We start from the raw sequence: 243,793 nt of genomic DNA on the forward strand, positions 1-243,793 counted from the left end.
CAAATGTTATGTTTGTAGTTTGATGGATTTTGACAATTGTACGTATCTGCCACCCACGTATTAAGATATTTCCATCGCTTCGGAAAAATCTCTTGTGCCCGGTCCCAGTCAGTCCCATCTTCAACGAGAGACATTAATTGTTCTGAAATCTTTCACCACAGGTAAGTTTTTACTATCCTGTTTTTATGTTTGTATATGGATTTTTTAGAAACAGATAATGAGAATGAAGTTTGTACAAGGCTTCTGTCAATCAGCGTAATGTTTTTGATTTTCATGCACGTTGTTGAGGGGTTTATTCTCCTTTGGTGCTGAATAGTATTCCATCATATGGAAATAGCACAGTGCATTTATCTGTTCTCTTGATGGGGTGGACATTTAGGCTCCTTTGTGGCTTTTCACTAATTTATTTATTTATTTATTTATTTTTTAAGGTTTATTTATTTTTGAGAGAGAGACACAGCATGAGCAGGGGAGGGGCGGAGAGAGAGGGGGACACAGAATCCGAAGCAGGCTCCAGGCTCTGAACTGTCGGCACAGAGCCCGACACGGGGCTCAAACCCGTGAACTGCGAGATCATGACCTGAGCCAAAGTGGGACAGTTGACCGACTGAGCCCCCCAGGTGCCCCCTGGCTTTTCACTAATTTATATAAGGTTGTTTTGACACAGTGCATTCCAGGGTTTTTTTTTTTTTTTGGTGTGTGTTTATTTTTGTAATTTCATTTCTTTGGGGTAAATGACTACATTCATGAGAAACTTCTACACTGATTTCCAAATGTGTACCTTTTTATATATGCACCAGCAACATGTGAGAGTTTCAGCCACACCACTCACTTGCATCACTTGGTGTTCTTCACCTTTTTACTTAGTAACTGTTCTAGTTGGTAGATGATAGTATTATGTTGTGGCTTAATTTTGCATTTTCATTTTTTTAAATTTTTTTTAACATTTTTAATTTATTTTTGAGAGACAGAGAGAGACATTGTGGTCAGGGTAGGGGCAGAGGCTTCAGGCTCTGAGGCAGGCTCTGAGGCAGGCTCTTCAGGCTCTGAAGCAGGCTTCAGGCTCTGAGCTGTCAGCACAGAGCCCGACGTGGGGCTCGAACCCATGAACCGTGAGATCATGACCTGAGCCAAAGTTGGTCGCTTAACCAACTGAGCCACCCAGACACCTCTTTGCATGTTTCTGATAACTAATAATGTTAAATACACTCCTGGGCTTATTAGTCAGTGGTATATACACCTTGGTGAAATGCCCATTTTTATAACTGGGTTGTTTTTCATTATTTCATTGTAAAAGTTGTTTATATATTCTTGATTGAAGTTCTTTGTATGTTATACTCATGGCATATTTTTTCCAGTCTGAAGTTTGTATATTCATATTTTAAACAGTATGGGCAAAATATTTTAATTTTGACAACAACTTATTTTTAGTTAATGGTTTCTCTGTCCTGTTCGTGAGCTTTTTTCCACCCCAATGTCAGTCCAAAGTCATGAAGCTAATCTGCATCAAGCTTTCAAATGTAAAATTTTACTTTGAGGTCTTTGGTCTTTCTCAAATTAATTTTTTTGTATAGTGTGAGATATGGTTTAAGGTTCTTTTTTTTTCATGTACAGCCAGTCATGCCAGCACAATTTATTAAAAAGAACTTCCTTTCCAATTTTATTAACTGACCCTTGGTTGAAAGTAAATGGATTGAATAAGTGTCAGTTTCTTTTTTAATTGTTTTATTCTGTTAAATTGATCTACTTGTCTATTTTTATGGCTATGGCAATACTACATTGTCTTGAATCAATGCAGCACTATAATAAATCTTGAAATAAGATAGTGGTTTGCCAGAAAACCACTTTTTAAGATTTTTTTAAAGATTTTTTTCTTTTTAAGATTATTTTAGCTGCTAGGCCCCCTTTTTCTCCCCTATCGAAAATTAGTGGAGAGAGTTAACATTGCAACAATATTGAGTATTGCAATCCATTGACATGGTATATCTTTCTCCTGGTATTTTGGGATTTCTCCCTTTATTTTTCTCTTGATTAACTTCCACTCTTATCTCTTTTCTTTCCTCCGCTATGCTCACTTTAATTTTTAAAATTTTATATTTCTAATATCTTAAGGTAGAAGCTTAGATCATTGATACTGTGCCATTATTCTTTTCCTAATACAAGCATCCTGTTAGTTTTCTAGGGCTACAGTCAAAAGTGCCACAAACTGGGCAGCTTAAACGACAGTGATTTTTTTGTCTTACAGTTACTCGTGGAGCCTAGAAGTCTGAGATCAAGATGGTGGCAGAATGAGTTCTCTGTGGGAGCTAGGAAGTAGAATGTGTTCAGGTCTCTTTCTTGGTTTCTGGTGGTTGGCTGGCAATCTTTGGCGTCCCTTCCCATGAACACACATTATCCCAATCTGCACCTTCATCTTCTTGTGGCATTCTTCCTGTGTGTGTGCTTGTGTCCAAAGTTCCACTTTTCATAAGGACACCAGGTATATTTGATTAGGGACGTGACCTACTCCAGGATGATCATATCTTAGGTAATTCCTTCTGTAGCGACACTATTTCTAAATAAGGTCACAGTCTGAGCGGTCTAGTTTAGGACTTCACCATATGAATTTGAAGGGAACAGAATTCAAGCCATAGTAAGCATTAAGTTCCCTTCTAAGTACCACTGAACTAAATCTGAAAGATCCTGCTAGGTTATATATTCATTATCATTCAGTTTGACATATTTTCTAACTTCCATTTTTATTTCTTTCCTCACCCACGGATTTAAAAATGTTTGTGTACTTTTGAAATATTCATTTTTTTCTTAGATATGCTCTTTTTATTGTTTTCTAATTTACTTCTGTTGAACATTCTATATGTGATCTGTTTTTAATGGCTTTTTAATAGTTAATTCTAATATTCTGATTAGAACATGAAACAACATGCATATTGAAAATGTACAATTTGATAAATTTTAAATACGTAGGCGTCTGCCAATCTTTATGAAAATCAACGTAATGAACACATCTATCAGTCTCTTTGTGATCCCTTCCTCCCTTCCAATTACCAAGTAAACAGCGATCTCTTGTCTGTAACTGCAGATAGTTTGCATTTCTATATTTTTATGTAAATTCTATCAGACAGAATGCACAATTTTTTGTCTTCTCTCACTTACCATAAATACTTTGTGATCTGCCCATACTTATGAACAGCAGTTGGTTCTTTTTTATAGTTGACTAGTTCATCCATTTACCTGTGGGTATACCTTCAGATTGTTTTCAGTTTTTGGTTGTTACAAATAAAGCTGCTATGCAAATCTGCGTACTGATCTTTGTATGAGTGTATGCTTTCATTTATCTTGAATGAGTGTCTTGAAATGGAATGACTACACATATGCATGTGACCACACATTGCCAGGTATATGTTTAAGTTTGCAAGACACTGACAAAGTGTTTCCCACAGTGGTTCTAGAATTAATATTCCAAGCAGTGGTGTATGAGAGTTACATTTGTTCCACATTTATGACACCACTTGATGTGATCGTACTTTTTCATTTCAGACTATCAGAATGACAGTTGTGCAGTGGTATCTCATTTTTTGGCCTTAATTTGCATTTCCTAATGATTAGTTATGGTGAGCATGTTTTCCTACAACCTATATATACTCGTCGGTGGAGGGATTTTCTTATCTTTTACACACTTTCATTGGATTATTTATTTTTTAATTACTGACGTTTAAGAGCCATTTATGTATCTTGGATACAAATCTTTTATCAGATATATGATTTGCAAATATTTTCTTTCAGTTTCTGACTTGTTAACACATTTCCTCAGCAGTGTCCTTGAAGAGCAAAAATTCCTAATTTCAATGAGTCAGCATTCATCAGTTATTTTTGTTTTCTGGATCATGATTATGTTGTTCCAGGTAAGAAATCTTTGCTTAGCCATCGTCACAGAGATTTCTCCTATATTCATGCTAGAATTTTAATAATTTTACATAGTAATAACATTTAAATTTAAGTTTTCCATTTAGATCTCTGACCCATTTTGCATGACTTTTTCTGTATGGTGTGAGGTATGAACTGAAATTCTTTTTCTCTTAATGTAAAGATATCTAATTTTTCTCACTTATTTTAAATATGTTTATCTTGCTATACCATAATGCATTTTTAACAGATGGTTTACTTCTATTTTTGGATTCTGTTGTTTTATTGACAGAGTGTTGGCTTTGGTTCAGGTAGGCAGGTTGTTTATCTGCAGATAGACTTGACCTTTTTGAACCTGTTTTTAACCTTTGGTAGGACAGGTCTCCAGGAGCATTTGCTGTAAGTCTAGATGAGCTCTTCTCCCATGGCGGCTTTTTATGATGTACTACATGCTTGGAAGCTGCTTTTTACTGCCTCCCTAACTTGTACAAATTCCCATAGTATCTTATAGCTCCTTTTATTTCTTTTCCTGGTAGTTGTTTCTTGCACATCCTCGTGGAGCTCTGCCCTCAGCATGTGTATTTTAGTGTTTGGCTAAACATTCAAAGATACATCCTGTGAAGGTTCTGGAATTGTTTTTCCGGCACAGTTCCCTTTTGTCTGGTACTCTGCCCTATAAGTTGCAGTCCCTCCAGGAGCCCGACTCTCATTTCTGCTTACTGAACTCAGTGAGACCACTCCATTACGAATGGACTTCCCTTCCTTGTACTTTAGTCTGGAAAGTGCTGCCTGGAAAAATGCAGGAACTTTCATGGAACTGAATTTTGTCTCCCTTCTTTCCGGGTTTGCAATTCTGTGCTACATGCTGTGAAACCTCTGAACACATTTACTTCATGTACTTGGTCCACTTTTATTGTTGTTTTCTGTTCAGCTGATGGTAACTTCATCATGGCTGACAGACGTCCATAAGTTTTAAAACAACCAGATTGTTTAGTTTCTGACTCGAACTACTTTCCCTGACCCAGCTTGCACTTCTAGTTTGTCTTACTCCTTTTTCACCCCCTTAGGACAGTCTCCCTTCAGTCCTAAAATAGCATTTTTAGTGATTTGACTATTTCCTCCATTTCTCTTTCATCAGGATGCATTCTTCAGCCATGCTGCCAAGAGCTACCCTGAATCGATATTTTGTTTGCTTGAGCAATTTTACAGGCTCACATACGTGACACCCTTTTCAGGCTAGGTCTAAACAATAACAGATGAGCACTGTTATGTTAGATAGAATTGTTAGATTTTGTCTTTTAAAGATCTTTGTCTTTGAAGCCCTGCCTTTCTAGATAAAGCCTTGTCATGATAACAGATAGTAAGCAGTCCAATTTGGGGATAATCTTAAATACTAATAATTAAGTCCACTTATAGGGCTTGCAGGGAGGGATAAGAGAGAGGGGACAGGTGGGCTGGCGTTAGTCACAGGATGCTCTTGGCAGGGGTTGGTAGGAGTATGTATACTACGAAGTCGCTGGAACATTTAATGGTTTTGTCTTTAAAATGTATGGATCTGCATGGAGTTAACGTTAGATTGATTTGTCTGTGATCTTATCTTAGACCCTATGGATTTCATTTGACCAGTATTAAAAGAGTTTGTGCTTCGCCTGTAATGTCCACAATGATGTGGTCTGGCACAGTTTACGTGTTGTGAGAATCAGGGTACACTTCGCAAGTTCACGTCTCCATTTCCCATAGCCCAGATGCCGGAGGGGCGGTTGCATTTCATCTACATGCAAGAGTTACTAGCTGTGTTCTGGATATTGTGTAATGGAATTTAATTCCAAAGCTTAGAGAGAAATGAAGTATAACCAAATTGAGAATCTTAGGAAAATGTCTTTATGATTAATAATATTAATTTTCTGAAAGCAATTCAGAATTATATTCCCAGTACCAGACGTTTATTGAATGGATGAATGAATGCAATTTTAAAAAGGTTATGAGACAAGAGACGGGAATTGGTAATGTGCGTAATCTTTTATCCTTGTAGACATAATTAAGTGAAACATAATGTAGACACCTGAAGCCTACAATGTAAGAAGCTATATAAAATTAAGATACCTTAGATAGCTTCTCATGAAGGAGGTTCGAATCATTGGAAATGATTTGCCTCTTGGTTACAGATCTGATTGGAATAGGGGAGAGAGCCAGGGATCAGGAGTTGCATGGACAGTGGTCATTAGCCTGGTAGTCCTATAACTAGTTGTAAGACCTTTGGGAAGTAATGTTTCCCTAGTCTTCATTCCTTCATCTGAAAAATGGGTGGATTCCTATGAATGGGAAGAGAATTAAATGATTGAGTACATACACTGAACACCTTACAGCTGCTCAGAAAATATTACTCAGCTTTGCTTCTCTTTTCATCATGGCAGTCAATGTATAAATATATTAATACTTGCTTGCTAATAATGAAGATTTATTTGTTACTCTGTTTAAATGCAGATTCTCCCTATGAAAAGTGAAACTTCTGAGGAAAAATAGGAAAGAGAGGGCAAAAGAGAGGGAACAGAGAGGGAAGGCATAGAGGGCCATACAAGGAGGTCAAGTTCCACCCCAGATGAGTTACATCTCGTGCACCAAGTTTTGAGCACCTGTGGAAATAAAAACTCTTAGAAAAATTGGTTAGATTGTCTTTGTTTATGTGTGATATCATTCATTCAGTTTATTCAACTAGCATTTGCCATTAATTTACCAAATGCCAGACACTTTGCAAAATGCCAAAGATAAAGGAAGGGATTGGAAAAAAAGAGTTTTTGCCTTTATCAACCTTAGATCCTAGCAGGAGAGATGCATACAGGTGCCTGAAGATTCACGTTATGAAGGAGAAGAGTAATTGCTTTGGGGACAAGTAACAAGGACCCCTAAGCTGGAAGAGGACATCTTAGGAATCTTTTGTGTGGAAGGGATATTTGAGCAGAGGACTAAGCATTGTAGAGTTTTCTCCATCACAGGATGGACTGAGAAGCGAGGGGGGATAGTATTCTAGGGAGATGAGTATCTCCACAAAGACCCCGAGAAAGGAGAAGGTGTGGTTTGCACGGGACTGGAGCAGAGCTAGCATGAATGGACGTCGTAGTTCACCAAGGACAGGGCAGACAAGGAGACCTTAGGTGACGCTGAAGGAAGCCCAAGACTAAGTAACGGAGGGTCTTGTCTGCTATGTTAAATATTTTGGATTTTTTTTTAACGTTTATTTTTGAGACAGAGAGAGACAGAGCATGAACGGGGGAGGGTCAGAGAGAGAGGGAGACACAGAATCTGAAACAGGCTCCAGGCTCTGAGCTGTCAGCACAGAGCCTGACGCGGGGCTCGAACTCACGGACTGCGAGATCATGGCCTGAGCTGAAGTCGGCCGCTTAACCGACTGAGCCACCCAGGTGCCCCAAATATTTTGGATTTTAAGAGCAACAGGAAGCCACTGAAAGGTTTGAGTCAGGTCAGTGCGAATGATTTGTGCTGTAAGTCAATCCGTTTCTGTGCGGCGGATTGCATATGTCTGAAGATAAAAGAGAGTGTTTATGCAAAAAGGGCCAGGCAAGGACAAAGATTTGTGTTAGGGCAGTGACAGTGGGGATGAATGGACCAGGATAAGTGAGGAAGGGAGTGAAACATTAGCATCAATAGGATTTTGCCCAGCAGGAGAATTTGGCTTCAAAAGCCCTCCCAAACCTCCTCCTCCTACCTCCTTACTTGGAGAAGTTCTCTGCATTCTTTTAATTTAAGTTCAAGCGCTACCTGCCTTTTCACGACCTCTCTCTCACAGGCCGAGTTATTGGATTATTTTTACGGCACCTGGCAAATTGAGGGATTTTTAAGGCAGTGGATTTCAACCCTGGGTACACATTGAATTCATCAGGGGAACTTTTAAACTCTTGTAATACCTGCCCCCCACCCCAGACCAACTCTTTGTGAGTGGGGACAGAGCAAGACTATTGCCTGAGAGCTCTCCAGGTGGTTGTAATGTGTATTGAGGGATGGGAACCAGCACTTAAAGGCAGGTACCGTATTGGCATTTGGGGTTGTTTTTGCATCAGGCTGCACCCCCACTATGGCTGAATCAGGACTGGTTCCTGGGGCTTAACACAGCAATGGTACATCTGAATTTATTGCTATGTATTTAAATAAATCCAAGTATGCCTCTTGAATTCTTTTTAGTCACTTGAGGCTTCTCTGCCCATGAAAATGACTGGGAATAATTCAGGGGAGATTCAGGAAGTATCTGCCCTAGAAACACCTCACTGAGGTAGAAATAGACATTTAAAAGGTATAAAAAGTGTGTAACGATTGCCAAAATATGAACATTGTTGCCCGAGGCAATACACCCTGGTGTGGATTTTTGTTCTGAGCTGAAAGACAAACATTTTTTTAAAAATGTATATTTCAATAAATGTACATTCCTGTAAAATACCAAGCTGATGGGCTCCTTTGACCCTAATACCCCATCTGTTTGCAGGCACAGAGGCAATCTCTAGACTTACGGGCATAGGAAAGGTACAGACGAATTTCTTCTACCCGTCCCTGCTTCTTCTAGCTTGGGGAGGAAAGCATAGCCTGGTTTCTCTGAAAGTCTTATCATATTACCGGTTTTGGAATGACTCTACAGCTTGTCTATTACCGCAATTCATGGGAATGGATTTCACTGTCTCATAATACAGCACCTGTTCGGTTTTTAAAGAAGCCATTTGATCCCATCATAAAGTGACTGCCCGATTTAACAGGAAGCCAAATGGTTTATGGGAAGGGCCCCTGAGAAGGAGCGGAGGGACCCTTTCCATCCCAACTCTAAGACTCTGGCCCCACAGGGAAGTGTCTGAACACTGTGCAGATCGGTACGGAATTGAATTAGTGCTGGCCTTCTGCCCTCTCATGCTCACACAAGATGTGCTCTTAGAGAACGATGCTTCTATCAAGGAGGGGACAAAGGACCAAATCAGAGACCTGACTTAGCTCTACCAGCCTTCCTGTCAGGGAAGGCAGAACTCGGGAAGGGAATCGTAATGTGAGGACAGACTTTTGATGGAGACACAGGTAGACTGAAATCAGTGGAAGATGAAGACTGTGGCCAAACAGTCTGGGAGAACTCAGGGGTCTGGTGGAAATGAAGGTAGAGAGGGGTGGGGGGAAATGACAGAGCTGGGGCCAAATCCAAAGCAGAGGATTGAGACACAGTACAGGCAAGAGGTTGAGAGTAAGTGCAGCGGCCAAGCTCGAGGGACCTGCCTCATGTAAGAGCCTAGCACAGGGTGCAGCTGTACCTACTCAAGTCAAAGCAATAGGCTTTGCCATGATTTTTTTTAAAGTTTATGGATCTCCTAGGTCTCAAATCTGGTCTTTCTAACCATGTTAATACCCTGTTCCATTCTCAGAAGCTTAGATCCATATTGCTGGTCTACCTCTGAGGGACTTCATGGCATGAGATCTGTTCACTAGTATTTTTTTAAATTTTTTTTAATGTTTATTTACCTTTGAGAGAGAGAGGACACAAGCAGGGGAGTGGGAGAGAGAGAGGGAGACACAGAATCCGTAGCAGGATCCAGGCTCTGAGCTGTCAGCACAGAGCCTGATGTAGGGCTCAAACCCTCGAACCATGAGATCATGACCTGAGCCAAAGTTGGACGCTCAACCAACTGAGCCACCCAGGCACTCCTGTTCACTAGTCTTATTCTTGGTTTCTATACCCACTTCCTATCATGATGTGACAAATTACTACAAACTTGGTGGCTTAAAATCATATATGCTTATTTAAAAAAACATGTTATGGATGGGAAGACTTCATTTTTTTTTTAAGTATGCTCTGTGCCCAATGTGGGGCTTGAGCTCAAGACCCTAAGATCAAGAGTCTCGTGCTCTACTGACTGAGCCACCCAGGTGTCCCCCACCTCTACCAACACACACTTAGGATCTCACAGTGTCTGGGGGGGGCAGAAGGCTGGGCATGGCTCAGCTGGGTACCCCACTCAGGGGCTCCCCGGCTGCAGGTAAGCTACCCGCAGGGGCTGCATTCTCGTCTGCATCCGTCTTGGGGAAGAATGCACTTCAGGCTCTTTCGGGTTGTTGGCACAGCTAAGCCCCTTGTGGTGGTAGGACCGAGCTCCTCAGCTCCTATAGACCACTCATAGTTCCTCCGTCACACAGTCTTTTACGTCCAGAGCACGTTTGTTTGATATTTCAGGCCAGCTGGGGCGGGGGGGGGGGGGGGGGGGCAGATGTGCAGTTTCCTGTCTTTCCGCTCTCTTCTAAGGGCTCACCTGAGTCTGTCCCAACTGCCCGAAGTAATCACCCCAAATTAAAGTCAATGGACTGGAAACTTTGATAATACTTGGGAAATCCCTTCACAGAAGTACTAGGCTAACTAGCAGGCATCACTAGTAATCGGTAACCAGGTATTCTGGGTGCATGATAAATCACCCCCACACGTAATGAGTCAAACAACCATCCTTTTATTATCTCTCATAATTAATGTGAACCAGGAATTTGAGAACGTCTTGGCTAGGTGGTTCTGGTTTGGGATGTCCCATCAGTCTGCATTCAGGATGTGGCAGTTTTTGATTGTGGTCCCCAGTGAGCTTTTTTTCTCAGTGTATTTGCCTCTCTTTCTCTCTCCCTTTCTTTTTCTCCCCACCCTATCCCTGCAGCCTTAGGGATTCAATATACAGCGTCTTTACCCAGGTTTGGGGGGCTCCTCATGGATTCACAGTATCAGGGAAGCTTACTGTTTACAAGGGGGCTCAGGGCCCCAACATGAGGCCTTTACTGAGTGAAATGGAATCCATGTCACCTTTTCAAACCAAGCCTAAGGTGTCACCTAGTGTCACCACATTCTACTCGAGTCCCAAACTTGCCGTATTCAAGGAGAGAGGAGTTCTATTCTCTACTCCAGAGACATGACAAGGTGATAAAAAACCATGGGGCATGGGAGATGACATCAGGACCATCTTCGTCCAGTACAATATGCTCCAGGCGGGGAAAGCCAGACCTGACAGTGGAATATAAAATGTGTATGAAGGATTGCATGCATATTCACCTATTTAAGTCAAATAGTAACATCAGAATTGAGGCCACTTTTTAAGGACCTGGATATTTTTATGAGCATAGTGTTTATGGTTCTTTGCATATTTAAATAGGCAGCTAGTTCAGTATAATGAGATATTGACACTTTTATGTGTCCTAGACCAAAAACAATGTCAAATATTCACAGAAAAAAAGGATCAATTAGTAAATTCTGTTAAAGGCTGTTGCTTTGGAGTGTTCAGATGAAGACATCTAGAAGGCAATTTTTTTGTTGTTGTTTTTAAAGAGTCTAAATTTCAGGAGAAATACCAGGATCAGAGACTGTGGTTACGGAGCACTTACAGGTGTCACTGAACTGGCACCAGACCAGCACTCTCGTTTAGACTTTCATCCATACGGGAAGATTTGAATCAGATTCTCTGCATGAATGGGATGTGGTTTGTGGTCATTATTGTCTGTTAGGAGGATTCTGTCTGCTGCATTCAGTTGGCTTTGCTTCTTTCCACCTTCTTTCCTTCTTTCCGGAATCTCTCACGATGATTCTGTGAGAGGCTATGTTGGTGTCTGAGAAGCCAAACCCAGACTCAAGCTCAATCTTTCTATTGGTCCATCACCTTTTGAGGCCAGGGATGTGCCTATCATTGCTGCCGCTATAAATGGTGGGTTTTGGTAAAAAAAAAAAAAAAAAATAGGTATATCTTTGATTCTGGCCCTGTTGGATGTCACCTTTGTGACCTTGACCTAGTTATTTAATCTTTAGGAGCCTGTGTTGTCATCTGTAAACTTGGGAAAATAATGCCTGCAGAAATTATACAAGATTGTGAATATAAAATGTAGAACTGTACTTGGTACACAGAAGCTAATCAATAAATAAAACCACACTTTTCTGGCTTAGTCTGGTGTGTAGGATGACTAGTGGGGAAAAGCACTGAGTGTCTGATCTGAACATTTTGGGCCATTGTAAATGTGTGTTGGCTCAAATGTGAGTTAATTCTTGAATTGTGAAGCTTCACTTGTAGCAGTGTTCTCTATAGTTAAGAGTCTGTTTCTTGGTTTGCCTCTCTTTCTCTCTCTCTTTTTTTATCTTTGTTCGTTTGCTTTGTTTCTTAAATTCCACATACGAGTGAAATCATATGGTATTTGTCTTTCTGGGGCTGACTTATTCTGCTTAACGTAATACACTCTAGCTCCATCCATGTCATTGCAAATGGCAAGATTTCATTCTTTTTATGGCTGAGTAGTATTCCAGTGTGTATATATATTCCACATCTTTATCCACTCATCAAGCGATGGATGCTTGGGCTGTTTCTATAATTTGTCTATTGCAGATAATGTTGCTATAAGCATAAGGGGTGCATGTATCCCTTTGTATTAGTGTTTTTGTATTCTTTGGGTAAACACCTAGTAGTCCAATTGCTGGATCATAGGGTAGTTCCAGCTTTAACTTTTTTTTTTTAAAGTTCATTTATTTGAGAGAGAGAGAGAGAGCCCTGGAGAGGGGCAGAGAGAGAATGAGAGAGAATTCCAAACGGGCTCCATGCTGACAGCAGGGGTTGATCCCACAAACCATGAGATCATGACCTGAGCTGAAACTGAGAGTTGGAGGCTTAACTGACGTAGCCACCCAGGCACCCCTCCATTTTTAATTTTTTGAGGAACCTTCATACTTTTTTCCCAAGTTGCTGCACTAGTTTGCATTCTCACCAACAGTGCCAGAGGGTTCCCCTTTCTCTACATTGTCATCAACCCTGTGTTTCTTGTGTTGTTGATCTTAACCATTCTGACCATTTCAAAGTGATATCTCATAGTTTTGATTTGCATTTCCATGATGATAAGTGATGTGGAGCACCTTTTCAAGTATCTATTGGCCATGTGAATGTCTTCCTTGGAAAAAAATGTCTATTCATGTTTTCTTTCATTTTTAAATTGGATTATTTGTTCTTTAGGTATTAAGTTTTCTAAGTTCTTTATATTTTGGATAGTAACCTTTTATCAGATGTCTTTTGCAAATGTATTCTCCCACTCTGTAATTTCCCTTTTGGTTTTGTTGATTGTTTCCTTCACTGCACAGAAATTTTTTATTTTGATGTATTCCCAACAGTGTATTTTTGCTTTTGTTTCCCTTGCCTCTGGAGACATATGTAGAAAGAAATTGCTATTGCCAATGTCAAAGAAGTTACTGCCTGTGTTCTCCTCCAGGATTTTTATGGTTTCAGCTCTAACATTTAGGTCTTTAGCTCATTTTGAATTTTTTGTGTGTGTGGTGTAAGAGAGTGGTCCAGTTTCATTCTTTAGCATGTTGCTGTTCGGTTTTCCCAGCATCATTAGTTGAAGAGACCATCTTTTTCCCATTGCATATTTTTTCCTGCTTTGTTGAAGATTAATTGACCATAATAGTTGTGGATCCATTTCTGGATTCTCTTCTGCTCTTTTGATTTATCTGAACTCAGTTGAGAATGTTATTCAGTCTTCTAGATCCTTGATGATTTTCTGCTTAGGATTACTCTGACTGATTGAGAATTGGGCATTGACATCTCCAGTTATTGTTGTTCATTTTGGTATTTCTCCTTTCAATTGTGTCAATTTTTGTTTGTGTATTACGGTTCTTTGTTGTTAGGTGCATACCTGTTTAAAATTGCTATGTATTACGGATGAATTGACACTTTTGCTATTAAGACATGTTCTTTCACTCTATTAACTGCTTGTCTTAAAGTCTGTCTTTTTTGTGTAAAATTATAGCCACTCACTTAGGGTTATCATTTGCATAGTGTATATCTTCATCTTTTTTAACCCTTAACTTTTTGTGTCATTGAATCTAAATTGTGTTTTGTACCCATTACATACAGTTAGGCTTATAAAAAAATCTAGTTTGAGAATGTCTGCCTCTTGATTGGATTGCTTGGTGCATTTATATTTATTGTAATTTTTACTATGGTTGGATACACACACACACACACACACACAATCTTATTTGTTTTCCATGTGCCTTGTGTAGTTTTCTCTTTGTTCCCCCTTAGTGTCTTGTTTGTGCCAAACAGATAAATTTTAGTATTCCATTTCATTAATTTTTACTATATTTTTTAAGTCATTTTGTTGGTGGTTGTTCTAGGGGTTACAGTATGCATATTAATTTAGCACAATCTACTTTAGGTTAATACTAACTTAATTTGGTAAAATGTGTAAATTTCATTCTAAATTATTTCCATTTCATCTCCCTCCTTTGCACTATTATTATTAGATATATCACATCTACATATGTTGTAATTCCAGCGATACAGTGTTCTTTTATGCATTCAACAACATTAGGTCAGTATTTGTCCTTTTTTGTATTATAGTCTCTGTTTGACAGCAATGATAATTATGTGTTTTCTTGAAATCAGATTTTAATTTTGAATGCTTAAACTGTTATTGGTGTGTCATTTCCTCATATTTGTTAAGCATGTTTGATAAATGTCAACCTTTACACCCATTTTTTAAAATTTTTAACATTTATTTATTTTTTGAGAAACAGGGAGAGATCGAGCATGAGCAAGGGAGGGGTAGAGACAAGGAAAGCAGAATCTGAAGCAGGTTATAGGCTCTGAGCTGTCAGCACAAAGCCAGAGGCAGGGTTCAAACTCCCAAACCATGAGATTTTGACCTGAGCCCAAGTCAGATGCTTAACCGACTGAGCCACCAAGATGCCCTGTTTTTTATACCCATTTTTAATCTTTAGCTTATATTTTCCACTTCCATAGGATTTTAATATTACAAAGACTATAGAAACTTTGGGGGGTAGAATGAACTAATCCAGATAAGGTGATTTCATTTACCTTTGAAATAATTCATATATTATTATATTTTTGAAAATTCTCAATCTTAGTGTCTTACAGAAATTTAAAACATTTTATTTGAATGGCCCATCACTTAATGTAGAAATTTTATGGCTGTGTAACTGGACCTGAAAAAGTGAATTCTTTTCCTCTTTGAGTAAGTCATATCAGTTCTTCAGACCCTCTTCACATGTCATATATTTCATAAGTATTTCCTGGTTCAGATTAGGTCTACCAACTTCTCCCTTTTCTGAACTTCTAGGAACCTACTATTTTATTCACCTGGTTATTATTGTGCTGCCCAATTAATTTTTCCTTTTACGTTTATGTTTCTAAGCTTAATCATTGTCTCAATCTTTAGCACTATCATTATTATGAACATGTATTCAAACTTTTACAAGTGTTTTACATGCATTACATTGCTGAATATTTTTTAAGTTTATTTATTTATTTTGAGAGCGCAATCACAAGCAGGGGAGGGGCAGAGAGAGGGAGAGAGAGAATCCCAAGCAGGCTCTGCACCATCAGCACAGAGCCTGATATGGGACTCCATCTCATGAACCACGAGGTCATGACCTGAGCCAAAGTTGGCTCCTTAACCCACTGAGCCACCCAGGTGCCACTACACCACTGAATATTTAAAGCACCTTTTTAATGTGGATATTAAGTGATATTTGAAATATTTAACAACTTGTAAATCATGAGCGCTGGCCACGCTGAATGGATGTTGGCCATAAACAATTTTTACAATCATATTGATGGGCATTGGTGTAATATCACCTGGAAAGGCATTATTATTATTATAATTTTAATTTTGTAGATCTGTTGCTTGAAAACAATCTATAGTGCTTAGTCTGTGCCTGACAGAAGGCTCTGAAAGTATAAAGATAAATGAGAAAAACATGTTCCTTATTCCCATGGAATCTATATGCTAGTTGGAAGGACATAAATAACAAATAGTACCCTCTTTTTATTCTTATTTCCAGAATTTACCATAATGACTTCTGAATAATAGACAATCAAAGATATTTGTTTGCTAGTAGTAATTACAATGATGGCCCTGTTAGGAGTTAGGTTCTGAAGCAGCCAGTTTTCATATTAATAAGTGTTTTAAACTGTGCATCTGACCCCGATATATTCTGTACATCTATAAAAATAAATAGGAGAGAACAGCAAATAGGACTTGATGGTGAGCTTGTTTTCTATTTTAGTGGCTAATCTCTGATAAATTAGCAAAAATAGAAATTGCATTAGAAAGAGCATGAAACCCTGTTTTACCAAATGGATTCTACTTACCAACCCCATTATTAGATAGAACTGCATGCTGAGAAATAGTATTATTTCTTCAGCCTCCATTCATATTTGTAAAGATAATGAAGCTGTGTCAAATATTTATGTAAACCCATTAGAAAGCTCATTTTTAAAATATTGTCATAAATAATCATTAAATATTATTAGTAGGCATCGTCATTCTGATCCAAACCGAAGTGCTTTAAGTATTAATTAGGTGTTCAGTACCTAGTTAAACTAAATTAAAAATCCATTTCAAATTAAACATAGAGGTACTAAAAATATTGCAGAAGCAAAAATAGTCTTGTGGGAATAGAACAGTGAACAGAGTTCCAGGGCAGGGCCTTCAGTGTGGCAGACTCTGCTAGGCGTTTCTGGCCACAGATCTCCTGTCATATGTCTCTCCCCCTGTTCAGGACAGTGTTTCGTACACATCCAGTATCTTAGCCCCTATTTATGAGCATTGATGTATCATCACAGAACATTGTTATACTTCCGGAAGATTGTCTGCTCTTCTTTCTATTTGGAGAAGAAAGCCTCTATTTTAGTCCCAAGGTGGAGAGGTCATGAGATGTGGAGTCAAAAGACATTGACTCAAGTCCCTGCTTTGCCATTTCTTAGCTCTTGGACAAGACATTCTTTGAAGATTCTGGTTCTTTAACTGCTCAGTGGGGAGAGCAGTCACATCCACTTACTGACATCCCAGAGGTACTATGGTGATTGAGTAAAATGCAATGTAGCTGCATGAAATGTAAAACCAGAGACATGTATAACATTATTTAAACAGTGGTGTTTATTATGTTATTAAATACAGTGACTACATGTTATTCAGCCACCTCTCATCTCATTTACTTTTCATATCCCCCGGAGGTAGGCATCACCAATCTTGTTCTAGAGACAATGGAAACTGAAGGTCAGAGAGGTTAAGAGACCTCCCAAGTGTAGCAGCAGAACCAGGACTTAGAACCAGGTTTGGTTTTTTAATCCAAAAATCAGTTCCACAGCTCTTCTGTATGTTCACTGTGCCATGTATAGTCAAGGTAAGGGGCAGGAAGCCTGGCAGGTGGCAGGAAGGAGAGGTTGTGTCTATGAGACTGGAAGTAGGCGAAGCATATGCCTTGCTTTAAGGAAACTGAATTTAGGAAACATCCTAAAATATAGAAAAATGAAAATTAAAGATAGATACTGTGTTTGTACTCAGATGACTTTCTAAGGTGACATGACCAGGGACATTTAAGAAGCTATTTCTTGTGTATAAGACAATGTGCATCTGCAAACATGGCTTCCATATCCTATTTATCTGTACATACCACACCTCTGTAATGCTTTGTCAGGTGAATTACTTCCGCTGTTGGACACGAGTTAATCTCTACCCCCTCCTGAGTGGGAAAGATATTTTTCTTATCGTAGATCATAGGTATTGTTTTCCCAGATCTGGGTATGGAGCGGAGGACAGTATGTAAATGTGGTTGTATTAGTTTTCTATTATGGCTATAACAAACTACCACAAATTTATTGGCTTAAAACAATACAACTTTATTCCCATAGTTTTGGAACTTAGAAGTCCAAAATTACCCATTAAGGGGTTAATACCCAAAATATATAAGGAACCTCTACAACTCAACACTCTAAAAACAAACTATCCAATTAAACTATGGACAAAAACCTAAATAGATACTTTTTCCAAAGAAGACATCCAGATGACCAACAGACACATGAAAAGATGCTCAACATCACACATCATCAGGCAAATACAAATCAAAACCACAATTAGCTATCACTTCACACCTGTCAGAATGGCTAAAATTAAAAAAAAAAAAGAATAAGTGTTGGTGAGGATGTGGAAAAATAGGAACCCTCTTGACTGTCAGTAGGACTATAAGTTGCTGCAGGCACTATGGAAACAGCATAGACATTCCTCAACAAATTAAAAATAGAAATACCATACTGTCCAACATTTCTTCTACTGGGTATTTATCCAGGGAAAATGAAAGCACTAGCTTCAGAAGATATATGCACCCCATGTTTATTGCAGCGTTATTCACAACAGCCAAGACATGGAAGCAACCTAAGTGTCTGTCAACAGATAAATGGATAAGGAAAATGTGGTTTATGTATGCAATGGAATATTACACAGCCACAAAAAGGATGAGATCGTGCCATTTGTGACAACGTGGGTGGATCTAGACGGTATTATACCAAGTGAAATAAGTTGGTCAGAGAAAGACAAATACTGTATGATGCCATATGGAAAACCATACAGTGTGGAAAACCATACTGGTGCCTTCATTTCTGGCGGTAACAAAGTTCTGACTTAGGGATACCTGTTCCTCCCTTGCCTTTGTACTCTGGCTGAGGAGCATGGCCAGGGAAGGCTCATATGGAACCCTGTTGACGTAGAGAGAAGATGCTACTGTGTCAAGAAGATTCATTTCCCTTTCCTGGAATTTTTCTCACTCACTTCCCAGGGTGCACACATTCCCCAGTCGGTGTCATTTTCTCTTAGGACTACATCTGTGATCTGTATGTGCAATTGGTAATTTGTCACAAACGTTAGCCCAGTTTATCTAGATTAATCCTGCTATAGATTCATCATCAATGACTTCAAATGGTCTCTCCCTACTGGCGAGCAACGTTTATGTGGCCTTCATCAGCGCTTTTGATGTTGTATCCAAAACAAAACCAGTCTTCACCATTTTATTCCAAACGATGACCTTTTGTCAGCACTTTGCTTAGGAAATGGAAGCCCACCGGACGCAGATGTCACACGTTGAACTGACACACACCAGCTTCTTTCTCTGTCTCTGTGCTGGTTAACGAACAATGCCCCCCCCCCCCCCATTTCGGTGCAAAATGGTATTATTGCTTCTTTCGTCTTTCTTCTGTGGGATCATCACAGTCCTGTTATTTCCACGACCTTGATGGTTTATTTGGCAAGTCTCAACGAGCTTAATAAACAGAACAAAAAAAAATAATAATAATAACCAGAATGGAAATTAAAAACACGTGCTCAGAAGTCAGAAAATCTGGATTTGAATCCAGGCTCCTTGACAGTTTTCTGAGCCCACCTATGACTGTCTACCCTCATCTGTAAAACTGGATAGTTATGGCGTACTTCCTAAGGGTATTGAAAAAGATAAACGGAAATGATGGACACAAAGGGCTTTCAAGAATGCCTGGCATGTGGTCCACACTCAGGAAGTTAGTTCTTGTAGTTATTACCCTTCCTACCCAGCCCATATTAAATACTCATCAATGTTGTTTGCTGTGCTGTTGTGATTTGAGCTGAATGGTTTGGAAATCAAAGTCTACTTATGTTCCTCTCCGATAGCTTATTATCTGTGGGATACAGTCCCAGCAGGATGTGACGCCCGTCCCCTGCTGCTCCATGCACTCGGTTTCTCTACTCCAGCCATACTGGGGCTTACTGAAGCTGCTTATTTAAATATTTCTAAGCTGTTTAAATGGCAGAGTAAGGACTCACCGCATGCAAGCAATTATTTGTGTCTTTATTATCATTAGCAACAGCAAGCTTTGCCAACTGTCACCTGTCTTCCTCCGTGGCAAGCCATTCTCTCTGCTCCGAATGCCTGTTGTCAGACTGAGTCTGACACCCCACTGCAGAGTGCTTTCCGTGTCTTTAAAATAAAGCCAAAGAAGAAGAAGAAGGGGTGGCATTGATCTGTGAAAAGAATCACACGTTTCTTGCAGATTTCTGGTTTTAGTTTTCTAGATTTAATTCTCGAGCTGTATTGAGATGTAAGTGAGAAATACCACAGTGTAGATTTAAGGTGTGATGGTTTGATAAACATCTATGTCGTAGAGTGGTTTCCACAGGAAGGTCAGTTGATGCATCCATACATAGCCTCATCTAGTTTCCCTTGTTCCCCTAGGCCTGGTGCCTCTATCTCTCAGGTTTGCCTCATTTCCTGAATCGCTACTTGGCCCACAGGACTGGGATCAGGTGCGAACTGTTAGCTGGAAACCTTCCTTCTCTCTGCCAATGGCCGTCAGCTCGCCTTCTCAGTGCTCCCATCCCACTTTAACTCTCAAAGCAGATATCGTAGCAAACTGTGTCCGGATGTTTCCCTTTGAGCAGACTGAGTTTAGAAACTGGGGTTTGGGGGTGCCTGGGTGGCTGAGTCAGAGGCACCCTCAGTCAGGGGGTGCCTGGGTGGCTCAAAATCAAGCGTCTGACTCTTGAATTTGGCTCAACTCGTGATCTCCTGGTTCGTGAGTTTGAGCCCCTTGTTGGGCTCTGCGCTGACAGCTCGGAGCCTGCTTGGGATTCTCTCTCTCCTCCTCCCCAGCATGTGTGTGTTGCTTTCTCTCTCTCAAAATAAACAAGTAAACATTTTTTTTAAACAGGGCTTTTCTCATCTTTTCCCCTCTGCTTCTAGAAAAGTGTTAGCCACTTAGTATCTCCTGATGCTGACAGAATGAAGTAATAATTTGGAATTATGATGAATGAAAAAAATGAACTGATTGTGAGTTAGGAAGAAACCCAAAGGAGGCTGAACAAAGGGGCGGGGGGGGGGGGGTGGATGAAAGAGAATGGGAATCGTTCCATTTCCAAAGTTTCCATCCACCTTTTATTCTCAGTAACCCTGTGTGTGACAGTCTCACTGGGGCCACCAGGCATGCCAGTCACATTCAGTTCCCAGTGAGCTGCTCAACAGTGTTTATGAAGCCTCCCCCCCACCAATTCTCAGAACTCAGAAGCGGTGAGATGCCCACGTTCCCAGCAGAACAAGTGGCTTCTTTCCAGGGTGACAAGCCCATGTTGTGGTTTGCTCCCAGAGATTCTGAGCAGTTATGCGCATTCCTCCTGCTCCTTTTCTCCTAAGGACACCTACTTGTGGGGGAAACTCTTAGTGGTAACTCTGTTTAGGAAGTTAGAGTTTCTTAAAGAAACACAGAGAACGAAAATGATAATAGATCCCTATGGATAAAGAAATAAAGTGTTTCTTATGGCTTTGGATAGATGAGACCATAGCCCGTGTCACTCTGAGAGCATATGCTTGCTGAAGAAGGGACTCAGCCTTTATCGATGGCGAACTCAAAGATGCCTTTTAGGGAAGAACTTCTTTTCTGTCGCCTTCTCGCTTGTCCTAGATTCTTGTTGCTGAATGCTTTTCAGAGGGAAACGGTTACTTTGAACTAAGGAAAAACAGTAGTTGTAGTTAAGTCTGACATTTAAGCTTGACATCGGTAATTCTTTGAATATCGTTGGGCAGAATATGTTATTGCTTAGAAATCTGTCCTTTTATTTTAAGAGTTCTTTTTAACCCCACTATCAATGGGATGTGTTGATATAATTACTTCTTGCTTAGAGGGGGTAGATTTTAAATAGGGTAACTCGATAATCTGCACAGTAATTTTTGTATGTGTGATGGTGAAACATAAAATTTTATATGTCATAGTCTGTTCCTCTATCGTTTCACACCCTCTAAAACTGATTTTCAATGTATGCGTTAATAAAGTATTACTGTGTTATATTTTTAATTTTAAAGATCCTAAGGATTATAAAGTGGAGTGACGTCTGCCACAAGATGTGATTCCCCAAACGTGGCCTGAGACCACCTGACATCCTAACGTTGCGAGTCAATGGCTGGTTCAACGTATCATAATATACCTTAGGGAAAATCATCTTTACTTGTTTTTACACCAGACACCGTCGAGACCACAATCCCTTTTCTCAAGGAATTTATGACGCAGCTGTTGCTGGAGAATGACTTATTTTCATACAATTATAAGCTAAGAAGATAAAAATGTAATAACAGCTCAGTGGCTGGTGGAAAACCAAACATCTTCATGGTTTAGTGTCTGCTTCAGAAAGCAGGTGCACTACGTACCTAGATGGCAGGGAGGAATTGTGGAGAGGTGCCTCAAGCTAATTCAGGATCTCTTGTAGAAAGTCAAAGGGATCCAATTGACCACCGTCAGCAAATGCTCTAACCATTTTTCATATCTCTCTCTTTCTCAGTTTCCCACAGACCCCCTAACTCTCCTTCCTTCACCCACAAACCGGCCAAGCTCTGATCCTGACATAAAGCACAGAGAACTCTCTGCTGGCCCTCTGTTACCTCCAACTCTCATCGTTTTATTACGGACATCCATTTAGCATCTGCAGTTTCCTTAGTTTGTCTTCCTCTTTTACATCATCTTTTTCTCTTTCTCTTTCTTTCCTACGTCCTCCTTTCTTTCCCTCTCACTGTCAAATAAGGCTGTTTCTCCCTGAAAGTCTCCACAGTCCTCAGTGTCCTCTTCTGGATCCCTGAAGCTTTATACTTCTCCGGTGATGGAATTAACTCACAAAATACACCTGACATGAGATGGTGCTATGGTATTCTTCCCCCAAATTGCCAAGAGTCACTGTGATTGGCCTCCTGTCTGATCAGTTTGGAATGGCCTCAGAACAAATATAATGATAGATGAGGATACGATCAGATTTAATCAAGTTATGAGGTCTTCCTAAATGGTTTTTTTATGTGACTGGTGATAAATCAACATACTGAGAAAATTAAGATGAAACACAGTCTCTGGAGCCATGTTTACTACCTAAGGGATGCATCCTTGTCCAACTCAATGTGGAGACTTATCAAAAAAGCCACAAAGTATTTCATTTCCCATTGATCCTTGTTTTTAAACTCCACAAAAACATGAACAATCTGTGTGCCATAAAAGTAAGTTACATTTGCTTAGTAAAACCAAACAAAGAGTTCGGCCATGATATAAATGTAAATAAAACAGCAAAAAATATTTCTTTTTTTAACATTTTACTTATCTACATGAGCCAGGCTTAAATGATTCTGACCTATCTAATATTGTTTAGTGTTCCGGATGACTTCTATTTTTACCACTAAAAGAAATGTTTTTCACTTTTAAAGACATGAAATTAAAACTCACAAATAATATACATTCGTACCTATGTATGGCAAATATCATTGTCAAATATACATATACACTTGTGAAAAATATTTTTGCCAAAACGTTTGTCAAAAATATTTACATGACGAATATATTGCACAGCAGGTTCCTGGCAGGGAAGCTGCCTTTTCTGCTGCTATATGGGCACATGCAATCACGATTGGCAAAGCTGTGTCAAAGAAATGGAGAAGTCAGTAATCACCCCAGTGGGTGTCATAGTGAGTTGTTTAAAAACCAGCTCATAATTGATACCAAGTAAAAGCACTGGGCACCCATTAAAATACGACGTGATTGAGAAACAAAGTACACTTGAAACTTTCGAAAGGAAAAAAAAAACCCACCTGATTTTAAGACTTGCTCTAAAGCTCATTAATCACGACACTGTCATATTGGTGTGAAAGGAACAGAATATAGAGTCCAGAAATGGACTGCCACGAATATGATCAATTGATTTTTGGTAAAATCGTCAGGGCTGTAAAATAGAGAAGGGCTCGTCTTTTTAAACATGGTGCTGGAATAATTGGCCGTCTGCTCGCAAAAACATGAACCTTGGCCTATACTTCACATCTTATGCAGACATAAAGTTATGATGGATCATGGGCTTAAATGTAACGTATGAAACCATAAAAATAATAGGAAAAAGAGACAGTAGAAAATGTTCATGCCCTTGGGTTAGAGGAAGAGTTTTTAGATATGATACTGAAAGCATAATCCTCAAAAGAAACAAACTGACAAATTGGAGTTTATAGAAACTTAAAACTTTTGCTTTGTAAAAGTCATTATTTAAGAGAATGAAAAACGCATGTCACAGGTATTTATAAATTATATTTCAACACACAATTTTTATTCAGAACATATAAGTAATACCCTCCATAATAAATTAACAACCCAATTTTACAAATGGACAGAGACATTTGGCTAAAGAAAATCTATGGATTGCAAGTACTTATATAAAAAGATTCTCAACATTCAACAATAGGGAAATGAAAATTGAAATCACAGAGCTTCCATTCTAAACCTTTTAGAACGGTTAATCATAATAACAGGGGGATACTTGACAATTCCACGTGCTTGCAAGTATATGAAGCTACTTAAATTCTCCTGCTTTGCTGGTAGAGATGCAAAATTGCAGAGGCACTGTGGAAAACAACTTGACTGCCTCTTATAACATGAAGCATGCGCATACCACATGACCCAGAGATCTCACTGCTACATATTTAGCCAAAAGAAATGAAAAGTTGTGTTGGCAGAAAGCCTGTGTGCGAGTGTTTACAGAAGTTTTATTTCTCGCACTAAATACGTGGGAACAAGCCAGGTATCATTCACTTGGTTAATGGATAAACAATCAATGGTGCATCTACAAATGAACGACAGCTTAGCCATTTACAAAGGAAAAGGACGTTCTGGGGAATCTCGTAGTGGCAGAATGTGGGGAAGTACTTTAAGAGCAACATAAGATGTAAATATGTGGAAAGGGCGCAAATGCAGTGCCTCGTGGCCGAAGGTGAAACAGTTTGTGCAACCTAAATAATAATACTGGATTATAATCCAAAGAATAATGTAAACATTTTTGAGTCTAAACTGATATACAAATAGCTGTAAGAATAACTTAATGGAAGAGAATGGACAATTCTTCATTATAGAAGAAATACAATGAATAAGTGTGGAAAGAATGAAGGACATAAAAACATCTCCATTAGAATACCACGGTAATTCCTGGGGGCACCTGGGTGGCTCAGTTGGTTAAGCATTCAAGTACCTCATTGGGCTCTGTGCTGACAGCTCAGAGCCTCGGTCCTGCTTCAGATTCTGTGTCTCGTTCTCTCTCTCTGCTCCTCCCCCACTTGCTCTCTCTCTCTCTCTCTCTCTCTGTCTCAGAAATAAAGTAAACATTAAAAAAAGAAGAACACCATGGTAATTCCTGCAGCAGGCAAGATCCAGAAATGGATGCTAAAGTTAACAGGCAAAACCTTGAGGATAAAGAGTGTATTTGCCTAATTTCAAAGCATTTCCCACAAAACAAATGTTAACTACAAGGAGAAAACATAACAACTTTACGTTAGAAGAATATGGCACATCATTTAACCAAGTGATGAAATTGAGCATCAGCAGAATATAATCTGTCAACATCATGTGCCTCCAGAAAAGATGCACTTAGGCACTTTGCCTCTGTGGCGTTCTTTCCAGTAATGTGTACCCTCAGTTGAATTATGAGAGAACGTATGACAAAGCCAGATTAAGAGACCTTTTATAAAATAATTGACCAGGACTCTTCAGAAATCTCAAGGTTAAGAAAGAGACCAAGGAGCCATCACAGATCAGAAGAGAGTAAGGAAACACGATAGTAACAAGCATTGAGGACCCTGGACTAGATCCTAGTGCAGGAAAGGACATTAATGGAGGAGCTCGTGAGATCCCAGTAGAGTCTCTGGTTTCGTGCAGAGGAACATAGCCATGCGAACTTCTTAGCTGTGGCGACGGGGCTGTGGCTCAGTAAGGTGTTGTCTTCAGGAAAGTCTGCATCACTGTTCAAACACTCTCTGCTACTTCTGTAATTCTTCTGTACCTCTAATTTTTTTAATTTGAAAGAAAATGGAAAGTAATCTTTAATCTTTAAATTAGGATTTCCTTTTCTGGAGGTCTCTTAAAATCAATAGTAAAAAAGATTATGGGGCACCAGGGTGGCTCAGTTAGCTACACATCCAACTCTTGGTTTCCACTCAGGTCATGATCTTATGGTTTGTGGGATCGAGCCTCGCGTTGGGCTCTGTGCCGAGAGCATAGAGCCTGCTTGGGATTCTCTCTCTCTCTCTCTCTCTCTCTCTCTCTGCACTTACCCACTCATGCTCAATCTATCTCTCAAATAAATAAACATTAAAATAAAAAGACTATGACCCAGAAGGAGAGCTACTAGAAAATACAGGTATGTGATAAGCCACATAACAAGACAATTCACGAAGATGCTGTAAGAACCAAGAGAAAAGTTAAGTGAAAAATGTGAGACATTGTTACAGTTCATGGAGCGGAATAGAAGGAAGTGTCTCACCTTCTCCAAGATTCTGCCCAGGATTTCGTAAAGCTTTATTTTGTAAATCAGCCAGCTGCCTTTAACAGGGCAACATACAGTTAGAATGGAGTTGGTTTTGTAAGTGAACCGACAAAAGGTCCTGAAAAGAAAGAAGAATTAAAAGGAGGTCCGAAAAAGAAAGCACCTGTGGAAAGACATCACAGATCCAAACAGAATAGGAACAACCCCCTTTGAGAAAGAACATAGCCACTGTGGGTGCTGGAGTTTCCCCTTAGACCATAGATCTTGACATTTGACCTAACTGATCTTCAGATGTGACATATCTTTTTGCTTGTCCAAAAGAAAGGACATTTGCTTTCCTTTTGTAGATTTACAAATGCAAATATATATATCCAAATATATCACTAGTTTATTAGATTCAACTCTAAAGAAGCATGTTAAAACAGCACTGCTGTCCAGAACAATAAACGTGAGTTCCACCTTGTACTGGTGCCAACATCTCCCAACTGTGTCCCTTTCAGTCCATTGTTTCCATTCCCAGCTAAGAAAGCGCAGTCAAAAAGGTACCCTGAAATCGTCAAATTTGGGTCCTGATTTCCAAAATGCCTATGTGTGGTCCTATTGTACAGTTTTCGTGAGGTGAGAAGGAGCTGAAAGCTACAACCCTCTAATCATGGGTTGGTCTTTCTGGCCACCAGTCACCATCTGGCACCTATCTGGAGATCCCAGTCACCTGCCACCAGTCATTAACATACAAAAGACTCTCTTATTCCTCAGCAGATTCCAAGGATTTTAGGAGATCTTCTTCTAGCCTCCTTCTAGCTGCCACTCAAAATGACAACCAACCTCTCTTATTTACTGCAGCTGTGGGCTACCCTTGTGCCCGCGCTCATGAGCAAGAGAGGCAAAGGTGGCAATTGAGAAGAGCTCCATGTCCAGAGAGAGGTGGGACTGACCACCTCTTTGAAACATAGCTTAGAACAATAAACAAGCAGTAGGAAGGACTGGTTGAAAAGATGGCCAAGGGGAGGACATGACACCTTTTTGTGGTAGATAGCATCTGCAGTCTTTATCACTACTAAAAGAACATCTGATCTGAACAAATATCAGCAGTTACAGAATATTTACCTAGGTAAAAACCCGAGCTTTCTTTAGCAATAAATGCACCTATTTATAAATCTGAAATATCAGGGTAGAGCAGGAATGAAACCAAGGTTACTCCAGTCAATAATACATTAATGGTGTCTTACTGATTATATATATATATATATATATATATATATATATATATATATAAGCAGAGAGAGAGAGACAGACAGAGAGACACTTTGGCCCCAGTTTATGGCACAGATCTCCTAAAATCCTTGGAATCTGCTGAGGAATAGGAGTCTTTTGTATGCTAATGAGGAGACTGGTGACTGGGATCTCCAGATAGGTGCTAGATGGTGGCTAGTGGCCAGAAAGACCAAGCCATGACTACAGGGTTGTAACTTTCAGCTCCTCCGTCTACAAACCCCACCCTTTGGAGAGAAGGCCTGGGGATTGAATTCAATCACCAATGGCCAATGATTTAATCAACTGTGCGTATATAATGAAACCTATATAAAAACCCATTTGTAGTGTAGTTAGAGGATCATCCTAGTTGGTACACACATAAGTGTGCCGGAAAGGTGGCGCGCCATGGGAAGGAATGGACCTACCTACTAGGCACAACCCTCCCCCCACTGAATACCTTCACCTACGTTTTTCTTCCCTTTAGGTGTTCCTAATGTGAATCTCTTGAAATAAACTAGTAAACATAAGTAAACACGAGTTCTATGAATCCTTCTAGCAGATCGTTAAACCTGATAAAGGACTTGTAGGAACCCAAATTGATCAGAAATATGGTGGCCCTCTCTACCAGGACTTGTGAGTGGAGTCTGAAGGGGCAACAGTCTTATGGAGCTGAGTCCTTGACCTATGGGGTCTCCACTAACTCCAGGAATCGGTGTCAGATTTTAATCAAATTGTTGGACACCCAGATGGTATTGGGAAATCTGAGAAAGTGGATATCTCTTTCTTAATCTGACTGCCTGGATTTTAGCCTGTTCTATTAGTGGAAGGAGGGGGAAAAGATTTACTGCTTGAAGGTATCAGTAGGTTTACAATTCATACTTGTGGGAATATGAGCGAGAACATGGAGAGGTATAGCCACTTCCACCATCACCAAAAGAACCAGGGATCAACCTTTCCCACCTCACCCCTACCCTTCTGTCTTGTGGCAGGACTCAGGTGGCCAGAGACCAGCATCTACCTCATTGAAACCTTGGAGTGATACTCAAATTTGCAAGATGCAGACTTCAGTAAACTGTGAAAAGAAAGGGGAAAGAATCTAAGGGAATGGGATTTTTCTCTAAAGAATTGACATTTTTCTCACAGATGGAGGTAAAGATTCAGAACACGAGGTGACTATGGAAGGTACATGAACTTAAAGTAAGAGGAGCGAGATTAGGAATCAAACAAGCATTCTCAGAGGAAGCCCTATATGACAGTCCATTGTCTTCAAGTGTCTTCGTCCTTGATATTCAAAAAAAGTTCACATTAGAGTCTTAATTTTCTTTTTTCTTTATAGCAAATCTCCTTAATCCTTTTCATATTATCTTGAGCTCTCTGAGGAGAGGGACTCTGACTACTTAACTAGATTACAAATTGTAGGTGAGGAACACTGTCCATGGTGAAGACTAGAAAGGATAAGCAGACTCGGGATCCTCAAAAAAAAAAAAAAAAAAGGTGCAAGAGATATAGAAAGAGGCATTCTGCTGATGCAGGATGATTTTGGCTGTGGTCCTCTCATTAGGGAAGAGAGAGCACGTGGGGGTCTCTGTGTTATACTTGCTCTTCATGATTTGCTGATGCATTTCAGTGTTCATTCAGGGTTATTTCTCTGGTGACAAAGGGCCAGTCCTAAAAGGGAATTTGGGACTTGACATCCTAGATATTGGGAAGGATCCATGCTTTGAGCGTGTGTGTGTGTGTGTGTGTGTGTGTGTGTGTGTGTGAAGTGTCTGAATCCATTTTCTCTGAACATATTTGGGGACCACAAAAACAGTCAAGAGTTCCTAAGTATGAGAAGTGAGGTTGAAGGGGAATCAATATTCGTGTGTTTGTGCTACGTAACTCTCTGTGTGTGTTGAAGCATGCATGTCTGTATTTTAGTCCTAGATGACAAATTTTACTTTGACATTTGAGGCAACGGATGTAGGATAGATTGTAATAAACGGGGTGATCTCTAATTAGTTCAGTGCTAAATTATGGAATATTCGAATGGTCTTGCTCCTGGTGGGAAAGTGGGGAAATGACAGCAAGTTGAGAATTCTGTAAAAATTGACTCTGATGTGCATGTCTTAGCTTCCTAAACTCTTATACATTATGAGAGCTAAGGCCGTACCTTGCGTACTTCTTGTATGTTTTTGTTACCTACCCATAATACTAAGCATGTAATAAGCCCACATCTAATTAATTAGTAAGTTGCCTGAGTTAGGGGCACCTGGATGGCTCAGTCGGCCAAGAGTCTGACTTCGGCTCAGGTTGTGATCTCACGGTTCATGGGTTCAAGCCCTAAGTTGGGCTCGATTGTTGTCACTGTGCAGCCTGCTTAGGATCCTCAGATCCTCTGTCTCCCTCTCTCTGCTCCTTGCATGCTCTCACTCTCTTTCTCTCAAAAATAAACATTTTTTAAAAAGGTGGCTGAGTTAATAATAGAGAGGTATTATATAAATAGAACACTCAGATGTTCAATATTTGGCCAGTGATGGATGAGGGTTTTAAAAGAGCGTGGAGAATATTTGTTAGGAAATCTGGGTTTACGACTAATTGGATGCATAAATTTGTTTGTGTTTAAAATTGAAATTGGGCTAATAAAATCAGTACAATTCATGTTCACTTTGGTCCCCAAATTTGCATTATCTGATAAGCAATAGAAAATGTGGAGTCTAAATTCAGTACGAAGATAAAGTAAAGATTTATAATTTCCTTTTAATGAGGGAGTCAATAGTGTCTGAAGAAACCTAGACTATTACTTATTTCCCAGAACAGGATCCTCACTGAGCCTGGTGTTCCTCATGAATAAGAGCCTGTTGTCTACAGAGACACGACTTGCCTTTGAATTTCAGATCTGCCACTGACTATCTGTATGAACTTAGGCAAGTTTCCTAAACTTGCTGTGCCTCAATTTACCCTCCATAAACAGGGGTAATAATAGAAGCCACCTGTTAGCATCCTCGTGATGATTAATGGGTTGATTAATGGATTAGTACATGCACATGCTCAGTATGTAGAGATGGCCGGGCACAGATTAATTAATCAAAAATGTTATTCGTGAACAGGAGGATTATACTCATTTCCTGTTGCTCCTGTGGCAAATTATCAAAGTTAGAGGCTTAATACAAGTCCATTTTATTATCTGACCACATGACTTTAATATCTTACAATATTGTCTTTTTATCTATCTGTAGGCGACACGTCTGATACAGGTCTCACGAGGCCAACATTAAGATTCCGTTGAGGGCATTCCTCTCTGTAGGCTCGGGACGAGGATCTGTTTCTCTGCTGTCTGGTCTTGTTGTCAGAATTCACTTCCTTGTGGATGTTGGATCTAGGTCTCTGTGTTCTGGTTGGCTATGAGCCTAGGGCCATTTCCAGTTTCTGCCTCATTGCTTGGCTCATGGCCCCCACCCCCTATGTTCACAGGCAGATGAGGTCCTTGTCCTGTGGCTCCTCTTACACTCCTTTCGTGGCTGTAATCCCCGATGGGAAAGGATCTTCCCTTTCAAAGTTTCATGACATTGACAATGAGGAGCCCGCCTGGATGATCCAGGATCACCTTCCCAACTGGGAGTCCAGGCCCTGAATTGCATTGCATCCCTTTGTCCTTTGAGGTCACGTAGTCACAGGTCCGGAGACCGCTGTGTGGAAATCCTTCCACTGTTGAGGGGGGTTATTCTTCTGCTGCGGGTGGTGATAGCCTTACAGTTGAGGGCAAGGTTTCAGATCATTGCCGTTGCCAGGTGATCAGCAAGGGGATTTTTCGGTTTCTTGTATGTTTTTCAAAGTGGGAAGGAGGAAGTGACCAGCTACCCTGGGGTCTCTGTCCCAGGGAGTGTTTATAAAATATTCTGCTGACACATTATTTTTGTGAGATAACAGACATGAAATGAAACAAAAAAGTGTGTATAGGAGGGACTCATGGCTGTTTGTCAAATAAGACTGATAAATAAAGCACGTTCAATCTGATTTTTTAACGGAAGATTATTTACTACCCTTAATATGCTAATGTCCATTGTGACTTTCTAAAAGGGATGGATAGTGTTTCCTAATCTTATTTGACTACAGAAATTTTATTTTTATTTATTTCTTGAGGGCTTCTGAATTACCTTTAGAAAGTGATGGTCTAGGCACTTGGCATTCTAGCAGTGTACTTGGCAAGCAGTGAGGACAACATCTCATTGCTTACGAGGGAGACTCTACTCTGGACATATTTAAATGTTGTCTTAGGTATAACATCCTCCTTAGGGCTTATTTTTCTTTCAAAAGATATGAAGTATTTTCCCATAGTTAGTGTATTTGGAAGCATTTTTTTAATGTTTATTTTTGAGAGAGAGAGAGTGTGCGCACGCACAAGCGGGAGAGGGGCAAGGAGGGAGGGAGACACAGAATTTGAAGCAGGCTCCAGGCTCTGAACTGTCAGTACAAAGCCTGATGAGGGAGCTCGAACTCAAGAACCCCTAGATCATGACCTGAGCCGAAGTCGGACACTTAACTGACTGAGCCACCCGGACACCTCTCGAAGCTTTTGTACTAGCGGACATAGCCAATGCCTTAATAATAATTATTATCAATGTTGGATATCCTAGCTGGGTTGAATATGTCCTAGGCACTGTGCTAAGGACTTCATGAGTAGTGTTTCACTGACTCTTCATGACAACACTTATGACGTAGGTACAGGAATTAGGGAGAAACTGAGACTCAGCAAAGTTACAATAGTAACTATTAGGTTGCTTGACTATGTTGTTTCACGGCATGTCCTCCTTCTTTCCATGTTCTACTGCCAGTGTAAGTGTTATTATAAATACAGCACCTGATGCCACAGTAGACTTACAGGCGGTTTTTCTTTGGAAGTGGATATTCGTGACTATGCGGCACTCTGAGCATAAGGTGGGCATGTCTAGATGTGCCCCAGATGTGACAGTCATTGCTTCCCTGCACCTGTCCTTTTCATGAGAAACTGCCTCCTCCCCAAAGCCTCGTCTGGCTTTCTTCTACAACTCCTCATCTCCCTCTATCCTCTGACCCCCACGGAGATAACTGTACCAGGTAGAGAATCCAGGCTCCAGAATAACCAATCCATGAACTGGTCTGAGCCAATTAGATGATTTCTTGAGACTGAGTTGAGTCATGTGGGAACTGAGCTCCACTAAAGAGTCATCAGAAAAAGGACCTAGTATGAGGACCTGAATGGACCAGGGAGATGGGTGCCTTCTGGAAATGGCATTTGAAGGAGGTTTCCTTTCCAAAACTGAAGAGACTGGAAAAGACAAATACAAAAGAGAATACGGATTTCTACAGAGCAGGAGAGTGAGAATGTACAGTTTTTGTGAAAGGCTGAGAGTCCCTGTTGACCGGGAATTCTGGCCTATCGGTCAGAACCACCTGGTCACTGGGGAGGGCGATTCACCAAGCTGCCACTGCCTGATTAAAATATCCTGCAAAGTCTTCAAAATTCCCTTAGTGTTATTTTTCCATTTGCTGAGCAACGCTCTGATTTTAATTTGCTTTCCCACAGAGGCCTAACAGGTGGTGAATGTGGGTGACAGGAATATTCCTCACAGTGATTTAATAAATCAGCATTCAGATTGGTAAATCAGTCTTTCCTCAAGAGGGTCAGAGAGGATCATAAGGTTTGGTCACCGCTAGATGAACAAATTGTTATGAACCCTGAACCCCTAGGGGTGCTTGGTGGCTCAGTCGGTTAAGCCTTTGACTTTGGCTCAGGTCATGATCTCATGGTTTGTGGGTTCGAGCCCCGCATCAGGTTCACAAAGCGGGTAGAGCCCGCTTCGGATCCTCTGTCCCCCCTCTCTCCCTCCCCCTCCCCCACCCATGCACAAGCTTGCTCTCTCTTTCAAAGATAAATAAATGTTTAAAACGAAGAACCCTGAACCCCTTGAGGAGATGAATGGCCAGATCCAGTCCACCACCTTGGAGACCTGAGCTGACCCCAGAAAGCCACACACACTCCTTCAGTCATGAATCAGTTCAGCACATATTTGGTGGCTGCTTCCTGCTCTAGATGTTAGACACCTTGTCGTAAGCTGAGCAGAAGTGCACACGGGCCTCAGAGAATTTAAATTTCAGAAAAAGGGAACAGACAGCGATTTGTTAAGGTAAAGAAATAGATACAGAGACAAACACCGAAACAGACAGGAAAAGTATCGGTGTCAGGAAAACTAAAACGGGTGACACGTCGAAGGTAACTGGGTCTCAGCTACCTCGGAGGCAGAATTCAGAACTGGTGACAGACATGGCCTTCAGACACAGGGCCAAAATTATTTCTGTGATCGTAGGCAGTCGTCTTAGCCTCTCTGTGCCTCCGTTTCTTCCTCTGAAATTGAGGTTCAAAACCATAGGATCTCCTCGTAGGTCTGTTACTAACAGGACTGGGCTCATGGACGGAAAGTACTTGGGATTATGCCAGGATTGTGGGAAGAACTGTGAAAGTGTGGGTGGTTACCACTGTGCCTACTTCTCTTCAAAGACATGTAGTTGACTGGACCCAGGGAGTTCCCCCCCCCCACCCCAAAATAAATAAATAGAGACATTTAGTGGAGATTTGAATGAGCAGAAGGGCTGTCCTTTTGAGTCATGCAGTACATTTCAAGAAGAGGAAAAAGCTGGTGCCAAGGCTCAAAGACAAAAATGCAGGTGGCCCTGTTCAGGATGGAACAGAAGGTCATTGTGGCCAGAGTGTGGGTGGGGAGGGAGTGGTGGTCTGAGAGGAGCCCCCTGTGTGGTAAGCCAGGCTGGGCCAGGAAGGGCCCGTCAGCAGTGGGTGGGATTTGCTTTGAAAACAATTACACTCGTGTTGCTGGGAGACTAGATAGAGAGGGTTATGGAGTTAGAAGAAGAGCAAAGATGGTCGACTAGTCAGAACACTCTGTCAATAGCCTGGATGCGTTGTGCCCATTTCAGAACCAATATGTGTAAGGGCTTTACCGTGGAGTACCTCAACCTGTATGCAATGATGTAGTGAGCAATGAAAAGGGAAAACAGAAACGCAGAATCTTTGTCCTCATGCAGCATTCATTACATCATAAATCTTAACTCTGGGCAAAAAAGCTGTCCCTTGGGGATCCCCACCCCTTGTCCTGGGGCTCATCCCAAAACTAATCAGTGATATTTGTGGGACACCCAGGGCTGTCATTATATATCTCTCTTAAAGATGCTCAGAGCATATGGACGCCATTCTTCCCATTTGGAAGGATCCTTCATCATCCCTTTGGTTTGTAGAATGATGGCTTAGGTATCCATTCTGGGTTTTGTCACTGTGGTAATGTATCAAAATGTGTGCATTTCCACCTGGGTCAAGAGTCAGCTATGTGTGGAAAGTATGTCATTGTTGCTATAAGACAGGAATTGTCAGGCTCTCCATTCGGTGGCTCTTCTGTCCTTCTTGTGTGCTCTTGGCACAATTTCCATAGTGTAGTCGGAAACATTTCTAACTAAACAACGTCAAATTGGCATAGATTTCTAGAGGTTTATTTAACAGGCAGCCAAGTGATTTTACTTCAAACCTAGAACCTAGTCTCATTCTATTTACTGTTTCGAAAATTATTCCGACATCAAAAACCAGAGTTTCCAAACTCTTGACCTGTCTGCTTGATCTATTTAGATCCCATCAAGTGATAACTCAGCTCTCAAACTGTTCATTCAACTCTGGTGGTTTCCTTTCCACTCATACCAAAAATAGATAGATAGATAGATAGATAGATAGATAGATAAAATAAGAGTGAGATATTGATTCACTCTTTTCCTTCTTAACAATAATCAATTCATAAAATAATTGTGAAATAGCCTATTTTTTGTATCAGTAATTATTTCTGGGGCTTAATTTTCTGCTCAGGACAATTTTTCAAAGTCTAAAAATTTCCAAAAGATTGTTGAAATATACTCTAATATATAAAAGGAGAATGTGTCTTAAACACACTCTCCTCTCTGCAGAGATGTGGGAAGGCTGGGGCCTAGCTGAGGCTGTCTTGTCTGCCTGAACTCTCTTCTTCACACGGATCTTACAGGCTCTAAAATACACAATTAGAGATTAATTAATGTGTTTATCTACCTTTTGAGGTCTTCTTTAAAAAGCAATTAGTGCCGTAAAGAACTAACTCCTGCTGACCTAATATTTGACCTTATTCCAACCGGTAAGGGCAGGGCATTAGAAGACATGCCTAGAGCTTGGAGTTGGGTGAATAGCACTCAAAGAAGAAGAAAATGCTTAAATAAAGTGAAGACAAGAGAAACACTTGCCTTCTTTATCACAGCAATGGTTTGCATTTCCCAAATGGTGGCCATCACATACCCACTCAACCTTTTCAGTCCACAGCCTTGAGCAGAGTTTGTTATTGAACAAGGATCCCAACATAGTCCGATAAAGTTTGGATCATGACTCTGTTCTCTGTCTTGAGCCCTGCTCTCTCTCACTAATACTTTGGAAAAACCAAAACCCAAACCTCGATATATAGTTTCACTATTCAGGGCCTCCGAGAAGACAAACAAACAGGTGGCAAATCCAGGGAGAGGGGGCTGCATGTGAGCAGAGAGGCGATTGGATTCCGTAAATATTTAAGTGAGAGTTGCCCCCCTGTGACTGGCCAGCAGGAGCGATTTGGGGGGACCTCGGCCACCTGCCGTAATAAGTGCCCTAAATGCCGTGGAGAACAATGAGGAAAGATCCGCAGCGTTCTGATCAAAGCACGCAACATTCCGCATGAACACTTTGCCCTTAAGTGAAATCAACCCTGCAGTCCATATGGGGGAAGCCTCTGTAGATCCTTACTGCTGTCGGAGCAGATGGGTCTGGGGATGCACATGTAGCTCTCTGTTTTAATACCTGCAGGCCTGTAGGCACGTGCACACACACGTGCACACACACATACACACACGCACGCATGCACAGACACCAAGGCACCATATGGTGCTGCCTGTTGACCTTTGAAACATCAAGCTACCAAAATACATATGCTTATTTTAGGCATAAGGCACATCTGCTTGACTTCTAATGAGAACTATCATCACACTCAATAGTCTGTTTTAACTTCTGGTTTGCTCCCGAGCCCCGTTTCACATGTTTACTACAACCTGACTGTCCTCAGTAGCCTGAAAACTTTCTCCCCAGAAGATACTCTGCTTATATCCAGTGAGGCAGGAAAATACAGCTCAATTCTGTTCTTTCCCACATCCTTCTAAAAGCACAGGCACTAGCTGGGTCACGATTGTGAATTCATAGCAAACCCGGAGATGACTGTGGTCCGGTCGGCCCTCCGAGACCCGGGCAATAAAGACTTACTGAACCCCGGCGGTAGTAGGCAGAAACTTTATCGGACTAATGCGGCTGGGCCAAGCTAATCTATTGATGTTTCTCATGACATTGAGCCAATGTAAATCTCAGAGTGAATTCATTCACTTACTCACTTATTATAAATTATTCCAGGGCTTCGCTTCAGTTATTCAGTGAACATTTACAGAACATTTAATGAGAAGTAGCAATAACAAAAGAATAAAACCACTAACTTCGTGTGCCACTAATTCGCGTCCCGAGCTGACACTATGCAAGGACTCTGCCATAGTCTGTCCGCTCTGTGACAGCCATATAGACAGGCACTGCTCTGGCCGGGCTTACGCAGGGTGTACACATCGTAGTTAATATGAAGAAGCTCCCAGTCTGAAGGAGGTAAGACTTACGCATAAGCACTCGTGAGGCTGTGTGGTATGGGCACCACGTGAGCTCACAGAAGCTGGAGAGAGTAATCTGGGTATAGGGGATACGGAGTAGGGGTTCCAGAGGTTTCATCTGACCTGAGCTCCAAGAACAAGTAGAGCCATAACATGTCATGATCGGAAAGACAAACCTCTCAGTAGGAGTGTAGGCACGCGTGAAATTCTAAATCTAGGACACCACAGAAAACATTTTCTCCCATTAGTGGGAATAGCAGAGCTCTGCAAACAAGCAGTGGGAGAGCAGTAAGTTAGCTCATACGATGAGCGGTGACTATTGAGCGACTCTTCCACAGGCAGGCATTGTTCTCTGCTCTGGGATGTGGTAGGAAACACAACATGAAGCTCATATTCCAGAAGGGCATGCGACAAGCAGCTTGCAAAATGGCCCCAGTGAGCCCTACCTCCTAGAGGTCATGTCCTTATGTAATCCCGTCACTCTTGAGTGTCCACTGGACCTAGTGACTTGCTTTGAATGACAGAATGTAGCAGAAGAGACAGGATGTCCCTTGAGAGATTATGTTACCAGAAGACTGTGATCCTCATTTTGCTCATTCTCTCCCACTCTTCCTGGCAGCCTGTGAGGGGAAGCCGGGTGCCTCACGGTGAGCTGCGCCATGGAAAGGCCCACGTGGCCAAGAACTGGCCAGAGGGGAGCTGAGTGCAGCCTGCAGTGACTGAGCCTACAGGTGGCCCCTCCCCAAGTTAACTTGAGGTGACTGCAGTCCTGGCTGAAAATGTGATCACAGCCTTGTGAGGATCCGTAAGCCAGAGATAACCCAAATGAGACCCGACTTCCTACTCCACAGAACCTGAGACCACACACATTTGTTATTTGAAGCTGCAAAGCTTTCGCGAATTTGTTATGCCGGCATAGATACCTAACATAGGGGAAAATAATCTCTCTCTTTCAATCTCTCTCTGTTTGTCCTACGCATACATTTAACCTTATCGTGACTTAGAAGAAAAGTCATATAGGATAGAGGGAGCCACCTGGGAGCTGGGAGTTTCAAGGGAGAAGCTGGAGGAGGTCGCGTTACAGTTTTGTAGAGAGTGGTCAGTGACGGCCACTGCGATGATAAGGTATTTGAGCCAAAGCCTTAAGGAGGAAGAGGAAGTGGGCAGGATGGATTGCTGGGCTACCACAGTACTGGGTAAAGAAGGCCTCGTGTAGTACCACTTTGGACAGCAGTGTGTGGGATTGATTTGAGCAAGTGCAGGAGGCCGGTGTAGCTACCGGGGCAAGAATGGTGTGGAAGGGGCTGATTATCTGTGAGGTCAGAGATGTAGTGGGGAGACGGAATATGTAGGGCTTTAGAGGATATGGTCAGGCCATTGGATTTAATACTGAGTAAACTGGAAAGCTTTTGAAGGGGTTTAAGCAAAGGAATGATGTTACCTGAGTTACATTAACATATATATGAAACTGATGGCTTTATACCATGTTCTAGAGGAAGGCAAGGGAAGAGGCAAGGATAGTAGTCAGGAGCCCATTATAATAATCTTGCTAAGAAATGATGGGAGTGATTCAGATCAGAGAGGTAGCAGGTGGTGGGGGGAGAAGTTAAGTATATTTCAAAGGTAGAGAAGACATGATTTTTGGATGGATTAGATGTAGGTGAGAAAGAAAGAGGAGTCAATAACGAATCCAATGCCTTGGCCTGAACATCTGTAAATGAAATTTCCATCTACTCTTTTGGAGAAGACTCCTTAAAGAGTAGGGTTTGTGAGGGGTGGGTTGAGTGTTGTGCAATCAGGACATTTTATTTTTACCTATAAAGTTTAAGAGTTACTTCATAGGCATCCCTGGAAAGATGGCAAATAAGCTTTGGAGTATGAGTTTGGAGGTCAAGGAATCTAGGCTGAAACTCTACGTTTGGGGACTGTCGAAAATACAAGACAATATTATGAGGCCAGTGCCTGCACTGCATAATTTTAAGAGGTACCACTTTCTTTTGGTTCCTCAGAACAATATTCATACGGATACTGTGAGAATTAGGACACTGGAAATATGAAAGATAGTCACCCTATATGAGACAGGATGATTCATCTCAGGAGTTAATGATAGAAAAGAAGGAGAAAGGTCTATAGACTGGACCCTGGGAAGCCCAACATTGGATCTTTGGGAGCAAAAACAGACTAGCAACGGAGGCTCAAAAGAGGACGCCAGCAATGCAGGCGGGACGTATCAAGGGAGCCAGGCAGAGAAGTTGTGTCAGGAAGCATAGAATAAGCAACTGTGTCAAAGGCTATGGAGAGATTTAACATGATTAATATAACCACTGGACTGATTGATTGGACCGCATGGAGATACGTTTGTACACTGGTAGGAACAACCCAGCAAAGAGAAGAGAAAGTCGGATGTGCGGAAGGAGAGTCAAATTGTCAGAGGGAGGGCCTTGATTGTAGGACAAGTGAGGTGCTGTATCCATTGCACCGACGTGATGGTTGGTGCTGAGGAGAAAGCAAGGTGTTCGTCCACAGAAAAGGGGGGACCACACAGTAGGATCAGTCCTTGAAGGTGGATATGTAGCTGCAGGGGCCTGTGGGATTTCTCTTTTGATTGTGAGTATTTTGTCCGTGGAACAGAAAGCACGGCTCCTGAGAGTGAGGCTGGGAGGGGAGGAAGGAGGTGCAGGAAGTGTGTAGAGACATAAGAAGGTATCGAACTGCCATGTCAGAGAGAGGAAAAGTGGATGGACCAGTGGCAGGGCTACCCCATAGCTCCATGGGCCCACCCGGTGCTCGTCCGGTCTCACTCAGGGTCCACATGTGAAGTGAGACCAATCAGCATGAATGCATGTTTTTCTGCAATGTCTCCACTGTCCTGGAGCAAATGTAGGTTAGGTGGAAAGTGGGATTTAACCAAGGGTTGGGCTTTGGCCAAGGGAATGTAACAACCTAGAGAGGACCACACAGGTGGGGATGTAAGCTGTGTAAGGACAGAAACAGAACAGAAGGATGAGAGAGAGTGAAAGAGTAGTAGCATTGATGGGTGGTAGATTCTTAGAAAAAGCTAAGGGGTCAAAGCTTGCTGGGGTGGTGGTACTGGAAGGAGCAAGCAGGAGCGATGGAAGATGGTAATTAGTGTGTGAGACCCAGGCTGTAGAAGCCCCTTCTCCATGATGCTCTCTTCCCCGAGGAAGGATAGGTCAAACCAGTGTGCCCAGAAGACCCATCCGATAGCATGGCAAGAGGTGGACGAATATGTACAGGGCATTCCAATAGCAAAGGTGATTTTTTTTGACAAAATGTTTAAGTTGCATTGTTTTATACTCATCTCATCATTGGAGAGTGTTCCTTAATAGTTACTCTCTGAAAAAGGCAAAGATAGATTTCCTTCTCTAGAGCACCTGCAGCTGGTCTCTTGTCAGTTGTTCAAATATCATTTGCCAGCTGGTAATGAGACAAAGAAAATAGTGCTGCCTGGGTGTGCGGTGACATCTTATACCTGCAGGCTGTGTGTTCAGCCGAATCGGTAGACTTGCACGCACTTGGGATCGGGCACCCCTTTACGGGCTCTGACTTCTTCCACTGCAGGCTTTTGCAAAGCTGTGTGAGTGAAGCAATATATTTAATGCCCGTAGGAAAATATCATTGAAAGGAAACTCGAAAGCCATCCCTTTATTAAATAGAAAAACTATATTTCACAAATGATTGTTCTGTGGCATAATTTATAGCTTTACTTTCAATGTCAGTATTTGAACATAACGTTAGGAAGTCATAAAATTAAAACATACAGAACTTCTCCCCTGATTTCTCACCCCATAGAGGTTGCTAAGTGATCTCAAGAATACGAGTTTCAGATACTGTTTTTGAGATAAGCCTGTCCGGAGGAAAAGGACTCCCCTGTTTTAGTTACAGGCTCTCTGAAACTTAAGATGTAAATGCATAGGGGAAATAAAGTCTTCCTCAAGATCCAGACTTGCTCTACCCACATTTAGAACCATGTAGATTTAAATAAAAGATATTTATATTACATGACAGATAACCTTATTATAGGAAGTTCTGTTGACCTTTTCTTCTGCTATCCTCCTCTCAAAGATAATAGTATATTAAATGAGAGATATTTGTATTTCTTCTGAAATGACCTAAGATCATTTTTTTTACTCTTTGAATATTAATCAAAGTTAGGTCATTGAAATGTCATAAGCAAAAATTTTCTGTCTTCTAATGGGATCTTGGGAAAGACTTTCACATTTATTATTATTATTAATTATATTTTGGCTTCTCTATGGAATTGTGGGCATAACATTAAAAGATCTTCACTAGATATGACATAGCTCTCTGAGGCAAGGGTACATCTGGCTAGCCTCAGCGTGGAAGTTCCAAAGGACTGTAATAGAACTGAATTTTTCCTGTCCTATTCCTCAGAATTGTTGTGAAGAATTACAAACAAAAATCTCTGTTGAAAAAGTGTCAAAGAAGGAAAGGAGGGAGGAGGGAGGAGGGAGGGAGGGAAGAGAGGGAAGACAGGGAGGGAGGGAGGGAGGGAGGAAGGAAGGCAGGCAGGCAGGCAGGCATAACTGGAAGAAGCAAAAGAAAAGCTAGGTGATGGAGAACATTGGTGACCCATTTATCAGGAAAGTCTTAGCACCCTGATTTTCAGTGTCTGGAACAGAAGACAGTAAAAGAACGAGGGCTGCCAAATAAGGTAGTGCCCTTGAGCTGTTCCAGTCAACTGGAATATGTTTAATTATATGTCACTTATTATGTTTCCCTAAGGAGGGAAATTCAGGCATTTTTCTTCTCCTGTCAAATTCAGAAAGTTATTCTTTTTACCGAAAGGGATAGAAAATAATCACCTATCTCTAAGTATGAATATGAGTGAAAACTGGTGTAGCATTGCATCACTGCGTAAGTAATTGAGATTTGAATACATAAACGAAAACTGTTTCTAGGGTGAGAAGAAATTAGCAGCAGATATCATGTAGGATGTTTTGGGACGAACAAATCTTAGGGCACATTAATAAGTAATCAAAGTTAAAAGGAACTTTGATTAATTCTAGGTGATGATTGAGAGTATCTGCAAACCGTTCTTTGAACCCTGGCTGCTGGAGGAGGCCAATCCCGGGATACTCGACATGGTCCCAAGTGGTATAAGAGAAGGAGAGAAAAACTGTAGACCTTGAGCAACACAGCACGAATACCAATATTGCTGTCATGCCTATGGCTGCTACCATAGCAAAGCCTACAGATACTTAAGCAGTTGCTGAAAGTCAAGCACTATCATGACATTTTACACACATTAATTATTTAAGGAAAAGGAGACTGTAAACTTCATGAGAAAAGAAGACTAACGCTTACTCAGCTTTGTAATTGAAGGCATCCAGTACAGTACTTGACATAGATTAAGCACTCAATAAATGCTGTGGAACCAGATGAAAGAATACTGGGGCTAGAAGAAAGCTTGATTCATGCTGCCCAAGGCCTTTTGCTAGTTCTTTAGTAAGAAGAGCGGAACAGTGGTATTCGAATATTAAATGCATGCTAGGTCTTCAGGGAAGACAAGCCCATTCTCTCCCTGAAAAGCCTGACCTAGTGCGTCCCATGCTTGATCTTTCAAACTTGCAGCAACTCATACTCCTCTGTTTGAGTTCTGAAATGCCTTCTCAGTCACCTCCCGAAATGTCAACTTGTCCCAAGAGAGTAAGTTATCCTTGGCTCTTATCTGTTACCTGTGAGACCCAGTGTGTGTATGTGGCAGGGAGTGGAGGGCGGGAGGGGGGGCTTGGTAATGCTCTGGGCATCAGATAGAGTACTTACAAGGCATTGCCTCAATAATGAAGAACAATTGACTCTGGAATAAAGGCTGTTGTGATTTAGTTCTCTGTGGCTGAGAACTCTTAAAAAAAAAAGGCAACCTTAAAAAAAAAAACAAAAAACAAAGTGTTTCCATATAACTGCATTCCATTACAGAGCTCAAGAATATTTAAAAAGAAATTTTTTTAATGTTTATTTATTTTTGAGACAGAGAGAGACAGAGTAGGGGAGGGGCAGAGAGAGAGAGGGAGACACAGAATCCGAAACAGGTTCCAGGCTCTGAGCTTTCAGCACAGAGCCTGATGCGGGGCTCAAACTCATGAACCACGAGATCATGACCTGAGCTGAAGTCAGCCGGCCAACCGAGCCACCCAGGCACCCCAGACCTCAAGAATATTTATAGGAGTACAGAAAATGTCCCACATCAGCAAAGTACAATTCTCAATATCTAGCATCCAAAAAAATTACCAGCCATGCAAAGAGAGAGAAAAAATATATTAATAATGAGGAAATCAAGAAATGACACAGATGTACCTCATGCCTGTTAGAATGGCTATCATCAAAAAAAAAAAAGTTAGAGAGGGAGGGAGCTAAACCATAAGAGACTCTTAAAAACTGAGAATAAACTGAGGGTTGATGGGGGGTGGGAGGGAGGGGAATGTGGTGATGGGCATTGAGGAGGGCACCTGTTGGGATGAGCACTGGGTGTTGTATGGAAACCAATTTGACAATAAATTTCATATTAAAAAAAAAAACTCTCACAAAAACACAGAAACAAAACCAAGAGATAACAAGTGGTGGTGAGGATGTCAAAAAAAAAGGAGACCATGTGCACTGTTGGTGGGAATGCAAATGGTGCAGCCACTGTGGAAAACAGTATGAAGGATCCTCAAAAAGTTAAAATCAGACCTACCATATGACCCAGTCATTCCACTTCTGACTGTATACCTGAAGGAGAGAAAAACACGATGTCCGGTGCATATCTGCCCCCTACATTCACCGCAGCATTAGGTATAGTAGCCAAGACATAGCAACAACCTAATTGTCTATCAACCTATGAATTGATAAATGGATCCATACACACACACACTCACACACGATGGAATATAATTCAGCCATAAAAAAGGAGGAAATCCTGCCATTTGTGACAACATGGATGGATGCTAAGTGAAAAAAGTCAGAGAAAGACGAGTGTGATCTTACTTCAATGTGGAAATCTGAAAAAAAAAAAAAAAACACTCATGGAAAAAAGAGTTCAGATTTGTGGTTACCAGAGGTGGGTGCAGGGAGGGGGGGCACTAGAGGAAGGTGGCCAAATGGTACAGACTTCCACTTACACGATGATTAAATATCGAGGACATAATGAGCAACATGATGATTATAGTTACCGCTGCTCTTCGGGATTATTTGAAAGTTGTTAAGGAAGTAGATCCCAAGGGTTCTCATCACAAGGAAAAATTTTTTTTTCTCTTTTTTTGTTATCTATGTGAGATTATGGATGTTATCTAGACTTCCCCTGGTTATCATTTTACACTATATGTAAGTCAAATCATTACTATGACCTTAAACTTACACAGTGCTGTATGTCAATTTTAAAACAGTTCAAAAAAGCATAGCAATAGATAGGATTCAAATGAAACACAGAAGAAGAAAGAAAGAAAGAAAGAAAGAAAGAAAGAAAGAAAGAAAGAAAGAAAAGAAGTAAGGAAAGAAAGGGGAGAAGAGAGAAGGAAGGGAGGAAGGAAGGAAGAAAGGAAGGGGTATCTCATTGAGTTGCAGAGCAATTTCAGTCTAACGTACATGGTCAGAATCCCTGAAGAGGAAGGCCAAGAAAAATACTTGAAGAAATAATAGCTTAACATATTATAAATTTGGTTCACCACCATAATCTCACAAATCCAAGGACAGCAAAAAAATCCAAGAACAAGAAAATGAAACACATGTTAAACCAATTACTCTAAGCCAGTGATAAAGAGAAAATCTTAAAATCAGCACGAGAAAAAAGGCACATTGAATAGCAGATAGGGGAATAAAGATAAGAATGAAGCAGATAACTCCGAACCAAAAGCTTACACAGGGCAGAAGAGAAACAGAGTTTTCGATCCATGTGCTAGAAGCTGGCCCATGGAAAATTCTTCCAATCCTCAGATGGCTAAAATATAAGTAGAGCACCCACAATACAAGCCAGAAGCCAGAAGAGCAACATGCTAAAAGGGGAAGAAACATAACACCTCACAACCCAAAATTCTTTACCCAGTGAACATATCTTTAAAAGTGAAAGGTAAAACAAAGGCTTCTTTCAGACATCAAAGGTGAAAGAGTTGATCACTAGCGGTCTTACACTGGGAGAAAACTTAAGGGAGGAACTCGTAGCGGTAAGAAAATGACATCGGACGGAAATTTGCATCTTCACAGGAAAGAAACGGGCACCAGAAATGGTAAATGTGTTGAGTTGTAATGGGTTCTCCATTGTAGGAATGGCTCCATTCTGGCATCACATCTGGATTCAGGGCGAGAAAGCAGAGTGTCAGACGCTATCCCTTGACATAATATGCCCCCGGACACTTAGTACCAGAAGTCTACTAGTAATGGAAGAGAAACACGGTTTTAAACCCTACGTGCCAGAAGCTGGCCCGTGAGAATGTTTTCCAGTCATGAGATGTGTAAAATAGAACTGGAGGGTTTCGTTCCTATTGACAAGTAGTCAAATGCAAATTTTCTACTTTTAGTCCTGTAATTGATATAACCATGTTTACAGTTACAAATGTAACATGTTTTTGGATGTGCATTTTTGGAGAAAGAATTGTATCGTAATTGTGCTTGTAGGGCAACACCTGTGGCAATTCAATTCTGTGACTCTCCACCATAACCTCATGTGAATCTGCTAATTATGTGTATATCCCAACATTTCAAACTGCATCAGTATATCTGACACATTTTTTTTTTTCCTGATGAAGACTGGTCCTTCCAGAAAAGTAAGAGGCTTGCAAAATCACCATCAGTACAGTTAAGAGAAGCCCTACCCGGACTCACCAATAAATGATTGCATGTAAACAGGAGAGTGATCGGATTAAATGCTGTGTTGTTCAGTGAAACAGGGCAGCGATTTTGCATGTTTTTGGATCGATCTTGAGCAGGATTTCATTTCAGATTGATTTTCTACATTATGAAAAATTAAAAACAAAGGACAGCTGTAGTGAGGAAGAGCTGAATTATCTTTTTACTTTCTCTATGGAAAACTCTATTATGATGGCTTCATCATATGAAGAGATGACCCAGTGTATTCGGCCAGAAACTGTAGAAAAGAAAGAGTATTCTAGAGTACAATTAAGTAATACAATATGACATTATTTCCTGAAACTGACGACAATGTGTCAGCTTTTAAAATTGATAATTGGCTTTTATGTTCTAAGTGCACATTTATTTTTATGTCCCATTTTGTGATGGTTATTTTGTTTACATTTCTTAGAACTTCACCTTAACTGGATAATCGTTTAGTCCCACAAAACCTGTGTCTGTGCCACAGCATAGCCCTGGTGGACATTAAACTTTGGTGGGGTGCCTGGGTGGCTCAGTCGGTTAAGCATCCAACTTCAGCTCAGGTCATGATCTTGCGGTTTGTGAGTTCAAGGCCCGCGTCGGGCTCTGGGCTGACAGCTCGGAGCCTGGAGCCTGCTTCGGATTCTGTGTCTCCCTCTCTCTCTGCTCCTCCCCCACTTGTGCTCTGTCTCTCTGTATCAAAAATAAATAAAAAGTGTAAAAAGGCAAATTTTAAACTTTGGTGTGGTGTCTCCCTAGACCTGTTTTAAAATGCAGCTCTCGTTTTAGACATTTTTGATGGAGGTTTTAATGTGTCTTCTTTAGTTAATTATATCAGGGATAGTATAATATAGTCTATCCAAAAGGAAGTTAGAGATGAAAAGAATTGTTTGTTAGGGAAAGGAAGGTGAATTCACATCGATCCTGGGTCTTACCAAGCTGAATGGTAATTACCGGATGAAGGATCGCATAGAATGTAACTTAACATTTGCATGTTCAGGAGTGATAGCCGAGCTGGGTGACTCTATTTTTATTTTCCTGCCAGCCATGAAATCCTGCTTTTCCCAGAAAACCCAGGTGTCGTCTGGAGCTCTGGATCCTCCGGAAAGGTAGGTTTTCTCCAAACACCCTTCCCTCTCTCACCCGTGGTTTCTCTGCGTCACTAGGTTTGTCCTTGTGCCAGTAATGTCTGTTGAGCTCACATCACTCAGGCAAAATTCTGCCCCACTACAGATTTCCACAAAATGTTCACTCATCCTAGAACATTAATGAACCACTGTGAGAGAATCTGGGACTTTGTCCCGCTAGAATTCTCACCCCCATCTTTGAGCTGACTGTTGACACGTGGAACTTTTTTGACAGGTTCCAGGTAGAAACACAGCTCGCTGAAAGATGGATGACGCCGACGGGTCCCAGAGTCTTACCGTGGAAGACCACAATTCCCCATCACACCAGGCGAGGTGGGAGGAAATTTGCTTCTGTCTCGCCCAGGGACATTGTTCTGGAATTACAGGTTCCCCGATGTACTTCCCCAGAGCCACCAGGAAGGAAGTGCTCACTGCTCGTGAAGGATTCCCTTGCCTGTTCCTAAATGGGTACCAGTCTTTGCGGTGCTGACTTCCTGGTTAGGTCAGGCATGATCTATCACCAGAATTTCCTGTCCTTATAAATTAGCGAAGGTCACACAGAAGCAAGGACTTTGTCTTGTTCGCAGTTCAGAAGGATGGAAGGTTTTCTTTCTCCTGTGCGATCCAGACAAGGAGCGCTGATTGGTGAGTATCCAGTATCGCCTCCAGAAGAGAAGATGACCGGGCAGGAGAAAGTTAAGTTTCCTGCTGAGCTTTGAAGTTCAATCTCTTGACAAAAAAATATTAAACTGGATGGAGATGCTTTTCCACCTTCCACACACGTACAATAGACACTCTAAGATGATCACTTTAGTCTTCTTCTGTGTAAAAATGTTACATGCGGAGATGCTGGTGGTCATGACATCACACCGGAAGAGGGCATAATAGGACTTGTCCAGCAACTGCCTCTCTCTTCAGATTTAGGACAGGCCTGGGCCCCTTAAGTCATGAGGTGTTTGCTATTTCCGAGCCAAACTCGTTCTTCAGCGAGTGCCATTTCTACCTGTAAACGTGTTCTCACGAGCCATTTACAAAGCCCAAAGGAGAATATGTATCAAGAGTTGAGTGTCCCAGAGCCACTATATGAGGCATCGTGTGTGATGTTCAGGGTGTGCACACATTTCCTGGGCACACGTATCTACAGAAGGGAATAGTTATAATCTTTTTTTTGTTTTCTTTTTACCAGATACACTCTTCCAATGAGTTGTTTCAGAGGAATGCCTTTCTGTGTTTGGACATTCATCGGTAAGAGAGCGCGTTACGTGTCATTTATCTGGAGCTAGGAATTGACATAGGTGGCATACAGCTCGATAGATTAGTTTGTTATTTCTGTAAGTAGAATTATTTCTCCTGGTGCCCACTGCCAGTTGAATCTCATGTAGAGAGTGAAGCAGCCCTTGGTCAGGTGAAAAGAGGAGAAAAACAGTTCTCTTGTGGTTTATGCAGACTTTCGGATCTTCTCTTAGTGAGCCTGTTTATTTAGTGTGACTTTAAAACGACATCGGATAATGTTTATGGACTCCCCCCTTCCACCCTTCCCATCCCAGCCTACCTGCACTGAATGGCTAGTGGGGAATTTGACACCCTGGGAGAACTACTCCTTCTAACTATGATGTGTAGATGGGATCGGTAAGGACGGGGAAAAGTCTAGTTGATGCAAAAATGCTTCACCATCTGCTTGCCCTTGTGCCTGAAATTACTACAATGGATGGTAATTTACATAGATGGTAAAACTTTGAATGTATATTTATTTCTAAGCAGAATACCCGTCATTGACCCAACAGTTCTATCTGAATAGCCAGCGGAAACTAGAATGACTCCATACTTTTTTTTTTTTTAAATGTTTATTTTTGAGAGAGAGAGAAACAGAGCATGAGTGGGGGGAGGCACGGAAAGAAAGGGAGGCACAGAATCTGAAGCAGGGTCTAGGCTCTGAGGTGTCAGCAAAGAGCCCGATGTGGGTCTCAAACAATGAGTGAGCCGTGAGATCATGACCTGACCTGAAGCTTAGCCTACTGCGCTTAGCCGACTGAGCCACCCAGGTGCCCGATTCCATGGTTTTAAATGTCATGCCTTAACTTGGTATAAAGGAGGCTGGAACAGATGCTCAGCTTTTAAAAGGTCATGATTTAGATTCGTGAGTTCCAGCCCCATGTGTGCCTTTCTGCAGTCAGCATGGAGCACCGTTCAGTTCCTCTGTCCTCCTCTTTCTCTGCTTCTCCCCCACTCACACACGCTCTGTCTCTCAAAAATAAATAAACATTAAAAAAAATAGTAAAAGGTCATGATGTACTCTGGAGACCTCACCTTGTATACACCTGCACTCTCTGGTCTGAGTAAATTCCTTTTTATCAGCACCTCCTGACTTTGGCTTTGATTACTTAAATCCATCTGCCTTGGGATCTTGCCTTGGCCCATTTTTGTCTAATATCTCTCATTTCCTCTGTCCCAAAATTCAATTCTCCAAGACCATTTTGGTTTGCTTTCTGGCCTTGATTTTGATGATTTGTCTCTCTTTTCTGTAATACCGGAGATTTTTAAAAATGCTGTAGCAAGGACAGCTTCACCCTCTGACACTTCCTGGAGTTTTACAAGGTTGCCTGCCGATGCCGTGAGAAATGGAGAAAAAGATTTTCATTCAGATGTCCGGGGAAACCAATGACTTGGGGGCGCTCCTAGTATGTCAATGGAGAAAGATCAGTAGTCCTTGGGGGCAGGATAGGAATCTAGAAAACACTTTGTCAGTTTGGTTATTGCCAGGAAGAGACCCTGCCCTGAGTAGGTACTGACCTTGCAGGGTCAGAACTCGCCCACATGCTAGGCCCAGGCTTAGAGGATTTCTACAGGGTTCACCAGCCGTTTCTAGGTAGACGAGACCCACCAGTAGATCTCACAGCTCCGCCTGGACTGCGTGTGAAGGAGTCACCACCACTGTTTGTCTCCTGGTAATTTGCCGGGAGACCCTAACCCCCCTAAAGCACTGCCCCATCATCGGTGATCTCTGGCCTTTGGGAACCACTGAAACATCTCCACGGGCTGCAGAGTTTTGATACAAGAATTAGAGTCTTCCTCGCTCCTTCTTTCTCTCAGCTCAAGTGTGTTCCCTTTTGTGGGAGTCTTGACCTGCTGTTAGGTACAGTTAGGGACCTCCTCCTTCTTGCCCCCAGGACCCGTTGTGCACATTGTAGTTGTTCTTTGTTTGCACCCATGCCAACTACTATTTGTTGAATGAATTACCTGTAACGGTGTTCCCAACTCGCAGAGCATCTTTTCCAAAGCTTCTAAGGTAAACGCTTGCCTTATTTAGTAATGCTGCTCTTCTTTAGAGGTGATGTATCGATTAAAATGTGGAAGTCACTGAGAGTGGTCTCAAAAATTTGCATTTCCCGTTTCCTGCTTGCACTTTGGTTTTGCGGTATCCTTTCTTTTTGCTGTTCATTTTCATTGCAGGAAAAGCTAGGAAAAAGAGGCTCCTGGAATACATCCTTATCTTTTGGAATTATTGCATAGAACATTTTGAACAAAATATATATTGGCTCTATTGTACTTTTTCAACCATAATCATACTCAACCTGTGGTAGTTATATAAACAAATGAGTGATGCAGATAACAGCGTATCGTATCTAGTTCCACAACTGAGCCTCCTGACTTTTATGACAAGGTGTGTTACTTTGACAAGGTTTGGGATGAAACCTGATATCCACTGCTTACTTTTCCGAGTACATTTCTCTTTTGGTACATAAGCCTTCTTGCTCTGGGCTTTACACTTGAACTTGGAGATTGCAATGGATGTCTTAAGTCTAGTTTTCCTCCCAGAGACTGGCTACACAAAATTAGGACCCTGAACAGCTGGCTGAACTTGCACTCCTTCCAAGGGCAAATTCTTCTAAGTTATTGTATTGATTTAATTTGCATTCAAATTGCTCAGAATTTTGGCGGTGTGTTTCCACTCGAATGATCTGCTATCAAGTGGAGAATGAATAGATGACATGTACAGACCTAAGTGTGGAGCTGAATCTTAAAATATTTACCGATTTTAATAGAACGATATTAATACCATAACAAAGGGTAAGCTATTGCAGCAAATGGTGGTTTAACATTATTTCTTAAACAAATCCTGGGAAGTGGCATTGATTGTGAATTATCTTTATGCATTTGGTTTTATTTAGCATAAGAATTCATGATACAATTTTGTTAATCTGGCTTTATTGAGCTTTAATTATTAATTTTTTCACTGTAATGAAATTATCATTTAAATCAGTAGTTCCTTTTGATGCATATTAACCACAGGATGCAGTAACTATCATTTAAATGTTCACTTTATAACGTGTGATGTATATTTAATGTGTGATATGTTTATTATTCTAACCATCTGACTGCTTAGAATACAAATAGAAAAAAACCCTTTCATTATCTGTCTTGGCATTCCTGCCAGTAGTTGAACCTGCCCTGGGACCTATTGAAAATGTTAATAGTCAGTAATATTTGAACCATCATCTGTCACCACACGGTGCCAAACCCTGCACATGTAGAAGTTGCTTTTGGCTCTTCTGGGTTAAGAGAATGCAAGTGTTTCCTAGAGCACATATACTTAGATCGCCTGCAGGCTCCACGGACTACGTTCACTCTATGGTGAAATTTGTCTGTAGCGGTATATGTGTTTATAAGTGAAATGGATTAATGGCTTTGTTTTTTCAGGAACTTCCTTCTTTTTGCTAGTGTTGAGGCAATATCGTGGAGAAAAACGTCTCTATTTTACGGTGTGGCAGATGGCAGGAAGCACAGTGCTAACTATTTAACAGGTGCTCAAATATTTTATAAATAAATAAAAGGAGGGAACATGAATAAATGAAGTAAGCAAAGGCACGCGGTGGAAATATACCAGGTTCCTGACCTGTAGCAGAGAGACAGAAATCAATCTCTTCTTGTTTCTTCTTCAAAGAGATGAGGATTAAAGTAAACCATGAGATGTGAGCATATTACAGTGTTTGCAGTCAAAAAGAATAAATAAAATCACAATGTAACTATTGTGGTTTTCTTGTTTGTTTGTTTATTCTTGACAGAGAGAGTGAGACAGAGCGTAAGCTGGGGAGAGTCAGAGAGAGAGGGAGACACAGAATCAGAAGCAGGCTCCAGGCTCTGAGCTGTCAGCACAGAGCCCGACTCGGGGCTTGAACCCACAGACCGTGAAATCATGACCTGAGCCAAAGCCAGACGCCCAACCGACTGAGCCACCCAGCAGCCCCTGTAAGTATTGTTTATTTGCAACCAAAGGGCACCTAGAATTACACATTTAATCCTCAAAGATTTTTTTATGGTAACCACCAATATTATAATTTTGCTGTATTTGAGAAGGCTTAAATGAATTTTCTCTGGTTTAAACACCATGTTTGTTAAACCTCTTAACACAAACAGGCCTGTCAGATAGGCACAGTCCTAGAACACTGCTCCCTCCTTCATACGACAACTGAGCCAATATTTAGGGTTTAATTAATTGGTTAATTATAGCTCCTATACTCTTAAGATAATGCTGCTTTTTAGTTGATTAATTTTCTTTTTTTTTAAGACTTATTTATTTGTTTGCTTGTTTGTTTGTTTTGAGTAGGGGGGCGGGGAGAGCAGAGAGAGAGAGAGGAAGAGAGAATCCCTAGCAGGTTCTGCACCATTAGTTCAGAACTCATTGCAGGGCTCGATCCCATGAACTGTGAGATCATGACCTAAGCCAAAGTTGGATGCTTAACCAGCTGAGCCACCCAGACATCCCATGTTGGTCCATTTTCTGATTCCTCCATTGACTGCTTCAGAAATGAAGGTAAATATTAACCATGTGTGTGCTCTGAGAGTGCTGGGGGAAATAGACTAAGCAGTGACTGAGAGAAACCACGAGACATCAAAGAAAGGTCAAGAAATGACTGGATACCAAGAGTGCATGGGCACTGTGGCCTCAAGGGTTCACAGAATTATAACCGTCGTATTATAACTTGGTAACTTGGCACGGCGTTTTGCATCCTGAATGTTTATAAATTCAATTCAGTCTTTCTAGAATAAAACACAAACAACAAAAAACACAAACTTGAGAAATGCAAGGTTTTGTTATTTTATGAATTCCTTAAAATTCTCAGAACTATGACATGAATTATATTTCGGAAAAAGTTCTCAACTCAGTAAGGAACTTGTTTTAGTTGAAAAAATGTCTTCCTTTTCTAGTGAGTATCTACACTCTATGATGATTACAAGTATTGGATAAAATCCATTAAACTGAGAGAAGCCTTGGGAAGAGATGAGAGCCAGTGAAAGAGGCTCTAGAAAGGCACGATAGTGACCCTTGGTTATGGGGGCACATGGTGGAGGGTGAGGTAGGCATGCGGCAGGTTATGGATTTTCCGGGAAGGGCCAAACTATGTTTAGGTGTGATTACAAGTTATTGGACTTTGTCCATGTGACTAGTCTTATTTTTACAAGACATTTTTTCTCGAAATATCACATAGAAGACGTGACCTGCTTATCCAGAGATTTTATTTGCTTTTTGTTTGCATGTGTGAGGGATAAAGCCACTGAGGTGATCGGAGGGGTGGAGCTGGTAGGAGCAGAATGGGGACACCTCAGGATGAACTCAGTAGGATAGTTAAGAACCTTTTCAGTTGGGAAAGTGAGTTTTGACTGTCAATCATCTCCCTATCTCCTTAATACGAGATGCTCTTAATTACTTCCTAGACTAATTGTTCTCCAAAATGCAGTGATCTTCTGAAGAACACCTCTGATCAAGAAAGTCCTCTGGTCAAGAAGCTTCACTGGTTTCCATTGTGTATTGAACAAAGTTAAGGAGGAGGAAAGAGGTTTGTTGAATTTCTGGACACTTAACATAATCTCGTGTAACCTTCAGCAAAATTCTATGAAGCAGGTAAGACTGCACAGGGAGGCACTTGAGCTTTACTGGAAACAAAGCAGCCTGACAGGAGAGTCTGTGAAGCCCAGTACTCACGTACCTTGCTCATGTTGTCTCCAGAATCCGTTAACGTCCGGGAGATTTTTCAGACATATTTGTTGAATGAATGAATGATGTAGGACTGTGTTTATACCCTATACATTGGTCCCTACTATAGTTCATACCCCTACTTAGCAATCACTTACTTGCTACCCCTACTATGGTTGTGTAGAAAAATTACATAAGCAAGACTGGGAAAATAGTTGACTGTGTTTTCCTAACAGGCTTCTGAGATCTGACTCTACTACGACCCTACTGAAATTATACAGGTGGAATTTTCTTTGCCTATCTCTGATTTCAGTCAGAGTTTCAAGCTATGGGTTTCAATGTCTGTGATTTCCTGTTTCGGCATATTTAAATTAATGTGGGGATGTGAGGGCGTGTGGGAAGCCATCAGAATTCAGAATCCCTCCAGGTTTTATACATTTCCCTTCTCTATAACAGTTGTTGTGCTAAAAATAATCCTAGGAGTTGCTGGAGGATGTTGTTAAAATGCATATTCTAATTCAGTAGGTCTGGAGTCGTGGACTGGGATTCTGCATTTTTAACACATTTTCAGGTGTGGCTGGTGCTGTTGGTCCTTGGATCACAACTTGAATAGCAAGGTATCGGCCTACTTGTTATAATCTTTCACAATGCCGTCAACATTAGTATTTGTTTTAAGAAAACAGAGAGTTAGCTTGTCACGTGTAGGTTTCTTAAAGGGAATGTCTCCTGCATAGTTATGTTTGGTAAGTAGAAAGCGGAGAATGAGTGTCATCTTTGTTTCTTACCGAGTATACAACGAAGGCACTATAAAATGTTGGCAAGTCGATCACATGTAACCGTAAACCTCATCAACATTATCAGTAAACATATGACCCAGGGATTGACGTTAGGTAAGAGTCTGTGTAAGTAGCTGGAGTTCAGCGTGTGAAAGTCCAAAGATGTCAGCAAAGTGCCAGGATTATTTTAAAGAACGAAATCTAAGGGGCACCTGGGTGGTTCAGTCAGTCAGGTGTCCAGTTCGTGATTTCAGCTCAGATCCTCATCTCACATTTCATAAGATGGAGCCCGTGTAGGGCTCTGACAGGGTGGAGCCTGCTTGGGATTCTCTCTCTCCCTCTCTGTCTGTTGCTCCCCTGCTTGTGCTCTCTCCCTCTCAAAATAAATACACATTCTTTTTAAATTAAGGAAAAAAAAGAAAGGAATTTAAAAGCAAGGACAATGTATAGGAGAAAAACATAATATGAGCAAAAGAGATGATTGCATAATTTGTCAATTTCTTTTTATTATGGTACCATGCTACATATGGTGTAACACAACAGAATTAGAGGGCTTCTAAAGCTTGAGTCTTCGGTCTGTGTTGTTTGTAGCTTCACTTTACTCTCTGGGCTGTAGTATCTTTTAGCAAATGCTTTACTGTTGTAAACAGTTGCAATAGCTAACCAGTTGTGCTAAAGGGCCTTCTGTGTATAATTACCAATTTAAATAAATTTACTCCGAGTATGTGAATATTGGAATGGCCTTTGTAGTAATAGCAAGGACAACCTTTAGCATAGAGGGTGAATTTAAAAATTGTTTTTAAAACTCTTGTAATGAGAATAAATTGTTGAAGAAAAATTGAAATTTTCCACCAAATTTACACCACGTCTCTAATGCCCAACTCTAACAAAAACAAGTCATTCTCCTGATAAGAGTTGGGGATTTTCCAGCAAGATGTGGGCACTGAGGAATGTGAATCGTGTTCTCGGTCAGGCAATGCAGCTTGAAACACATAAATTTATGAGCAGGAAAGAATGTAAAATGAGTAGCAAACAGTAATGTCTAGACACGTGCGAGCAGATTTTAGGGTTCTAATAAAACTCAGTTGGTTTTACATATACTTTAATCAAGTATAATGATGATGCCAATGATTGTTAAAATAATTGAGAAGCAGAATGGTGTGGTGGAAAGAATAATAACTGAGGAATTAAAAGACTCGAATTTCGGTTCCAGTCCTGTGGCTCTGTGATGGGTACACAGCCCGTGTATAAGCCTCAGTATATGCACTTGCGTAATAAAAGGACCGACTTGAAGGGTTCTTTTATTTGAAACACTTGATTCTCTGGGATCTGTGGCAAACTCTATGTCCACTCTTGCAAGGTGTATGCTTAACAATGATGTACCTTTATTTGTAAAAGTTTTTTTTCTTTTTACAAAGACTGCATTCCCTTCTTTCTTTGTTTTCTATATTACCCCACCCTTGTCCATTAATTAAAAAGAGAGATAGAAAATATGTTCTGCCCTTCTCTTCCCTCCATGCATGTAATAAATACGGTATAGGACAGAAATTATGTGAAGACACACACAATAAGTGAGATAAGTATGAGAAGTATTCAATCAGATCATTCTGATCAGAGAGCACTCAGAATGTAAGTGCATGTGGGTTGGCTTTATGTGGAGGGGGTCAGGGAATGTTTGTATGAAGGTTTCAAGATCTGCTTAGCATCTTGGAAGACAGGAAGGAATTGAATATGCTGGGGGTGAGGGGTGGGGGCTCACTCTAAGTAGGGAAATAATGTACTTTAGAGATCTGTTTAAGGAATTCGTCCTTAAATATTTTTCTCTGGCCTTATTTCTTCCCTTCATTCCCCTACCTCTCATGTCCTTTTGTTTTTTCAAATCTCACTTTTATCTTCAAAGCCAAGTTATATATAACTTTGTGTGTAGAGCCTCACATAAGTTCTAGACTGTGACTTCCCAGAATGCATTATTTCAAAAACTCTTTCAAGACATGACAATAGGCATAACATGGGGAAAAAATAATCATTGTGTTGTAAGGATTAGCTGTGTACATCATGAAATCACAAAAAATGAGGGTAAGAGAAAGGTTGTAGAAAATGAAATTGAATCTTGAGCTAAAATCTTTAAGGAATGAAGGACAGTTATCTCCAGGAGTTAGTAGATGACTCAGATAAGGAGCCTCAATCTCATGTCAAGTGATTCCAAGTTGGGAGTTTTTAGAAAGGACAGAAGGGGACACTTGCCATACTCCAGGTTCAAGGGTAAGGGGAGAACAGTGGAGGCATCGTCTGGTCTTGCCAACTTAGAACAAGGGTTATCCACCCTCATCCAGGTCTGGAGGTGAGAGGGGTAGGGGAGAGGAAACAGTCCATTTTTGAGTGTGCTGTCAAGAAAGCGGCATCATCAGTAACACACTCAAGTTTAATTGCTGCATTAAGATGATAGACATTTTAGAGAGGAGACCAAGACTTTAGGGGGTCTTTCTGATGACTGAGTACAGGGCCCAAGAAAAGGGATTCTGGGTGTTGATAAGTAGAAGTTTATGGGGTTAGAAAAGAAGATGTATAGGGTCATATGGTTTTGGCAGTATGAGTATTGATGATTTAGGTTTGCATAGTTTTTCTTAGTAATGAGAATGGAAACCCAATTGGAGGGGAATAGGGAAGACTGAGAGATGAGGAAAAAGATACAGTGACTCTGGCCCCCACCTGAAAGACTTTGGTGTTGAAAGACACAGAGAAAAGAGGGCACTAGCTCAGAGGGAATGTGACGTATTATTTTTCTAACTTGGAGGAAAGAGAGTATGTTTATAGATGATACAAAGTCCCTTGAAGAAAAAGATAAATACTTTATGTGGGAGAGAGTGACAAGAGAGAGGGTTTGATTGGATGAGGGGAGCTGGACTCCAAACCGAAGTGGATGGATTAGGCTTTGATTGAACAAGGCTACTCTATTCAAGTACTTCGTACAGTTTTTATTTAATTCCAAGGAAAACTGAATGATACGAGTGTAATTATGATCCTCATCTTACAGATGAGGGAGCTGAGTCATGAATCAATGAAGTAAAAATTTACCCAGTGTTGCACACCCAGTAAGAGGTGGAGTGAGGATGCAAATCTAGGTTGATTTGAATACAGGTCATGACATGTCAGTATGGCAACTCTCACTTGGTTGACGGTCACAAGGAAGATGCCTGTAAAAGTCACAGCTGGGCTGACAAATTTGGAAATGGCTACGATAATGACAAATATTATTAGCATTTTCCTAAAATCCCATTTTGTCTCTAATCTGCTCAGTTATTTTAGTCAACGTGTTCCTACACTAGTCATAGAACAACGAATCGACACGTAAGTATACTCGTTCTGGTAGAGCATGGCATTCTATGGAGCTGCAGGTTACTTGGAAAAGCCATGTAATTAATTCTCTAGGGAGCAATTTGAACTAAAGGAAAACAAAAATTCCAAAACTGGATTAGAGACCGTGCAGTAGGTTCCTCAAGAGTCCTATGACCTTGTTCTTCTGGAAAGAGGTAGAGGGGATGCATGGTGGAAATGCTATTCTTTCAACCAGTTCAAACTTAAATATGCACTAGTTTGCTACTGTAGCCGCAAGTATTTTCATAATTTTGCAGTTTAATTATTGACAAATTCAAATGTATCGTCTTCAGTAGTTGACACGCGTCTTTGGAACACACGCATTACGTAGAAGGCACCAAACACCATGCGGTTTTATAAACTTTGGTGTCTTTGTTAACCCTCAGTCGTCTTGTTACAAGTCCATATGTCAGCGAGTGCTGCAGAACTCAGTCCACTAGCATGTGTTGGTCTGTAGGGTTTTGGAGAGCTGGGACAATGTCTATCTTTTATGTTGTTTTATTCTTAGCACCTGTCATACTGCTTCCTATTAGGTGTCCAATCCATATTTATTAAATTACAGAACAATGCACGCTGACATTAATAAGATATCTGTAATTCTGCAATAGCTTTAGCTTTCGGGTGATTTCTGGGAATCATGTGTCATCTCATTTCACTCCAAGGGATCCTATATATCTACCAAATGGATAAAATCTATCTGAGGGCAACAGTAAGTGTTTAGTACAGATGTTACAAAACTTGTGTCGACACAATTTTCAAGGGATAGGGATTTGTTCGTTTCAAAAACAAAATTCACAAGTAAAAAACTGAGTTGTGTGTGTATCAGAAATATCTCTGTGCCTGATGTGCTCAGTTTCTGTTTAGATGTTAGTGAGACAAATAGATATGATAATTCATTTTCCCAATTATTGATTCATTCATTCACAGAAAGATGCGATCTAGGAAAACAGTGAATTAATTATGAAACAATCAAAACAAAAACACTTTTATCACTAAAGACATAATACATAAGAAAGCAGAGAATTCTTGTTTTTAAGCCATTACTTCTAATCACAGGGAATACAGTGACAATGAAATCTCAGTGGAATTTGGTATGAAGTCATATTAGAGTAAGATATTTATAATATTATAAAAAATCCCTCAAACTTTTTGGGGTTCATATTGTGTTTACACAATATTAGAGTTTTTTATTTTACTCATGGAAATGGGTATTTCAAGAAACTCAAACTCATGCAATAGAACATTCAAATTAATCTTGAATTTACACAATCAAACTAATGTGAAAATCCAAAAGATAAGGGAAAAACTTAACATTTAACATTTTTTTCTGGAAATATTTGACTCATCCATGTGTTTCATGCTTCTAATGATGCTGAACATTTATAGCTGCTTTTCTGGACCAAGAGTTGACTATACTTTGGTAAAATAAAAATTTTCACTGGACTTTGGAACAAAAAAGACTATAAGTACAACACACAATCATATGAATCGACTAAAACAAATGGCCTACATGTTTTATAACATTCAGTCCAAAATTACTCAATTTTATGTCAGCAATAGAACATTGTTTTACTGATACTATTAGCCACGTATTAACACAGATATTCTAAAAGAGGCTCTCACAATAATTTTGTCATGTTAGGTAGATGCAAAGTTTTCTGTCCTTTTTGTATTGGAATATAAATTCAATATATCATGACTACCGAGGTCTCAGTGATAGGGATAGCACTTCTAATTAATTGTCTTATTTGTCTGAGATTAATTCAGATTTGGAAAACTTCTAGTTATAATTTTTGAGTTATTTCTTGGCAGTTGATACGACTTACAATAAACGTCTTCACCTGTCAGAATTGCCTTCAGACCTACATTCCCTTAGTTCCAGTTAAATATAGAAATTTTAGTCCCATAGAGCTCCATTCCTGCAAATCGTTTTCATATTAATACTGTTAATAGGAAAATAATCTATTAAGAAGAACACTTAGAATTTAGGGGTGCCTGACTGGCTCAGTGGGAAGAGCATGTGACTCTTGATCTCGGGGTTGTGAGTTCGAGCTCCACGTTGGGCATAGAGATTGCTTTAAATAAATGAATGAATTTAAAAAAAAATGAATAACACTTGGAATTTAAAAATAATTAAATATTAGTTGAAATTAGATAATTATATATTAGAATAATTGATTACTTTTAATATTGTATCTTTGTTACACACCTAACAATACATCGTTAAAATTATTACTTTATACAATCTTATATCTTTTAAAGAAGCTGAGAGAGAAAACAGAACATGTATCTATTTATAGAGTTTGTTTTTATTAACATCTTATTTATCATTTCTAGCTCTCCTAATTCCTTCCTGTGGCTTCTTTCCATCTTGTGTCATTTCCCTACCCTAAAAGCTTTGTTCTCACCTTTTCCCCGTTGTGTTACTATCAGATATGTTACTTTTCTATTTTTGATAGACCCGATAATACAGTTTTATACATCGTTTTTATGTAATTCCTTTTCAAATCAGTCAAGAGAAGAAATATGAAATGATATTGTCTTCTGTAATTACCTGTATACTCACCTTTTCTTGTACCTTTGTGTGCATGTGGTTTTAAGTTACTGTTCATTGTCACCTGCTTTCCACCTGAAGAACTTCCGGTAGTAGTTTTTTGCAATTCATGTCTGCTAGCAATGAATTCTCTTAGCTTTTGTTCATCTGGAGACGTCTTTAGCCTTTATTTTTTTAAGTTAGTTTCCTCAAACAAAAAAGATCTCCATTGGCATTTTTTTACTTTCAGCATTTTGAATATGTTCTCCCACTCTCTTTGGTGTCCATACCTTTCTGGTTAGAAGTCAGCCATACTCTTGTTGGGGTTCATTATACATAATGAGTCATTTTTCTCTTATTACTTAGATTGTTTTCTTCATCTCTGGCTTTCAGCATTGTGGCTATGAAGTGTCTGTTTGTGAATCTCTTTGGGTCTATCCTACTTGGAGTTCATTGAGCTTCTAGGATGTTGTAGTTTGAGGTTTTTCAAACACCTTGGGAACTTTTCAGCCATTATTTATTTACATTTTTTATCTATTCCTTTCTCTCTTCTCCTGATACTCCCATTACACATACGGTGGTGAACTTACTAGTACCCCACATTTCTCTAAAACTCTTATCTCTTTGCCCTTTCTTCTGTCCATGCTTCATATTGCATAATCTCCATTGCTGTCTTCAAGTCTATTAATTCTTTCTTTTACCAGCACCAATCTGACACTAACCTCTCCTAGTGAACTTTTCATTTGGGTTATTATACTTCTAAATCCAGAATTTTCACTTGGCTCCTTTTTATAATTTATGTATGTTTATTTATGTTCTCTGTTTGGTAAGACATTGTCATCACACCTTCCTTTAATTCTTTTTTTTTTTTTAATTTTTAAAGTTTTATTTACTTATTTTGAGAGACACAGAGACAGTGCAAGCAGGGGTGGGGCAGAGAGAGAGAGAGAGAGAGAGAGAGAACCCCAAGCAGGCTCCACACTGCCAGATGTAGGGCTTGAACCCATAAAACTGCAAGATCATGACCTGAGCTGATAACAACAGCCAAATGCTCAGCAGTCTGTGCTACCCAGGTGCCGCTGGTTTTTTTCAAATTTTTTCTAAAGTTTTCCTTTAATTCTTTAAACGTGGTTTCCTTTGTTTTCTTGAACCTATTTACAATCAGTCCTTTGAAATCTTTGTTTTCCAGGTCTACCTGTGGACCCCTCAAAGGCAGTTTCTATTACCAGCCTATTTTCTGTGTATGGATTAAATTTCTCCATTTCTTTGCATGCCTCTTACATTTGTTGTTGTTGAAAATTAGATAATACACTGTAGAAACTCTGGATCTGGTCCCCCTCCTCATCCTCCAGTCCCTGGGAGTTGTGGTAGTTGGTGTTCACTTGGACACCTGTAATTTGTTAAATCACTTGGCTAAAGTCATCGTGCGGTTTATTTCCACAGCAGTGTGTAGTATCTGACGTTGCTGTTCAGATTTGTTTTCTCTCATTTTTAAATTTTGGTCTGGCGACCTATGTTTCGCCCTGAGATATGCCACTTACTGGTCAAAGGTTAGATTTTCACCCTTTACCTATGTGTGTGTGTGTGGTTTGGCACCTGCTATTATAGTTCAGGGAGTTTACGTTTTGCCTCACATTCAGCCAGTGACTGGTAGTTTGGATGTCTCTTCTCTGAGTTTTTTGTTTGTTTATTTGTTTGTTCTTTTGTTTTTCTGTAGGTGAGAGGATACAGTCTTCCACACTGGCAGGGATGAATGTAACTTATCAGGAATTTCGTTTAAGCTGCTTCTTCTATTGAGGATTCATCCTGGGCTGATGGGTCCGTGTGCAGTTTGGGGAGTTTTCAAGTCTGTCGTGTGTGCAACTCTGCCCTCTTCTAAGTGGGTACAGCCTAGGGCATGCACAGACTTCTTGACCCCCAGCATGACTGTGATCCCAGGAGGGCTCCTCTTGGCTACTTCTTTTCTTGCCTCTACAAACATATGACGGTTCTAGTCTTTTTCTTATATCACAGAGCGTCAGCCTTCTCTTAATTACTTTCTACATGATCTCCACTGTTTTTGACAAATTCCTTAAGCATGGAGTTCTCCACTCTACCAGACGAAGTCAGTCCCCTCAGGTAGAGCTTTGGAACTCTTGGTTCTTACGGCCTTTATTCCTGAGCTGGAGTCCCATGCCATTGCACTGAAACTGAGGATGGGGACCCGCTTCCCCTGGAAGGACACTCCTGCTCTAGGAGTGAGTGGTTGCCACCTTCTGGTCTTGTTTTACCTATCCCACAACAGAGCTTTTGTTCTATGAGTGAGTTGGGGGTGGTGGCAGTCAGTGCCCACTTGTTCCCAGCCTGCCACACCTGGTGTGGATCTTCTGGTCTGCGAGTGGAGGCTGGGTAGGGGGAGGGAGAGCTGGTCCTCTTGGCCACACTTTCCTGGAATAAAGCTTCAGCAAAAAACGGGCCAGTTGGGCTGGATAGCATTGCTGGTAGTCTGCCCCTCCTGAGGTAAAACCAGAGCGAGACTGGCAGGTGGCATGAGAAGCAGTTCCAGGGTTTTTGGCCATATCTCGCTGGGGTACGGCATTGGTGATTGAGCTTCTGTAACGAGGAAATTGTGGTGGTAAGTGAGCTGGATGTGGTTCTAGTACCACAGATATGCACTTTAGTACTGAGATTTAGCCCACTTTTTTGAATGAGTGTTTTTCTGTTTGCTATACGCTCTGAGGGTAGTTTCCAGAGACTTTCATGTGTGATTGTTATATAATTTTCATTAGTTACATTGTTATTTTGCTGGCAGACGTCCCGCCAAGTGACTCTACTTGTCGCTGGTCAATGGATTTTTGACAGACGTCACAAGGTTGTTCAATGGGTAAAAGATTATCCTTCGAGTAATTGGCCCTAGGGCAACTAAATATTCATGTACAGAAAAAAAGAGAGAGAGAGCTTCTACCATTAACTCACATCATATACAAATACTGACTTGAAATGGATCATAGCTCTAAACATAAAAATATACAATGATAAATCTTTTAGAAGGAAAACTTCGAAGAAAATCACCGTGGTCTAGGACTAGGCAACACTTTCTTAGAAAAGTCCCTAAATCATGAGAAAATGAAATGAAAAATCACAGATTAGGAGACTCTCTTCACAAAGCATAGGCCAGAATAAAGTAAAAAAAGTCTTTAAACTCTATAATCCAAAGGCCAGGCACTCAACTCAAAATGGGTAAAATAATGGACAGACGCTTCACAAAATAAGACGTGTGCATGACCAATAAGCCCACTGTAAGTTGTTCAAATTCATTAGTCATCAGAGAATCTCAAATTAAAACCACAGTGAAATACCACTATTCACACATTAGAATGAACCATCTTAAATAGACAGACAGGGTTTGGGCGGATGTAGGCCATCTTACATGGAATTCTCATATATTACTGGTGCTACAAGGTCTTGGGAAAACTTTTAACACTTTCCTATAAAGTTAAAGACCTATGTTTTGACGTAGCAACATCCTTCCTAGATATTATTACCTGGAGGGATGAAAATACCTATCTCCACAAAAACTTGCCCATGAATTTAATAGTAGCTTTATTTCTAATAGCCAAAACCTGGAAATAATCTCAATGTCCAGTAACAGATGAGTAGGCACACAAAACATGTTTTACCCGTTTAGTGAAACACTACTCAGGGACACATAAATGCGTGCCACAACATGAACGCACCTCAGAAACATTAGTTGGAGACAAAACCAAATTGTCACAAAGGGCTGTATATTGTGTGATTCCATTTAAATGAATTCTAAAGTGGCAAAGCTAATCTATAGTGATAGGAAGCATATCAGTGTGGCCAAAGTGAAGGGATGAATTGCAAAAAAGAATGTGAGGGGACATCTGATGGTGATAAAAATGGGTTTTGGAAAGGGTTATGTTAATGTATATATTTGCCAAAACTCACTGAACTATATACTTAAAAAGGAGGTGTTTTTAATATAAATTATACCTGACTAAATTGACTGAAAAGTGGTAATACGGTATAGCTACTAAGAAGCACAGTATGATTATTACAAACTATTTTGTTATATCGAAATGTGAAGCGTACTTCACTAAATTTTTCGAATGACATTTAACAAAACAAAACAAACGATGCCAAAAATGCACTGGGGACAGCTAGAGCAGAGATGTACTTACCGAAAGCTAAGTAACAGTGATCAGGAAAAACAGAAGTTGAATAAAACCATTCTTCATTTGAGTGTCTCGTGAGCATTTCAGGGAGGAAAGGAGAATAAATGAATTAAAACTGTGTATTATTTGTGCTAGGTTTTTATAAAGGAAATGTCTAGCCTATTTAGAGTTCTACAATTTTGGTTCATGGTTCAACAGTAACTAGCACCTCTGACTTGAGGTTTTGTTTTCATGATGATGATAAATATCTCGAAGCTCATTCTGGTTTTGATTATTATGGTGTTTCTGATTTCGTTTCAAAACCCTATAAGATGCCAAATAATTTTAAATGCCTATTTTTCTGAGGTATATAATTAATATGTTTGCACACACATTCGTGGAATGTAGGAACTAAATGCAGATTTTAACTAGAGGACGTGATTCTTTTGACTCTAGTTATTTATTTAAATGAGTACACATTGAGCAAGCCATCTATTCCTTAATGGTGATTTTTGTTCTATCCCTTTTCTTATTATTATACCCAGATGTGAAAAAAAAGTGTTTATATTCCTTGTCCTTTCTAGCTTACTTAGAAGAAACAAATCTGACGGGCAAAATAGGTAAAGGGAATTAAGGGAGAAGAAGGAGAGGGGGAAGAGGAGGGAGAAACACATTTGGAAAACGATCATTTATTCTTTCTAAGAGGGAAGAAGGGCAAGCTAACACATATGTGTTGGAACTGACAACACCGTTTTGAAACTGGGACACAAGTGTTCAGACCATTACAGTATTATTTAGCATTGTTATTTAATATGATACATTATTCTTGCCCCTGGAATACATCTCTGACTCTTTAAGCCTGAGTTAGGAGTCATCAGGATATTAGGAAACGCTGTGCATTTCATTATAATTCTGCATTAAAGAGTCTTATCTTTTCACTAGGTTGTGAAGGTGGGAGTAAAGTTTTACTCCTCTCTCCACTTCTATAACTACTACACGGCCTGGAACATTGAACTGATATATATTTCTTCCTGAATTTCTGGGAGAAGAGCCTGTGGAATAAAGCATCCACAGTCCAACAGGAGCACAGTTGGTTAGAGGCTGGTTAGAAGGTTTTCCATTGATGAGATTGAAGAACCAAATGCATCACCATGGAGTTCCCAGCTAATGCCACTGTCAGTTTTCAAGCAAAACCTCTCTCTGTGAGCTCACCATCAATTTTACATGAAGTAATCACAGCAGGTATTTGTGATATTTGTTTTTCACTATAATTGGAAATAGCATGGATACGATGTCTTAATTCATGTAGTAGGGGCAACATAGGGTAGTAGAATGGTAATTTTCTTTTACAATTGTAAGAGCTAGAGTTCATCTGACCATAATAGTAGAGATTACTAAAATAAAAAAATTCTGTCTACAACATTGTATTCCCATAGCTTTGAAGCATATTAATAAATTTTATTAATTATAAATCCCAATTTTCTATACAATGGCTTGATTCCCCAAATACTAATCACAACTGAATCCCAACACCAGTCAACATGGTGGTTGGTATTGCACAATGGTTAAGAGCTTGACCACTGGAATCAGACAGATGTAGTTGCTCAATTAAATGATAGCACTTATTAGCCATGTTACCTCAAAGAAATTACTTAGTGATTCTGAATCTCAGGCTCTTTATTTGTAAGATGGAACAACAGTAGTACCTATATCTTGGCATCATTGGGTTAGTAGGTTAAATATCCTACTGCAGTCTGTACAGTATTTGGCACAATACCTGGTAGAAAATCCTCCATGAGTTTGGTGTTTATTGTTATTATTTTTAAAATAGTCTAATGCATAATTAATATAAAGGAAAGGGCATAACATATAAACAAAAGCTGAATGAAGTATCATAAAGTAAACATCAGTGCCAAGAAAGGAACACGTGCATCAAGAAAGAGAGAAATGAATACAGCCCAGGACCCTGTGTTTGTCCTTCCTGATCACAACTTCCTTTCTCCGGTCTAGTTTTAACAACTATCCAGACTTGTATGGAAAATATTTTCTTGCTTTGTTTGAGTTTTACTACCCATGTACACATTTCTAAATAAAATTCCTGTTATTGACCTTTATGTAATAAAGAATCTCAGAAGTCAACAACAGAACCAAACAAACAAAAAATCTAATTAGAAAATCATCGAAGTACATAAAGAGGCATTTCACTGATGAAGACATCCAGATGGCAAAGGGGCACATGAAGAGATGTTCAACGTGGTTAACCATTAGGGGATTGCAAATGAGACCATTACAAGAGATCGTTACACAACTATTGGAACCGTTAACATTTAAGGAAAAAGATGACCACAGCATTTTCTAGTGTGTGGAGAAACTGAGTCTTTCATACATTATAGGAGCAAATATAAAGTGTGGTACAGCCACTTTGGGTGACGGTTTAGCACTTTCTTAGAAAGTAAACGTACACTTTCCATAACACCTATCCATTGCACTACATTTATCCTGGAGAAATGAAAATTTATGTCTACGCAAAAAGCTGTATACGACTGTTCAGAGCAGCTTTATCTGCTAGAGCCCCAAAGTGGAAATGACCAAGATGTCCTTCAATGTGTGAATGTTTAAATAAACCACAATACAGGGGCACCTGGGTGGCTCAGTCAGTTGAGCGTTCGACCTCAGCTCTGGTCATGATCTCATGGTTCATGGGTTTGAGCCCCACATCAGGATCTGTGCTGACAGCTCAGAGCCTGGACCCTGCTTCAGATTCTCTCTCCCTCTCTCTCTCTGCTCCTCCCCTGCTTGCACTCTGTCTCTCTCTGTCTCTGTCTCTCTCAAAAATAAGTAAACATTAAAATAATAAATAAATAAACCATAGTCCATTCCAAACAATAGAATACTACTCAGCAATAAAAAGGAGTGAACTACTGATAGACACAACAACTTGGTTGGGTCTTGAGGATATTATGCTGAGTAAAGGATATTATGATTTCTAACGGTTACATACTATTTATGTTGTATTCGCAATGTCAAAATAATCTAGATGATAAATAGATTAGAAGCTGCCAAGGATTAGGAATCATAGAGGGGGATGGGGTGAGTGTGTCTTTAAAGGCGTTGTTCAGTTAGTATCTTTGTGTGATTGGTAGTTTTGCTGTTGTAGAAGCGTAAAGGACACAGAGGTGCACACACACATATTATTCAAGTGCCACTTTCTGGGTTTGGTACTGTACATAAGGTTATCGTAACACCACAGAGAGAGCAATCACTGGCAGCTTCCCAGGATTCTCACAGATGCATTTGGACCCAAACAGAAGGTACCAAGTAAGACTGCCCATTGTGACTCACCGTGCAGATTTTCACAATTTCAACTGATGGACGTCCATGAAACAAAAAATAGGGGCGCCTGGGTAGCTCCGGTGGTTAAGCTGCCGACTTCAGCTCAGGTCATGATCTCACGGCTCATGGGTTTGAGCCCCATGTCAGGCTCTGTGCTGACAGCTCAGAGCCTGGAGCTTGCTTCAGATTCTGTGTCTCCCTCACTCTCTGCCCCGCCCCTCTGCTAGCGCTCTCTCTCAAAAATGAATAAAAACATTAAAAAAATGAAAAACTAAATAAATAATAAGAAAGAAAACTGTTCTGGCTTTTGTTTTACCTTTCTTATCTTTCATGTTTAAATCAAATTTCTCTAACTAAAAACAGATATAAAATAATACAATAAAATTAGCTGGAATACAATGGTTGCCATTAGTGGCTATCTGATCTTTGTAAAATCACTCAGCCTCTCGAAGGCTCCCTTTCTCCATCCCTAAAATAGACTAAATGTACCTACTCTAACAGTCTTACTAGAGAAATTGCAATAGAAAAATGTTACCTGTAACAAACACTAAGTATGTGTGTTATTATTGTGTTTCCTTATTTTCTTCTGAATAAAGATTGAGCTGGCCCCACATATGCTCTTCTAATAGACCAGTGGAATTTATTTAGGTGTTTAGACTGATGAGCTATTACCCCTGTTTTCATTTATGATTCTTTGAAAATGCCCAATGTGTCTTTGTAATTATTCAAATGGCTCTTGATTCTTCTTAACTGAAGGTATACCACACAGTTATTAGCATTCAAGAAAGTCTGAGCAAATTATGCGTGCCCTTGATTTACATTTGGTATTTCCATCGTTGGTTAACGACTGGAGTTTTACAAATAAACAGACATTAATAGGAAATTCATTAATTAAGGTAATCTTAACAATACTTTTGAAATTATTAAATGCTGGTGGGCTATATTAAGATTTATTTAGTTCATTTGCAGTCATCGGTGACTGGTATTAAAAGAGAACAGAGTCAGATTTTTTATTTTGCATCTCTTGAAAGTGCAATGCAGTCACATTTAATGCTTTCACGCATTAGCAGTTACAGTTGGGGTTAAATTCATAGGCTAGCTCTCCCATTTCCGTGCAATCGCAAACAGTACTATTATTGATAAATGTGGTGATGGCTCTTCTCTGTTTTGTGATATAATTGCTCTCTTGTCTTCACTATAGAGTTCCATCTAGGCTTGGTCATATTTTTCTTTTAATCCAGTATATGTATGGCTAATTTAGGGGGTAGTAATGGAAGAATACCGCACAGGCTTTGGCATGAGATTTATTTTTTCAATATTTATTTACTTTAAGAGAGAGTGGGGGAGGGACAGAAAAGAGGGAGAGAGAGATAATTCCAAGCAGGCTGTGTGCTGACACTGAGCTCGAACTCAGGAACTGTGAGCTCCTGACCTGAGCTAAAACAAGAGTTGGACGCTTAACCAGCTGAGCCCCCCAGGGGCCCTGCATGAGATATTTTTTCTTTTTTTATTAAAAATGTTTTTTTTAATGTTTATTTTTGAGAGAGAGACAGAGCGTGAGAGGCGGAGGGGCAGAGAGAGAAGGAGTCACAAAATCTGAAGTGGGCTCCAGGCTCTGAGCTGTCAGCACAGAGCCCGACCCGGGGCTCGGACTCACGGAGTGTAAGATCATGACCTGAGCTGAAGTCAGACGCTTAATCGACTGAGCCACCCAGGCGCCTCCCTACATGAGATGTTTTGAACGCACCCACTTATTACTAGCTATGAGACCGGGGTAGGTCATTATCTCCATGCCACGGGTTCTTCAACATTAAAATACAGACAATAGTAACTTTTTAGAGCTGTTGTAAACATCGAAAAGACAATTCCTATAAAGCACTGGGCAGTAGCTGAAGACATGGTACCAATGATGATAGTGATTATCGTTATTTCTGTTTCTGACGCTATTATTATGTTTATTAGATTCTACGTATCAAAAAGGCAGGAAGGAGCCACATGTACACACAAGAACTGTTTAAAGTGCTCCTGGCCTACTGTCGCTCCATCAGTGTTTTGTTTTTGACGGTTTCTTTTCCCTAGATCAGTGCTGTCAGTCCTAATTTGTAAACTCTTACGGGGATGGAGCCACATCTCTTTATCTTACTCAATAAATCCACATCACTCTGACAAATATTTCTTGATTATGCTGCTGATTCAGCTGTCTTGTTTCCCCTAATCCAGCTGAGGACATTCTGGCACGCCTTCTCTTTTTGCACATACATTAATTCAAAATGAAAGAAAGACCATTGCCGGTTCAGTTGGTTTGGCCCGACACTACCCCTAAGCTTCATTTTTGGATTAACATGGGCACTTTTGCCATTTCATTCTTTCTTTGGCCCCTTCTGCTATGTAGGATTTCAAGATGACGATTCCCTTTGGACTTTTGGCTGAAGGCACCTGTCACTTCCAATTTATTATTTCCTTGATATTTACTCACTGCAGGGCCTTTGTCTCCACGCAAGTGGCTTTGGTAGAGGGTACACATCTCTGTGATAGCAAGATAGATATGATGCCTGATGAGAAACTTAGGAAAATGAAAATACAGGAGGGCTATTTTAGAGTTTCAGAACCTCCCATTGATATGTCTTATCAACACTGCTATTTGAGTTTCTAGCAGGTATAATGCCTATGACGTACCTCCGGGGAACAATATTAGTCGTGGAAGGCAGGTTTATTTGCAGATGTTTTATCCAGCATTGTCTCCTGCATCACGTGACCTGACTTAGGATGATATTCATAACCTGGAAAATTTCATACCTTTGAATAAACAAAGGCTGGCATGCCTTGTATGAGGGAATAAACAAGCAATATCTATGAATATAACTCACTCATTATTTTGACTCATGACACTTGGTGCTAAATTTTGTTTGTACTTCTCCTTAAAAAAATGTTCAGAACATCCAACAACTTTCTTCCCAAGCAGGTCACCAGTTAGACGTTTACCATCCAGAAGCTACTAGCTTTCATATCACTTAATTCTGCTAAAGATGTAATTGTGAACTATTGGACAAATGATTACAGGCTGTGAAGGCCAAAACAATTGAGAATGTGGCATGTTATAGTTGGGAGAGCAGCGGACTTAGAATCAGGAGTCTGAGCATTTCTGTCTCCTGAATTTGTGACCTTAGTCAATAAGCTTCTCTGGGCCCATGAAATACGTGCTTCCCCCCAGATGACAGAGATCTTGGAAGATCTATAAAAAAATAGTAGATACGGGGGCGCCTGGATGGCTCAGTCGGTTAAGCGTCCGACTTCGGCTCAGGTCATGATCTCACGGTCTGTGAGTTCAAGCCCCACGTCGGGCTCTGTGTGGACAGCTCAGAGCCTGGAGCCTGTTTCAGATTCTGTGTCTCCCTCTCTCTCTGACCCTCCCCTGTTCATGCTCTGTCTCTCTCTGTCTCAAAAATAAATAAACTTTAAAAAAAAATAAAAAAATAGTAGATACGAAAGTATTTAATGTACACAGCAAATTTGTTCTTTTGTGATCTATTATTGCGTGAAAGATTTCATTGTTTTTATTTTTTTTCTTTGCAATTATGGCCTCTGACCTCTACCAGGCATTCCTTGTGCTTTACTTTTAAGAGCAAGTATTCAGTAATCCATTCATCGCCTGTTTTTGAGCACTTTCTGGTAGTAGGTGCTGTGGATACAGCAAAATCGAACCAGCAGGGCCAAAACTAAGCACAGAAAGGACCCTTTAGCAGGTGACGGCATCTGGATGTTAAGTTTCAGCGTGTTACAGTTTCATTAGTTTCAGTATTAGGTCATTAATTCATTAATTTAGGGCTACAGTAGGAAAAACTACAAACAATTGTAATGCAAAAAAGATAAAGCTTATCTTAAAAGAATAATTAGTTTGAAATAAAAACAGTAACATGTGGGGCGACTGGGTGGCTCAGTTGGTTAAGCCTCTGACTCTTGATTTTGGCTCAGGTCATGATCTCAGGGTTCATGAGTTCAAGCCCTGGGTCAGGCTCTGTGTGGACATTGGGGAGCCTGCTTGGGGTTCTCGCTCTCTCTGCCCCTCTCCTCCCCACAACTCTCAAAAAAAAAAGTTTAAACATAGTAACATGAAGTTTACACTGAGAAAAATGAAATGTATTTTTTAAGTATTTTTTAATGTTTATTTATTTTTGAGAGAGACAGAGTGCCAGTGGGTTAGGGGCAGATGAGAGGGAGACACAGAATCCGAAGCAGATCCAGACTCTGAGCTGTCAGCACAGAGCCTGATGTGGGGCTCGAACCCACGAGCTGTGAGGTCATGACCTGAGCCGAAGTTGGACGCTCAACCGACTGGGCCACCCAGGCGCCCCCAAAAATGAATACTTTAACAGCTATTTTCTACATTGTGCAAGCAACCAAACACACAAACCCATGTGGCTATAAATTGAAATATTTAGTTCATCAGCCTGATGGTCATAGCGAACATGTCAAGGGATCTGAAAACGATGGCATTTGTCACATCTACCATGTCTTGAAGAAGCTGGGTATCTGGAAGGTTATGGAACAAGTATCGCTGAAGATGAAAGGACTTTTGCACTTTTATCAACTCATGTGGGTTTCCTTGAGAAGACATACAAATCAAGGTTTGCGATGAACGGCTTGCCCCTCCACACTTCGATGAGCATGAACAATATGGTCCTATGGGCAGAGAGTGGTCAGTAGGACTGGACGTCTCTCACCCTGACATCCCATCATCAGCACACACTAGTTGAGCTGAGTTATTTTTTACCTCTTTTCCTTGGGAGAAGAGCTGCTGATGTGGCTTGAACCCTCCGTCCTGTGCGTCTCAGCCTTGTTGTCCTGCGGATCATATGGAAAATCAAGGCAGAGACACAGCTGCTCACTGGACAAGGTCTCCTTACTTTTGAAATCTCTAAGGAGATTTTTCTGCCTAAGTATCGCTTTCAACAGAAACTTTACAGCAGGCTTTTTGTGGATGTTGAGTGAGTGAATCTAGAGATGACTTCCGTCACCTAGAACTTTCTAGTTCTGGAAACGGTGCTGGAGTCCAGAGGTAGTGCTGAGTGTGTGCAGTTCACGTGCTAGAGTCCAGAGGTAGTGCTGAGTGTGTGCAGTTCACGAGGAGCGAGGTCTTACTCAGTTACCCGGCCGGCTCTGGCTCTCTGTTTTTCTTTCTTTTTTTTTTTAATTTTTTTTTTTTTAACGTTTTATTTATTTTTGAGACAGAGAGAGACAGAGCATGAACGGGGGAGGGGCAGAGACAGAGGGAGACACAGAATCGGAAGCAGGCTCCAGGCTCTGAGCCATCAGCCCAGAGCCCGACGCGGGGCTCGAACTCACGGACCGCGAGATCGTGACCTGAGCTGAAGTCGGACGCTCAACCGACTGAGCCACCCAGGCACCCCACTGGCTCTCTGTTCCATTTTCTGTAACATATCTCTTAGATAGATGCCTTTGCCTCTTTGAGTATTTATTGAGCAGCTCGGTGCTGAGGGTATAGGAGTGGCTGGAATTCTTTAAGTCATCAGAATGCTTTCAAAGGTACTGATACATAATTTTCCATTATTCTATGAAATATATTTCATACAGGTGGGGAATCTCACTCTTTCCAACATACAACATGCTTATTTCTCCCGTTGTGATTTTTTTTTCCTTGTAGAATCTTCTTTATCTGGCACACCTCCTCCATCCACCTGAATATGTAAATACCATCTGTACCTCAGGGACAGAGCTCAAATCTCACCCACTCCATAAATCTCTCCCATTTTCACTATTCCAATCCATGAAGCTCAATTCAATGTATCATCTTACTGTTCAGTTCCCCTTTGTTAAAGTGTGTTAGTTTTCTTTCCAGTTACAATGTAAACGCCTTTAGTTTATAAATTATATCCTGTATCCCTTTTGCTGATCCTCAGAACTTACCTAAGAGTTAACTGCACAAGAGATATCTAATAAACACCAATTCTAATTGCTTAATCAGTTTTTAGCTTTCAGCACCCCAAATGCTCCAACAGATGAATCAGGTGTTGTTTCCCCAAATAACGCAATTGATGGACTGCTGACTCTTGACTAGATCGAGTATATTTCCTCTTGGTTCTGAAGTTAAAAAAGCAACAGTTGAATATTCTTCTTATGTTTACCTCACAAGGACATTCAGTAACTAACCAGATAGTCCCCATTAGCTGTTGCAAACAAGTAACAGTTTAACAGTGTTGCACTGGAAGGACCATGACCTGGTAATTTTGCCCAATGAGAAATTGTTTCCAACTTGAGCTCCAATGAGAAATTTGACCTTTCAGTAAATTTTTACTTTTAAGTAAAAGCCTGCTCGGAAAATGTTGTAGAGAATTGCACAAAAAAGGAAGAAAAGTCCTTACAAAGTTAACAAGCAAAACAGGGAGCCAGAATTTTTGAATAACATATTGAAAGCATCAAAAAGGCATTTAAAGTCTAAAATTTGAAAACTGGTGCAACGTGAGACTAATTGAGAGTTAGGTTTCTCAGAGGGGTGCCTGGGTGGTTCAGTCAGTTAAGCGTCCAACTTCGGCTCCGGTCATGATCTCACGGTTCATGAGTTCGAGCCCGGTGTCAGGCTCTGTGCTGACAGCTCGGAGCCTGGAGCCTGCTTCGGATTCTGTGTCTCCCTCTCTCTCTGCCCCTCTCCCGCTCGTGCTCTGTCTCTCTCACTCTCAAAAATAAAATAAACATTAAAAAAAAAGAGGTGAAAGGTACCCTGAAGAGACCAACACAGGACAGAGGGCTTTGGGGGCAACTCTGTCCTTTTCTAATTTTTTTTAAAGTTTATTTATTTATCTGAGAGAGAGAGAGAGCACACAAACAGGGGAGGGAGAAAGGGACTCTCAAGCAGGCTGCATGCTGGCAATGTAGAGCCTGATGTAGGACTCGAACCCACCAACCATGAGATCATGACCTGAGCCAAGATCAAGAGTTGGACATTTATCCACCTGAGCCACCCAGGCTCTCTCTGTCCATTTTTAAAGTGAAGGACTCTCCATGCTGTCCCCATCCTGAGACATGGTATGTATACCCATTTCTACCTGGGCAAACTCTTCTGTGAAGCCTCTGGCACCCAGAGTGAATAAATTCAGGTACCAGGTGTCCTCAGAGGATGTCGTGTTAATAAGTGTTATTCAGCAAGCAGTAACTACAATTGTACCACTTTCACCGTAGATTATAAGTCACAGTTTATTAGTTCATAAAATAACTTATTCATTTATTTATTAATGCACTTATATCTAGCTTTCGATAAAAAATTAATATGTGACGGCTAGGTCAAGAAAACTGTTCTTTAGTTTTGACTGTGCTACAAACCAGTGCCTTTGGGCAATTCAGTCAGTCTTTCTGGGGCTCCTCAGTTTCCACATCCGAAAATAAAGGGATGAAGTGAAATGATCTATGACATCTCTTCTTGCATATTTCTATACAATGCTCTGATTTCTTTAATATGCTTAGCAGGAATCACCAGAAAGGGCTTGTTGTGAATAAAGTATCAGATGAAGAAGGAGGCTATATAAATGCAAAGTAATAATAATATAAATGCAAAACAATAATTATCCCTGAGATCTGCACTTTACTACCAGTGGTGTCATTGGTAGAAGGTGATTCATAGAAGCACAGCCGCCCTGATTAAGGCAATAATGAGAGAGACTTAGAGGGAGCAGAGCTAAGTAAACACAGCATGAATAAGCAATCACTAAGTGGTGGCAAGCTCTTTAAAAGTCAAAGCTGCAAGGAAAGAATGAATTTATGGTATCCAAGCATGGGGCCCATCATGGGATACAACGAATAGAAATTTGTAAGGAAATGCAGGCTAACCATGATCAAATCTCCACAGTAACATAAAGTCCTGTGTTTTGGAGATCTCAGAACTTTATACATGGCTTCAGAGAGTGAGACCATTGCAAAACTTGCAAGATTCCACAACGAACTTAACTTCAAATAGAACAATCCTTGTTAATCTGCTTCCTTACCTCCATCAGGGCCTTGGCAGATCCCTAAGGAGGGACCAAAGCTGTTAACCTGGCTGCCTGCAGACTCTACTTGATGCTAACAGTCTCCGACCAAGATGCTTTCTCTCTAGTGTTCTCAGGGACCGGGCTCTCCCTGCTCAGTCCTACGAAACACAGCTTGAGACTTCAACTTCCATAAATGTGTGGCAGTGGGCTCATTGTAGGTGGGGGTGCAGATGGAGAGGGGCGGAGGAATAAAAGGGAATGAACACATTAATTCCTCTGTGGCTTGCCCTGTAATAAAATGCAAGTTCACAAACCACCGTGCAGATGGAAATATTCTCCTCGGGCTTCACGGATGGTGACCACCACACCCTGTTCTCTAGACTTGGATAAGCTGGTTGAACAACTGCAGCTCAAGACATTTACCTGATGATCTTTTCGAGAACTTCCCTTATAGTAGGGACTTTAACCTGTTATAGAGTTTTATATGTGCTATTTATTCTTGTCACATCTTTGTTTTATTCATTTAAAAAAAAGTTTGTAGACAATGTCATCAAAGGCAATTTAGTCAAGTCCTTAAGTCTTTGTCTCAAATATGCCAATAATAATTAATTCAGTCAAGTCAGAAAAAAAAAATTAAATGAACTTCAGTTAAATTACCAGTTGGCACGATTGTATTTTTAAAAAAAGGTTGGTGGGGATTTTTACTTTAGTTAATTGTTTTGGCATACTGTAAGAGTCATACACAGATTTTAATTCAGTTATTGCATTTCATATTTAAAGTACATAATTACAATAAATATTAGTTTCTAGTTTGATATTCATATTTCTTTATATTCTTGTATATATCTTTTGGGAGATTAGCCACAAGAAGGATTGGTTTCTTTTTAAAAATAATTTATTGTAAGGGGAGCCTGGGTGGTGCAGTCGGTTAAGCGTCCGACTTCAGCCAGGTCACGATCTCGCCGTCCGTGAGTTCGAGCCCCGCGTCAGGCTCTGGGCTGATGGCTCAGAGCCTGGAGCCTGTTTCCGATTCTGTGTCTCCCTCTCTCTGCCCCTCCCCCGTTCATGCTCTGTCTGTCTCTCTCTGTCCCAAAAATAAATAAAAAACGTTGAAAAAAAAATTAAAAAAAATAATTTATTGTAAGATCAAACAAAAACGCAGAAAACCACACAAATCAAATGTGTGGTGAAACAAGCAAGTGAAGAAACATAACTTTGCAGTCACTCTAGAAGCGCCTTTCCTGTGACCCACTTCTAATTTTAATCCCCCTCCTCCCCGCACATAACCAGTATCCTGATTTTTATAGTAACTGCTTTCTTGTGTGTGTTTGATTCACGCATACCTTCCTAGACGCCATGTTTTAAACCTGCCATTTTGAAATTTCAATGTAATGTGTGCTTTAGGTAACCATCTGGTTCTTTGCTTAGAGGATATGGCATCTGTAAAGGTTTCCATGGCCTCTGGATTTTGCAGGTTACATATTCATGGTACAGTCCTTGTAAGAAAATGTACCAGAACGATACGATCTCTCTTTCTCCCCCTCTCCTCTGCTTTCTCTTTCTCTGAGGAGAGATTACATCAGTACACAAGGAGAGGGGTGCGGTCATTAACTCAGGAGGAGAGACCTCACAGGATACTAACTCTGCCGGCACCTTGATCTTGGACCTCAAGTCTCCTGAACTGTGAGAAAATAAATTTATTTTGCTTAAACCCCCCCAACTGTGGTATTTTGCTATGGCAGCCCAACCAGGGTGGACCAAGACCATGAGTATTGAATAACCACCTTTCTAAAAACCAACTATTGCCATAAATGGCCAGATTGAAGCTATCCACATGACTTTGAGAATAGAGTTGCTAAGGGACCTGCACAAGTGGTTCATGAGCTACATCATGTGTGTATATCATCATTACACGCAACCTCTTTCCCTTGGAACCTTTGTTTCTCTTAATCTACAACTAGCTGTAGGTTTCACATTTACCCCTAACCTTCGTGTCTCTGATTCCTTAGTGGTTGTTACTGTGCTCACCCACGCATTGATTTCTCAGGAAGAAGTCTCTGCAACAATGGTTCCTGAATTCTGGCAATAGGATACCACTGTTCTGTGATTTGCTGGGTATGACCCCCTGCCCTCATGTTTTTGTCTACTTCCCTGCAACCCCCAAGAATCTAGAATATGCTACTCCTCTTTTCTTGTGGCATAAAGTGATATCAATGAAAATTTTGATGACAAACTCATGTCAAGTCACATGCCCTTGATTTCAGGATATTTTTCTCTTATTCTTTACTTTAAAAAAAAAATAGTAGGATAGATTTAATTTTTCTTTTCTGGCCAGATCAAGTATTCTCAGACATGGGGTACATTCTTTCAATGTATAGTTTCTTTTCTATTTCAAGATATTTTTATGATAGCCCCTAGTATTTATTTTCTTTAACTTCTTTCTTCAGACTTCTGTTTTTTTTTGTGTTGAATTATTCTTGTCTTCCATCAGTATTCTTATTTTTCTTTCAAACAATTTTATCAGTTTCTTTGTATGTATGTATGTATTTAATGTTTATTTATCTGAGAGAGACATACAGCATAAGTTGGACAGGGGCGGGGGGGGGGGGGGGGGAGGCGGGCAGAAGATCCGAAGCAGGCTCCAGGCTCCGAGCTGTCAGCACAGAGCCCAATGTGGTTCTCGAACTCACGGACTGTGGGATCATGACCTGAGCCGAAGCCAGATGCTTAACTGACTGAGCCACCCAGGTGCCCTCCCAATTTTTTTTTAATGTTCATTTATTTTGGGGGAGAGAGAGACAGAGTGAGAGTGGGGGAGGGGCAGAGAGGGAGACCCAGAATCCCAAGCAGGCTCCAGGCTCTCATCTGTCAGCACAGAGCCTGACGCTGGGCTCGAACCCACAAACTGTGAGATCATGACCTGCACCGAAGTCGGATGCTTAACTGACTGAGCCACCCAGGGGCCCCTCGCCTTCTTTGCTTTTCAAACATGTTTTTGTTTTAATTTGTATGCTTTCTGATGTCTTCACTCCTGTGTTCCTTCTATTTTATTCTTTCCACCTGAAGTGATCTGTCTTTCCCTTTGTATCTAATTATTTCCTGTGCTCTGCCGTGTCTTCAGTTTGTACATTTTAATTGGCTCATTTTGAAATAATAGTTACATATCCAGTGTCATTTTTGAGTGTGTTTGTCTGGGGTCTGGGTGTGCTTCTTGTAGGAATACCTTCTTGTCTTGTTTCCTTTGTGTTTATAATAACAGGTGTGGGATTTAACCTTACACATTTGTATTATTCTTTCTCGTGTGATATTACTTTTGCTGAACTTTAGAAGGAGATGTGTTTCAGGGAAGTTTTTCTTATTTTTTAATGTACTTGTTTATTTTTGAGAGAGAGAGAGTGGGAGAGAGAGCGCACATGTGCAAGCAGGGAAGGGGCAGGGAGAGAGACAGAGAGAGAGAGAGGGAGAGAGAATCCCAAGCAGGTTTCGTGCTGTTAGTGCAGAGCTCGACCTGGGCCTTGACCTCATGAACCGTGAGATCATGAACTGAGCCGAAATCAAGAACCAAACGCTTAAATGAATGCCCCCCCCCCACAGGGCGCCACCCCCCCCCAATCCTAGGCAAGCTTTTCTAACTTCACATAACTTCTGTTGTTCCATACAGTGCTTAGAAATAGAGGGACTTTCTTTGTGAGAATCCTGAGCTCTGCTTCACTTCCATCTCCCCCCTTTTTTCCCCCAGAACTTTCTCTTTCTTCCTTCTCCGCTAGTGTGAGCTTGCTCAATTTTAAATCCACTTCCAGTAGGTTTTCATCAGTATTAGATCCTATCCTGGAAAGGAAGGGGTTCAAGGGCAACAACGAAGCTAACATCTTATTCCCTTCTTACAGTGGGCCCATCGCACCTGCTGTTGGGTGGGGGAGGGTTCCTCCCTTTGCAGTTGGCTTTCTCAGATTGACCTGATGTGTTTTCTAGCAAATACTCATTGCTGCTGTCAGATTCTTGTATTTCAGGTCCATCAGCCTGCTTGCTTGGTTTCCCGTTTTTTCCCATATGGATGCTAATAACATTCCAGTCATGTAGCTGAGAAGATGTTGTGTGGCACCCTCCCTAGAGTTTTGATTTTGCCATTCAGGTTCTGTGTCCATTTTTTATGTGGAGATTTGGAAAGAGTCAAAAATGACGCTGCCACCATTACCGCCTTCCCACAACTTGTCAGTATTGGCTCCTTAGCCTACAATTCTTCAGATGCTTATTGTTCTAGTACTAGGCCATCTCTAGGCATTTGGTTATGAATCCTAAGATGAGCTGATCTATTTTCCCACAACTACAGAGCATGGTGTTCAATTAGGTGGGAAGTCCTGACAGCAAGTTAAAAGGAACATTGACCTTGCAGCACATGGGACAGCAGACAGAACATGGCTTAAGCTGGGGAAAACGTTTCTCAAGGGCCGATTAATAGGCATTGAAATCTGACTTGTGCTTTAAAGAAATTGTTGCAAAAAATAGTCAGACATATGCACACACATGTTGACAATTTTCAGTACAGTTCAGGGTAAATAAATATTAATAGATCAATGGATGCATTCTAGAAGAACCTATATGTCTGTTAGTAGGAGATAAGTGAAAACATGTTATGCAATCACTGAAAATAATGATGTCCAGCTATACTCAATATTTAAGGGAAAGAGCTCTATAATTAACCATTTCCAGAATATTATTATTTTTTCAATTTGTTTTAACTCTCTATAGCATTCAGGATCATTTTTATATTTTTATTTTTATTTTTTATTTTTTTAAATGTACATCCAAATTAGTTAGTATATAGTGCAACAGTGATTTCAGGAGTAGAGTCCTTAGTGCCCCTTACCCATTCAGGCCATCCCCCCTCCCACAACCCCTCCAGTAACCTTGTTCTCCATATTTATGAGTCTCTTCTGTTTGGTCCCTCTCCCTGTTTTTACATTATTTTTGTTTCCTTTCCCTCATGTTCATCTGTTTTGTCTCTTAAAGTCCTCCCATGAGTGAAGTCATATGATTTTTTTCTTTCTCTGGCCATTCCCAGAATTATTAAACCAAAATGATGTTTACACAGTCATTGTGTAGATATGCACACATACACATATATAGAGAAAGACTTAGGTGATATAATTTTCGTTGGTTAAAAATTGTTTTGAGAATATTTTTTGCATGGCTCTCTTTTTCCCCATGAGAATGCATTACTTTTACATCCAAGAGAAAGAGGTGGAGACACAAAGAGTGGACATGCATTGGCATTCAACAGATCTAGTATCAAGTACAGTCATCACCATTATTTATGGATTCTGCATTTGCAAATTTGCCGATATGCTAAAATGTTTTTGTAACCCCCAAATCAAAACTCAAAGCCCTTTCCCAGTCACTCACAGACACCTGCAGAGCAGTGAAAAATTTGAGTTGCCCAAAGAGCATGTTCCTAGCTGATGTGTGAACAAGTTGACAATTTGCCTACTTGTGTCTGCTTTTACAGTGGAAACAAGCAAATACAAGTGTGATGTATTTAGTGCCATGTTTTTATCATTTTTTTGCTTTTTTCTTGCTAACTTCTCAGTTTGGCCTTGAGCATAGTGCTGAAGTGGGGTCTCACATTCCTAAGTGCAAGAAGGCTGTTGTGTGTCTTCCAGAGAAAATACATGTGCTGGATAACTTTCATTCCAGCATGAATACGTATTTTCCAGGAATTCATTGTGAAGAAAACAATAATATATATTAAATAAGTTGTCTTTAAACAGAAACACACATAAAACAAAGTAATGATCAGTCAATAGTGTGACCAGAGGATTGCAAGCATCTAAACCCTAGGAGCAAGAGGTCCACATTTGCTAATTAAGTGGTCACAGTCACTTTAGAGAACACAACTACTATGAATAGTGGGAATCAATTATATGGACTTGTCAAGTGCTAGTTATTTAGCCTTCCTGGGACTACATCTACACGTGCAAAAAGAGGTACTTCTTCTTGGGATTTCTGGGTATTAAATATCATTGTGTATGGAGAGCCCATGTTGTATGGTTAACACTGAGCGCATATGAGACTTCACTCACTCCCTTCTCGAACTCCCTCACACCATCACTGCTACTGATGATTTTTAACTCTGCATACTCGTACTATAAACAATTGTGACCAAGAACGTACTTTATCTTTGTTGGAACATCTGAAGCCTCTCACATTTACAGAACTTCCCATGGTGGATCATGGGAATGTGTGGGAGTGTAGCATGTGTAATGTAAAAGTCAAAGGAATCATTTATTTTTAATTCAATAAAGTTTTTTTTACATGTTTGACATAGGAAAGTATTCCTGAATGCTATCTCTTAAGGAGAACATGGCCAATGATATTTGTTTCTGCTTAAAATTCTGCTTTTTTTTTTTTGGCTTTGAATTTGCCAAGAATGACTTGCTTCTCTGTGGGCAGTTCTGAACCCTCACTTTCAATGTGACCAGTTCTGGCTGATGAGTAGCAGATGTGTCTGAGTGCAGATAAGGGAAAATAATGACTCAACTCCTAAAAATCCCTAAAGATGAGACTAGAACTAAAGCTAAAATAAAGAGCAATTTCCTACCTACCATTCCTTTGAGAACCTATTTGTTAGAGACCAGCCTGTGGCTGAACTGGTAGCAGCTGTATTTAGGAATTCTAAAGTCAGTGGGATTTGGGATGAATGATTCTGGGGGTAGTTTAGTGAGCATAAAAGAAATATGACCACGTAGAATCCCAACCAGTTTATAATTTTTTAGTGCCTTACAAATTATTTCAAAAAATTCATCTTCCATAAGGTGACTTTGGTCAGTGGGTCAAATGGCCAAAAATATATGATATCGTCTTCCAGATTTGGAGTTTTTCGAAATTACTGTGTATTAACCTTAATACACAGTATTAAGAGAAAAACAGGGATTAGGAACTTTAGCTATGGCCTACGGCAGAGCATATACACAGTACATTTTAACTTAGTACCGACATATAGTGCTGGTGATGATAAAGATTCCTTTATGCATTTATAACTTGCCAGGTATTAAGTAGATCATATGTTGAAACAAATGCCTCACTTCCTTCACCTTCCTTGGAATGTAATCATACGAGAAGAAAAACATATTCTGTAGGAATTTTGTTGTCATAAACTCTGAAACGAATTTGTTCTATTTTTGATCTTTTAACCTCTGTTGAAATAGCTAATTTAAAAAAAAAATTTTTTAACGTTTGTTTATTTTTGAGACAGAGAGAGACAGAGCATGAACGGGGGAGGGCAGAGAGAGGGGGAGACACAGAACCGGAAGCAGGCTCCAGGCTCTGAGCCATCAGCCCAGAGCCCGACACGGGGCTCGAACTCACGGACCGCGAGATTGCGACCTGAGCTGAAGTCGGCTGCTTAACCGACTGAGCCACCCAGGCGCCCCGGAAATAACTAATTTAGGTAGATTCTCCAAATGAAGAGAATAAGAGTTTAAACTTGAATATAAGGAAAGAGAATGGTTTGGTGAATGTGAAATGATGCAGTGATCGACGGTGAACAAAGGGTCGTGATATGTGACATATATGCATGTGCAGAAATATACATGTTCAGGATGAAGGAGAAGACAGACTTCTCGAGTTCTGGGGACAGGTGAGATGGGAATTATGGAGGTGATCAAAGGTATGATACAGCCAAATGCATCATGAAACTGTAAAGTTGAATCTAGAACAGAAGTATCTCACAATTACAAGTTAAATTAAAACAAAAGTTAAATAGAATGCATATTCTAGGAATCCTTACTGCTTTTTACAGTGGTACCAACTATGCCGTTTGGAATTCTGGTCAGAGTCACAATAAAATATTGGATTTTCTTTGTTTTAAGATGAAAGATAGTTGAAATTGCTATTGGATTGTTGTCCTGCTGGCTATTCTAGGGTAATGTATCAAGTCACTGAGGACATTATTTTGTACAGCTTATATAAGAATAATTTTTTATTGGATTTCAGTGAGACCATCAGTTTTCAGTTGCCAGTAAAGAAATACTTTCAAAGTTATTGGTGCATGTACCCTTTCACTGGATGCATACGCTCCTAGCAAAATCTGGGGAGACAGGATATTTAACTATGGCCTGACAGAACAAGAACACAGTGCATTCTTAATTTTAGGAGCATTTTCTTCCCTTATCACTCAGAAGGATTTTTAATATATCTATTTTGTTTTAAACTCAGTATCAATCACAGTAAAAATCATATAAAAGAAATAGAAGATTGTCATTATCCCAAAAGTTTATTACAACAACTGAGTGTTACAACACTTAAGGCTATCAGATTTCAGTACATTCAACTAAGCAAGGTCACCTTGACCCTGTAATTTTAGTGAAATTACATTTAGTGCCCATCTAAGATTTAATACCATTCTCCAATACTTTTTTTTCTCTCCCCCCCCCCCCCCCAGGTCTTTATAAATCTCTTGATATTCTTGGTTCACCTGTAACTTCAGCCTTATTTTTCCAGTTTCTGCAGAATTCTCATCACTTAATTTACAACATGCTATGCTAGGTTCGCCTGCCCTGGTGTGGCCCATCATTGGAATATGGCTCTTTTCATTACTGATTCACTCTCTCCCTACATTATCATTCACAGAAGAGGGTGTTCTTGGGTTTAAGGCAATCCAGTGATAGTCATTATCACAAAGCCACAGAGAAGATCCATTAAAAATTTGAATATTAGATACTTCTAGGTAAGGAGAATAGACTGAACATTTGTGTTTATCTCTTTCAAAACTATATTAAATCATACATATATGTGTGTGTGTGTATATATATATATATATATAATCTAACAACATATATACTCTCAAGTAAAAAGAGATTATTTCATTATCTCGAATAAACTTTATTATAGCAGTTTTAGATTTACAAAAAAAAAAAAAATTACAAGGATAGTACAGAGGTTGCCATATGTCCCATATCCAGTTTCCAGGGTAAGGAAGCAGAAACACCTATATTTAACAATATTCATTATTTCAATGATGAAGTAAACGGGAGATATTTTAACTATAAAATAAGAATAGAATGCTATTTACAACAGCAACAAAAATATCAGCAAGAACTTTTGCAATTAAAAATAGATTACACACATTTTAAAACAAATAAAGAATTCAAGGAAAAAGTTTATGAATAAGGTTGAGGAATTTTCCGAGAATAGAAAATATGTATGTATATATTCACGTATATATGAAGATGGATAAAGGAAATATAAAAGAAGCTAATTGTAGGAGGTCAAACATCTGAATGGTAGGCATTTCAAGAGGAGAAAACAGATGATACAAAGAAGGAACTCAGCAAAGAAATAATTCAAAACAAATTCCCGGAGTTTTTAGATGAAAAGGGCCCATTGAGGACTAGCACACTGAATGAAACGATCACCCAGGCACATTAGAGATAAATGTCAGGGCACTGGGGAACAAAAAAATATTCTCAAAAATTTCCAGAGAGACAAGAAGCCTACATAGAAAGAATCAGGAATCAATTTGGATCCAGAGGTCAAGTATGTACTGGAAGCTGGAACATTAAAAAAATAGCTTCAAAATTCTGGAGGGAAATTATTTCCAAAAAGGTATTGTGCTCAATGAAACCTATTATTTACAAGTGAGTAGAGACAGAACGGGCATTTTTCAAAAAAAGCCAGCCTCTATACGACCCTCCTTAGGAACCATCGAAGTATGTGTCCACCGAAATAAAAACAAGAAAAGGCAGGAGGAGAAAGAAAGCAGGAAGAGGGAGCCCCAGGCAGGACCGTCCTGGCGGCAGGGGCTCCCCCGGCGGCTGGGAAGTGCCCACAATCCCCCACAGGAGCCATCTCTGCCGCCCCGCGGCAGGTGCGTCGAGGCGCAGCAGGTGCATCGAGGCGCGGCCGCAGGGCATCGGGATGAGCGCCCTGCGCGAAGGGATGTCTGGCGCCTTCCGCAGCCTTCTCCAGCGGGAAGCCGTCTTCGTTGGAGGACCGTGGCCCAAGCCGCAGAGCCGGGGCCCGGTCGTGGTCCGGGTGGGCCAGGGCGGGCTTTCCCCGGAAGACAGACGTGAGCAGAGCAAGCGGCACTCTGCGCTCTGTGACTTCTTCGTTAGGTGTGAGTCCCGATGGCCGCGCGAGGATAGGACGGGCTCGGATGTGCTGAGTCAGGCGGCGGCGGCCCGGAGAACGGCAGGTCAGGCCTGCGGCGCTGCAGGCGGGACCTACTTCCGGAAGAAGCCGTCCTTCGCAGGCTCTCGGGTTCTGCGGCCAGGCGCTGCCTGGAACGAGAGGCACCTGCGTGCCAGGTGCCAGAGGCTCCTCCTCCCAGACTCCGCCCACCACCGCGCAGGCAATCCCCGCTGCTCGTGGATTCCTCGCCCCGCCCCGGCCCCCCACCCCCACCCCAGGCCCCAATTAGAGCCACTTCGTGGAGGCACCTAACCCCACAGCCCCAGGCGCCTGGAACCTCTGTGGCGGGAACGCTGAGTGTGGGCGGGACTTCCGGAAACCGGGCCCAGGGAGTGAAATGCGCAGGCGCGGGCTACAAGCCCAACCGCGGAAGCCTCTCAGTAACCCCCAGAAGTGCTCGTGTGGTGATATGGGGCTGGGGCTACAATCCGGGTCCTGCCTGAGCTTCAGCAAACGTTCTAGGCCAGTGCGGCCCTAACGCGTGGGTCCACGGTGTCCACAGTGTGCAGGCTCTCGGGGGTCCCCTTGGGGGGCTCCTCTGGGGAGATCACGTCTGCGGTCCGTTCAGCCCTTGCCTCCAGCGCAGGGGACATGACGCCCCGTCTTCCAGTCGCTGCTGTGGACCGAGTTCTTCTCCGAGGTCTTATGAACAGATAAGACTCCGGCGTGTCGATTGTGCGCACGTTTGCAACTGGTGGAACCTCTTGATTTACCTCTGTGGTCTGGAGACCTGGGGGCTTTCCGGGGGAAAAGCTGAGACCGCCGGATTTCGTGGAGCGCGAGGGGATGCTGCGGAAAGAGCCGGGAGCCCCACGGAGGAACGTGGCGGAGGTGGTGAGCATTGCGCGTCCACACGGGACTCGTCCGCCGAGGACTTACCGGTTCGTACCTGTAAGATACACCAGCCCTAGGTTCCTTTGCGTCCCCCGACCAGATGACGTCAGTGCCACCTTGCCCTGCGCCCCCTCCCCCCCCGGCCGCGTCCTTGCAGCAGCTCCAGGTAGTGGGATGCTGGACAGGGGTGCAGGGCAAGGATGGGGGCTGGCGGGGCAGCCTCTGATTGACCGGGGTCACACCCCCTCCCTGACTTCCTTCCACCTCACTTTGCTGTTTGCATTTCCGCTGTTAGAATAGAGTCATTTCTTTGTCAAGATATAGGAGTTTGGTTCATAATTTGGGTGGTGAACAGGGATCCTTTCTATAGTCCATAAACATTTACCAGAGATCTTTATAGAATGTGCTAATTCAGTCTCCTACCATGTATTGAGTGACTTCTGTGCCACGTAATATGACAGGCACCTGGGTTGTGAAGGTAAATGGTATAAAGATGTGTGATCTGAGAGTTAAGGAGGTAGTAGGGGAGGCAGTGTATATAATTGTGAACACGGGGCACCTGGGTAGCTCAGTCTGTTGAACTTGCAACTCTTGACTTCAGCTCAGGTCATAATCTCACAGTTCAGGAGTTCGAACCCCATGTCCAGCTCAGTGCTGACAACTCTGCCTGGAACCTGCTTCGGATTCTGTGTCTCCGCTTCTATCTGTGCCTCCTCTGCTTGTGCTCTCTCTCAAATGTTAAAAATTAAAAAAAAAAAAAGTAAACTTGAAAAATAATTGTGAACATGTATATAGTGTAGTGGATTTAATATAAAGGTAGATGCAGGTTACAGAGCTGGGGGGGCAGTCATCTCAAATTCAGGAGCAGGGGTTTTTTGGAGACCTTACTGAACACCATGTACGCAGTTTGAGGAGTGTGTAGCAGTTTGGCTGGACAAGTGAGGTAGAGCGCTTTAAACATGGAGGGCAGATCATGCACAAAGTGACAAAACTAGTTTCTTTAGTAACATGCAAGAGATTTCATATAATTCATCACTATGGTTGGTATATTCCATACAGTTCTTGAATAGGATTTGTTATTTGAGTGGGGGTACAGACAAACAGTGGAAAGTAGGTTTAGGGATATGTGTATCAGCCTTACAATCTTGAAGATCTGATAAACACCTGTATCACATAATGGATAGTTCTTAAACCAAGCCTTGGATAGCTGATGTTTCAGTGCCATTAGAAATGATCCAGACCTTCTTGGATTAGTCCTAACTTGTACACATTTCACTCTTGTTCCCATCAAATATTCTTAACTCTTAGTTCTAGCCTCTTTCATTTAAAAAAAAAAATTTTTTTTTTTACATTTATTTATTTTTGGTAGACAGAGATAGAGCATAAGTGGGAGAGGAGCAGAGAGAGAGGGAGACGCAGAATGCGAAGCAGGCTCCAGGCTCTGAGCTGTCAGCCCAGACCCCAATGCGAGGCTCGAACTCACAGATCGCGAGATCATGACCTGAGCCGAAGTCAGACGCTTTTTTTTTTTTTTAAATTTTTTTTTTTAACGTTTATTTATTTTTGAGACAGAGAGAGACAGAGCATGAGCAGGGGAGGGTCAGAGAGAGAGGGAGACAGAGAATCTGAAACGGGCTCCAGGCTCTGCACAGAGCCCGACGCGGGGCTCGAACTCACGGACCGTGAGATCATGACCTGAGCCGAAGTCGGCCGCTTAACCAACTGAGCCACCCAGGCGCCCCTAGTCTCTTTCATTTTTAACTTGAATAACATCTGTTCTCATTTTAACTGTTTGCTATTTTTCAAAATTTTTGTCTTTAGATATTTTCTCCTGGATTCCAGAATTTCCTGGAATCTTGGATCTTAGGGTTGTTTTTGACCATCAGTGGTAGTGATGCAATAGTAGTAACCTTTTATTTTGTTGTTGTTGTTGCATTTGGCACTGATCTATAGGGAACCACACACAAATCACGGATGTTTAAAATTCCTAGTGTATTTTCATCTCCTGGATACCAGATACCAGTAACATACTGGGTCACTCTAACCAGGTATACAGTTACATTTTCAATTTCACCTATAGGATAGATGTTGATTAGGTAAGCATTCTTGTTTTTCCACACATTGGTATTTTGAAATTTCGAAAGTAATGTAAGATTGACTTGGCTACCTTCCAAAATAAAAAGAAGACCAGAAGCCCTCAAATAATGATAGGTATGGTTCCAGTGTCCACGTTGACATCTAAAGAACTTTATTTGGTGGTAATATCTCTTGTATGGTTACATAAAATAACTTACTTTACTGTTTGTGTAGAGAGAGAGACAGAGACAGCATGAGCAGGGGAGAGGCAGAGAGGGAGACCCAGAATCTGAAGCAGGCTCCAGTCTCTAAGCTGTTAGGACAGAGCCAGAGACACGAAGCTCAAACTCACGAACTGTGAATTAAGCGTCCAACTCTTGGTTTTGCCTCAGGTCTTGATCTCACAGTTTGTGAGTTGGAGCCCCGCATTGGGCTCTGTGCTGACAGCATGGAATCTGCTTGTGATTCTCTCTTTCTCTACCCCTCTCCCACTGCCTCTGTCTCTCTCAAAATAAATACATAAACCTTAAAAAAATTAAGTAACTTACTAGCATTTTTAACACTCCATAGGATGAAATATACATTATTTTCCCGTTAAAAGCTAACGAATCAAGGAAATTTCCAGCTAATTGAGAAATACAATAAAAATATAAATTTTGACAACATGCTTTAATTCTGCACCAAAGTATCAGTCTTAAAAATAACAGGAAGTATTTCAAAAGTATTTTTTGCTGTTCATGTAATAATCCTTAATAAAGTCATTACCTTCATTACTATTCTGAGGACATTCTTGTTTCAGGATCTGAAGCCACGGGTGAAATCAGTGCAGTGGAGTGCTCGATGCATTTAGTAAAAACTTAATAAATAGTAATTGATTGATGAAGTGTCAAAGCAGCTTTATTTTTTCCCCTTTGATCGTATCTACTCTAAAACACCCAATGGAAAAATACAGCTATTCAGTTGTTACATTATGCTCATGCAAAAAAATTAACTTCATATGAATGTAAAAATTACTTCAGAATTGAGTCAAATTGATTTGTATACATAGACACGTCCAGAATATAGGTATACTTGTATTTAGTTAAGATGTATCTGGTTATATAATCACTTTATTACTTCTCAAACTGTATCTTAACATGTCAAGGAATTAACATTTGACAGGAGTTAAGTTTTGCAAATCTTGATAATTTATAGGTAATAGTCACAAAGGCTATGTTATGAGAAACAAAAATTGTCACAGGCGTTAAAAATGACTGATTAGCACTATAATTCTTTTTATCAGAATTGTTAAATGCTGGCTTTCCCTATTACAGCCTTTTATATCACCTTTTAAAACTAATAATTTAATCAATATGATTTGATTAGTATTATTAATTCAAGTCACTGCAGTATGGTAAGGGTCTAGTCTTTGGAGCTCAGTGTCTGAGTATGAATTCTGGCTTTGCCACTTTCTACACCTAAGACCTTCAGCAAGCTATTTAACCTCTCTCTCAGTTTCTTTTATAAAAAAAAATAGGTATAACAATATTCATTTTATAGTGTAGTTATGATAATTAGGTTAATGTTTATAAAGCACTTAGAATAATCCTTGGAATATAGTAAACTCTATGTAAATGTTTTCTCTGTAGTAATGTAGGTAAATGAATAAATTCTCAGTGAACAAAATTCTTACAACACTGAAAACTGTAAAGAGGGATTCAGTGAATCACATACCAAAACAGTTTCATTACCAAGATAGAACATTTTGTGAATATTATTTCAGAATTTTCTCTTTGAATATGTATGAAACGAATAATGGATTGATAACTTGGAAAGAAAAATAACTTTATAAGAAGTATTGTTGTATGGGCTTTTTAAAAATAAAATAGCATTAGATATGATTTTGAGTTTAATAGATGAAAAGGAAACTAAAGTGTAATTGATATAATTGCCAAAGTTCAGATAGTTAACGCAAATTAATATTTTATAAAGGATCCCTCTTTTAAGAAAAGAGATTGTAAAACTCATTAACATGTTAGAATCTTTATTTTTTAAATCTGTTTTAAATGACTTGTTATGAGAGGTGAACTGATTAACCTTCCCATTCATTTTTTTATACTTCTTCCCCTTACCAGTATTTCCTCCTTGCATTTCAAGGATTCAACCAGAATTTATCTTTAGGGGAGGACTAGGTGGCTTAGTTAGTTGAGTGTCCGACTCTTGATTTCTGCTCAGGTCTTGATTCCAGGGTCTTGAGATTGAGCCCTGCGTTGGGCTCCGTGCTGACGGCTGGGAGTCTGCTTGGGATTCTCAATCTCTGTCTCTGTCTACCCCTGCCCTGCTTGTGCATGCATGAGTGGTTGCACTCTCTAAAAAAAAAAAAAAAAAGATAAAAAAAAATTAACCAGAATTTATCTTGAAATTAATTAGCGTGTTTGTCTTCTGTGGTGTGTTTTGTGGTATTTTGCAGCTTCGGCTCTCCCTTGTGTCCGACGACCTCTCTGATCACTTTTCCTGTTATGCGTGTTCCTGACTATTTCAATTGTAAGAATTACCTTCATGTTGAGTCATTCTCTGTCTACACAAGTGGTTGTCATCTTTCCATTTGTTCTCATTTATTTTACTTTAGTTTTTGCCTCCGTAGTTACTGAGATCACTCTTATCTGTTCTCCTTATCATCGATTTGATTTTTAGGAATGTCTTGTTTCCTGTTGTTTCTAACTTATTAGGTAAGAGTCAATGCTGTGTTTGTTGTCAACATTTTCCCTTGGTCCCCTACTTATCATTCTGATTTTAGTATGTTTTTTCCTTATTGAGGTCTTTTTTCATTTGTTACATGTATATTTTTGAGAAATTATCTAACATGAGGCAATTGAAAAAAACCTCCTTCTATTGCTTGAGTTACCTTTTCTTCCAGACTGGTTTCTTCATTTTTCCTTTGTCTGCCATTCTATTTTGACTTCGTATTTTTGCTGCACCATGCCTGTCATTTGTATGCCATTTATTTTCATCTTGTGCATACTCTGCTGTGATTCTAGAACGTCTGCTTGCTCTGATAAAGTTATGGGTAAGTTCTCCTTGACACGGCCCCATTTGTGCTGTGATCACTTTATCATCCTTCGGAACTACAGGAGCTAGAATCAGGTATTGCTTTGAAGACAACTGTTCTGTAGTTTGAGGGTTGAGTGGAAAATGAAGTGGTAGGCCGATTGAAAACCTGTATTTGCTCTCTGTTCTGAGATCCTGTTACGTGTGACCCCACACAGGGCTTCATCGGGATCCACCAGTGGGAACAGGGCCTGGAAGCTGGCACGTCCTGGTTATTGTTCTTTTTACTACTAAGATGTTGCTGAAACATGTATGGGCTTCTGATAGATATTAAGGGTTTTTGCCTTACTGATTAAGTTTTTTACAATTTCCTATTTTCTCCCTTGACCTGTATCTCTACAAACTGGAGGGTATTCATGAAAACTCTGAGAATTTTTCAGTCATAAACCTTGTGTAATCATGTTCCTTCCCTTTCTTTAATTGCTGCGTGTATTTATAAAATCCAGCCATCCATCCTTTTATCTGTCCATCAATGTTTTAATGACAGGAAACTCTGTAATGCTAATTTATTTTGCCATCGTTAGTCCCATTTTATTTCTCTTTATTTTTTTATTTCCCAGTTCTTTTTTCTTAATTTGTCCTTGTTACAATATGGCTTGGGATTTGGCCCACATTGTAACTAAACTTAATGACTCTTGACTCAAAGGTTTAAACCAGTGGTATGAAAACACTGCTTTTAGCCAAAATGTATACACAACCTTGAACCTGGAGTATTTGAATTATTGGTGGTACCTCCGTGACATCAGTGCCGTGATGCATCATGATGGCGTGTCGAGTTCATTACCCAGTTCATTACAAGGATCATCATGAGGACAGGGGGAGCTCAGTTGTTCGTCATTGGTCTTTCCCAGGGAGGTAGATCGCCCCATCACTTCATGCCTCACAATGGAGCAAGCACTGCTTCAACTCGCAGAGGTTTAAACACAGATGATGGTGACTTTTGGGGACAGTCCTGGACTTTGTTCTGATGCTTTCAGTGTTTAGACTTCCAGTAAGTAGAAGTGTGCTATAATGGAGTAATCAGAGATTTTTCTGAGTCAGGTAGACTTGGTTTCAAACCCTGGATCTATTAGCTCTGTGATCCATTGTAAATTCTTTGGTCCCTGTTTTTATTGTGTGATCTGTAACTTATCAAAGCTATTTGAAAGGATTAAATTAGATTAATTACATGTGCACAGCACTTGAAACATTGTAGTTGCCCAATAAATACTGTCTTCCCCACTATTCATTTATGACTGTTTTTAGGATTGTTAGTGATTGCCTGTCAGTTCTATTCTATGGTAGAGAAAAGCAGTAATTGGTCTTTTTTTCCTCAATATTGTTTTAGGCTACCATAAAATAGATTTTGGCATCAAGGAAGGCACACATTTTAGTTTTGCTCTGTTCTGCCTGATCACGTGCTGTCATGGGAGTCCTCAGGACCAATGTTGTCAATTACACTTTGACAAGGTCTCCACATAAGCTCTTAATCCCAGAGGTGTAGTTTAAAGGGTAGTAGTTAGGAGGCCAGATTTTGGAATCAGGTCTCTTGAGTTTCATTGTAGGCCACACTCACTTGTATTTTGGTCAAGTTACTCTTGGCATTGTGTACCTCAAATTTTTTCATTTCGGCGGTAAAGTGGGCAAATAGTTGTTAAGTGGTTTTTATGAGTACTCACCAAGCTAATTCATGTGAATTGCTTAGCATACTTTGTGACATGGGGAACATGTAATAAATGTTATTGTCTCTTACCACTAGGGGCATTGTTAAAAGGAAGATTCAGTTCAGTGGTTAACTCAACATTTTCTTGATATCTTCATTCTTATAGGTAGGATTAGCTGCTGTCTCCTTTGTAGCCCCAGCTAATGTAGTATATACTGCTATGATAGCATAGTTGACATTTTATCACACCTTCCAAATTACCTATTGTTTCCTGCTCTCAGTCTGCATACCTTAAAGGGCAAATACTACATTTATTCACCTGTGGATCTTTGATACTTGGCACAGCCTAGTATGTAATACGTGCTTGATAGGTGTTGTGTAGTGATTAAGAATGAAAGCTCTCGAGAGAGACTGCCTTTGTTTAAATACTGGTTTGGTCATAGACTAATTACTTAATATCCCCGTGACTCAGTTCCCCTTTGGTAAAAGAAGGGTAATTATATGCCTACATCATTGGGTTGTTACAAAGATCAAATGAATACATACACATGCAGCGATTAGAGCAGGGCTTGGCCTATTTTGAGAGCTCAATAAATAGTAGTTTTCAAACACTTCTCTACTGTTGTAAAGTTGAATTGGTATATGAAAAGAAAATGGTAAGGCATGTCATGGTCTAACATGTAAACATGAAAGTTTCAAGTCCTGACTGTCAAGGGAGTATTACAGGATATTTCCTCACGGCCAGAACAAGTCCAGAGTCCACATTCAGAAGATTTTCTTCATCTCTTGTTTATCTTCCTCTGGGAAGGAGCCATTTTTTATCACTTCATAATCACGTGAACCTGGTCTGCCTTCTTCTCTCTGCCCTCTGAGTACTTGCTCAGAGTCCCACAGCTTTACTTGGGGGACATTGGTTTCCTCTTCCTGGCGTTAGTCTGTCCTGACTTCAAGATGGCGACATTTTCTGGAGACATTACTTTTTCCCATTGCATTCTTTCCTGACTTCACAGATTGGGCCTTACCCGGTGAAGAGACCCACTGGCTGTTTCAGTTTGCTGAGCTTTAATTTCATGGTCCACTAGGGAGAAGATTCTTTGATGTTATTCCTAGTAGCCATTGGAATGGGGTGACGCAGGGTGAACAGAGCAATAGAGGAGATTTATGTTGACTTGTGATGTCTAATAGCTGGCCATTTGTGGCAAACAATAATAGACAATTCCTTAGTGGAACAATTTTAATCAAAAGCAAGCAGTATTACCTTCATATTTTTCTCCCTTATTGACTGTTTTCAATTTATATTCGTTCTTAGTATCATTTGGTCAGAATTGGGAATATTGCAATTTAAAAATATATATATATATAAAAATCTCTCCCTGTTTTATCTGTATGCATACATAAATATACATGCATGTATCCTTTTCTAACCCATTGAGCCAAAAGAGGGGAATTGTTTTGAGGGTATGAATCATGCCATTGATTTCACCATCCCTGGTATCTAGCACAGGCCTATTATAGATAGGATAGGCATACCCGGTAAATGCTTATCAACTGAATGAATACAAGTTTTCTGTAAGGTGGTCCATTTCGACTCACTGAACACTCTGAATATTTGCCGTGTTCAAAGCCCAATAGCAAGCAGTGTCTCCTTCGTTTCCCAGTTAGTCCTCCTCATAATCTTCCCATAGATCAATTCTGTTAGTCTCCTTTTATAGAAAGAGAAAAATAGACCAGCTAGGTTAAAATCACATCCCCAGGACCCAGATTAGGGTATGTTTATAAATGAGAATGGCCAAAGGATCCAAGATTTCTTACATTTTTTTTGGTAACATAAGATAACTTCATGTCCATACAGAAAGGCAAGTCCAGTTAAAGCGTTTATATTTGCATGAGGTAATTATACAAGTGAGTACATGGAAACTACATTTCACGCAGTACACCAAAGCAGCGGAAGTGAGCTGTGTGTGTGTGCGTGCACGCACATGTACACATGTTCATAGAGGCGTGCATATATATTTTAGGTGAGCGAGTTTTTGTAAGTAATCGGTTAGACCAGAGGGAGGATCCAATTGGCATATAATGAATGTTGAGGGAGATTCAGAGAGAGGGTTGATAAAGATCTTAAACTCTAGGCTGAATAGTTGATATTTTACGAGAATGGATAAGTTCAGGATGGGTTCTTCTGCGGTGCATTAACAGCATGAATAATGCATCAGAAGAGCGCTCTGATCCTTATGCACAGTAAAGGTCTTTGGGTCGAACTCAAAGCTGTCACTTCATCTTGGCTTGCTTCGGGTTCATTGTAGTTCAGAGCGTTGTGCTGACTTAGCACAGGGGTCCTTTTTCTCTTGCATACCAATATTTCACATATTTAGTAAGCTTTTACGTATGTTTCGCCTGATACCTACTTAAGCTTGTTTCCGGAGCATAGTCCTAAGCAATCAGCAGTCCCTAAATGACTATCTGCGGGACTTGTGAGAATGCTCACAGCCCAGTGAGCTGGAAGAATTTCCTGGAGGACTAGAAGCATATTGTAAGACCAGCTTTCAGGATCCTTGTGGTTTGTCATGCATTCCTGAGTAAAATAGATGGCATAAAATATTCATTTAATACAACCTTGCTTCATGCCTTTGGGGAGGTTACAACCCACTGTAATTATTATTAGCAGACCATACATCAACACATAGGTAATGAAAGAAGTGCGGGACTTAAAATTACAGCCCAAGTTTAGTCTCACCACAACTAACAGTTACCAGAGAGGGATTTTTGAGGCCACAGATAACCTAACTGTTGACCTAAGGAACCCTACCAAGCAAGACTCTCTCTGTACATTTTGTTTTTCTGTTGAGATTGTTGTAACTCAGTCCTTTTGAGACCATAACTCTCCATGATTTAGTTCTTTTGGTCCCATGCCTTACTCTGTTTCATACTTTATGTTCCCAGTAATGCTACATAAAGCTTTCTGTAAGTTCTATGCTCTTTCTTGCTTTAGTGTTGAGAATAATGCCGTCCTTTTTGCTGGGAATGTTCTTTCTTCCTCTTATTCTTTCAGATTCAGCTCAGTTTGTCATGGCCTTCCATGACTGTAAAGACTGGGTGTGCCCTTTCCTTATCTGATAGTTGGTTCTCATTTTTGTAATAGTCATATAACTACTTTTTATGTTTTTTTTTTTTTTTTTCTTTTGCTGGGTCAGATTCTGTGTCTTAATCATATTTTTAACTCTCAGTCCCTAAAACAATTGTAAGCACAGTCTTGGGACTCAGTAATAGTTTGTCGAGTCATTAGCTTTAGGTTGTCCCACTCCGTGCAGGAGGAGTTCCAGCTTGAATATTTAAGGAAATGTTTCTGGAAGACTTGATAGACAAAGAAAGCTTTTTACTCTGTCTTAACCAGTTAGATCCCAAAGATCCATCAGGGAGATAGCAGGGTACGATGCTTACATAATAGAGTAAGGTCTTTATAATTTGTTGGTTCCTATAAGTGAATAGTAAAGACACATAGCTATAGGTGAGGGTCAAATACCAAGAGTTGGTCAGGATGCCAACATTTAGTCTGGGAAGGAAGATCTGAGTCTTAGGGATGTTGGGACCTCATTTGTGTCTGACACCTGTGAAAGTTAGACCCTTAAAAAAATTTAAGGTCAAAATATGGCAAAACCTACCTGGGAGACATGGCTGGCAAGGCAGCAGACTGATTACAGTGGATTCGACACATTGTTGTGGACACAGACGTTTTTGAGCATTTTTTTCCAAGGCCTAGTGTCTGGATCCTGAAGAGTCTCCCACGTTAAAAATTGTGGTGATCGTTGAGCCTTGATGTGACAGCATGATGGCAGGCTGGAATCTGCTAGGATAAGGAGGAGGGGTCAGATTCAGGCCAGAGTCTTTTGTAGGGCCCCATGCTGCGAGTTTGAGGGGATTAAGAATTCTAACTTCTGAATGCACACTTGAATGACTGATGTGGAAAGGCTGTGTTCGGAGGTAGAAGAAAAGAATTGAGATTCCAGATAAAATTCTCCGGTGGTCATTTTCTTGGGACCTGTCCAACATTGTTGCCGGAGATGTGGCTGTGATTAAGACTCTGGGGGACACAAGCAATAGATGGATCAGAAGGAACACAAGTGGAGAGGTTCATTCAGGATGTGTCGGAGACGGTGGTGACTGACGAGGACCTTCCCCTCCTCCTGTGTTTCACAGTTCCCGGTGATTTGTCTTTCCTCCTCCCCGAGTTTCTTAAGGTTTGATGAAGAAGTCCAACCAGATTCAGAACCAGGTTATGAAAGAGTCTTCAGCAAATCCACTTGGTGGTGTTCCATGCAGATTCTTGGAGAAGTCGCTGTGACTTACATCGTCTTTTATGGTAACTGTTGGAAGAGACCAATCTTTTCAGCTTGAGGCTTCCTCTAGTAGGAGACAGAATTTTTGCTTTATTCCGCGTCTGTTGAAAAATGGGAGCTCCTCACCCATGTGACTTTGCTTTCTTTCCGCTCTGGTTTCAACATCGTTCTCGTTGGCTTAGATCGTTGATTGACATTGTTTCTTCAGTCTGTCTCCCTATTCTAACCATGCTTTGGTTTTTTTCCTACAGATTTTAGGACTCTCATTTCATTGTACAGGATGACTTTTAATTTAACAGTACTCGTTAGTTAGTTCTGTTTGTTGAGTTAGTTCTGTTTACCAAGGCTTCATCCTCCTGCACCCTGGGACTGCTTGTCTTTGTGTAAGCTGTCCTCCCTGGGCAGAATAGAAAAGCCATAAACTACAGAAAACCTTAGATAGTACTGATTTGGTAAAATTTAGATTGATAACTGATAGTTTATATTTTGATAAGTTCTGACAAATTCTCTCTACATATCCAGATTTCATGGGAAAATTAATATAAAGACAAAGTGCAAACAAAAAAGAAAAAAAACCATTTTATCCAGGTTTTTAAAAGCCCCCCCCTTTTAAAAAAAAAAAAAAAAAAAAAAAAAAAGCTCTTCCTTCTCCATGGTAAGCACTGAGGCCCAGATATGTTAATTCAGTTCTCTGGAGCTGAGCCGTTGGTCAGAAATAGAGGGGAACAGACAGCAGGCTCCAGTTTCCTAGTTCTGTAACCACGGGGACAGCCTGGGTCCCTTTCTCTGAGCTTCTACCTTTAAACTGATAGCGTGAAAGAAATTCCATTCTTCAAAATGAAAGAGAGTGTTGCTTTTGTGTAACGTTACAGTTCCTTTGTAGCGCTAAGAATGTGTTGTAGAAAATATATCATTCCCAACTGCAGCAGCATAAAAGATAAAATACAGGGAAATGCTCCCATTTTTCTAGGTTACCTGAGCAGCCAGTGTGCACATTTGGAATAGACTTGCTGTTTGGGCCTAAAACCAGCGTTTTATAGCATTTTTGGATGTCGCACATCTCACTTGGCTTTAAAGTTTGCAGTGTGTACTGAGAGGCATTTCTGTGTCTCTTTTTTAAGGCCTTTTAGGGAATTGTGGAGATGTTAAGTAGTTCAGGAAGCACGTTAGTACACTTGTAGATAGGCTTGAAGGTCATGAGAAATTTGTGTTTTGTCATTATTTCACTTATGTAGAAAAATGTTGAAGAACTCTCAATGTGCCCCAATAATCGCACGTTGAGCTGCAGTAAAAAATTACTAGTGGCTAAATTGTTGTAATTTTTATTTTTATATTATTGTGAGTTCAAAAGCAACCTGCCTTATGATCTTAATTCACCCTGTTTCTTTTCTTAAATGCCTTTCGTAATTTTTATTCCTGTTTTCAAAGGTTGGACAAAAGCTCCAACTAGACAGGCAGGCTGCCTTATTTGTTAAGCTTTATTAAGCTTTACAACACATAATATACTTTATTTCATGCCTTAGCCCGAGGCAAGCGTGGTAGTGTGGGACTTCGGTCTTTTATTGAGAGCGTACAACGCTCTGTCTACAGGCTTCACACACAATCACAAATAATGTTGTGTTATGCAAAGAAATTAAGAAAAAATGTAAGTTTGACTTTCTGATGCTGTGCGACACAAACATAACCACCCATTCTGCCCACGTACCTGTGTCTTTGGTTATAAAACAGCATGTGATAGGAATAAAAGTTAATTGAATAATTGCTTTTGACAGTTTTTAGTTCCGCATTTTTGAGGAATTGAATTAGTTTTGGACATAGGCTGTGTTGAGTAAAAACTCTCTGGGGCACCCGGGTGGCTCAGTCGGGTGAGCGTCTGACCATTGATTTTGTCTCAGGTCATGGTCTCACGGTTCGTGAGTTTGAGCCCTGTGTCTGGCTCTGTGCTGACAGTGCTGTGCCTGCTTGGGATTCTCTCTCTCTGCCCCTCCCTTGCTTGGCTCACTCTTGTGCGCTCTCTTTCTCTCTCAAATAAATAAATAAAAACATTTAAAAATTTATTTAAAAAAAACTCTAAGAAGGTAAGTGCAGAGCTCGGTGCCGTACCATCCTCAGATTTTCCCAGAGCCCCCAGTCTTGCCCCCTTTGCCCTATAAACCCCCCTTCACTCCTGTGAACAAACTGTAGTGCCTGTAATACCTCAAAGAAGGATCGTTAGGGAGGTGTTTTCTAGAAAATGTTTTCCAAATGGCGTATTTAACTAAAATACTACTTCCCCATTATAGGTAGCTTTAACTTATTACATATTAAAATAACAGACCAATGGAATAGAATAGAAACCCCAGAACTAGACCCACAAAGGTATGGCCAACTCATCTTTGACAAAGCAGGAGAGAATATCCAATGGAAAAAAGACAGTCTCTTTAACAAATAGTGCTGGGAGAACTGGACAGCAACATGCAGAAGAATGAAACTAGACCACTTTCTTACACCATTCACAAAAACAAACTCAAAATGGATAAAGGACCTGAATGTGAGAAAGGAAACCATCAAAATCCTAGAGGAGAAAGCAGGGAAAAACCTCTCTGACCTCAGCTGCAGCAATTTCTTACTTGACATATCCCCAGAGCTAAGGGAATTAAAAGGAAAAATGAACTATCGGGACCTCATGAAGATAAAAAGCTTCTGCACAGCAAAGGAAACAATCAACAAAACTAAAAGGCAACCAACGGAATGGGAAAAGATATTTGCAAATGACATATCGGACAAAGGGCTAATATCCAAAATCTATAAAGAACTCACCAAACTCCACACCCGAAAAACAAATAACCCAGTGAAGAAATGGGCAGAAAACATGAATAGACACTTCTCTAAAGAAGACATCCAGATGGCCAACAGGCACATGAAAAGATGCTCAACGTCACTCTTCATCAGGGAAATACAAATCAAAACCACACTCAGATATCACCTCACGCCAGTCAGAGTGGCCAAAATGAACAAAACAGGAGACTATAGATGCTGGAGAGGATGTGGAGAAACGGGAACCCTCTTGCACTGTTGGTGGGAATGCAAACTGGTGCAGCCGCTCTGGAAAACAGTGTGGAGGTTTCTCAAAAAATTAAAAATAGGCCTACCGTATGACCCAGCAGTAGCACTGCTAGGAATTTACCCAAGGGATACAGGAGTGCTGATACATAGGAGCACTTGTACCCCAATGTTTATAGCAGCACTCTCAACAATAGCCAAATTATGGAAAGAGCCTAAATGTCCATCAACTGATGAATGGATAAAGAAATTGTGGTTTATATACACAATGGAATACTACGTGGCAATGAGAAAGAATGAAATATGGCCCTTTGTAGCAACATGGATGGAACTGGAGAGTGTTATGCTAAGTGAAATCAGAAATACAGAGAAGGACAGATTCTGTATGTTTTCACTCTTATGTGGATCCTGAGAAACTTAACAGAAGACCATGGGGGAGGGGAAGAAAAAAAGTGGTTAGAGAGGGAGGGGGCCAAAACATAAGAGACTCCTAAAAACTGAGAACAAACTGAGGGTTTATGGCGGGTGGGAGGGAGGGGTGGGTGGGTGATGGGTATTGAGGGGACCTGTTGGGATGAGCACTGGGTGTTGTATAGAAACCAATTTGACAATTTCATAATAAAAAAATAAAATAACAGTAAACTGAATTATTAGGAAATTAATATCACCCTATGTTGCTTATTTCTTCTAAGCATTGTATTTTATTAAAAAAATTTTTTTTTCAATATATGAAATTTATTGTCAAATTGGTTTCCATACAACACCCAGTGCTCATCCCAAAAGGTACCCTCCACAATACCCATCACCCACCCTCCCCTCCCTCCCACCTCCATCAACCATCAGTTTGTTCTCAGTTTTTAAGAGTCTCTTATGCTTTGGCTCTCTCCCACTCTAACCTCTTTTTTTTTTTTTTCTTCCCCTCCCCCATGGGTTTCTGTTAAGTTTCTCAGGATCCACATAAGAGTGAAAACATATGGTATCTGTCTTTCTCTGTATGGCTTATTTCACTTAGCATAACACTCTCCAGTTCCATCCATGTTGCTATTTTTAAAATTTTTAATGTTTATTTTTGACAGAGAGAGAGAGAGAGAGAGATAGAGAGAGAGAGAGAGAGGGAGGGAGGGACACAGAATCTGAAGCAGGCTCCAAGCTCTGAGCTGTCAGCACAGAGCCCGACGCGGGCTCGAACTAACAGACCGCAAGATCATGACCTGAGCCGAAGTTGGATGCTTAACCGACTGAGCCACCCAGGTACCCCAACATTTTAATATTATAATACCTTGGACTGTTGTGGAAATAATTTTATCATATATTACCTATTCTATTGAAATGCATTTTAAAAAATTTAGTTTGATGTAATCAGATATGACTGTTGGAATTAATCATTGTCTCCTAGTTTAGCTGCTATTTTTATATAGTAAATCATTTCTTATTGTTTCTATTGATTATTTTACTATTGAGACCAAAAATAAAAATAATAAGGATTTCCATTGGAATGGAAAAAAATGCTAATCTTCATGGGAATGAGAAAAGAAGAAATAAAGTCTCAGGTATTCATTCCTAAAGCCAATTATGAACTAAAACAACAAACTTGATAGCACATTTTACCAGATTATTTTGAAGGCTTTAACAATTTATTTATTATTAGGTATTTCCCTGTGTCTATAAGCATGTGCATGGTTCATCGATTTTACGCATCCACTCCTGCTGTTTCTGGAAATAACTCTCTACTTCAAAATGTATTCTAATCCCCTATCAAATTGTTTGAGTTCAAGAAAAATCATGAACATAAAAAAACGGCAACTGCGTTATCAAACTTATTTTTCTTCTCGAAGGGAAGGGGACATGTTAATAGCAAGTTGTACCGGTCATAGTTTTTTTTAAGTTTATTTTGAGAGAGAGAGAGCAAGCACAAGTTGGGGGAGGGGCTAAGGGGGGGGGAGAAGAGAGAAGAATTCTGAGCGGGCTTTGTGCTGTCAGCACAGAGCTGGACGAGGGGTTTGAACTCACAAACTGTGAGATCATGACCTGATGAAGAGTTGGACTCCCAGATGAATGAGCCAGCCAGGTGCCCCAGTCATACTGGCTTTTAAAAAATTACGGGATACAGGGGCGCCCAGGTGGTTAGGCGTCTGACTTCGGCTCAGGTCATGATCTCACAGTTGGTGAGTTCGAGCGCTGTGTCCGGCTCTGTGCTGACGGCTCAGAGCCTGGAGGTTGCTTTGGATGCTCTGTCTCCCTCTGTCTCCACCCCTCCCTAGCATGTGCTCTGTCTCTCTGTCTGTCTCTCTCTCAAAAATAAATAAACATTAAAAAAAAAAGTTATGGGATATAGACAAAGTTGATTTAGTGTACCTTCTTAACCTAAATTAATGGTCTTATTACCGTCTGCTTCTTGCTGGACCCCCCATCCAGTCCACCTCCAGAAGCAACTCCAAACGCTCTATCTAGAGCACCCCTACGTGCTAACCAAAGATATTTCCAGTATTTTATTGTGAATGTTGGGTTGGTTAATGATATATCAAGTAATAGCAATAGTCCTGACTTAATGAGCTGTCAACGTGTGGTCGGCATTGTACCCATCAGTGTATCATGTGTTGGTTTATTTAATCATCACAAAAATTCTGTGAGATGGTTGCATTATTCTCACTTCTCAATGAGGAAATTGGGTCCAGAAAGGTAAAGGCAGTGAGCTCCAGGGCTGGGATTTGAATTTGGGGCCGTATCGTTCCAGAGTCCATTGTCTACTCAGTGATCAATGAAACACCAGGCTAATCAGCTCATCTAGCGGTGATGTCAGTTCTATGAAGTACCAATAAACTGTTTCCATCCCCTCGATGGCGATTTGGAGACACGTAGGTGATGTTCTGGTTGTGACCATGATTGTGAGGGGTGCATCTGGTGCTGGTGGGGCCGGTGGAGGTAGAGGGCAGTGTTGGGCAAGGGCGCCAGACTTCCCGCACTTCTTGAGACAGTTTCATGCAAAAAGAACTTCCTCATGACCTGCTGAATTTTGAAATTCAGGTATCCACGAAAGTGAGGAATTTGATCACTTTTACCTGAGCCTAAAACCTACCTCTGCTTTACATATAAGTGCACATTTTTGCTTTTTTCTCAGTTTTAATATACACTAGATTTTCAAGGATGCAATCACCATACAAATTGAAGGGAGAGCATACTTTTTTCTTGAGGGGTGGGAGTTGTGCTTAGAATTCATGGATAGCAAGCCAATTGTGGCCTTTCAGTTGTCACTAACGCTCATGTATATCTTTCTTAGGAGCCGTCACATCCTGTGATTCTACAAACAGATGCTCGAATCTGCCCGTTCCATCATTTTTTTCTAGTATAGTCATGCCTGATGATTTAAATGACATGATGCATTTTTTTACTAAATTGCTTTTATTTTGTTACTGTTTGTATTTTTATTTTCTCCTGCAAGTTACACTAAGTGCATAATACTACTTTTCTTTAAAGAAATTAAGTGGGTAGTTAGATTATGTTACCTACTGGTTTCATTTTTGCACAGTGAAAAGTGAAGGTTATGTGAAATATTTGGTGAGGTGAAGTGTGTTGGGTCTGATAACCACCATTTCCTTGTCACTCCCTCCATAGGAGGGCCTGGTAAGCAGGAAGTAATGGCCCTTGATTATAGGAGCAGTTTCTGTCTTGTGGGGTCTCTACAGTCTAAATTAACTTTTTCTCTGTCCTTTGGGATGTTTCAGGACCCTTCATTATCCCAGCTGCTAATTCCTTGTTACTTGTACTGTAGTGAAAACTATGGTCTGGAGTCTAGGAGATGAAGCTTAAATGCTAGTTTTCATACTTTTCATTTGGGAGACTGCACAACAATTTTCATTTTTATGAAGCTTGTTTTCTTCATTTAAGAGCTAGAAGCCAGGGGAGTGTGGCTGGCTCAGTCTTTAGAGCGACTCTTGATCTCAGGGTTGAGAGTTCGAGCCCCACGATGGGTGTAGAGATTAGTTAAAAAAAAATCTAAAAGCTAGAAGCCAGTTTTCTATTCGACAAGATTGTGGTAAACAATAAACAGTAATTATGTGCTCATAAACAATAACTGACAATGATATGTGTGTGTGTGTATATGTATTTATATGCACCACATAGGGTCTGTCACTGAGTTTTTAGTTACATGACACAGTTCCTCCTGAATCCCACCCAAGGAATAGTTGTACATTTTCTTTGCTCTGTGTGTGTGTGGAATGTCCTTGTTCCCTGGTTTTGTTCTCTCTCACGAGCTGCCTGCCTGCAGTCCTCTGGTGCGGCCCCTTTTGCGGTTCTACAGATACCAAGTGTTTGCTGACATGTAGCTTAACGGGCTGTACCGTTTTCCCCAGAAACTGGACATTCGGGAAGCTGGGGGACGGCTTGTGCTCCTGACTGAGGAGCAGGGCACTCTTCTCCTTCTCCTTTCCCAGCCAGGAAGGCCGTTCCCACAGGGTTCAAGACAGGCTTACTGTCTCCAGTGCAAATGATATTCCAGCCCCCAAGGAAGCCGCCATAGTGTGAAGTCCTTGAGTGGATGTGGAAGGAAGGCGTGAAGTGTGGGGGACGTAGCAATTTTACTTTTAAACCTTTATTGAGTACCATTTCATGTGAGAAAATACACATGGGATATCACTCGTTCAGCAGTAGGAATAATGACAGTACTAATGACAAAAATGGTGACCCTTCATGAGTCTAGGTGTTAAACAGTTAGCTAGTCACTTTAAATGTATTATTAGGTCGATTAGTACATAGTAAATTAGGTGGTGAATGTGGTTGCCCCACCATTCTACAAATAGGGAAATGTGCCTCAGTTCACCTGGTTTATAAACTGCAAAACTGAGATTTGATCCTGGGTCTGTCTGATCTGAGACTCCTGCTCCTTCCAGATCTAATGGAAATCCCGATCTGTAACGTACATACATCTATGGCATAAGAAGTTCTCTGAAATATAAGAAGTTCAAGTCTGTAACTTTGGTCTTGTCAGTTGATGAATAAATAGATTCTTCTGATTACTGAGTTTAGAAAATAAATTGTTAATTGACCTTTTTTTTTGATGTCTCAATAGTGACTTTTTAGACATTTCCCAAAATAGCTTTCAGTGAACAAAATTTCAGAAGTCTCAGAAAAGTACACTAAGGTAGTACTTTTGAAACTCACTGCACTGACATAATAGAAAATAAAAAAAATAGTGATTTTGATTGTAAAAGCATAAAGAAATTGAATTCAGCTTCAAAGGGATGCTGCAAAGGACTTTAAGGGTACCACCAAGATTTTATTAGACCACGGTGATCTGCTTTGGAAGCCTTTGAAGTTAAATACCCCTGCGAAACTTGAAAGTATACAGCTTAGAACCCAGAATAAAACTGCTGGGGGCCTCTCATCAACTACTTAGAGGAATTTTTGAATTGGCAAAGAAAATCGTATTTGGACATTGTGTGCGTTACTCAGAACAAATCCCAGAGAATTGACAAATTGTTTGAAACTTAAACTGGGCCTCTCCACAAGCAAGCTTGTCTTGATTACATAAAACACTCCTCTCTCCTTCGAAAATGGAGACATGTGTTCAAAAGTATGGGCTTGAACCTTAACATTGCAGTTTATTGGCTGTGTGGCTTTGGGCAAATTTAACCTCTTCACCTCTAAATGTTTACATCTTTAAACCAGGGTACCAGTCCCTACCTCCCCTGTAGAGTAAGAGGTATTAATAATGCTAAGTGCTTGGAATAGTGAAGAGCACACAGTGTATCTTCCGTAAATCACTAGGAAGTATGCTTTTCCAGATTCAAAAATTCAGGAATAAAATCAGAATTTTTGAGATGCATTGGAGTCCAGAGAAAACACCCGAGTATCATTCTGCCTGATTTTATTCTCAGAATTCTTTTTTACTTAACAATTATTTTTCATCCTAACATAATGGGTAATCCTAGAAATTTTTATTTTTTCAGGTCTCACATTCTCCTCTTTATTTGGGAAATTAGCTCATATGTCGTTTGAGATACAAAGTATATTTTTGTATTATAAACTCTTAGTATAGAAAATTTTCAATTTTGGAAAACAGAAAAAATTCAATGCCCACACCTCCAAAATAACTTTTTAAACATTTTTATGTCCTTCTCATTTCTTTTTTTCTATGTATTTGCACATTGTTGATTCAGTAAATATTTGATTAGCCATTTAATAGGCCTGAACTGTTAACCTAGGAACAATTACTCAATGCCTTTTTAAATTTTGCATTTTCACACTTTAATTCAGGGCGTCTCTTTTTATCCTTAATTTTTTCAAATGTTTATGTGAGTGAGAGGCAGAATGCGAGCCGGGAAGGGGCAGAGAGAGAGGGAGACACAGAATCTGAAGCAGGCTCCCTGCAGGCTCTGAGCTATCAGCGCAAGCCCGACGCCTGGCTCGAACCCAGGACCTGCGAGATCATGACCTGAGCTGAAGTCTGATGCTTAACCTACTGAGCCACCCAGGTGCCCCAAGGGCTTCTCTGAATTAACACAGTAAACTGACAGTGTAGCAACTCAGATTTGGAACCTTCCTTGATGGTATTCAAGTAGTCCCTTTGGTTTTCTTCTTCCATGTAAATGGGATTAACTTCCTTTGACGCTATTTGGAAATTTTATATAAAATGTCTTTTAGCTGTGATTCTGTGCTACCCCCTAGGTTTATGTTGGCCTCAGATCTCCTGAATGTGTGTCTTTAATCTGGCCAGCCCACCGGTGCCCTGTTAACCAGTGCAGGTACTGGCAGAACCCCCAATCAGCCTTCTTAAGACCACTGCAAACCCCCTGAAATTCTGGACCATACTTGGTAATTTTACAGTTACTTTTCCTGTCTTTCCTGTGGTATGCTCATGATTTACCTTTTTTTAATTATATATGCAAATAATTTTACCCCATTAACATAGATCTAACCACATTGAATTCCCCTCTTCCTTCACCCCCAGATTTTTTACCGGAGCCTTCAGCTGTGCCTTAGGGAAGCTTTTATTCTGACCAAGCTAGTAATACCTGTTTGCAGCCAAGTAAGATCTTCCTTCCGGAATTATACTGTAGACCCCTATCCTCCTGCTATCCAAATCAAGTCACTTTATAGGAAATGAAAAGGAACAGCTGTGAGATCGTGAATGCCAAGTTTAATTAAAAAAACTTTTCATTTTCTAGTACTCCGTATACCCGAATGTGGATCCTGTGTAAATTGAGAGGTTTCCTAATTACTTAGCTCAGTAATGACAGGGCAGGCTTGGTTCCTACCTGGACGTGGAGGTGCCAACACAATTACTGTTGCTGCACCAGTGACGATTCCTAATTTACCGTACGATAGTTCCACCAGCTAAGTGTCTGCTTCTCAGGTCTGATTTCCATGCAGATTTCACAGTTACAGTCTTGTTTACTGAGAATACAGCATATTTGGGAAATACGTGACAACACAAGACTTGGGTTATAACTTGATGAGCAGAGCTCAATTAGACAAGCCCCAGATACTCAGGATTGTGGAATGCCTTGGTATAAGACACTGTAGAGGTCTTCTGTTCCTCCTAGAGCCCCGTAAGGGAAGTTGTGTGGCCATCATCACAGATCTAGTAAACAGTGAAGCCAGGCCTTGAACTCCAGTCACCTAATGCTCGTGGGTTCCAGGTCCAGTGTATAACCCTTTAATGAGATTTGTTTTGATTATGCACCTTCAGTGTACAGATCCTGAGAGTCAGGCCCTTGTCACTCGTGTGTTATAGGTAAGTCTGGAAAAGATACCGACTCCATCAATATCAGAATTTTAGAGAGCTAGAATAACGACTTGCATGTGATTTGTATTAATGAGGGAAAATTGCATAGTGAAAAATAGAAGAGCGGTAATTGGGAAAGATTTACTGTTCCTATTTTCTTCACAATTCCAAAAGGGAACCGTTTGTTCTTAGTTTGTGATAAAATTGTACCGTGTGCCTTGCAACGACCTTGGAGTTGAGGCACTTGAAAGGTAGGCTCACTTTGCTGTTTCGGCGTCTCAGCCCTACATGTGTTCTTATAAATTCTACTTATTAATAAGTGTACAGCATTCAGATACGCTTACTTTGTTTGGTCTTAACACAGTTTAGGTACACCTGCTTCAATGATTTTTCTTGATGTGTAGAATTTTACTTTTATTTACAAAGCAAATGTAAAGGAGATAAGCATATAGCTTCTGTTTTCTTTCAGAATTGGGTATTCATGCAGTGTAAGAGTAGATGCTCACAATGTGTTTGGTTGAAATCTGTATCTAATTGAATGTGTCATAACATGAGATCACTTTTACCTTATAGGTAGGATTGATTGGTTTAGTTTTCAGGGACATTGTTAGATTTATCAGTCTAGAAACATCTGTGTTGTTTTTCCTCTTTTCTCATGATGATATTCACAAATAGTCCTCTAAACAAAGTACTAATCAGCTTAGCACAGCAACGAACATGAGTGGTACCAGGTGCAGAGAGTCCTACGGTGTTGCCTAACTGAGGTTCTTGCCTCCCTGGGACCATCACTCAGGTTTAGTCTCCTGAGGGATTTTGCACAAGGGATAAATAAGCATGTATCCTAGCATTGTTGTAAAGCAAAGTTTATTCCACAAATCCCTGGTCCTTTCTTAATTGTGACTTAGCTTCCATGGTCTAGAAAAGAGTCAGTATAATATGGGGCTTAAGCACTTGATGTTGAAGGCAAGCGGCAGAGTTTGAATTCCAATTCTATTTTGTATTTTCCATGTGATTTGCATGTTATTTCACCTTTTCGCCCTAAAATACACAGCAACTTCATAGCTTCTCTGCCCGAACTGAATGTAGTAATCCATGTGCAATGCCTAGCCCATGTGTGGCACATGGCGGGTGGGCAATAAAACGATGATGATTATCCTGCGTAAGGAATTTTTTCTCACCTTAAGCATTGACTCCCAGAGAGCTTGTTGGGTGAAACTTCCTTCTGCTCGTGGAAAACGTCCTGGTGTGTTTCCTAGACTGAGTGCCTGGACCCAAAGTGAAAGGGAGGTGGAAAGAGAGTGAAACGCTAGACTCGAGGCAGAGAGGGCTTTATCAGGATCTACAAAGTAAGACTGTGTGCTTGAGTTTTGACGTCTGTAAATATTTTTCATCCTACTTGGAGAGTTACATTTCTCTAGGGAATGCTGTGGTGGGTGAGGATCTTAAACATTTTTTCGAGTGACCTTTCTACTTGTAAAGAAAACTAGGGCAAGAGAGGAAGAGAAAACCTCCATTGGTCAACAGGATCACAGTGCTGAGTAACAACAAACTCACTGTATCTGTCAGGTTGAAAAATACAGGTTATAAAGCCTTGAGAGGCTTCCAAAGGATTAAAGAGCTAACTCCTTAAATTTTAGTTTTAAGAGGGGCAAAAGATTAAGTAGAAATGTTTTTGTTTTGTTTTTATACAGTGAACTCTGTTTGCTTACAGCCTCAGCAAGGGTGCAGAGTTATATACATTTTACAAGGTTTGGTTTCTTTGAACATATGGACTGGATTCAGCCAAGTTAAGGTTTCATTGTATGTTATTGTTATATCATAACGTTTACCAGGAGAGATACTTCCAGATTTGTTAAGCGCCGGAACATTTATTAACAAGTGTGCAGATGGTACGTTAGACGCCTGAATACGAGGCCGTTTTACCTCCGAGGGGGAGCACACACACTGTGTTCGCACAGCACTCGTATAAGCTTATTTTAGAGCGTACTTGCCCTGTAGTATCGTGAGGAACTGTCTGTGTGTCCGGGGCACAGAGTGAACTCTGCGTTTGTTGAGGCAAGGTGTTAGGCTTTTCTCATTGTTTCCCAGAACCTGACATAAAAGAGCTTCTTAATAAAGTTGTGCTACATATTGAGCTGTTGCCTTTTAAGAATAAGGAGGATTAAAAAGTCTGCTTCTATCTAAAATCGAGTAACAGGAACCGGATTTCCATTTGAAACAACGAAAAAAAGAGACAGAGTACAGGAGGCAGTAGTTCTCAAGACACTGGACGTCAGCCACTGAAGGATGCTGATCCCTGAGAGAAGAGGGGCCGTGGGGTGAGTCCTAGGATTGCCCCCAGCCACCTTGTGGGCAGAGCTCCCTGCCACCGTGTGGGGAGACAGCCGCAGGGTGGACTCTGCCTCTGAGGAGTAGAGGGGGAGCTGGGAGAACAGAGACCAGACTGGACTTGCGGAGTGCAGGCCACAGTGCCGAGGAGAGAGCTGCAAAGAAAGAAGGCTCAGGCCGTTCGCAGAGGACCTACCTTGCGCATCTGGCAGGACCGTGGTTAGTATTGTGTATAAGGAATTACCTGGGAATAGGGTAGGAGGATTAGAGGAAAAGCATCCACCTCTCACACGGGCTCTGGAATAGTACCTGTTTCTACCGCTTAGAGGGGAACTTGGGATCGATGATGCTTTGGGTGGAGAGCTCAAAATGGTCTTAACCCGACAGGAAAGTTATTTGATCTGAAAGTAAATGATGCTCTGTTGCCTCCATTCAAGGCTTGAAAGCAAGACCCAAAGACTAAAACTATTTCCAACAGTTGACCTTGTGCAGTTTTAGTGTAAGGTCTGGTGTGACGGACAGACTCCAATGGGCTCCCTCCCGCCCTGCCCCCCTGAGTGTCCAGCTCCTAGTATTGCCACCATTGTCGGGTTCCTCCCTCATCGTACAACTAGGAGGGAGTTCTTGGCACAACCTGAACATCCCTGGAAGCAGATGGTTTGTAGCCCAGCCCCCGGATGGGAAGGCAGCTCAAGGGAGACCTTGATGGCGGGGTTGTGAAATCCTGAGCGGAGTACCCAGCTAAGCCATGCCTGGGTTCCTGACCCACAGAAACCAAGAATGCATTTGCACACGTTGCTAAGTCTGTGGTAATTTCTTAGGCAGCATAGTAAACTCCTGTTTTTGACATCCAGACATCACTACCAGGTACCAGAGAAGTAGTGAGAAAAGTGAGAAAAGTCAACCAGCGCTGACTGAGGAGCGATGCAGATGACAGCATCAGTAGACAAAGGTCACGACGGTATGATGGCTTCAGCCTCTGTGTTCAAGGAACTCTGGGAAGGATTGAACACGGGAAGTGTGGACACGGAAGATACACAAATGATCCACACTTCATTTCTAGGTGGAATGGGGGGAGGGGTTGCAGATGACACATTGTAGAAGACAAGATCAGTGAGTTTGAAGATACAGCCCCGGGACCTGCGTAATGAGGCACACCAAAGATGAGAAGGTGGAAAATACAGTGAGCACAGCGTTAAGGAGCTGGGGGATGACTTCAAGTGGCCGGGCCCGCATACAACTTGAGTCCCTGATGGACATTTCTTTTCCACGGTGGTGGCAGAGGTGGTTGATTTGCAGGCTGCTCTCTCGGCGGGTGTCCGAGAAGCTCACTCTAAATCTGTACTCATCAGTACCTTTGCATCTGGCTCTCAGGCAGTGGGGTTTATCTACGATAACGCCATAGCAGTTCTGAATTATTTACAATGTTGATAGACTGTGAGCGTCCTTGACGTGATTTCCATTTCATCATGATCAAGCTTCTGTTACTTAGGTTCCAAGTAACGCTCAAAACTGCATCAGCACTATTTTTGTTGTCTCTCATCCATTCCTTCTTTCTAACGAAGTGCCCCTGGGGAATCGCCTCTTTCCTACTTTGAGCCCATGTGGACCACATGGGGTGGATCCCCCCCTCCCCCAGCCCCACAGGAGTTCCGTGATGGGTTCTACCTCCTGGCTACAGTGGTGGGTTCCAGACTCACGTTTCCACCTTGAGGCTTATTGAGATCTTGGACTGAGACTCGGGCTTCACTGGTTGGAAGAGAGAAGCTTTCTCTTTCCCAGCAGGCGCAAAGCTGTGATTGGAGGTGAGTGCTGCCACAGCTGTTCTGTAACCAGAACTGATAAGGTGACATCCCGTATGAGAATGAGGCTCAGGCCGAAGGCTGTAGAGTCAGTTGGAGGAGAAGGAGGACGACGAAGATGATGACCGCCACCACCAATAACAGCCTTTTGGTTTTAGCCAGTTTATGTCAGGTTCTCTTTCTCTCATAATGGAGGGATGTTAAGAGGAACACCTTTGTTCACTCCGTCTCAGATCTGTGATCTGTGACCCTGAGAGAGAAGGGCATGACTGGGGCCCACTGCTGACTCGTACACACCTTGGCCGGTTTTCTGTCAGACATGTGTGCACACAAAGGACAAAAGATGTGGAGAGGTTTGCTTTTAACTCAAAATGAGGCATGGCCGTCGTACATATCAGGGTATTTGAAGAGTGAGGGGACGCATTCACTAATTATTATGGATGTAATCATTTCATTTTGCTACTGGTTTCAAACTGGCAAATACCATGTCAAACTGGGTGAGTATGTGTGTGAACACCTTGTCCAGGTCGTCTGTCCCAACTTCATCTAAGGAGACCTTATTTTAGAAAACCAGAGCTTTTGATCACTTGTCTCAACCAAAACTCCAGCTACTAACTGTTTGGTTTCCTAATACTATTGGCTCAGAAACAAATTCCCGATGCCCTTCCCTGCTGGCGAGCCCTCCCGGTGTTAGGTTTTGGGGGGTGAAGCTTTGTGCTTCCCCTGGAGCCTGGAGGTAAGTCTGGCAGGTGGGATCATTTGTCAAGATGGAAAACACAAGTGTAAATAGTGCTTGACAAAGTCATCTAGGTGTGTCAGGCCTGGCCTTGTTCTGTCTGAGATAATCTTCATAAAGTAGTGTAGTTTGATGGGGTAGCTACCTAAACCCAGAAAGAGAAGGTCTCCGCTGAAATCTGGGTTCTTCCTTTCACTACCGATCATATGAACTTTAGTATCCCTCCTCTGCCTTATACTGGGAATTCCAACATTTCCCCTGCCTAGATCACTGTGTTATTTAAAAAAATTTTTTTAAATGTTTACGTTTGAGAGGGAGAGAGAGAGAGAGAGAGAGAGAGAGAGAGAGAGAGAGAGGTGGGGGAGGGGTAGAGAGAAAGAGTGTGGTGGGGGAGGGGCAGAGAGCAAGAGAGAGATAATCAGAAGCACAGAGCCCAACCTGGGGTTCAAACTATCGGACCATAAGATCATGACCTGAGCTGAAGTTGGACCCTTAACCTGCTGAGCCACCCACGTGCCACTCACAGTGTTATTTTAAAAATATGATGAAGGCACCTGGCCATCTCAGTTGGTAGGGCATGTGACTCTTGATCTCGGTGTTGTGAATTCAAGCCCCGCACTGGGTGTAGAGATTACTTAAAAAAAAATCTTAAAATATATTTTAAAAATACGATGAGATCGTTCTCTTCAAGGGCTATATAAATACAAAACATTACACTTACTGTTTATTTTCCTTTTATATTGCTAACTTGACTTACTGTTAATTTTTAACACTCTGGAGCATCAGTAGGTAATGGATGTTTCACTCCTTTCCTAGAAAACGAAAAACTAACATTGAGGCTTAGAACATTTAATCAGTAGTGAGTAGAAGAACCCGCAGTTCATTTGAGGTGCATTTTCTATAAATATTGTCAATTCATCATAGTTGCTATATTAGTAGTTCATAAACTGCTTTCCATCTCAGTCACAGAGCATAATACACAAATAATGATCAGTTTACTTTTAAAATCTTGGATATTCAAACTGTTGAAACGTATCTATGTATTATCTTTTTTTCTCTTCTGTCATCTGTTTATTTATATCTGTGTATATCTGTGTGTGTATGCATATGTAGTCTACAGTGTACTAACAGATTTATATCGATACCGTGCTTCTCTCTTTCTCCAAACTTGACATTTTAAGTGTTTGTAATTATCATGGGAAAATATCTTCCCAATCTAAACTGAGACATTCAGAGAAAGAGCAAAAAGAATTTGATGCCACAGGATGTCTCTTGCCTAAGACTTTACAAACTTTGGCTATACCAGCATTATGATATAGATGAGTTTCCTCATCTATAAATTGAGGAAAGTATTTGATTGCATCATTTCTAAGGTACTTTCCAAACCTCAAAGTTGATAGCACTTTGATTTTCTTTTCATTTGGGGCTTACTTTCAGACACATTTATGCCTAGAAGTTGCTTTTGTAAGTACATAGCTCTGAGATTAAATCTACCAATATCTTTATGGTGTCTTTTGCTGGAGTATGTGTTGCTGATATTTTCAAACACTGGAAAAAGCAAGTGAAAGAACTAAGAGCAAGCAGTAGCAAACAATGGTTCTTTATTACGTGACACCAAATAAACAGGCCTGCAAAACATGAGGCTCTTGAAGATGTAGACTGTATTGAATAAAAATATTGCCAGGTAAGGAGTTTCTATAAATGAATGTAAGAATTGACTGGACAGTGCAATGTTTAGCCCAGTGACTTGAATATTGCTGGTGTGTTTCTTACGGACTTATTCTAGAAGCAAAACCAATACTAGTTATTACTAACATTATTCATACTAGCAAACATTAATTATAGATTTGGAATTAAAAACTGATTTCTTAAAACAGTTTTCACAACCATTTTTATTTCTTATTAGAACAGTGTACCCACCACTAATAAACAAAACATTAAATAATAAATGAAACTAGATACCTGGTTATGAATGAAATGTAACCAATTTTTGCCAAAATTTTTATTGAAATATTTTTCTTGCATAGATCTTATCTACTTGGTAGTATTTGCTTAACATTGAATTTGAATTATTTAGACAATCATGTTCGTGATGCTCTTTTTTGTGTATTCTGAGTAGACTTAATACGGCATTTGTATACTCCCATTCATTGGGCAATCTGATATCAGTGTTAGCTGCAAAGAGGGTGGAGTCATAACCATGTCCAAAGCTAACATGAGTACTTACAGAAACTTCTAGAGAAAAAAATGTGTTTAGTTGTTTAATTACCTACTGTGTGTTTGCACTGATCCCACTGAAGTGAATGATCTGATTAAGAAAAGGTGCACTACAGAAATCAGCAGTCAGGAGGAGGAAACGCCAAGGCAGACTTGGGGGCGGACTGTCATTGGTCGCAGTCACATGGGACGTCGGTGGTAGAGCATCTGTGGTGAGAGTCAGAGTTCGACTTTCGTGAGGAATCCTGAAAGCTCTTGGTCCCTGCTGCCAAAAAAATGTTGTGTGAAATTTCACACGAAATGTTGTGTGAAATGCACATACGGAAGAAAAAGTAAAGGAAGGGAGTTTTAAAAAGTTAAAATTTTGGTTTTGAATACAAGTGAGGGTGTGCGTGAGGGACGGGCAGAGAAGGAGGGAGGGAGAATCCTAAGCAGGCTCCATGCTCAGCACGGAGCCCGATGTGGGTCTTGATCTCACAACTGTGACATCATGACCTGAGCTGACATCAAGAGTTGGACGCTTAACCAACTGAGCCACCCAGGTGCCCCAAGGAAGGGACTTTTAAATTGTGCTTTTCCTTTTGTTTTTAAGGGTCTTGTGTTTTAATGTCTAAGCCTAAACAATCAACATTTAGCTTTCAGAGTGGAAAATCATTGCTGAATCTCTATGACCTGATAAATTCAGGGCAAAATGATTGAACACCTACACTGTGTTTGATACATTTGAAACTGGTTACAAAAGATGAATCTCGTGGATGTAAGAAGATAGCTGAGAAGTGTTTCTTAGGCATCTTCAGTAGCATTTGAAAATTATATGAAGATAACGGGACTGTAGTTTGAGGCTAGGAGAATACAGATTCCCTCAAAACGGGAAATGCACAAGTTGGGGAGGGGCAGAAAGAGAGAATCCTAGGCAGGCTCCGTGCTCAGCACAGAGCCCGACATGGGTCTTGATCTCACAACTGTGAGATCATGACCTGAGCTGAAATCAAGAGCCCAACGCTCAACCAACTGGGCTGCCAAGGTGCCCCAAACATTATTCTTTTTAAAGTGAAGAGTTCCGCGGCATCATAGCGTTCAGAGACTCTGCCACTGTCCAGTTCATCATCGCCGTCGTTACTCCTGGAAGAGCCCTGTACCTGTTCCTCTCGGCCAGTTCGTTTCCGTCCCCCCCGCCCCCACTCCCCGCATCCAGTCTCAGGCAGCTGCCCATGTATTTTCTGTCGAAATGGATTCACCTGTTCTAGATGTTTCATACAAATGTCATTGTAAAATGTGTCATCTTTTCTGCCTCCCAAATTAAGTCATTTTTATCAGAATAACATAGTATAATAAACCCAAAGAAATTTTAACAGCCTAATAAAGACGGAAATCTGTGAAATTGAAATCAATGTTACATAAGAAAAAAATCAAAATTTGTTAAAATGAATCAAGTCAGGTGGGGAGAAAAAGAGACAAAGCAGTGTTAGGAATAATTACTGATGTAATAGAAATTAGAGAGTTAAGAGGTAAGAAGTTTCTATAACATTCTTAAGGTACACCAATAGACATAAATGAAAAGATCCTAAACTTACTGCTACTGAGAGAAATGAGATTAAGACCATTGTGAAAAACCACTCAGCAAAATGAAGACACCTTACTTGGTTAGTCGGTGTGGAGCTTTGCCTAATCAGTTTGCAGAATACTTTGTTTTTTTGTAAAATTGAACACGTACATTCTTACTCTCTGGTCATTCCTTTATTAGAAATACCTTAAAGGAGTGCATGGGTGGCTCAGTTGGTTAAGCATCCAACTCTTGATTTTGACTCAGGTCATGACCTCACACCTTGTGAGATCGATCCCCACGTTGGGCTTTGTGCTGACAGCGTGGAGTCTGCTTGGGATTCTCTCTCTCTGCCTCTCCCCTGCTTGTGCACATGCCCTCTCACTCTCTTACTCTCTCAAAATAAATAAATAACAGTAAAAACAACACACAAAAGAGAAATATACCTTAAATTTACTGTCGTATTTATGTACTAGAAATATGCAGAAATGTTCATAGCAGTACTGAATGTAATAAAAATAATGGAAATAGAACCAAAAAGGAAAAAATCCCTTGGTAGACAAGTAAATGAGATGCGTATATGAAATAATTGTGGGAACATCATCTTTTTTTTTTAAATTTTTTTTTTTCAACGTTTTTTTATTTATTTTTGGGACAGAGAGAGACAGAGCATGAACGGGGGAGGGGTAGAGAGAGAGGGAGACACAGAATCGGAAACAGGCTCCAGGCTCCGAGCCATCAGCCCAGAGCCCGACGCGGGGCTCGAACTCACAGACCGCGAGATCGTGACCTGGCTGAAGTCAGACGCTTAACCGACTGCGCCACCCAGGCGCCCCGAGGGAACATCATCTTAAGTGAAAAGCAGGTCACAGAAGACTGCACCCAGCATGGGAGGGTACCCAAGTAAACACAGTATTTAAAGATACATTTGTGTTTCAAAGATTGCGTAGTAATGATCAACACTGAGTTTCATGATACAGACCATCTGGGGTTTGGGGCCCAGGAGGACCACAATGGTGGATTCAAGGCTATCTGTAGGATTCTTTTTCTAAGGTTGTAAGTTCACAAATGTTACTTTCATTATTGTAATTCATAACTTATGTAACAGGTAGATGTGTGATTATGATATATTAGATTTACACACTTAAAAAAGCGATAATATTTACAGAGATTTGTGGGGAGTAAGGTAATGGGGGAAACTATACTGTCATACATTATGCCCAGTAAATGTTGGCTGTTACTATCACTTTTCTCCCAGAGGTCTAAACGTTTCTAACTCTGTCAGTAAAAAACACGTTCATACACAGTTCTAACATATTTATTTTTAAATTATGTTAGTACCACTGCTCTAAGAATTCTTTTGGACCAATAAATATAAGTATATAAAATATCAATAAAAATATATGAAATAAACAATATTTTTAAATTAGTAAGTTTTATATATTAATGGTAAATAATACTAGTGAGTGTAGATTTCTGTTTCTAATAGTGCCCTATATCAGAACATTTTTATTTACTTTCTTTATAGAGTGTTTAGACACTTACTGTTTTCATAATGTGAGCTGACAAACTCACTTTAGGACAGAAAGAAGCATGAACTCTTACCTGCTTTCATTTGCATTATTAGGAATTAGTCTTTTTATTTATTTTTTAAATTTTTTTATTTTTTTATTTTAGAGAAAAGGATAGAGAATGTTCATGTGTGAGCCGGGAAGGGGGGGAGTGAGAGAGAGAGAGCGAGAGAGAGAGAGAGAGAGAGAGAGCACGCGCGAGCGAGACACAGACAGACAGTGAATCCCAAGCAGGTTCCACACTTAGCTTGGAGCCCAATGTAGGGTCCCGGGAGCCTGGGACCATGGCCTGAACCGAAATCAAGAGTTGGACGCTCAACCGACTGAGCCACCCTGGCACCCCAGGAATTATTTTTAATGTGTAGTTTCTTTAAAAAATTATTTTAAAGCTAATTGTCCATTGTTTGAGGATTGACTTCATGAAACCTGATACAAGATTGCATAAATCCGTAATAGCTTGCAGTGTGTAGCACTATGCTGAAAATGAGTGCAAGTGTGGGGCACCCATCCCTCCAGGAATGGCCACCCTTCCTGAAATTGTGGCATGGGTGTGCTTCAAATACAAAGAGATGATTCACGTTTCAGTCACAATAGTAAATGTCAGAAAACTTCTGTTTTTAAAATTTGGATGAAAAATACTTTAAGTTCTAAGTCTTCCATCAGTCACTTCCTGCAGGTGATTGTCTTGCTGGTCTCCACTTTGGGTTCATTAATGTCACAAGTGAGGAAGGCTGGCCTACCACCCAGCGTCCAGGCTTCCGTAGTGGTGACTTTTACCTGGGGGATCATTTGCGATTCTTTGAAAGTTTCACTCGCCTGCTGTCTAGAGCCCAATTGGTTAAAGTATTTATCCATTTAACTGTTGATGAAACCAACTCTGTTTCAGGCAACGTGTTCGGATATGAAGACGCTTCAAACATAATCCCTGGCCTGGAGAAGCTTTCAGCCTAGTGGGGAAGCAGGTAAGTGAACAAGTACAATGTCCTTTGCTAAGCACGATGGTGAACACTATTGCTGTGATGCCGTGAAGTCTGCTTATCTTCATGACACTTCGTGAGGTCAGTAGGGTGCCTGATCTTACTTCATTGTGTAGGTAAAAACACTGAGAGGTCATCAGAGTCACATAGGCCCCAGTACTGTCACGTCACTGTCCTAACCCAGGGCCACTGGGTTTTGAGGACCATGTACCTTCCACAGCTTGGTACTTGCATCAATTTCCTAAACCTGAGCACCTGTGAGAGAAATGTTGTGCCTTTCTTTCAAAATCCTGTTGATTCTTTTCCTCATAAGGATCTAAATATGAAGTTTCATATTTCAAGAAACATCCTAATGAAATGAGGAAGGAATGATGTTGATAATCTTGGATGGATACACGAGGGCTTATTAAAAAATTGTTACTTGTTATGTGCAAGACATTTCTGTAGCCAAATGTTTTAAATTGTCATCTTGAGCTAAGCTTCATGATCTCTTTTCAAAATGTAGCCAGGTCATCATCAAGAACAAAGTTGAGATATTAGGTTAGTGTTAGAAATCCCTCTTGCACCAGCTAGGGGGAAAAAAGCCTCGTTAGGTGATTTTAACTCTCACTTTTGTGATCGTGCAATAGGCATTCTCCCTATTTTCCACTAGTGCTTTGTGTACTAGTCACAACAACAGAGCCATATTTTCAGAAGCAATTTAGTTAGCCAGAATTCTTTTTTTTATATATATATATTTTTTAACGTTTATTTTTGAGACAGAGACAGAGCATGAACGGGGGAGGGGCAGAGAGAGAGGGGGAGACACAGAATCGGAAGCAGGCTCCAGGCTCTGAGCCATCAGCCCAGAGCCCAACGCGGGGCTCGAACTCACAGACCCTGAGATCGTGACCTGAGCTGAAGTCGGACGCTTAACCGACTGAGCCACCCAGGCGCCCTTAGTTAGCCAGAATTCTTAAAAAGAACTGCTAATCGCCCGAAAGAATTTGCAATCATTAATTAGCAAAGAAAGATTACAGTAATGAAATTATCATGAAATTTAGAGAGCATGAAAAGCATTTCAAAAACATATTTTAGAAATTAATTTGAAGGATAGTGATGATTTCCTATTAAAACCTCGATTTGAGTATAATCTGTTCTGATGAGCCTCTGCTTTTGAGTCTGCATAGGAGAGATTTTTCAGGAGAGAATATTTCATTGAAACAGTTTTAACATTGAAATTTTCAAACCATCAATCTCTTCTTCATTTTCTCACATCATTTGGTTACATTCGTAAATCATCTAAAATGTTAAGCTTAGGATATTAGGATCTAATGTGAAATAAATCACCACTGCAATACTTTTTCTAAAATTTCATGAGTTTGTACTGAAAGAAAGGACATGTGATAAGGGAAAACCCAAATACCACCTTGCATTAGGTTGAGTAGGGTTTAAATAAAATATTAGGCCTCTCTGTTTCTTCCCCTACACTGACTAGGAAGGAAGTTAGGAACTTAACTAAAACGTCCTTGAGGTCCGTGAGGTGGGTAGAAAAATGTGGCCAGGTCCGGGATGCTCAGTGGTGGCTCGCCTGTTGTGTTGCAGCTAAATTTTCCCTGTGTGGTTGTGACATATCCTTTCCCAGCCAGAGCATACAATAGGTGCGTTTCATCAAATTTCCTGTGTGTCAGACACAGAGAAATACCTGGGTGCTGATCGTGTCATCACGTCAGAGCACAGAACCTTAGAAACCACCTCCTCTGGCTGCTTTGTATTTCACATTCGGGAAGCTGGCTCCAGGAGGTGAGCTGTTGCAAAGCCCCTGACGCTGGAGAGGAAAAGTGGAGTGAGAACCCAGGACGCTTGTAACTCAGAGCGTTTTCTCCTCTGCTCTCTTCCTTTCACTGGTGTTCTTTCTGTTCCACGTGGAGCAGATGGTCCTGAAGAGACAATGTTTGTGAAAAAGGACAGACTCTGCGAATGTTTAATTTTGATTCTTCTGTCTCAAGTCTTCCACGTCTGTAATTTGATGCCCTAAGTGGATGTGCTTTGACCTGTTACTCTTGATGAGCTCCCTGGGGAGTGTGCGTTCAGCCAAGCCCGTGTTCACTCATCAGGAGAAAACTAACAGGGATTAACACGCTCCCCACTGAGGTTGTCTCCTTCTTCCACCCTCCACCCCCACCGCCTAATCTGATTTCACCATAACCCAAACCCTACATGTCTACAAACAACTATTCCTTTAGGAAACAGACATGGGAACCAGAGGCAGACCCCAGACAGGGCCGTGGTCAGGTCACAAAACTGTGAACACTTTACGCGAGATGCTTAAAGAGCCAGTGTGTAAAAGAGCATGTCTGCCGAGATAGCAGAACGGCGTCTTCTGCTGGGCCGCTTAACTCGCATCATCTCCCTCTTGGCCCTTCATCTCCCTCCGAAGATGCAAACCTCTGAGCAGCTTTGTCCTCTTGGGAGGTATGTCATTCTCACTAGACTTCTGTTGAGCCCCTCGTACCGTTGTGAGCCTACACTCTGCCACTGCCAGATACGTGGGACCCTGCCCCCGGGGGACACGCTGAGCTGTAGACAGTTGTGCCCCAGAAATCAGCTCAGTCTTCGGCAGTCGCGGTGTAGTCAGAAAGCCGTAACAAATCTATTAGAAGCGTGATTTTTTAAGGACATTTTGTCTTTTACTTCAATGTACTCATCTCTAAACTTCGTGTTCTGTTATTGGCCTACTTTTCAAGAAAACTAAGTAGCACTGTTTGGTCCAGCAATCATTTTTCTTAAATAATAATTTAATTCTGATTCTTTCCATTGCAAAGCTAATAACACACATTTCATGATGTGAAGTCCTTTTAAAGTATCAGCATGCAGAAAATGTTCTTTACCATTTTAATTAATGTGGCTGTCATATTCCAAATATTCTGAAATACTTTCAAGGGGTGTGAAGTATTAGGTACATAAATAAATAAAAATATTCATTGTTGCATTTCATTAGCACTCAGGCAATGAATAGAAAAGGAAATTTCCATAAATTGATGTATTGAATTTTCAGCTCATTCACTGAACTCAACTCTTTGAAGCCTGTAATTTTCCATCTCGAGTATTCCCTTCATCAAATAATTTACTTCTTCCTTAATAAGGCTCAACATTGAGAACGGCAGCAACTAGTGAGGAAGGGATATGTGCCATGTGTGTCTGTGTCTGTGGAGTGACCTGCGTCCAAAGTAGATGTTTTCTTTGTGGATTTATGGTAGAGGTTATGGCGTCACTGGTGTTCTGAGCGTGACGGGCGGGACAAAGCAGCTGCTCCTGGACAGCAGGTGCTTCTGGCGACAGCCGGGGGATGGGCACAGGTTAGTGACCAGGTCCTGCTCTCACCCTCACCCTCACCCACAGCCGGGGGACGGGCAGAGGTTAATGACTAGGTTCTGCTCGCACCCTCCACTGCTGAGAGGACTCACCTCAGAGCAGGAAGGGTTCCCTTCCTGCCTCCTCTCTCCCCCTTTCAGATTTTCCACCATGTCCTTGCGTTGGTAGAAATGAAGGAGAGAGCCAGCTGGCTGGGAGCCTGGAGCCCTGACTGCACACCTGCAGGGTGGAGGGAAGAGGGTTGCGTCAGGCCTGTGAAGGGTTAGGACAGTGACGGGCTCGGAGATTGTGACCCATGTCCTAGAGGGAGCTTGCACGTGGATATCCACCTTGCCGTTGTTTCCAGTCGGTACATGCTGGATGCACTTACACGCTCCACAAGATGATGGGGAAATACGGAAAAATGGGTAGATAACTGCCTCGTGTCAAGTGGATAGACATAACAATATAAAGTAGAAAAAACTGGAATTGCTAAAGAATGCGCGAAGTGAGTTCACTTAGGTAAGGTCACAAAACACAGGTCACCCTGTACAGTGGTTTACGGAACAAGTAACAGATAGCGATGGGGGGTTACTTGTAGGAAACATGGTGATGGATAGAATTTAGGAAAAATTCAGAGGGGTTTCACCTGTACCTACTATTTGTTTCTTAAAAAAAATATAAATGAGTCAAACATAGCAAAATGTTGTGGTTTATTATAGATGAATGGCCAGTGCGTTAATGCTTATTTTCTTATTGTCTATTATTGGTCAATATTTGAGTTATCCCGTAGTTTTAAAAAAGACATACAAAGAAGTCCGGTGCTCCTTTTCACGACTCCTCGGTGGTTCCAGCGCGGGCATGGGCACCCGCCTCTTAGCCCTGGTGGTCGGCTCTGTTCCCGGCTCTGATTGTCCTTGCATGGACAGGACAGGGAGATGTCCAGTGCCTCCCACGGGAAGGCCCTCAGGGATGCTCCCTTTGTATTGGTGATAACGTTTGGCCCACCTACAGTACACGTTTGTTAAATACATGAAAACCAGTGATCTTAGGCAACTGGCAGCCTATTTTTCTAATTTTTCATATGAACTTTGTATTTCACAAATGCTTTGAAGTTTACTGGTTTCCGTTTTTATGGGTAAGAAAACTGTGGCTCAGATAAATGAAAGTTGCTTAGGGTCACCTGTTTGTGTCAGTACAAGATACACCTCCCTGCGTCCTTTTGCCTGTGATGCTCTACCACCCACGGTCAGGGAGGGGTGTCAAAGGCCTCCCTAACCAGCGTACACAGTGCAGACTACTGTGCGGGGACAGAGACCCTTGTGCAAACATTCAAACTCATCATAGACCTGTCATCCCCGTGTACTTGTTAGAACATCACCTGTCATCCTTCACAGCATCACAATTTGAGGTATCAATTCTCTCTTTATCTTCACACTCAGGAGAGCAGTCGGCTTGCTCTTAGTTCGTCCTGAGCAACATACTTGCTACATGCTGTCCTAGTTGGCTGGCAGTATTTTAACAAGGGTCTTGACAAAATATTCCATCAAAAAGGAAAAAAAAAAAGACAAGACTGATAACCATTTAAGGACTGTTTGAAAGATTTAGGCATCCTTACAGAAGAACAGATTTGGGGGAATGGTGAAGTTTGTTGTTTTTGTTTTAGTTTTTGGTCAAATTCTCAAGCTGTCAGGTTAAAGAAGATTCGGGCGTAATCTTTGTGACTTCTAGAGCAAAATGAAGACTGCTGATGGTTGTTACAGAGAAACAGCTTCTCTCAAAGTCATGAACTTGCTAACAATTAGAATGGACATTGGTTTCTTGTGTCTGATAAATGTGTTGGGATTTCCAGGTACAGGATCGTGACACCAGCATGCACACCTAGCTGGCCTCTTCACTTCCTTTCCGGTAGAAATGCTCTGTTTTCTCTGGACGGATTGCCTTCGCTAAAGTCTCTCATGAAACGTCTACAAAATGGCAGCTTACGAGACATCTTTGTCTCACTCCTGATTTTAGCAGAAGTTCTGTCTGTGTCTGCATTAAGGAAATCTGTTTTTATTTTTACTCGGGAATGGGCGTTGAATTTGTTCAGTGTCCTTTGACTACGGTAATCATACTGTTTTTATTATTTATTATTTATATTTTTGAGGGGGGGCAGGGTAGAGGGGGAGAGTGAGAGGGAGAGAGAGAGATTGATTTTTAAGCAGGCCCCCTGCTCAGTGCAGAGCCTGACACGGGGCTCAGTCTCATGACTGTGGGATGATGACCTGGAGTGAAATGAACAGTCAGGTGCTCAACCCACTGACCACCCAGGTGCCCCACAACATGGACTTTTAAATCTTCTGTTTCAGGGTTATTTTCCTTGTCATTGTTGTTTCTGACAGTTGACTCTTTTCCATTGATTTTTACGAAGTTGCTACCTATTTATCTTTTTCAGGGACTTTTTAGAGGAAACAACTTTGTGGTGTAATTACTTGGCTGGATTTTTTTTTGTTTCTAACTCATCTGCTCTGTTACTTTTCTATTTTATCTTTATTTTTTATTTCATGCTTGCTTTCTTATTCAAAAAGATGTAACTGGTTTTTTAATTTTTATTCGTAATTTCTCTTGATTTGAGTATTTAAAATCATGAATTTAAAATTATGAATCTTGTATATCACTGCTTTCATTGTATTCCGTAGATTATGATTTATGTATTATCTTTATCATTTTCTAGCAAGGCTGCATCTAACTTTTTATCCCTTCATTAACTGAAGCTAATACACACACATGGATAGCATATATACGCGTGTAAATTTCTAGGAAAGATGGTGTCTTGGGTTTTTGTTTCTCTCTTTGAATGAAATTCCTATAATGTTTAATTTATGATAGTTAGGAGGCTTTTCATAATCCAAATGTTAAATTTTTAAAATATTTAGTATGGATTTGAAATGTATACTTTATCATAAGGATGCAAAGTTTGATAGATGTTCATAATATCTCTTCCGCTTATTGTATGCTTTAGGACTTCTGCATGTTTTTGCGGTGTCTGCGTGCCATGTCATGGACGGAGTGGCATGCAGACTATAACTATTGGTGCCATTCTAGATATTTTTCCTTGCACCTCTTGCAATTTCTGCTCTTAAAAAGTTGTATTTTGGTTCATAGATATTGCTAATTGTTCGGCCTTTATGCAAATTGTGGTTGTTAGCATTCTAGAATGTCTTAGTTTTGGGGGGTAAATGTCTTTGGCTTGGGTCTAAACTTTTAGCAAACAAAATCGTAACACAGATTCTTTCAAAAGAAAGATTCTATAAATCAACTTTATAGAGGTTTTTAATTTACTAGCTATAAAATACATACATTTAAAATTTATATTTTGATTTGTTCTGTTGAATTTATATACTTGATAAGGACCACCACAAACAAGATACAGAACATTTAGATCATTACCCCCCAAATTCCCTTTTCCCCTTGAGTTGTTTTCTGCCCCAGGTGACCACTACTAATCTGCTTCTGGCCGTTTATCAATCAGTTTTGCCATTTCTAGAATTTTATGTAAATGGAATAATATGCTGTATAATTATTTGAGGCTGCCTTTTTTTAGTGAAAATGATATTTTTGAGATTCATTAAAAATGTAGCAGGTGTTAGTGGGTCCCCTCCCCGTTAATAACTTAGCAGTATTTCATTGTATGGAAATATTCTAATTTGTTTATCTGCTTACGTGTTGATGGATATTTGGGTTATTTCCGGTGTTTAATTATTAAGGATAAAAGTCCTATGGATATTCGTATGTATCTTCATTTCTTTTGGTTAACAATTAAGAGTGAAATTCCCAAATTATATAGCAAGTGTTTTTTTTTCTTCATAAGAAACTGCCGACCTTTTTTCCAGTGTGATTGAAAGATTTTACATTTTTTCCAAAGTTAAAAAAAAAAAATCACCATGACTTCATGTCCATATCAACACCTGTTACTGTCACACTTTTAAGTTTCAGCCATTTTAATAGTATTAAATGTATTAAATTAAATAGTATGTATTAGTATCACATTGTGATCTTAATTTTCATTTTCCCATTGACCTATGATGTCAACCAGTTTTTATGTGTTTATCGGACATTAATATATCTTTAATGAAATACTGTTGAAATCTTTCTTCGTCTTTCATTAGGTTGCTTGTCTTCTTGTGAATAATTTATTAATATGCTGGATTAAATCTTTTGGTATAAGTATGTATATATAAAGAGAGAGCAAGAGAGAGCTTAGAAGTTTATAAGTATGTAAGAGAGAGAAAATTTTCTCTCCATCTCTGAACTACCTTTTCATTTTTATCACAGTATCTTATAAAGAATAAACATTTTGGGTTTTGACGATGGCAACTCAGCATGGCACCTTCAGCTTCTGGGTATCAACTCTACTTAGTGTTTCTTTTAAAACCACAAAGTTGCCACACTTTCCCTTGCCGAAGGCAACTTCTACCTGATTCTCTTCTCTGCTGCGATCTCGTGAGCTTCCTCTCTTGCTTTTGGGCTTTTATATCCGCCATTACGTTACATTATCACAGTAAACTCTGTCTCAGTTACACTGGATGCGTGCACTGTGGGTGATAACAATATTTGAATTGCTTTTGTTTACACAGCACACACACACACACACACACACAAAGTTTAGGAATTAAAAGTCAGGTTGCCTCCATTATTACACCGCCTTTCAAAATTTGAATTACAACTAAAAATTTAGTAGCACGTTGATAGTCACAGGGAAATTATGTCATTTGTTATTACCACTATTTGTATAAGATAGGCAGAGAATTAATTTTAGCTTCACTTTATAGACAAAAAGAAAATCCACATTTTTTTATTTCACATTCCCACGGTTGTAAAGTGAAAATGCAGAGCCAGGAATTCATGACATACTCTTCCCAATCTACTGTGTTGATCCTCGATAGCTATTTTCCCTTTGGACAACTCTAACCTGTGTTAATGGAACCAAGAGAATGATACTGTAAATAGAGAAGGATTGTCTGTACTGGAACATGGCTCAGAAGTACCAGGTAGAAAGACAGAATCAAAGCAAGAGAATTAAATGTGCCAGTGAGTGAGTGAGTGAGTGAGTGTGTGTGTGTGTGTGTATGTGTGTGTGTGTGTGTGGTGGGAAAGAAGGCGGAGATAATTGTGTGGGGATTAAGAGGTAGAGAGAAGATTTGATTGGTCAATTAGATTTCACAGTCTCAACAGTGTTTTCTAATTCATAAACTTTATGCTTACTTTTATTTACTAAGCCAAAAAAGCATAATAGCTTTAGTACAGTGGTATCAGGTGACCAGTGCACAAATTGTTGTGAGCATTCCTTTTTCATATTAAGGAATCATTATCCTAAGTGAAACTTTGCTAAGGGGCTTACCTGACTTTTATTTTCTGAAAGTGGTTTAAAGAGAAAGAAGAAATACAGAAGATGTTTTTAATTTTATAGAACCATTGAGATACATTTATTCCTCCAGATGTATTCGTGTAGACTATGAAGACTGATGAGAGAAAGTGGGGGTGAGAATCACAGCGAGGAATTCGTTCTCTGACTCTGCCCGTCTGTTGGTATGTGGCGACCCCTTACATAGTTACATTTGTGGCCACTTAGCTCCTGACGCTGATTTACAGCTAGAGTCTCACAGAGTGGATTTTCCGTTGCCTAACTGCGATAAAGAGACACACATAGATGTCGCGGGAGATGGGTGATCGCGCACAGTCGTTCTGATCAGGTCGGGGTGCTTGGTGTCTCTGTTCAGTGGCCTTCACACACAGGTCTGCCCACAGGCTCTCAGGAGCAACTGAAAACCGGCATAAAACATTACCCCATCTCCCCTCTCAAATTCAGTTTATGCGGTAATATTGCTGGTCAGTTTTAATAGTGGTTCACTTAAGAAAGCAGGGGTTCTTAAATAAAAGATTTTGTGATGGGATTAAGGAGATGAAGCTTATTTTACTTAATTCAAAAATGGGGGGGAGCTCTTCGTATGCGTAGGGAAAGGATGTAGAGAGGAGGAAAGGGACTTTATGAGAGGGGAAGACTGTTCTGACAATTAAGGGGATGTTGCAAATATTAGCAAGATACAAATTGACTGTTTTTAATTACACATCCGTTTTAGATGATTCCAACTTTGTAAGGTGGTTTCTCATAAAATTAAATGCAGGCATCTATTAAAGGACTGTTTCTTATGTTTTCACTCGTATGTGCAAGACTCAGAAGACTGAGGGGAAGAGGAAAAAATAGTTACACACAGAGAGGGAGGGAGGCAAACCTTAAGAGACTCTTAAATACAGAGAACGCAGGGAGGGTTGATAGGGGTGGGGGAGGGGGAAAAGTGGGGGATGGGCATTGAGGAGGGCACTTGTTGGGACAAGCGCTGGGTGTTGTATGGAAATGATGAACCACGGGAATCTACCCCCCAAAACCAAGAGCCCACTGTACCCACTATATGTTAGTCAACTTGATAATTATGTTAAAATACAAAAATAAAAATTTCTGTATATATATTTTTACATTAAAAAAAGGACTATTTCTTAAAGGTCTTCTTTCTACCACCAAGTCACAGAACCAAACAAACTGCCTCCGGTTATTTAGACCTTTGAGGTATAATGATTTCATATGTTTCTTTTTACGGAACCCTTACCTAGGGAAAGGGGAAAAATAACAAACATGCATTCCTAGAGAATAAGCAGTCACTACACAAGCATTTAACCCTGACGTGATGATGTGACTCTGAAAAGCCGCAAATGAAGATAACGAATAACTTTTTGGAAACTCGTAAGTCTAGCATTAAGAAATCTTTTCAATTCCAGATCCGTTTACTCCCCTGAAAGTATCCAAGCTGAATTCTTTTTTAATTCAGCATCTAAGCTGTCTGTCTAGGGCAAGATCATTGCTACCAGTGATCTCTGTTTGTTGACTGTTGCCTTAACAACGAGGCTTTCATTGTTACATTGCAGTTTTAGAAAAGGTCTCTCCTTTTCTGTTTCTCCTTTTGAACCGCTTCAAGCGTGTGACATTTAATGAAGTACGGAGAGCCTTCTCCCCCTGTATCTGCGCCCTGAGAATCCCTGTCCGGTCCGGTAGCCATCCACCCGACCACATGACTGCGAACATGACTCAGCAGTTTGTCGTCACGGAGGTTCATGCCCACGGTGGCTGGTTTTGTGTTCACCTACACAGCTCCCTGCTCAGGTTAGCACACCCAGAGGGGAGAAGTGAGCCCTTGTGTTTTAATTGATTCTCTGTCACACAACATTTCAATTTAGAGAATCATGGAGAAAGCTACGCACACAAAATACCCATATTTAGGTCTTGTTTATTTAAATTATTTGTGTAAACTGATCATGGGAAGTAGCTGATTCTGTTTTGTGCTGAGCAGATGTAACTTCAGAGAAAATAATAATTTAATCTTCCAGATTTTTGCAGTCAGAACGAGGCTGTGTCGTGGGAATAGCTGAAATCAGATCAGCCGTGGCCAGAACCAAACGTACATGAGAAATGTAGACACTGTTTTGCTGATAAAGGTTTTAGCAGAGGAGTAGAAAATAAATTCCTGCTTAGGTTAATACAAAATAGATCAAATGATCAGGGACCATAGTGGTTTCCTCCCGACCTGCTTCCTTGTGGGTTTTCTCTGTGAGGGTGTCTGGTAGGTAGGCAGGGGGTGTGGCGGGTAGGGGGTCAGGTAGGTGCCCAGAACTGAGAGAAGATGGGGCAACCCTGCCAGGCTGCATTTTACGGCATCCTGTCGGGTCTGCCGTTTGAGTGGGCCTGTCCAGGTAGAGCTTGCCTAGGCTTCATCATCAGAGAATTAAAGAAAGGTGACCTTGTTGAAAGAGAAATGCCTGGTAGAAAGTCAGTTTTCGCTTTATATCAGCCTATTTGCAAACTTCATAAACCTTGTGCGGGAAGAGCTTTGCAAGGGCAGCTGGATCTGAACGTGGCGTTGTGGTGCTTCAACACTCGGAGACCGTTTGGCCACAAAAGTTTGGAAAATTAACAAAAAATGGAAGCAGTGTTTTTTTTCTTAGGAATGGTTCAGAGAAATGCTCAAATTGCCATTTCTGTAAAGAAGTAGTCTTAGCAGAAAATTTTATTTTTAAGTCTTGTTTGTTTTAAATGAAAAAAAGCCGAGCATATGCATTCATGTGGCATCTTTATTTCCAGAACTTTTAAATCTACCAATAGAATTAGAAATACTGCACATTGAAAACACCATCGCAGAGTGTTTTTACCCTGCATTCAGTTTCGTGAACTAGGTAGAACACAGAGTCCTTGTGTGTAAATTGGGAATGATAATACCTTGCTCATGGGTGGTTTTAAGTTTATTTATGCTTAATTTTTAATTTATGAAAGAATTCCTTTCAGGGTGGGATAGTTGCCACGATTCTTTGGTAACCCCAAGTAAGGATCGCCAGTATGCATAGGATTAGTGGTTGCAAATAACAGAAACCAATTCTGCTTTGCATACAAAATGCAAGCTCTTTAGTGGAAGAGCATTGAAGAGATCATGGTATTTCCCTGAATGCCGGAGGACCTGAGGACCGGTGTGGGGACTCCTAAGGGAGGAAAGGCAGAGGTAGGATCCTGTCAGAGAACTAGTCTGCTTAGGACACCTCCGTTCAACTCTTAAAGGAGATGGCTCCTGGAAAATAGTTAGAGGGGTGCCTGGCCCAGGAAAAGGACTTACTTAGGTAGGATGGCCAATTACTACTTTGATTTTGAAGAGTCATTTGAAAGCAGAACTTTAATGGGGCAGAATGGGATGGAGAAAGGAATGTCTTCATTTTGGACTGTGAGATGCTGCTCTGAGAGGGATAATCTTTGGCGCAGAACTGGTTGTCCCCAAAGCACTAGCCATGGGGGAGTCACAGGTGGAGGACTGCCCCCACGCTGCCATCCAGTTACGTGCTCGGGCCACTTCTGTCGTTTTGTGTCAGGAATTGTGCTCAGAAAGGATGAAAGAAAATCATCAAAGTCAAGTTAATATTCTCTTACTACACTTCAAGTGAAGATATCCTTTGTGTGGGAATAAGCATTTTTGTAATTAGATAGCGACAGACAAATTGATTGGCGGATCAGTGGAAAGCATTTTTAAACGATGAGAACAAAAAAGCCAGCATCGTCCTTTAGGAGAAGCGTGAAAACAGATACTGGTTGGAGATGGTTTTAAAAAACTATGACTGAAGACCAGTGACTTCTGTCTACTGTGGACAGATGACAGCACCACTATTGAGTACGGGAGTAGATGCGTGCCTATGAGCTTTTAAATAAAATGTGTCTCTTTTAAAAAAAAAAAACATATTTTTGAGAGAGAGAGAATGCGTGCGCGTGCACAAGTGGGGGAGGGGCAGAGAAGGGGGGAGAGAGAGAATCCCAGGAAGGCTTGACATGTCAGCACAGAGCCTGACGTGGGGCTCGAACTCACCAACCGTGACATCATGACCTGAGCTGAAGTGGGACAGTCAACCGACTGAACCACCCAGACTCCCTAATAAAATGTATCTTTATGTGAAAACACATTGAACGTCAAAATATAATAGAAATTCTGTGTCCTTCTGGTTTGCAGAGGGTCTCTGGAGATATAGTTTGACATAACTTATACAGCAATGTTTAGACTCTTTTAATTTTTGATGTGTCAGGGGAAAAATGGGGAGATGGGATAAAACTTAGGGTTTTTGGATTGTCCTGAACAGTACAAGACGTGTGGTCTGTGAGCCAGTTACGCTTCCATGTAAAGGAAAGGGTATTGTGGACCCACTGGAGATCAGTCAGTCTTAAGAAATTGTTATTATTCCTCTTGATGTTTCACCTGTGGTTTTGAATCAGATTTAAGTTCCCCCCATTTCTCAGTTTTAAACTAGAAGTGATACCGTTTTCAGGAGTCCTCTGTGGAGTATTATCTTACACAGTAATAGTTAACATTTCCGCCCGGGTGCCTTTCCTTGTATGATCTCTAGGAGGGGTGTGTACGATACAGCTCATCAGAGGGAAATAATGTTTCTTTCTTGACCTAGCTACTGCAGTCTCTCATTCCATACCTGACGGTGATGGTTACATTTGTGAATGTGCCACCTGATGTCCTTGGAATACTGTAGCTTTAGAGACGTTTATACACCGACTGTGCTAGGAAATTATCTAGCTGAAAAGAATATCCAGTTAACTGGATTAAGAAAACTAAAAAACCAAAAACCAAAAACACATAACTATGCTTTATTAATTTATGATAGAATTCCTTTCAGGGCCTAGATATTTGCCACGGCTTTCAGGCAAGTACAGCTAATGCTTGCCAGCATACATCGGATTAATAGTTGCACATGACGGAAACCAGTTCTTGTTTGCACAGAAAATATCTGGTGGAGGAGTTGAACAGATCATGGCGTGTAGCTGAATGCTAGAGAGCCTGATGTGGGGATTCTTTTTTTTTTTTTTTTTTTAACGTTTATTTATTTTTGAGACAGAGAGAGACAGAGCATGAACAGGGGAGGGGCAGAGAGAGAGGGAGACACAGAATCGGAAGCAGGCTCCAGGCTCCGAGCCATCAGCCCAGAGCCCGACACGGGGCTCGAACTCACGGACCGCGAGATCGTGACCTGAGCCGAAGTCGGACGCTCAACCGACTGAGCCACGCAGGCGCCCCCAGGTGTGGGGATTCTTAAGGGAGGAAAGGCATAGGAGCCCGTACTCCAAATCTACTAATTCTCTAAATCTGACATACTTATATCCAAAACTATATACTCTTTCTTGCATTAAAAATTTTTTTTAATGTCTATTTATTTTTGAGACAGAACATGAATGGGGAGGGTCAGAGAGAGAGGGAGACACAGAATCTGAAACAGGCTCCAGGCTCCGAGCTGTCAGCACAGAGCCCGACACGGGGCTTGAACTCCCGGACCGCGAGATTGTGACCTGAGCCGAAGTCAGACGCTTAACCGACTGAGCCACCCAGGCGGGGCCCCATCTTTCTTCCATTTTAATGGGTGGGTTATTTGTTGTTAAGTTTATGCTGTGTCCTTTGAAATGAGCATTGGGTCCCAGAGTCTTGCTTACTCAAGGACTTTGATCGTGAAATTGTTTTCTGCCTTTTCTGCATTATCATTTTCCCTGAATTGGATCATGTGCATCGTTGTATAAATATATTCTTATATCTGAGAGATATTAAAATCTGTTGACCACATATCTAGTTGAACTACTGCCACTTAAGTTCTCTGCCTCCCCCTTTTTTTGTTTTTACAAAACTGCAAATCTGCCAGTACTTACTATATCCGTATTATCTTCTCTTTTATCTTAAAAATTTTTTTTAAATGTTTATTTACTTTTGAGAGAGAGCGTGAGTGGGGGAGGGGCAGAGAGAGAGGGAGACAATCCAGCACAGGTTCCAGGCTCTGAGCTGTCAGCACAGAGCCCGATGTGGGGCTTGAACTCACAAACGGTGAGATCATTACCTAAGTTGAAGCCGCATGCTTAACTGACTGAGCCACTCAGGTGCCCCCTCATTTATCTTTTGAATCCATACCAAAGAGCCTTTTCTCTCCATCATTCTGTGCAACTATCTTTTTTTTTTTTTTTTTGTAATTCTTAATGACCTACATCTTATTTTTTTTTTTTTTTAACTTTTATTTATTTTTGAGACAGAGAGAGACAGAGCATGAACGGGGGAGGGGCAGAGAGAGAGGAAGACACAGAATCGGAAGCAGGCTCCAGGCTCCGAGCCATCAGCCCAGAGCCCGACGCGGGGCTCGAACTCACAGATCGCGAGATCGTGCCCTGAGTCGAAGTCGGACGCTTAACCAACTGAGCCACTCAGGCGCCCTGACATCTTATTTAATCCAATCACAATAATCCATCCTTGTCTTACTCAAGTCATCCATAGCATTTTACAAAGTTGATCAGTTGTTGTCTCATTTTCATTAACTGATTTTTTCTTCTTCTCATTGGCCACTCTGTCTTTTCTTCTCCCTTCTTTTATCTTGCCAGCCTCTAAATACTGTAATAGTCCAACACCCAGTCCTTGGACATCCTGTCTTCTCTGTCTGCTCTCACTTCCCAAGAGATCTTATCCAGATTCAAAGATGGCCCTACCATAGCGAGGCTGATGACTTTCATCTACTCCTAATTCTGGCCCTACACCCTTCTTCCCTCACCTCTTCCCTAAGTAACATCTGGCTCATTCTAGCAGTGGCTCAAGTCACAACCCTTTTAGCTGTTCTTGACTTGGGTTTTTCATTCACACTCCAAACTCAAACCATCAAGAAAAAAAAAAATTGGATACATTCAGCGTCTTACCATTTCTTTGTTTAAAAAAACAATTTTAATGTTTATTTTTGAGAGACAGAGATAGAACACAAGCAGGGGAGGGGCAGAGAGAGAGGGAGACACAAAATTGGAAGCAGGTTCCAAGCTCTGAGCTGTCACTGTAGAGCCTGACATGGGGTCAAGCCAAAATCAACAGTTGGATGCTCAATTGACCGAGACACCCAGATGCCCCAGCATCTCACCACTTCTGTTTGTTTTTAAAAAAATTTTTTTTAATATTTATTTATTTTTGATAGAGACAGAGCACAAGCAGGGGAGGGGCAGAGAGAGAAGGAGACACAGAATCCAAAGCAGGCTCCAGGCTCTGAGCTGTCAGCACAGAGGCCGACACGGGGCTCGAACTCATGAACCGTGAGATCATGACCTGAGCCGAAGTTGGATGCTTAACCGACTGAGCCACCCGGGTGCCCCAGCATCTCACCGCTTCTAACCACCCCCATTACTGCCACCTCTGACTCAGCCGCCTTCATCTCTCAACCTGGGAGTTCTAATGATCTTCTAAAATTATCCCCTCGCTTCTATCTTTGCCCTAGCCCAGAACATACTCCACACAGAAGTATGAGAGGTCTTTGAAGTTGTAACTTAGCACATACTGCTTTTCAGTTTGGAATCTTCCATTGGCTTCGTATATCACTTAGAATGAAATAAAGATCCTCACCAGCCATGTACCCCTTATGAGGTCTGGGTCCCGTTTGTGCTCTGGTCTTTTTGTCTCCCACTCTCCTCCCCATCACCTGTTGCACTCTTCCTGCAGTGGTGGCCTTACTGTGTCACGTTCTTGCCAGTCCCACTTCTTCATCAGTCATCACATGGCTCTTGTGTCTTACTGTCTGGTTTCTTTTGCCCTTACCCCACCCTATTCTTACTCTCTTTGTGGTTTTCTCCCTCCCTCCCTCCCTCCCTTTCTTCTTCTTTCCTTCTTTCCTGCGCTTACCCCACCCTATTCATTCTGTCTCTGTGATTTTCTCCCTTCCTTCCTGCCCTGCAGATTGGTCTCCAGGGCCGTCTTATCATATGACCTTCCCCTGATGGATCTGCTCACAGTGTGCCACCAGCTTGCTTCAGCTCTGGCATTCCAGGTCTTCTCTTCTTACAAGAGACCATTCCCTGACAGGTGCAAAAGCAAGTCATGAGCTCACCCGCTTTGTATCTTTTTCCTTGCTGTTGTATTTTCTTTACCAGCCAGCACCTAAAATAGACGATACGTAAATGTTTCTTAAATGAATAATACTGGGCACTCAAATCAATGCATTTCAACTATATCTTAATGTAGTATTAAACACATTCTTTCGATATGAATTGCTTTCAACTAAACAAATACTGTAAGAAGCTGGGAGCTCAGAACTGTACCTGCATCATAAAGTAGGAAGACATTTAACTTGAAGGTCAAACTCAAACTATGGAACATTTTTAAGCTGCACATGTTCAGGAATAAAGATTTTACGCATATCACATCTAAGAGCTAGTGATCTGCTTTAATCTGATGCTGTGAGCTTTTATCGAACCAGGACTGCTCCTGCATTCATGGCACAGAAGCAGATTCTCCTTGTGATTATGGTTTCATGATTTAGTCCCCAAAATGAGTATGTTCTTCGGGCTTTTTGTTTGTTTGCTATTAGCAACCCTGAACCAAGTTCAAAAAACTTGAAGTTATGGATTCCAAAATGAGGCAATATAAGCACTAGGAATAAAGAGAATCTTCAGTGGCGTTATTAATCACACGTACTGAAACCACACAATGCAGATCCCACTGGGTTATACTTTACCTCCCTGTTAGAGGACCACCTGCTTAAATACACATTTTTGCCCACCTAGTAGTTTAGTTGTTGTGCTAAGTACTGAAAGGGACTTTCAAAAAATGTAACTCAGTAGGAATTTCTGGGAAGTTAGAAGGATCTGGAGGCATGCTAAATGCTGAGGTGATTCTACAATGATTAAAACACACAGAACTTGTTTCTTGACTTTATGAAACTTATACATAGAATAAGACCATCTTTGTTCTTTTTTTTTTTTTTTTTTTTATGTTTATTTATTTTGGGAGACAGAGTGCAAGCAGGGGAGGGGCAGAGTGAGAGGGAGACACAGAATTGGAAATAGGCTCCAGGCTCTGGGCTGTCAGCACAGAGCCCGTTGTGGGGCACGAACCCTTGAACGGTGGGATCATGACCTGGGCCGAAGTCGGATGCCCAACTGACTGAGCCACCCAGGCACCCCAAGACCATCTTTGTTCTTAAATGAGTTTACATATGAGTGATTGACAGATGTATATATGTGTCTGTTACAGATTTTGTGATGAGAACAATAGTGGTTAAAAGATGAAGGGATTCAAAGAAGAGTAAGGTCCACTCAAAGCCCATGAGTAGAGAAGGCTTTGTAAGGAAGTGTTATATCTACCTTGGAAAATAGCATGTTGGCATTTGGTGGATTGAAACAGAGATAGTGAAATCGAGTGGGGAAAAAAAAGGAAAGAAATTTCTAAGTATACCTCTTAGGAACATTAAAGATTAGAGGACTACAGGGGAAGCCATTACCAGTAATGCCCGTTCACTTAATTTTTACTATGTATATGACCATGTGTTTGTAATAGAGTGTGCATGCTTACAGGATTATACACCATTCTGAGTTAACTTGTCCGGAAGTACGATAGAGACCTGTATTGGATTTATGTTAGCATTGAGCTCATATTACTAATTAATCAGTAATTAGCTGATAATTAATCAGTAACATAGTTAATGTTCGTAATTAACTAATTACTAATATTGCCTTAGTAGTCAGTGAAACATGATGCAGTTCACCAAAAGATATTGTGTTACTATTAAAGAAGGAAGTAGGTTCAGCTTTATTTTTAATACTGCATGGTAACTAAAGTTTTTTTTTATAAGTGATTTTATTTATTTGCTTAAGTTTATTTATTTTGAGAGAGAGAGAGAGGAGAGAATCCCAAGCAGGTTCTGCATTGTCAGCACAGAGTCTGATGCAGGACTCAATCCCACAAATTAGGAGATCATGACCTGAGCCAAAATCAAGAGTTAGACTCTCAACCGACTAAGGCACCCAGGCACCCCCACCTCCTAAATTATTGTTATTTTAACATGTAGAAAGTTGGATTGTTTTTCTCATGGTTATCAAATGTAAGTGAACACCTTAGCATTACAAAGGAAAACATACGTCTTTTATATATTTATTCAGTAATAACTTATTCACTGCCTGCCATTATAAGACATGTCTTTAAAATAACCGCTGTGCTTTAAAGTTGATTTCCCAAAGTGCTTCTTGAATAAATAAAGAGATTAATTGATAAGAATGACTATTGAGAATTTAAGAAAGAGCTAAAAATAACAATGGCATGGCATATTTTACCCATTGCACTGGAGAAAAAAAGTCATATCCAAATCTGGCAAAAGTATATGGAAATGAGCCTTATCACAAATAATCTTTGGAGTATAAAGTCCTATAGGAATTTTGGGAAGGAATTTGGGAGTATTCAAATTTAGGATGTAGATAACCTTTGACACATTTTGTGAATGTATGTTGAGATAAATATATTTTTTGGTAGAAAGTATTATAGGATTTTTATGTGGTTATAATAAAAATATATTTAATTAGGGATTAAGAATCTACATTTTAAAAATGTTTTTCCAAAAAATAATTCAAAATAAATGATTAGTATCATAAGTCCACTCCCCATGTCACTGGATCACTTTGTTTCTATTTGTTTTCCACCTCCTTCAATTAATAATGCTTCTCTGTGGAAAGGAATAGATTTAAAGTGGCTTAAGTTAAACCTTCAGAGATAAATTTATATATATTTCCTCACATATGTTCATGAAGTAAAGGGGCAGTAATCCTCAGAATATATTCTTGGATCTTTGACAAAATTAAAACTAAAATGCTGGTGCTAATAAAAAGCTCCTATTTAAAACTCTTGGCGCAGTTTTTCTCCCAACTTATTTTCTGCTGAATCTGTGCTTTTCCTGCCAACTGACTTCCTGATTTGGTGCCATCTCTTTGTAATGGACCGGATTTGTTGGTAGGATTTGTCAGGGAGCCCTCATGACTCACCCACGCTGAGCACTGATAGGTAATAGGCTTTAATTTAGCAAAGTTAATGGACAAGAGTCCTAATTAGGACCATAAACTCTCCGTGAGAGCAATTGACAAGACGTTAAGCTATTCTTGTTTAATTACTTGTTACTTAACATCCTTAAAGGTAAATATGTTAGGATTCAAGAGAGTGGAAGGCCAAGCCATCTGTTGACATGTACTCTCTTGTTACTTAGTGTGACTAATGTTTGTGAATTTTGGATGCTGCAAGATACTAGGGAGCCAAAGAGAGCTTGTAGGTGTATCTGTGTTTTTCCTTACAGATGTGATCTCTCTTGCTAAGAGTCGAAACACTTACTATTCTGTTCTTTAATGCAAGTTTCAGTTGCTGTGTTGACCCTACTGATTCCCTCTTCAGAATTCTTCTTTTTTCCTCTTAAAATACCATTCATACCAATGATAGTGATATTATTCAATTCTATTTATCTATTTCTCATACATGACAATATTTTAAAATCCCATAGCTAACATTGAAAATACTTACAGTATAGGATAAAGCAGTGAAGTTTTCATGATAAATCAAAAAGCGTAAGTTAATTTTATTCAACACTTATGTGATTTCTCTGAAGTATGGAAGTCGACTAAGCTGTCTTTCTGAAAATTCTCCAAAGCTAAAAATCACCCTCCTAGTGGGACTAGGGTTCATACTGTCTTCCAGCTTTTTCCCACTTTAATACTGTCCACGTTTTAGTATTGTCATATTTCTTCATGGCCCCATGTTGGTGTACAGGTAGTGATGTCCACGAGAAAAAACCCATAGCACTGGTGAGGAGATAGTGATGGGGACTTGATTCATTTTGATAGCAACGAGTAGTTTTTTGAAAACGAGAACATGCAGTACATTTCTGAGTTACCTAACTGATTAGTCATCTTATTAGAGAAACAGGAGTAATAGAAAATTTGAGGAAAAGAAACTCTCAAATGGACAGACAAAAAAAAATAATTTGATCTGATATGCATGATATGAAAGGCAAGATTAATGAAAATGAACAATTTTATAGGAATAAATGCAAATACCTTATAATTAGTGTACAAAAGACCCCTACCCAATGTTTTATTTAATAGAACTTGGTGTATTTTTATTTTTTGACTTGAAGTTATTTGTGCATTGCTCGTGGAAAATGACTAAATGGTGATTTAATCTGGGGCTGGTCTCCTGGGTTGAGAAAGTGTGCAGGGTGGTGGTGCATGGTAGCATCTGGACAGCTTGTGGGGAGGGCGTTGGTGGCAAGGCCAGGGGAGTGGGTGACCCTTACTGTGTGGGGTGTTTCCTCTTTGTGTCTACATTATCACAGTAATGACAGAGTAAGATCCTATCATTTCTTTTTTTCTATTTTAATTTATATTTTAGTTAATGTACAGTGCAAGATTGGTTTCAGAAATAGAATTTAGTGATTTATCACTTACATACAACCCCAAGGGCTCATCACAACAGGTGTCCTCCTTAATTAATGTCCACCCATTTAGCCCATCCCCCATCCACTTCCCTCTATCAACCCTCAGTTCTCTATTTTTTTTTTTTTTTAATGTGAAATTTATTGTCAAACTGGTTTCCATACAACACCCAGTGCTCATTCCAACAGGTGCCCTCCTCAATACCCATCACCCATCCTCCTCTTCCTCCCACCCCACATCAACTCTCAGTTTGTTCTCAGTTTTTAAGAGTCTCTTATGGTTTGGCTCCCTCCCTCTCTAACCTCTTTTTTATTATTATTATCATTTTTATTTATTTATTTTTGTTCTCTATTGTTAAGAGTCTTTTGTGGTTTGTTTCCCTGTCTCCCCGCCCCCTTCCCATATATTCATCTGCTTTGTTCCTTAAATTCCACATATGAGTGAAATCATGATATATGTCTTTCACTGATTATTTCACTTATCATAATACTCTCCAGCGCCATCTATGTCATTGGAAATGGCAAGATTGCATTTTTTTGATGGCTAATATTTCATTGTGTATATACCATATCTTCTTTGTCCATCAGTTGAGGGACAGTTTGTCTATGGACAAACTCCATAGTTTGGCTATAGTTGATAATGTTGCTATAAACATTGGGGTGCATGTGCACCTGTGAATCAGCACTCCTATATTCTTTGGATAAATTCCTACTAGTGCTGTTGCCGGGTCATAGGGTAGGAACCTTCATACTGTTTTCCAGGGTGGCTGTACCACTTTGCATTCTCACCAACAGTGTGAGAGAGTTCTCCTTTCTCTGTACCCTTGCCAACATCTTTTGTTTCCTGAGTTGTTAATGTTAGCTATTCTGACAGGTGTGAGGTGGTATCCCATTGTGATTTTTATTTGCAATTCCCTAATGATGAGTGATGTTGATCATGTGTCTGTTAGCCATCTGGATGTCTTTGGAAAAGTGTCTGTTCATGTCTTCTGCACATTTCTTTTTTTAAATAAATTTTCTAAGTTTATGTATTTATTTTGGGGGGGGAGGGGCAGAGAGAGAGGGAGAGAGAGAATCCCAAGCAGGCTCCACACTGTCAACACACAGCCTGATGTGGGCCTCGAACTCACGAACTGTGAGATCATGACCTGAACCAAAATGAAGAGTCAGATGCTTAACTAGTTAGCCACCCGGGTGCCCCTCTTCTGCCCAGTTCTTAACTGCATTGTTTGTCTTTTTGGGTGTTGACTCTGATAAGTTCTTCATAGATTTTGGGTACTATAACCTTTCATCAGATACATCATTTGCAAATAGCTTCTCCCATTCCATAGGCTGCCTTTTAGTTTTGTTGATTATTTCCTTCACTGTGCAGAAGGTTTTATCTTGATGAGGTCCCAGTAGTTCATGTTTGCATCTGTTTCCCTTGCCTTTAGCAATGTTTCTAGTAAGAAATTGCTCTGGCTGAGGTCAGAGAGGTTGCTGCCTATGTTCTTCTCTAGGCTTTTGATGGTTTCCTGTCTCACATGTAGGTCTTTAATGCATTTGGAATTTATTTCTTGTGTATGGTGTAAGAAAGTGGTCCAGTTTCATTCTCTTGCATGTCTGGTTTTCCCAGCATCATTCGTTGAAGAGACTGTCTTTTTTCCATTGGATGTTCTTTCCTGCTTTTTCTGAGTTGACCGTATAGTTGTAGGTTCATTTCTGGGTTTTCTGTTCTGTTCCATTGATCCATGTGTCTGTTTTTGTGCCAGTACCGTTCTGTCTTGATGACTACAGCTTTGTAATATAGCTTGAAATCCGGAATTACGATGTTTCTAGTTTTGTTTTTCTTGTTTAGGATTGTTTTGGCTAGTTGGGCTCTTTTGTGGTTCCATACAGATTTAAGGGTGGTTTGTTGTAGCTCTGTGAAGAATGCTGGTGGTATTTTGATAGTGATTACACTACATGTGTGGATGATTTGGGTAGTATAGACTTTAACAATATTTGTTCTTCCGGTCCATGAACATGGAATGCTTTTCCATTTCTTTGAGTCCTCTTCAACTTCTTTCATAAGTGTTTTGTAGTTTCCAGAGTACAGTTCTTTTACCTCTTTAGTTAGGTTCGTTCTTAGGTATGTTACTGTTTTTGGTGCACTTGCAAATGAGATCAATTCCTTGATTTCTTTTTCTGGTGCTTTATTATTGGTGTATACAAATGCAACAAAGTTCTGTACATTGATTTTATATCCTGCAACTTTGCTGAATTCATGTATTAGTTCTAGCAATTTTTTGGTGAAGTGTTGTGGGTTTTCTACATAGAGTATCATGTCATCTGCAAAGTGGAAGTTTGACTTCTTCCTTACTGATTTGTATACCCTTTATTTCTTCTTGTTGTCTGATTGCTGATGCTAAGGTTTCCAGGATTATATTAAATAGTAATGGTGACAGTGGGCATCCTTGTCTTATTCCTGACTGTACAGGAAGGGCTCTCAGATTTTCCCTATGAAGGATGATATTAGCTGTAGGTCTTTCATATATGGCCTTTATGATGTTCATGTGTTCCCTCTATCCCTACTTTGTGGAGGATTTTTATCAAGAATGGATGCTGTATTTTGTCAAATGCTTTTTCTGCATCTATTGACAGGATCACACGGTTTTTATCCTTTCTTGTATTAATGTGGTGTATCATGTTGATTGATTTGTGAATATTGAACCAGCCCGCAGGCTGGTAGTATCTTGTTGAGAATTTTTGCATCCAGGTTCACCATGGCTATTGGCTATAATTCTCTTTTTTACTGGGGTCTTTTCTGGTTTCGGAATCGAGATTCTGCTGGCCTAGTAGGATGAACTTGGAAGCTTTCCTTCCATTTCTGCTTTTTTTGGAACAATTTGAGAAGAGTAGGTGTTAACTTTTCTTTATATGTCTGATAGAATTCCCCTGGGAAGCCACCTGACCCAGGACTCTTGTTTTTTGGGAGATTTTTGATTACTGATTCAATTTCTTTGCTGGTTATTTGTTCAAAAGTTCAATTTCTTCCTGTTTGAGTTTACAGTCCTATCATTTCTGTCAGGAATGGAGAATTCAATAAATGAGGCTGCCCTAGCAGGATGCTCCCCTTAACGCTGGGGACTGTCATTGTGATCTCAATTTCCAACCGCAGATATCTGCATGCATGTTTTATAGACTGCTTACTCCAAGCACAAGATGTCAGTTCGGAGCGCCCAGGGGGCTCTCATGAAAGGCTCTGGCATCCTCCTTCCTGTGTAGGATAATCCGAGGTACACGTTTGGTGCCATCACCCAGAGCTTTTCTTACGGATTAGTCTCCGACCACCCACTACGCAGGCCGCTTTAGTAATTCGCTCTTTTATCTGGTATCCCCTATTCCTCCTCCATTTCTCCTTCTTCGCTGTATCACCAGTGTTTCCTGTACCTGCCAGAGAAGCTGTTTGCACTCCTGTTCCTATTTTAGAGTCTGCTTTTCAGGGAACCCAAACTGTCATGCACTGATGTGGCCACCATTCAGGCTCATGCCTGTCTCCGAAGCCTGTGGCCTTTTCACGATGCCCTGTGGTTTTCCTCCAGATAAATGGCTCCGGATGCTCCTTTATTCTGGAATCACATCATGTGATTCTGGGCCTGACACGGTCACGTTTATGATTTTGAGCTTCTCTGACCAATAAAGAGGTGCACTGCGATGTTTTGTTCCCACTCTTCTGAGAATAATCTGATGTCTGTTATTAATAACATCGCCCGTGTGCTGAACTAGCCATCCTGTGTGAGCTGGTTTTAGAACAAAGGAACTTCTGAAAGCTTGGCAGAGCTATTTGTTGTTTTAGTCAATCCAGCATATTTAATATTCGGAGGAAATGGTTTACTCGTAAATTGCCTTTATTACCTGTCACTGCTGGGACATTATTTAGACACCATTAACATGTTTGTGCCATTATTTTCATTTTTGCTCAGAGGCATTTATGATTTCATATGCTTGAAAACCCAGGAACTTTTTTTTTGCCTATATATATATTGTCTAATCTCACTGAGTTTTCTAAACTGGATTTCAAATGGATCTTGTTTTTTTAAATAGATGCAGTGAAGTTTGTCTTCATTGAAGAAGACAAGACTGTGGAGACTAACCACATGTGTAGGCATGACTTACTTTTATTCTAGATTATGTCAAAGCATAACCAAAACTAAATGACATTTGTCAGTGGAGTCTTTAAAGACCTTTTCCATTGCAAAATTCTGAGACAGTAGAGAGAAGACTTCGAGTGGTTCCTAGTTGAGCCGTATTCCACAGAGTAGGAAAAAGGTGCTGTTGTCATTTTCATTATAGTTAATCTTATGATCCTATTTTGTCCAAGAGTTTTATAAACTCTTCACGGGAAGAAATCCCTATCTCTTCTATAAATCCTGGAAAACCAGCCAATCCTCAAGGAGAGAAAACTTGCCATCTTACGAAACTGATGCATTCCTTTGCAGACATTTGTATTTCGTGCGATTTCTTTCTTATGATTATATTACTTAGCTACCACTAATTGGTCCTAATTTTACTCCTGGTATCACATAGTAAAAAAACAAAACAAAAAACAACACACAATCCTTAGAATTGATGTCTTTGGGTGTGAAGGATGGCTCTTATTTCTAAATCTTCTTCCATCCTCCGTCATCGCAACAGGCAAGTCAGGTGTGCTCAGGACTCTCTCTGGCCCTTTCTTCTCATCCAGGAGTGCTGGGCTTCTGCCTCCGGGAAAGAGCAAGTCGACGTGAGGGTGTACCATGAAGCAGAACGAAAACGAACAGTTCCCCTGTTTCAAGGAATAGAAACAGAGTATTGATTGACTTATGCCACTTAAAATATTTATAGCTAATAGTATTTACGGGTGATCTGTGTCTTGGCGTTCGGTGCCATCGAAGGCCTTTTTAGTTTACGCCGTCAATCACACTATAGTGATTTCTCCTGCTTTGGTTGTATCTTCCAGGGGAATGTGGTAGAATGAGCCTAGCAAAGGGGATATACAATACAAAAGAGCTGTTGTTCATATGAAAATTAAGTTGAATGGTGGGGAAAGACAGTGAAATCAAGTAAGAAGTAGTGGTGATGAGTTGGGTGTAGAGAAATAACACAAATCCAGGGGTTCTTAACTGTCCCAAGTGATCCCTCCACCCCCTACTCTGAACCTTCTAGTAAGTCCTTTATAAATTAACTCCTCATAAATTATCCTAATTTAAGTATGCCATCCATCTGTCTTCCGTTTAGACTTTTTGTATATAAGATTCTTTGAAAAGTATTGAAGTTTCTTTTGAGTTATGAAAGATTGAAACACTTTGGCAAATTTTAGTACTGATTTTATCTTAAGATAGTCTTGATTGTGCTTTGCAAGTTTGGCAACCAAATGGACTGTTAACTTGGTTAATTACCAAGAATGCCATAATTACTAGAGTAAAAATCTCAAACTTGCCAAAATTTAAGAGGCTTGCTGGAGCATTTTTAGAGTGCGTGGAGCCTAAAAATACTATTTAAGGGTTTAGACAAGGATAAAGAACTATAGGCCAGACTCAGGCATGAGTGTAGATCCATAGTATTAAGTAAAAGGTTAGCAAGTTGTATTTGGTATGTGTAGTGCTTTAAATTTTAATGAGTCGTAACTAATTATGTTTTATCAGATGAATGCAAAGATGGTTCAGCATTAAGAAATCTGTTAATATGATTTGTTGCATTAAATTAAAAAGAAAATCCGTATGAACACACATATGCTCAAAAAACAATTGAAAAATCAAACCCCAAACTATTCTTTTTTTTTTTATTCTTATTTTATTTTTGAAAGAGAGAGCGAGTCAGCACGCATGAATTGAGGCAGGATAGAGAGAGAAGGAGATACAGAATCTGAACCAGCCTCCGGGCTCTGGGCTGACAGCCCAGAGACCGATGCAGGTCTTGAACCCAAGAACTGTGAGATCATGACCTGAGCCGAAGTCGGACGCTTAACTGACTGAGCAACCCAGGTGCCCCAAACCCCAAGCTATTCTTAAGTTGAATTAATTTAGAAATTAATTTTGATGGAAATAGTATCAACAAAAAAATCAGTAGTTTTTTCATTCCATTGGTAGGAGTAATTAGTTGAGATCTATATGACAAAATTACCGTTTACCATAGCAACCAAAAATACCACATTCCTAAGAATAAACATTAAAAAAAAATCCTACAGAAAATAGAAGACATTTAAATTTTTTAGTAAAGGTTATACAAACAGATTAATCAGTGAAAATATTCAATGTTATTATCTGTTGCTCCTAAAGTATTCTCTATATTGAATGCAATCCCGGTCATACTAAATCTCTACATCATGTAGAGGAGAAAATGAGAGAGGATAGCAAAGTAAAACAAAAGACAAAAACAACGATGGTCAGGTACTGAGGCATGTTGCAAAATCAAAAGAATAAAAAAAGAAGGGCAGTAACAAAATAGACTACACAATAACAGTGGGAACAGATTAAAGCCTCTTGAGTCATACCCAGTGCAGTAAGTTCCCTGACATGTTTTAAGAGAGAACACAACTTCAAAGCAATGGAAAAGGAATTTATTTTCAGGGGCAAATGCTGATCTATTAGAATGAAACAGATTTCTGATTTGTGCAATATTAAAAAAGGCATACCAATTTAAAAACTAATTCAATAAATCACTGTAAGGATATTTTCCACAGTATTTGGGTATGAGAGGCCTTTTTCAGTAGGTTACAAAACTGAGAGCCATAAAGAGATATATTTACAAAATAATGATTGTAAATATAATTTTAAACACTTTGTTAGGAGGCAGATAACTTGAAGTAAACAAAAACAAAAACAAGTCCTATCTTGTAGAAAAGATGATGATTTACAATTAGTCGTATAGAGGGTTTCCTTAAATCAGTAAGAGACCTATAAACAACCCAACAAGAAAAAACAGGCCGGGACTGTAACTCTTCACAGAAACTTACAAGTTTCTTAAGCCTACTTATAGTGAAAGGTATGAGAATTGTCATAGCATTCAGATTTTATGTAATCAACAAGATTTTCAAAACTTAAAACAGTAACTTGGTAACTTTCAGTTGAAACAAGAACAAAAGTGAATATTAACTTTCAAATATTGATTGGATCTAATGTTTAGAAAGTAATCAAGAATTTTTTTTATCAAAATAAAGAATGAATTTTCTTATTCCCTCTCTCTAAAAAAAATTACGTATTTTGCCCCCTCCCCCAAATGTTTATCGCAGCAGTTCTCCTAACAGGGAAAGTTGGAAATTACCTAAGTATCCATCAATAGGGAATGTTTAAATAGTTCTTTTTTTTTTTTTTTTTTTTTTGAGTTTGTAATATAATCAGAAGCCAGTGGAAAAACATGGGAAGCAATTTATATTTACCCGTTTGTCTGTGACAGATTTTGTAAATAGCTGATGTTATCTATGGTGCAAGCTGTAAAATCACCTCGCTTCATGTGCTTGTGCATAGACATGTAGGTAAATTAATAGAAATGCTGCAAACCTGCAAAATAATTTTGGATGTTTGGATTTTTTTTATGTATTTCCTTGCCTATGGAGAGCGTTTTCTTGCACAGTTTGTAAAAACCTGTCAAAGTTTATGCCGGCATTTTTGTCAATGAAGGAAAATGGCTAACTTCATCGGTAATTCTAGTTACCTAATGTTTATTATAAGTCTAGTTCTCACATTCATACTTTGGTACCACGCAGTGAACGCATATCCAATTGCTGTGCTCGATTGTTAATTTTGTCCATGAGAAAACTCCAAGAGGTAAGAATATTTGCTAAAGTTACAGGGCTGGTATGTGTGAGAGACGCTGGTAGCCACTGTCACTAGTTTATTTTTCTTGAAAAATAACATTTATCTTGCCTTCAGCACTTTCAATGGATTGTAAAATAGAGAGTATGATAGCGTGATAGACCCCAGAATGTTGAAGAGATAAATAGGCTCCTTTCCTTCCCATGAAAATTATAAAGCTCTTGTCCACCTGATTATTCACAGTCATCCACTATGAGAATGGGAAACAGTGTCCTAGCAAACGCAGCATGGCATGAACCGTACCGGTCTAGATGGCACTTGATTCTAGGCTGCTTGAGTTCGGGGGTGCGGTTACAGACACAAGACGTTTCGGGTGCCACCGTCATACGCTGAGTAAGACGGGCGTGTTAAGGATGGAGTCTGAAGTACAAGTGGGTCCCTGGAGATACTGCTTGTGGAGGACGCAGGCGGGACTCTGATGCTGAGTGCCCTCTGTGCATGGAGGCTGGGCAGGGGGAGGCAGGGAGGAAGAGCCCGGGGGAGCCTCAGCCAGCTCTGGCCCGGGATTGGCCGCACAGGAGTGGACTCTTAGCTGAAATGGCCAGAGCGTCGCCAGGTCAGACAGGCGTTTGCTGGGCGCTGCCGTGGGGAGTGTGGCGTGGGGCCCAGTGCTACGGTAGATCTTGAAGGGGCTGTGTTTGGAGACGCTCGGGACACTGCTCCCCTGTGCCTGGTCCCCTTTGGAAGGGACATGTGAGAAGCGCACCTGCCTGGCTGCCGCACCGAAGGACAGTGCTTTGTGGCAACCTTCGCATGGAACTTAGTGAGTACGCCTGCCTCTTGTGTCCTTGTCTCCAGACAGTGTGCTGTGACTGCGACGTGCTTGTGTTGTGTCTATAGCCCGTATCCGAGATAGTTGTGAACAATACATGAATTGGTACGTTACTAATGAATGAGGGTGATTCACCCCACTGAGCCCCCTTGGTCTTTAGACCACACAGGCAGGAGGTGGTGTCCTGGAGGACTGAATTCACACCTCACACGTCTAAGGGCATCCCGTGTTGCTAACATGCTCACACTGTCTAAGTTACTGAGCCATGAGGTATTGGAGCGGGTGGTGAGAAACCAATACATGAATTTAATTGTTTTCCCGATTGAAAAAAAAATACCTGTTGGAGGAAAATGTGTTACTTTGCTGTAGTGCTCTTCCATAGCCAGTGGACAGATTTCTTCGCATGTGTACAAATGCTTTTTAATCATCAAAGTATGTGACTGGCTTAGAAATACTTAATATTTTAGTGCCACCAAATATCTTTTTTAAAGAATATATCATTTCAGTGACTGGATAATAAATAAAGCTGAAAACTGTAATTCACTTATTTTTAGCCAAAAATGATTCCAAAGTTACGTTAAGTCATCTAAATGTGAAAGCTGAATTATAAATTTTTACTTAATTTTTCTAGTAGACTTAAGAATTTCTTTGTATTTATGCTTTAAATATGTGTTTGTAGGGATTGTTGCTACTATGGTCTGAATATGTGTGTCTCCCCAACCCCCGAATTCCTATGTTGACATCGTAACTCCTGAGGTGATGGTATTAGGTATTCGGGAAGTGATCAGGTCATGAAGGGCAGGGCCCCTATGGATGGGATTACTGTCCTTCTAAAGGAGGCCTCAGAGGGTACCCTTGCCGGCTCTGCCATGTGAGGACACAGCATAAACACGGCTGTGTTTCTACAACTGGAAACCCGTCCCTCACCAGACACTGAACCTGCCGGTGCCTTGATCTTATATTTCCTAGACTCTACAAATGTGGGAAGTAAATTGCTGTCTCTTTTTTTAAGTTTATTTCTTTTGAGAGAGCGAGAAAGAAAGAGGCAGGGAGAGAGAGAGAGAGAGGTAAGGGGATAGAGAGAGAGAGAGAAAGAGAGAGAGAGGGAGGGAGAGAATATGAATCCCAAGCATGCTCCACACTGTCAACACATAGCCTGATGTGGGGCTCAGTCCCATAAACCATGAGATGGTGACCTGAGCCAAAATCAGGAGTTGGACACTCAACCTACTGAGTCACCCAGGCACCCCCAAAGTTCTTTTTTAAGCCACTTTGTCTATGGTATTTTGTTATAGTAGCCCAAATGGACTAGGAAATTGGTTAAATTGATTAAATGTGTTTGAAATGTATTTATCCCTGTCTCTACCTCATTGTCTGGGACATTGCCACATACACAGAATGATCAAAAAATATTTGTTAACTGAGTAGTTGCTTACTTCAAATATATATTGTACTCATAACAACTTTTAGATGCCACCGACACCCAAGGAAATATTAGAGGTAAATTTGCCTTAAAGGTTTCTTTATCAAAATCCTATAACTGTATTATTAATTTCATGATAACAAAGATAAAAAATGTTATGATACCTGATTTATGTCTCTTTCTTATATTGGTCTCTGGGAATAGGGCATCTGTCTTTCACATCCTTGTGTCATGAAAAGGGGAGATCTTTGTGGGGGGGGGATCATCAGCACTTAGCAGTAGTCTTCAAGGGGAGAGTCTCTGGGGAATCCCGCAAATGACGTTTCTCTCACCTTTTCCATAAACGTTGCTATTTGTGTCCCCACTTAATGTTGTGCGCAGTGGTATTAGCTCCTCTCTGAAAATTAATTCTCATGCGGAGTTTGGCATTTAGATAATTTAATGGAATGAAGAGATGTGGTAAGTTGACCCTATGTATTAGGATTTTTCTTGGTTTACATCTGCTGACAGGTAGTGAGCTTACTCTCTTGTCCTTCCTGCACCTGTATTGATAACCTAATAATCCTGTCCAGCGTGGTAATGTTTAATTGGAATGTATCAGCTAATATAGCATATCCATTTTTGATAAATTATGACATGAAATACAGTTTCTATGACAATATGTTAGATGTTTATTATATAATATATAAAATAGAAGTTCAGAATATAAAATATAATGTAATATATTATGTACTATAATATAACGTATAATATGCGTATATATATTATTCCCTCCTTAGCTGCAGAAAACTCACCCACTGCCAGAAAAAGAAAGTTATAGAAGCTCCTGGGTAATTTCCTTGGATTCTTTTCGCATTTCCCTCATCCTGCATTTCCTATCAGTCTTTCTGTGACTACAAACCTTGGCTTAACACTGGGAATCTAGCTCTCATTCTGTTTTTGGCCCTCTGGTGTTTATACTTGGCCTTCCTGGAGTTTGGCTCATGGCCTCGCACTTAGACTTGTCTTCTGGTTTGCTTTTAGTGCCAGCCCTTGGAAGCCATTTCAGGTGCTGGTCAGTGGACAGACTTGCCTATCAGGTCATTTTTCCTCCATCACTCAGAGGAATGTATATACACAAACAAATTAGGACTCTTATTATTTTATAAGAAGAGAAGTCTTCATGAGAAAGAGACTAAGGCAGGTCTCTTTCACATTGATTATATTGAATTGGCATTAAGATTTGTCTCTGGACTCAACATCCTTAGCCCCTTCATTAAAATATGCTTTCTCAAGATGTGTAAGTTTCATATTATTCTTGGACTCTGGGTTCTGTCTTCTAACTTCACTGTGATTTTACTCCTTGCCTTTTTTTTTTTTTTTTCTTTTTTCTTGGATAGTGTGTCACTGGTTACAAACTCTGATGAGCTAGTCTTGTTATCTGCAGGAGGGTAAATATTTTATATTTTAAGAAATTCAGTGACTGATTCAAATACTTGAAAATATATCAAGAGAGAATTAAGCTTTCTTTGTTTGATACTAGATAGAACTAAGTTCTGCAGAGGTGTTCTGCCAAAGATTTCTTCTGGCTCCTGTCCTAGAAGCCTTCTGAGAAAAGTCAACATGTGAACACTTGACTGGGGCAGTAGATGTTGACCTCTGCCCTGCCTTCGTCTAGGAGTCTTACCTTAAGCAAGTCCTATCACTTTTCTATGCCTTGGTTTCCTCATTGGTAAATTGGGTAGATGAAGAGAGAGTTTTAATTCTCTTGATCCTGGGATCTAGGCTTGGGAAGAATGGATTTGTTCTGGAAGATGGGAGCTTACTTGTATTTCTGTACCCTCTGAAGCCAGGATCTTACCTTCACTGTTGAATGCACCCATTCTCTATTTCTGGTGCCTGGTACCATGTGTTAAGATCCTCCAGTCCACGTGGTAACAATGAAATCACAGCAGATCTTACGTCCCAGAATACGTCCTGTAAGCCACAAGGTTCCAGACTACAGGAGAAAGAATGTGGCTCAGAATTTGGTTTAACCATGTAACGGCCTTTGTAGATTAGAGTCCTGTTTACCATTTGGCTCATCCATTGCCACTGAGCTGCTGTGGATCAACTCTGCCCATCTGTGCTGTGTTCTAACCAAAAGGATGGGAAACTTCCTTTCTCACATGGTGTGGATGTGCCACCTGGGATGAAATGGAAATACTGGCAGTCTGGGGGTCATGTTTCTCATTCTCCTCTGCTTTTGTCTTTCTTTTTTCTTCTCTTCCCAGTATTCCCCGTCCAGGTGCTTAATGATCTTGCACGGCCCTTTTCCGATTGAGGTTCTGGAGTCTGCCCCAGAATTCCTTTTTCTTCCTTCTTCCTCAACTACATCCCCTCTTGGCTAGTGGTTTAGAGAGGAAGCCACACATTAAACTCATGTCTATTATAAGTGAAGGGCTCCAAGTTTCTTAAGATAACTTACTCTTCGGAGGTGTCTGTATTTTAAAAGGAATTGACACCTCGGAAAAGGCTAGGCTAGGCATGAGATATATAGGCGAGGCATATATATATATATTTACAGAAGAGCTTTTCCAGAGCCCCATAAATCATACCTAAGGATGCCCAGCACATTTGCTTACTTTTATACTTGTACACAGTAGAGTAGTGACATTTAAAACATAAAAAAGTAAACGGTCTCTCAGTTTTACCAGTTGTTTTGTTTTCTATGAAAAGACCAGTTGCTGACCCTCTTGTGTCCTTCATATTTCATCCATTTCTTTTACTTTTGTCTCCACAGTGGAAGCTTTGTCTTTAACTCCAGGCATTTTAATGACATTCTGCTGTTTTTGGAATGACCGTGTATTGAAGGCTTTAGTATTCCGGGAAATTTGAAAACTATGTTAAATCAAAATTTAAAATGTCCAGCAAGCACTTCTTTATGGGTTTCCATCTTTAAAAAAATCCTAATACTCAGCTATTAGGGTAATCTTCCACTCAGTCCAAGAGAACACAGTGTTTAAAAGTTTTCAGCACACATGTCTCTCTTTTACTGCTGACGAAGCTAATGATGATGATACCTTGGCTCCCTACAATTGTGTGGAGTTAAGTTTTTAAAAATGCTCTGAGTTGTCTTTTCCTGTCGTCTTCCTTGTTTTCTATTTTTACTGGCAGAAGAAATTGCTGTTCCTACCAAAGGAATCATTTTAGTTGGGAATGAAAGTTTGAGTGGAGTTGGGTCTGTGTGGCCATGAACAAAGGGTGCCAGTAAACTTCATATAAACAGCATGTATGAGAACTCTGTCCTTTTCGGTGACGACACACTTTCTTCACCTTCCGAGCCACCACTGACCATTGGATCCAGGGAGAACAGTGAATAGTCTCAACATCGTCTGTGGTGGTGGTTTTGACAGTATCCGATTACATCTCAGCAAGACTCCTCACTGTCCTTGTGTATCTTCGTCAATTCATGCAGTCCACCATTCCATTCTGTAAAATTTATTTTTAATTTTCCCTCTTCTTCTGTTCTCATTGTATTTTCCCTTTTTCTTATGCCAAGCCATCTATTAGCCAAACGGTATGGTCAGGTTTAAGGGTTATGTTTGTCTTGATCTAAAGACAGGTATTCTCAAGTCAGGTGACCTTAGGTAGCTTTTACAGGTTTTCTGGGACCCCTGTGAAATAGATACTATTATTGTTCCAGTTTCATAATAAAAATTGGGACTCAAAGTGTTAAATAAGGTGTTCAAGCTCTCACAGCAAGATTCAAGAGTTTGTGACTCTCAAGTCCTTGATCTTAACAATTCCCGTGTTTTATGTGTGTGTGGCGGTGTGAGGGCAGGTGCTAGGAAGGGCGAGGGGGTGGCTTAATCCTCTTTATGCAGAGAGAGATAGTAGAACCTTTGAGGTTGGGAGGGAGGCTTTAACCCTTAGCATTTCTAAATGCTTTATCTTTTAAAAGCCCATTCACTCTCTCTCCTGTGAAGGGCCAGTGTCCTATCTCTAAGTGATTTGAGAAGAGGATGGTATGTTTGGGGAACTGTTTTTCACTTGAGGCTACATGTTAGATTCAAGAGGGCAGGCGCAAGGTCCCCTTGTCCTGTGCTGAGTCACATGGCCCCTCGTTGACGCTAGGTGGGTATCAACTGAGTGAAAGGGTGCAGGTTATAGATGTTGGCCGTCGAAAGTAGACCTAGGACATGAATGTTCAGGATGCCAGGATTCAGGCAACAGAATGGTCGGAGTTGTGGGTGCATGCTAAATTCTGAATATTTCTCTGAGCTCTACTTGGGATGGTAATAAGCACACACCTGCACACACACACACATGCACTCACACACCCCTTATGAATCATAATCATTAAAAGAAAATACTAATTATTTGAGTGGTTGTTAGAAGAGTCAGAAAAATGGAAGGAATTGTCATGTGGACAGCGATAAGCTGCTGTGCAAATTTCTGATTGAATTATACCCTAAGGCAAAGATAGTATGGCTGAGCCCTTGGAAATATTAAAAAACTAATTAACAGGGATTATATCTTTAATATTCAGATTTTACCAAGTATAGAAGCAATCTTGAAAAATATAAAAGATTAATGTTAAATTTGTGTTCGTTTCTTCTCCTCCAGCTCCTTACCACCTCTGCCGTTCACCAATATTTGGTCCCTTTTCTCTCCTAAAACCTTGGATAACGTTCTCCCTTGACCATATTTTTTTCTTAAGCAATTAGCCATTTGAGAATTATAGCTAGGAAACAATTATCCCCAGAATGCATGGGAATAAAGTCCCCAATGTTTCTTTAGTTGTCAAGCCTTTAGCAGTGCCAAATTATTTTAGACTTGTGATCAGATAAGAATTGATTTTCCAAATTAATTGGGCAAGTTCCAGTTCTGGTTGAAAAAAAGTAACAACAGCAAAAAGATACTCTTATTTTTTAACACAATTTTTTAGAGCGGTTTTAGGTTCACAGCAAAATTGAGGGGCAGGTACAGAGATTGACAATATGCCACCTCTCCCACACATGCATAGACTTGCCCATTGTCAACATCCCCCACTAGAGCAATATGTGTATTACAGTTGATGTATCCACATTGAAATGTCATAGGTTACTGTAAGGGTCATTCTTGGTGTTGTATATTCTGTGGGTTTGGACAAGCATGTAAGTGACATGTATCCATTGTTATGGTGTCCCATGGAGTACTTCTGCTGCCCTGAAAGTCTTCTGTGCTCCACCTGTTCATTCCCCTGTTCCACACTGGCAGTCACTGACCTTCGTCAGGAGATCTATGTCTCCATAGTTTCGCCTTCTCTGTAATGTCACTTAGCTGGAGCCATACAGTATGTAGCCTTTTCAGATTGGCTTCATTCTCTTGATAATATGCTTTTAAGCCTCTTGCATGCCTTTTTAGGGCTTTGTAGCCCCTCTCTTTTTAGTGTAGAATAATACTCCACTAAATGGATGTATCACTCATTTACTGAAGGACTTCTTGGTTGCTTTCAAGGTTTGGCAATCATGAGTAAAGCTGCCGTAACCATTTGTGTACGGGTTTTTGCGTGAAAATATGTTTTCAGGTCTGTTGGGTGAATACCGAGAAGTGTGATGATTGAACCAGATGGTAAGGACATCTTTGGTTTCGTAAGAAATTGCCACATTGTCTTCCAGAGTGTTGGTACCAATCTCTTTCCCATCGGCAGTGAGAGTTGAATTGCTCCACACCCTCACTGGTGTGTGTATTGTCAGTGTTCTGGATTTTGCTTGTCCTCACAGGTGTGTGGTGGCATCTGATTGTTGTTTTTATTTCCCATTTCCCTGATGACATAAGACGTGGAGCATCTTTTCATATGCTTCTTTGTCATCTGTGGATCTTCTCTGGTGAGGCGTCTGTTAAGGTCTTCGGCCCAGTGTTTATTGGGTTGTTTTCTTATTGTTGAATTTCAAGAGTTCTTGGTATATTTTGCAAAGAGTCCTTTTTCAGATGTGCGTTCTGCAGATTGTTTTCCCAGTCTCTAGCTTATCTTCTCATTCTCTTGACATTGTCTTTCTCAGAGCAGAAGTTTCTAATTTTAATGAAGTCCACTTTATCAATTATTTATTTTGTGGATCACAGGTTTGGTGGTGTTGTATTGAATAAAAGTCATTGCCTTACCCCAGGTCATCTGGGTTTTCTCTCCAATTTTATTTAAAGACAAGTAAATATTAAGTGAAATTAACCTCTTTTAAATCTCCATAATCACATCTGAGTCCTTTCTCTTAAAGCAAAAAATAAAAAGAAGACAGCACATCTTTAATATTTCATACCACGATGCAGTGATAGAAGGAATACTTGTCACACAAGTTCAAGTTTAACAGTCACCTATATATGAGGGTGAGATGGTCTGTTTCGTTATCTAAATTTTAGAATATAGAATAAAAAGGAATTAACATTCCTTGCTTATTTTTTATCATTAAAGTTTCAATAAACAAGATGCATGCTGGGGGCACTCTTCATGTACTGAACATGATAACAGTGCTAAAAATAAAAAAGTACTAAAATAGCCCTTTTGCCTTTTTTAAATATGTTCACTTTATATAATGTTAGCAGCAGTTCTGTGATGTAGATATTTTTATGTCCGTTTTAAAGGTGAGAGTATTGGGTTTCACGGAGGTTCCCTGGGTCTCCAAGGAGATGTGGCTCCAAAGTGGCTATCAGTGCTTATTGAAGTGAGTAGTGTGACTGTTAGCAGTGGTCGACATACTTGGGTTTAAATGGCCACAGGGCCTTCGGTTTTCTCACGTGAAGCACAGTGTAGATGTGGACGGCTGCTGGCCTTGCCTCAGTGGCCTGAGAGTAACAGGGCTGAATTCTCTGCAGCTCTGTGCCTCCTCCCTCTTGGTGACACAATGGCAGTGCCGGTATAGACACTGTCTTTCTGGAAGTTCAAAGAGGAAATGGAAGAGTAGAGGGGAGAGTGGTTCCTGTGTCAGGAAAGCAGTCTTTCTCTGAACTCTAATCCATCATGGATGGGCCACTTTGCAGTCTTCAGCCTCCGATGATCCTGGGATGGTCAGTGTTTACCTTTTCCGGGTCTGCTACAAAGGACAGCAAGGAAGAGGTGATTGGGAATGGGGACAGGAGAGCCAGACTGTAGTACCTGTCACAGTGGTACATTCACAGTGGTAAACTCCAGTGTCAGACGACCAGCTGTGTTTTTTAAAAACATACAGGCCTTCCAGATATACACATATTGTCCTTCAACGCTACGATCAAAATAATTAAGCAAAATAAAATTGTTGCTATCCAAAAGAATTCTTGTCTTCCCCTTATACAAGTAATTATCTCTGTACACTAAATATAAACATGACTTTATTGCATTTAAAAGGGATACTGGTCTAACTTAACATATCAGGTGTAAATTTTTTTTTTTATGAGGTATAACTGATGTACAATATCCCGTTAGTTTCAGGTATGGATCACAGGGATTTGATATTTTCATACATTATGCACTGATTCCTTGGTAAATCTAGTTACCACTGTTACCGTATAAAGTTAGTAGTATATTATTGACTATGTTCCTTGTACTGTACTTTTCATCCCCATGACTTATTTTGCTTTAATGTTTTATTTATTTTTGAGAGAAAGAGAGAGAGAGAGCAAGCTGGGGAGGGGCACAGAGAGAGGGAGACAGAGAATCCGAGGCAGGCTGCAGGCTGTGAGCTGTCAGCACAGAGCCCCATGTGGGCTCGAACTCAGGAACTGTGAGATCGTGACCTGAGCTGAAGTTGGACACTCAGCCGACCAAGCCACCCAGGTGCCCCTGACTTACTTATTTTATAACTGTAGGTTTGTACCTCTTAATTCCTCCTCATCTATTTAACCCGTCTCTCCACCCCCTCCCCCTTGTCATAACCACCATTTTGTTTCCTGTATCTGAGTCTTTGTTTGTTTGGTTTTATGTGTTGGGTTTTGTTTTTCAGATTCCACATATAAGTGAAATCACACACTGTGTGTCTTTGTCTGACTTCGTGCAGTTAGCATAATGCCCTCTTGGTCTATCCATGTTGTTGCAAATGGGAAGATCTCATCCTTTTTTTTTTTTTTTTTTAAGTTTATTTACTTTTGGGAGAGAGAGCACGTGCACACTTGGACGCACAAAAGCTAGTTGGGGAGAGGCAGAGAGAGGGGATCCCAAGCAGGCTCCATGCTCTCAACGCAGAGCCCAACATGGGACTAGAACCCACGAACCATGACTGGAGCCGAAGTCAGATGCTTCACTGACTGGGCCACCCAGGGGCCCTGAGATCGCATTCTTGGTGATGGCTGAGAAACTATAAATGATTACCAGAGGTTATTTTTAGAGGAGGATATGTGGTCCTTTGTGTGGCTGAAGCTGTTCATTGGTCACAAGCCTGTCTCCTCTTCTTACAACTCTCCCCTTACAATCACATTCCTTTGTTGAGCCTCCCTTGCCGTTAGCTGTGGCCTTACGCCATGTTCCAGCTGCTGGAAGTTGCCCAGAAGCGAGGTGTGGCACCTTTCAGGGTGAACCACATGAACGTTCTGTGCGCCTCCGTCGCGTCGCTCGCTGTCCACCCAACGCTTGTGGCAGACCCTGGTGGTTCTGGGAAGTGGGGGAGCCACCATGTGGGAAGAGCTGTCTGCAAATGAGAAACACTCACATGGGTCCATCAAGTGAGCAAAACATTAACATTTGGTGTGTTAGGCTGAAATTTGGGGGTTTTCCAGTGAGAGCATTTATAACACTTCAGAAACAGTTATGTTTGGACAAGGGAAGGAGGTAAGAGAGCTCATTTGCAGTCAGGTTTGGCCGTGGCCCAACCTTGTGCAGAATCACCCTCAGAGAGAGAGGCCTCTAAGTCAAGGCTGGTGGTGCCCCCTCAAGAAGGACTTGGCTTTGAGCGTCCCTGCTCAGCTCAGTCCATGCAGACCGTTAAAGTCTGTCCCACTGAAGCTTTTTTAAAAATTAGCTCTTGTTCGAAACTGTGTAAGTAAATCACAGTAACAGTTCGGTTGGATTTTCTAGGCCAAGAAGCCACACAGTTAAAATCTGTGAATAGATATAAGTATATACTTTAATATATCACTTTTGGCAAATATTTGCAGATGTGTTTGAAAAAAATACTTTGTAAAGCGTGTGTTTCCTGACCTTTCATAGCCTGGGTGTTCTGGCTCTGCGTTTATTTCCTATAGGAATTCCATAATGTCTAGACATTTATGAACTGCTAGATACCAGATTTAATGGCATCGTGATAGAACATTGTTGTCAGTGGCCTTCTGAAGAGGCTGGCTCGAATCTCTTGGAGGGCGTATTAAGCTCAGGTTGATATTAAACTTCCCGACTTGGGCACCTGCCCCTCCATACCGGGCAGTTCCCGGTCCTAGTTCCTTGAGGACAGGAGCCTTGTATGACTCATCTTTGTACTCTGAAGGCCTCTATCATGCCATACCCACTGGAGACATGCAGTGGATATTAGGTGATCAAATGAGTAAATGACTTAGGAATGGGTATAAACTGTTACAGTTCTGTTTCTGCTCTGATGGTTCATTTTTAAAGCATTCAGTTTCGTAACAGAGATCAATACAATTGAATTCACAGTTCAAATGCTGACATTCATCAGTGAAGTAATTTGCGATGACATTATGAGAACTAGCATTGAACATTTAACTTCAGGTGACCATAAAGAGAATGTGATCTGAAAAGAAAAAGGTGTCAGTGAGCCATAGCAACAAGCGTGCTCGCCGGGCTGGTGGTGATAGTGATGGGAAGGGGAACCTGTCACACGCTACTCCTCCCTGTGTTGGTCGTGGTCCAGGCTGCCGCGTGAGTCTGCCTGCCTCCCTTGGTTCTACCTGGCATCCTTCCTCTGGGCTTGTGTGTGGAACACGTGACGGCATACGTGGGAACAGAGAGTGTGGAAGATCCAGAAGTCGCCTGTCGTGGTATCCGGGAGCCGACCAGATCTGACTCCACCTGAGTTTGCAGCCCGTTTCTTTCTGGCTTGTCTTCCACCATCTATTCCTCCAGGTACAAAACTCTAGAAACCAGCGTTTACGTAAACGTGTCCACGTGGAAGGCCTAACCCGGGCTTGACGGTCTAATGACCTCCTCCTCACTGTGCAGATTATGGCACGAATGGTCAAAGAGCAAACGGGGTGATTGTAGAAGTCTTCGGGGGCAAGGCAGACGGGAGCACGTATCTGTGATGGCTTCATGGGCCACCAGTAATCAGGGATTCATCAAGAAGCAACTATTGTGAACCACAGAAAGAGACGTGATATTAATAGTCGCTGGAACTTCTCTAATACCTTTAGGTCTTCTAAAAACCCATTGAACGAAACCACTCTGCACATCCCCAGAAGGCTCTGCTCATTTGGCGAATGGGAGCAATTCAGAAATAGTTTTATGCAAACTAAGGATTGCTGGGATAAACAATAGTGCACTCGTTTATTCTTCCCTTGGAGTCCCTGCAAACTGGAGTCGGGGAGGATGGAGAAGGCAGGACACAGAGCTTGCTGCCTTTATCTGGTGGCTGCTCTCATGTCCTGCCTCCTTCTCCCATAACCCGGGACGTGGATAGACGGCAGCCTCGATTCTTCCTGCCTCCCAGCACAGCAGCCCCTCGCCGCCCCCCCCCCCCCCGCCCCGGGAGCAGCCCCAACCCTGCCACTTTGACATCGGCCACGGTTTGGCACGTACCTGAGGGAGAGCAGCAGTTCCCCAACACTAGGCGGTTGTCTGCGCCTTCCGAGAAGATGCTCTGAAGTTTGGCTCTTCGGAAATGTGACCCAGAAATTGATGTGCAGAACGTTGAGGGTTTCTTCCTCAGTGACTTGGTCCTGTGAGCAGGATGAAACCCAAGGGACAAAGTGCTGTTTGAGTTCAGTTTCTCTGCACACAGGTTATTTTATGGAGGTTTCTTGCGTGCGTCCGATGTCTTTAAAGTGCCTGTGTGTGTGTGTGTGTGTGTGTGCAGACACACAACTTTATGAAGAACGGCCTTGAGAGTGCTTTATAAAAGAGGCTACGGAGAGATCAAAGTCATGAAGGCCAGGCAAACGGATAGTGGAAAACAGATTTCGGGGTCAGTCAATTCTCTGCTCTTCTTTCCTCCTGTTAGTTGGCCCACATCCATGGTTGGTCTACACAGTCGAGAGAGGCTTCTGTAGGAGCTTCTGGGGGAACCATATGAGGTGCATCAGTTGGGCCACCCGGCCCCTCTGCTTCTCCTGACTGATGCCCTGAGCATTGCCCCAGAATCGCAGGATCAAAGTCTTTCCGCCCATTTCATCTGCATTCCCCTCTGGGGTGTGTGTGTGTGTGTGTGTGTGTGTATGTGTATGTGTGTGTGTGTTGTTCATATGTATGTGTACATTTAGCAGCCACAGCCTCTGCAGTCAGAAGGTGGACGCTTCCTCACTCGGAACCTGTAAAAGTGATCTATGCAGGGTATAACATTAAAGTCTCAGGCGAAGAAAAAATAAATCCTCCTGCTTCACGTGTTTCCCAGGCTTGATGATGGACAATTTTCTTTCCCCAATTCCTCCTAGCCTAATTATTCCTATCTTTGTGCCTCACTCAGGTTTGCAGGACTTTGCAAATTGTGGGCACTTGATTGAAGCCCATTTACTCACCGCTGTGCTGCACAGAAAACTTGCATGGCGAGGTCTGCGTACTGGCCGTCCCAGCCCTCTGCCTAAGACTTCATTCTTCATCTGATTTCCTGTTTGAATTCTCACCGTGCCGTAGATTCATTATGACATTCATAACATAGAAAATCTCAAGTAATTTTTGGTGTGGATTGTTTTTGGTTGGTGTACATGTAAGTATGTATGCATGTATGCCTATTATGTGAAGCCGTATCACTTTTACGTTTTTATTTTTGAAATTTTCAAATGGTTGAGTTGGTTCTGTGTTAAAAAATATTCTCAGTTATCCTAGGTCAGCAAGCAGATTTTCTCTTCGTAACAAGAGAACCCATCCTTGATTTCACAACCCCCAAGAGTAACGTCTGGGTTCTTTTTTAGGAGGGCACAGTTACCAACCCCCACCTTCTTCCCAGATACAGAATGTCTTCTACCCGTGCTATGTCACTATTTTCTACGAACCTTTTTGTGACGCTCAGTATGTTTCATTGTGCCATATTGATGTATGTGCTGGTGTCCTCTTCTGAACTCTCAGTGTCCAGGCAGACCTGTGTCTTTATGTTTCCGTGCCCACTAGCACGATGGCTGACATGGGAAAGTGCTCACATGAGGCCCAAGATTCTCTTCTGTCTGTTCCTCTTGTTGATTGAAACTCAGATGAGGGAAAGCAATGATAGGAGGAAGTTTCTCTCAGCTGCTAATAATGAGAAAGTAAGGTAGGTGCTTTCTGAAAACTGCCAGACAGAAAGAGCACCGTGGAGGTTGACACTCCGGATGGCGTCCCTGGTCCCGGTGCGGCAGTGCTCACGTGCGCCCGCCTGGCCCCTTTTGCAAGATGTCACTTCTTATTCTGGAGCGAGAATCTTGCTCTCACCCATTCCAAAAGAACGTCTAAAGCATCACAAGCAGAATAGACTCCTTCTGGAGCCAAATCACCCAACGTGGGTTTCAAGGAAGCAGATCAGGGTAAGGTGAGAGGCTGGAGAGAAGCAGCGGCGATAGAATCGCAGCCCTTTGGTGGCTGGAATGTGAAGGAGGTGAACGGCGTCTGATGCCGGAGACCGGCCCTCGCCGCGATCCTGCCCCCCACGAGGAGACGCCGTGTGTCCCCGAGCCTGTGTGAGCCTTGACCTCGTTCCACTCACACAGAGGAGTCTGTCTCTTCTCGTAGCTGCTGGACAGAAACGCGCTTAAAGTACATCTTTTTCTCGTGCTCATTGGTGCCGTTCCCTCTGCCCAGACGTCTTGTTGTCTGCTGGAAATGCAGCAGATAGAAGCACACTGCCGGCCGTGCACGCTGTGAAATGTGTGGGCTCCCATTCACGGCCAGGAGGCCCGGAGAGCTGCACCGTCCTCAGGGGAAGACAGGCCCTCCAGGTGACCACGGCGATGGCCAGAAACCAGGCCCGGAGAGCTACACCGTCCTCCGGGGAAGACAGGCCCTCCAGGTGACCACGGCGATGGCCAGAAACCAGGCCCGGAGAGCTGCACCGTCCTCCGGGGAAGACAGGCCCTCCAGGTGACCACGGCGATGGCCAGAAACCAGGCCCGGAGAGCTGCACCGTCCTCCGGGGAAGACAGGCCCTCCAGGTGACCACGGCGATGGCCAGAAACCAGGCCCGGAGAGCTGCACCGTCCTCTGGGGAAGACAGGCCCTCCAGGTGACCACGGCGATGGCCAGAAACCAGGCCTGGAGGGCTGCACCATCCTCTGGGGAAGACAGGCCCTCCAGGTGACCACGGCGATGGCCACAGGCCAGGCCCAGAGAGCTGCACCGTCCTCCGGGGAAGACAGGCCCTCCAGGTGACCACGGCGACGGCCACAAGCCAGGCCCGGAGAGCTGCACCGTCCTCCGGGGAAGACAGGCCCTCCAGGTGACCACGGCGATGGCCACAGGCCAGGCCCGGAGAGCTGCACCGTCCTCCGGGGAAAGACAGGCCCTCCAGGTGACCACGGCAATGGCCACAAGCCAGGCATCGGCCTCGTGCTGGCAGTTGTGAGTGCCTGGCACGTGGTCTCTTGTTAAGTCTTCCCCACAGTGCCCTGAAGAGAGAGCCCTGCCTTCTCAGTTTCTCTCGTGGGGAGATGAGGCGTGGAGCAGTCAGGGCGAATGTCTAATGTAAGGAGAGGTAAGCACCACGGATTCACAGCTACACAAGTGTGACGTCAGAAGCTGAGCTCTGATGCTTCTGTGCTGCTTCCTGGTGTGGGATACACAGACTGAAAGGATGGAACTTTTGGACCATGCTTGTCCTTCCCTCCTCCCCGCCTCCTCTCCTCCCCTCCCTTCTCTCCTCCCCCCTCTCCTCTCCTCCCCTCCCTCCCTTCTCTCCTACCTTCCTCCCCTCCTCCCTTCCTTCCTTCCCTCCTTCCTCCCTGCCTTCCTCCCTTCCCTCCTCCCTCCCTTCCTCCCTCCCTCCTCTCCTCCCCTCCCTTCCTTCTCTCCTACCTTCCTCCCCTCCTCTCTTCTTTCCTTTCCTCCCTTCTTCCTCCCTTCTTTCCCACCTTCCTCGCTGCCTTCCTCCCTTCCCTTGAGACACACAGGGACTGTCCCATGTTTGGTAGCAGATCCTATTGGTTGTCATTACATATGAATTTTAGGCAAGGAGGTACCCTCCTCGGTACACACGTGGCAGAAATACTCTAAGCTTTAGACTTTTCACTGTAATTAACAGCTGGGGCTGTAACTATTGAGGACTAGAGAGAGATCAGCAGGACAGTAGCCACAGGAAGAGAAGTGTGAAGAAGGAGAGAAGTGACTCAGAGTTTCCTGAAATTAGAGCATTTTTAAAATGTTCATTTTGAGAGGGAGGGAGGGATGGGGGGGAGAGAGAGAGAGAGAGAGAGAAGGAGGGAGGGATGTATGGGGGGAGGGACAGAGAGAAAGAGAATCCCAAGCAGGTTCCATGCTGACAGCACAGAGCCCACCATGGGGCTTGATCCCATGAACCTTGAGATTGTGACCTGACCTGAGCCAAAATCAAGAGTCACATGCTTAACCGTCTGAGCCACCTGGATGCCTCCAACTTAAAACATTTTGTAGACATTTTTTTTGACATTTATGTTCTCGTCTCTAAAAGTCCTTAGGTATAAACAGTGAACATTTCTTTATCCGTGAAAATAGCTCTGTGGTTAGCTCATTATATATGTGGTTAGCTCTGTGGATCACTGGATCCATCTCTTTGATCTACAATTGATGTAATTTATGGACCTTATTTCGCTGTCTTCATCTAAAAGGAACGAATTTAGCCTGAAGGGAAGACGGAATGATTATCAGTGGGATACTTGGCCCCAGTCTACAGAGGATGGAATAAAACACGACAGAAGTTAGGACGAAGAGGGGTCTAACAGGGAAAAGCTTTTATTATCAGAATGTATTAAGAGCCCGCTTACATGCTGCCAACAGAGCAGTAAAACGTTGTGGGGTACACTGTTAAAATGTATAGTCAAGTTTGTTTTAGCTGTATAGCCTATTAGAATTAATACAGATATGATTTTGATATCACACATTCCATTTCTCTGTTCAATAATTATTATTCAGTTCTGTCATTATAAAGCTGGACTATACAGTTTGGTAGCTAATAGCCACTTGTGACTATTGAGCAATTGACAGGTGGCTTTTCTGAATTAAGGAATTCTATAAATGTAGAGCTAGAACAAACAATCCTAAAATTTGTATGGAACCACAAAAGACTCTGAATAGCCAAAGTAATGTTGAAAAAGAAAACCAAAGCTGGAGGCATCACAATCCCAGACTTTACCTCTATTACAAAGCTGTGATTATCAAGACAGTATGGTATTGACACAAAGATAGACACACAGACCAATGGAACAGAATAGAGAAGCCAGAAATCGACCCACACACATATGACCAACTAAGCTTTGACAAAGCAGGAAAGAATCTCCAGTGGAATAAAGCCAGTCTCTTCAGCAGGTGGTTCTGGGAAAACTGGACAGCGACATGCAGAAGAATGAACCTGGACCACTTTCTTACACCATACACAAAAAGAAACTCAAAATGGATGAAAGACTTAAATGTGAGACAGGAAACCATCAAAATCCTACAAAATCCATCTTTGACCTCTGCTGCAGCAGCTTCTTACTTGACATGTCTTCAGAAGCAAGGGAAGTAAAAGCAAAGAGTATTGGGTCCTCATCAAGATACAAAGCTTCTGCCCCACAAGGAACACAATCAACTAAAAGGGAACAGACAGAATGGGAGAAGATATTTGCGAATGACATATCAGATAAAGGGTTAGTATCCAAAATCTATAAACAACTTAGCAGACTCACTACCCACCCCCCCCAAAAATAATCCGGTGAAGAAATGGGCAGAAGCCATGAATGGACACTTTTCCTAAGAAAAGTGGCCTACAGACCAATGAAAAGATGCTCAACATCACTCATCATCAGGGCAATACAAATAAAAACCACAATGAGATACCACCTCACACCTGTCAGAATGGCTAATATTAACAACTCAGGCAACAACAGATGTTGACTAGGATGTGGAGAAAAAGGAACCCTTTTGCACTGTTGGTGGGAATGCGAACTGGTGCAGACAGTCTGGCAAATAGTATGGAGGTTCCTCAAAATATTAAAAGTAGAACTACCCTAAGAGTCAGTAATTACACTACAAGGAATTGATCCATAGGATACAAAAATTCTGATTTGAAGGGGCACGTGCACCCCAGTGTTTATAGCAGCACTTTCAACAATAGCCAAATCATGGAAAGAGTCCAAATGTCCATCAAATGTGATGGAGTGATGAAGTGATGAAGTGATGAAGAAGAATGAAATCTTGCTATTTGCAACAACATGGATGGAACTGGAGGGTATTATGCTAAGTGAAATAAGTCAGTCAGGAAGACAGATACCATATGATTTTACTCATGTGTGGAATTTGAGAAACACAACAGATGGACTTAGGAGCAGGGAAGGAAAAATAAGATAAAAACAGAGGGGGAGGAAAGCCATAAGAGACTCTTGAATATGGAGAACAAATTGAGGGTTGCTGGAGGAGGCAGTGGGGGTGGCTTAAATGGTTGATGGGCATGAAGGGGGGCACTTTTCAGGATGAGCACTGGGTGTCATATGTAATAAATGAATCCCTGGGTTCCACTCTTCAAGCCAAGACTACACTGTATGTTAACTGACTTGAAAATAATAATAAAAACAACCCAAAATCTGTAAATGTAAAATACACACTGGATATTGAAGACTTCTTATGAAATAAAAGTATAAAATTCATCATTGGCAGTTTTTTGTATTCACAAAACAAAATAATAATTTTATCATGAAAATTATAATATAAATTGATAATATTTTGGATATTTTGCATTCATTAAAGTATATTATTAAAATTATTTTCATGTTTCTTTTACTTTTTAGATATGGCTACCAGAGAATGTCAAATGATGTGGGCGATGCGTACGTGGCTCATGTTATAATTCTGTTGGACATTCCTGCTCTGGATTTTTCTCTTCTTTCTGTTCAGCTCCATATAAATATTTTGAGTAATAAGTAGAATTAGATGATCAATACAGTTTGATTTGGCTCATGGGAGAAAACAGCTAAAAAAATTGACCCCTTAGTAGATGGAATGTTTGCTTTTTGTAGAAAACAAAATACATTTCAACAAAGATATTTATATTTTACTTATTTAAAAATTTTAATTGGATTACAGGTGACATACTATATTAGTTTCAGTTGTATGACACAGTGAAATCAACATTTACATACATTACAAAACGCTCACAACGATAGGTGTAGTTATTATCTGTCACTGTACAAAATTACTGTTTGTATTCCCTGTGCTGTGTACTTTTTAACCCCATGATTTTTTTATTTTAAAGCTCAAAGTTTGTACCTGTTAATCTCCTTCACCTCTTTCACCCATATCCTCTTCTATTTCCTCTGGCAACTTCCAATTTGTTTTCTATATTGACAAATGGTTTTGTTTTTGTTGGTTTGTTCATTTGTTTTTTTAGGATTGCACCTATCAGTAGAATTGTATGGTACTTTTTGTTCTCTGACTTATTTCACTCAGTATAATACTCTGTAGGTGCAACTCTCTAGATTGTTGCAAATGGCAAGATTTCATTCTTTTTTGTGGCGAGTAATACTCCATTGTGTAAATTCCACATCTTCTTTATCCATTTATCTCTCACTGGACGCTTAGGTTGCTTCCTTATCTTGGCCATTGTAAATAATGCTGCAGTGAATATAGGGGTGCATATATATTTTCAAACTAGTATTTTCATTTACATCGTGTAAACACCCAGAATTGGAATTACTAGACCATATGGTCTATCTGGTTTTACTTTTTGAGAAGCTTGTACTGTCTTCCATAATGGCTGCATCAGTTTACCGTCCCACCAGCATTGTACAAGGCCTGCCTTTTTTCTGTGTCCTTGCTAGCACCTGTTACTTCTTATCTTTTTTTTCTTTTTTCCTTCCAATCTCCATGTGTACACTGTTACATTAGTTTCACGTGTACAATAGAATGGTTCAACAGTTCCATATATTAGGGCTCATCAAGAAAAGTGGACTTTTAATCCCCTTCACCTGTTTCACCAATCTCCCCTCCCATGTTCCCTCTGCTGATCATGTGTTTTTGTTCTCTATAGTTCAGAGTCTGTTTTTTGGTTTCTCTCTCTCTCTCTTTTTTTTTCTGCCTTTGTTTGTTTACTTTGTTTCTTAAATTCCACATATGATTGGAATCATATGGTATTTGTCTTTCTGTGATGGACTGATTTTGCTTAGTACTGTGGTCTCTAGCTCCATCTATGTTGTTGCAGATGGCAAGATTTTTCTTTTTTATGGCTGAATAATATTCGATCGCACAACTTCTCTATCCATCATCTGTGGATGGACACTTGAACTGCTTCCATAGTTTGGCTATTGTACATAATGCTGTGGTAAACATAGGGGTGCATCTGTCCCTTCAAATTAGTGTTTTCGTAGTCTTTGGGTGAGTACCCAGAGTGCGATTGCTGGATTGTAGGGTAGTCCTATTTTTAATTTTTTGAGGAACCTCCACACTGTTTTCTGCAGTGGCTGTACCAGTTTGCATTCCCACCAGCCCTGGAAAAGGGCTGCTTTTTCTCCACATCCTCACCAACACTTGTTCTTTCTTGGGTTTTTTTTTTTTTTTTTTTAAATTTTTTTTTTTTCAACGTTTTTTATTTATTTTTGGGACAGAGAGAGACAGAGCATGAACGGGGGAGGGGCAGAGAGAGAGGGAGACACAGAATCGGAAACAGGCTCCAGGCTCCGAGCCATCAGCCCAGAGCCTGACGCGGGGCTCGAACTCACGGACCGCGAGATCGTGACCTGGCTGAAGTCGGACGCTTAACCGACTGCGCCACCCAGGCGCCCCTCTTGGGTTTTTTATTTTATCCTTTCCTACAGGTGTGAAGTGATACCTCACTTTGGTTTTGATTTACATTTCCCCGATGATCAGTGTTTCGTATCTTTTCATGTGTCTCTTGGCCCTCTGTATGTCTTCACTGGAGAAATGTCTGTCTCTTCTGCCCATTTTTTAATTGGATTGTTTGCATTTTGGGTGTTGAGTTGTATAAATTCTTCATGTAGATTAGATAATAATCCTTTATCAGATATGTCATTTGCTAATATCTTCTCCCATTCAGTGGTTTACCTTTTAGTTTTGCTAATTGTTCCTTCATTGTACAGAAGGTTTTGATTTTGATGTAGCCCCGGTAGTTTCTTTTTGCTTTTGTTTCCCTTGCCTCGAGAGACATATCAAGAAAGATGTTGCTATGACCAGTGCCAGAGAAATAACTGCCTGTGGTCTGTCCTAGGATTGTTATGGTTTCACATCTCACATTTAGGTCTTTGATCCATTTTGAGTTTATTTTTGTGTATGGTGTAAGAAAGTGGTCCGATTTTATTCTTTTGCACGTAGCTGTCCAGTTTTCCCAATACCATTTGTTGAAGAGACCCGTCTTTTTTCCATTGTATATTCTTTCCTGCATTATGAAAGATTAATTAACCATATGGTTGTGGGTTTATTTCTGTACTTTATATTCTGTTACACTGATAATGTGTCTGCTTTTATGCTAGTACCATATTGTTATGGTTACTACAGCTTTGTAATGTAACCTGAAGTCTGGAATTATGATACCTGCAGTTCTCTTGTCCTTTTTCAAGCTTGCTTTGGTTCCATACAAATTTTAGGATTGCTTCTTCTGGATCTGTGAACAATGCTGTTGGTATTTTGATAGAGATTGCATTAAATGTGTATATTGCTTTGGGTAGTATGGATATTTTAACAGTATTTTTTCTCCAAATCCATGAACATGGAATGTCTTTCCATTTCTTTGTGTTGTCTTTACTTTCTTTCATCAATGTTTTATAGGTTTTTAGTTCAGATTTTTCACCCCTTTGGTTAAATTTCTTCCTAGGTATTTTATTTTTTTGGTACAATTGTAAATGAGATTGTTTCCTTAATTTGTATTTATGCCGTTTCATTATTGTACAAAAAAGCAATGGATTTCTGTATATTGATTTTGTATCCCATGTCCTTACTGAATTCATTTATCAGTGCTACTGTTTTTTTTTTGGGGGGGGGGGGATGAAGTCTTCAGGGTTTTTTATATAGTATTATGTCATCTGCAAGTAGTGAAAATTTTGTTTCTTCCTTACCAATTTGGATGCCTTTAATTTTTTGTTGTTGTCGTTGTTATTGTCTGATATCTCTGGCTAGGACTTCCAATACTGTGTTGAATAATAAAAGTGGTAAGAGTGGACATCCTTCTCTTTGTCCTGACAAAGAAATGTTGAGGTATGTCCCCTTTAAACCTACTTTGTTGAGGGATTTTTAATCATGAATGGATGTTGTACTTTACCCAATTTTTTTTTTTTCATCTACTGAAATGATTATATGGTTTTTATCCTTTCGCTTCTTGATGTCATGTATCATGTCGGTTGATTTGTGAAAATTGAACCACTCTTGTGTCCTGGCAATAAATCCCACTTGATCTTGGTGAATAATTTTTTAAATGTATTGTTGGATTTAGTTTGGTAATATTTTGTTGAGAGTTTTTGCATCTTTGTTCATGAGATATATTGGACTATATTTCTTTACCTCTCTCTCTCTCTCTCTCTCTCTCTCTCTTGTTGTAGTATCTTTTTCTGGTTTTGGTATGAGGGTAATGCTGGCTACATAGAATGAATTTGGAAGTTTTCCTTCCTTTTCTGTTTTTTGGATTAGTTTGAGAAGAATAGGTATTAACTCTTCTTTCATTGTTTGATAGAATTCACCTGTGAAGCCATCTGGCCCTGGGCATTGGTTTTGGGGAGTAATTTGGCGTTCAAATTTTCTGCTTCTCCTGTTTCAGTTTTGGTAGTTTATATATTTGTAGGAATTTTTCCATTTCTTCTACGGTGTCCAGTTTGTTGGCATACAGTTTTTTATAATATTGTCTTACAATCATTTGTATTTCTGTGGTGTTTTTATTTCTCCTCTTTCATTTCTAACATTTGATCTCTCTTTCTCTCTCTCTCTGTCTCTCATAATGAGTCTGGATAGAGGTTTATTAATTTTGTTGATCTCTTCAAAGAACACGCTCCTGGTTTCGCTGATCTATTTATTTATTTATTTTTTAGTTACTATATAATTTATTTCTGCTCTAATCATTATCATTTTCTTTCTTCTGTTGGTTTTGGTTTTGTTTGTTCTTTTTTTTAGCCCTTTTAGGTATAAAGTTAGTTTATTGAGATTTTTTTCTTGCTTTTTGAGGTAGACTGGTATTGCTAGAAACTTCCCTCTTAGAAACACTTTGCTGTATCCCAAAAGATTTTGGACTGTTGTGTTTTCATTTTTATTCCTGTCCCTGTAATTTTTTATTACTTCTTTGATTTCTCTGTTGATCCATTCATTGTTGCTTTTTTTAAACTTTTTTTTAAAGTATAGTTACTTTGAAGGTGAGAGAGCACATGAGCATAAGCACAGGAGAGGGACAGAGAGAGAGAGAGAGAGAGAGAGAGAATCCTGAGCAGACTCCACACTCAGCTCAGAGTCCGATGCAGGCTCGATCTCATGAACTGTGAGAACTTGACCTGTGCTGAAATCAGCAGTTGATGATGCTTAACTGGTTGAGCCACCCAGGAGCCTTTCCAGTCATTATTTAATAGCATGTTATTTAACTTTCATAAGTGTGCTCTCTTTCTAGATTTTTTTTCTTGTGGTTGGCTTCTAGTTTCATAGTATTGTCAGAAAGGATGGATGGTATGACTTTTGTCTTTATGAATTTGTTGAGACTTGTTTTGTGGCCTGATATGTAATTGATTCTGGAGAATATTCCATGTTCCCTTGAAAAGAATGTGTATTCTGTTGTTTTAGGTTGGAATGTTCTGAATATATCTGCTAAATACATCTGATCCAGTGTGTCATTCAAAGCTATTGTTTCCTTGTTGATCGTTTGCTTGGATAATCTGTATTGATGTAAGTGGGGTGTTAAAATTCTCTGCTATTACTGTATTATTATTGATTAATTCCTTTATATTTGTTAGTGTTTTTTTTTTTTTTTTAATGATTATTTATTTTTGAGACAGAGAGCGACACAGCATGAGCAGGGAAGGGGCAGAGAGAGAGGGAGACACAGAATGTGAAGCAGGCTCCACGCTCTGGCTGTCAGCACAGAGCCTGACGTGGGGCTTGAACTCACAAACTGTGAGATCATGACCTGAGCCGAAGTCGGACGCTTAACCGACTGAGCCACCCAGGCGCCCCTATATTTGTTAGTGTTTTATGTCTTGAATGCTCTCATGTTGTGCATAAATATGTACAATAGTTATATCTTCTTGTTGGATTGTTCAACACAGTATCCTCCATTGTCTTTTGTCACAGTCCTTGTTTTGAAGTCTATTTTGTCTAGTGTAAGTATTGCTGCTTTGGCTTTCTTTTGATACCCATTTGCATTACAGATGTTTCCCTGTTCCCACATTTTCAATCTGCAGGTGTCTTTAGATCTGAAATGAGTCCTCGTAGGTAGCATATAGATGGGTCTTGTTCTTGTATCTATTTTGTCACCTGTGTTTTGTGATTGGAGCATTTAGTCCATTTACAGTGAAAATAGTTGTTGATAGATACGTATTTATTGGTATTTTTTAGTTGTTTTTGTAGTTTTTCTGTGATCCTTCTCTTGCTCTCATTCACTCAGTTTCTTAGATGGTGTACTTGGATTTCTTTTTCTTTATTGTTTTTCTGTGTATTACTGGGTTTTGAGTTGTGGTTACCATTAGGTTTGTATATAACATCTTCTGTATGTAGCAGTATGTATTAGGTTGATGGTCACTTAAGTTTGAACCCATTCTTTACTCCTTTCCATCCCACTTTAGGGATATGGTGTCATATTTTATATCCTCTTATTTTGTGAATCCCTTCCCTGATTTTTATGGATATACTTATTTTTACTGCTTTTAAGTTTCTTACCTTTGTAGTCTTCTTTTTAAAAAAATCTTTTAATGTTTGTTTATTATTTATTTATTTATTTATTTATTTATTTATTTATTTATTTATTTATTTTTGAGAGACAGAGTGCAAGCAGGGCCTAGGGGCAGAGAGAGGGAGACACAGAATCCGAAGCAGGCTCCAGGCTCTGAGCTGTCAGCACAGAGCCTCATGTGGGGCTTGAACTCACAGACCATGAGATCATGACCTGAGCTGAAGTCAGATGCCCAACCGACTGAGCCACCCAGGCGCCCCATATCCCAACTCTTGATTTCCGAGCCTGGAGCCTGCTTCGGATTCTGTGTCTCCCTCTCTCTCTGCCCCTCCCCTGTGCATGCTCTGTCTCTCTCTGTCTCAAAAATAAATAAAAACATTAAAAAAAAAAAAAGAGTTGGAGCCCTTACTGACCGAGCCACCGAGGTGCCCCTCTAATGCATTTTTAATTATATTTATTGTGTTCTTCATCTCTAGTTATTTTTTTATTTCTTAGTTAAGGGTCTCACTATTTCTTGCACTCTCTTCTCATGTCCAGTGAGTATCTTTATCATCATTGCTTTAAATTCTCTATCAGGCATATTATTTATCTCTGTTTTTGTTTTGATCTTTTGTCGTGGTTTCGGCATGTTCTTTCATTTGGGACATATTACTCTGTCTCCTCACTTTGTCTAACTCTGTGTGTCTGTGTGTGTTAGGAAAGTCAGGTACTTCTCTTGTTCTTAGAAGTAATATCCTTATCAAGAAGAGGTCCTGTGGTGTCCTGCGGTGCAGGGACCCTGGTCCCCAGAACCTGGGAGTGTTTCCAAGTGTGTTCTCTTTGCCCTGCTGTGCCCTGGCTGCTGTGTCCTTCACTTGTCTGCAGCGTTAGGTCCCCAGCCAAGGTGGGGTGTCCATTGTTACCAAGGTATCCCTGGGGGCACTGCAGGGTCCCCCCTCCACACTGCGCATCGGTCAGGATGTGTGATGTTGTCCGGGTGTGCACGGGTGCCCTAGGGTCATTGCCTCTACAGTGCTGGGACTCTGGCAGGGGTGACTGGAAAGGGCAGATGCACTGAGGTGCAGGCTGGGGGGAGCTTGCGCGAGCTAGGTAGGTGGTGCGTGTCGGGGCTCTGCTGGTTCCCACAGGTGTCCATGTGTTTATGCTGGGGGCGGAGGAGGGAAATGGTGGCTGCCAGCTGCTTGGTTCCTGTGATCCCTGCCTGTAGGGACAAATTCTGAGGAGAGTGAACAACTCGCCCTCCTGTGTGCCCCAGGTATTTTTCCAGCTGCTACTTCTGCACTACTTCTGAGGGCTCTTTGTCGTTCTTCGTGCGGGAGAGGACTCAGCTTCCTGTGGTCCTCCGGGCTCTCCCAGAAGTAAGCCCGCTCATTTTTAAAAAAAATTCCAGTCTTTACATCCTGCTGGTGGTAAGAACTCATGAAACGCGTCCCCTCTCGCTTTCACAATCGAATGTTATGGGGCTTTGTCCTTGCCGTGTAGATGTTAGGAAAGTATGGTACCCGTGGAACCTAGAGAGAGTTATTTCACTTGGTGGGCATGTTGCTGGCCTCGTGTCAAGATTCACGTTGACATGTTACAAGTCACACTCAGTAGACTGGGGACACAGAAGCCAGACTGCAGTGGGTGAGACAGTACATCAGAGGTGAGGGTCCAGAGACAACACGTGAAGACGAGATGTTTCAAGAAGTGTGACATTGATGGGGGTGGGGGTGGGGCTGCATGGCTCAACCGGAAGAGCGTGAGACTCCAGATCTCAGAGTTGTGTATATAAGCCCCGTGTTGGGTATAAAGATTACTTGAAAATAAAATCTTTTTTTTTTTTGAAGTGTAACATTGACAAGGACTAGAGAACTGCAGCCATAATTGGAAATGATTCTGAACAAAGAAAAATGAGAGGAACATTCTTTATATCCGGTTCTGTTACACCCTGACCTTCAGGAATAACCCTCATTTTATAGTTCTTGAATAATGCAGTAGTTTCTTATTCTAGCTTCCCAGTCTGTCCCTGGGGAAATCATGTATCTGTTGGCCCAGTACTGGAGAACCTATTACATGCTGAACCCCAGACTTGTCCTGTGATCCAGCAGTGAAGAAGGCAGTCCCCGGCCCAAAAGGCTGGGATAGTGACACAAGTAAGCAGGAAAACCGACGATGTGGATATGTGTACCCGTGCTGAGAGACCTGACAAGTGGCTGCTAGGCTTGGCAACCCAGAGTGACTTCCTATGACTCGAGAGAAGCCAGGCAAAGTCTGAGCAGCTAGGGGACCTGAAGCAGGGAGAGGGTGACACGGGGAGGAAGGTAAAGGTTCACACAGCAGTAACAGCCTGCAAAACGGCTTCAAGGGACAGGGGGTTCGATGGACTCTCAGCCTGTTAGTGTGACTGGAGCATGGGCTGGAGGTGAGGGCTGGGGAAAGCCGGGGTCCTGGACGCAAGCTCTGCTTGTGTGCCTCTTTCTGTGTTGGGACACTGACGGACCTGATTGAGGCTGGTCTAGAGTTGCCATGTTGGGGACCCTGCGGGACAGGACGGGGGCTGGTCTGGAGTGTTCGTGTTGGGGACACTGAGGGACATGACTGAGGCTGGTCTGGAGTGTCCGTGTTGGGGACACTGAGGGGGTGACTGGTGTTGAGTGTCTTTTGGGGACACTGAGGGACATGATTGAGCCTGTCTGGAGTGTCCATATTGGGTACACTGAGGGACATGACCGAGGCTGGTCTGGACAGAATACCCTTTAAACAAATGTTAAGATAACAGCGGATCCACCTTTTTTCATAAGATTTTTCAAAGCAGCTTTGTAAATGTGAACCACTGTGCCAGCGCTAAGGAGGTAGAAAGACATAGTGGGAGAAAGTGGTGAGAAGTGTTGAAGTCAGACCTTAGCTTAAACACTCGTTTCCAGCTGGCTCAACATTTAGACAGTGGAGAAATACTGGCCAGACATACACTCTTATTCTTTTAATAAAATGCTGTAGGTTTTCATCATTGTTGTTCATTTTACTCTTGTTGAGCAATGTGTGTCACCAAAAATATACCCTATACCTATGAAGTAAGTACTTAGAACACGGTAGTTTTTTGTATTTCTTCTGGTGAAAGCAAAACACAGAAAGCATATATCTTATGGACGTCACATGCTGATAAGATTTCAGCTAATATGTGATCTATTCTTTCTTGTATAATTATTTCCTAAAAGATACAGTATTTCAAACAAACTACATAATAATTGATTAAAATATTTCTAAATAATAGGTATCCCTATTTCTAGCATGGTATTTTTTTTTACATTTATATATTTCCATTTTTGCCACATCTTTAACATATAAAAAGGATTTTAGTGACAGATTTTTCTGCCTGGAAAAATAAGACAAATAAAAATGAAACCACCAGTCGATTCCCAGCTTCAGTCCATGTAATATAAAAATTATTACCTGACGTAACAACACAGCAGTGGGTTTTCATCTCTTAGAGTAAATGCATGCAAAGAACGTAAACTCTGCACACCTGAAAATCTTTTGAGTTGTTTCCTTCCCTATGAAAACCAGAATGTACCTAGTACTGGTTATCCCATATAAAGCTGATTGTGAAACTCATTAGAATTCAAAAAACATTCCAGAGGAGATGAATAAAAGCTTTGGTTATTTTGCATAAGTAATGGTAAGCTCCTGAAATAAATGTGGAAAAGTTTTTATATGTAGCAGTTAAAGTCTGTGTTCTTGTTCTCTTGTGGAAAGACACATTTATATGCTAATGAATTCTACTTCAACAGGATTCTGTATTTTCAAAACATCTCCTGGTATCACTAAGGGGCAAGTTGTTCCTGCACCCACCAGTATTCTTTCCCAAATGATAAATTAGAGCACTTGTCATGAATTGAAATGAAAACCTCTCATGTTTTGTAAAGAATTAATGATAATATCCTAGGTTGATATTTACTATTTACAAGACTGTCCTGTGTTTCCTGTGCGCACACACATACACACACATACACACACGTGCGCATATATATTTGCATAATATGTACATACTTCATGTTCTTCAAAGCAACCCTGTGCTGCAGGTACTATTATTACTTGGTACAGGTGAAGAAACTGATGCAGAGAGGTTAAGAACTTGTTAATCGTATACACTCACAAGTCCTGTAGGTAGGGCACTTGATCAAATACAGAACACCCAGGTAAATTTGAATTTCACATAAGTAACAATATTGTTTATAGAAATATGTTCCAGATATTCAGTTGGATATAATTAGATTTGAAATGTTAACTGTCTGTCTGAAAGTCAGGTTTAGCTGCGTACCCTGTATTTTGATTCGCTAAGTCTGGAAACCCTAAGCGGAACAGAGATTTCTAGTTTGGCCGCAGAAGTTGTGCTCTTTTCCATGACCCTGAATCAGTACTTGGTGTATCAGATAAGAAGGTTGAGGGGGCACCCCGGTGGCCCAGTTGGTCAAGTGTCCGACTTCGGCTCAGGTCATGATCTCACCGTTCCTGAGTTGGAGCCCCGCGTCGGGCTCCACACAGAGAGTGCGGAGCCTGCTTGAGTTTGTCTCTCTTCCCTCCCCCCACTCGTGCTTTCTGTCTCTCTCAAAAATAAATAAATAAATCTTTAAAAAAAAAAGCTTGATAGACAAAATGAGGGGCTAAGGTACTTGAAATCAAATACTGGGCGAGGACAGCTTGAGGACCCAAAACACAGCACAGCATTTCTTCCTCGTTTGCAAGTCTGTCATCGGAGTCGTCATCGTGGGTGCTACCTGTGCTGGAAAGTCCTTCCTGGGCACCAGGCACGGTGCTTCCTGCCCTGCGTACGGTAATTCATGTTTTAATTTCTTTTAATATTTATTTTAGAGAGGGAGCGTGAGCAGGGGAGGGGCAGAGAGAGGGTGACAGAGAATCAAAGCAGGCTCCAGGCTCTGAGCAGTCAGCACAGAGCCCTACGCGGGGCTTGAACCCACGAACCGTGAGGTCATGACCTGAGCCGTAGTCGGACGCTCAACCGACTGAGCCACCCAGGCGCCCCTACATTAATTCATTAATTGCAGATATTCTTTCCATTTAATAGGAGGGTTCAGAGAGGTTAATGTGGTCTTCGAGTGTCACACAGCTAGGAAGTGGTTTGAATTCCAAGCAGGTGCCCTTGTGCTGAACCTGAGATCGCCTTTCCTACCTGGTAATGTTACCAGCCAGCGGTTGTCTGATTTTAGCTTCCATCACCGTCTCCCACCTGAGGACTAGTTAAAACCCAGATCCCTGAGCCCCGGCTCCGGAGTTCCTGCCTCAGGTGTTGTGGTGTGGCACTCGGGGAATTAGAAGAGTCTCCAGCTGCTGGTCTGGAGATGGTCTGTGAGAGCTGTCTCCTGTCTGCAGTTCTGTCCCCTCTTGGGCTGCAGTGCTAGGACACCCCGGGTTGGGGGGCTTCTAAACACCAGAGATTTATGTCTCACAGTTCTGGAACCTGGGGAGTCTAAGCTCAACGTGGTGGCAGGTTCAGTGTCTGCATAGACCTGGTTCCTGCTTCAGAGATGGCTCTTGTCTCATTGTGTCCTCCTGTGACTGAAGGTGAGAGAGCTCTCTGCTCTCTTTAAAAGAATGCCAGCCCCATTCATCAGGGCTGTGCCCTTCTGACCCGGTTGCCTTGCAGAGGCCCCACCTCCTAATACCATCCCATGAGGGGTTAGGTTTCCACGTAGCAGTTTGGAGGGACATAGTCCTCACAGGGGTTTTCCTACCAACGATCCAAACATCAATGAAATGAAGGTTAGAAAATAGAACCTTAACAAGAAAATTAATAGTATCTGTGAGAAGAAGACACAGAACAGCAAAGTGAACATTTAAGTAGCCACATGTGGTAACTACGTGGCATTTTCTGAAAATGTTTAAGCACGATGATGCAGAGTAACCACAACACCTGATTGATGGGTGCTGAGGGACCTCGTTCAGGGACTGCGATGAAATGAGGTTATTACCATTTCAGATGTTACACGTGTAAGCTGGCTCTCCGTCCAGAAAATAATGCGGAAGGACTTAAGGACTGTTTTCTATTACGCATGACTTTTTGGGGATGAAGTTTTTATCTTCAGCATGGAATCAGAGGTGTACAAAATCCATCTGGTATTAATAATTGCTGCCCTGGGGCGCCTGGGTGGCTCAGTCGGTTAAGCGTCCGACTTCAGCTCAGGTCATGATCTCGCGGACCGTGAGTTCGAGCCCCGCATCAGGCTCTGTGCTGAGAGCTCAGAGCCTGGAGCCTGTTTCAGATTCTATGTCTCCCTCTCTCTCTGACCCTCCCCCGTTCATGCTGTCTCTCCCTGTCTCAAAAATAAATAAACGTTTAAAAATAAAAAAATAAAATAAAAAAAAATAATTGCTGCCCTTGAGTATGAAGCTAACCTTCCCCTCAGGAAGCTGGGGATTGTGTTAAAAACAAAAACAGAACATAAAAATACTACCTTTGACCCAGCGATCCCCCTTTCAGGAGTCGATACAAGGAAATTATTACATGGTGACAGGCTTATAAAGATACTAATCACAGCTCTGCTTCCAACAGCTGTATCAAGCTGTCAGGGCACCTGTCAGGCTGATCTTTTCACTTCCCCGAGCCCGGGTCCTTTTCACCCCAGGGCCTTGCTGGTTGGCTCCTTCACACCTTTGCTGTGTCACCTGATGTGTTCTCGTGTTTCGTATGCTTTTTGGAGTTAGTTACGTGTATATGCTGCTGCCCGATTCTGTGTGTTCATCTCCAGTATGTAATGTCCTGCCTGCTGGACTCAACACCATGTAAGCACTGGGTATTTACTAAATGAGTTGATGCATAAATCCCTTCCAAGATTTCTGCCTTAGAGATTTATTTTTTGGAATTCTGTATAATGTTGATTGAGCCTTTGCAGTGAAAAGTGCCACAAATTGTCTGTGTTAGGTGACTCTGTGCCATTGGTATTTTATAGGAACTGTGGTATTAAGTTCTGTTTTTTTGTTGAATGATGGTAGTATCTCTCTGCTTTAAAGAAGAAAATGTTGCTTAATTAGTCGGTAGGTTGAACTGGAACCTCTATTTGCCAGTTAAATTTTCATCAACCTCGCTAATCAAAGAGAATGCAAAAAGTTGTCTTCCAGGCATAAACCTTTTGAAAAATTCAAATGAAAAGAGGAGATGAGCAATATATTCTATGCACCATTGGGTCAATGCCTTAGGTATATGAATGGTTTCAGGGACTAGAATTTATCTCCCCATATTCTTGATGTTGTTAACTAATTGAAAAATTAACAATTAGCCCTGAATAGGGACACAGATATGTTCTGGCAACAAACACACATAAAAAAACCATGTTCGTGTAAAAATACTCGAGAATACATTAACTTAAGGTACTTTTCACTAAAATCATCAAATACTCTGCAGTAACAGTGATGAGCCCAGTTTGTTCTGGGCTCTGTGGTAACTTTATATCTGGACACATTGTTCTCCACTTGTCCTTAGAATACTGGGCTCTTTATGACAGTCCCTCCCCTGTTTGTTGATACAACTTACAAACTTTCAAGCTTGTGTATCCTCTGTTGTGTTGAAGCTGAAGTCTTGCTCGTGGTAAGTCCTTTGATGTAATTTTAACACTAGCTTGAAGATTGGGAGAGAATTTTAGGGGGTTGGGATTTATTTCTATGTTTGCAGTATCTGAGTGCAAACCCATGCCCCCGATTGTATTTTACTTTGTTAGTTGTGTTGGTAGGGTTCAGTCAGAGAAACAGAACAACAGGAGATATGTAGGGAGAGATTTATTGCAAGGCGTTGGCTTGCGTGATTCTTGGGGCCAGTAGGCGTGTCTCAAATCCATGGTGCGGGCTGTCAGGAAGACATGCTGTCCCTGGACACAAGTTCAAGCTGCCGTCCATGGGCGGAATTTCTTCTTCTTCTTCAGGGAAGCCCCAGATAAGCCATATAAAATATTTCACAGAAACACCTAGCTGACTGATTGAATTCCTGGGGAGCACAAGTTGAGAAATTAAACTATCGCATTAGTTTGCTCGTCTGAACTACAACAATTGTGTCTTGCATACTATTAAATAGAAAAAAAAATTCAACTATAGAAGTGAGGTAATTGGGAAAGAAACTCTTCAAATTCCCTTTCAGCTCCACATTATGAAAAGTGAGATATTTCCCAATGGTAAGACCGAGATTTCATTCCCACGTTAAAGGGTTGCTGGATAGAAGAAAGATGGTGATCCAGAAATAGGATGTTAGGTAAGGCTTTCAAGGACTATGGGAATGAAGCATTATTTTCATAATAGTTCTGTTTTTTGCATAACAGTTCATGAATCTTCACTGGTAAAATATCAAAACCTTGAAAAATAGGAAAACACAGAATGTGTGTGATTATTTTTAAACATACCCTTACAAAAAATGTCTGCTGCGCTCCAAATATTTCAAAATTACCAAATATTCAGTAGTCCATGAATTTGTAGATATCTTCATGAGTGTAAATTTGAACACTTGGGAAAATTGCAGAAGAAATGGGGAGTGTGAGGGAGAGAGGGGTAGGAAGAGAAGAAGAGGAAAACTTCTTGGAGAAAAATGGCAAGTTGCTGTATTCTTTCTTTTTGCATAGACAGACTTATTCTTTTTTTTTCTTTTTCTTTTGTAAGATTTCGGAGATGTTTAGTAAGATTTTTTGTTTTTAGTAAGATGTTTTGTAAGATTTCGGAGATGTTTATGTAAAGCAGAAGTCAGTGTGTCAGATAACACAGATGCTGTCCACACAAAACGGGGATTGAAAGATGTCCCTGGAGAATTCTGCAAAAAGGGTAGTTGCTCTACTGAGACGTTATGTTCTTCTTCCCCATCCCCTGTTTTGCTCTAACTTGGCATCTGGTATAGTAGAAAGGGGATTCATACATTAATGTATTGACTGTTACTTTGTGACTTCTTTATTCTGCCTTTCTTGTCAGTACTTTATGGGCATGTTTTATGTGTTAACAGTTAAATTTTCTTTAGTCCCAATAATGAAAATATTTTTAGAAGACCATTAGATGTTGTTGAAAATGTGATGATAGGAATACACAGGCATGGTAGTCTGTTATATACTTCCAGTCATAGAAATGAGGGAAAAATGGGAGATTGCTATCTGCTTCTACTTTTTTGACCTCATTTTTTCCCTCAAAGTTTTGACCATCTACCACTCAGAGAAACTCTATGAAAGTCAGAAATAAGGGGATATATTGGGTGATGGGGATTTTTCAATACCATACAGGGGTGAAGACCACCTGAGAATTTTCTAGGTGAATGTCTTTGGGTCATCCCACTGTTCATTATAACTAAAGGTGCCAGACATTGTAGGGAAGGTAGGTGCAAATGCATCCCTTTTTTATTTTTAGTAGAGATGCAAATAAAGTCTGTTGCAGTAGAGCACATAATCCTGGTGACTCTGTTTTATGGCCCTGGATATTTTCTGGTATTTTTCTAACCAGGCAATTTGATCTTAGAATTTATCTCTTCCTGCTTAATTCACTCCTTTCTCAATTAATTTTGGAAATGAAAGATAGTGTGTACAACCATATTTAGCAGCTGTGTACAAGCTGAGTATACTTATTCTGTGTCATTTTATATTTTGTGGGGAGATTTTTTATTTACGAAAACCATTAAAATTAAATATCAGAATTAAATAAATATCAGACTTCAAATTCATGGATGGAAAGCTGAGAAGATTTTCACAACCAGTGGAGTATTTTTATATTTTTCTTATAGGGACATATACTACTTATAAATGAAATTAAATGTACTTAGGGTGTAATTTCATTCATTTATTTCTAATCAGTGGTCTTCCAGAAGAAATGTAAATAATCTCTAGATGACAGTAGCCTCATTTAGAGCCTCTGCACACTTTGATACACTATGTCTAAGACTCAATTCCTGATTAAAACAGGACAAAATGAGCAAACCCTAAAATAGGGGGAAAAGACCATAGAATAAGAACCACAAGTGATCCAGATATTGTAGTTAGCAGAGAGAGACTTTATAAATAACTGTGATAAACATTTGTAAAGAAATACGAAGATTTTTACAACAGAGATCCATAAAAATAGAACCAGATGGAAATTCTAGAAGTGAAAATAAGACAACTGAAATTTGAGATCAAAATTTTGGCTAAAAAGCAAGTAAGACATAACAGAATAGAAAATTCCTGAAATGGGAGATAAATCCATAGAAAATAACAGATTGGAAAATGAAGAGAGAAAAGGATAGAAAACACACAAAAGATTATGAGACATATGGTACACAGTAGAGGATCTAAAAAATATTCAGTGAGAGTTCCAGATGGAGAAGATACAGAAGACGCATCAGGGCACTATTTGAAGAGACAGTGACTGACGCTTTTTCACAACTTAGGAAGCAGATTACATCACAGATTCAAGAAACTATGAACACCAAGAAGGATGAATACAGAGAACTACACTGTGCACATTATGGTCAAACTGCTGGAATTCAGCCAAAGACTGAAAGAAAATCAATTTAAATCAAAAAAAGGTAGGGGGCGTGTGACCATCAACAAAATAATGTTCTTGTGTGTTTCTCCAGAAATGATGAAAACTACATGGGGATGATATATTCAGCTTCCTGACATAAAATAACTGCTGGTCTGGCTCTAGAGCTTCTGAAAATAAAATAGAAAAAATAAAACAAGGACATTTAAGGAAAAACTGAGATAACTCCTTGAAAGTGGAAGAAATACTGAGGGCAGCTTATGAGGCAAGTGGATATCCCAAAATCTGAGGGAATAAAGATTTTAGTAAAAATATATACACGTGTGAATTTAAATGTCTGTCAGCCATAAAAACAAAAATACTGTTTGCTGGTTTGAAACATATGTGTGTAGAATGAAATCATACGCAAACAATGGCACAAGCATAAAGAGGTTAAAAGGCAGTTCAGGTATTAAAGGTAAAAAGGAAGATAGCACCGATTTCGATTGGGACGTGATGGATTCTAATTCTAGTATCTCTCATGAGTCATCAGTACGCGTTAAAATATTTAGAGAGGATCCTGGGAAGATGGCGGCGTAGGAGGACGCTGGGCTCACTGCGTGTCCTGCTGATCACTTAGATTCCACCTACACCTGTATAAATAACCCAGAAAACCGCCAGAAGACTAGCAGAACGGAGTATCCGGAGCCAAGTGCAGACGAGAGGCCCACGGAAGAGGGTAGGAAGGGCGGAGAGGCGGTGCGTGCTACACGGACTGGTGGGTGTGAGCTGGGGCGGAGGGGCGACCCACAGGCCAAGCAGAGCCCCTGAGTCTGGCTTGCAAAAGTGGAGGGGCTGGATGGAGTGTTCAGACAGCCAGAGGGACTTGACATCTGGAAGGTTATAAGCTAACAGCTCTGCTCAGAGAGCAGGAGGGCTGGAGGACAACGGGAGGGAGAGTTGTTGAGCCCCTGACAACAGAGCTCAGTTTGGCAGGGAACAAAGGTGCTCGTCAGCGCCATCTCCCTCGCCCATCCCCCAGCAAAATCCCAAAGGGAACCAGTTCCTGCCAGGGAACTTGCTTGCCCCTCGCAAACACCCAACGCTGTGCTTCTGTGGATCCATCCCTCCGGTGGGTCTGACTCCCTCCTGGTGCCACAGGGCCCCTCCCGAAGCGGATCTCCGAAGGAAAAGTGAGCTGAGCCTGCCCCTCCCGCCCCTGTGCACCTTGCCGATCAACCCCAGCTAATACGCCAGATCCCCAGCACCACAAGCCTGGCAGTGTGCGAGTAGCCCAGACGGGCCACGCCACCCCACGGTGAATCCCGCCCCTAGGAGAGGGGAAGAGCAGGCACACACCAGTCTGACTGTGGCCCCAGCAGTGGGCTGGGGACAGACATCAGGTCTGACTGTGGCCCCGCCCACCAACACAAGTTATTCAAGACAGCACAGGGGAAGTGCCCCGCAGTCCCGCACCACTCCAGGGACTATCCAAAATGACGAAAAGGAAGAATTCCCCTCAGAAAAACGTCCAGGAAATAACAACAGCTAACGAACTGATCAAAAATGATTTAAACAATATAACAGAAAGTGAATTTAGAATAATAGTCATAAAATTAATCCCTGGGGTTGGAAACATTATAAATGACAGCAGAGAATCTCTTGCTACAGAGATGAAGGGACTAAGGAACAGCCAGGAGGAGCTAAAAAATGCTATCAATGAACTGCAAAATAAAATGGAGACAACTACGGCTCGGATTGAAGAGGCAGAGGAGAGAATAGGTGAACTAGAGGATAAAATGATGGAAAAAGAAGAAGCTGAGAAAAAGATAAAAAAAATCCAGGAGTATGAGGGGAAAATTAGAGAACTAAGTGATGCGCTAAACAGAATATACGCATAATTGGTATTCCAGAGGAGGAAGAGAGAGGGAAAGGTGCTGAAGGTGTACTTGAAGAAATAATAGCTGAGAACTTCCCGGATCTGGGGAAGGAAAAAGGCATTGAAATCCAAGAGGCACAGAGAACTCCCTTCAGACGTAACTTGAATCGATCTTCTGCACGACATATCATAGTGAAACTTGCAAAATACAAGGATAAAGAGAAAATTCTGAAAGCAGCTAGGGATAAACATGTTCTAACATATAAAGGGAGACCTATAAGACTCGTGACAGATCTCTCTACTGAAACTTGGCAGGCCAGAAAGGAATGGCAGGAGATCTTCCATGTGATGAACAGAAAAAAATATGCAGCCGAGAATCCTTTATCCAGCAAGTCTATCATTTAGAATAGAAGGAGAGATAAAGGTCTTCCCAAGCAAACAAAAACTGAAGGAATTCATCACCACTAAACCAGCCCTACAAGAGATCCTCATGGAGATCCTGTGAGACAAAGTACCAGAGACATCGCTACAAGCATAAAACATACAGACATCACAATGACTCTAAACCCATATCTTTCTATAATAACACTGAATGTAAATGGACTAAATTCGCCAACCAAAAGACATAGGGTATCAGAATGGATAACGAAACAGGACCCATCTATTTGCTGTCTACAAGAGACTCATTTTAGACCTGAGGACACCTTCAGATTGAGAGTGAGGGGATGTAGAACTATTTATCATGCCACTAGAAGTCAAAAAAAAGCTGGAGTAGCCATACTTATATCAGACAAACTAGACTTTAAATTAAAGGCTGTAACAAGAGATGAAGAAGGGCATTATATAATAATCACAGGGTCTATCCATCAGGAAGCGCTAACAATTATAAATGTCTATGCGCCGAATACAGGAGCCCCCAAATATATAAAACAATTAACTCACAAACATAAGCAACCTTATTGATAAGAATGTGGTAATTGCAGGGGACTTTAACACTCCACTTACAGCAATGGATAGATCATCTAGACACACGGTCAATAAAGAAACAAGGGCCCTGAATGATACATTGGATCAGATGGACTTGACAGATATATTTAGAACTCTGCATCCCAAAGCAATAGAATTTACTTTCTTCTCGAGTGCACATGGAACATTCTCCAAGATAGATCACATACTGGGTCACAAAACAGCCCTTCATAAGTATACAAGAATTGAAATCATACCATGCATATTTTCAGACCACAATGCTATGAAGCTTGAAATCAACCACAGGAAAAAGTCTGGAAAACCTCCAAAAGCATGGAGGTTAAAGAACACCCTACTAAGGAAGGAATGGATCAACCAGGCAATTAGAGAAGAAATTTAAAAATATATGGAAACAAATGAAAATGAAAATAAACAATACAAATGCTTTGGGATGCAGCGAAGGCAGTCCTGAGAGGAAAATACATTGCAATCCAGGCCTACCTCAAGAAACAAGAAAAATCCCAAATACAAAATCTAACAGCACACCGAAAGGAAATAGAAGCAGAACAGCAAAGGCAGCCTAAACGCAGCAGAAGAAGAGAAATAATAAAGATCAGAGCAGAAATAAACAATATAGAATCTAAAAAAAAACGGTAGAGCAGATCAACGAAACCAAGAGTTGGTTTTTTGAAAAAATAAACAAAATTGATAAACCTCTAGCCAGGCTTCTCAAAACGAAAAGGGAGATGACCCAAGTAGATAAAATCATGAATGAAAATGGAATTATTACAACCAATCCCTCAGAGATACAAGCAATTATCAGGGAATACTATGAAAAATTATATGCCAACAAGTTAACTGGACAACCTGGAAGAAATGGACAAATTCCTAAACACCCACACGCTTCCAAAACTCAATCAGGAGGAAATAGAAAGCTTGAACAGACCCATAACCAGCGAAGAAATTGAATCAGTCATCAAAAATCTCCCAACAAATAAGAGTCCAGGACCAAATGTCTTCTCAGGGGGTTCTACCAGACCTTTAAAGCAAAGGTAATACCTATCCTTCTCAAGCTATTCCAAGAAATAGAAAGGGAAGGAAAACTTCCAGACTCATTCTATGAAGCCAGTATTACTTTGATTCCTAAACCAGACAGAGACCCAGTAAAAAAAGAGAACTACAGGCCAATATCCCTGATGAACATGAATGCAAAAATTCTCAATAAGATACTAGCAAATCGAATTCAATAGCATATAAAAATAATTATTCACCATGATCAAGTGGGATTCATTCCTGGGATGCAGGGCTGGTTCAACATTCGCAAATCGATCAATGTGATACATCACATTAATAAAAGAAAAGATAAGAACCATATAATCCTGTCAATCGATGCAGAAAAGGCCTTTGACAAAATTCAACCTTTCTTAATAAAAACCCTCGAGAAAGTCGGGATAGAAGAAACATACTTAAAGATCATAAAAGCCATTTATGAAAAGCCCACAGCTAACATCATCCTCAATGGGGAAAAACAGAGCTTTTTCCCTGAGATCAGGAACACAACTGGGATGTCCACTCTCACCGCTGTTGTTTAACATAGTGTTGGAAGTGCTAGCATCAGCAATCAGACAACAAAAGGAAATCGAAGGCATCCAAATTGGCAAAGATGAAGTCAAGCTTTCACTTTTGGCAGATGACATGATACTATACATGGAAAATCCGATAGACTCCACCAAAAGTTTGCTAGAACTGATACGTGAATTCAGCAAAGTTGCAGGATACAAAATCAATGTACAGAAATCAGTTACATTCTTATACACTAATAATGAAGCAACAGAAAGAGAAATAAAGAAACTGATCCCATTCACAATTGCACCAAGAAGCATAAAATACCTAGGAATAAATCTAACCAAAGATGTAAAAGATCTGTATGCTGAAAACTATAGAAAGCTTATGAAGGAAATTGAAGAAGATACAGAGAAATGGAAAAACATTCCGTGCTCATGGATTGGAAGAATAAATATTGTCAAAATGTCAATACTACCCAAAGCTATCTACACATTCAATGCAATCCCAATCAAAATTGCACCAGCATTCTTCTCGAAACTAGAACAAGCAATCCTAAAATTCATATGGAACCACAAAAGGCCCTGAGTAGCCAAAGTAATTTTGAAGAAGACCAAAGCAGGAGGCATCACAATCCCAGACTTTAGCCTCTACTACAAAGCTGTCATCATCAAGACAGCATGGTATTGGCACAAAAACAGACACATAGACCAATGGAATAGAATAGAAACCCCAGAACTAAACCCACAAACGTATGGCCAACTAATCTTTGGCAAAGCAGGAAAGAACATCCAATGGAAAAAAGACAGTCTCTTTAACAATTGGTGCTGGGAGAACTGGACAGCAACATGCAGAAGATTGAAACTAGACCACTTTCTCACACCATTCACAAAAATAAACTCAAAATGGATAAAGGACCTGAATGTGAGACAGGAAACCATCAAAACCCTAGAGAAGAAAGCAGGAAAAGACCTCTCTGACCTCAGCTGTAGCAGTCTCATACTCGACACATCCCCAAAGGCAAGGGAATTAAAAGCAAAAATGAACTACTGGGACCTTATGAAGATAAAAAGCTTCTGCACAGCAAAGGAAACAACCAACAAAACTAAACGGCAACCAACAGAATGGGAAAAGATATTTGCAAATGACATATCAGACAAAGGGCTAGTATCCAAAATCTATAAAGAGCTCACCAAACTCCACACCCGAAAAACAAATAATCCAGTGAAGAAATGGGCAGAAGACATGAATAGACACTTCTCTAAAGAAGACATCCAGATGGCCAGCAGGCACATGAAAAGATGCTAAACGTCGCTCCATATCAGGGAAATACAAATCAAAACCACACTCAGATATCACCTCATGCCAGTCAGAGTGGCCAAAATGAACAAATCAGGAGACTAGATGCTGGAGAGGATGTGGAGAAACGGGAACCCTCTTGCACTGTTGGTGGGAATGCAAACTGGTGCAGCCACTCTGGAAAACAGTGTGGAGGTTCCTCAGAAAATTAAAAATAGACGTACCCTATGACCCAGCAATAGCACTGCTAGGAATTTACCCAAGGGATACAGGAGTACTGATTCATAGGGGCACTTGTACCCCAATGTTTATAGCAGCACTCTCAACAATAGCCAAATTATGGAAAGAGCCGAAATGTCCATCAACTGATGAATGGATAAAGAAATTGTGGTTTATATACACAATGGAGTACTACATGGCAATGAGAAAGAATGAAATATGGCCCTTTGTAGAAACATGGTTGGAACTGGAGAGTGTGATGCTAAGTGAAATAAGCCATACAGAGAAAGACAGATACCATATGTTTTCACTCTTATGTGGATCCTGAGAAACTTAACAGCAACCCATGGGGGAGGGGAAGGAAAAAAAAAAAAGGTTAGAGTGGAAGAGAGCGAAAGCATAAGAGACTCTTAAAAACTGAGAACAAACTGAGGTTTGTTGGGGGGTGGGAGGGAGGGGAGGGTGGGGGATGGGTATTGAGGAGGGCACCTTTTGGGATGAGCACTGGGTGTTGTATGGAAACCAATTTGACAATAAACTTCATATTTTGAAAAAAAAATTATTAAAAAAAACTCTTTAGAGAAACTACTTAAAAGTGGAAGATACAGTAAAAATATTTAAAAATCTAAAGGAGAGGAGTGTGGAAAAAAGTAATAACGATAGCACTTATGGTGTTGTAATTGTATTTCTTGATCACCTAAAAGAAATCAAGGAAGGACAAAAAAAAAAAAATGAGAGCAGCGGGGACCAATGGGAAATTAATAACAAAGTGGGAGATGTGAATCCAAACAAAGTGGTGATGATACTAAATGTGAATTAACTAAATATTCCTCATAAAACATCAATATTGGCAGCCAGATTTTAAAAATTACGGTCCAACTCTGTGCTGCTTAGAAGAAGCACATCTTAAGTACACTGACACAGGAAAGTTGAAAGTGAAATAATCAACGTATATTTTCACTTACAACCTCCTCTTTGCTTCCTCCACTTGCCCCTGAAAAACAGGAAAAGAAGAGAAGTGGGAAATAAATATAGAATAAAATTATTTTGAACACATTTTGGTCAATAAATAGGAAAATATAGATCAAATAAACATCAGAAGAAACAATCTAAAATATACTGTAATCTGTTAATGAGATTATTTTACTGAAATACACAAAGAACTCTCCGTGCTGAGATGCCTTCACTGGTGAATTTCAAACTCTTAACGAGTCTTTATCACTGATAATACACAAACTCTTTCAGATGAAATACATATCTACTCACCTTATAAAACACAATACCAACCAAAACTTTAAACGAGCATCACAAGAAAGAAAATTCCATACCCTTCTATCTCATGGAAATTGACACAGAAGTCCTAAGTGGAAAATTAGCAGATCAAATACCAATTGTTCCACTTACCTGTTGCTTTAGAAGAAGGACAACAACAACCCCTAAGACAATAGTTTATTATTATCTCCCCCAAGTCTGTGTGTTGGATAGATGCATGTGGCGGGTGTTTTCTTGGGGTCTTGCCTACAAGTGTAGTCAGATGGGGGCTCTGATGAGGGCCGTGTGCAGGCTTCTCCACTCTCCTGTCTAATGTCTGTGCTGGGGGGGCTGACACAATGGGTATTGGTGGGGCCTGTGGCCTCTCCACATTGTTAACCTGGGCTTCCTCAGGGTCTGGCCTTACAAGGTCTACGTGAGTTCTTCATGTCAACAGGCTTCCCCGAGAGAGAGTGACTCCTGGGGGGGCTTAAAGTCAGAATTCACACACTGGCTCTGCTATTACAGTGCTCAACAACAGGTCAAGTCGCAGAGCTAGCCCAAAAACAAGGAAATGGGACTACATAAGAGAATAGATATGTGTTCATTTGTTGGGGACATATTGATCATGTTTATAGACGATATTATATAAGAAGCCACGATGTTTGCTCCAGTGATGGAATATTTTGTGTTAATTTTTCACATTTGAAATTCAGTGTCGTTCATCATGATAACAGAATAAAGAGGAAAAATATATGATCTTCTGAAGATTAAAGTTAAAAAGGATTTATAAACATCTGTACTCATAATTTTAAAAACTCAGAAAAAGCAATGTATGGAATTGATAAGTATTGAAAGCTTTCTTCCTGAGATTTGGGTGGGACAAGGAAGTGCTCTGTCACCAGAGTCATTTAAGAGTGCACAGGAGATGATAACCAATTTAGTAAACTGAGAACAATAGAGATTGACATAAAATAAACCATTAAACCTAAATGGTATGTTTGTGCCTGGAGGAAGTTGAAAAGCATCAAAAACCGTTAAATGAGTTGTATTGAGCCGAGTATATATTCATATGGAAAAAAATTACTTCTGCCTCAACTTTACAGTAAAAACGAAAATTAATTTCAGGTGAGATTATGGACCTAAATGTAAAGGTTAGAGTAATAAACATTCTGGAAGATTATGCAAAAAAATCTTCATGACCTTAGATTAGGCCGTGACTTCTTTTTTTTTTTTTAATTTTTTTTTTTTTAATGTTTATGTATTTTTGAGACAGAGAGAGACAGAGCATGAACGGGGGAGGGTCAGAGAGAGAGGGAGACACAGAATCTGAAACCGGCTCCAGGCTCTGAGCGGTCAGCACAGAGCCCCACGTGAGGCTCGAACTCAGGGACCACGAGATCATGACCTGAGCTGAAATTGGATGCTTAACCGACTGAGCCACCCGGGCGCCCCTAGGCCATGACTTCTTAACCAGCCATGAAAAGGAGGAGCCATAGAAAAAGTGGTTTACAAATTGGAATCTATTAAAATTAAGACTCTCTCTTCCTGTAACGATATCATTAAGAGAGAAAAAAACTTAATTCAGAGGATGGGAGACTCCGTGGGCAATACATATATGTGGTAAAGAACTTGTTTCTCCAGTATGTTTATTTGTGCATAAATACTGCCGTAAATCAAAGGCGGTAAATATAACAGAAAGTCTGGAACATTTCATAAAAGATTACGTGCAGGAGGCCAACAAATGTGAAAATATCCTATTATCAGGGAAATACTAAAACAACGATGTGGTAACATCACTCACTCACCAGAACGAATAAGATATTTAAAAGGACCAAAACCCTGTGTTGGAGCGCATGTGGACATTTCCGTGCATTGATGGTAAAATTGTGAACTGTGGCAGCACACCGGAAGACTCTTTGCGAGTGTCATCGGCTCGATTTACATATGCGCGGAAGTAGCAATCCCATTTGTAGGTATTGACTCAGCAGTGATATGTGCACCAAAATGCATGTAGCTGAAGGTTCATACATCTTTTTTGTTTTGTTTTTAATGTTTTCGTTTATTTTTGAGAGACAGAGCAGGTGGAGAGGGGCAGAGAGAAGGAGACACAGAAACCAAAGCAGGCTCCAGGCTCTGAGCTTTCAGCCCAGAGCCTGACGTGGGGCTTGAAGTCACGAACTATGACATGATCATGACCTGAACCGTGGTGAGATGCTTAACTGACTGAGCCACCCAGGCGTCCCTCAAAAATGCACATTTAGAAAGAAAGGAAGAGTGTGAGCCTGACTGTATTTGATCTCTATTTCGCACTGTCCTAGGCTTCCCTTCATCTGCAGGTGAAGACCACCATTAACAACAAAGTACACATGATCTGGGTGGGGCCTTTCTCACTGGCCCCATTTCACACCCTCTGTCTCTAACCACGCTGGTGGTTTTCTCTCCCTGGGATTTTTTACACTGTGTTCATCTGGTTGGGTTGACCTTTTCTGCTGCCTGCGTGCTGACCACACCTCCAATCACCTAGTTAACTTTTACTCATCTTTCGGAACTCAATTCAAAAGGCATTTCTTTGGGGAAGCATTTTCTTTTTCTTTTCTCTTCTCTTCTTTTCTCTTCTCTTCTTTTCTTTTCTTTTCTTTTCTTTTCTTTTCTTTTCTTTTCTTTTCTCTCTCTTTTTTTTTTACTTTAACCCAGATTAAGTCAGTCTTTCTTTCTATAATCTTTCTGAACACCTTGAACTTTATTTCACAGGATGTAACAAATCATAGTTACGGACCTAACTACAGAGCTTGTTGGTTTAGTCTTGACTGCTAGAACATAAGGTCCATTGGTTCAGACTCTTTGTTTTCTATACTGTTCTGCTTCCTCCATACCTAATGTCTTGCCTGTGTAGATACTCCATTCATATTTATTTAAATTTATTTAAATTAATGAAAATGATTAGACTAATGAAAACATTTGGAGCCAAATAACCCTAAATTCAGGCCCCAGTTCTACCCATTTGTAACTTTTTACCTTATATTGTGTATTTTCTTTGTTAACCTTATTTCTTATTATCTCTAGAATGGGAGGAGTGACATCTTTCCTCAGGTGGGTTTTGTGAGTGTTGAACTTTATATGGGTAGAGTTCCTGGCACATAGTAGGTGGTTGGTAAGCATTAGTGCTCATAAAAACAAGTTTTCGTCCTTGATTATCTTAACCAACAACTGTCTTAAGCCCTTGCACTCACAGCGTGGTCCCAGGGGGCTTGTTAGAAATGTGGAATGTCCACCGAATCGGAATCTGATTTTGAACTAGATCCCTGGGTGATTGTTCCGTGTTGTGACCAGCACTGCGTGATGTGTGGACGTGTCGAATCACCATATTGTACACCTGAAACTAATATTACCCTGTGTGCTAAGAGTTTAAATAAAAACTTAAAAAAAAAATAAAATTTCAGATCCCCCGTATCTAGATTTCACTTGTTTCAGTTGTTTTCCCAGTTTTGGAAGATAGCTAAAGATGTTTTATTTGTCATCTGATCTAATTTGATGGTATGGAAAAGAGGCTAAGCATCATTTGATTATTAATGAGTCTTACTTTGTCTTTGACCCACCATTCTTTATTAAAAATTGCCTGTGCTTGAAACTGATCTGTGTGTATCGGTGAGTAACCTGTAATCCTGTAGCTAGTCCTGGTTGAGGAACGTTAGCTTTCTAAGAAATATTTGTACTTCACTTTGCTTTGAAACAAGTGGAAGTCTTTCCCTGCGTTGTGCCTGTGAAGGTGATGTCGGGCAGCACAGATCGAGTAAACTCCACCAGCCAAGCCCCTTGTGGGACCAGTGCCCAAATCAATAGTGTAGGTAACACAATTACCGCTTAACAAATCGTATCCGAGTTTCCCTGAGATGAAATAACCCACATTTCATTGTTGTCATAGAAACAATATTGTGAAAGAATGAGACCCAAGTGTCGGAAGATTAAGGGAGATTGTCAGAGAAATTTAGTAGCGTGTAGGGATGGAACACATTTTTCTTATTATTCGACTAAATAGCGTATAGTAATTTGTTTCCATTGTTCATCTCCAAGGCATTGGGCTGCATCTTGTCTTGTTTAATATCCCCGCAGAGCTGAACCAAGAAGTAAAAAGTACCTTTGAAGCTAACGGGAGCTCTGTGCTCAGGTGAGCCCTACAGGATTGGTGCAGTAAAGCAAGAAGCAGGACTTTATTTATGTTGGTGAGGGTGTAATTGCAGGGGAAGCGACTCCTCCCAAGGACGGCTCTTAGAGCAGCCAGGGTGTTTGTAGTTTTAACTCTCCTTTAGTGGTTTGTGTGTTTTCTTTATTAGTCACTTGCTCTATGCTAGCAGTGTGTTCTTGGAATGCACGTGCCTCCCTTAACTGAAAGAGCTTTGGACAAATGGCCGAGAGTCTTGCCCTGGTCCCAGCCCTGGTCCTTCCCAGCAGAATGTCCTTGGGAAAATCGCCTCACCTCTCCAGGATTTAAGTAAACCAGATTAGGTAATCTCTGAAGTCCTCTCCTGAAGAATTTTTGTGACTCAGGGTAGTAATTACGAAGGAGCCCTTTGAAAAGAAAGGTGTCAAGGGAAGTGTTCTTCCTACAGTCCGAAGATGGCACTCGTGGGTCCAGGAAGTACCTGTGTCATGTATACAGTTGTTTGCTTGCATGTGTTCATGGAGGGGGTCTGGCTGTCATCTGATCCTTGAACGTGTGTGTGACCCCACAATGCAGAAGGATCATGAGTTGAGACCATCTCTCTGAATGAAAGCTTAACATAAGTATATTTCTAAACTTTTAATAATGACTTAACTTCTGATAATACCACAAACATGCGTGCTACACGCTGCCCAGCATATACTACTCACATACACACACACCCAAACACACACACGTGCACACTACATACACACACCACACACAGACACATACTACAAACACTACACACATACACACACTACATACACCTACACAACACACACACACACACACACACACACACAAACTATATACACACATGTACATACACACACCACACACATCACACACTACACGTACCTACCCCTGAAATAATTTCCCCCATGTTTGGCTAATCCTATGAATTATTGCCTTTTATTTAGAACAGTTATAAGCTAATTCAAATAGTGTTAAAAACAGCATTTCAGAGACAACTGAGAACTCAAGGGGAATGAGAGGAATATTTAAAATACAATCAGCTTCTACAAGAGAAACCTGGGTAAGTTTTAAAGACTGGGGCTGCTCTTCTGGAAAAGAATAATTTTAAAGGTGTCATTTCATATAACGGAAGGATCTTGGCAACTGCTTGAGGTTTATTTCTTTCCCATTCTAACAAAATTGAATTCTCCTGAATGCCATACATATATTCCCGAGGAAACAGGATTCGCCCCAGCAGAGGCGATTTTGTTTACCGTGTCATTTGCGCGAGGGTGCCTCGTTGCAAAGAAGCCCGTGCACGTAATTTGCTGTTGGTGTTTCCCTGGACACCAGTGTCAGGGATGCGACTTGCTCCGTGCGTACGGCCCAGGCCGTAGTGATTTTGAAGGTGTTGGGCACATTTAAGGTAAAATATTTACAGGCAAAGTGACCCTGCCTTGTGTGACTTCCTGTCTCTCTAGGCTTGTTATTTTCATCTGTGTTTTGCCCGGGTGACAAGGAGGCAGAGTCTTTGCTTCCGGGGAGCCCTGCCTGGTGGACGTGTGTTAAGAACGGCGTCTCTCCAGGCACAAGGAGCAGGTGGCAGGTTCAGCGCCCGCGCATACAACCACCCTTCACTTGAGGGCGCCAGCTCGGACTCGTCGTCTTAACAAGGACCCTGAAATTCTTCCAGAAGATCTTCGTTTTCTTGGTAGTAGCAATCCAGTTCCATTCACAGATGTGCTTTAGGAGACAAAACACTGGTTTCCCCTCTCTGCTTCCTCCCCTCTTTGCCTCCCCCCGATGTAGGATCAGACCATCCCCTCCCCTGCAGCTCTCTGCGGATCTGGTTCATGGCTGCTGATGGTTGGGATTTTTGTCCTGGGTTCGTTACCCGAGAGCCACTTTTGTGACTCCCAGAAAGCCATGGACCCGTCATTCTCACCGGGGGAAGGCAGGCTGCTAAGAGGTGTGGCCTCCAGGACCAGATGTTTTGGACCCAGGAAATGGACTCTTTTCCAGAACGCCTTGCGTTTCTGAGAGCTGAGAAGCAGTAAGAGCAGGAACAGAGCCCCGCCATTATCTCCCAATCCCCCCGAAGTAACTGTCTCCCACCCTCTGCCTCACGCTCACGGCCTGCTCGTGTTTGGGGGACAGAGAAGGCAACTGGGTTCTTTTCTTCGCCGATCCAGTTCAGAATTCAGGCTTTGCTGGCCGTTTTTCTTTGGCTGATCACGCAAGTTGCTGGCACGTCTCCCGGCCTGGATGGTGGTCTGTGGACGCATTAGGTTGTGTGCTAGTGTGATCAGAAGGAGCATAATGTTGGGGCCTCACCAGACGGCTGAGGCGCCTGGGGGGAGAGCCGAGCACCGCCCCACGGAAACGTGGGGTTCGGGGTGCCCTGCGGTGGCTTCGGGTTGGTCACGTGCGCAGCAAAGCGCGTAGAACGCAGTCCTGCATACACAAGTCTGTCCTCTTCCAAGGACAGTCCTCCTTTCAAATATTTGTCTGTTTGAAGGTTTGCATACCTGTTGGGCCAGCTGGTATGAGTGATTCCAGCTGTTGGGTCAGGTGGCTGAGTCATAGACTTAGTGAGACTTAGCCTCTGTGTTCTGGGGCCGTGCCTCTTGTTGGGAATGGAGGGAGACCGCGAGGGCCCTAACGTCACTGCGTTCGTGGTGTTAGGTTTTGAGCTCGTTAGGTTTGGTTGGGGTTTTGAAAGATGGGGGGGCGGGGGTGGGGGCTGGAAAGTAGGCGTCGCACAAATGGTGACAGGACCCTGTCAGGGGAGCTCTGGGAGACAGCCTACGGGAGCTGCTTCTGTCCTGCGGGGCTTTGCCCGCCCTCTTGGCCCCACCCGGTTCTGTTCCACCTTCCAGTCCCCGCAAAGCTTCCGCCCGCGCCGACCGGCCCTGGCACACACTGGGCACAGCCCGGGCTTCTCTGTCTTCGCCGCTAACGCGTGGCACGCACGTCGTCTTGATGTGGGTTTTCATCATCACTCCTCGAGGCTCTCCGTCTCTGCGAGCAGGACCCTGGCCTCCCCCGGCCTCCGTCACATCAGACCGCCTCCTACCGGGCCTGGACATAGCAGCACGGCCACAGCTTGCTGAACGGCACCGCCTTCGTTGTGCTTCTCGGACGCCGCGGTGGGTACAAAGTGCAGGGCTGTGGCAGCCAGCCCTGCGTCGAGAAAGCCGGTCGCTCACACCGCCTTTGCCCACTTCATGTCTCCGTCACATCTGGCGAGTGCTCTCAGTATCGCGGACTTTTCATTATGATCATATCTGCTACGGTGGTCCTGGACCGGACGGGTAGAGAGAAGTGTTGGGAAGGAAGTTCCATTGAGGACTCCGAGACACCAGGATTCGGTGACTGGATATAGGAAACTGAAGGAGGGGAAAGAAAAGTAGATGTTGCAGGCTATTCAGGGAGGAGGCTGGAGTAGGAGGGGAAAGAAGAGACGAGGGCAGAGTCTGATGTGGCAGCCTGGCGCTCCGGTGGCCGTGATCACGGACAGGTGAGGAGGTAGGTCTCTCTTGAGCTTCCAAGGCAGGTGCAGGCTGGGAACATAAACCCGGGGTGGGGAGGTCGGCATCCCGACCGAAGCCACGGGAGCCGAGGGCAAGAGCGGACAAGGGGCCCCCGTGTCCACGAGAAGTGTTAGCGTCTGGATGTTTCCAGCCTCGGGCTTCTGTGCAGTACACTGCATCTACACCGCGTGCCGGCGGTAGGCTTGTATGAGCGAGCGAGCGCCCGTGTCAGCCCCTGGCACCAGGGAAGCGTCTGGGAAGGGTCGTTGTTTCCCTTTGCCTCTGTGTATTTAATACGATTTTTAAAGGTAACCTCAAAACTGAAAGCTAACAAGAGGAGAGTTTAAAGTCTAAAACACGGATACGAGATTAGCGATGTCTAATCGACGGTGTAATGCATTGCTTGCCTTTTTACTTTAGTTTACTGTCTGTGTTTCATTTCTAAAATTCTTTGTATTTTCACATTGGCCCTTCTCTTATTTCTTTCTTACGGTTGTTTTATTTTCCTTTAATCATTATAAACACATTTATTGTTGACTGTCAGAGAGTGGATGCTAAACTTCAAGAATCATGATAGGAATTGGTAGGAAAAAGACAGGATTCTATCTCCTAATTAAATGTAGATTGCTATTTAAACCAAGAAAGAGAGAGAATCAAATTTAAAAACAAAACCCCAAAAGTGCAAAACACTCATTTAAGGTTTATGCTGGGATTTCCCTTTGATTTGTTTTTGTTTCACTAGATGTAAACCCTCTGCATTTTTCTTGTTTGGCAGTGATGCAGGGATTGGAATCCATACATTATACGATTAAAGAGCAAAAGTTAGTATAATAATAGAAAGGAAAGCATCTTTCCTGAATAGAAGGATTAGGATTCAGAGTTGCTAGAATGGATGCCAGATTCAAAATTAAAAAACAAAACAAAAAAGAAAGGATATTTTTGACTAGGTTCTTTAAGATAATATCTTCAAATAAGGTATTGAGTGTGGGGCTTAAAATGAACTGTAGATAATTGAAAAGATGCTGTCATCCCAAATTTAACATTGTCTGTCCTTTTATAAATTCACTGAGCTTTTTGATTAGATAAATTTATTATATTCTGTCCCTGCAAGATTCAAGGGGAAAAAGACAACACAGTGAGTGCATTAATAAGTTTTACACACACACCCTTAAACTGTTCCTTCCTAATTCATCTAGGGACTTGCTTTATGCTAAGTCCAAGCCCAAGAGTTGTATCAGCCGCCGAAATGAAATTATTACAGACATTGTGGCTGTAATTCATATGCTTCTGGTTTAGTGAAAGTTTTCATCATTCTAAAGTGCCTGCCCATAATGGAAAACGAGGGCATAATTTTTCCTTAAAAATCTCTCTTCATTTCACTGCACACATGGAGCGTTATCCTTCCGTACCCATTTGGAGTAGTTCTGAAGAAGTCACAGAGAAATTTCACACCAAGTTGGAAAATGTCAAGTACGTTTAGTATTATGTTTGACAGTTGATGGACAGATTCCTTCATTCAGTTTCTTCATTTTATTTCTTAACATGTGAAGACTTCTCCGATTAATATGCAGACGTCCTTTAAATAGGCCAGCTTTGAGACTTCTGTGATAAAGGTGCGTTTCGGGTCCTAATTTCTCTATTCCCTTCAAGTCACCCGTCGGTGATTTCCTGTCCTGTATTTTCAGAGCCTTCCTCTGGCTGTTTGTGCTGCAGGAGAGGTCAGGGGTCCTAAAGGCATATCTCAGATGATTCCGAATCGGGCCCTTACCTACCCCCTCCCCCAGTTTCTCTTGTCCACTAGATTGTTTTAGAAAGCAGCATTTTTCTGTCCTCAGGCAGCTCAGAATCTGGCCACATAAGATGTTAATATAATGATTGTGGAGCATGACTGTTGACACATTTATGTTCTGTATTTGTACGTAAATGCCACTAATGCATGTGACGTCATGAGGTCACAGAGGTGCCTGCGTTTGGACATAAAAAAGTGCTTTGGTATCAAGTAGCATAGTTTGATTGGACCCGGGTGTGGGGATGTGTGTATGCCAGGGATCTCATCGGAGCTAGGCCCTCGTGTCAGTTACACCGAAACACAAAAGCCAAATCAGAAACATCTACAAATACGTGCAATTCCAGATGCATCCCTAGAGTCTGCATCCTTGCGCACTAAGGTCCCAGAAGCAGATGAGAAAGTTTTAAATGGACTTGCCCCAGTTTTCTTTGTGACGGTGAAAGGTCATGACCCGCCCCTGGGAGTGTGCCCCGTTTGTCCTCTTTCGTGACCCCGAGCCCCTCGACTGTGGCAGGTCTCTTCCCCTACTTCACTGAAAAGGTGTAGACGGGCTGGGTGCTCCGCACGTGTCCTCACCCACTGGGCCGTGTTTCAGCATTGCTGGGATCTCATGGACGCCCACTCCCTCGTTTCCGTCTCCTCAGGGCTCGTCCCTCTTCTGCACCAGGCGCCGTCCCTTGGCCTCGGCCCTTGGTCCGTCCTCTGTGTCTCCCCCCAGACCTTGCGCTCCGTCACTTTCTCCTACGTTCTTGCATCTTTCTCTCTTTGTCTGTCTCTCCTCATCTCATACACCTGTGCACCTGTCTACGCATCTATAACTCAAAACCAGTATCTTTTTCTCAGCAACTTCACAAGTTTCTATACTCTCTTTCCTTCTTTTGGCCACAAATACTTTGACAGTCCCTACACCTGATGGTGATTGGCGATTTCTCCTTGAATCCCCATGTTGTTCCTGCATTTTCTCCCTTCCTGCTCTCTCGCTGTCGTTTGTCATTCTTGGCCCCCACTGTCTCCTCGGAGAACGAGGAGCTCTCGTTCGCCTTGACTCCTGTGTTCTTCTGTTTCTGTGCGGTCTTCTCTCTCTCGTCCTCGTATATTTAGGATTGAGCGTAAGCATTCTCTAACGTGTTCTTTACGACTTCTGTGTCTTCTGTAATCTCGTGTGTGTGTGTGTGTGTGTGTGTGTGTGTGTGTGTGTGTGTGGCTGCAAATATCATCTTCACTCGAGTGCCTTTCAGATGTAAGATCTCTGTTGAGTATCATCATTGGGATGTTGTGCACACATCTCAGACTCACCTGAAAGAGGTCTCAGCATCATCCTAAACTTCAGTTTTTGATCCCAGATTTCGATTGAGCTGTTTCTGACTTCTGTTTTTGTTAGGACTGTGGCTGTCATTCTCCAAGATACTTGGATTTAAAATCTGGATGTCACTTTGCCCACTCTCAGTGCTTCAATAATCCTCTGTTAGTGAAGTCGGTCATATCTTTTCTCTCCTTGAAATACTGTGGCTACCACTCTATTTCACATTCTCTGCGCTGTCTCATATAATTGAGAAGGTTGTGCCCATTGGTAAGGGTGCCGTGTGCATAGGATTAATGTGAATAGTGTTTCCCCAGTGCTTTCACACTACAGAATCTGCAGAAATGCACACAACCTCCTGCACACCATACGTGGACCACTGTCACAGACACCCCATACACGTGGATCACTGTCACAGACACACCATGCCACGTGGATCACTGTCACCCCTGGCCAGTCTTCTAACGCGTGCTCTTCTGTGTGAACTAAACCACACAACAAATTATCTTCTCTAAAGTTTGGTACCAGTCAGAACATTTTCCTATTTTGAAGCCTTCAGTGGCTGTGTTATGTCTTCCTGAAGGAAGCATCAACTCCCTTAATATCTTAATGAAGGTCTTTGTCAAAATGCCCCTACTTTCCGGGGCACCTGGGTGGCTCGGTTGGTTAAGCGCCCAACTCTTGACGCTTGGTGTCAGCTCAGGTCATGATCTCAGGGTTCGTGGGTTCAAGCCCTGCATCAGGATTTGTGCTGGTGGTATAGAGTCTGCTTGGGATTCTCTCTGTTCCTCTGTCTCTGCCCGTCCCTTGTTCATGCTCTTTCTCTCTCTCTCTCTCTCAATAAATAAACTTTAAAAAAATGCCCCTACTCTCCTAATGTAAATTTTTCATTTTTTTTTTTGATGATTACTTATTATTGGGAGAGAGGGAGAGAGAGAGAGAGTGAGCAGCAGAGGGGCAGAGAGAGAGAAGGAGACACAGAATCTGATGCAGGCTCCAGGCTCCGAGCTGTCAGCACAGACCCTGAGGTTGGGCTCTAACTCATGAACCATGAGTTTATGACCTGAGCCGAAGTCAGACACTTAACCGACTGAACCACCTAGGTATCCTTTAATCTCCCAAAGTATTTTGTGGTTTTGAAACAGAAGTATTGTTTTTTTTTTTAATTTTTTTAATGTTTATTTATTTTTGAGACAGAGACCATGAACGGGGGAGGGTCAGAGAGAGGGAGACACAGAATCTGAAGCAGGCTTCAGGCTCCGAGCGGTCAGCACAGAGCCCGACACGGGGCTCGAACTCACGGACCGCAAGATCATGACCTGAGCCGAAGTCGGCCGCCCAACCGACTGAGCCACCCAGGCGCCCCCAGGAGTATTGTTTTAAACATTGGCATGAATTAAGATCTATTTGTTATTTCCGATACAAATTGGTTGCTCTTTTTTCTTTTTTCTTTGTTTTTGGTTGCTATTTCAAATTCACATTGGAACTTATTTAACACCAATGGACTATCTCAGGTATCTAAGTAAGTGTAGCAGTGACACAACACAAAACAAAAAACAAAACAAATATCCTATAGTTTAGGAACCAGTTCAGCCGTTCAGACTCTCAGCATCAGGAATTCACGATGTGTCCCTTGTTAAAGAAAAAAGAATATGTATATATTCATGGTAAAAATTTTACCCACGGCCCTAGTTAAAGATGGCAGTGAGTCCCGGGGATGACAGTGGGGCTTTGCGGCAGGAGAGAGACCAGGGTCAACTCCGAACATGGCCAAGACAAGTGAGGTTTTAGCCATGGCTCCAGGTGGGGTCAGTGGATGGAGGTTCCCAAGAGGAAGCTTGAAGGCTGGGGCGTTGTTGCTAAGCTGACTCCGCAGGTGTCTCGCTGAAGTCAGGCTATGGGGATAGGATTCCCAGGAGACAGATGAGGGATTTGATCCAATGTCAAGGTTGGGGACTTTGCTAGTGACCCGGCAGAGTTGTTGTTGAACCTGAACCGCACTGGCCAAGGGCAGAGCCCAAGGGGAGGGCCTTGACGGTGTGGAGGACTCTGGGTAGAGTCCGGCCACGGAGAGAGTGGTTGTCACCATCCGGCACGCTCGGAGCTTGGCGCCCAGCGGCTCTGGGTCTGCGCATCTCAGTTCAAACTCCAAGGACCTGGGAAGAACGGGTCTGTCTGCTGCATGTAGCAGGCGCTCTTACAGTCCAGTATCTGGGGCCGCTGCACAGTCATTTCCTTCATTACACTTCCCTGATCTCCCTAAGAGGTCGTGGCCCCCTTTCCTGCGAGTCCCCTAGAACACGAACCTATGTTGTCAAACCCGTATTTGTTGTTGTACCCCACACCTGGAGCACAAGTACGCGTCCCCGCGAGCGTCTTGCCCCTGTCCCCTAGCAGGCAGGGCAACACCTGGTTTAGAAGCACTTCTCAGTCAATGCTGGAGAAAAGTGCATTCAGAGGGTTATGTCTTGAGTTACTGTATCCCGAGTCCCTTCCTGATACGGAAGAAGAACCCATCCTGGTCTTCGAGCTCACTGTCTCCTCCTCCACGTCGCCCTCCTTCCTGCTGCTCGGGACCCTGTTCGCATAGTCCCGTGATGCCGCATCGGGACATACTCTGCCCAGAAAACGGAGCTCTCCCTTGACAGCCTGGAATTTTCCTCAAGTACGCGCCTCCACATTTTCCCTTCAGTGTGATTCTCAGCGTGCACTCTGCACTTTATTGATGCCGAGAGTCTGAAGTGTAACATTTTGAGTTAAAACCAGCTACTTAATTACACTGCTTGATGCCTGATTATCAGAGATAGTGATTTGCGCATCTCTGGGATTGATCATTTTTGGAAGCCTGAGGTGCAACATTCCCACCTGCTGTCTCTGTCTCATGGGCAGATTTACATATTTGACTAAATGCTGTTCACACTTTGATGAAATTTAAATTAATTATACTTAGTTAAGGCTTATTTAAAAATGCCCAGTTGCCTGGGGCTCGGGAAGGATTCCCACTCAATTTTCTAAGTTCAGTGTGGACGACAAAAAAAAAAAAAAAAAAAGAGGGAAACCTAAGTGTCCTGACAAAACGGATTTAGTGTTGTACCCCAACACAATTTGCCAGAGTGACCCAGGCTGGTTAGTAACATGTGCTTCTGAGACTAGCCTGCATGGTAATTTGGTAAAAAAGAGTAAGCATTTAATGCTGATTACCATAAATAATAAGGTTTTCCTACACCAAAGTACGTGATCTGAGGTTGGCTCAGGGGAAAGCAGCAAGGAGGGTAGTCCAGGTTGGTTGTGTTTACCACGGCATTGGCTCTTGTGTCCTCATGGTAGAGAGCTCTGGAACCTGATCTGGCAGCAGCGTTTTGTGGCTAACTTGTGACTGTCACCTGCTTCATCCGGGCAGGAACGCCCGGTAAGGACTGCAGTGTGTCAGTACGTCTGCGTGGTTAGAATGCACAGAGAAGGGCCGAGTTCCTGCAGAATGTTCTGGTAAGTTGTCCACTCGCTGTATCCGGGGCAAACTTTTTCTTTAAGTGTTTAGACATTAACTTAACACCGTCTGTAGAGCTCGTGGGAATGGACAGTTGCTATGGAAACGGACGATGGGGATGACCTGTGGGGGGTGGGGTTGGGTGTAAGCACACTGGGGCCTTTCTTCTTCACGTCTGTCTTAGGTTTCCTGGTTCTTAGGCTTAGCCTGGCAGTGTTGTGTGTGAAATCTCCAAAGTGCTTTGCGGGGCTCATTTTTCTATCACTCCTGCTGCAGTTTGACCCTGAGTAAGCACCATCAGGGCCCCTTGGCTTGGGCAGGGCCTCCTGTTGCTAATTGCCCTTCCCTAAGCAGGACATGCTGTTCCCACGAAGTAGCATTGCTTTGCCCTGGGAGAATCCGTTCCGTGTCAGGCGGTGACAGGCGTGGCGAGTCCCCCTCCTGCTGTTCAGGCTCCGGTGCGCTCTCCCCGCTTCCCCGTCTCCCGTCTGTGGGTGCCCATGATCCCGGGCTTGGGGGCTTGGCTCTGATGCTGGGCCTCCGCATCCTGTAGGATGCAGGGCACCCCTGGCTTTCCTCTCCGGGTTGAGCCCCAACTTCTCTCCTGGGTTACCACTTTTCCTCTCCAGTGTCAGGACCAACAGTAAAGCCACCTTCCGTGTGCGTTCTAGAACAGCGTTAGCGAGGTAACAGGTGAACTCCAGAATCCCACGTGTCGCTTACACACATGAAGTCAGAGGTGGGGATCTTGACGGGCAGGGTTATCCTGCACTCGGTGCCAGAATTCAGGTTCTCCCGATCTTGCAGCCAAGCCTGTTAGCTTCAGCATGTCACGTGCAAGGGAGTTCATTTTTCTCCCTCTCCGAGAGGAAGGAGCTTGGAGAAGGGAATACTGGGGGGGTTTCTAGGCCACCCCAGCGGGGAACACACATCAGCTCTGCTTGCGTTCCTGGCATTCATTCACAGGATTTCTTCTTCGTACATGAGAGGGTGCTAACTGTGGTCCAGCTACGTGCCCCCAGATCAGAGGAGAGGTCTGAGGAACAGCTAGCCAGGCTCCCTTTACTGAGTGGAGGTTGCACGAATACATTTAGTTGAACAGTAGCACATTTTAGTAAATTCACCTTGTGCTTCACTTACAGCAGCTTTTATCCTGCCTAGTTAACGATTCCACACGGTTCAGAATGTCTCACAGCTTCAGATCACGCTAGAATTTAGAGGCTAAATAAAGCATGAACTCCGCAAGGGAGGGCGAGGACAAATGGAGGGCTGGAGAGAGGAGGGCAGGAAGGGGATCGTCAGGGACGGTGCCGTGTTGTATAGGCGGGTGCCTTTGGTTGCCGACTCACAGAGATGACGTCTGTCGGCTCTTCTGTTTGCAGGCACAGGATCCCACCTGAGCTAGCCCAGGGCCCAGCGAAACATGCTGAGGTGCCAGACCTGGCCTCTCACTTAGTACCCTCTCTTTTCTTACTCTCTGTCCCGGAGCTAACTTCCCTTTTGATTGTATGTGCTATCAAATAGTTGCCCCAGCTGCTACACTGAAATCCGGACCTGCAGGATATCCAGGTCGGTGAGTAAAACCGAAGTCTTCAATTGGTCAGCTGTGGCCGGGAGGTCAGAATGTGTGTATCCATTCAGCAACATTTTATTAACATCATTAATTATCACTTACTTCTTTTATTGCATACTAAGAGCCAGGCACTATTCTGTATACGTGCTGTAAACACGTTTGTAGGGGCACCTGTGTGTGTGCCTGTCCTGTCTCTCATTCAGAGGAAGACTCTGGTTGGGCAGAGACCCCACAGGATGGAAGGGTAGAAGTCACAGTTGCATAGTCCAGTGTGTGTTGTGTGTGTCTTAACTCAGCTGTCTCTTGTTGGCTAGACTGCAGAAATAGCTCCCATGTAAAAACAAAAGAAAAAATTCAAGTATATAAAAATGAGCATCTAGATGTAAAAAGGACAAGTAGGGTCAGAGGATAGATTTAAAGGCAGACGCTTGTTAAACAAATCTGGCAAAAAAAGAGTGTCATTTTTCTTTTAAATGAATTGTTTTGGACATTTTTTCTGTGACTGTTTGTTATTTAAATGGGGCTTGACACTGTGCCATCAAGCTTGTACCAGTCCAAATTGTCACTTGTGAATTATGAGATGGAAAAAAAAATGTGTGTGTGTGTGTGTGTGTATAATTGTAGGAAAAAGTTGTTGAATTTTCAAAAATGTTTTCAAACTGGTCTTAGGAAGACATTCTCAAACCATTACCTTTGCTTAAAACAAACAACAACAAAACACTTAATGTTTTCCTAAGGGACACTACAGATTCATTTAAATGACATTAAATGGCTTTCTCAGAATCAAAATCTGTTTATAGGTATTTTAATTATCTTCACCCAACTGTGACCCAAAATCAGGATAGAAATGGGAACGCCCCTGGGCGCCTGGGTGGCTCAGTTGGTTGAGCCTCTGACTTCGGCTCAGGTCAAGATCTCGCGGTTCATAGGTTTGAGCCTCGCCTTGGGCTCTGTGCTGACGGCTCAGAGCCTGAGCCTGTTTCAGATTCTGTGTCTCCCACTCTCTCTTCCCCTGCCCTGCTCATGCTGTCTCTCTTTATCTCAAAAATGAATAAAACATTAAAAAAAAAAAAAGAAAAAAGAAATGGGAATACCCCTTAGCATTCACAAAATTAGTAGTTCTGCATGAACATGTATGACTTTGTAAAGCATATGGACCTACCGTTTTTACAATACATACCACAGCAGTGGAACGGGATACACCCTCTTGGCTAAAGCAGAAGGCGAAGGGAGAAACCAGCAGTCGGGGCAAGAACACCACCCAAGGAGCTGGAATTGCCTGAGAACAGCAGCCAACAACCTTCTTGGGGATGCTTGTGATAAATAAACCACTCTTCTTGAAGCCATATCCCAATACTTAGCGAGCTTCTTTCTTTTTAAAGAACTTCCTGTATACTCTTTGCCCAGGGCGAGATGGAACCATCAGCTCCAACATACAAAGCAGGGAAAACTGACAAACAGTGGTCTTCACCACGGGGTGGAAGCTCCCGCTGGGGGCCTCCCAAAGGCCGCCAAGTCACAACTAAGGAACCAGGAAACAAGCTGCAGGATTTCAGGAGAAAGTCATAAGAACCAGGATATATGAGCAGCGACTAGAGCGTCTATATGAGCACCCACCGCGTGTTGAGACGTGTAATGTGACCACTTAGTAGTTTTAATTCCTGTTAGGACTTAGAGCAATGTGTTTCAGTCTCGTTTTGCGTATGGTAAAGTTGAATATCAGAGAACTTAAAAAAAGTCTAAAATCCTGTATCTGAGTCTGAGCGGCCTAGTGGAGTAGCCGTTAGGCACATGTGACTGCTAAAATGTGAATATAAATTAAAGAAAACTAAAAATCCCGGTCCGCAGCCATCCTGGTCACATTTCAAGTATTCCGTGATCGCATGTGCCCGTAGCTCTGGCATTGGATAGCCCAGATGGGACATTTCAGAAAACCCCACTCTGGGCTGGTTCTCCAAGAGCCTGGGTTTGAATCCAGCTTGTCCCCAAGTCAAGCTCTGTACCCTTCAGTAATGTGTGGGCGATGCTTACACTGACTCACTTGAGAGAGTTTGTATCATCGTATTTCTATTCTTTTAGAAATTAATGAATGCAAAAATCTATCTTGAATATTTCTTTGACTAGTAGTTATATATGATTACACACCTATTTTTCTTTTTGCATTAAAGAGGTGTTTACAATGATTGATTGATTTATTTATTTATTTATTTATTTATTTATTTATTTATTTAAATGTTTATTTGTGTGAGAGAGACAGAGTGTGAGCAGGGGAGGGGCAGAGAGAGAGGGAGACACAGAACCCAAAGCAGGCTGAGCTGTCAGCACAGAGCCTGATGCGGGACTCGAACTCAAGAATGGTGAGATCATGACCTGAGCCGAAGTTGGACGCTTAACTGACTGAGCCACCCAGGCGCCCCTACAATGATTTTTTATTTTATTTTTTTTTTATTTTTATTTTTATTTTATTTTATTTTTTTTATTTTTTAATATATGAAATTTACTGTCAAATTGGTTTCCATACAACACCCAGTGCTCATCCCAAAAGGTGCCCTCCTCAATACCCATCCCCCACCCTGCCCTCCCTCCCACCCCCCATCAACCCTCAATTTGTTCTCAGTTTTTAACAGTCTCTTATGCTTTGGCTCTCTCCCACTCTAACCTCTTTTTTTTTTTTTTTTCCTTCCCCTCCCCCATGGGTTTCTGTTATGTTTCTCAGGATCCACATAAGAGTGAAACCATATGGTATCTGTCTTTCTCTGTATGGCTTATTTCACTTAGCATCACACTCTCCAGTTCCATCCATGTTGCTACAAAAGGCCATATTTCATTTTTTCTCATTGCCACGTAGTATTCCATTGTGTATATAAACCACAATTTCTTTATCCATTCATCAGTTGATGGACATTTAGGCTCTTTCCATAATTTGGCTATTGTTGAGAGTGCCGCTATAAACATTGGGGTACAGGTGCCCCTATGCATCAGTACTCCTGTATCCCTTGGATAAATTCCTAGCAATGCTATTGCTGGGTCATAGGGTAGGTCTATTTTTAATTTTCTGAGGAACCTCCACACTGCTTTCCAGAGCGGCTGCACCAATTTGCATTCCCACCAACAGTGCAAGAGGGTTCCTGTTTCTCCACATCCTCTCCAGCATCTATAGTCTCCTGATTTCTTCATTTTGGCCACTCTGACTGGTGTGAGGTGATATCTGAGTGTGGTTTTGATTTGTATTTCCCTGATAAGGAGCGACGTTGAACATCTTTTCATGTGCCTGTTGGCCATCCGGATGTCTTCTTTAGAGAAGTGTCTATTCATGTTTTCTGCCCATTTCTTCACTGGGTTATTTGTTTTTCGGGTGTGGAGTTTGATGAGCTCTTTATAGATTTTGGATACTAGCCCTTTGTCCGATGTGTCATTTGCAAATATCTTTTCCCATTCGGTTGGTTGCCTTTTACTTTTGTTGGTTGTTTCCTTTGCTGTGCAGAAGCTTTTTATCTTCATAAGGTCCCAGTAATTCACTTTTGCTTTTAATTCCCTTGCCTTTGGGGATGTGCCGAGTAAGAGATTGCTACGGCTGAGGTCAGAGAGGTCTTTTCCTGCTTTCTCCTCTAAGGTTTTGATGGTTTCCTGTCTCACATTCAGGTCCTTTATCCATTTTGAGTTTATTTTTGTGAATGGTGTGAGAAAGTGGTCTAGTTTCAACCTTCTGCATGTTGCTGTCCAGTTCTCCCAGCACCATTTGTTAAAGAGACTGTCTTTTTTCCATTGGATGTTCTTTCCTGCTTTGTCAAAGATGAGTTGGCCATACGTTTGTGGGTCTAGTTCTGGGGTTTCTATTCTATTCCATTGGTCTATGTGTCTGTTTTTATGCCAATACCATGCTGACTTGATGATGACAGCTTTGTAGTAGAGGCTAAAGTCTGGGATTGTGATGCCTCCTGCTTTGGTCTTCTTCTTCAAAATTACTTTGGCTATTCGGGGCCTTTTGTGGTTCCATATGAATTTTAGGATTGCTTGTTCTAGTTTCGAGAAGAATGCTGGTGCAATTTTGATTGGGATTGCATTGACTGTGTAGATAGCTTTGGGTAGTATTGACATTTTGACAATATTTATTCTTCCAATCCATGAGCAGGGAATGTCTTTCCATTTCTTTATTTCTTCTTCAATTACCTGCATAAGCTTTCTATAGTTTTCAGCATACAGATCTTTTACATCTTTGGTTAGATTTATCCCTAGGTATTTTATGCTTCTTGGTGCAATTGTGAATGGGATCAGTTTCTTCATTTGTCTTTCTGTTGCTTCATTGTTAGTGTATAAGAATGCAACTGATTTCTGCACATTGATTTTGTATCCTGCAACTTTGCTGAATTCATGTATCAGTTCTAGCAGACTTTTGGTGGAGTCTATCGGATTTTCCATGTATAATATCATGTCATCTGCAAAAAGCGAAAGCTTGACTTCATCTTTGCCAATTTTGATGCCTTTGATTTCCTTTTGTTGTCTGATTGCTGATGCTAGAACTTCCAGCACTATATTAAACAACAGCGGCGACAGTGGGCATCCCTGTCGTGTTCCTGATCTCAGGGAAAAAGCTCTCAGTTTTTCCCCGTTGAGGATGATGTTAGCTGTGGGCTTTTCATAAATGGCCTTTATGATCTTTAAGTATGTTCCTTCTATCCCGACTTTCTCAAGGGTTTTTATTAAGAAAGGGTGCTGGATTTTGTCAAAGGCCTTTTCTGCATCGATTGACAGGATCATATGGTTCTTCTCTTTTTTTTTGTTAATGTGATGTATCACGTTGATCGATTTGCGAATGTTGAACCAGCCCTGCATCCCAGGAATGAATCCCACTTGATCATGGTGAATAATTCTTTTTATATGCTGTTGAATTCGATTTGCTAGTATCTTATTAAGAATTTTTGCATCCATATTCATCAGGGATATTGGCCTGTAGTTCTCTTTTTTTACTGGGTCTCTGTCTGGTTTAGGAATCAAAGTAATACTGGCTTCATAGAATGAGTCTGGAAGTTTTCCTTCCCTTTTTATTTCTTGGAATAGCTTGAGAAGGATAGGTATTATCTCTGCTTTAAATGTCTGGTAGAACTCCCCTGGGAAGCCATCTGGTCCTGGACTCTTATTTGTTGGGAGATTTTTGATAACCGATTCAATTTCTTCGCTGGTTATGGGTCTGTTCAAGCTTTCTATTTCCTCCTGATTGAGTTTTGGAAGAGTGTGGGTGTTTAGAAATTTGTCCATTTCTTCCAGGTTGTCCAATTTGCTGGCATATAATTTTTCATAGTATTCCCTGATAATTGTTTGTATCTCTGAGGGATTGGTTGTAATCATTCCATTTTCATTCATGATTTTATCTATTTGGGTCATCTCCCTTTTCTTTTTGAGAAGCCTGGCTAGAGGTTTATCAATTTTGTTTATTTTTTCAAAAAACCAACTCTTGGTTTCGTTGATCTGCTCTACAGTTTTTTTAGATTCTATATTGTTTATTTCTGCTCTGATCTTTATTATTTCTCTTCTTCTGCTGGGTTTAGGCTGCCTTTGCTGTTCTGCTTCTATTTCCTTTCGGTGTGCTGTTAGATTTTGTATTTGGGATTTTTCTTGTTTCTTGAGATAGGCCTGGATTGCAATGTATTTTCCTCTCAGGACTGCCTTCGCTGCATCCCAAAGCGTTTGGATTGTTGTATTTTCATTTTCGTTTGTTTCCATGTATATTTTAATTTCTTCTCTAATTGCCTGGTTGACCCACTCATTCGTTAGTAGGGTGTTCTTTAACCTCCATGCTTTTGGAGGTTTTCCAGACTTTTTCCTGTGGTTGATTTCAAGCTTCATAGCATTGTGGTCTGAAAGTATGCATGGTATAATTTCAATTCTTGTAAACTTATGAAGGGCTGTTTTGTGACCCAGTATATGATCTATCTTGGAGAATGTTCCATGTGCACTCGAGAAGAAAGTATATTCTGTTGCTTTGGGATGCAGAGTTCTAAATATATCTGTCAAGTCCATCTGATCCAATGTATCATTCAGGGCCCTTGTTTCTTTAATGACTGTGTGTCTAGATGATCTATCCATTTCTGTAAGTGGGGTGTTAAAGTCCCCTGCAATGACCACATTCTTATCAATAAGGTTGCTTATGTTTATGAGTAATTGTTTTATATATTTGGGGGCTCGGGTATTTGGCGCATAGACATTTATAATAGTTAGCTCTTCCTGGTGGATAGACCCTGTGATTATTATATAATGCCCTTCTTCATCTCTTGTTACAGCCTTTAATTTAAAGTCTAGTTTGTCTGATATAAGTATGGCTACTCCAGCTTTCTTTTGGCTTCCAGGAGCATGATAAATAGTTCTCCATCCCCTCACTCTCAATCTAAAGGTGTCCTCAGATCTAAAATGAGTCTCTTGTAGACAGCAAATAGATGGGTCTTGTTTTTTTATCCATTCTGATACCCTATGTCTTTTAGTTGGCGCATTTAATCCATTTACATTCAGTGTTATTATAGAAAGATATGGGTTTAGAGTCATTGTGATGTCTGTATGTTTTATGCTTGTAGTGATGTCTCTGGTACTTTGTCTCACAGGATCCCCCTTAGGATCTCTTGTAGGGCTGGTTTCGTGGTGACAAATTCCTTCAGTTTTTGTTTGTTTGGGAAGACCTTTATCTCTCCTTCTATTCTAAATGACAGACTTGCTGGATAAAGGATTCTCGGCTGCATATTTTTTCTGTTTAGCACACTGTAGATATCGTGCCAAGCCTTTCTGGCCTGCCAAGTTTCAAAGGAGAGATCAGTCACGAGTCTAGTAGGTCTCCCTTTATATGTGAGGGCACGTTTATCCCTTGCTGCTTTCAGAATTTTCTCTTTATCCTTGTATTTTGCCAGTTTCACTATGATATGTCGTGCAGAAGATCGATTCAAGTTACGTCTGAAGGGAGTTCTCTGTGCCTCTTGGATTTCAATGCCTTTTTCCTTCCCCAGTTCAGGGAAGTTCTCAGCTATAATTTGTTCAAGTACCCCTTCAGCACCTTTCCCTCTCTCTTCCTCCTCTGGGATACCAATTATGCGTATATTATTTTTTTTTAGTGTATCACTTAGTTCTCTAATTTTCCCCTCATACTCCTGGATTTTTTTATCTCTCTTTCTTTCAGCTTCCTCTTTCTCCATAACTTTATCTTCTAGTTCACCTATTCTCTCCTCTGCCTCTTCAAGCCGAGCCATCGTGGATTCCATTTTGTTTTGCATTTCGTTTAAAGCGTTTTTCAACTCCTGGTGACTGTTCCTTAGTCCCTCGATCTTTGTGGCAAGAGATTCTCTGCTGTCCTGTATACTGTTTTCAAGCCCAGCGATTAATTTTATGACTATTATTCTAAATTCACTTTCTGTTATATTATTTAAATCCTTTTTGATCAGTTCATTAGCTGTTGTTATTTCCTGGAGATTCTTCTGAGGGGAATTCTTCCGTTTGGTCATTTTGGATAGTCCCTGGAGTGGTGAGGACCTGCAGGGCCCTTCCCCTGTGCTGTGGTGTATAACTGGAGTTGGTGGGCGGGGCCGCAGTCCGACCTGATGTCTGCCCCCAGCCCACCGCTGGGGCCACAGTCAGACTGGTGTGTGCCTTCTCTTCCCCTCTCCTAGGGGCGGGATTCACTGTGGGGTGGTGTGGCCCATCTGGGCTACTTGCACACTTCCAGGCTTGTGGTGCTGGGGATCTGGAGTATTAGCTGGGGTGGGTAGGCAAGGTGCACGGGGGCAGGAGGGGCAGGCTTAGCTCGCTTCTCCTTAGGTGATCCACTTCAGGAGGGGCCCTGTGGCAGCGGGAGGGAGTCAGATCCGCCGCCGGAGGTTTGGCTCCGCAGAAGCACAGCGTTGGGTGTTTGCCCGGTGCAAGCAAGTTCCCTGACAGGAACTGGTTCCCTTTGGGATTTTGGCTGGGGGATGGGTGGGGGAGATGGCGCTGGCGAGTGCCTTTGTTCCCTGCCAAGCTGAGCTCTGCCGTCAGGGGGCTCAGCAGCTCTCCCTCCCTTTGTCCTCCTGCCTTCCCGCTTTCTGAGCAGAGCTGTTAACTTATGACCTCCCAGATGCTAAGTCGCGCTTGCTGTCGGAACACAGTCCGTCCGGCCCCTCCGCTTTTGCCAGCCAGACTCGGGGGCTCTGCTTGGCCAGCGAGCCGCCCCTCCGCCCCGGCTCCCTCCCGCCAGTCCGTGGAGCGCGCACCGCCTCGCCGCCCTTCCTACCCTCTTCCGTGGGCCTCTAGTCTGCGCTTGACTCCGGAGACTCCCTTCTGCTAATCCTCTGGCGGTTTTCTGGGTTCTTTAGGCAGGTGTAGGTGGAATCTAAGTGATCGGCAGGACGCGCTGTGAGCCCCGCGTCCTCCTACGCCGCCATCTTCCGGAACCTCTACAATGATTTTTTAAAAAAACACTTAAGGGAAAAATATTCACAAGTAGAGCATGTACCAAAATCATTCCTGACTTCTTCAAATGTTTATGTGCAGAAATTTTTCTGTTTCCTGAACGTATGGTGGTTCCCGGAGCAGACAAAAATTCCCTCGGCTTCAGAGCTTTTCGTTGTAGGAGGGAGACAGACAAGTTTATATAATCTACTTGTCATATGTTACAAAGTAATAGATGCATTAAGAAGTACAAGAAGGTGGTCTTGGGGAGGCTGTAATTGGAAATCTGATTTCAGATATTAAAGAGAAGATGATGTGTGAGTACAGGCGTAAAGTAATTGATAGTTGGTTCCATAAGTGGTACGGTCATGCCAGAGAGATGAATACGGACAGAGACCGCATGGCGGCTCGCCTGATGAGTTCTTGGACAGTGAGAGGGGTTGGGCTGTGTGCGAAGAAGGAGCGGGTAAGGAAACAGAGAGGTGAGTGGGGCGGAAGGGACTTTGGCCAGTTCTGTCGGACCAGTGTGAAAGTTTTCCCTGTCAACAAGACTGGGCCAAAGGATACGCAGGCAGATGGTAAAACATGGCCTCTGGGCCTGTGTGTGAGGGTGTTTCCAGACGACGTTAGCGTTCGAATCGAGACTGAGTGAACCGGTGGGCATCATCTGTTCTGTTGAGGGTCTGCATGGAACAGAGAGAGGAGGGGTAGATTTGCTCTCTGCTTGAACTGGAGCATTCATCTCCTGCCCTTAGGTATCGGTGCTCCTGGGGGTCCTTCGGGCTCAGGTGAGGCTTGCACCATCAACCACCAACTCTCGGGCCAGCCAGCTTGAACTGGAGCCTCCCCACCCGCTTCCTTCCTGGGCCTCCAGCTTGCAGACAGCAGGCCAGGGACTCCTCAGCCCCCGTGATCGCTCAGACCAGTCCCTGACAACACGTCTCTTTCTGTTTGTCTTTTGTTCTCCTCTTGGTTCTGTTTCTCTGGAAATTTTGATTCAGCCAGGTAGGTCCCTTAAAATACACTTATTAGCTCTTGTTGAGTGAACGAAGAAGACCTAGGAGTCAATCACCTCAAGTACAGAATGCGCTAAGAAACGCGCGTTTTGCCAGAGCCAAATATTTTGACAGACACCTCAGGTCCTCATAAGGGAGTTTTATAACCTGTAGGTAAGCATATGTCTGTATTTAGATTAAATTACTGTACTTTAGGTAGCCATTATATTTAAAGCAAGCTATTATGACCACACTTCAATCAGGAAGCACCAGCTAAGAATGGTAAAGATCCTCATTTGGCAGACTGTGTTCTAAGTACTTTAAATCAGATATGATCAAACACTTCCTGAGAACTTGAGTCATTCACCAGATGATTCAATCCTTTGGCCTTGGGGAGGAAGACGTCGGGGAGTCAGTCGGGTGTGTGTCTGTCACCCCAAAGCGTACAGTCTGCTGGGAAGAAACACGCAAGTGCAGACAACTAGCACTTGAAGGTCTTCCTGGATCTGTGGAGACACCTCCGATGTGCCTAGTACAGTGCCCTGTGGTTCCGTAGCGTCTCTGGTAATGCAGCTAGATACAGTGGCTTTATACGCGTTCTCTCTGAGTAAGAGCCAGAAGCAGATACCCTATTTATGAGTTCTCACTGTTACTTCCTTGACTTCCTACTTTTGAAGCCAAAGTGGTTCTCGGTGCCAATTAGAGACCGGCACATCCCCATACTACTAACGTACGAAGTTGTGGTTATGCCTCAGGGTGGATACCTGCAGATGCTGCTTTGAAAGAGAGTTACTGAAAATCACTGCGTATCAGCGCGAGGCGCCCAGTCCTGCAAATTAAGCTCCTGTAACCTTGAGGATACGTTAGAGCATTTTGGCTTTTGAAACCTTTGTAGTTTATATGATACTGCATCCAGCCTCCAAATATTGGATTGCATCCTTGAGATTTTTTTCTTCCCATCATGCATTTCATTCAAAACGTGGTACCTTTTACTGCTACTGATATTCTGTAAGGACGGACTCATACACAATGTCCATATATATGTGTGTGTGTGTGTGTGTATCATATATGTATATCATATATATATATATATATATATATGGACATTGTGTATGAGTTTATTTATATATATATGTATATGTGTATATATATGTGTATATATACACATTGTGTGTATATATATATATAAATATATATATATATATATATAGAGAGAGAGAGAGAGAGAGAAAGAGAGAGAGAGAGAGAGAGAGAGAGGGGCATGATTATACAGAAGCTGAAATCCATAGGCATTCTGTTTAAACCAGTGGCAGCTCAATGTTGAAGACATTAATATATGTTTAACTGTTTATTAGCCTGCACTTTGTATTATTTGGAATAATCAGTATATTTTATAGTGAATCCAGGGATTACCAGCTCCAAACCATTTCCAAATAGATATCACCCTGGATTTATTTACTGTCTTGCCATAAATGAATTGCTGAGGTGAAGTCAGTTAGCTCATTATAAAACGGGATATCTGCTTCTTACATGGAGTATAGGGACAGTAAGTAACAAGAAATGGAGATAATAAATCCTTTCACCTAAACTCAGCTGACATAAAAACACATCTATTTAAAATTAGTTATCTAAAAACATTTTACCAAAATGTTCATGTGATGTTTCTAACAATTAAGTCGCTTAAAATTTAATTTGGGGGTGTTAATTTTTTGTGACCATATTTGTATGTTAGTGATTATTAAATGTGATAATTGTAAAAATTGAAATATTTTTCCTCAAACCTTTGCTCACTGCTGCATTTCAAACTATTTTGTATGCTCACAGTGCTGTATGAGCACCAGTGTTACAGTAGTCCACAGTGCCCCCATGGAAATAACGTTATGTCGTGATGTCTCGGGAACTTCTGATAGGAATATGACTCTGATAATGACTGTCACGCAGGATAGCCGAGGTTATGCTGCGGTGACGATCCCGTGTCTTAATGTCGTGAGATAGCAGTCATGTTTTCTAGTCATGCATCCCATGTGCCACAGGTCCCCGGGGTTCCCTGCTCCCTGTCGTCCTTGTCTGGGGACCTTGAGCCCAGGGAAGCCCCACCACTGCTGCATGGGAAGATGGGGTGGTCCACTGGCTCTGAAAGGTGTTTGCCAGAAAGAGGCACTCACTTTGCACACATTTCTTCGGGAGACACAAATCACGTGATCACGGTTAAATTCCAGGAATAGAGAATTAATCCTGGTAGTTGTATCATGTGCCCTGAATAAAGAGAACCAGAAATATAGTGAGAAATACTAGTAATGACGTCTGTTTCAAGGTTATTAGTAAAGAAAGAACAAAAGGGAGAAAGGGAGGAGAGGAAGGGGAAGGAGGAGGAGAGGAAGGGGAGAAAGAGGAGGACAGAAAGAGGAGAAGGAGGAGGAGAGGAAGGGAAGGAGGAGGAGAGGAAAGGGAGAGAGGAGGGGAGGAAGGAAAGAAGGAAAGAGGAAGGGGAGAAGTAGGGAAGAAGGAAGGGGAAGAAGGGGAGAAGGAGGGGGGAGGAAAGGGAGAAAGAGAGAGGAAGGGGATGGAAGAGGGGATAGGAAGGAAAGGAGGAGGGGAGAGTAAGGGAAGGAGGAGGAGAGGAAAGGGAGAGAGGAGGGAAGGAAGGAAGGAAGGAGAGAGGAAGGGGAGAAGGAGAGGGAAGAAGAGGGAAGAAGGGGAGAAGGAAGAGAGAGAAGGGGGATGGGGGAGGGGAGAGGAAGGGAAGAAGGAGGGGGGAGGAAGGGAAGAAGGAGGAAGGGAAGGAGGAGGAGAGGAAAGGGAGAGAGGAGGGGAGGAAGGAAAGAAGGAGAGAGGATGTGGAAGGAGGGGAGAGGAAGGGGAAGGAAGGGAGAGGAAGGGGAAGGAGGGGAGAGGAAGGGGAAGGAGGGGAGAGGAAGGGGAAGGAGGGGAGAGGAAGGGGAAGGAGAGGAGAGGAAGGGAAAGGAGGAGGAGAGGAAGGGGAGAAGGAGGAGGGGAGGAAAGGGAGAGAGGAGGGGAGGAAGGAAAGAAGGAGAGAGGAAGGGGAGAGGAGGGGAGAAGGAGGGGGAACAAGGGGAGAAGGAGTGGGGGAGGAAGGGGGAAGAGGAGAAGAAGGGGATGGAGGAGGGGAGAGGAAGGGAAGGATGAGGGGAGAGGAAGGGAAGAAGGAGGGTAGAAGGACGGGAAAGGAAGGGGAGAAGGAGGGGAGACGAAGGGGAGAAGGAAGAGAGAGGAAGGGGATGGAGGAAGGGGGAGGAAGGGAAGGAGGAGGGGGGAGGAAGGGAAGGAGGAGGGGGGAGGAAGGGAAGGAGGAGAGGAGGGGGAGAGGGAGGAGGTGGGGGAGGAAGAGAGAATAAAAAGAAAAACAGAAAAGGAAAGAAAAAAAGAAAACCTACCTAAAATACTTAAACTGTGCATCTGGGTGCGTCTCCTTAATGGCAAGTCACGGTGTTGGCATCCACATGCAGTTGACACGGTGGGTTTAGGAACGGCTTGTGAAGTGGGGTGATGTGTGAGCGCAATCTTGTAGAGGAGGACCAGGAACTTAGCAGGTGACATGATCTCACAGAGGAGGACCAGGAATTTTAGCAGGTGACGTTTGAGCATGATCTCGCAGGGGAGAACCAGGGGCTTACCAGGTGACTTTGAGTGGGTTCCAGAAGAAGAGAAACAGGGACTTACCAGGGGAAGGAGAGGTGAAAGGGATTCCAGCTGTGAGATTAGCATCACTGAAGATAGAGAATCAACAAAGGAGACAGTGACTCAGAAACTGCTTTTATCTAGTTTTCAAATGACTGGACATGGTAACTTGGATTGTTGGTCACCTTGTATTCCCCATTCTATCATCTGTGGGGCAAACACATATTTCTGCCCCGTTGATTTATTTTAGGCATGACCACGGACTTTTCTGGCCAGGAGAGCGTGGCTATAATTGACAGGGTGCAAATTCTGAGCTTTGACATAATAAGGTGTCACGTGTTCCTGTTTGTCTTCAGTAGCATCTGACCTCTTCGGTAAAGAGAACGTGCCCAGATAGCTGCTTTCTCTCCAGTCAGGGCTGGTGAACGGGCCTGGGAAGTCAGACAAATAGCTCACCCCCCCGTCTGTAAATGTGGTAATAGATGCGTTTTGTCATATCACTGAGTTTTGTGTTGATCCCTTTGTTACATAGCAGTATTGTATCCACAGCTAACTAATACAGTAGAAAACTTTCTAATGTTCTGAGTTCTTTGAGGCCAAATGCTTTAAGCAAGGATCCTGGATATGTAGTGTCTGTTTTACCTCTTTGTAGGCACGTGGGAGGGGAGGGGTGGCATGTCTATGTCTTCAAGAGGAAAGTTCCACACGGTAGCTCTTGGTCTGGATCGCTGCCAGCTTGTGCTGGACGGGGTGACCAAGATGGCGGGGAATGTCCTATGCCAGCTGTCTGCTTTGTGGGGCCCCCTGCCTGGATAGCCTATGCACGGGTTGTTAACAGGCTACCAAAGGTTGGTCGTCCTTCATGCTTCAAATCAAATTCTCTGAATTACTTCTAGAGGAACGTTCTCAGACGTAGATGCCGCATCCCTTGTTTTCAGCCCAGACTTGGAAGTGTGATGCGATGGTGAAAAACTTGGGTCTGGAACTTGACCCTGCCACTTACTAGCTGTGTTGTCTTCTGTAGATGATTGAACTTACTTAAACCTGAGTTTTGTCATGCCCAAAGTGAAATAATGATACAACGATTGCATCTGACTGTTCTTAGCTCCTCTTTGCAAAGGTATTTGGCATAATGCCTGGCGCAGTGGAAGAGCTCAGGGTTCGGCAGTGATGAAAGCACGGATGATAATGGGTTTCTGCTGGTCGCTTTTGTCACAGCTTAAAGACAGAAAAGCAAATGTCCACTTTTGTTGTCACCTTATGGATTCTACAAACTTTGCATCATTTGATTTTGGGGTAGCCTAAAGGAGAAAATGTCTTATGCAGAGTTTGTTCAGAGAGTTGTAACCTGTTTGAATCTATAGTGTTTCTCGTGTACAGTCACTTTTTTTTGGTAAAAGTACAGAATTCTAAGTATTTTTAATGAAAACATGAGGTTAGGGTAATTGAGAATTTCCTGGTACGGTGATCTTTTACTTATTTATTTAAAATTTTTTAATTACGTTTATTTTTTTTATTCCAGTATAGTTAACAATACAGTGTTAGTTTCAGGTGCTACTTTTTTTTCAGAAGTTTTTAATTTTTAAGCAATCTCCACCCAACATGGGGCTCAAACTACAACCCCAAGATGAAGAGGCCCACCCTCTGCCAGCTGAGCCAGCCAGGGACCCTTCTGGTGCTACTTTTAAAAATAACATGAATACACTGTATTTTCCTAGTCTGCCCCAATTTAAATCAGCTGGGTAGAAATTTTTCATTGATTGATTTAAGAAGTTAATGTTTAATTGTTCTCTGCTCTTGACCCACATGAAGACCTTATCACATATTTGACTGGACAGATAAACAGACCATTGAAACTATTTTCATGTTTTGGTCTGGGCTCATAGAACAGTCAACTTTCATGTTGTGAAATAGACCATCATTTGAAACATTGCATCGGAGAATAAAACATGTAAATCACGTAATTAGCTTCAGTAGTGAGGACTGAGTGTAAGCAGCCACATTTTGACAGATTGAAAATAATGACAACAGCAACAAAGCTCACGAACCAGGCTACATTTACCATGTCACGGGTGAGATAGTCATAGAGTTTTTCCCCTGCCATTTTTCTTTGAGCTCCTTTTTCTCCTTTTCTTTGTGCCCTTTTAAGTTCAGCTTTAATCATAGTCTGTGTGACTGATTCTTATATTGTAGTTCTTTTGGGGATTGTGTGTGTGTGTGTGTGTTATGGGGTACATGTACAAGTTGCATAGGATGGGGATTGTGTGGCGTGTGTGTGTGCGCGTGCGTGCGTGTTATGGGGTGCATGTATGTGTTGTACAGGATGCACAATGCTGTGTGCAGGGTGTGTTCTGGGCCATATGTGAAGGCTACATAGAATAAGACATAGATTTCTAGAACTGCTTTGAATTTTTTTTTTAATGTTTATTTCTGAGACGGAGAGACAGAGCATGAGCAGGGGAGGTACAGAGAGGGAGGCACAGAATCCGAAGCAGGTTCTGGGCTCTGAGCTGTCAGCACAGAGCCTGACGTGGGGCTCAGACTCTCAAACCGTGAGATCATGACCTGAGCCGAAGTTGGTCACTCAACCGACTGAACCACCCAGGCGCCCCTAGCTCTAGTTTTTAAAAAAAAATTTTTTTTAAATGTCTGTTTATCTAGAAGTGCTTTAAATCAAGGGCAAGAGAAAAATCACTGTGATGGGTCAAGGTTCTTTTGGTTGTAAGTACCATTTCCAGTTAGTAGCTTAAGCAAAAAGTGAATGTATAGATCCTGGAAATAAAGAGTCTCAAACAGTGAATGCTAGATGCAGGCACAACTGTTACAGGGTCAGCAGTGGGACCTTCAGGGATGTCTCCCCGTCTCTCAGTTGTCTCCTTTGTATGGGCTTCCTTCCCATGAGTACTCAGAGGGCACGGTGGCTCCTGGCAGCTCCCCACCATTCCCTGCCTTCCTGTCAGCACTTGCAAATAGATGTATATCTGAATGGACTGGTTGTACTTTAAACATTCCTTTATGATTTTATGGGCTATTCCTGGTCCCTGACATACCCTCTCCCCTTTATTTAACCAATCAATGATTAATATTTATTCAATTATTAATATTCAATTATTAGTTTAGATTTTTCCTCCAGGGAGCCCTCCCTGATCACCTGAGACTTGGATCTCTTCATAATGTGCTAATTACACCATCTGTTCAGCCTCTTTGGGCATTTATTCCATGACTGGAAATGTATACTTTTATTTCTTTGTGCAACCTGAAACTTGATGCCTGTGAGAAAGCAGGTGCAGTGTGCTTTTCTCAGTGCCTCAGTTCCTGTTTTCCTGGAAAAATCTCTGCCTGTTACAAGTAATTATCTGAAAAAATAATCAGTAATGTGTCTTTGATCTTCACAGGCATTTCTCTCCTGGTTAAGTATGGAATGAAAATATGTGTATCTTATTAATTTGTAAAATGCCTCTGCTTCCCTCCCCCTTTCTGCACCCCCTACCCTGTATCTATTGGTATTAGCCTGCAGACATTTTGCTCCCATCAGAACAGTCTGGTGTGGGGTGTGGATTCATTTAAGCAGTTTATATCTATCTGGAAAAAAATAGTGGCACTCCTCTGAAATTGTGTATCAGGTGAGGTTTCTCGGAGAAGATAAATAGAACATAAAAGAGCTTATACCGTAATAGGTGCTGACTATTCATATTATTGTAAGCAATAACTTATTACCTGCCTTCCCTTCTCCCTCCTCCTTTTATATCCTTTCCTTGTCTCTTTCTTCCTCATCTCCATCTCTTCCTCCTCGTACTATTTCTTGTCCTCCCATCACCATCACCACCACCATCATCATCCATCACCATCTATCTATCCACCACCATCACTGTCATTATCACCGTCCTCCTCCTCCTCTTCATCATCATCATCATCATCACCACCACCACCACCACCACCATCATCCATCACCTCCTATCTATCCACCACCATCGCTATCATTATCACCATTGTCCTCCTCATCACCATCTTCTTCCTCCTCTTCATCATCACCATCATCATCACCATTACCATCATCATCACCACCACCACCATCATCCATCACCTCCTATCTATCCACCACCATCACTGTCATTATCACCATCCTCCTCCTCCTCTTCATCATCACCATCATCATCACCATTACCATCGTCATCATCATCACCACCACCACCACCACCGCCATCATCCATCACCTCCTATCTCTCCACCACCATCGCTGTCATTATCACCATTGTCCTCCTCATCACCATCTTCCTTCTCCTCCTCATCATCACCATCACCATCACCATCCCCATCCCTATCATCATCACCATCCCCATCATCCATAACCACCACCACCATCATCATCACCATCATCACCACCATCATCACCTACCTGTGGATAACCATGGCTGAGTGCAAACTCAGGGGCCTGAATAGATCAGGCTGGGAATGCCTGTGCATGACATCATTTTATATGTGGTGTAAAGTTATAGGTGCCAGACTTCTTGGTGAGATTCTAAACCTAGCACCTGATTAGTCAAAGTACATTACAAACTCCTGGACAGACTAAAACAGGTTTGTGAAGATACAAAAAAAGCACAAATGATCAAATGAACCTGTTGGGTGAGTTCTGCCCCCTGGTTATCAGTTTGCTGTCTCTGCTGTACAGGCCATGTGGCCGCCAGGATAGGTGAAATGAACCACATGGCAGGAAGCTGCAGTCCCAACCACTGAGGTCACGGCCTTCGGTCTCACCAGAAGCTGTATAATAGTGGTTGAAAACACAGCCCCAGGGGCAAGAGATCATCAGTGTTGCCCCCTGTCCCCAACTGTATGACTGCAGTCAAGTCACATGACCTCTCCTTGTCTTTTGTGTCATAGGTCATAGTGACAGTTAAATGAGGTCATAAACGAGAAATGCTAGAATTGTGTCAGGTACACAGTAGTATATGTCTCTGTATTAGGCTTCACTTCTTTCGCTATAATAGACACTTGGACTTGGGTTATGTCTAAGATACATTTTGGCTCTGATTCTTTATGCCCCAAAGAATTTGCATTGATATTGGCTTTAAAAAATTATTTTGAGAAAGCCTGAAAGGTATTAATTGTCCCAGTTAGAAAGAGAGAAATGGAGGGGCACCTGGGTGGCTCAGTCACTTAAGTATCTGACTCTTGGTTTCAGCTCAGGTCATGATGTCACAGTTTGTGAGTTCAAGCCCCATGTCGGGCTCTGTGCTGAGAGTAGGGCCTGCTTGGGATTTTCCCTCTCTGCTGTGTGTGCTCTCTTTCAAATAAATGAATGAATGAATGAATGAATGAATGAATGAATGAAATTGAGTCTGCTAAATGTTAGAACTACTGGCCTGCAAACACTTGGCCAGCGTGTTGAAGTCCTGTCCTTCTGAGGTGGACCCTGTGGTCTGTCTGCACCATGCCTCACCCGCTTCAGGCCTAGGTATTCGTTCTGTCCCAGTTGCTGGAGATGCAGGCAGGTGACAGGTCTCAGTAGAGCCTGTCTCCAGGACTGCCTTCTGCTGAAGGGAGTCGCCGCTCCCAGGGTCGTGCCCTGCTCTCCAGGTGCCACCATCCAGTGTCTGAACCACGTGGAGGTGCAGGCCCTGCTCTTCTTCCCCAGTTTGTGAGAGCAAGGCCTTCCCAGCTCTAGACATTTCCACAGATTCCAGGAAGGCCACTGCTGGGGCCACAGCTAGCTCAGCTCCTGCCTCTGCTGTGTCCTGCTTTCTTGGCTGCTCCAGAAGGTCCCATCCAGACAGCTTCCCGCACACAAGTTCTGTCTCAGGGATTTTGTTCTCAGGAAATCCAGCCTGTGACACTTTGGAATCCTTGTCAGCTTCTTTCTGTAAGACTGGAGATGAGAACGCAGGTCTGTAAATAGACCAGAGCGGGGCTAGCTTTACATTCAGTGTTTTTTATATTCTCATCAAAGTGAAGCTCATTTTAGGAGCATAGTTTTAAATTTATATTTACAGTCCTAAAAATGGCTAAACTTCCCATTTTAAAAGATAATAACTAACTTTTGTAGAGAAAAGATGAATTGAAGTCCAACGGATTTTAAGACCTTAGATTTAAAACGACTAATTCACGGTTGCTTATCCTGAGAATGGGTCAGCCTGGGTGTCAGCCCCAGTAGTGGGTATATTGTGCCTCTGCTAAAATTAGACTTGACGTTTTGGGTATTTATACAAATCCTCAGAGCAGTAGTTATAGCATTGGGAAGAAAACAAAATATCTCTGCACATTTAAATCTATACAGTGACTGGGAAAATCACTCTTTATTTGAGAAAGAAAGTGGACCATCAGTCAGACAATTTCTGCTCTGTCTAGTCTAGATTTTGAATAATCCCAGGAAAGGAGTATTAGATTTTTGCTAAGTGTTCGTGGCAGCTGAGGGGCATTTAAATTCAAAGCAGTGTAAAGGACCAAAGTAACTTCATTGTTGCTTCTAAGGGGAACGGAATTAAATATAATACCGAGCAGAATTTCATGACGTGGAATCAAAATGGCAGATACGTTTCTGTTTCACTTTAGATGCTGATTTTCAGGGTCATTTGGATGTAAAATTTACCTGAATTTAGTTATTCTTTGAAAAGCATGATATGTGCCCACCAAATGAGACGTTATTTACTTTTCTTTAGTGTTTGATTGGCAACAATATGTTATATTGATATTTATGTATATTTATGTTAACATTTGAGTGGATTGTAACAGAAAATGGGAAATGGTTTCATAGACCCTCAGATAAATACCAAATAGAAATAATTACGCAGAGTGCATTAGTGTGCTGTGGTTTCTAGAAGAGGTAGTGCAGACGAAGTGGCATTAAGACCAGCATTTCCCTTCCCCAGGATTCTGAGATGAAGGTGTATACAGGGTTGGTTTGGTTCTTTGGCCTCTGTCCTTGTCTTGCAGATGGTCACCTTCCCCTGGGTCCTCACATGGTGGCCCCTCAGGCTGTGTATGTTGTCTGTGTCCTCGTCTCTTGTTGTTGGTCAGGTTGGATTAGGGCCCAGCCTTATGATGTCATGTCACCTTCATTACCTTTTTAAAGACCCTCTCTCTAAATTGTCTTATACTCAGGTCCTGGGATTCCACCTTTATCACGAGGGTTTTGGGGAGACAGAATTCAGTCCATAACACAAGTTAATATATCCTTGAGCCCCAAAGGAATTCCCTGAATATTAAATAAGCACGTTCTATGGAATCATGAAAACAAAGTGCTTGTTTTCACCCCAGTTCTGGCATTCAGTAGTGGGTACTAACAGACGTGAGAGCCCTTCAGCCTCTGCTCTCATGGGTATAAGACACACGGAGTGTGCATCGGCGTGCATCGTACCGACACCAGCAGTAGATTAAAGAAAAGAAAGTTCGGTGAGGTCTGAGAGGAATGTGGCAAGTCTCCTGTAGGAAAGGGACCTCGGTTGAGGAACCAGATAAGTGCAGAAGGAGGAGAAGAGGAAAGGGCATTTCAGGAGAGTGAAAAGGTGTCCCCCTTGACATAGATATGCACAGAGTGCATGATATGATGAAGAGAAGGGAGTGAATCAGTCTGGCGCGAGGAGAAGGTCGCTGAAGGTTTTCTGCAGTAGAAAAGTATATTAAGAAGATTAAACTGGCAACAGAGTGCCGAATAGATTGCAGAGGGTGCGACCAGAGACCAGTCAGAATGTTAATGACATCAGTCAGACAGAGTGATGTTGAACTCAGACGGCGGTGCTCCAGCCCAGCCAGCGGTAGAGACGCCAGGGTTATTATGAAGGAGGCAGTGAACCCGCAGAACAAGAGCTATCAGAATATTCCAAGGTGGCTGGTAAAGACGTAAGGCACTTAAATGGAGAGTTTTGAAATAAAGCTTCTGATTTGGAGGGGGGTTGAGTTAACTTTTAAATACCTGAAAGGGCCGTGGATTATCCCGGTGAAAATACCTAGTAGGCACTTAGGAACTGGCAGTCACGCACAGCAGGGAATGCCCAGTGGAGACGCACATGTATAAGCGCGGGAGTCCCTGTTGTACCAGGTGAGTGGGTAAGGGGTTATACAGGAGGGGGATATTGAGGGCGCCATGGTCTGAAACGCTGACAACAGGCTTGTAGACCTTAGAAGTCGCACAACACGATCGGATGGTGAGGTCCTAGATGTCGTCCTGTTGACCCAGGGAGTAAGGCGTATGGGTCCTCATTGGGATCAAGGAAGTCAGCAGTGCCAAAGTTTCATTAACATAAACACTCGAGTTATCGAGACAATGGTTGACCTTAAGGATTCCAGCCAAACCCTAAATTCACTTTAGGAAACCCAGGTGGAAGTTGCTAACAAGAGAGGTGAGTAGCTGCAGTGTTGGAAAACGGAAATCTCAGATAGCATACATTTCCCTCAACAGGACACACGTGTCCCAGATTGGGGGCCATGTTCACTTTTATGTCCACATGGCTTCAGTAGTAGTGACAATAGTGTGCTTGTGACAACACACCTGCGTGTGTAGGTATTAATTACAGGAGTGTACGTGTTTCGTCTTCTCTCGAGACTGTAGTCCTTCAAGGAGCTCCTCCTTCCATCTCTCCTAAAGAAATTGGTACTTTTTTTTTTTTTTTTTTGTAGAGAGTAGTTCTAAGCATCAACTTTCTTACATTTCAAATGTTTGAAAACTGTAACTAAACCAGTAATTAATTTGACCTGCCTGCGAAAGCATGGACACACACACACACACACACACACACACACACAAGCATGTATGTGCACATGTGAATACAAACATATTTAGAACAATAGAACATTGAATCTAGGAGGCCATGAAGAGGTTATCTGAGCAGTCCTCTTATTTTACGTGCTTCAATAAATTCTTAGGAAGTTTAAATACCTTATATATAACATTTAAGTGAATTAATATAATCAAGCCATTAGAATAGTTCATGGCACAAAGGAAATGTTCAACAAATATTGGCTGGAGTTAATATTTTAATCACTATCACATTCCTTTATTCTCAAACATCTGTAGGAAAATGAGTGGGAAAGCCAATAAATGACCAAACACCCATACAAATATTTCTGTACAATTGTATATCTTCTGGAATATTTTGAGGAGTCATAAGAAATTGAAAGAGTTTCAAAAACTCATATTTATGGAAATAATAGAGTCTATTTTCTAAGGTAGCATTTGCTTTATTTCACATCTATAATGAAGAATGAATGTATTCTACACTATAAAGTTGAGTATCCAGAAATATCACTATTATTACATATTATTATCATTATACTGTTTGTGAGTAGTATGTACATGGAAGTTTGGGATTAATGCACTTTTGGATAATTTCTATTTTATCTATGATAACACGTTCTTAAAAAAAAAAAAGTTATGTGTTTTTTTATTTTGAGAGAGGCAGACAGAGTGCAAGCAGGGGAGGGGCAGAGAGAGAGAGGGAAACACAGAACCTGAAGCAGGCTCCAGGCTCCGAGCTGTCAGCACAGAGCCTGACACGGGGCTCAGACTCATGAATCGTGAGATCATGACCTGTGGTAAAGTCGGATGCTCAACCGACTGAGTCACCCAGGTTCCCCCTATGATAACACATTCTTAATGCTTTGCCCACCCTCAAAAGTACTGATTTCCTTAATACCCTGTAGTATATGAGTACTTATTTGTGGTTACCAGAAAATTGATGGTGTGTAAGGAAGTTCGCATGCACTAAAGAGATTCTTAAGTAAATAAATGCTGGTGATATATTGGGGGCTGAGGCCTGGAATATTCTCTTCAGCCCTGGACATGAAGGGCAGCTGAGTGGAGCTCGCTAAGTGTGTTTCTCAGCAACCAGACACACAGACGGCCCGTCTGAGGCTGCCGTTACTCAACTTTCTTCCGAATGCTCAAGAGTCTTCCAGATTGTGTGGAGCGCTGTTATGAACGTTGCCCACGGTGGTAGTGATTGTACCTCCACGGCTGGGCTTGACGCTTTGTACGGTGTTGGAGGTCCTCTCGTCTCCAATCAGCAGATCGTATCAGGATAATAGGGCAAATCACTTGGTGATAGTGTGAATGAGTTTTATAAGCCAAATGATTGTATCGTTAGTGTTCATATTAAAACAGTCAAAACGGTCAAAGATTGCAGCAGGAAGGTTGCTTGGAATTTTGTGCTCGACGTACGTAATTTCCTGAAGGGATCTGGTTTAGGGGTGGTGTCAGCAGATAACATCATACAAATCTGGCTGTTAGTGAACAAGGCAGACGGCCTGGGAACTTGCCAGGTACCCTGTGTGACATGTTGCCAACCTCCATCAGAATGAGTCAGGTTACATAAGAGATCGGTTTTGTTCAGCCCCCTTTTTGCCACACCGCTCAGGGGAAGAGCGCTTAATGAAGAACGGCTTGGCGATGCTTCCCAAAGGCAGTCAATACACATTAGCTCATTTAAGAAGTCGTTTATTATGTGAAGCTGACCTTGGTCCTGGTGCACATGTATAAATGACACATTTGGCAGAGCACCAGGCTGCGTGCCACTTGTCGCGAGGGAGGCCTTGCGCGTAGCCGCGGCTGGCTCCAGGGTTTGGCTTTCCCATTTAATGAAACATAAGAAAGACACAGGAAGTAAAGGGCATACATGGTTTCTTCATGGCACCTCGATCCACATTGTGAATGTCTGCTTGAACGTCGTGTGTGTGGGGAAAGGAGCGAGATGCCACGTGTGTCCTAGGTGCCACGTGGGCCCTGCCCACCGACTGTGGGAGAGCCAGCTCTTTGGAGCCCACGGACGGGTGTGTGTTGTGTGTGTGCGCGCATGTGTGTGTCTGTGCATGGATGAACAGGAATATACCCTGGTTCCGTTTAGGAGGGGTCTTCTAGAAGGGGAAGAACAAAGATTTTACAGTTTCCACTAGTGTTTACCCTGGGTAAGAAGTAAGCAGTCGTGATTTCTCAACATTTTTTAATAGGCGCTCCTTCCCTGCATTTTATCAGGTTTTGTTAATAAGGGTTAACTGTCAGTGTGAAGACCAGATCACCAAATCGGGAGGTTTCAGACGTGCTGTTTACCCGGCCTTGACCCGCAAGGCGGTCAGAATGCCTCACCTTTCTCTTGCATGGGGTCGCACGAGGCACGTTCCGAAGTACAGGGTCGTTCAGTGGTCACAGTAATTGTGTGCGGTGTCGGCTCCCCCACCTCACAAAGGAAAACGGAGACTGAGCCCAGCGGTCCACAGGCAACAAGTGGCAAAGCCGAGCCATGAGTCCGCCTCCAGCCAGTCCTGGAAGCTTCTTCCCACCTCCCACTTGTCTCTCCTGGATGGGAGGCGGGCAGAGAAAGTATGATGGCAGAGGTCACACTAACTTGCTGAATGCCCCCATGGGGTGCACGAGAATGAACCGTAGGTGAACTGCAGGAAGGAGAGAACTGAAGATCTGAATCTGTTCGAACAAAAGCACCAGGATAACATGTCACGTAGGGTCCGTGTAAATGAGGAAATGGCAGTTATTTTAATAACAGTGATCTCTAGACTGGTGTATCTGTGTATTTATTCGTTTAAAAGATTGAACTTCTGAGGAATCCCTCAGGTCCCATCCAAATCAGTGAAATGTTTCTGTCATCATCGATCTGAGGTGATCACCTTGGGAAGACCTTTGCCCTGGACTTGAATCTTAGAGCTCATCAGCGTTTGTCAACGTACCTCTCACGAAAGAGGTAAACAAAGCATGGCGTTGCCAGTAAGCAATACCGTGGCTCCTCTCATCAGGTCATCTCTAACATGACCTGTAAATTCCACCTGCTGGAATTTGCACACATGGCCACTGTGGGTCCACCAGGGCATTCCAGCCTCTGTCAGTTTTGGGGCAACAGACCTTGAAACCCGTCGTAGAAGAAGAAGACAGCTAACACAGATTATCAGTTTCGGAGTAATTCCGTTTGACACACTTTTGTTTTTATTTAACAAACGTCTCTATGGGCTCCTTACTCATGTAGTCCATTTTACACTACTATCCTCATACAGGTTATAGCTAGAACTTCAGCCCTCCTTCCTGGATTTGAGGGTGCGAATAGGACTTTGGTGTATTTCACCCCCATTTTGGGCTGGATCGTGCCCTCACACCACCAGAGCCCCGTGTTGAAGCCCTGACCCCTGGAACTTCAGAAGGGAGTCTGGTGTAGACGGGGCCCCTGAAGGCATGAGGAAGGTAGCACCAGGCTCAGAGCCTGGGCTCTGATGCAGTCTGATCAGTGTCTTTCCAAGAAGAGGAGATGGGGACACAAGGACACAGCACAGGTGCGCACACAGAGCGACGTCCTGGAGATGCAGCCAGAGGGCCATGTGTAAGCCCGGGAGTGTCCTGGAACACATCCTCCCACGGTGGTCCCGGGACATGTCCTTCCACGGTGGCCCTGGGTCACGTCCTTCCACGGTGGCCCTGGACACGTCCTTCCCCAGGGGCCTTGGAGGACCCCTGTCAGCATCTTGATCTTGGACTCTTGGCCTCCAGAACTGTGGGAAAATACATGTCTGTCATGTCAGCCCCTCAGTTGGTGATGCTGGTTGTGACAGTTTTGGGACGTGAATACGATTCCTCAGCACCCGTCACTGTGCCCGGCACATTGTACGTGTTCCGTGGCCCAGTGGATGAAGTTCTTCTGCAGAAAATGACCTCCTTTCCTTCTGCTCCAAAGCAGGTGGACACCTTCCTGCACCACCTTCCCTTCCTCTCCCATCGCAGAACAGCCTTATGGAGTTCAGGGAACACTTGGGAGTAGCTCATGGACTTGTGGACACTGCTGCTCACATACGGGATTCCTGTTTTCTCCTTTGCCGTTTACGTTGCATTCTCCAGAAAGTTCTTTCGTCAGAACTTTTCACCCTTTGCTATTATTATCTTTAATATTTCATATTATTTCCCTCAGAACGTTTTTAGCGTGATGTCCGTACCAGAAAAACACTGTATAGATCATACAAAAGTCATGGGAACATGACAAGCATAATCAAAGTTTTTTTTTTCCCCTGTGGTTTTGTTTTTCTATTTTGTGTCTTGGAATTTGGAGAGGACTTGGGGAAAAGGAAAAGAGCTTTGGCTTTCCTACATGCTCCTCAGGAAAAATAGATCCAGCCTTCAGCTTTTAGGCTTGCCGTGTGCTCCCAGGAGAGAGCATTCTTGTGTCCTACAGAGTAAGCTGTGGAGTGGTTTCTGGAGAGGAAAATCTCGTATCTGGCATCTAGTATAACTAATCATTCAGCTCGCTTGGGAAAACTGGCAGCTTGACATTTAAAACGATGGCTTGAAATTTGTATTTTGCAGACCACATTGATCTTTAAGACAAGCTGGGGAGGGTTTTAATAAATCTGGAAAGCATAATCATCCAATTATGTCTCATTGTGATGGTGACTATTTCTAGCAATTGTAACAGAAAGAACAAAGGCTACACATGGAAAAACATTCGCCCTTCTTTTTAGAAATTTGGCTACAAATGCTGCTTATAATAATTCACTAAGATCTTAAATTCTTTCTGCAGTATTTACCCTCAGAGGAAAAGAGTTACCCTATTTTCAATTAAGTCAGAGGTCACGTTTAAATAAAAATGAAGTTAGTGCTCTGGTGCAGCCACTCTGGAAAACAGGATGGAGTTTCCTCAAAAAATTAAAGATAGAGCTACTCTACGACCCAGCAATTGCACTACTAGGTATTTATCCAAGGGATACAGGTATGCTGCTTCGAAGGGACACATGCACCCCTATGTTTCTAGCAGCACTATCAACAATAGCCAAAGTATGGAAAGTGTCCAAATGTCCATATACATACATACATATATATATATATATATGTGTGTGTATATATATATATATATATATATATATACACACACATATATATACACATACAATTGAGTATTATTCAGCAATCAAAAAGAATGAAATCTTGCCATTTGCAACTACATGGATGGAACTGGAGGGTATTATGCTAAGCGAAATTAGAGAAAGACAAATATCTTATGACTTTGCTCATATGAGGACTTGCAGATACAAAACAGATAAACATAAGGGAAGGGAAGCAAAAATAATATAAAAACAGGGAGGGGGACAGAACATAAGAGACTCTTAGATATGGAGAACAAACAGAGGGTTGCTGGAGGGGGTGTGGGAGGGGGGGATGGGCTAAATGGGTAAGGGGCATTCAGGAATCTCCTCCTGAAATCATTGTTGCACATTATGCTAACTAATTTGGATGTAAATTTAAAAATAAAAAAATTGAAAAAATAAAAACATTATTCTCTACAAGAAAATAAAATGAAGTTAGTGCTAATCCTTCCTCAGGAAAGGAGAGTCAATAATACTGCTTACAAGTAACATATCCTACCCACGATTAGAACACAAGTCCTTGACATATATGCATACATTTGTCATTTTTCTGATACATTGGAAAAAAAGATGGTGTCTGATGTGCTGTAGCACAAGATGGGATCATTGGGAATGTAGGAAATGTGGAGTCCTGGGGAGCTATGGACTTCCAATGTATCTATATGTAAGTCTAACATAGACTGCTCCTTTTATTGGAGCCAGGAATTAGCCTGTTAATCCAGAACCTTGTTAAAGAGGTGCCTGGGTGGCTCAGCCGGTTAAGCATCTGACTCTTGGTTTCATGTCTGGTCACAACCTCCCAGTTGGGGGATTAAGTCCTGCTTTGGGCCTCATGCTGAGCATGGAGCCTACTTGGGATTCTTTCTCTCTCTGGTTTCCCCCCACCCACCCCACACGTGCCTCTACTCATGCTGTTTCTGTCTCTCTCAAAATAAGTGAAATAAACAAACTTAAAAAAAGGAATATGTATAAAAAAGTTATTAAAGAAAAGGTCTTCATATATACATATACATGTGTGTATATATATGTACGTATATATATATGAAAAAGATAAGTAGCTTTTAACTATATATATATGTACATACATACATATGTACATATATATATAGTTAAAAGCTACTTATCTTTTTTTTAATGTTTGTGAGAAAGAGCACGAGTGGGGGAGGGGCAGACAGAGAGAGAGAGAGAGAGAGAGAGAGAGACAGAGAATCTGAAGCAGGCTCCAGGCTCTGAGCTGTCAGCACAGAGTTGGACGCGGGGTTCAAATTCACAGACTGAACTCAACAACCTTGAGATCGTGACCTGAGCGGAAGTCAGAAGCTTAACAGACTGAGTCCCCGAGAGGCCCTGAAGCTACTTACCCTAATGTATTTACCTGCATGTAAATGTGCTAATTCTTTAGTGCAGAGATCCGGCTTTTTGAAACAGTACGTATTCTTTGGTAATCAGCATTGTTGGTTTTGTATTAATTCCAGTTAAAATGTATGTTCGACAGTTTCCCTACCTATGTAATCTTAGAGAAGAATACCATGTTCTTTTCAGTTACTTTTTCTCCAATTTTAACATTTCTTTCACCCAGGTAAAATTTACCAGCAAGTTTTTAGTGTCTTCTCTTCATTGAACCATTCCAAAGCAGCCTCCTTGGTGTTCATAGAAATAATAACTCTCTTCCTTTTTGCCTTTGTGTTTTATTGTCTACTTAGAAATACAAGTCAGCTGATGTTAGCCGGTAAAGAAAGAACTGATGTGAACAGAGCAGAGTAAGTGGAAGGCACACCAGAGATTTAGCCAATAGCTATGAGCTTCCAGGACCCGTGGGCCTCTGCGTTTATGTTCTTTGGAAGAAATGGAGAGCTGTAGGTAATGGTGACTTGAGTAAATGGAGGTCAGTGAAAGGTTATCTGGGAAGAGGTGAGGAAGCTGCCAGAAGATGCCCTGACTCGGCCCACGCCTGCGATGACAGGGATGCGGACAGAGTCCCAGGAGGCTGTTGCTGAAATTACACCCATCTGTCTACTGCAGTTGGGCAAACACAAATGAAGATAAGTCTTAGAAATAGCTAACTATGAGTGGTACCCTAGGTTAAAAACGTCTTTGCTATTATATATGCTGCTTAAAAATTAATATGCTGTATTAAGCTTAATAGGCTCAATTTGATCTCCCTTTTTTTTTTTATTATTAATGTTTATTTTTGACAGAGAGATAGAGCATGAGTGGGGGAGGGGCAGACAGAGAGGGAGACACAGAATGCGAAGCAGGCTCCAGGCTCTGAGCTGTCGGCACAGAGCCCGATGCGGGGCTCGAACCCACAGACCGTGAGATCGTGACCTGAGCCGAAGCCGGAAGCTCGACCGACTGAGCCACCCAGGCACCCACGATCCCTTTTTCTAGACTGAAGATCACCCCTTACAAAAGTCCAGGCAAACACTGTCCCCTTCATTTTCTGAAGTCGCAGAGGTCATAGATGTGCGTGGTTAAGTGTGGTTACTGGTTACTGCAGGCTCCTCATTGTTTAAACCTTCTCTCCTTTCAGTCTTGGGCTTCGGGCAGAGGAGATGTGGAGGGAGTAATGGGGCGGGTTCCCTGCCAGCTTCTGGGGGACAGTCGTGCCATACACTCCCCTTCATCACTAATCGCTTCTTCATCTTCATCAATTATTGAACACAGGCTACAGAATAAAAGATGAGTAGAAGCTGTAAAGTGAGAGTCCAACAGCACATCCATTCACTCTAAGCTATTGTGCTGCTAAATAAAGAAAATTCCCTTTAGTCAATCAGACAGTAACAAACATTGTTAAAAAAACAAACGACAAGCTTCCACAGAACCTGGTGGGTAATTGAGAACAATATTTTTTTATTAGTGCTCCAGTGGTGATTGTGGGAGTCACAAAAAGATGATGTTCATATCCCGAAGATGTTCACATCCTCATACCTGAACCTGTGAATCTGTTCCATTCCCTGGCAAAGGGAGTCAAGGTCACATTTGCAGTTGAGGCTGCTGGTCAGCTGACCTCAGGCCAAGCCAGCACCCTGGATTGCCTCTGTGGGCCCAGTGTATTCACACAGATCTCTATTTGCCATGATGGGTTCCCTTCTTGTCTGTTTGTTGTAATAGGAGAGAGCACCTTTTTTTACTTTTGGATTTTCCTCCCCTCCTTCATGTAATGCACTTACCTGAGCTATTTTGCCGCCTTTCCTGGATCCCAACTGAAGATTGGCACTGTGTTCTTGTGGGGGGACAATCTGAATTCATTTCTGTGGTCACTGCTAAAACAGGAACAAGCACAAGGCGTCGGATGACAGGGCTACGTGGGGCCTGTGTTTGGGGTGTGTGCCTGTGTGTCCAAAATGTGATCCTTGAAGAATCAGTAGAGGGTGAGGCATGAATCCTCAAAGACCAGAAGAGTGTGTAAACTGAGGCAGAATGGCAAATGGGAGTGGCTGTGCTCGGGAAAAGATGTTTACGTATTATGCAGGGGAAGTGGGGAAAACGCTTTGTGTATAGGATCCTGAAGAGGCTTTCAGAGGATTGTGGGTGGTTCAGTTTGACTGGAATGACAGGGATGATGGGAGGAAGCGGCAGAAGTTGTGTGAGGAGCTTAGAGACCCAGTGAGGGACTTTTGGAAGATATCCCAAGCCCACACCTGCAGAGAAGTCCGGCAAGTGGGATGTGGAGGGGTGCAGATGCTCGCCGACCTCAGACAGTGTCAACCCGTTAGCTGTGCCTTATTTGAGACGTTGTTAAGCAAGAGTCCTTGAGCCCAGGAAGCTCCTTAATTTTAATTTGGATGCTCTGATTTTGAAATGTCATGTCGCTTATGCTTTTTATTTATTCTTGAAGTTTCTAGTTAATTTATTAATTTTTTTAATCTGTTTTTTTTTAAATTTTTTTTTTTTAATGTTTATTCACTTTTGAGAGGGAGACAGAGTGTGAGCGGGGGAGGAGCAGAGAGAGAGGGAGACACAGAATCCGAAGCAGGCTCCAGGCTCTGAGCTGTCAGCACAGAGCTCGATGCAGGGCTCGAACTCAAGACCTGTGAGATCATGACCTGAGCCAAAGCCGGATGCTCACTGACTGAGCCACCCAGGCGCCCCAGTTAATTTGTTTTTTAAACTTAACTGATTTTCTCTGGTTAGTCTAAAAAGGAGCTTTCTGCTCACATGTGTCTGGGCTAGTAGAGGGTGCTAGTACGGCATATGCTTGGCTGAGAACCTGGGGAAGCCGGGTGGAATCGGGCTCCTTGGGAGTAACTTGGGGAGAATTCTGAGTGCAACCCGGTGGCCACTAGAAGTGTTTCCTGCTTACTGACTTTTGAGTTACAGTGAAAGCATTTAGTTCCATAAACGTTTTTATAGTTTGGAGCCATAAAAAGCAATTCTGACAGTAGTTTTCATGAAAAAGATTAGTAAGTGGACTCTAATGAAGAAGATACATTCCATTTTGCCATGTCTTAGTTGTTAAGCTTTTACCATCAGGGAATGAATTCTTACTTTTTGAGGATGGCCCTAGTTTTGTAAATTCGTTCTGGCAGTTCTAGAAAGGACCTATCCCTCAGAATGGAGCCAGAAGGTGAAGTTTTCATAACAGTATAGGAAGGAGCTAGATTGGTGAACCAACATGGATGTAGTTAAACAGGAAAGGTGGACAGGGGTGGAAAACACTGGAAAAACCACATTCACGATATTTATTAGGCTAATAGTTCACACTCACAGCTGAATCTGCAAATTACAGTGCACAGCTATTGAAAGCGTTCTTCAAGGACTTTCTACAGCAGTCATTTCTACTGAAGTTGAGAGTTTGTAAGAACAAAATGTCTCCTAGCATTGGCTCCTGAGTTCATTTTTCTCCTCTATCAAAATCTGTTATTGTGTGCAGTTAGCACAACTTACTCTCTTGCCTATATTTGATTCTATTAGTAAAAGTGGAAATAATCTTAATTAGGTAATTGAATCACCATATATTAGAATTATGCAGTTCCCCAGAAGTCTAGATTATTCCCTATATTTTCAGTAATCCTGTCTTGTGCTAGACCATATGAGACATGACCTTTTTTCCCCAGTATACTAGAAAATGGAAAGGATTTGCATTTTATGACTATGCTGTATTGTTGAGGACTTTTTGCGTTTTGGTGGATTATTTAGCCTGAAGGTCATGCTTATTCTTGAGTTTGGGTTTGTGCTAGTCATTGAGTCTCATTTGCAAATGAATTAAGAAGTAGATTACTCATCATGTTTACAGTGATTATTCTGAAATTACATACTTTTTAGAGCTGAAAGAGACCTTCTGGATCCTCATGATAAATGAAAATGCTAAGTTCACTGAGGGTGCACATCGTAGTGATTAGGGGCACGGTGTCTGACGCCTGACTGCCTCTCTGTGAGTTCTGATGTAGCTTGGCTCTATGAACTTGAGCAGGTTACTTAACTTAGGTTGACCTCAGTTTCCATATTGAGATAGTGAAAATAAAAAGTGGGATATATCATGGTTGTTGTGAGGTTTAAACAAAACAATGCACATGGACTTAATAGAATCTAGCTGGCTTGCATACCATAGGCATGCTCCCTTTTATTTACAGTAGGATGACTTTTCTGGGGTCTTTCACATTATTAGTGGTTGAGTGAAAAATAGAACACAGACCTCAGCTACGAAATATTAATAAATTAAGATACTGTTTGTAGCATCAGCTCTTAATTGATCTTGAGTAGATATAACTGTTACCATGAGCTATCTTATGTTTCTAAATTTGTTGTAGAATGTTACTTTAGCGCACCTAAGTGGCTCAGTCAGTTAGTTATGTGTCCCACTCATGGTTTTGGCTCAGGTCACAATCTTGAGGTTTGTGGGATCGAGCCCCATGTTGCACTCTACGCTAACAGCACTGAGCCTGCTTGGGATTCTCTCTCCCTCTTTCTCTCTGTCCCTCCTCCCCGTCAGCTGTGTGTTCTCTCTCTCTCTCTCTCTCTGTCTCTCTCTCTGTCTCTCTCTCTGTCTCTCTCTCTGTCTCAAATAAGTAAACTTAAAAAAATATTCACCTGTTCCTGGAAGGAAAGAACCAGGTTTTCTAGTTTTGAGCCATAAGAGTTCATGAAGCTTTTCTTTACAAATGCAGGGGGCCAAGCTTGGTGCCCGTAGAAACACAGTTCCTGTCTTCAATGAGCTTAAGGTAGTAAAAGTAAAAGTAAATAAACATGTATACACACCACACATATATTCGTACCCACACACACATAGCAGGGTATAGCTGAGAATTCCAAAGGGAAGATTGTCTCCTTTGTAGATGTGTTTCTGAAAGATCGTTTTGTTTATGGTGTGTGTGTGTGTGTGTGTGTGTGTGTGTGTGCGCATATGTGTGTGTGTGTTTTCTGAATAAGTAGCTTCGAGACGTGGACCTAAAAGATTAGAAGTTTGCACACGCTCTGTGACTGGTCAGATGCACTAGTGAATCTTGATGTACGAAGGGACACATAAATATTTTCTCACTCAGTAATCCACACATGATGGAAACGTAGGTTATGACTATGGCATCAAGTAATTGATGTGTCCAGGATTGTTAGGTAACTCATTTATAATTAAAACCCCTTGGTATACGATTTTTCGCCGGCTGGTTCAAACACATTCTGTCCTGTAGCCATAGGTAGTTCACACAAGAGACTCCTCCCTGTTTAGTGAACGATTGGCCATTCCAGTGTAAATTTCATGGACTGTCTTCCACAGAGTCAGGAAAACGTGATGGAGAGAGAGCTGTAGTCGGTGTCTCGCATCTCCTAACAAAGTGAAATGTGGAATTTTGTTCAGTTACAGTTTGCCAGAAAATTATGCTTTGAAGAGTCGTCAGTGTTATTTTCAGGGTCCTCTGTCATTATGAACCAGGCGTACTTACTCCAGTTAACATCCACTGTCAGGGCATCTAGCAGAACTTTCCACTTAGTGATGAAAACAGCGATGGCAAACACAGGCCACGTAATGTGAATTCCTGAATGTTGGAGGCCGTGTTTCCTGGTGCTTGTTCAATAACTGGACCCTCAGTTAAACTTGGAGGGAATTGTAGGAACATGGGCTCTACGGGACTGCTTCCCACTGCCGTAGGCTTTTTTGGGAACCCTTTTCTTGAGGCCAACGGTGATCAAATTCAACCCTTAGGAATGATCACAATAACTTCCCTTAATGATTATCTTAAATTTCGCAATTCTTTTCCATAATTCTCCCCATCAGGGAATGAATTATTTCTCAATAAATAAATTGAATCAATCAGTGAATAAATAAACCTCCTCTCCAAAAGCTTCAATCTGAGGGACAAATATTGAGGCAAATTTTTTTCACAGTGTCTAATTGTCAAAAATGTGCATTTTCATTGGATTTGGTACTGAATTCACAACAGTGCTGTCTGCCAGCCACACAGTCTAATAAGTCTTAGGCTGCCTCTGTCTGAGTGTTTATAACCAAGTCTGTCAGATAATATGTGGTCATAATATAGGTAAGTGGAAGAGAATAACGATAAAACGTTATTGTAATCTGTGAGCCTCAGTTCCTATTCCAGAGAGTTACTACTCATCATAGTTTATCTTCACAACAATCCTCAATATTGGTATCTTTAGTTCTTTTTCTCCTAAAAATGGTACACTGCATCATAGCAAAAGGATCTTCAGTTACAGGCAACTAGATATATGTGGCCTATTTTATATTCATCCATATTCACGGTTTCTCCTGGAGGTGCTCCTCCGTGACGGAGAATGTCCTCTCCCACCCGTGGCTCTCAAGCATGACCGCGTGACACGCCTGGGCCAATGACATCTAGGCAGCAATAACATCTGTCATTTCTAAGCAGAAGCTCTAAGACCCAGCATGTGATTCCCCATTCTGCCCTGTTGTGAGAATTAGCAATGTTCAGAATAGAACCTGCCCCATCAGCCAGGGCTCCGTGGAGAAATCACGTGGAACAGAGTTAAAGCCAGCACAGTATAGACACGTAATAGATGCCAGAAATAAACCTTCGCTGTCAGCTGCTGACATATTGGGGTCACTTGTTACTAGAGCAAGTTACTAACCCTTCTTCACTGACACAGAACCAAAGACAGGACATTCTCAACTCAATCTCAAGGCTCAAGTTTATACTGCTGTTACTTGCCTAAAAGAAAAAACCTCTTAGCATAGAATATTCATCGATGTTTTCTTCTTGACCGTGTAGCCTCTTCTTGTACATTTAGAGTTCTCTTAGTAATCAGTCTTCCACTCTGGGATTTCTTTTTTTTTTTTTTTTTGGCCTTTATTTATTCCTATAAATGAACAACAAGTAGAGAATAATGTTTGTTTCTCTTTCCCTTTTATCCGAAAAATCTTTACAGTGCTCAAGACCTGACTTGTAATTTTCTGGTTCCAGAACATACTTTTGATTAACTGTATACCTTGCAGCGAGTGAATACAGTGAAAACCATCAAATGCATCCTTGTATCTGGACGTTGTTACCATGGTCTCTCAGTTCACGGGGCTCTCAGGTCACTAACTGACTGTGAATGCACTTGGACTCTTTCTCCATGAATGAGAAGGTCTCGTACTGCGGGGGACCAAAGTGCTGTTCCTACCACATGCCGGATATAACGCAAGCCATTATTGATGTCCCAAAGGAAGTCATGTTCCAAGAAATGTTGTTCCACAACATCTCTTCTATTATCTAAAGAGTCCAGAATTGCTAACTTCCTCATGAGCTGATGGTCTTGTAATTTTGTTGTTTGGCAAGGACTGGGTGAAGTTTCTGGCAGAAAGCAGCTGAGGGACTTTATATTCGAGGACCGGACAAGCTGGTCCTCATCAGTGGTCTAAGTGTGCAGGCATTTCCCTTGTGGGAAATATTTTTCACTCAAAAATAAGTAACTAGAACATTCCTGAGGAGGAAAACAGCAGCGGGAAAAGATGCTAGCTCAGTATTTGGTCGAGCCTGTTAGATAGCCCCAAAGGCCAGATAAAAATCCTAATAGTTTTAAGAGTTCTTTTTGGTTTCCTATCCATTTTA

The 243,793-nt window shown here is 41.5% G+C and overlaps 2 long non-coding RNA genes across 2 annotated transcripts; one reads left to right on the forward strand and one right to left on the reverse strand.

Moving 5' to 3' along the window:
* The first annotated feature begins 86,705 nt into the window (after positions 1-86,705).
* Positions 86,706-243,218, forward strand: LOC122200893. Its single transcript, XR_006193974.1, has 3 exons — positions 86,706-87,165; positions 120,109-120,184; positions 243,164-243,218. It is a non-coding gene; the product is annotated as an uncharacterized LOC122200893 (long non-coding RNA).
* LOC122200891 lies at positions 218,637-225,753 on the reverse strand. The gene is made up of 3 exons (XR_006193972.1): positions 225,560-225,753; positions 220,697-222,158; positions 218,637-219,557 (listed from the first exon to the last, which is right to left on the reverse strand). It is a non-coding gene; the product is annotated as an uncharacterized LOC122200891 (long non-coding RNA).
* Positions 243,219-243,793: the final 575 nt, after the last annotated feature.

This window comes from Panthera leo, chromosome D1 (assembly GCF_018350215.1).
Source record: "Panthera leo isolate Ple1 chromosome D1, P.leo_Ple1_pat1.1, whole genome shotgun sequence".
In the NCBI taxonomy this organism is placed as follows: domain Eukaryota; kingdom Metazoa; phylum Chordata; class Mammalia; order Carnivora; family Felidae; genus Panthera; species Panthera leo.